General features: G+C 47.3%; 5 protein-coding genes across 22 annotated transcripts; 4 read left to right on the top strand and 1 right to left on the bottom strand.

Moving 5' to 3' along the window:
- The first annotated feature begins 2,699 nt into the window (after positions 1-2,699).
- On the top strand, positions 2,700-3,794 carry LOC144098177 (uncharacterized). The gene has a single exon (XM_077630696.1). The coding sequence runs from the start codon at positions 2,700-2,702 to the stop codon at positions 3,792-3,794; it is 1,095 nt and encodes a 364-aa protein (XP_077486822.1).
- A 12,180-nt stretch (positions 3,795-15,974) lies between these two features.
- Positions 15,975-18,354, top strand: LOC144097528 (uncharacterized). The gene is made up of 3 exons (XM_077630227.1): positions 15,975-16,042; positions 16,121-16,243; positions 17,038-18,354. The coding sequence occupies exon 3, from the start codon at positions 17,048-17,050 to the stop codon at positions 18,278-18,280; it is 1,233 nt and encodes a 410-aa protein (XP_077486353.1). The 5' UTR covers positions 15,975-16,042; positions 16,121-16,243; positions 17,038-17,047; the 3' UTR covers positions 18,281-18,354.
- Positions 18,355-64,604: 46,250 nt separating this feature from the next.
- On the bottom strand, positions 64,605-168,480 carry LOC144098176 (uncharacterized). Its single transcript, XM_077630695.1, has 16 exons — positions 168,138-168,480; positions 167,971-168,049; positions 163,249-163,309; positions 162,648-162,766; positions 162,493-162,569; positions 160,148-160,335; positions 157,338-157,655; positions 145,266-145,481; positions 141,571-141,670; positions 131,350-131,482; positions 116,097-116,168; positions 113,394-113,563; positions 80,667-80,853; positions 72,834-72,937; positions 66,789-66,871; positions 64,605-64,775 (listed from the first exon to the last, which is right to left on the bottom strand). Exons 1-16 carry the CDS (start codon positions 168,427-168,429, stop codon positions 64,671-64,673), a joined length of 2,304 nt encoding a protein of 767 aa, XP_077486821.1. The 5' UTR covers positions 168,430-168,480; the 3' UTR covers positions 64,605-64,670.
- A 3,700-nt stretch (positions 168,481-172,180) lies between these two features.
- Positions 172,181-175,622, top strand: LOC144096675 (uncharacterized). 2 transcript variants are annotated; one of them, XM_077629511.1, is made up of 3 exons: positions 172,181-172,490; positions 172,532-172,782; positions 172,866-175,622. In XM_077629511.1, the coding sequence occupies exons 2-3, from the start codon at positions 172,585-172,587 to the stop codon at positions 173,196-173,198; spliced, it is 531 nt and encodes a 176-aa protein (XP_077485637.1). In that variant the 5' UTR covers positions 172,181-172,490; positions 172,532-172,584; the 3' UTR covers positions 173,199-175,622. The 2 variants fall into 2 exon arrangements, 1 of the variants encoding a protein (XP_077485637.1); XR_013306799.1 differs by having other exon boundaries at positions 172,189-172,490; positions 172,603-172,782.
- A 7,177-nt stretch (positions 175,623-182,799) lies between these two features.
- On the top strand, positions 182,800-277,356 carry LOC144096683 (solute carrier family 41 member 1-like). Of its 17 annotated transcripts, none has more exons than XM_077629524.1 (12): positions 182,800-182,940; positions 206,879-207,307; positions 209,420-209,527; positions 215,560-215,631; positions 222,411-222,702; positions 243,617-243,767; positions 252,173-252,246; positions 252,702-252,836; positions 265,578-265,726; positions 266,100-266,277; positions 270,545-270,604; positions 277,209-277,356. In XM_077629524.1, the coding sequence occupies exons 2-11, from the start codon at positions 206,912-206,914 to the stop codon at positions 270,574-270,576; spliced, it is 1,587 nt and encodes a 528-aa protein (XP_077485650.1). In that variant the 5' UTR covers positions 182,800-182,940; positions 206,879-206,911; the 3' UTR covers positions 270,577-270,604; positions 277,209-277,356. The 17 variants fall into 17 exon arrangements, 8 of the variants coding, with proteins under 8 accessions (XP_077485650.1, XP_077485647.1, XP_077485648.1 ...); XR_013306810.1 differs by having other exon boundaries at positions 182,815-183,232; positions 266,100-266,273; positions 277,209-277,337; XR_013306811.1 differs by lacking the exon at positions 277,209-277,356 and adding an exon at positions 277,168-277,185 and having other exon boundaries at positions 182,815-183,232; positions 266,100-266,273.
- The last annotated feature ends 11,002 nt before the right edge of the window (positions 277,357-288,358 follow it).

Raw genomic sequence — 288,358 nt, 5'->3', positions numbered from 1 at the left:
TGTTTGTAGTATCTAGTTTCGTCAGCTGTTCTTCCTGCCTTCTTTCGAGTTCGTCCAGGCGACGCAGTACAGCATCTAACTTTGACATGACACTTGCTAAAGAAGGTTCATCAGGGTCACATGACGATATTTCACTCAAGGAATCAGTGTCCCTGTGACGTGCGGTTCTTGACCTGCCCGCTTTGCAGGTCGAGCATGCCCATTGTCGAAGCATTTCCTTCGACATGCTTTTGAGATTTGTTTTTGTAACGCCCGAGCACTTTCCAACATGATAAGCATTCTTGCATTCGGTACAGATAAGACTTTTGCCATCAGGTGAGATCGCTTTTAAACATGCAAGGCATTCTTTACTTGACATTGCCAAAAAAAAACTGGCGGGCAGTCCAGCGGAGGGAAAAGGCTAACAAAGCAAGTGTGAAAGGCAAAGTATTCTCACCTACACAGAAGAAAATACACAAGTGAGCGATGCCCTCGTAATCCGCCGGACTGCAGCCTTCGAAGAGAAGCGGCGGCTTTTATAGCTTGTCGATCCGTGTTGCTTGCGCTGATTGGCCTCGTCCTGGATGACGTTCCACCATCGTAGTTCGGCAGGCCTCGTGGGTAGAGCAGGGTGCACAGCTGATACCACAGTGATATCGCGGTTCGAACACACTCAGCTGTCAATCGATGGCCATACGTTCGTCAGCCCAGAAATCGGTCCCTACACAGAAGAAAATACACAAGTGAGCGATGCCCTCGTAATCCGCCGGACTGCAGCCTTCGAAGAGAAGCGGCGGCTTTTATAGCTTGTCGATCCGTGTTGCTTGCGCTGATTGGCCTCGTCCTGGATGACGTTCCACCATCGTAGTTCGGCAGGCCTCGTGGGTAGAGCTGGGTGCACAGCTGATACCACAGTGATATCGCGGTTCGAACACACTCAGCTGTCAATCGATGGCCATACGTTCGTCAGCCCAGAAATCGGTCCCTACACAGAAGAAAATACACAAGTGAGCGATGCCCTCGTAATCCGCCGGACTGCAGCCTTCGAAGAGAAGCGGCGGCTTTTATAGCTTGTCGATCCGTGTTGCTTGCGCTGATTGGCCTCGTCCTGGATGACGTTCCACCATCGTAGTTCGGCAGGCCTCGTGGGTAGAGCAGGGTGCACAGCTGATACCACAGTGATATCGCGGTTCGAACACACTCAGCTGTCAATCGATGGCCATACGTTCGTCAGCCCAGAAATCGGTCCCTACACAGAAGAAAATACACAAGTGAGCGATGCCCTCGTAATCCGCCGGACTGCAGCCTTCGAAGAGAAGCGGCGGCTTTTATAGCTTGTCGATCCGTGTTGCTTGCGCTGATTGGCCTCGTCCTGGATGACGTTCCACCATCGTAGTTCGGCAGGCCTCGTGGGTAGAGCAGGGTGCACAGCTGATACCACAGTGATATCGCGGTTCGAACACACTCAGCTGTCAATCGATGGCCATACGTTCGTCAGCCCAGAAATCGGTCCCTACACAGAAGAAAATACACAAGTGAGCGATGCCCTCGTAATCCGCCGGACGAGAGCACGCCACTAACATCCGCACGGGATACGGCAGCACGCTGGCAAAACACGTGTCTGGCTGTCACTGCACACCTAACTTTGGGCGAAGCCAGATTTTGAGGCGAGTTGTATGAAGCTTTCATCATTGATAGGAAAGCCGCGTCATGCGTTAGCACACCATCGATTGCATTGACAAGAAAAGAGATTCAATATCTTGAATAACTATGACGACATGATGCGACAGAAGGAAGTCTTCCTCGCCTTCCACTGTTTTTGTTTTTTTCCTTTCTAGTGTTTATTGTGAGCAATGCAATAAAACCTGCAGTTATAAGTCAGCGCTGTGTGTGTGCGTGTCTCCTTTCTCGTGTCCCGTGTAAGCGCGCTGTTTTTCGGTGAGATCATGTACCAACTGGCCCGGCAACTGTCCTTAATGCAGTTAATTTCTTATACATCGGGCGCCTCTTTTAAGTGGTTTCTCCTTGATTCTTCTGTCTGCACTTCTCTTGTCGTAGCAGCAACGTGCAAGGCGCGCCTCTACTAAGTTTCTATCAAACGCCACTTTGTCCCGCACAAAGTTCGCTGCATTGTGGGTCCCTTACCTCTGTCAGGGAAGCAAGGTGACAGATTATGCCGTCTTCTTCGCTCCGAGGCCTGGCACCAAGTGGTGTACTTCAAGGAGTGCCTAAGACTAGCCTGCCTTCGCGAAGGCCCGCCGGGCGGAGCTGAGAAACGCCTGCAACAAGCCTTTCGAAATGTGTCGCAGTTGGCGGACTTCTTTTGGAAGAAGGTTCTAGGCTCGATTCCCAAGAAAGAAAGCCAAGGCCATCCTCGGCAGACAGTTCACGCCTTTGGCAACACGCAAGTACCGGTTCAAGCTTCTCGTGTCCTTAAGTTAGGACCAAAGTTCTGCATAGAACCTCGGCTTGACAAGGTTGAGCTTCTCTCCTCTGTTAGAAAGAGTGCGGTCAAAGCGCACGCTGAAGAGGCGGGCAGATGCATCAGTGAGGGCGTCGATGTGTTAAAAAAGGCACCAAAGAAGAGAACATCGGTTCGGTTTGATGAGGTGGCATTGTCCTTGCGAGAGGCGAACCTTCGACTTCTGACAGCGGACAAAGAAGGAGGATTTGCAGTTTTGCCTTCGTCGACCTTTGGCGAGAAGGCAAGTGAAGCCGTTATGAAGAACTTCCGTAAGCTCAATAAGGTCAAGCCGCAAGCTGTTAAGAAAGAAGCCCAGCATCTTTGTGATGCCTTCAACCTGACAAAGCTGGGTACAGCAGTGAGAAAAAGCAAAGGACTGTGCCTAAGTGCGTTCTTCACGGTGAAGACACATAAGGACAACTGGCCCTTCAGGGTGATCGTGTCGGAAAAAGGCACCTGGCAGCACTCCATGGGCAAGTTTCTACAAGACTCACTGTCTTTGTTGGCCGTGGAAGATCCGTTCCAGGTTAAGAAGCCTGAAGAAGTCTCTTCTTTCCTTCACGGCTCATGCCCGAAAGGTGTGAGTGTTTTTTCCATCGATGTAAAGGACCTTTACTACTCACTACTGCACCCTTCTCTGTTTGATGTGATTAGAGAAGGCATTGAAGCTCTGGGTACCGTTCGGTTTCAGAACGCCTGCGGAACCAGCACAGAGAAGTTCCTCGAAGCTATGGCCTTTTACCTAAGGTCGACGTTTATCAGCTTCAATAATGAACTGTTCGTACAGAGGCAGGGCGTGTGCACCGGCTCCTGTGTCGCACCTCTACTCAGCGATCTCCTGCTTGCAAAGGCGGATCGTCGGCTAAAAGAAGCGTTGCTCAACACCAACGCAGTAAGGGTTTTTCGTTTTGTCGACGACTTCCTCGTCGTCTACAAAACGTCTGATCAGGACCCAGGCAAGGACGTGGAAGCCCTTTTCAAGGTATTTTCTGAAAACTTAGGAGAATTTGAATTGACAAAAGAATTGCCTGATGAAGGCCAACTTCAGTACCTTGACCTGCGGTTGTTTCCAAGTGAGGACCACCTGTGCTGGTGCTGTGCTCCGAGGTCAAAGAAAAACCTTTTGCCATACTCTTCCTCGCATACGAAGCTCGTCAAACGAGCAATAGCCTTGGGTGTCTTGAAGAATGCCCTCAAAAGATCGTGCTATCACCGTCAGCAAGCTAGCACAGAGTCCCAGCTGAAACGTCTACGCGAAGCGGGCTTCCCGGATGCCCTCATTTCAGGGATCGGATCCAAGCTCCTGAAAGATCTCCGCCAATCTGGCCCCCCGAAGAAGCCACGGAAATAGAGAAAAGGGCTGTTATGCCGTATCTACACGGGATCAGCCACTCGTTGAAGAAGATAGTAGGGCGCGCTGGAGTGGATTTGATTCTAACTACACCCAGAAAGCTCAATTTGCTTTGCAGATTGGTGAACGAAGATGCCCCCGAACCAGCGCGGTGCAGTAAAAAGCATGAACAAATGTTCACCACCTGTGACACGGAGGTAATTTACGAGATCTCGCTGTCATGCGGTGCATCGTATGTGGGTCAAAGTGGACGTTGCATAAACGACCGTTTACGAGAGCATGCCACTAACATCCGCACGGGATACGGCTGCACGCTGGCAAAACACGTGTCTGGCTGTCACTGCACACCTAACTTTGGACGAAGCCAGATTTTGAGGCGAGTTGTATGAAGCTTTCATCATTGATAGGAAAGCCGCGTCATGCGTTAGCACACCATCGATAGCATTGACAAGAAAAGAGATTCAATATCTTGAATAACTATGACGACATGATGCGACAGAAAGAATTCTTCCTCGCCTTCCACTGTTTTTGTTTTTTCCTTTCTAGTATTTACTGTGAGCAATGCAATAAAACCTGCAGTTGTAAGTCAGCGCTGTGTGTGTGCGTGTCTCCTTTCTCGTGTCCCGTGTAAGCGCGCTGTTTTTCGGTGGGATCATGTACCAACTGGCCCGGCAACTGTCCTTAATAGTCTCTCCAACTTCATCGTTTAAAGACACTTCCTCCGTGGTCATATTGCCAGCTCACTGACAATCGCCCAACTGTTTCCCCGTCGGTATCAGCAGCGTATCTGGCTGAAGGTGCATATTTTACACGGATGCATCACATTCTGCAGAGAGGGGAGTTACTGCTGTGTATAGTCCATCTCATCTGCATCTCAACTCTCGCACGACGTATACTGCGGGTACGTGCACTCCTCTGGCATTGGAACTTCAAGCCATTTATAATGCCATTGCTTCCCTTCCGCTCGCTCAACATTCAATACAGTTCATATTTACACCGACTCTCGCGCCGCCCTTAAACAGCTTAAGGCTGTTCGACGGACATTCCAGATTTCACAATCAATTCATGTGCTCTGTGCAAAGTACCCATGTCCTGTGCGCATACACTGGATTCGCGGCCATGCCCAGGATCTACATAACATTCAAGCGCATGCTATGACTCATCTTCATACATAAGACGATCCGCCACCTTCCCCTCTTCCCCCAGATCCGTTCCTGCCCCATGTTTCCGATTCCAAAGTTCTGCGCCTGCGAACACGCGCTCTAAATCCTCCGTGTTCGCACCCTCTCCCCCGTAGTCTTACTCGGCAGGAGGAGGTATCCGTGCGCCGGATTCGGGCAGGGGCGGCTCTGACACCATCTGTCCGTCATCGGTGGCGTGCCAAATATCTGCCAGCACCTTACAGGTGTCCTCACTGTAGCGCAGCACCGGAAATTTGTGATGTGCGGCACTTGTTCTGGACGTGACCAGCGACGGCAGCCCAAGGTAACTCAAAAGAAATATGGCGGATAATCGCTTCCATTACTAGATCCCTCGAGAAATGTAGTATTTTGCCAGAGCTCAGTGCCTTCAACTTTGACCTAGCATGTCTTGCTTCAACGTTCAACCATTTTTTTCTTAACATAGGTAATAGTATAGCTGCCACCTTGCAAATCAACTCTTGTACTGTTTTGCCAACTCCGTGCTCTAATACTTTTGCTTACACAGAGATAACAGCTGCCGAAATTGTTGCTGTCGTCCGCCAGATGTCGCTTAATAAAGCTATGGGTCATGACGAAATATCAGTGAACATCATTAAGGACAACATTCATATTTTGTGCCTTCCACTGGAAAAAATATTTAATCAGGCTTTTTTATCGGGTATCTATCCTGAAACGCTCAAGATTGGGAGAGTTGTATCGATCTACAAAAACGACAATCCCAATGATGTAGAAAATTACCGCCCAATCACCATACTGAGTTGCATTAATACGCTCTTCGAAAAACTAATAGCTAAGAGAATACAGGATTTTGTTGAAAAATATGGCATCTTAGCCAGAGAACAGCATGGTTTCCGCAGAGGTCATTCTACAGGCACAGCAGTACACTCAGCAACAGAAATAATTAACCGGGCTTTAAATTCAAACAAGACTATTATAGGCATATTCCTTGACATTAGAAAAGCATTCGACACTGTTAAACATGACATTTTGTTACAGAAACTTGAAAGTTATGGATTTCGAGGACCAGCCAGCAATTTTTTCCGTAGCTACCTAACTAACCGCATGCAATTCGTGCAAATCTCAGATCAAAGGTCTTCAATGGGGGAAGTTAGGACAGGAGTTCCGCAAGGGTCAGTACTTGGCCCCCTGCTTTTTTCCCTCTTTATAAATGATTTTCCTCGTTTCATTGAGCATGGACAAGCAGTCATGTACGCAGATGACACAGCTCTACTAATACCTCATCAGTCGGCAGAAAAGGCTGAATCACTTGCAAATGATAGCCTCCAAAAAGCAGCAAATTGGTTTAGCACTAACAAACTAGCGCTAAATGTTAAAAAAACAAAGTTCATTGCTTTCACCTCCCGTCGTAAATCTACCCCCGTAGAATGTAGTCTGTATCTCGATGGATTACCAATTGAACGGGTTCAAAGCTACAAATATTTAGGAGTAACTCTTGATGAGAATCTACACTGGGCACCTCATATAGAAAACTTATGCAAAAAGTTAACCTCTGGGTGCTATGCACTAATTAAAGCACAAAAACATTTTGACATGAACACACTACGAATGATATATTTCAGCGTTTTCCATAACCATTTAATATACTGCATTGAATCCTGGGGTTTCACCTTCGCATCTTACTTAGCAAAAGTTAGCACTCTCCAGAAAAGGGCTGTCAGAATAATATCATATGCACCGAGAGCAATACCATCCAAACCTCTTTTTGATGAATTGAACATAATGCCCTTCACCAATGTACGTGAGTACCAAACGGCCATTTTAGTCCGCCAGATAATTAGCACGAACTCTCCACATCCTTCTTCCATATTCATCTCTCCCAAACGTGACACTAGGCAGGCACAGCACAATAATTTTAATTTACCCATAGCTCACAACATATACGGGCGGCGCTCAATTTCTTTTATCGGGGCTAAAATATGGAATACCGTGCCGTGTTACATGAAATACACGTCCAACTTTGTTTCTAAACTAAAACGCCAGTACCTTAACAAGCAATCTAATGCACCAAGCTAAACACGTGTTGTTGCTCATAGCAATGCTCCATATAGTGATTGTTTAACTCTGACAATGTTTGTAATGGATCCATCACTAGCCATAGCGGCTAAGGATCCAGATGACTACACAGCATTTTGTGTATCAATTTCTGCGTGAATAAACGTTCTGATTCTGATAAACGACTCCTCAGGGAGGTGGGCCTGCGGTGAAAGTGACTACGTGAAGTGGACTATGAACAGCCGTTTCATTAGCAAACTCTGCGACTACCTCAGCGCAACGGGTCTTCACTCCTTCTTTTAACTTTCAATCCTGTGCATCCCTTCCCCCTCCCTTTTTTTTCAACTTATGCCTCATAACACGCTTCTCAAATAAAAAAAAACTGCGACTGAAAGCAAGCAGCGAAGCGCGGTGCTTCCGCTCCGCCTACCCAGAGTTTCATCGAAGCTGCGATAGATGGCGAGGGCTCGTGAGCCCTGCGCCATTGTAGGTGTGGTACAGAGGGAGATATATGTGGTATATGTGGTACAGAGGCAGGTAGATTAGGTTTCAAGTTTAGTAAGGAAAAATCTGCAGTCATGATATTTAATGATGAGGGCGGCGAGCATAAAATACAGGAGTTCGCGCTAGAAGTAGTGGATGAATACAAGTATCTTTGGATGTGGATAAATAACAGTGCTGAGTATCCGACAGAGCATGAAAAATATGTAATGAATAAAGGTAGTAGGAATGCAGCTGTCATGAAAAATAGGGCACTGTGGAATTACAATAGGTATGAAGTGGTAAGAGGGATCTGGAAAGGTGTGATGGTTCCTAGCCTGACTTTCCGTAATGCGGTCCTATGCATGAGACCAGATGTTCAAGCAAGGTTAGAAATTAAACAACGTGGCGTAGGGAGACTAGCTCTGGGAGCACACGGCAATACACCAAATCAGGGGGTACAAGGTGATATGGGATGGGCGTCGTTCGAGAGCAGAGAAGCTAGCAGTAAGATAGCATTTGAGGATCGATAGAGAAAAGTGGGGGAAAAGCCGTGGGCTAGGAAAGTTTTCAGGTACGTGTATATAAGGAATGTGATACGAAATAGAGAAAGCGAACTAGAAAATTGACAAGCAAATATCTTGACAGCAGTAGGGGGGCAAATCAGCAATGATCGGTTAAGAAAAAGGTTAAAAAAACAAAGAGGGCTCTGTGGAAAACAGGAATGCTGACGAAATCAGCACTGGGAACATGCAAGATTTTTAAGCAAGAAATTGCCAAAGGAAATATCTATGATAACTGTAGGGGAAGCTCTTTGTTGTTTGAGGCCAGGACGGGAGTTTTGAGGACTAAGACATAGAGCCAGGTACCACGTGATAGACACGTTGTGCGCTGCGTGCGGAGAGGAGGAGGAAACGGCTGAACTCCTGATACTTTTCTGTAAAGGGCTTCACCCTACAGTGGAAAGCAGCGGGGCTGATTTATCCAAGGCATTGGAGTTTAAGGACAGTGAAGGGAAAGTAGATTTTAAGCGGGTAGAAATAATCAAGCGAAGGTTATCTGATTGGTGGCTAAAATCAAGAGAAGAGTAAAATTTCATAAGTCATAGCTAGGAGGCTTGAACCACCACCCGATTTAAAGGGTTCAACCGTATCCATCCATCCAACTGCACTGCACGGAGACTATACTTCCACAGTATTACTCAAACTCTATCCCTCACAAAGTAAAAAGAGAAACACGCGAAAACCATAAACACCCTCACGTATCACAGGCTCCCTGGGAACCCGTGACCGTAGCGGTTCCCAGCGCTAGGGCAATTATCGATTTCACCCGCGCCGTCACCACCCCGGGTAACGAAACTAATCTTCGCGACGACTGTTGTCAGGTGTCCCCCTAAATCTGGAAAGTGGCGCCAACAATTTCGTTGCTGCCTTTGAACTTGAGGCAGCACCCCTTTTGTGCGGCTACGTTGCGTTAAGCCAGCCCGTTCTCCCAAAACTGTTGGCATACAGCGTCCTTGCGCGTCGGAGTCACCGCGGCACCTACTAGTCGCGCCCGCACCTGACCGTACGCTACGCTTAATTGCTCCCGGTCAAGCACAAGCGTCCAGACCCGTCTCGCCCGGCGGTGATGACCGTTCAAACCTCGGCAGTCTTTGCTAGGCCGAAAGAAGGGGGGGTCGGCCGGCCGGCCTATGGCGCCTTCGACAGGGTCACTGTCCGTCGCCTCGCCTTGTCCGTCTGCCTCGTCTTACCGACGCACCGACGGGGATCAGCGAGGAGAAACCGCCGCTTCGCTGCGCCGAGTCATTACCAAAAGGACGGATGCTTCCCACAAAGCCGTGGGCATCCACAGATCCCTTACACGCACTTCCCAAGATTCTACCAGGGACCCAAATGGCACCTGTTGAATTATAACAAACAAGGGATCGTGTTCGCCCACACCACCGCCTTACAAACACATGTACCCGTACCACATTTGACATGAAAACCATAGGACACACACCGAACTCTGCTAATTGGTTGCACACGTGCAGACAACCAACAATGACAGAACAGCGCATGCAGCACGTCCGCTCACTGTCCTACCCCGCGCTGTTCGCAGAGTCGGTACTGTTTGTTCACTTGCGGGAACACCTGTGGTCTCCCCGTCCAACCCTCTGTGTGTCCGAGCCCGTGCCGCAACTAGGCACACCACCCACTACATAGCGTTAGTAAAGAGGCCGAGCTAGCGAGTGGCAGTGGTAAACATTCCTGGACTAACAGCCCCCGCGGTCATACACAAGCCAGGTAGCAAAAATGCTGAAAGCCTTGTCCCGTGGCTCCCCCGGGAATGTTATCTTCAAAGCCAGTGATGGCATCGCACATTTTTGACCTGCGACGAAGTCCCTGTAGCGCGCCTACCGTAACTAAACTGTTCGTTCCTGCTTCTCTAAGCATCGCATTTTACTTCTGCCTTCAAGCGGTTGCATGCACTAGCTCGAACGCTGGAAGATTCGCATGCCTGTCTTCTCGCCGCTTGCTCTACGCTCACCTTCCTCTTGCGCCGGACTGAGATACTTCGGTTCCTGCGCCGAAAGATGGAAACAGCTGTTGACGTTGAGCGATCATTACCTCCGATAACGGTTTGGTTTACTTGTGGGGAGGCTTCCTCTACGCCGTTGTCCGGTGGCTGCAGACTCCCTCCGCTGCCGTTTACGTCAACTGAACCCTCCGTTTGGCCCCGTGTGCAAGCAATCTTCACACATCCCGAATTTCCTCTCATGGACTTCAGGTTCCGCGTCGGCGTGCCTTTCAGAACGCAACTGCTAATATTCTGCACAGCACGCCAACGGCACCTGAGGAATGAAGCTGACCTCACCAGCTACGGGTCTTGCGCCCTCGTTTTCCTCTGCGCTGAACGCCAACGAGGCCTGTGTCAACTCGCCGCACTCGATCTCCGGGTTCTTTACACTATCACTGCGTTCTGAGGGGATGCAGTTCTCCGGTGCATGTGTGCTATCACAATTTGGCCTGTCAGTCACTACCTCCAGGTTGTTACCTTCATCTGCATTCGATTCGCAGATGCCATTTTTTTGTTACGGCTGCAGCATAAGCGGCTGACCCTCTATACCTGCATGCCCGGTTCTGTTACAATCACGGGCTCAACTGGCCTCGCTGCCCGCTTAAGCTCATCTATCTCACGATCTACATCTTCCAATTGGTTGCCCAATTCCAGCGAGGTGATGCCGAAGCCTGGAACCTTTCCGCCGTTTAGCCTTTGCAGTACGGCCTCCAGCTCACTCGATCGAGCCCGCTTTGCTTCCAAAATTGACCCAATTTTCGTCAATGTCTCCTCGTGATCATTCCCGTTGCCTCTGCCACCCCTAGCTGCCTGCGTCGAAATCTAAATTGAGTTCTCGGCTCCTTCGCTACCTATGTCCTCGGACACATGAACAGGGCAAAAGGCAAGGCCGGAAAGACTCACTCTTGCTGTGCTGAACAACGCAGCCCCTCGCTGGGCGCTGCTCGTCCCTCCTGTCGCTGGCTAACTGCGATCAGCTGTCTCCTGCTGTCCGGCGTCCTTGACAGTCACCGCTTTTCTTGTGGGGCTGCCGCCTCACGTCGCGGGTCCGCTGCAGTGTTCCGTGCCGCCGTCCTCTCGAACGCTGCTGCTCCCTCCTGCACCTGGCCTTCCCGAACTGCCGATGGCTACCTATTCCGGCCCCATCACCCCTTCTTTGCCTTCAGTCTTCCTGTGCTCTCTTCCGATAGCGAAAGGATCCTTGGCGACTGCGCCAGTAACGTAACCGTAACCGTCCCCGAAAACATCGGCGCCATCACTTACCGGACATAAAAGCAGCCACGTGGCTGTAATCTGCAGAGGGCACGGCGAGAGCGCCACGGACGTAGCGATAAACAACTTCCTGGTATTCACGCATGCAGATCACGGCGGAGGCTACCATACTACCTGCATCAATGACAAATTCTACAAGCAACCCCGCATGGCTCGTCCTCGACCGCAGTTACGTGATATTAAAAGGAAGTCATGGCATCGTGACGCAAACAGTCCCACCATCGAAAAGATCGGCTCCACCAAAGCAGCCACGTGGCTGTAATCTGCAGAGGGCACGGCGAGACCGTAACGGAAGCAGCAATGAACAATCTCTTGCTATTTATATGTCACGCAGTGAACAACCATACAACGCCCATCAACGAATAATTATATAAGTGACCCCGCATGGCTCGTCAACGACCGCAACCACGTAGCGTCACAAGAAAGTCTAGACATCGTGACGCAAGCAGTACCGACCCTGAAAACATCAGCGCCATCATCTACCGGACAAAAAAGCAGCTACGTAGCTGTCATCAGCAGAGGGCACGACGAGACTACAACATAGGCTAAAATGAATCATTTCCTGCTATCTGCACAGGCCCACTTGAATTATGGTACGCATGGCTTTTGTAGTGAAAATCGATGCATTGTTGTCCTGCCGTGACGGAAAAGTTCATTTTGATGCTTGACGAAGCCTGCAGCGTTTTTTTTTTTTTGCTGTTTGTCCCGTTAGACGGGGAGATTATCCGGGGCCACCTACAGGTCCTACACCCGTTGACAAGGACGCAGCTCTGCAAAGTTCGATAGATAATTTTCCTCCTCACAAAATCATCTGGAAACAACAATTAACTCAAAATTCAGTGAACTTAAACACTCAAGGTTCAAGCTCAGCACACTGAAGAATTAAGTCTTCTAAGGTATGAGGTTTCTTAACTAAAAAAAGTTCTTTCCGCATAAAAAAAAGAATGTCGATTATTTTGAGGAGAGATCCTTGCGCCACAACTTAATCATTTTCGGGAATCCCGAATGACGACGAAATTCCTGTTAATTTGAAGTAAATTATACTTGATGAAATATTTACCCAGGAACTCGGTGTGACAGTTACCAGCGTCGAAATGGTGCAAAGGGTGGGTAAAATCAAAGCATTGAAATGATTCGTGTACTGCAAAACTGTTCGACGCCCAACGGATCGAACATTTTAGCTTGGCACGATTTTTTAAAGGCCGCTTTAGATAACCATGCCAACCTTTGGAAGCATGGTAAGCAGTTTAAATCCCAGGGGAGCAAGATTTCGGTTGACTACAAAAGGCTTCGCGTAGGAAGTCATATCTACCTTTGGTATGACGTCAATTCGAAAGTGGTCAAATTACGCCACTGTAATACAGCTGAAGCGTTGTCATGATCCGAGGCCAGATCACTCCGCTTTTCTTTATTAAGTGCAAAAACTCTTGCTAACAAAGCAAGTAAGATATAATCCTATTTTTCTTCACGATCCTCATATTCTGGCAGTTACTGAAACAATGCTGCCATCTCAAATTAGATACTCTGAAATTATTTCCCAGAAGCATAAGATAGTGAGGCGAGACCTCTAGTAGTGGCAGTGGTGGCAAAAAAAAAAATAACTTACAGGACGGTTGCGACTATGTAACGCGAGATTCAGCGATAGCTGTTTAGGCGTTTAGTTTCGGGGATATTTTGAGGTAGAAAAGATAGTGACCCCATATCGCACTGGTGCAGTGCCCACGTGATGCACCCCTGCACTGGCAGGCGGCTGTTCCACACAGAGCCACCGGTAGGCTTAAGCGACCCAGGTTGACCTTGATATAGGGTGAGTGCGTTATTGACGGGTGGATGCGCTAATGGTCATTAACGCACCCACCGGTTACGCCGACGGCGACGATGACGCGCAAGCCAGGGACGGGCGCCTAACAGCTATCGCTGTAAAAAAAAACTTGAATGCGTTTTAGCCGAAACTATTGCAGATCACGAAAGTATTTGGTGCAAAATCAGTTAAGCAGGGCGAAAAGGTGGCCATGTTGGTATTGGTTAGATTTGATGGATAGCACAGCGCAAAAAAGAGGAGACACGTGAGGAAGACACACACGGCGAGCGCTGGTTAGCAACGAACACATTTATTCCAACGCTCGGTATAAAAACGGCTCAAGAAAAAAATCAAGACAAATAATAAACGATGGAACAACAAAAACTAAAGATTAGTTGTTACAGACTAAAAAGGAAATATCTTTCCCCGTCAGTGAAATTGCTGGCCCACTCACAAAGTGACCTGTCTTGGCAATATGGTAGGCTTCTACAAGCTCCCGAGTCTTCTGATCACGATGTGCGAAGATTAGTAATGTTAGCTCCAGTTGAGCTTCATAGGCTTTATCTCTTTCCCGGTGTTTACGCGCATGACATGCAAGGTGAGTGCCATTTTCTAACGATCTGCAGTGTTCTATGAGGCGCGTTTTGATGAAAGGGTCAGTGCGATCGGCAGCACCGCATGAAACAGGGATCTTGTACACCGCGTTTCGCCTACAGGCGGCCGATGGCTTTACATGTTTGATTTCACTTTTTTTTGCGCGTGCTGGCGTTTCCTTCTTCGGCTGCCTTTTTTTTCCTATCGCGCGACAAGTTCTCTTGAGCCTGTTCGGCGCAGAGAGCAAAATGTCAGCGCACAGCCACCGTGTTAAGCCCGTGAGCTGTACGATTAATAGGTATAATGATCAACTGCAAGTTTCTTTCGCTTCCTGCCCTGAGGCGCAGGCTTTGATATCCGTTGACATGTTTTACCATGCATGTTAAAGTTTTTGAAAAGGACGTGGCGCTACATGTACACACACAAAAAGACGAGGAGACGAAGGAGAGACGCTTTTGTGTAGGTATACATGTATGTGGCGCCATGTATTTTTAGAAAATCCAAAACCAACCAATACCCGCCAGCATACGTTACTACTCCACATCTCGCAAGCCGTGGAAATTAATTAATCCGGATAGGCAGCTGGGGACCTGAGGTTCAAGGCTTGCTTTCATCGCGTGGCGATACGACTCAAATAACGCAGCTCTTAAGGCTGTTTCAATGATGCGATTTTACCCACAGCTGCGGGCGATTTCCATCGTTTTGCGACAGAACGGCGAGGAGGTATTTTCTAATTTTATTAGTTTTTGTATAAATTAAGTTTGTATTTTTATTTTGTTTTTGTTATTTGGAAATTAGTTTATCTATTATTTATTCTTAGGCGTTCCAAAATGAAGGCACGTACTTTTACTTTTACTTGAATAATTTTTATGGATTTCACGTGTTCTTAAACCATGCACACATCAAATTAGCAATAAAAATGATTGACAACGTGCAGACTGTGTTTGCACTTTTTGCTGTGCCCACAGAAGGGGTTAAGGCCGCTGTACGGTCATTTTAGGGGCGCATGCTGGTGCGCACTCACCACTTCGCCGTACAATGGGGCGGATCTACGGCCGCATGCCCCTTGCGCATGGAGGGCGGACCAGCTTTCGGCCATATGAACGGATGCGACCGACGAGCCGCGCTGCTGCTATTGGCTGCTGTCCTGTCCTGTGACGTGTCATGCCCTCCTCCTTATTCTTACGTCGCTCGAGAAGCTGAGCGAGAAACCTGGCCCACGTGGTGGTAGCTATGGGAACATATTTGCCGCATGTTGCTATTACTAGTGTTCCCAGTGACTTCGAACTTTGCCGCGTTCAACAGCGGCGAGCTAGTTTCGCCCGAGTTTTTTAGCCGCCTACACTGAGTTGACAGTGTGGTCTTCATTGCCATCATCATCATCAGCTTGACTGCGCCCACAGCAGGACAAAGGGCTTTCCCATATCTCGCCAATTAATCCCGTCCTATGCCAGCTGCTGCCAGCCTATCCACACAAACTTCCTAACCTCGTCTAAGTTTCTTAACTTTCTGCCGCCCTCTGCTACTCTTGTCTTCTCTTGGAATCCACTCCGTTAACCTTAAGGATCAGCGGTCATGTTGCCTTCGCATTACATGCCCAGCCCAAGCCCATTTCTTCCTCTCGATTTCGACTAGGGTGTCATTGACCCGCGTTTGATCCCTAACATACATAACGGAAGCCGAAAGCCAAGCAGAGCTCATATATATACCATGCGCATCAGTCCGTAGAGTGAAAAGGAAGGCGCACACGCTGTGGACCGAGCACTGGGCACAGCACACGGACGACCACAACTACTAAAGCATGCTGACTACGTACTCAGAAATCCCGCAACGCTAAAGGCTCGACAGAAGGGAATACGCGCCACCGAATGAAGAACTGGACAAGTAGCAAAAGAAAATAACACTGAAAAGAATGCGAACAATTACATAATAAATCCCAAAAACTCTCAATGCTGTCTACACAGAAGACTATGAGCCACACTGTGGCATAGAGCCGTACCTATATATCCCAATGTATGGGCCTGCGAACACAACAAAGCAATAGAACGGATAAAAGAAACGACGATTGAGCGGTGGGAGAAATTGCTGTCCAGCTCACACCCGAAAGTACAGCAGGACCTCACCCTAAGGGCTGGAACGGCTGCAAGATCCCATCGAATTTCGGAAAAGGGGGACAAAGCAACAATTTCTTTTTCAGTTAACCTGTGTCCATCATCATCATTACACTCGCAGCAGCAGCCAGCGCCGAGACCGCAGCGCCGCTGCTAGGCTGCGAGACCGTTCTGACCGCCTTCGCTGCTGCTCGGTTCCCTCTGGCAAAGAAGGTAGTCTGTTATAAGTGCCGGCGTATAAGGGAGAATCAGCGATGAAAAGATTCAGTATTCTAAAATTTCGATTTTCAGCCCACCGAGTAAACTTACTTAACCCTGGCAAACGAGGAGGACGACGTCGAAGTTGGTCTCGAGCGCTGACATCGGAATGTAACAAACCAAATTCTTGCAGCCCAGTTTTAGACAGCTCCTCGGGTAAGTCGACCTTTCCACATGTTTCTGTCCGTGCCTCTCAGGAGCGCCTTTAGGGAGCGCTACACGTCATGGTCAAAGCGTATCCGCACCGAAAGAACCTCTGCCATGCTGGGCCTTCACGGCTGCGTCCCCATGCGCGGACTGATTGCCGGTCAGGTTTTGCAATAACCTTCCGCTTTCAAGACTGTTATGTGTGGTTTTATACTGAAGAGTGCGGTTATTCAGACGTATTAAACCCTGCGAAAGGGGAGAGCGCGAATATGCGTGCTAGATGCTGCGACCAAAGAGCTGGTAAAGCTCGCTTTCTACCAGCTTCATCAGAAGTAGCCGTGACAGGTTCCACGACATATCTTCTCATGCGTCCGGGATATTAGAAAGTCGAGGCGAACTACATTAGAGAGATCGATAGCTTGGCGACTTTGCTTCATCGTATAGAAGAAACCCTTCGTTTGCTGTTTCCTGTCTTCCTTCGCGCTTCGTCTTGTTCCGTTTCACACTAATCAGCGTGGGGGAAACTACGGCGTTGCGCGATTACGGCGCCATGCTGTGTGCACATAAGCAGATCGTGCCCGCCCCACACATAGCGCACCCAATACTCGGAGCCGCTTGGCATTTCTACTGCTTACCTCATGCGTACATCACGTGTGCACTCGCCGCACCGTTTTCAGTACGGTCACAACCAATGCGTGCGTCGCTGGCATGGGCTACAAGCACCGAACCATAGCACTGCCCTTTTCTGCATGCGCCATTGCCGATGAGCCCAAAAGCGTGAGCTCGCCTTTGCCGCGCCGCAGGACTGGAACCATGGCGGAGGGGGCTTTCGTGGAGGGCGACCAGGCGCCCAGGGACAAGGATGAGGAGCACGAGCGGGTCCCTTCCCGCCTCGTCGAAGAGCACGGCGACGACGCGCAGCTGACGGCGGCCGAGCCCGCCATGCAGCTGCAGCGCCTGAGCGACGTGGCGCTCGACGAAGGCATCATGGTCGGCGAGCTCCTCAAGAAGGGTCGCCTCAAGAACCCCACGCTCACGGACAGGAAGCCGCTGCTGCTGGATGACAAGAATCTGTCCGTGCTTCTCGAGGCCACGCAAAACATCACGCTCCGCTACCACCTGCTGGGAACCATCCAGGATCCCGAGACCCCGCCGCCGGCCAAGGTCGCCCTGCCCGCGAGCCCCCGTGCCCTGTCCAGCTCGGACGAAATGCTCTACTTCAAGGAGAAGGTGCGCAACGCGCCGGGACCCATCTTGGAGCGCCGGGGTGCCTCCTGCTCCAGGCTGCAGCTGGGAGCCGGCAGGACCAGCGGCGCCATTTCGGCCACAGAGAAACCAATTCTGCCGTCTGTCGCCGCCAAGTGCGCTCTCGCGCCGGCCTACTCTCCGTCCCAGCTGGACGTGGGCCGCGTCAAGTCCCAGATAGCTGGCCTAACGCTCAAGAAGTCGTCGCTGCTGCGCGCCGGCGATGGCGAGCAGGCGTGCCGCAAGCTGTCCAAGCTCACCCAAATTGTGATCGGCTCAGCCAACGCCAAGACTCAGCACTCGGCCCAACAGCGGCCGCAGCAGGCGGACTTCCTCGCTCCCGGCGAGCGAGATCTTAACGGCATCCGGGACCTGCCGCTGCTGGAGGTCCTGGACAGGTGCGACCTGGAGCCCGTGCCGGCTGCAGAGCGAGTGCGCCGCCGAGTGCGCCGCTACTACCGAGCAGACGTGTCGTGCAGCGGAAGCAGCGAGGGCGCCAGCAGTCTCGTCCAGCTAGACCTGTCCACGTTGCTGACCGACGCGAGCGAGCTGCCCCACGAGAGGGCTGTCCAGAGCGCCACGCTGTCGCCGCATGAGTCGTCCACGTCCTGGTACTCGTTCTACAGCGACCCCTCGAGTAGCAGGATGGTCCCCGCGCAGCGCGACTCGGCAAGTGGCTCGGAAGCCAGCTGGGCCGCAGCCCGCCGAGATCCATCACCCATTTTGGAGACGGCCGCGGAGTGCTGCAAGGCGTCATCGCTCATTCGCTATTTCGAGAGCATCCGGCCTCGCGCCCCGTAGGTGAAAAAAATAAAGCTGTATGGAGCGAGGCGCATAGTTTCTCGCTGAGGGAAACCCTCCGCCGCATATTTCAACTTCAGCCGCACTTGCTCTGAGCACCTCGTGTGTGGAAGGGCTCATCTTCCCCAACACAGCGCACTATACAGGGCGCATTTGCAGTGCCTGGACGCTAGCAACTGCAGACTATCCTGTTCCTCCGAGAATTCGCCTGTCTTTCAGTGCTTGAAAGAAAAAAGCCTTCAGAAGAACCACGCCATTTATGTGTGTTTGTGTTTTTTAGTCGGTCAGTTTCTTCTTGAAGCTCCTCAATTTCGATCGGTTTAAAGATTCAGTAATTAGTTGTCTGATAACTATGCCACAATGAAGCAAAAACCCATATCTGGTTTTGCTCTGGGTTTGGCATAGGCGACTGCCAAATGCACTTTCACTTCCATTGCGTCTACGGTGTCTTCGCCTAAATCTAATATTGTTTATACACGGGCATGACAACTTTCAACTCTCTTCAACCACGGTAACCTATCTCGAGGGAGATGCGCTCCATAAGGCCGCCGCGGTGTCTCGGTGATTATGCTGTTCACTAAGCAGCCGTTTGGGTGTGTTGGAATGGCGTGACTTGAAAGTTTAAGCACACAATGCGACAACAACCGCTCATGTGTCTCTCTTCACCGTCCTCGTCTGTTTTGGCGCCTTAACTATCACGTTAAGGAGCTCGGCTGGTGACCCGAAAGACACAGGTTCGGCCACGGCTGTCGCATTTCGATGGAGGCGAAATGCTAGAGTCCCGTGTACTGTGCGTTGTCAGTGCATGTGTACAAACCCAAGGTGGTCCAAATTATTCGCAGCCCTCCTGTACGGCGTCCCTTATAGCCCGAGTCGTTTTGAACGTTACTCTTAAATCCAGAACGAATGCAACCTTAAGGAGAGGAAGTTGAAAGAAACTCCTAGCAAAAGGAGACCGATCATCTCCCTCGAAGGGTGAGTGCTCTCGTTTTTAATGTGCTTTACTCCCGATTAGTAAATTACATTTTCCTCAATAATTTTATTCCATAAATTTTTATCGCACAAAATGACTATTCCAGCTCTTCGCTTTATGTATAACTAAATATAGCGACTGGACTGCATACTCTCAAATTAAAGTCGGTTTGTTGGCTTGCAATGATAATGCCATTCTTGTTTGCTTTGATGTTACGCGCATGCTTGCACCTCGTACGTGCAACATTCGTCCATGCCGTGTAGCGCTGTGAGGTTCCACGCATTCGCGCAACTCTCACTCGTTCCGCCAGCGAAGCGCCAGAGTGGAGAATTCGCACCCATTATCGCACAACGCGGCACAGCGGACGAAAGCATCGCGAAAGAACGTTTTATTGCGAAGCAATACTACTTTAGGTCGCACTTTAGCCCGTTCCGTGGCGAGGCGGTGGTAGGCACCATTGACCTTTAGCGCGACCTCGCTGCGTGACGTCACACCACGTGACCTAGAGTGACGTCACACCAGCTGTGTAAAAACGGGGCCCCATCTCACGCCGTCACGAGGCGAGGCGGTAGCCACCAACGGCGGCCTAACTCCCGCTCCTCTCACCAGGGGCGCTATGGTCGGTGTGACGTCACACCAGCTGTGTAAAAACGGGGCCCCATCTCACCCCGTCGCGAGGCGAGGCGGTAGCCACCAACGGCGGCCTAACTCCCGCTCCTCTCACCAGGGGCGCTACGGTCAGAGTGACGTCACACCAGCTGTATAAAACAGCTCCGCTCCTCTCGCCAAGGCAGTCATACAGCCAGATGTTACGATGGTGCCTACGAACAAGGCAGCTCGGCAGAATGCAAAGAGGAAGCATCAGCGAGCTACGGAGACGGAAGAAGAACGAGAAGAACGACTTTCTAAGCGGCGTGCCCATGGCGTGCCATGGGGGTGTTATGCAGACAACTTGGCCATCTACAACGTGGCCGAAACATACAAGCTACCGCTAATGCATCGTGAAGACGACGAGGAGACGTGCAAAAAACTGTATCGCATTTTGAGACGGGAACAATAACCCCAACATTTATTACGGCGTAACGCTACCGTACTTTAACGAACGCTACTGCAAGCACCGAGTGGGCATATCTTACGACGCGGAGAAAATGGAGTGTTACCGCACCGTCGGCCAATCGATACTGGAAGATTTTGTAATGGGCACGCTGGTGAGGGAAATGTTTGTCGGCATACACGGATTCGACGGATGACTTCCTCTTAGATGATTCACTGTAAGCCGTAACACTAGCATAACCCAAGACTACCACCAGCCATACTACCAGCTGATCCGAGAAGAACACACTATTGCTTCGCAATCACCAGGCTTAACCAAGCTAAGCCACGGCCGTTTTTTTTTAATGGCAAGTGTAGAAAACTTTTCTGAGATTGAGAAGTAGCAAAAACATTTCGCTTTTGAACGTGTAGGCCCCTCTGTTGCTCTCCTGATGTGGCGATCGCAGCGGTGAATCTGATACAAGGGGAGCGCATGGGCGCGCGGGGGGCATTCCTGTGGGGCGGGGGGTAAACATTTATTGAATATGTAAAAGGAGGTGTTTGGACCCAGCGTCACTACAGGGTGGTCACGGATTCGGCGGCCAACACGAGCCAGCAGAATGCACACAAACGGACGGCGGGCGGCACCATACCCGGATGAGGAGCCAAGATGGAAGTGGGGCATGTCTGCGAGGATGGAACAGCTGTTTGGCGTCAGTGACTGCTACGCAAGCAGCCAGGTTTCATGCAGCGTTTGAAGCCCTCATCACTGCCGCTTGGTCTCGTCCGTGTCGCACTTCGCTTTCTGTGTAGTTGGTTTTAACTGCCCTTTCGATTCTGCAGTACTTTTTTTGTTCTGCCGCGTTGAGGTGTAGCGCGTGTTTTCTTGTAGCCTGAGCCTTGCGCGGTCCCGAGAGGTAGCGCATGCGTGGATGCGTTTTTCTCTGATCAGCCCCTTTTGAAGCGTTGTTTTGGTGCAGAATAAACCGGTATCTTTAATGCTGACTGTGGATGTGTCACTCGTCGGGTGAGACCGCAGCTCGCGGACCATGTTTCCTGGAAGGCGGGGCCTTCAAACGTTATCCTATTGTGCGTTTGTACTATATGAACGGTGCCTAATGGCGTTGGCGAATCCTCTGTAAGGATCCGTACATGCGTGTGACACGGCGACAACTCTTTTTAGGCGAAACTCCACCGCGCTTCTTTAGGTCAAGGAAATTAAAGGCAGTTGCCAGTCGGCCGTGTGACAGGAGGAGTGCACAGCATAACTGCGTTGCTCCGACCTCACCTGGATATTAGACATACATATATGTCTCTTTCCCCAAAAACTTACTGAGAGCACTAGAGATGCTTACGTTCATTGAATGCTAAAGAATCTTTTAACCTAAAGGCTTTTGCAAGACGCCACTGACAAGACCTTTACCGTAAATACCTTAAATTTTGGACGTGAAAATATTTGAACTAGAGGCCTTCGCCATAAAGGCCCTTATCATTGCCAGTGCCATTAAAACGACCGTGAAGAGAGCATTTAATTTTTTTTTTTTGCAAACTCCGGCAGTTCGGCATCTCATGGCTTTGTTGCCCCTTCTCCGGGAGCGAAAGATGCATTTATTTCAAGGCGATTTGGATTAGAAGTTGAAAAATTTTTTCCTGCCGCTCTGGATAAAACTCGGGACTCTCTTAGGACATCATAGGACTAAGTGACGTGAAACATGACGTAAACGCAGACTCCATGATTTCTGCCGGCTAGCTGTGCGGTCTAGCAGCAGCCGAAATGGAAGCTACCGCCATCCGCACGTACGTTGAAGGCATCTATCGGCCGTCGCTACTGTCGATTCGTTTACGTTTACAACGGCGTCTTGCCAGCGTTACGATGGCTACCGTTCCCAAACCCGACAACGAAGTTCTCGCCAAGAACTCCGGCCCGCACTTGAGCGTCCTCAACCCCACAGAGCCTGCGATGCTTTCGAGGGCTGGTGCGGCCGGATGTCAAGATTGTTCAAGCGCCGAGGAGCCAGCTGCCGATCGGCAGCAAGTGCGGCGGGAGCAGTCATCGCCGAGCCACCGTCACGACTAATGAGTTGAGAATGGTGCGTGCGGACATTTTTGAGTTGTGTAATAATAGTCCTCGTAGACGTGCTGCCCAGCGTCTTGGTACGTTTACTAACTTGCCGAGCGGTGCGTTTTCTATTAGAAAAGCTCGTGCAAAATTAGCTAGCCTTAGGCGCTTTCCTCTTCCTTCTCCGAAGCCTATGATTGCAAGGTGCACGAAAGCAACATTTAAAGGCTGGCAGCAGCTATGTCGCCTACCATCACGAGGAGCTGTGATAATAATAATAATAATAATCGTCCAAGGTGGAACTCGATTAAGAACTGGACGCCCCACTCCAGTTGTAGTCAACATAGTGCTGCGCGCGTGTATGTTTGTTGCTTCATCATGAATTAATCACGCGCACAACCTGGACACATTTCTTATTGTGTAAATAGTTTGTATATACTACTTCTCCCCCTATCCTCTCTTGCTGTCCCCTAACCTCTTTCATTTCATTTCTCCTTTCTGCCTGCAATCCTTTATTTCCGCTGCCCCAGCTCAGGTTCTTCAGTATCGATGGCAGATGCCGGCGCTAGCAAACATCGTTTCCTTCCTCTTTATTACTGTTTTAATAAAAACCACTTATTACTACTACTTTCCAACCCTGTACATGTCCTTATATGCAGACGACATACCTCGGTGGTGCCGGGAACCACCGGGGGAGGAGCTCCGCGTGCGGGGGTGCCTTCAATTACCTCTGACCACAATCGACGCCAGCTTCCACTGCCTTGGTCTGTCGCTGAGCGCGGACAAATCGGTGGCCATGGCCTCCGTTTTGCGCTCGCGCGCGCACCTTGCGCCACTCTCACTGGACGGGACTCCGATTCTTTGGCGTAAAACGGTGCAGCACCTTGGCCTGGACATCTACTGGCGCCTCTCCTTCCGCCCCGCGGCGACCAAGGCCTGTCTACAGATGAAGAGGATCACCGCCGCGGTGCACAAGCTCACCGCTCGAGGACAGGGCATCTCCCAGCAAGCCGCACTGCGGCTATGCAATGCCGCAGCTTTGGGGGCGGCGCTCTGTGCGCTGCCGCTCATCACGGTGCGCGCAAGCCGTGTTGGAAGAAACTCTAGCTCCAGCACGGCAAGTCCCTGCGGGTGTGCCTCGGCCTGCCCAAAAACTCACAGTGCGCCGCAACGTTGGCCGAGGCAGGAGCGTGGCCACTAGAGCTACAAGCAGCGCGCAGTGTTACGTTTCGCCTGCGACGCGCGGTATAGCCGGCGCGGATGCAACGGACGCCGGGGATTCGTTCAAAGTGGCGGTCATTTTGGGCCCGTTCAGTGCTGCCGTAACGCCTCCCGCCTAGCGCGTCCAGGCAGGTTTCAATGCCACGTGTCGTCGTGTGTGCGTGTGTGTGTGTGTGTGTGTGCATGTTGGTGCCCACGCTTGTCAAAGCGCGGCAGCCGGGGAGAGGAGCTCCCCAACTGGGAGGCGAGGAGGTCTGACCGGCGCCGGCCCGGCGGACGCGCACGTCACGTCTGAACATGTCAGAGCGTCGCCGTATCGGGCGCCTCATCCCAAGCCGTTCCTTCTTGCCCTCGACTCCGTGGGTATAAAGGGAGCTGCCCCGGACGCCAGAGAGACTTCGATTTAGAGATGGGCATAACGGCTCACTTCAGTGAGCGGCTCAGAACGGCTCCGCTCACTGAAGTGAGCCGGATCATTTGAACGGCTCACCCGCTCACTTGGGTCGCTCAGGAAAGAGCCGGGTCTTTTGAGCAACTCCTTTAAAGAACGAGTGAGCCGTGGTTCTTTCCTTTCCACTCCCTCTCTCCACAAGTGCGGCGCAGGGACCATCACTTTTTTTTCTTTTCCTTCCGCATGCTACCGGCTCCTTCAAGCGCGTCTCTATGCGTCGCGGGCCTCCGCTATCTGATATTTCTGGGACGAGCCAGTGGGTTAGTGGCACCGCCAGTTAGCTGAGAAAAAAAAAGAAAGAAAACTTGTCATCCTTCGAGAGGCGACGCGCAGGTGGGGCGGGGAAGGAAAAGAGCATCACGCAGTAAGGGTAAGGGTTCGCGTAATAATAGGTTTTTCGGAAATTTTCGTTATGTGTTTTTTCTTTTATCCAAGCCCTGGGCTCGAGGTTGTGTCAAACTTCAGGGCTGTACGTGGCTACCTTCATTGGTTATCGAAACTTAGGACGGGCCTCGAAATACGGCCGCTCTAACTTCTTTGTTTATAAAACTTACAAAAACGCAAGCAAATGCATTACAAATCACAAGTCGGTATTGCCTAGTTTAGCTAGAGGCCCCGTGCAGTGACTTGTAATTCTGCAAATATACCTAGGCTTTAACACGTGGGTCGATAAGGTCTTGTAGTGTATGTTCTCTGTGTGAGAATTACCTTTTTTTAGTTACAGTTAGTTCGGCCGTCTGTGTGAGATCTGCTTCTGTAACTCAGTTTGCCTTTGTACATTTATGTAGATATATTTCCTCTCTTCATCATCTGCATTCGACAATCGTCCCCATCGTCAAACACTGCCTGGAGAGGCCCTGTTCCTCTCTTAAGAAAAGGAAGAGACCATGCCTGAATTTACTACACGGCTATTTTACTGATGCATATATCGTTTTGTTTTCAAGAAAGCCAAATAACTAGCAGGTTACACTGTAACCTCTGCTATAGAGTTTAGTTATTTGCCTTTAAAAAAAGCGATATGTGCATTAGTAGAATAACCGTGTTATAGGTATTTTTACTAATACCTTCGAAATGTTGCACCAGCTCACGATGCACGATCAGTGGGAGTCGTGAGACATCGCTCGAACAACAGCTGTCAACGAACGGCGCCATCCTTTGCCAATGATTTGCCAGAAGACACGTTCTGAGCGAAACAGCGCTCGCGGACAACGGACGACAACAAGGAAGACACAACACCGCAGGACAACACAAAGCGAGGACAAGCTCTGCGAGCGCTCTTTTACTCGGAATGCATCGCAACCAACTCGCCCAGAAATACACACTTTGCCAGAAGACCCGGCTCTGATTGAACGGTTCTTCGAACGGCTCACTGAACGACAGAGAAGCGCCCCTTCAAAACAGCCGCACGGCTCACTGAACGAGAGAGAAGCGGATCTCCAAAAGAGCCGCACGGCTCACTGGACGAGAGAAGCGCCTCTCCAAAAGAGCCGCACGGCTCACTGCACGAGAGAAGCAGTTCACCAAAAGAGCGACTCTCCAAAAGAGCCAAACGGCTCACTGAACGAGAGAATCGGTTCACCAGAAGAGCGGCTCTCCAAAAGAGCCAAACGGCTCACTGAGCCAAAGACCCGGCTCTTCAAAAGATCCGGATCTCCAAAGGAGCCAAACGGCTCACTGAGCCAAAGACCCGGCTCTTCAAAAGATCCGGATCTCCAAAGGAGCCATTCGGCTCACTGAGCCGAAGACCCGGCTCTTCAAAAGATCCGGATCTCCAAAGGAGCCAAACGGCTCACCGAGCCGAAGACCCGGCTCTTCAAAAGAGCCGGATCTCCAAAGGAGCCAAACGGCTCACTGAGCCGAAGACCCGGCTCTTCAAAAGAGCCGGATCTTTTGAAGAGCCGGGTCTTCGGCTCAGTGAGCCGAATGGCTCCTTTGGAGATCCGGATCTCTCGTTCAGCGAGCGGGCGACCCGTTCACTCAACCGGCTTTCTCGCACTGCTAATAGATGGCGAGCAAATCGCACCCAGCAGCTCTGGCGGACGGTTCGACACAGCTAACTGAACGACAAACCAGCTTTCTCGCACTGCTAACAGATGGCGGGAAAATCGCACCCGGCAGAAGACCCAGCGACACAGCTCTGACGGAACAGACAGTTCGCCGTTCGGCACGGATCACTACGCTGGATTACGGTCCTATGGATCAGTGAGCCGGATCTCCAAAAGAACCGCCGCTCACGTTTACTGAGCCACGGCTCACCCGCTCTTTTAAAAGAGCGGATCAGAAGATCCGGCTCACTCCTCAGCGACCCATCTCTACTTCGATTTCTTCCTTCGAGTAACGTGGTCGCCCTGACCGGCTGCTCTTTTGCGATGCCAGAATAAACAAGTTGTTCTGTTGCCAGTCGACTCATCCTTTGCCGGGACCTTCGGATGTTTCCAGCTTTGCCCCAGGCCGCCAGGCCAACGCTACCCTTGGGGCTTGCAACCCATTTGCAACAATTGGTGGCAGCGGTGGGATCCCGACAACGGAGGCCAGCAGCGAAGATATGCGGTCAGCTGTATGCTGAGCAGCACAACGACCATCCGGGAGCAGTGCAACGAGCCCTGTGTGATGACTGGTTGCCTGCAGCGGAACGACTGCGCTGAATTCTTGGCTGCGAGGTTTGGTGAGTGCGGGACTTTCTTCTTCTGAGTTTTGCCGGGCTTTTGTTAGTGTCAGAAACAGAGCTGGTAATTGTGTTGTCGTTGCTGCCGGGTTAGTTTGCGGCAAGACAATAGTAGGCAGTAGAGAAAGCAGCATTCGGAGCAGCCATGGATTTGAAGTCGTTGCGCAAACCGAAATTGCTGGAGCTTGCAAGAGAGTTGGGTCTGGATGTCTCAGACAAACTCAGAAAACCAGAACTGCTAAGGGCTATTCTTGAGTTGGAGGCTGAGGATGACGAGCTGTCGGAATGCCTTGAGACCATTGAGGAGAGGGAGCAAAAAGAGGAGCGCGAACGTAAAGAGCAGAAAGACGAGCGCGAACGTAAAGAACAAAAAGATAAAGACGAGCGCGACTGTCAACACGCTTTGGAAATGAAGTGTCTCGAGGTAGAGATGGAACGCGCTCGTAATGGAAGTCAGGCACACGGTGCAGGAGAACGGGTATCGTTCAAAATGACTGACCTGATGCGGCCGTTTAAGCTTGGAGAGGACATTGGTTTGTTCCTGGTTAACTTTGAGCGAACGTGCGAGAAGCAGGGGTTCTCTCGGGAAACGTGGCCACAGCGCTTGCTCACTTTGTTACCCGCCGAGGCGGCCGACGTAGTCGCTCGCTTGAAGAGAGAGGAGGCAGAGGATTTCGACCAAGTGAAATCGAGTCTGCTAAAAAAGTACAGGCTGTCAGCGGAGGCGTTCCGTCGGAAGTTTCGGGAAAATGAAAAAGGCAGAAGTGAGTCATATACAGAGTTTGCCTACAGGCTTATGTCAAACATGCAGGAGTGGCTCAAAGACGAGAAAGCGTTTGGTGACCACGAGAAAATTCTGCAGTGTTTCGGGCTAGAACAGTTTTATAGTCGGTTACCTGAGAACGTGCGGTACTGGGTCTTGGATAGGCCAGACGTTAGTACAGTGGCTAAAGCCGCCGAGCTAGCCGAGGAGTTTGTGACGCGTCGGGCTCGCGGAGCTAAGGACGGTCAAAAGGGTGAATTTGGCTCCAAGTCTGAGAGGCCGAAGTTCACACCCATGAGAGCAAGGGGGGACACACGTAGTGCGGATGCGAGTGAAAGCAGTCCGACCGAACGTAAGGAGACGGCGGCAGCCGAAGCCGAACGCAGAAAGCGGTTCGAGAGGAGGCAAGCGCGCGTGTGTTATACGTGCCAGAAGCCGGGTCACTTTTCGGCGCAGTGTCCAGAAACAAAAAGAGAAGTCGTGTGTTTGTCATTATGTAGCACTGACGAGAACATGAAGCTTCTCGAGCCTTACATGCGAGACTTCCTCGTGAACGGGAAAGAGTGCCGAGTGCTTCGTGATTCCGCAGCTACAATGGATGTAGTTCACCCCTCTTACGTAGAACCCGATATGTTCACGGGCGAGTGCGCATGGATCAAGCAAGCCGTGGAAGCTCATAGCGTGTGTCTGCCCGTAGCAAACGTGCTTATTGAAGGACCTTTCGGAGCACTTGAGACGGAGGCCGTAGTGTCATCTATGCTGCCCCCCCAGTACCCGTACCTATTTTCGAACAGGTCCGATCACTTCCTGCGCGAGAAGGGGCTTTTGTTTGGTGAGGCTAGCGTTCAGGCCTTAACCAGACCGAGAGTTCGGGAGCTCGCTGCAAAGGCGGTAGTTGCGGGGCCGACGTTGCCGAACAATGAAAAAGGGTCGGAGGCGCAGCAAGCTGGTAATCAGAGCACGTCCGAACTGAATAAAATTGAGCCTGTAGCGTTGAAGGCACCAGGCACTGGAGAGGAAATGCCCGACACGGGAAAGTTAGAAGAGCTTCCGGTCGAGCTTCCGGGACTAAGCTCAGTGACGAACAGGGAAGACACTGATCAGGTCATTAGTGACTTAATCATTAAAGCACCACTGTCGCCTGAGCAGAAAACCGAACTACACCAACTCTTACAAGAGTTTCAAGGTCAGTTCTCTGAGAGGCCTGGTAGGACTTCTGTCCTTACTCATGATATAGAACTTACCTCCCCAGAGCCAGTACGATCCAAGGCGTACTGGGTGTCACCCCGCCAGCGCGATATTATGGAGGCTGAGGTAAAGAAAATGCTACAGCTAGGTGTTATTGAGGCGGGTGAGAGTGATTATACCTCCCCTTTGATTTTAGTTGAGGTACCGGGCAAGGAACCTCGTCCTTGCGTCGACTACCGCAGGCTTAATTCCATTACTAAGGATCAAATTTATCCGATCCCTAACATCGAGGAGCGCCTTGAGAAAGTTAGTAGCGCTCAGTTTATTTCCACCCTAGATCTTGTCAGGGGTTATTGGCAGGTTCCACTTACAGAAGAGGCTAGTAGGTATGCGGCGTTCATTTCACCAATGGGAACATTCCGTCCTAAAGTTTTGAGTTTTGGTTTGAAGAACGCGCCATACTGCTTTTCGAGCCTCATGGACAAAGTGTTGCGGGGACAGGAAGAATTTGCTTTACCGTATTTAGACGACGTAGCGATATTCTCCGCATCCTGGTGTGAGCATATGGCACACTTGCGGGCAGTGCTAACCCGCCTGCGCGAAGCGGGCTTGACAGTCAAGGCTCCCAAGTGCCAATTAGCACAGGCCGAGGTTGTCTACCTCGGTCACGTGATTGGACAGGGTCGTCGCCGCCCCTCTGAAATAAAGGTGGCCGCTGTGCGAGACTTCCCGCAACCGCGCACGAAGACCGATATTCGGTCGTTCTTAGGTGTCGCCGGCTACTATCAGAGGTACATCCCCAGGTACTCCGATATCGCGGCTCCCCTGACGGATGCTCTAAGAAAAACAGAGCCCCAAACAGTCGTCTGGGGCGAGACAAAGGAAAGAGCTTTTAGCGCCCTAAAGAGCGCCCTAACAAGCCAGCCTGTGCTACGATCGCCAGACTACACGAAAGGGTTCGTTGTTCAGTGCGATGCTAGTGAGCGAGGCATGGGCGTTGTACTGTGCCAAAGGGAAAATGGAGAAGTGGAACACCCCGTCCTGTATGCTAGTCGTAAGCTGACCTGTCGTGAGCAGGCGTACAGCGCCACCGAGAAAGAGTGTGCGTGTCTCGTGTGGGCCGTTCAGAAATTGTCATGCTACCTAGCCGGCTCGAGGTTTATCATTGAGACGGACCACTGCCCTCTCCAATGGCTGCAGACCATCTCTCCCAAAAATGGCCGCCTCCTGCGCTGGAGCCTCGCTTTGCAACAATATTCCTCTGAGGTGCGTTACAAAAAGGGGAGTCTCAACGGTAACGCCGATGGCTTAAGTCGAAGCCCCTAACGTAGGAATCCGCCTCAAAGTTGTTTGTTACTGATGTTTTCTTCCTGAGGCAGGATTTTTAACATATTGCTTTTGTTTAGTGTTTCAAAGTGATTATGTGCTTTCTAGTGCAATTTTCCAATTTGTGGACGCGTTCTGAGTGCTGCTTGACTACTGTAAGGAACTAGGCAGTAGTATAAAAGGGGAAAGAGCCTGGCAGAGCTTAGTGAGGGTTGTCTCGTGCTTGCTGACTGAGCGGTTGCGTTTTGGCATAGTTCTAACGCTTGCTGGGAACGAGCACAAAAATGGCAACTCTCCCGAAGTGACTTTGCAGTGTCCTATGTGATCCTGAACCCGAGAACGAGGCCTTCTCTGTGCGCTGCGCTCAAGCAACGTCGAGGGACGATCGGTTTCGATTACGAGCATCATCGAGCGACATCCCTCTGGACAGCGGATGCAGTCCCCTGACCATCGGGATCTCCTTCTCCCGGCGGGGCGGTCTGTTACGTCTCGCCTACGACGCGCGGTATAGCCGGCGCGGATGCAACGGACACCGCGGCTTCGTTCATCGCGGCCGCAACGCCTCCCGCCAAGCGCGTCCAGGCAGGTTTCAGTGCCACGTGTCGTCGTGCGTGCGTGTGTGTGTGTGTGCATGTTGGTGCCCACGCTTGTCAAAGCGCGGCAGCCGGGGAGAGGAGCTCCCCAACTGGGAGGCGAGGAGGTCTGACCGGCGCCGGCCTGGCGGACGCGCCCGTCACGTCTGGACATGTTCAAGCGTCGCCGTATCGGACGCCTCTTCCCAAGCCGTTCCTTCTTGCCCTCGACTCCGTGGGTATAAAACGCCGCTGCCCCGGACGCCGAGAGAGACTTCGATTCCTTCCTTCGAGTAACGTGGTCGCCCTGACCGGCTGCTCTTTTGGCGATGCCAGAATAAACAAGTTGTTCTGTTGCCAGTCGACTCATCCTTTGCCGGGACCTTCGGATGTTTCCAGCTTTGCCCCAGGCCGCCAGGCCAACGCTACCCTTGGGGCTTGCAACCCTTTTGCAACAAAGGCTTCACTGTCCCTACAGTGGAAAGCAGCGGGGATGATTTATTCAAAGCATTGGGGTCTAAGAGCAGTGAAGGAAAATTAGATTTTAAGCGGATAGAAGTAACCAAGCGAAGGTTATCTGATGGTGGCTCAAATCAAGACAAGAGTAAAATTTCACAAGTCGTGGCTATAATATAGGTGGATTGAACCACCGTGCGATTTAAAGAGTTCAGCCTTATCCATCCATCCATACATTGTATTCTTACTAAGGGTGGACGGCCCTGTACATTCTAGACATAAGTGAAAAGCATAAGTCTTCGAAATGCAATTGGTGAATATTGCCCACATTCTAACTATCAAACTGTGCGGGGATCTCGCCAATGTTAAAGATGCTCTGCCTTGTTCGATTTTCCATGGAGTCGTTTACAAGATACTCTGCAACGATTGTAACTCAGTCTACATCAGGGAGACAGGAAATCTACAACAGCCTCAAGTGCTGTGGCAGAACATGGGCAAACAGGGCGGGAAATCGCTTGCGATAATGTGGAAATCGTTGCCACTGAAAGAAATTCGTAAGCGTGGCTGGACCTGGAATGCCTGATAATACAGACCATGCTGAGTACACTCAACAGAACAAAGGGAATCCTTCACCAGGCCTATTCAAAGTCATTGCGCCGATTAGTTAAGGCTACATAAGCTTCTTCTTTCATGATAGTTCCTTCATTGTGAACAAGAAACCTGTAAGGGTTCCGAAATGTAAATCAACGTGTTCGGCATGGTCAGTGAGCCAATTTTCATTCTACCTTTAACGCAAAATGGGAACTGCACGACAAAGTGCGCCCTATGCCCCTAAGCTAAGAGCAGTTGTGCCCTGCTCCCACAATATATTCCACAACAGACGTCAAAAAGCAGGTTCGCCAGCAGGTTCGGAATCCATTTTGTAACACTTCCCTTAAGCTGTCCTGCCTGGATCCACACACTTTTAGTGTTGGCAGAAAGCACGGGAGGCAGAAAAAACATTCCAGATAATTGGTGTACTGCAGCGGTGTTCTGTGGGGATACTTCTGTCAGTAGGTCATGCTAGATGGCATTTCAATGGAGTATGCCCCCTCCCCCTCCTTTAAAGCACATTCACTTGCCTGTGAGACAGAACGTCTTTTAAGAGATTAGAATTCTGGGTATAATAGCATAATATGAACAGGAAATAAATTGCCAGTAAAGCTTTGTAGGGGACGAGTTGGTCGTGCATACTGATACTGGGGAGCGCTAGATTCCAAACAAGGGAACAACACCCCGAGACACAAGCGCTCAGTCTCAGTATGAAATAAATTGGTTTGTTGCAGCTTATTTATCATATTTTCATTCCTTATTTGTGTGTCTTAACTGCTTAGACTGATATGATTTCTTCAGATCTAAGCCAACTTTCACAATAATAAGTCATATTGTAAGAAATGCATATAAGTAGAAGTAATTGTGAAGGCACATTTCACTTTGCCGTAAGTGTCACAAAGAGACTGAAGAATGGCAAATTCATATTGGTTGGCATCAAGGAAAAGTTTTTGTTCATTTTAATGAATCTTACTACTGTGTCGATATTTATGTATGGTAGTACTTACTTTTGGAATGAGGTCCTCGACATGCGCATGGCCAGCCACAATTTCAAGTCACTTTGTGCACTAACTTTGTGCTTCTGTTAAGGTTTGTTGAAGTGCTGTTAGAAAAGCAGGGATCATGTCTTGGGACCAGCTTAGAGTGAAGCACTGGAACTTACAAAAGCACAATGCATCCTTCAACTGGGGCCATTTGATTTTGCAATTTAATGATTATTTTAATGTTGGATAGTTTGTAATGCAGCTCTTGCTTGCTTATTAATATGAGCGGTTAGACACCTTTGACGATGCCCTAAAATCTCAACTTGACAATTCAGAGATAAGGTCATGTTATACATAAAGTGTTTCAGACTGTACTTATAGATATTACATGTTTTGAGAAAAATTTTATCAGCCTTTGGCATCGGCAAAGCAGCAAGGACTAATGTTAAACGTGGATCAAAACAATTATTTTACTGCATATTCCAAAATTGTCCACAATTTTTGCTGAAATTTGGAAGAGATATTATAATGCCAAGATGTTTTAAACATTACAAATGTCCTTTGACGCCAAATTTGTCATGACTGAATATTGATATTTCTTTTGCTTTAATATAAATTTTTGCCTGTTTTCTTTTTGTTCACCATTCAGTTTTGAACACTACAGTGAGTCTCGTAATCTGTTTTATAACATTTACTTATTTCTGCTTGTGCACTGATGTTCAGCTTTTCATGAGCACTAACTACAATGAGCCCTACATTTTAGCACGTAATGATCGCATGTTTAAAGACTGTGTTCTCTCATGTCATACTAATATGTATTCCAATTCATTTTTTCAACACACAAGTAACGATTGCAAGCACCTTTTTTGCCTTCATCGCTGTGATCGTCAATAACATCACCTTAAAGAAAGCTGCAACTGATTTGTTGTGTTAATAATTTGTTCTGTTCACCCATTTCTATAAATAATGCCTTTGAGCCTTGAGAGTAAATAAGTAAAGTGGTGAAACAAAATATTTTAATACATAATTTTTTCGAATTCAAATTGAATTTTCTTCCCGTGCAAGGAGGGAGCAGCCAGAAAAAGCTATTGCTCTTAGTGGCTTATTGAGGTGACCCAAAAGGTGATGACGAATGCAATTTATACACCAAAACACTAAATTAAAAGCATGGGCAAGCCGCCGAGGTGGCTTAGTGGTTGTGGTGCTCAGCTGCTTACCTGAAAGACGTAGGTTTGATCCTGTCCCTGTTGGCCTCATTTCAATGAAGATGAAATGCTACAGGCCTTTGTTGTGCGATAAATGAATGCATGTTAAAACACCCCAGGTGATCGAAATTATCCGGAGACCACCACTACAGTGTCCCTCACACACTGAGTCGCTTTGGGTCGATAAACTCCATAAAGCCAAACCACAGACAAGCGTGGGCGCGTTCAACTTAGACGTAAACTGCACACACATACTCATTGCTTGCATATTGACCAGCAGAACAAAAGCAAGTGATCAACTATCCTATATACGGTACAAAAAAATAAGTAGGTGAATGAACAGCATTATTTAAATACATCAGACAAAGCAACAAATCATCCATTTAATTTATACAGAGGGAAGAAAGTTTGATAAATGGCACCCACCAAGCCAAAAACATAGACAAGCACTCCAATATAGTCACCAGTAAACAAAATATATTAGGTGGAAAACGATGTTTCAGGCAAGTTGTTTTTAAACGTTGGATGTAACTGCAGTGGAAACGTCCATATTCCAATTAAGGAAGACATGCATGGATGAATGCTGCAGCAGACACCACGTGTGTGTGTGTGTGTGTGTGTGTGTGTGTGTGTGTGTGTGTGTGTGTGTGTGTGTGTGTGTGTGTGTGTGTGTGTGTGTGTGTGTGTGTGTGTGTGTGTGTGTGTGTGTGTGTGTGTGTGTGTGTGTGTGTGTGTGTGTGTGTGTGTGTGTGTGTGTGTGTGTGTGTGTGTGTGTGTGTGTGTGTGTGTGTGCGTGAGAGAGAGAGAGAGAGAAAGAGAAGCAGCTTTATTATGACACAACACGAAGTGCCATGGACATCCTGTGCCAGGGTCACCAAAGCCAACTGTTCAATATCAGCTTGTCCGAGGCTGTGGGTAATGCTGTAATTGAAAGGCAACAGGGCAGCTGGAAAGGGAACGTTCGAGGTTAGCATAGGGATTGGTTCCAATGGGGCATGCAGGGAAGGCTCTGAGATGGTAGATGAAACAATGGCCAGGGGTTAGAGGTGTATCTTAAAAAGGATGCACTGAAGAATACGAAGTTGGGGGCAGTGAGAGGTTTGTCTGGAACAGGAAGGCTACAAGAGAGATCCTCTCATGTTGCCACAAGACGATTATTTTGTGTCAGCTTTAAGTGAATCTGGGTGTTTGTGCTGCAGTTGGATCTGAAGTATTTTAGGACCCTTTCATAGACATAACATTGTTTCAATGCATATAAGACATTATTATTATTGTTACTGTTATTATTAAGTGAAAAAAACCCTGCAAAGATGTCACAGATTAGCCCCTTCATGGAAGAGATAGGGTCTCGCCTTGCACCGATGGTTTGCCGCATGGTCCTGCATAAAAAGCTGATAATTTCAGTCAATGTTAGAGGCTTGCACCGGGAATGGGATTAACTCAACACAACATCTGCACACTGAAAAAACCTTTAATCGCTTTAACGTATTTTCTGAGGCTCTCGAAAGGTTGGTGCAGGTTCTGGTGAGATAAGCCCGATTCACTGTTACCATGGAATCGTGCTTTTGCAAACATTGATATTTTTGATTGATGAGTTTCAGGAAAATGCTGTAATATGATCTGTAAAGCTTCTTTATGGGTCACTATTCAAGGGAAGGCAAAAGAATGCACTGAGAGCAACTGATAAATTTACCTGTTATTGATTTCATTACAAATACTAGAAAAATTCCCATTTGAATGCGTGACAAAATTTTTTAACATTGTTTTTTCGAATCGTCAATATGGCTATATTATAGGAAAGGGGCATTGCATTAATTCTTGGCAAATTTGCAGATGCGCTGTATTCGTCATTTGAGAAATTGTTTAACTGCACTTTCTTTCTCAATGTTCAGAAAATCATTGATGAGGTGAGCTATGAGATTTTGCCAAGCAAACTATACTCACTTGGCTTTTGAGACCCCTTTTTCGCTATCTTTAAGAATTTTTTGCAAGATCGTTTATTATTAGATTAAACAACCAAACCGAACCTGATGATAAACTGCCAATATATAGAGGCTGGTACACCACTGGATTCTATTTCACCATTCGTATTCTTTAAAAAATTAATAACTAATGGTTTCAGCTCGATAACTTAAGATGCTTGGTCTTCGAGTGCATGGACAGCAGTTATGCTCACAGATCAAGCACATTATGAGACAGCAATGCATTAGTCGCAGAATAACATAAATTATGCGATTAAATAGCTTTCTGACAATGGAATTTCAGTTAACACACAAGAAAATGATCTGTTTCTGGAAGGCTTGTAGATAGAGTGGTATTTTTACTTAGCCATGGTTCTCTCTCCTGCAGCTGTACACCAAAAGAACGTGTGAACTAAATCAAATATCCTGGCATATTCTTTGATACTATAGTAGTAGTTTATTATGACGTGACCACTTCATTTATGTTTGCATCACATTACGGAATATTGCGTGATTACTCTTTAATGTGAAGTCTTTGGCTAGTATCCATGAAAGGAAACAATGCAAAAATTCAGACATAGCACTCATAGATAAGGTATTACAATATTTGTTTCATGTCCTTCATGTTGATATTGCCATGTGGACTATAGCTTGAAGAATGTTCAAAATGTGTTTTTAATAGCTATCTTATGTCATCAATTGCTCACATTTTCCTGTTTCTAGGTCTTACATCTTTTCATAGTCTTTTTTACAAATAGTTACTCATCAGTGCTTTTAGAAATCAAAATTTAGAAAAATCTACTTCTCATCGAGCTAGGCACAGGAAGGCAACACGCTGGCTTATATGTACCTGACAACTTTGATGGGTCACCCAATGAGCTCTTTACTGTGACATCTGTGCACAGCCTGAAGGTGCAACCGAAATTGCTGTATTAATCTTCAAAGATTCACTGCATTACCACTCGCAATCTTCTGGCAGTGAAAAAGCCACTGTTGTCTGTGTGCATGCGTGTGTGGAAGGCAAATGAAAGTGCCTTTCCCAGACAGCAACTCCGGAAAGAGCATAGATAAAGTGAGACTGAAAATGTTTAACCACGGCACAATACAAACCATGTTAAGTAAAAGCAATTCTACTTGATAGCACACTTCTTGCGAAATCACATTCCCACTGTGAGTGCACTATGATCAGTTTAACTGCAATGCTTCAAAATAAAACAGTGTATTTGTTGTGCCTGGGATAATTGCTTCTGGCAGATTTAGCTTCTTTTGATTCTTCTTTTGCTTCCTGTTGCAGTAATTATATAGTCTAGCTGCCTTATCTGATGCATCTACAATTGTCAGACTGGGAGACGAATAGGAAAGAGGTCTGGTACATTGTCAGGCATTCATGCCTTTCCATCAATGTATAGACAAAACGAGTGAAGTACATTTTATTTTGTTCTGCTCAATAAGTGACCCGATTTGAAACTTTGTATGCAAGTATTCTTCCAAACATATTGATTTATGATTGATTTATACTGCAATCTGGGCATTTAAGTTCTTCTGCAGGAGCTGCTGGCACTTTTTGTGCTGTCTGTATTATTTTTGCACTGAGCACACGCTCATCTGATGTATATTCGTCCATGCTTCACCTTTAATGGTACAATGTATGCTTTACAGTTTTCTTGCTTCAGCAGTTTGATAACAGCAAATGTCAAGAGGATTCAACCTGACATCTTAATAAGCAAATTATTTCTACTTCTATTTAATGCGAAAATTTCAGCTTTGTGATGGCTAAGTAACCATATGACCTATGTCCCGCATTACAGTTTAATCCCTACTGTATCTTTCTGCTTGATAAAAATTCTATACCTTTCAATGAAAATGAAATTGGTCTTATATTGCCACAGCACTTACTTGAAGGAGCTTTAAACCTGTTTTTTTCTGCGGCCGAGAAGATATATCAGCTAGTTAAGGTGAAATATAATTTGCCTTCACTGGGCAATTGCCATCTGGATTTACATACACGTAAGGGAAACATCCTAAATTGAGAATTTGGCATAGTTGCAGCTCATATGAACCAAGATCACCCAGTCTCAACCAGAAACCTGTTTGCCACAGTTTTAAAAAAGAATCATAGTTATTTGCCAATATGTGATGGCACACCTTCTCTTCCAAAGCATTGTTCCAGCTGGAACTAAGTGAAACTATAAGCAAACCTGAGCTGCACCTGAAGCATAACGGCAAATAGTTCCAGTTAACGACTTAATAGATGGTAAGTGCTTCCGTCTTGGACCAACAGTAGGTCAACTTCATAAGCATGGCAGATTTCCAATGGTTTTCAGCTATGGAAACCACAGGGTTCTATGTAGTCTCAGCTCGGATATGTCAGATTAAACTCTCTACATTTTCAGTTGGTACCAGTCGAAAGCCTGCAGACATGCATTGCAGCTGTTTTAAGGCTTCTGCTTTAATCTATCTGTGCGAGATGAGTCCTAGTTTTGATTAGTTCTTTTATAAGGAATCGCTCTTAAAGAGATCTCCTTTGACACCGGCTGAACTTGGAAAAACACTAACAGGGAATAAAGTGTATATACTTTAGTGTCCGTGGCGGGAACTGCTAGAGGAGATAGCTGGGTACGCACTTGTAGGCGTGGCTGCAAGCCCTTCTGGCCCATGCGGTTTCGTCCATCTGGGCACCGTAAACTCACTGCGCTGCAGCCGCAACGAGAATCATATTTTGAAAAATCTAAAAACTGATGCAGATATTACAGTCGGCTATAATTAACCTTTCAATAAATAAGGCCCATTACTGTAATTGGTAAAAAATTAAATCTTATATATTAGATTACCAGCCTGCTGGTTAAATAACACGTTAGTTTTATTTTGACGCACACTCTTTTAAGACAAAAAAAATCTATTTAAAAATTCTCACGCCTTCGAAGAAACGCACTCTAGACCATCAATTTTTGAGTGATTATAGCAAGTACAGTACCTTCTAGAAGATAAATTAGGCTCGGCATATATACATCTTCCAACTGAAAACTCTCACGTGCACTGCTGAATGGCATTTATTTTTTTTTTGTGCAATACATGCCTTACTTATTTTCTTCTTCCGTAACTACTACATATCTCACATAGCAATAAAAACTAGTTCAGCTGCAGTTGTGAGTGCACATACTCGAATGCATTTCTCTAGTGATTATTTCTCTGTTGCAAGTGATCAACTTGAGTCAGCTCACCCTGTTACCGATTCTTATTGCTGAAAACCTTAGCTGCAGCCATGGAATCAGCATTCTTGGGCATGTGTGACATCTGTGGTCATATCATCCAGGTGGTGATGCATGTGGTTTGTGTGCATCTGAGAGAGAATGGCCCTACGGGCCATGTACACCTCATATCTAAATATACGATTTTTGAAGCGAAAAGCTTCACTACGCGGGTCAGAGCCGAGCTTTGCGTGAGCCAAACTGGTGAGTTATGTGCATGCGCGAAAACGAGTGAAGTCACGCAACGCGCAGGTGGTCGCTCCATCGCCGCTGCTGTCGCCTGATCTTTTGGCGCAGCCGCGTGCTACTGCACATGTGCGTCATGTGCATGCGCAAGGAGGCTATATAATGCGCTTGCCAGAAAATAGGCGTGCGCACTCGACATGGAAGGGAAGGAGAGTGCGGCTGCTGCCACGCAGAAGAGCTGAGAAACTAAATTCGTCCGATCCAGAAGTACTCGCTTGGGAGTTGGCTGCACAACACCGAAAAAATGATAAAGCCAAAGCTACACGTGCAGCCGAAATGCCTGAACAACGGGAAATACGCCTTGCTAAACGACGTCGGAGAGAAGCCAAAAAGCGTGTCTTGGCCGCATCTTCAGCCAGCAGCAGCCAAGCGAGTGAGGAAGAGGAAAATCCCAAGACTCACCGCTACAAGCTTTGCGCTTGTATATCCTGGCTTAACCAAAGCTAAGCCACTGCCTAATTTTTTGGTATGCTAATGTGCTGAATCATATAGATGAAATTTGTTATTGCACAGATGATTTGATCTCATTAGATATACAGCAAAACATTACTTATTTTATTAAAGTTCCAGAGGCACTATGAAGTTCAATTTTTGGGCTGCATGTACAACCTAAGGTGAGAGTTGAGTATGCACTCGGGTTCATATATAATTGTTAAATGCACCAAAGCATTGAACGCTACAGAACATTGCTGTCGCGTTTTTCATGGGACCGCGAAAAGAAAAAAAAACAGACAGGAAACGTACTAGTCGTAGCCGAATATTTAGCGTGAAAAAAATAGTGCAGCGTTGCCTGCAGTTTTCTATTATTGTGACATATGGACAATATGATTCTCTGGAATTAGCAAGGCTGTGTGGTTATCACGATCGTTCTGCAAGTGCAAAGCTTCAGAAACGCACTGTGATGAGTCTCGGTTAGCTTGAGCAGCTGTCCGTGGAAGAGATTTACCAGTGAAAAGGAAGCATGCCTAGAGCGTGCGAAAATGCGGTACGCGTGCCTCTTCGCTGGTGGCCGCATTAATACCATACAATCATCGCCTAGCTATTGGAATCTAGAAATTGTGTATTTTAGGGTGCAGGTGACAAAAATAAAGCGAATGGGAGAAACAAAACTGTCGGAGCGAACCTACGGAAGCTCATTTCGTACAGCGCTGTTTGTGGCGTCTGCCGCGGCATAGTTTCGTTTTTGTGCTCTCGTTCGCGCTAGCGTCGCAGCGGCGATATAAATGTGCCAACAGACGCACAAAAAATCACATGGTTTGTAAATGTGTTGGCGTTGGCCTGGGTGCTTCCTTCCGGAAGTCGCCGAACGCAGCGGCGAACAATTAAGCGCTTATATAGAGTACGTGTATAGTCTCGCTTTTTCTGGCCGGCGTCGCCATTACGCGTGCATTGAACGAATTACGGGACGGTTTAAGCTACCATCGTGAGATGACTTTCGCGACGTACGACAAGAGAATTATGAAACAATTGCATTATGCAACAGATATCCCAGGTGAAAATTTCTAACTGGTTTCCAACTGGTTTCTAACTGGTCCCAGTCCATCTGGTTTAAGGAACAGATTTCCAGTTGCAACTGGGACCAGTTGCATCTGGAACCAGTTGCAATCCCAGATGCAACTGGAACCCATTTCAATCCCAGATGCATCTGGGACCCGTTGCAATCCCAGATGCGGCGGGGGCCTAATGCAGACCATTCACAGACGTCTCAACGGGAGCGTCGGGACGTCCAAGCACTCTAGCTAGCTCAAATACGTTTGAGTAAGCGAGTGTACATGGTCGTCATGGGAGTTCAAAACACTGAAGTTTTGAGTGCGTCAATGTTTATTGCCCTTTGCACCTTCACTGAATCTTGAATCTTCTGGCTGAGCCCGTTCATCATGTTTTAAGACAGCTGCGGTGGCATTAATACTCTTCTGCCGAGCCCAATAGGTCGGGGTTGCTGCAAAACAAAACATAATAGTTCATTTTTATAGGTGACAAACAAGAGAATCGCACACAGCGAGTACAAATAAAATTTACGCTCATTACCCACGCGTCTATGAGGCGTCCAGGGGTGCTCTCTGCAGCATTAAGACGCTCGCCTCGGCGGCCTAGTCGTGACGCTTTCCGCTGCCGAAAACAGATGGCGCCACTGCCGGTTCTCAGCGAAAAAGCGTCGTCTGCGGTTTTGGCTCGCCGATCTCTCGTAAACGCTTACGTTTTCGCATCATGTGCGCCTGAACTAAGTAAGTACCATTGTCAAATTTGCTACGATACAAAAGTTACCATAATACGCAAGCTCTGTGTGCAGTTTCACCGCAAATGAGCCAGCGGTTGAGGCGGGGAAATTTTTGAATGTGTCAGCGATAAAAACGCACAATACTGTATATACATCAAATACACGTCATCACCTGTGCTAACAGTACCGTTGCCTCAGAAACAAGTTCTTTATCACATAGAAAGATAGAGGGAGTGCTTACACATGTCTCGCCCGAAGCATTTATCCTTTCAGCTTGAATTATTAATCCTGTGGTCATGTCGCTACTTTTTGCTAGAACAGCAGTTTTTTTTTTTCAAAAATTGGTTTGCACGTTTTAGATTCGCATGAACGAATGTGGTCAACAAGTGATCTCTTTTTCCCTTTCTTGGCGTCGCGTCCGTGTTCCATCAATCGCTGATTGAGGCACCTCTCCGTCTGGCCGATGTAATGGCCCCCGCACGATAACGGTATTTTGTATACACCTTCAAAGCATGTCACATACGGCTTTTGATGACGAGTCGTGCATCTACGTGTTCTGTTGTTGGTTTTTTCAATCTTGCACAATGAGGCAAGTTTCTTTGGTGCCGAAAATACGACAGTTGCATTTGCGCGCTGTCCAATTCTTTTCAAATTGTGAGAAATCTGATGCAAATATGGCAATACAACAAAGCGCTTCCTTTCACCGAGCATCGGGGCCGGTTGGCATCGATCTTCATTCAGTTTTCTTAGAAGCTTCTCGGCAATAGACATTTGAACATCGTCGGGGTACCCAGCATGTCAGCCTTTTGGTCTGCTCCTTAAAACTTTCATACATCCTGTGCGCACGATTTTCTCATGGAGTTCTGAAAACACATGTTGACGATGGCTCTTTTTACTAGTTTGGAATGTGCAGAATGATAGGGTAATATATGCTTGTTACTACGAGGCTGGTAGGCCCAGCAAATATGACTAGGATGAAAGAAGTTGAGGTCTAAAAACCTGATAGTCATTTACTGGAAATTCAGTGGTTAAAACAATTGGTTCAAAACAATCCTTCATGATGGATAAAATGCCTACGGCATTTGACTTTAGTGAGCCAGAGTCAGTGTTAACAAGGATTAGGAAATCATCAACAAATCTAATTTTCACAACATCCTTTCCATTAAGGCGACTAATAGCATGCAGTCTTGTCAAGTTGGGATAGAAACAAGTTACTTAAAACTGGGGCCAAGCATGATCCGATACATATTCCATCTTTTTGAAGGTATGGTTTTCCTTTCCAGTTTATAAAGGTTGATTTCAAGTAAAATGCTAAAAGCTCCAGGAAGTCGGCCACTGATATACCCGCCGCATTTTGAAGGCAACACATCCGAAATCTTCAATATAATCCTCAACACAGCAAAGCACCTTGTCATTTGGCAACAAATAATATAGATCCTTAATATCCACTGAAAACGAGTTAATACTTCAACCAGGCCAGTTCCGTACAAACTCTATGATTTCACCAGAATTCTTAACAGCAAAAGGATCGTCATTCCGTAAAAGGTTCAACTTTTCTTGCAAATACATGGAGGCAGTTTTCTGCCATGTGCCATTTTCAGAAATGATAACCCTGAATGTTTGTTCCGGCTTATACGTTTCAACGCTGAAAAACACGTCAAGAAAATCTTTCTTTGACTCACCTATAGACCTCCTGCATGTTTGTAAACAAACAAGGTGGCGCTGCAGTCGCTAGCGAGCTCGTGGTAGGCAGAAGGTCGGGGAGTGGCGTCGCGGATAGGTGTTGAGCGCGAGTTTTCAAGGCTTGTAGGCGCATTTCCAGTTTCTGCGAATCATAGCAATGGTCGATGCTTCCAACCTGTAATTTGTTGAAGTACACGAGCTCGCGTTGTCCACGTACGGCCTATAAAGGGAAATAGTTTGCCACTGTGTATTGTATATATGGTTAGTAGTAAACATGTAGAAAGCGTACCTGCCGTTTATTTATGCGCTAGGCATTGAATAAAACAAGTTTTGACACTCTGCACTAGGACAATAGTGAGGGGAAGCGCTGGCCTTGTTTCGTCGGAGCAGACATGCGCTCATCGTCTGCTGACATACGTACGTGTCGCGCTGTGCGGAAAGTGGGGACAGCGTCGTGTCCCTGATCTCCTGTCTCGCTTAGCGCTCTTTTTAGCCGCATGACCACGCACCAGCCAGGCCGACTTGTCCTCTTGTTAAGCTGGTGGATTTGGTGAAAATTTTTGATTTCTAGAATTATTTTCTTTCCTAGCCCTGAAGTTTAGTTTCGTGACAAAAAATTAGAGCAAAATATTGAGTACAAATTTATAAATTACGCTTTTTAGAAGTGTGGTCGTCAAAAATTGTGAGGTAATTTCTTTGATTTCAGTGCCGCATTTCTTTGACCAAAGCGAAAGCGAAGATGCCATAAACGAGGGAATAAACTTTAAGGTTCGTTTTGTGACCTCTCACAATTTCTGCGACTGGATCACTCACCTTCGTAATTCGCATGAAAATCAAATGATTCCATTTGTCGCAAACTATTCCTGAGGCGTTGAGGAGCGTAATAAATCTCTCGATTTTTTCCCTACACGTGCAGTAAGTATACTGTGTTAGTTATTTCTTGTAAGAAACGTTTTCATGTAACTATGCATGCATAAGTACTGATCATATAGAAAAAGAACTAATCGCGTCATCGTACAGAACAGGGCTTTATGTACATGCTGGCATAAAAAAACTGCGCACTATCTACTCAATTATTTGAGACCTTGGGGGGACTTGACGACGGTGTTAATTATAATTACCCAGAACTGCACCAGGTATGGCTATAAATAAAAGTAATTACTGAAACTAGCGTAGGAATTTCATATTTGCACCAAGTTTAGTTACATATCGCAAGCATGAATAACGAAAACACTTTTCATTGCCGCGTCCCCTCTCAATCTCGCCACGTGTCTGTTAGTAGCACGCCTGCGGCTGCTTCTTTCCAAACAAGCTTCGCGATCATGTACTACCTCATGAAACATGACACATGCATGATGCAATGAGAAAGCATATGGCGTTTAGCACAATTAAGGTACGCTATTCTAAGCACACCAACGCGACCGCGCAAGATTGACACAACTTACCAGACTTCTTTCTACTCGAATGAAATAATTACGTCGTCATATCAAGAAACAGTTTCAAGTAAATATTAAATGTGATAAAACGCGCCATTAAAACATGGTGTGCTATTAACAAAAAAAACGCATTCCTTGGGGGCGAGTGAACCTGTCGGCGCCCCGTGCACTCCGTCTCAAGGTGGTAAGTACGTGTGCAGCTGCATATCTTTTTTTTCCTTGAGCAATTATCAGCCTACTATCCTGAAGTTCAGGTGAATGAACGCAGTAACTTGCATGCTATTAATTGCATTGAGTGGCAGTGCCTATCGACTCCCAGACTTCGCGCTTTACTACCGTGGCCCAATGCCTGTTAGCCAGTTTCCGAATGCGGCATTTATGCGCGAGAAACCTATCGAGGCTAATTTAATATTTTTATGCTACTACGCGGATCCAGCAGTGACGCAGCTGGTCAATACATGCTGCTTCTGCAGTGCACAGGCTTGAAGCAGCCGCCGGTAGCTGCGGCAGCTGCGGTAGGCACGGGCAAGCGGAACCTGTTTTGCCTACCATGCGAAAGTCGCTGCTAACATCAGCGCCACCGCATCTTCGTGACGTCGCGGGGTGAAGGAGGTATTCACGTGACGTCATCCGCAAGGGGCGCTAGTGGCCGGCGCGGCATTCTCCATGTTGGTGGTCGCGCGCGCGGCAGCCTCAGCATTTACCTCGCTTGTGATGTGTGAAATGTGAGTGTATTTAGCGTCTCGCGCAAATCATTTCTGTCCGACCGGTAACACCGTGTGACTGAGTGGATACGCCGTGAACTTCGGGAAGCAGAAAAGAGCGGGCACGCTGAAAATGTTACACTTTGTGAAAACGTCGACGCGTAGGAATGTGCAGGTGCCGGCGTGGTGTGCGACGTACAAGACGGCTGCCGTGCGTTGAATTCACCCATATTAAGGTCCGCCTTGTGCACGGCGTAATTTTGCCGACAGGTCGAGGAATTAAAGCATGCAAATCTATAAGAGTGTGCAATTGCTTGACAAGCGGTCGACCCCACATCCGTGCTGAGAGTGCCGACGGCCGAAGTGCCGTTTTTCACATAGGTGAGTAGTTAAGTGTTTGTTCGTTTAGCTAGCTTAACTTGTCATCTCTGTCTGCTGAAAGTGACGTGTTACTACTGAATGTAGTGGAATCGCTGCACATCGCGTTGCTGCGAACCGGCCTACAGATTCTAGGTCTTGTGCACTGGAAGCAACGCTACGTTTCTACAATAAAACCTGCAAAACATTCTTGTTATGTCTGCCATTCGTGCTGCGAGTGCATGACAGTATTTGCTCGATCATTTTATCGCGTAAATAAAGCAGCTATGACGCAATATGCGTTTTTGCTGAAACAAAGGCTTCGGCAGTTCGCGGACTACAGCCGCTGGAAATATGAGTTTCTGCAGCGTCCGTTTAGGAATATGGGTAATCAATCATGTGATGTGTTATCCACCATGTGTCCTGCATGAGTAGCTGACAGCTATGAACTGATATTAAAAGCGGCAAGTCGTGTACATTCTTGCGTGCAATGCAGCCGGTCAGTTTTGCTGCCGAGTTGCGGCACACAGCTCGGTTAAATTACGGCACAGAATTCTGCTGCAAACTTGATGCACAATAAGCGTTCCACAAAGAAAAGTGGACGTTGGCGCATTTAACAACGTGCAAAGATGTTACAGATCACTAACAATACAGGCCGGGTACCTCACGGCGTACCGTCACACAGCGCGAGCTTTCGTGAAACGACCACAAACATGGCGCGTTTGCCGCGGCGACGCTCGCGCCATCTGGTAGCGCGGCCTCAGTGAATACCTCCTATTAATTTGGCAAGCTTGGTAAGGTTGAACCGATTACATAGATTCTTTGCTTCGGCCTTTACTTTCCGTATAACTATATCGTCACGTGAGTCAAACACTGAAGAGACGGCTTTGTCTGCTTTCAAAGAGTAAAGTTCTAAAGATGAAACAGCAAATCCACCTTCTTTGTCTGCTGGAAGTGCGGACAGTCCATCTTCCCGTATGTAGGTCTCGACGCGCTTGAGGTATCTTGGAACAACCTGCCTTGGAGCGGTGCACGACGTCGACTCCTTCGGATATACATCGGTGGTGTTCCAGTTGCGTTGCATGCTGCGAAACTTGTCGTACCATCGAAAGTAGTTGTGGTGGTGACGACTTCGGCTCTACGGCGAACTTAGGCCCCAAAGATAGCACTTTGGACACGTACTCCGGTAGGTCCAAAGCCTCCTTTCTTGTGGACGGCGCTACGGGTAGCCTTCGGCTTCCTAGAAACTTCAGTCAGCAGTTCTGACAAATGCTGCATCCATATGAATTCGGTTCTTTGGGTTGTCAGTCACTGGTACTCTCGAAGAGTTTGCCAGGTGGCTTGGCCTTCACCGCTGGAGAATCTGAGCCTCGAGGCACTGCCTGTAGATTCGAGCTTGCCTGTACCACTCGGATTTCACGAGCTTGCATGCCCTGGTGCCGTGTCCAGCTGATGGGACAAGTCCTCCAAACAACCGCCTCACATCCTCAGGAAGCACCTTGTTGCGAATGCAAAAAGACGAGCGCACACGACGAATGGCATGTGCTATGGCTGCGACTGTAGCACGACTGTGGAGTACATTGATGAAAGGGCCCATTGTACTAGAAATGTAGTTCAAAAGCGTGGCTTTTTGGGCTTGTTGGTGCATGATCAAGCAAGAGACTATAGCGCAGAGTAGACAGGACACAGAAGAAACGAACAACACAAGCGCTAGCTTCCAACAAATTTTATTTCACACATGCAACATATATATACATCAAAGACACGTCACCACCTGTGCTAACAGTACCGTTGCCTCAGAAACAAGTTTTTTATCACAGAAAGATAGAGGGAGTGCTTACACATGTCTAGCCCGAAGCATTTAGCAAGAACGGGAAATAGAAATCACTTGTTGACCTCATTCGTTCATGCGAATCTAAAACGTGCAAACCAATTTTTGAAAAAAACTGCTGTTCTAGCGAAAAGTAGCGACATGACCACACGATTAATAATTCAAGCTGAAAGGATAAATGCTTCGGGCAAGACATGTGTAAGCACTCCCTCTTTCTATGTGATAAAGAACTCGTTTTTGAGGCAACGGTACTGTTAGCACAGGTGATGACGTGTCTTTTGATGTATATATGTTGCATATGTGAAATAAAATTTGTTGGAAGTTAGCGCTCGTGTTGTTCATTTCTTTTGTGTCCTGTCTACTCTGCGCTATAGTCTCTTGTTTGTTCTACTGGATGTTTGTTTTGCAAAGGGAAAAACCAATCCTGCCTCTTTTCATTGTGAGGGCTAGGAGCGCCAGCTGCAGAATTCCATCTCATATTGATATCACCGTTTTGCTGTGCCGCATGCAAGCACTATGATCAGTGCGTTTAGTGGTAAAACCTTTTATGCGCGATCCTTCCTCAAACACACGCTCACACAGTGAACTCTCATTGTTTCGTGCTCGCTTTTAAAGCTCAAACATTCGGTCAATCTATTGGAACTGAATTAAGAGCACCAAGAGTGGATGCGTGTGTGCAGCGGTGGTTTTGTAGCCATGCTCCCTTTGAGCAGCCTTATATGTAAATTTGTTGCTATAATAAACTTATGAGATTTGCGACGTCTTTTGAAGATAATGTATGCAAGGGTCATTACGTTTAGGGACAAATTGTGCGCGCGCCATGAATAGAAAATATATATATGGCCACGTACCAATGGTCAGGCATTCGACGCCTCGATACCTCAAACTATTAAGCGACCGAAAATTTGTTCTAACTACCCTGATTGGAAACGAAGGGTAAGGGGACCGAAAAATAGTTCTTTACGCAGAGTTCGGAATAAAGAGAGCCCGACCAGAGGGGTTGATACGGGTCTTTTCATTCTTATGCGACCGCTCATCAGCACTGACAGCATTAATAGCGATGCATCATAGATTCCACTCGATCGGCCCCACATATAAACTGGTCCCACGTCGTGGCAGAAACAGGAGCGCAGCTGGGGAGAGGAACTGCACTTCGAAAGCACCGTGTGACAGGGATAGTAGACAAGTGGTTCTCCACGATGGCTGCATGCAGCACGCTGCATTGCCATGCTTCATCGGTCAGGACAGGTAAAATGTACGGCCGTTGCGTACGCTTATATTACTGACAGCTTTGTCGCATTGAAATACGCCATTTTGAAGGGAGCAAAGTGCGTTTGTAAATACCGCAGGCTTGAATTAAGTGATTTCCCTGTCTGTGTACAGTACGCACCTTAAATACCTCTCTGGCAATAATGGCCCTCAGCAGCTGAGAAAAATTAGAACAAGAAAAAGCTTACACTAAAGGCGGAACCGCATGGCGCGTTTTCCGCGAGCGAAAAACGCGACGCGCGGTGGACGCCCGCGTTGCCGTCAACGCGCGAGCACCCGCACGTAAAAAGGGGGGCGGCGCCTTCGCGGCGCGTTTTCCGGGTTGCCAGACAACGTAACTCCCAACGACATGAATTGTCCCTGCTACCGCATATGTAATATGCCCTTAAACTTAGACAACACTGCAATAGAAATAATCTAAGTGTAATTACACAACGACATTTTTTTTTCGAAGTATATTTATCAAGCTTAATTTCAAGCAGGAAGAGTGTGTGCGAAACTGCGACTACGTACTTTCTGCATGCCAAGAGGCCGCTGCTTGTTTACAACTCGACATAGAAAATGGAGTGTCGGGCGCTTACTACAGAGCAGAAGAGGCGGTCGCGTATATCCCACAGGACGCGACGCCTCTCCACTTCCGTGATAGGGGCCTCGTTGAAGACTGCTTTCTCCATTTTCGATGAACACGATGCGCGCACGAAACAGTAGCACGTGTTTTTCACGTGCGCGCCGGTTCTGCAGAGCGAAAAAAAAATGCGCCGAAGAGGTTCCGTCGAGATGCGCAGAGAGTAGGGCCATCTAGTGGCAAAACCAAAAATGCCACGTGACTTACTTGAAATCTGATTGGCGGACGCGCCCCGCGAGGCGTTTTTTTTTCTCCTCCGAGTAGGAGCACGCGGCGGCGCGATTTCGTGACGGATCATACTGGGCACGCGTCAAAATGACGCGCGCGTCCCACCATCCGCGCGTCAATCGCGCCTGAAATCGCGCGATGCGGTTCCGCCTTAACAGGTGACGCGAATTCAATCAGCCACCTAGCTCAGGCCACTGTTCTGCTTGAGAAAAGATCGGTCACAACAGTGTGAGAAGACTATAAATCAAATTTAGCAAATATTTCGGGCCTTTTGTTAGCAGTGAAAGCCTGATATTACCCAGTTTGCGCTCCCGAAGCATAAATCATGAAAACCAGGTTAAACCCAATTCCTGCCTTCAAGAGAAATGTAGTTTTCCAGTGCAACAGTCTGAAGCTACCGTATAGAAACTGGCAGATGTCTTAAACCTGAAGGCAATGGATAAACTGGCCATGTGATGGTTTCCATGTCATGTTGCATGGCATGAATTACTGTGGAAGACATCGTTTTCTTTATGCTCTTTTAAAGTGCAGTTTCGGGTAATAACAATTTCACAAACTGCCAGCAAGAGCCCAGTGCTACAGAACCCGCCTCGTTTGCAGCGAGTTGCAATCCCAGTAGCACTGCTAGGACTGTTACCTTGCCTTTGTAAAATACCTACAAAGAACATCAATTCAAAGGGCCTCGATTACAATGTTCAGTAAGAGCTCCCCTAGCACTGTCAATGCTCAAGTGCTGAATGAGGTGGTGGTATGGATGAAAGCATCCCACTCGGTGATTATGCAATTAGAAAAGACGCTACCCACTTGTAAAAAAGTTGAAACTGGCCCCTCCTATGCATTAAAAGTAGATGGGCAGTGCCCACAATCATCCAGTTCATTCCGATTTACATTTTCAGTGGGCTTCAGCACCCTTTTAGCAGTTGTCTCAAAGCAGCAAGTTGGTGAAATTTCTTTTTTTCATTAGCTTTGTGGAGCATTTTCCGCTGCAATGGCATAAACAGGAAGGCAATATGCGGTTCTGCAGCAACACTTCAGACTGTGATGCGACACACGGCAAGTACTTACCTCAAAGATGAGTAGGTTACTCGGAGGAAACAATGTGGTGGTTGGGTATGGTCTTAAGAAACAACTATTTTGTAACATGGTTTTTCTATATGGCCAACGAAGTTGTTACTCATTTATTCATATGCTTCATTAATTACTACAAGGCGTGTCCGTAGGAATACTTTATTTGGCACGGAAGTCCTGGCCGACGTGGGCCTAATGCGACTCTGCCTGTAGGCCAAGGTGCAGACTTGTGGGCACAATCTTGAGCCAGTAGCCTGGAACGAAGAATAGGTGCCTTGGACCAAAGAATGCTGCGCCATGCAAGGCCGGCTGCTGCAGTCCCTCCACTAGTGACAGTCATACACATGGTTGGATGCCATGAAAAGAGAAAAAGTATGCAAGCTCAGAACAATTAAATGCAACTAATAAAACAGTAAAAGAAACCCACAAACAAATACACAAAAAATGGAATGCATATGAGAAAAAGATAAGGACATCTCCCAACACACTATAGCAGCAGCCCATGCACTCCTGTAGTGGCTTTGTGTATGGACATTAGAAAGATCACTCAAAAAAAGGATAAAAGGAACATTGTTCAAGATGTGCCGGAGAAACCACACACAAAAAGAAGTGTGTACAAGCCAGAGACCAAGAATGAATGAAAATAGTCGACAAACAAAAAGGGGTTTCGGAAAGGCTTCTGACGCGGGAACACACGAGGTCACAAGCTCCATATGCTAAACCCAAGACCTCAAAGGGGCGGAGACATCAAATGTTTGGTTGGAGTGTTCTTGGTTTCAAACATTGCATACTCCCACCAGGCGCGCGATACGTGCTCCGCAATCCAAATATGTGCATTAAATATTATCGCATTATTCATACTGAGCGATTTCGGTTTCAGGGTGTACGGGTGCATTATGAAGTCACTCCCGAGGAAGAGCAGCAACTGTGGTCATGTGGGCTCCAAAAGTAGTGACAGAGGGACCACTGCATCGTCTGCTCTCGTACACATGCTGTGCATACCAGGGCCTTTCCAAATGCTGACCAGTACTGTGATACGCTTTATTTTCCAGTAGTTCAAATATTAAAACAGATATTTGAAATTACAATACAAACATGTTTCCACAAAATGCAGTGATGAAAAGAAACATTTCACACAAATATTTTATTCCTCCTCATCATTTATCACATCCTAAAGCTTATTGAGCACCTCAATGAATGAGAGGAAATCAAATCATGTAGAATGGTAGTTTGTCTGAGCCATAACTGTGTTCAGGAAAAAACATGACAACTTCACTTTGTAAGCTAACCAACAACAATCTTTCGGCTTTTCACTTCTGAGACTTTAGGCAAAGATCATAGCACCGAAGCTTGGCCTTATGGTCGAGCATCCGCCTCACATTCGGGAGGCGCTGTGTTCGATTCCAAGTGCCGCCGGGTACCCGCCGGTTTTTTAATGGGTACAAGATTTCCCCCGGCATGGTGCTCGGCTCATCTAGGGTGGGATGCTTGGGAAAATGGTCTTCGACCAAACCGTTGCCTTGAGGGATCAGAGATAAGTTCCGCCGTCAAGCAACCCTAAATCCACCTCGTGCGGTAGAAGCCCACCTTTATTTTTAACACGTCATGCACACCTGCCGATGCGTGTGAGCCAGCCACAACGGTAGCGAGAAAATACTGCCGCACTTTGCTCGAAGGGGGTTTGTGAGCGGAGAGTGCTATGGCACATATCTCTTGAGGCTAGAGAAGTGAACGTTTCATAAACGTTGTAATTTTTGTAACTGGCACAAGGCGAAAGTTATGGACTGCAGGTTTTAACCACGTGCAGTCATTTTTGTGCCCGGATTTGACGGGAATTTTGAGGCGCAGGCTATCCTTCCCATGCGGTGCACCCCTAGAGAGCCGAGCACTAGACGGGGCGACTGCCTGTTCCCATTGGATTAACCGGCTGGTGGAACGGAGGCCGCGGAAATCGAACCCACGACCTTCTGTAGCTGAGGCGAGCACTCAAGTATAAGGTCACGGCTGCGGTGGAGATGCTCTTCTTGTCACAGTTCAGACACTAAAAAGGCTTATGACGTGATGTGGCATTGTTGAGAAACATAAAATGACACAAAAAATCGATGAACAGCAGCTTAAGCTACAACAAGAGTTAGAGCATTAACAAGACGACCTCTTCCACACTCCCTTGTGACACCTCCAGCTGTGGTACGTTGCCCCAGATGCAGCATTCCTGACGGGACATGGCCCGCTCAACTCTTGTATATGGGTTTCACCACACTGGAATCCCTGGCCATAACAGACCCACAGATGCTGGCACATTTTAACTAGGAACCTGTGCAGTAATTTCAGCAGCTGTTTCCCTTCTCTCTAGACGAAAAGTGCCTGACTGATCCGGACTCTTAGATATGGAAGTTTGTTAAAATTATGCTCACAAGTTTTTGCGTTCTTTTAATGGTTCTTAAGAGTGGTGGCCATATGTGTTGACATTACATGTGCTTTCACAGAAGAAACAAAACTCTACTTTGAAATAATTCTGGAAAATTTCTAAACGGAACACTCTGCATGCTTTCAGGGGCTTCATGCACTGCTCATTATACTGCAAAAGAATATTTCAGGCTTTCAAAAAGGAACCCTTGAACAAGAGGGCTGACAAAGGTTGGTTTGCTTCTCAGTGAGAAGCACTGCCTTTTACTGCCTTTCCAATGAAGGCACACTCTAGCATCCCTTTCAATAGCAGCAATGCCACGGAACAAGCACCAAGCGATTTCCACAAACATTTTGCCAAATTCTGACCATATGATGCCTTCAGAGACCAAGAGAAAATGCCAGGCAAGCTAGTAATTTTTTTTTGGATGCTTTGCCCAAATGCACTTGAGCACTGTGGAGAAGATGCTGCTGCTGCCCTGCACAAAGGCAAGGAAACAAAGCATCTTAAGAGCAGCTGCGGCTCTTCCACAATGCACAAGTGTAACGGGACAAAGTGTCTGAAAAACGCTAAGAAATAGTTGACGGAATGGACGTGCCATGAAACTTCAGCCCCATGGAAAACAAAAATATGGAAACAACTTGCAAATGCTAGAAAAAGAACTTTTCAAAATTTGTGCCAGCACATTCACAAAAGTTTTAATGAAATGAAAGTGCCAATAAATGCCAGGGACTAGGAAATGGTGCAAAACCTGGACATAGAGACAATCATGTGCAGACCAGCAAGCAAATTTTTCGTAGGTGCTAATTCAAGCTTATTGCTAAAACATTGCATTCATAACATCAAAAAAACAAACATATGAAGGGGGAAGGGGGGGGGGAGAAAAAATAAAAGGGAAGGTGGTACAAACCTTTGCCTTAAAAATGTAAAAGGCCGTCTCATACCATTTGCAGATGCTATCATGTCAGGATTTTGCATTCATTGAAAAGCGGTGTGCAATCACCTTGAAATCAGTGTGTGGCAGACTAGCCAGCAATTGAATTACAGTAATAGAATTACAGTAATTAAATCACTTTTCTCGGTAATTTCTAATGTAACTCATTGCTTTTGCGATCTGGTAATTTAGTAATGTAATAAACTACTTTCAAGCAGTAATTTCACGGAAAAGTAATTAATTACTAGCCATATTACTTTTGCTGCATACCGAATCCATGCTTCTCCTCGTATCTGACATGCTTTGGCTTCACGTTTCTGGAGATGAGAATCTACAAAGCAAAGATGCAGTTTATGGGGGTTTAACATCCCAAAGCAATCGACTCGGGCTATGAGGGATGCCATAGTGAAGGGCTCTGGGAATTTTGACCACCTGGGGTTCTTTAATGTGCACTGACATCGCACAGTACACGGGCCTATAGCATTTCACCTCCACTGAAATGAGACTGCCGCGGTCGGGGTCAAACCAGAGTCTTTCAGGTCAGCAGCCGAGCACCATATAACCAATAAGCCACCACGGCGACTCCCAAAGCAAGAATAAATTACGGAGGGCACTTGAGACTACTTCCATGCTTTGAAGGCAAAAAACATTCACTTTTTAATTTATATTGTTTCCTTCCTTTCTAATGACACACCTACTCATTAGCATACAGTCATCAGGCAAAACATACATTATATGAATCATTACTTGCCAAGAGGCAACGCAGTTTTGTGGCCCATGGGTTGCGCTATTGCCTCGCAATCTGAAGGCCCTTGGTTCAATTCTCTGCACCCTCGGAAGAAATTTTTCTCCTTGCTGATGATGTCATTGAGGGTTGTGGACCACTTTTCCTGGACATCGACAATGATGCCGGGTATCGATGTTGATGTGCCACTTAAGGCTTGTGCCTTAAAAGCGCGCAACCAGTACCCGCAGGGAAGCGGCGCACGCGGAAGAGAGGTGATGTGCGTGCAGGCGTCAGCACTGCCTAGGTGAAGAGTCTGCATATCAGTCACAGGACTGCTACGCATCTTCCTGCACTGCATACGGTCTCACACACAAATGCACTGCATGGCCACCAGGAGAGCTCCATGACCAAAGCATGCCGTATGGCACCTTCGCGCAGACGCACTGCGAGTGCTTGAGTAAATACTTTCTGACATTGCCGCACTGATATGAAGTCTCAACTGACACATCTAAGAAAGTTGGTCGTGAGCTGTCAAGTTTTTGTGGCCTCAGTTAAGGCCCTATTTCTAACTCAAGGGCAATACAGGCAACACTGTCCCATGCGACATGCAATGTATTTCCACCAACTTGCCTTCAGAACAAATCAAATGAACAGCAGAATTGGCAGCTTCTCGTGCCCCTGTGCACTTCTGGGATAATGCGTGGATAAGCAGTCAATGCACTCCCGCTGTTTACGCGGATGACAAATTCTTCAAGATCAGGATGGTGGGACCATATTACACATTGAACGATGTACTTCTGATTGAAGAGTGGTACGACAAAGACCTCATCTACATCAGCAAAGCGGCTGCTCAAATTGGCTAAAGAGGGGCACAATTTCAGACGCCCATTTTCAAGCTCAGCGGCGGTGCAAACAAAAAACTAGAAATTTTGCACAAACTATGACCAATGCGCAACATTTTAGCATCGAAACTAAGAAGTAATTTTCATTACTTAAGGCAGATAATTGTAAAGTAATGTCATCACTTTTTGAGACCAGCAATTTGTAATGTAATATAGTTACTTCTGTGATTTCTAGGAAAGCAATTAGTAATGGAATTTAATTCAAAAGTAATTTTGTCATTAATGGTGTGTGGTCAGCGGCTGCCTAGGGAACTTCTCAGTGTCCTTAAGTTCTTACGCAAACAATGACACACCACCCAGTTCCCTACATGTGACAATGTCCATGAGAAAAAGGAATATCATGACGAAGACGACGAAGCTGGCAGTGGCGTGGAACAGAGCACTCGTGCTAGGCCAACGGCCATTAAATCATATCTCTGCCATCGTTCATTGTGCCTCACTCTTTGGCCGGACGCCATGTAACAAAATTATACACCACACAGCATTTCCATTGCAGGGAATGGCCAAGAGCATTCTCCATTCGGTTTTCTGCGTGCTAAAGGAGTATAGACCAGTAATTTTGGTGGCATGTTTCCTTGTCTACAACGATGCAGAAAATACTACTAGGCATGAATCACCATGCGATATCTGCTCACGGTCACTAAATAATTCATAATTGAATTTTTTCTGTCACGCTGTTTCAGTTTCAACAGCCAAACAGTTGCTGTGACATCAAAGAGTACTTTTGTGTCACGTGAGGCATGAAAAAACGCCCATGTAATCGCTGCTTTGTTCTTATAATTTACTGCAGTGCTAAAGCCAGCCTTCCTCATGAGCCAGAATGACATCTAATGTGGAAGCAGCGATTATATTGCAGTTTTTTCATGCCTCACGCGACCTGTAAGCACACGTTGGCGTCACAGTCCTCATTCGGCTGTTGAAACTGAGACCGAAACAGCATGAGAAAGAAATGCTATTATAAATTATTTAGTGCTTATAGGAGAATTCCAGGTAGTAATCGATGTATAACAATGCCTTATGCATCATTACAAACAAAAAACACGCCCCAAAAGTTAGGTGTCTATACTCCTTTAATTCTTTAGACCCACCATTCTGCTCACTGATCTCGCTACAGTTCATCTCCTGAGCGACTTAGCGATATCACCTGCGAATCGCAGATTACTAAGGTGTTCTCCATTAACTCTTATCCCCAACTGTTCCCAATACAGGCCTCGGAATAGAACAGGTATTCATAAATACCTCCTGTTTACAGGAGGTATTTTGTTGCGGAGGAGGCATTGTGGAGACTTTTTTTTGCATGATTGGTGATTTATTAGACACTACAGTCCAAGACTTCTTCAGCACAGTTTGGTATTGACACTGTTGCTTCCATCATTGGCAAAACGCCATCCAATGAAAGTAATGCCTACATGGAATCTGAAGACAGCTAAACCCATACTGCTGGAAAAAACCGCATGCGTGCCAGACACTTTGTTGTTCACTCAAACACGGCCTAATATAAAGCAGCTGAGACACGGGACCTGGCTTACATACCTTCAAGGCTGCACTCGTAGCTATGTGATTAAAAGGTTTCGCCTGCGCATTCTTAATAGAGCAGCTGGGACCCGGGACCTGGCTTATATGCCTTTGAGGCTGCGCTAATAGCCATGTGATTAAAAGGCTTCACCTGCGCATTCTTTGAAATGCCTCAGGTATCATCTTTTACCAGGTCAACGGATATACTCAGGCTGCTTTCAGCTTGGGCACATTGTTACGTGGCGACCAGCCAAATAATAAGCGGCGATGAACGATGGCAGTGAGATGATTTTAATGGCCACTTGCCTATATTGCGACCTTTCTGTTCCCGCGCCACTGCCAGCTTTGTCGTTTTCGTAACACTACCCAGTGCTGCCGAGCGATCGTCCCAATAGCGAATAGGAGAAGACACCGACGGAGAGACGCGCTCAGTGGAGATGGGTTCAGAGGACGGTACAACAGAAATGGCATGGGGGGAAGTGCTGGCCGCCACGATGAAAGATATGTGTGAATGAATCCTGGTCCACGAAGCTTCCGGGTCACAGGTTGCCAGGAGCCGACGGCTGAAGCCCGGGCAGGAAGCCAGTGTCCTCACACGTGGGCGGCGTCTCGGCTCGCGGCAGCGTCGTCATGTCAACGTGTCTTGTGGTCACGGTGGGGGACGGGGCTGGGGTGAGCGGCGAAGTCGGTTCAGGTTCGGCGGACTGGGGCACAGCTGGGCGGGGTGAATCAGGTGCACACGGCCGATGATCATGGCAGGCGGAGGACTCCGAAGCTCCAGGACTAGGATGGGGATGATACTCCGCATCTCAAACCAAATGTTACGTGACGACCAGCCGAATAATAAGCGGTGATGAATGATGGCAGGGAGATGATTTTAATGGCCGCTCGCCTATAACGCGACTTTTCCATTCCCGCACCACTGCCAGCTTCGTCGTCTTCGTGACAATATCGCCGCTGTGCACACAGTTTTTACGCAGTGCCACGAGGTACGCCTTAACGAGGTTTTACTGTACCTGTGAGTACTAAGGTTGTTGAAATTGATGCGTCTCAATGTGAAATCTGAACAGATTCATACACCTCCTGCAGTAAGGCCCATGAGCCAACTTTAAAATTGAAGTTCTGATCTATTGCTATGCGACGCATTCAGAACAAGTGCTGCCCTTGATGGTCTCACAGATAACTTTGACCACAATGGCAACACAGGCATCAAAGGTTGCCTCCAAACTATAACTCTCCACCATTCGTGGCATGTTTTCCGCTGCTCTACTGTCTTTTTCCACAGTGGCCCACTCATAACTCACCTCAGTTCTGACTGCGGGGCCAATCCAGTAAATAATCCTTACGCAGTGCTGTTCGGATGGACCTTATGGCCATGCCACTGCTCTAATTACACCACACCACTTTCGCTCGGCCCCATGGCGACATTCGTAACAGAGGTGGAGGAAGGAGGAAGTTGGTTTGGTTTATGGGGGTTTAACGTCCCAAGGAGGAAGTTGGAGCACCATGAAAGACAAATGTAAAACAAGGACGTAGTGCAGTGGCCTCACTCAAAGCTCTTGCCCTGAACTCAAACAGCACATGTACTTCTGGTTGAGCTTACAACTTTGTCCCGAGCTGACAGCTCACCAGCCACACACATTGAAACAAATTTTTAATTACACATGCCAACAATGCCACATCTATTAAGATATGGAAGATGATGTTCAGCCATCTATGCTCTAACCAACCCAAAATTCTTACCACTGTCAAGTAGATGACCTCGGTTCTCTTCAGAAATACATCCAGCTCATTACTGTTCACAGCCATGGTAAAATGCCATTTTGACCCCTCACATTTTCCCATCAAGAGGCACAAGGGCAATTGGTTAACTGTCTGGTTCTTGGGACCAAGTACCATTATGCAATCACTACAATATCTGGGCAAACACTCCCTGAAGGGGCCACCGAAAATCTTGCACCAAAGCTGCAAATTAGTATACTGTTTGAAAGGACACTACTTTTTTTTTATTGATTTGTACCTCAAGGGCCTACAGGGGAGTATTACACGAGGGGTGGGCTGACATGTATTAAAACCTCCTGCCACAGAATTTTTCGAAAAAGCAAGCTGAAGAGCTAAACTATTCATCTACATCCAAAAGGCCTTTTTCCTCCCATAATTCCTACTGCACTAGAAGCCCTGTGTTGGTGCTTGAATCTGAATGCCACACACCCATATACATGCAGCACACATCCTTTACTAGCATAACACCACGTAAGATCATGTCAATGCCTCATTTGGGGCAACAGGCGCAAGCACACAGAACAATAGGAACAAAACGCAAACACTAATGCTGTGTGAGTCACTCCTGCGCTCTGTCTTTTGGGCTGTATGTCTCAAGATGAAGAACAACCCCCTCCCCATTTTCCTAGAAAAGTGAAACTACAACAAACATCTACTCCTAACTTGTGAAAACGAAACGACAAACATAGAAGGAAGAACATAAACATGTCTTGTCCTTGTCTTTCCATGTATTCTTCAATTATGGGCACTGCTTCCTCGTTCAGCTACCTGCCCTACCTACATTCGTCTGCGACTTCTCGCCTCTCACCACTGCTTGTCTCTAGGGGCACAAACGTTGCCAGTTTCACAGCAGGAGGCCCCCTTTCAAAATTATAATTTGCTAGATCCGTGACAGCCTAGTTGCTTTGTTCACTATACAGGCAGGCTTTGTTCATTTGGGGTCTGCAGGTGAAAGCTGTTGTCTTAATAGTGAATGTTTCCACGTTTCCTTTTTGTTTCTTCTTTCTATGTAATGGCTAGGACAAAAACTGTCGCCCACCCAATGCAAAGGAAATAGCCACATGATCATAAGGTCGCTTCCATTTGGCTGCACTTTCTGCACTAGTTCAAGAAGTGCAGCACGAGTTCTAGGCTGGCTTGCACTCACCGAAATGGAAACACAGCTACGGTGCAGCAATATAGCAACGCCCATGTGTAGGTCGGAGAAGCGGAAAACGTATGGCACTAGTTATTTATTGAAATGACAGTTCTTTGTTCAAAGGTTTATGGTTTATGGGGGTTTAATGCCTCGAAATGACTCAGGCTATGAGGGATGCCATAGTGAAGGGCTCTGGAAATTTCGACCACCTGAGGTTCTTTACCATGCACTGGCATCAAAGTACAAGGGCCTCTAGAAATTCACCTCCATCGAAACTCGATCACCGAGGCCAGCATCGAACCCACGTCTTTCGGGTCACGGGTTTCATCCTGGGCGCGGCGGTCAAATTTCAATGGAGGCGAAATTTTAGGGGCCCGTGTACTGTGCGATGTCAGTGCACGTTAAGGGAGCATAGAGACTTAATTTTGGTGGCATATTTTATTCTTTATAATGATGCGGAAGACACTACTATGCATGAATCGCCATGAGGTATTCGCCTACAACCGCTAAATAATTTATAATCGAATTTTTCTGTCATGCTGTTTCGGTTTCAACAGCCTTATGAGAGCTGTGACGTCAAAGAGAGGTTTTAGGTCATATAAGGCATAAGAAAACTGCGATATAATTGCTGCTTTATCGTTTTTAATTTACTGCAGTGCTGAAGCCAGCCTTCCTCAAGAGCAGGAATGACAACAAATGTAGAAGCACCAATTATATTGCAGTTTTTCACGCCTCACATGACCTACAACCTCTCTTCGAGGTCACAGCCATCGTTCAGCTGTTGAAACTGAAACACCACGAGAAAGAAATTCATTGATAAATTATTTAGCAGTCATAGGAGCATACCACATGGTAATCCGTGTATAATAATGCCTTACACCTCATTACAAAAATGATTGGTTTGGTTTATAGGGGTCTAACATCCCAAAGCGACTCAGGCTATGAGGGACACTGTAGTGAAGGGCTCTGGAAATTTCGACCACCTGAGGTTCTTTAATGTGCACTGACATCACAGTACATGGGTCTCTAGAATTTCGCCTCCATCGAAATTCCACCCCCGCGGCCGGGATCAAACCCACGTTTTTCGGGTCAGCAGCCGAACGACATAACCACTAAGCCACCGTAGTGGCGTCATTACATTACAAAGAAGAAAACACGCACCCAAAAGTTAAGTGTCTATGCTCCCTTAAAGAGCCCCAGGTAATCAAAATTTCCGGAGCCCTTCACTACGGCGTCCCTCATAGCCTGAGTTGCTTTGGGACATTAAGCCCCCCATAAACCATAACCTTTCAGCAAATAACTGTCATCATTTCATTAAGTAACTCGTGCCATACCTTCTCTGCTTCTTGGACCTACACATGGAGGAGGTGAGTGACCGTTTGAGGCGTCATAATGAAAACTTAAGCGATCGAGTCGAGTCGCATGGGCAGCATTTCAGCGCTACTTCGTAAGTCGCCTGTGTGTATACATGAAATGATTTTTTTTTTCCTGTGAAACGACGATTTCCTAGAGCAGGTTCATGGTAAAAGTTCATTGCGATTTGCTGCTTGAAAATTCTTCCAAGTGTTTCAGGATTTTGGTGGTCGTTGGTGTCGGCGGCATGCAGTTGGCTGCAATTTTGTGTTGACAGCAAGACTATCAGACAATCAGGCCTGCACTCAACCATTTGTTTTGGAAGCGGCCAATGCCAAGCTGCATTTCAACTGCATGAACTGATGCTGCACGCTGTCGGCACCACCGCAGAACTTCACAGAACTAGTGCAGAGAGTGCAGCCAAATCAAGGAAACCTATCATGACCACAATCTTAACAAAGTGGTAGTTTGGGCTTGTTGGTATAGCATATTAGAAGACATAGCGCAGCACAACGGGACAAAGAAAAGGAGCACACAGGACGAGCGATTATCCTGTGTGCTCCTTTTCTCTGTCCCATTGTGCTGTACTATGTCTTTTTCTAATATCACCACAATGACCTGTCACACACTACAACAGTGCCTTGTGAGGTTTATGCACCTCACAAGCTTCCAAACAGTCAAAGGACATCAAGCACATTGTCCACAGTGTTCATCTTTTTAAGCCCTCTTTACAACATCAGCTGTAAAAAGGTCTTAAGATTAGAGGCCTTAAAAAGAAGTTTGTTTTTCCAGTTGCCTCATGCGCTCCATGCTAGTTGGCCACCTAAGTCCAAACACCTTCCCCACGTAAAACAGATGTTCGGTGCAGGTGGCACAGCACTAATTTTAAAATTATCACAGAAGGTGGAGGGCTCACCTTGTGGCGCCTTAAAGCCTTTGCTGCCTCAGCATTTTAACGTCCCATTTGTTCAACCTCTGCGCCAGCAAGCGAATGCCGGACTCGAAGCAGGAATCGGGAAGGTCCATGCATACCTGAAAACTGCCCGTCAGTTTTTCAAGTGCTGTTTTCTGAAATAAATATGAATTTAAAAAAAGAACATGTTTTGCTCTGCAGACACCAAAGCGTAATCGCTTATCTCGCCACAATTTTTGCACCTGCTTTAGAAAGCGAATTATAACAGCAGCACACAATTGTAAAGTGCAGCATTAAGTCAACACTCTACAGACTTTCCCAGCCGCGAGGCCACAAAAAATCGGACCGCGTACAAAGCTCATTGCACAAACGGTTAGTTCAACTCACAACCGGCTATATTAGTAATAAAGCTGGTCGTGGTTCATCTGGACTGCTGTCAAAAGTTTCCCGCCTTTTTTCAGGAGCACGCAAAACCTGGTAATTATGCATGTTTCACATGACCATGAGTTACGTTGGGCTGGGTTGACAAAAGATATAAAAACACGCTCAGTGCATGCTCTGCAAAGACCTTTTGAGCACAGAGCTTTTGACCAGAACACACACCTGCACAGAGCTTTTGAGCAGAACTTACGATAAAACAGATGAGTCTTTCCTTCTGGGCCTTTGGGTCCCCTGCTGGGCAAGCGGGCTCAGTGCTAGTCCTGGGTTATCTGCTAACACAAAATATTCGGGTGCAAGGAAGTTGACAACGGAATGCCGAGAGTCAGATAACAGGCAATCACTCAATATGTGCACACCAAAAGATAGAAAGAACAAATTACTCACGTGCAACACGATTGCGCGCTCTTTCTGCCGACTGGCCATAGTGCTACTGAAAGCAACGCTCGGTTCGGCGGCTCGGCTCAAACATGGCTCAAACTGCAAAAAAATTGCCGGACGTGACATCTTCTCTTCAAACCGGATGCGACGTCATGGGTTGAAATAACGCTTGCGTTATTTCAACCTGGTTGCAGCAGTGACTGCCGAGCTCGTGTCGCAGAAAGGCCGGTGTCGTCCGCGTCTTTGGCCGTGAGCGAAAAATAACACATCTCGGTGGACACCTGAACGCCATAAGATCGCAGTACAGTGCCCAGGGAGAATTGTGAGACAGGCGTCATTTCCTTTCCTTAAAACCAATTTTCATTTCAATTTCCTTCCCTTACCCCGGCCCAGGTTTGGGTGTCCACCGAGATATGTGACAGGCGTCCTTTCCATTGAAGGACGATGGCGTTCTGTGGATTCCTTGGCAACACTGCAACACGCTGTCGTGTCCTGCTCTTAAAGGCGAAGCTTAAGCGTCCTCAAAATTTTTTTTGTTAACGATTTGTGGGGAGGGGGATATGCACGGCTCTCCAGCCTAAAGTGATGGGTGATGTCATGAAATGAGATCAACCAGACCCTCGTGAAATTTGGGTCGGAGGGCGTGCTCACCACCTGGTCGACGAAACCTTGCGCTTGCGCGTGAGCCGCCTCGTTCCCCATATTAGATGAGTGGGCCGGGACCCAGATGAATTCAACTTCTCTAATCGGAAGGGGATGTTTTGAAAGATGCGGAGTCGCTGAATATAATATCAGCACGCGTGTTCGCTATAGCTATAGTGTCTCAGTGTTTGCTATAGCCGCTTCCTCCGCCGTCCCGGAGGAGGTGGTTTCTATCTACACTGCCACCAACGAAAGATCTATGTCGACTTGTGCAGGCTTTCATGCTGAGCAGGATCATCTACTCCCTCGCTTACCTGAAATTGCAGCTCGTGGAAAGGAACAAGGTCGAAGCTACAAGGCCTACAAGGCGGCCCTTGGGCTCCTACATAGTACGTCCACGGAAAGGTTGCTGGCCTTCGGGGTTCTCATGAGGAAAGAAAACATTTTTGACAGAAGGAAAAGGCGCCGTAGCTCTCAGACATCAACATCACGGTGGACATCTCAGCCCCACGAAAGCATGTCTTTTGAGGAAAGGAATTGACCCCAAGCAACAATTGCAGGGTCTGCAGGGTCGTCCAAAGCAGCTTAGCAGCTTCTCGTAGCCGACAAAGATGTGCGCGCAGTATACGAGCTCACCGCCAGTTTCTTCACCCATGGAGTACCTCACTAGCAATGTTGTTGTAGTGGGGACTAAAGGAAGATGAAAACTGCTGGTGGTTTAGCTCTGGTTAACCCTGGTCAAAAGCGAAAAGCAGCATCTCCTTGGCTATGTTTGTGGTCAAGCCACTGGCGGTACCAACGGCAGGTGTCGCATCGAACAAAATAAACAAAAATAAATCATGAGAGATGGCCTGAATACAATGTAGCCCCAGCAGCCACTTCCCATTTATTGCGGGCCCTCACTTCTTGCGCAGTTTGCCCAGCCTCCATTGCTGGCTGCCCACTTTCTTGCCGTGCTTCCGCTCCAGTGCCCGCTTGGCCATCTTGCGCTTGGACAGCATCAGCTGCGTAGAAACAAGGACTCATTGCAGCAGACTTGCACAGTAGTGAAGCAAATGTACAAGCCGAAACCCTCACCAATTTAATGGAGAAGATAAGGAGACGAGCACAGGCTTCTTATCTGCTTGGTGCCCCCCTTAAACCCTTTTGAAACTTTGAACTTCAGTGGATGCGGTACTATCTCCAAAAGTTCCACAAGTTTGAAAAAGAGAGGTGGTTTACTGAGCTTAACACAAGCTACATACAGTATCACAAGTAAGCATAGCACATCATCCCTGAAACAGGTCCCAACATGATCACTTAAAGGGACCCTGCGACATTATCGAAAATGTGGATTTTATTTTCTTTTAAGCGCAGTATGAGACGTTGCTATGCCTGAGCGTCCAAGAAGCTAACTGACAGAAACTGCAGCACGACAAGGACAAAGACTAGAAGGAACACACAATACAAGATGGGCACTGACGCTCAGTGCCCGTCGTGTCTTGTGCGTTCCTTCTTGTCTTCATTCTTTTCACGCTGTGGTTTCCATCAATAAGCTATGCACCAACTAGCCCAGACAAAAGTCCTTATTCAACACCCAAAAAGATCACCGAAATCTCAATACAGTAGACTCTCGTTAAGACGAACCTGTTTAAGACTAATTCTCAGCTAAGGTGAACAATGTGAGACAATTTGCTTGGTTTTCCATAGGACTCAATGCAAAAAATCCCTTTAACATGAACCGTTTTGCATGTTCTTCGGTTAAGGCGAACTTTCGCAGCAACACTAACCACAGCAACCCCAGGGAGTGGCACCCATGGGGCACCCGCACAGCACTGTCAAGGCAAGAAAAAATATCTAGAATGCTACTAAGGAATTCTCATCCCCAAGATGGCTTCCGCACAAGAGAATATCCAAACAACAGGCGAGGCCAGGGGTGGGTGGCAGTGGTTGCCTTCTAATCCTATCAACAAAAATACATCACGGAGCTTCCTTTGTTTAGTACTGAGTATAAGGTGTATGCAGACGTCAAAATGCATGACTGTGGGCTGCCCTGTCAAGGCGTCCACTGAATGCAAGTTTCCCGCTGCGAGAGTGCAAACTGCAGTTCTGACTGGCAGCAGCCAATCTCACTCAGACCTGGGCAAGTGAAATTGGTGAGATAAATGCGTTTTTCAGATTTTTAAAAATTTTCTAAGTGAAACAGCTTTCATTTGCATACTGCAATTTCAGTGATTATATTTGCACTTGTTTCCAGACCACATGAAGAATCCCTGTAACCCTTTCAGGCCCTCTGTGCCCAATTGTGTACACAGCAATCTCGTAGCTTTTATTAAAAAGGATTAGACTGAAAGTGCACCTAGCAGTGATGTTTTTGTGTTCTTTTTGTGCATATAGCAAATGCAGTAAAAAATATTTCATGAAACAGTGAGCCGGGTAGCACGTCGTGCGCCATTTTTATGCACAGATTTGCTGCCAGTGATTACATCGATTGTTTTTCGTCAGTGTTGAGCATCATGAGCATCTGTGTAACAAAGAGTGATTCTATGATCCATCAGGTGTTTGTTTGCCAAATGCAGGCATTTTGGTGTTCCTTTTCTTACGAACATAACTCTCTGTACAAAATTTTGCACATCCTTGCAAAAACTTACTCACTGGTCTTTCGCTCTGGAAAACTAACAATTTTTCAACTTAATTGTTTTCGATCAAAACAAAAAATGCCACCAGAAAGGGTTAACCATATTATTTGGCTGTAAAGAAAAACATCACAGTGTCTGTTTAAAGGGGAAAGCTCAGCAAAACACCTCAGCAACAAACTGCACCACAGCTGACGACTGCATGGCCAGCCAGTGGGTGTGCAACAAAGAAAGTAAACCTCCTTTCTAATGCTTAGAGTAGGGTGCCTAAAGCCTGCCTACCTCAGTAGTTTGACAAATCAGTTATATAAACATGTACCAAAGAGGAGGAGGATGAGGACTGCACAACATTTTCTTTTTTTAAAGATATAGCACATGCCCTGCACCATTGGCCATTCTAACCTTGACAAGGGCGGTCTTGCCATCAAAGAAGTTGTTCCTAATGGTTTCAGGGTCACTCTGACACCGGAAGAACTTGGCTCCCTCTGTAATAAAAAACACATTGATAAGAAAAAAAAAACAGCACTCACTGACGCCTACCGCATCTCTGTAATGTGACAGTAGGCAACAGCAATTTGCAATGGCGAAAGCGGCGCCCCGTCACTGCACACAGAGGACATCTCAAACTAGTAACGCAGTGCTCGTTGAAAGCACTAGTTTTCGGAGTGGCGTAAAGAGGGCACCATGGATCCATGAAGTGCTCTTAATATTTCCTCCTCTCCGTCCTTTTTCGTGTTACACCAATGCCGATGACGCTGCAGAACCTGGAAACCTGCCCTTATCTGCTGTCGCAGTAAAAAAAAAAGATGGCCACTCCAGACCTGAGTGTAAAAACCATCAAGCAGGCACATGTGGCTGTTCCCTGCATGCTGTCGCAAGCGACATCTGTCAGCAAGTCACTGAGGCTGCCCACAGCCGATTACCAAATATGATTCATATGTGCACAGGACTGCCTCTGTTAGGCAGAATGCCCTGTCCTTGCTATACATGCAGCGTCAACACCAAGGCCACAACACATTCTAAACTGAAAGGTACTGTCAGTGGTGGTACAGCCATTTCAAGTTCTGGAGCAATTTTTGAAGCAGAAAAATATTCATTTTGGAGCACCTTTGTATCAGAATGATAATTCTGGAGCAACCCGGAAGCAGCATGAACGGAATAAAGGAGTCACCCAGAAGAGCTTGTTACTAATGAGATCAGGTTTAGCCATGTGCAGCTAGGAAGGAAAAAAAAACAGAAGAAAGGTGCCCACAAAAAACAGTGACAAAACATTTTATTAATGCTGGCACTGTCTCGCACGCAAGTTCAGCCAAGCATGCCTGACTAAAAGTCCAAGGGACACGTTCACTTGAACCATTCCTTTTTTTTATGTTGGCACTATCTCAACGCTTCTTGGAATTTTTTACAAATTCATCAAGCTCACAAACTTAATCATGAATGCTGAAGCTGAAATTCCCTTGTTCCAACAAAGCTTGACATGGTTGGACCTGCTCCAAGCTTTTCTTTTTCAACCCAGAAAATATGACTTCTTCAGCTTGCTTCTGGGTTGAGTGACACGCAACCTTTTGATGCAACCGGCATGATGCGCAAACATGAAGGAAGGAAAACTCGGGAGAGGCCCTCGCTATCCGAGCTGTACGACAAAAAGTGTGCTGGAAGTCATGCGTTTTCGCAAGGACAACTGGGAGTCTTTGGCCGAAAGCGCAGCCAATAGTAACGCCAGGCGTAGTGGCGTCGTCTGCTGCAATGCCTGCTGCGCATGCGCAAGTGCGCTGAGACGGCAGCCAAGTAAGGGGGCAGCAGGGGAGAGCCGGCTTCAAAAAATATTAAATTGCAACTGAAGGGGTTTTAGGATTCGATAAACGAGCTGAATGTGTGAAACTTAGAGGTAAAGCATGCAAAATCTTTTTGCGCTTTTAGGTAAAGGATGCAAAGTAGTTTTGCGCGAGCATTTTAAATGGAGAAGTAATCCCTGACTAAAAGGGCGTGGGCGTCCAGGCTTCTCTGCAGTGCACAGCGACGAGCAGAGGTCGCAATGATGACGCCACGTATGGTGGTGCTAAGTTTCCAGCGAAGGCAGTGGACATCTGAAATTTCGGCAACAATGACGTCACCACGAGTTTCCTCCAACGCAGTGAGGAAAAGCCTGAACATCATCGCCATTTTGATCGGTGATTATGTCACCAGTTTAACAGTTTAAATGCTAGCGCGAAACTACTTTGCATTTTTTACCTAAAAGCTTCATAAATTCGAATTCTTGAATAGCCTCGAATTCTCAAAAAACCATTCACCTTCCCTTTAACCAACTCTCCTGGTTTCCTTCCTTCTTCCATGTGGTGAATGAACTGGCTGCTAACTTCTACCAGAAGCCACCCCACCCTGGATTGCCAAATGCGGAAATGTTTCAGGAGGCTGCCAACTGAAAGCCTGAATGGTTCCAAAAATAGTTGTTTTCCCCTGACTGTGTCTTCTTTCTGGTGCAGGTAAGGCGCAATATTGATCAATTTGCTGCTTTTGGAGCTGAATGGAGCAACAAAATGTAAATGTATCAGAATGGTGCAAATGGAGCAGCTGGAGCAACACTGTCAGGACAGGCCTCAGTGCTGCTAAGCTGTTGGAAGCAATAAGCAGACCCTTTTCTCTTTGATGCAAAAAAACTCAAGGCTTCAGCACCTGGGTGCCCTGGGTGCTGCCGTGCCACCATCACAACTAACATCCATTAAAAAATTACACAGAGAACAGCACCAAATTTTGTTCTAGGTAAAAATAATCCTATGGCTCTTTGTGGCTGTGCTGGTGTTTGTCCAGCAGCAAAAGCCGGATTTAGTGGTGAGAAAACTGAATTTTAATAATGGAACTTTTTTTTCCTACCACTCAATTAAGTAAGCATTGTTACCTAGGCATAAGCTTCACAATGCCAAATCTAATATTAAGCTCTTAAACTACAATAATCCAATTAGGCCCAAGCTCGAATATGCCTGCATAATTTGCTCAACAGAATATAAAGGAAAGCAGTTAGGTATATATATATTCAAAATTTCTACCTACTCACTCCCTGTCAGAAATGATGCACACTCATGGTACTGAACAACTGCAGCTGAGAAGGTGAAATTCTCATTTAGACTTTCTAAAGTTACTTCTTAACAATAAACTCAGATGTGACTCTTCGTCCTATATTTCCCCAACGCCAACAATAAGTATACGTGACACTATCACAAAGCTTTATTAACACCACATTTTGCCTGATCGATTTGTACAAGTTTTTTTTTTTTTTCACGTACCATAACCAACTAGAACTCATTAATCATACTCTATCAACCTCTAAAAATCTAGACTATGTTCTTTAGCCATGTTTCATATTGCTATATTATCCATTTTTTCTGCTATATTATTCCTGCTATATAACTATTTTTGTTGCTGTGATTTTGCTTTTTATGAATGTGCTTTCCTACCTGGCCCTAACCATGGTCTGCAGCATGTGCATAAAAAAAATAAAAACCCATGAGGTCAATAACAAAAACTGATTACCATATCGAAGTGTATCACCGTGTGACCTAGCCTCATTGATCTGCACATAAAAAACTAGGCGTTGCAGCAATTTTCTTGTGAAGATGCCCAGTGGCAGCGACACATGCATTTCATCTTTTGGTCTGCTCTGGCTTCATATACACCAACTTTGGTTTAGTTCGTGCTCCCTGTGCTTTTGAAGCTAGCTGAACTTGCAATGTATTCACAGAGGTCCTGTAAGGCAAAGAAACCGTACATGATGAAGCAATCAGCACATCCCAGCTCAACCATGCAGCAGTAATGAGGCCTCTACAAACATCTTTCCTAGAGACAATCTGGAACTGAGTAGCAGAATGGTCACACAAATTAGTAGCAACTGCTAGTAATGGCCAAAGCACCAAAGCACGCGTTTAACTTTGCACAAACATGAATATTTCGATAGTGGTTTCCTTTTTTTTGTAAATGTGTTTTTATTCTTCTCTGCCTGCCTTTCTGCATGTCACCACACAGAATGACATGGGAAAAAATTCACAGACAATCAATGCAATTCATGAGGCAGAGTATGTGCTAGCATTAGTGTTCCCCCAGATGGAGCAACTGCTGACAACATGTCCAGGTTTAGAAAATGCAACTGGGTGGTTTGACCCTGTTTATCAATCATCTGGTGACATGCCATGCCCCTCCCCCTCTCCTCCCACTGGCAACCATGGTTTCACTCTCACCTCCCCCTCTCTTACTTTCCCTCTCCCAACCTCCTCTCCCCTGAGCGGCACGGTATCAATACAGATATTTAGCATAGTGCGATCCGCTTCCACACACCGCTGGGGCAGGCGCGCAAAACAGCCGAACAGCGCCTGGTGCCTTGTGGCTTCCTCAGGGCAATCTACGCATGAGTGGTGGCTCCCCGTGGAACCAGACCGCGCTACGCCAAATCTTTCTAATCGAAGGACAAGCGGCTTCCCTGACTACCACGGAACGAGTCTGAGCTGAAGTTCGCTAAGCGAACGGGACGGGGCGAGCACGAAGTGGAGCTAGCATGAGACACATAGAGATGGGTGCCCCTTTCCGACACCTGATGCGGGATATCGCTGGGCGCGCACTGCGTACATCTAGCAGGTGTCATGCAGTCACTGTTTAAAAGCAAAAGCTGCATGACGGCGTAAACACAAACATAGGTCTCACACCCCACAGATAAGTCAGTACCACATGCAGCTTGGCTCCCCCAATTTCCGATCGCCACTTATGCGGAAAGTCGACACAGCTTCAATGAGTGTGACAAAGCTTCAATGCACACTCTTTTTTTCATGTAATGGACTTGTGTGTCCAAAAAACACATACATGTTTATGAGAATGCTTATTGTGCCAGTGAAACCTTTTTGTGTGCCAGAAGTATTTGAAGAAAGTTAGTATAGTTCTGAACCAAAAAACCACTATTCGCACATGCCTACACAAAGCCCTCATGTCCTGCACCTTATAGCTCCATGTTCACCGCATCTCGTCTCAGTTCCTTCACCTGCGCACTAAGAGGATGAAGGCCGCAGCGGTGGCTAAGCGGCTACAGCGTTCAGCTGCTGACCCAACAAACACGGGTTCAATCCCGGACATGGCGGTCGAATTTTGATGGAGGCGAGATTCTAGAGGCCCGTGTGCTATGCGATCTCAGTGCACATTAAGAAAGCCCAGGTGGTCGAAATTTCCAGAGCCCTTCACTCCCGCGTCCCTCATAGCCTGAGTTGCTTTGGGGCATTAAAACCCTCATAGACCATAAAAACTAAGAGGATGAGATGATTGCAGAGTAGAACTAAAATTCATCTTCGGTGACTTTTGCAATTTTAGCTGGCCAAACTTGGCATAACTTACAGCTGTTCCAGACACAATGCAAAACAATCGCAAATAAAAGATAAAGGGAAGGAGGCAGTGGAGAATCAGGCTGCACCCTGCCTGCAGAGCAGGTGCAACTCCTTTTCGATAACAAAAAACACCTCGTTCAACAGGAAAGAGAAATGGTTCTAGTAGATATAAAGCTGGTGACAGAGACCAGCACATCGTGCTCAGCAAAATATGAAGGAAACTGCAGAGAACAAACAAAATATGAACTGGACAATTGAAACTTGGGCAAAAGCTAATAACAGAAACCACAGAAATACAAAACTGAGTTCAGAGCCATTTCTGAAGAGTGGTCACTTAAGTTTCTAAGACAAAAAAGCGCCCAAATGATTTGCCCTCCCCGAGCTATACAATCTTCGCATTCTGCTCTGCTTTTCAGTTGTTCCATTCACATTTCATTCGTCCTTGAGAGGGCAGGTTCTGGCTTCCAAAATGGTGACAACATTGCAAAGAATTTTCACTTCAGCACTTTTTTTTTTAATCTACCACTCTCTCCATCTTGCTCTTCCATAAACATGACCGTACCTTTAATTCTATCAAGAAAAGACATCAGTTCAAAAGAAAAGATGTGTCCTATATTTCCCATGAAGTAAAGCTTTCTGTTTTTATTTTAACTGAAGCTTTTTTTACTGCAGCATGTCATTGCCTTCTCTAATAAAAACAATGTAGCAGAGCCATAGTAAGCCACAAAATCTGCTATGTGGCGATACTAGTATTTTATAATTAAGCATGACAGACATAATTTGCAGTCTACCTGCTGAAGGTAATCCTTAGTTCCAATTGTCGGACTGAAATACACAGCTTTCCCTTCTCCACAACACCTGCTGTCGCATTTGACCCTAATAAGATTAAAGTGAACTCAACAGGGCCATACCAAAATGCCGCATGTTGCAAGCCTACAGAAAGCAGCTCTCAGTTGCACCTTCTTCTCGCATCTTGAGCAGTTAAAAGGTGCAGTAACCGTTTCTTCTCTTCTGCAGTGCACCTCTGGGATTAGATGCACCCTTCGGGCACCTCACCAGATAAGCCGTGTGCTGTGAGAAGGAGACTCACCCAGGAGGCGTCGGTCATTGGGCACAAAGAAGAAACGGGGCCGGTCAACAATGGTAGCGAAACGGTGGTCGTCCATCCTTTTGAACACCTCACTCATTTCACCCCTGCACAACAATTCACAGGCACCCACTGCACCCGCAGCCAAGAATATGCACCTGCTGCAGTGGCTCACTGGCTATGGCATGCGGCTGCTGCACCCAAGGACGCTGGATCAACTCCCAGCCAAGGCGGTAGTGTTTCGATGTGGGTGAAATACAAAAGATGCCCATGTTTTGTGCGATATCAGTGTACATTAAAGAACCCCAGGTGGTTGAAATTAATCAAGAGCTCTCCACTATGGCGTCTCTCATAGTCCACGCACAGCCTTAGGATTTCAAGCCTCACATACCATACCTCATCAAGAACATACAAACTAAGAGGCAGTGTGACAAAAAGGGTTCAGCTTAAGTTTAGCACAACACAGCGAGCCATGGAAAGAAAAATGATAGGTGCTACATTAAAGGGGCCATGAGAGCCTATTTTCATGCATACCCTGCTTATCGCCTTTAATTCCCAACAGCTTAAATTACAATTCCCCCAATTTTCAGTTGATTCTGTGCGGTAAATATTTTTAAAATGAATTTTTTTCGTTTCTTTTGCGAACTGCTTGCTGGTTTGGCAATCTTTGATCACTGACATCACGAGCGCATACACGCCACGCGTCGTCTGCTGAGAGCTGTTGAGGTGCTTGCATGCACATCGTAGACAGCGGTCACTCGAAAAGTTTTTTCCTTTAGCCTAGTGAAATAAAATGCATTTTCCGTGTTCTCTTTTGGGAAGCCTTCAACTTAGTACGCGAGCTGAGTGATCCTTGGGAAAGCGGACTTGCTCGTGGCGCCCACTTTCCGATTGTTGAGGAAACAGAAATCGATGGATCCCTGCTTTATTATTTACGCTTAGAGGCATGCTGTTCGTAAGTTATGAGTGTGGTCTCTTTTGAGCAGTCAAGTGCTCCCGTATCTGAAAAGCGGCGCGTGCCGTGCATGCCTTCGCCGATGTGCACCGTGAAAGCCGCGGCATTTTGTAGCTAGCTACCAAGTTCTTCTTGCCTGCTAATCATCGCTCGATAATTAAACTCAAATTATCAAAAGGTGCACTACAGTAACCTTGAGGCACGAAAGGAGCAGAGAAAAGTGCCGAGTGCAACGACTTACGCGCTGCATGTACGCGTTTGTAAGTTGAGCATACATTTCCTTTGACTCATATAACCTTTTTGCAGGAACCAAGCTGCTTGAAAAACCCTACATGACTTGAATGCTTTCACTGTCCGCATCGATGAAAAGTCGCCGCCATCTAAATGAGTGCTTCGGAATAATAGTACAGCATCTTGGTGAGCGTGCGCACTGTGCCCCAGGAGTGCAACGATTACGACAACTGCAGCCCCACGCTGAGGTTGTTTACATGGCTGTGCGCAAACAGTACTGCCCGTTTGCGTGGCATAAAATGCCAGGTGGGTTATCCTTATCTTAAATATTATGTACTCTTGCTCACAAATTGCACTTTTACTCATTTACACACCATGATAACACTGCAATAAGCGCCGATGATGCTATATATATCGCCTGATTGGGAAATGCTTCGCGTAGCTATAGGATACCAGCACTTTCCGCTAATTGTATCTGCTTTCTCTTATGTCACAAAAATTTAATTTCAGATCGGTTTAGCTAAAAATACGTTTGGACATTACTTGAATTAATGAAAACAACCAGATTTGTTGTCCACAGTCGACGCCGACAGCTGCCTTCTGCACATGCTATGCAGACCGGGTCACATATATCGGCGCTTTCCCCTTATTGTACTCGCATCCTGCGATGTAGGCAGTCGTCGCTTTGAGGACACTGTAGCCAAACTACGCTCGACAGCTATTTTCAGGCGCTAAAACTTGCGAATTCGCTCTCCACAATCGCCGAAATCACACACACGAATCCTGCGTACTCGCTAGGCCTCGTCACAAAAGGGTCCGGCGGTCCACCATCAACTGAAATTCAAGAATATGGCAAACGTTCCTCACTGATTAGTAACAAAGTGTGAAGATATGATATGTAGCCACTTGTTTCGGTTTTTTCGATACGGATAAAGAACACAAGCGCTGCTTTTCCGGCCGTCGCCTCACCAGGCGTGAAGCTTTCGCTCGGCCGCACAAGCCCAGGCGACGGCAGCGAGCGGCACCGTCGTGCAGAGTTTTCTGCCCGTGTCACTTGCCTCGCCGATCGCTTCTATGCGCAGGCATCGAATGAAAGCACATCTTCGCTGGTGCACATACATTGCGTATGTCGCCGTGGCTAGCATGAGGTCCAATAAGTTTTAAAATTCTTAAGTTCATAGAATGTCATACCAACTAGTCCGCTACCACTCTCTTCTGGTTCCCACTAAGCTCACTCTTTAACATTACTACGATACGCGATCGTTGATCGTGCTGGCGTCGTCGTCGGTCTAGTGTGACAGACCAGTGCGTCAGCGACGGCATTTGCGTACCGATCAGCCCACCGACCGTCGATCGCCGTCACATCAGCCTATAGTGTGACCGGACCCTACCTATACCGCAGAAAAAAGCCGTTACTGTTATTATCTCTTTCATTCATATATAGGGAACGAGTGCTACTTCGATCGCCCGCGAAAGTACAGGGGGGAATGAGACCTTGCTGCGCATATTGCAGCAACAAGAGCAGACGACTTTGCTCCGTGCATGTGATAGCGACGTCACGAGAGCTTTTAATATGGCGGTCGCTGCCGGTGGGAGGAGTCTCCAGGTCTCAATTTCGAACGTATTTTTTTTAAAATACAGCGCGTCCAGGGCAGCCAAATTTCGGAAATTGAATCATAAGCTCTTGCATTAGTTACTGAAGCAGAAAACTGCAATATGAAGAACGACCATGTCATGGCCCCTTTAAGAGACCGGAAGCGGGCAGAGTGGATGAGGGAACAAAGGCGGGTTAATGACATCCTAGTCGAAATCAAGAGAAAGAAATGGGCTTGGGCAGGGCATGTGATGCAAAGGCAAGATAACCGCTGGTCTTTAAGGGTAACGGAGAGGATTCCAAGAGAAGGCAAGCGTAGCAGGGGGCGGCAGAAGGTTAGGCGGGCGGATGAGATTAAGAAGTTTGCAGGCATAGGGCGGGCGCAGCTGGCAAAGGACGGGGTAATTGGAGAGACATGAGAGAGGCCTTTGCCCTGCAGCGGGTGTAGTCAGGCTGCTGCTGCTGATGATGATTATTATGAAACAGACCAAATACATTCAAGTCAACCACCAAGCGCCACAAATGTGGTGTTGCTATGCTGTGGGAGACCTGTGTGTACTAAACTGGAAAAACACCTGCACACCAATCATTGCAGATCAGACCCCACTTGCTTATCTTCATAGCCCAGCAGCCTCTCCTAATGGCAATGGGCATTGACAATGGGCATTGTCATGCACCTCAAGCCCTCACGTAGTATGCAGCAATATTTCCACAAATTGTGGTTTGCACAATCCTAAATGTAGAAACAAAGCCAGAAAACTACACAAAGTGTACAGTCAGTCTGGATGTGCAAATGGACTCGCACACACACGAGCACCAAGGCAGTGCTGTGCTACGAGCAACTCGATACAGTTGCTGATTAAATTTTTCGGAAAATGGCCTGAACACTCTAACAGCCTGAAAAATCCGTGAACTTCAAAAAACAACTTCTCTGCGAAAAACCAGCTCACAACCTTTTCCGCTCCTGATGTTCCACTTGCAAGCTACGGTCATGCTTTCATCATATCTGTGCCATCTCCCGTCACAATACCAGACGGTGCAATGCGGCTGCAGTCAGGCAACAAACGAATGCCCACGCTGCAAGAACCAATTGTGTTGGAAAGAAAATTAGGTTAATTGGTCGGGAATCAAACCCCTGAACCTGGGGTTGCGAGTCAGACAAATTACCGCTAGGCCACGCAGCCACATTAGTACGGCTTGGTTAAATGGGGGATTTATACATATGCCGTGTGGTCTTTTAAACGATTGTGATTGCGAAAGCGCAAACAGTGTCCATGTCTGCATGGGAAAGAGGAACCACTGATGTAACCCGTTAACAATGTCGCGTCTTGCCCTTAAAGGTGGAGCTTAAGTGTCCCCCAATTTTTTGCAAACACATGCAATTTTTACTTCATATACCCAATGTGGTTGGCCATAAAACAGTTATATATTGAACTCGCCGACACCAAATGGTGTCCACTCAGACAGCAGACTTTGCTGCACTACAGAAACAACTGGGCGTGGTGCTGCATGCCATGATTTGCAACTAGAGCAACCGTCGACGGTGCCCCAGAAGCAGTGGCATGGATGGTTTAGTCTTTCAGTAATCATCCTGCACTCACGTCAAAACGGCAAAAACTTGCATTCTGACATGCCATATTTAATGCGATGCGACTGTAATACAAAGAAGACATCCTAGCTGGTGTTTAAGGGACCATGAAATGATATTCAAGAAGGTTCAGAAAACAGCATGAGCGATTGGTATTTCATCAGTCATCACTGCACCACAAAAATATTAAAGCTAGCTTCATTAACCCCGAAGTACTGACAATTAAAAATGATGCTCCTATTCATAGTGAGCTGTTGCTCTAATTGGTTGAGAGCTACTGCAAGCAGCAATTTTTAAGCATTGTCCACACGGAGCTTTTAAATTTGGATTGAATACTCACAGAGACCACCGTCACAAACAGCCGGCCCTTTGCTGCCATTGAAGGCACCATCTTGAGGCAACTGGACAGACTGGCTCGAATAGGCTTGGCTATTTGACTTTCATTTTTGCCATTTGAGTTAACGGCACGCTGTTCATGGCCATCGGGGCGGCTAGCTACAAAGAAGAGGGCGCAATCACATTGAAAACGGGACAGCGACGGTGCCCGCTACAGTGCTCAAGTGATGCTGCACGCAGTGCGTGGCAATGGGGACAAGGAGGTAAGGGTGCGGCCAGAGGCGCCGCCTTCATCTAGCTTCTTCCAGTGCAGTCCCTCTCTGGGTCAACTGCTGTCGCCCCATAAAACACTCTGTCCTCGCTTTGCACAGCGTGGGGAGTGCATCATGGTGCATTCATGGCATGGCTCGCAGCTACATCGCACAGTCTGACATTGGTGACATTAAATGGTGCGGACCGCGGGAAACAGCGAAATGCGTGATTTTTGTAGCTGGTTCTCACACCAAAGTGATTTTTTTTTTGGAATTCACAAATTTTTTGCGTCGTTACAATATTTGGAGCATTTTTTGGGGTTCCCTTGAGTCGGAAAATCGGTCGATGAATGTATTGGGGAGTGCATGATTGCCTCTGAACGCCTGCTAGTTGCGTACAGTAATGCCTCGTTATAACGAAATTGGTTTACTCGAAATATCGCTTTATTCAAAATTTCTTCCGGTCCCGACCCACACACATGCATTTTAAGCCGCATTACTCGAAGCGCACAAAGGGATTGACCCACTTAGAGCGAAGTGGCCAGCCGCTGCCGAGCGGGTGACCCTTTGTGCATGCAGTGCCAAATTAATACCACCGACGAATTAGTCTCATGCAGGCACAGAACAGGCCACAAAAATACTAAACCTACGATCGACGACCTGCCTAGTAACGAGTACCAAGCGAGTGCCGAGTGCCCCCAGCTGTTTACAGCAGAGCAAACGGAAGCTGTCAAATTCCGTGGTGCAGCTCGCCCAAATAGGTTGCAGTCGCATCGCTGGTGTCCCCCATCACAGAATCCACATGAGAATAAAGTTTTCCTGGCGCTTTGTGATGTCAGAAATCCGTGCTCTCTTAGATGCCGAAACGTGGCCAAAAGACCGCAGGCAGACTTGCGCCATAGCATTCCATAGAATGCACTTTATGAGCAAAATTTTACTGCTCTAAAGAGCACTTCTGGCGCTGAAATGTGCCAAAAAGTACAAAAGAAGTGTCTTTCCGATTATGAGCCCATTCACACTTGCGAGTCGCGAGCGAGCCGAGCTTTCGGCAACGACGTCGACCACGGATGCGCCGGGCAATAAACGGAGCTGCTCCCTGGCTGCCGTAGTCGTCACTAAGCCCAATTGTTTCACATCGGCCAAAGCAGACAAAACTCTTGAAAGTGTGCAAATAACGTCATTCCCTAGAGTTTTCGCTTCAAATGAGAAGGCGACCCGCAGGTCATGCTTGCAAGTGTGAACAACGGTGTTGTCGAGCTGCTGCCTTGACGCAAGCGACTGCTGGTCACATGCCCCTTTGCCATGTTCGACACGAGGAGCTACGTTAACAAATCAGGAAGATGACTTTGGGGAAGCCGGTCTAGAAATTTGCTCACCGCTCGCCATAATTGGCCTGCATTGCAATAAAACACCGCCCCTAGCTTCATTGCACTTTTGACGGTGAAAATCGAGCGACAACTTGCCGAAAACACAAAAAATCCAAGCATCACTGGCAGCGAGTCAGGCTGTCAACATGGCGGGTCAATGCAACCATGGTGTTTCCCCGGTGATTTTCTCGAGCAGGTCATGCTTGATTCGCGCCATCCAACTAGACAAACGGTCTAAATGCGTGGTAGGGTCATTGAATTTTGTTCCTAGACATTTGTCAACGGCACGGATGCAAAGCTGTGCGAACATTGACACTCGAACCATAGAATTAGCACATATGTCGTCGACAACTGCGTGCCGAAAAACCCTCGTTTTGCAAACATCACAGCTGCACACCTCGGGAAAAAGCTGCCCAGTAATCATGCCAAGCATCTACTGCAAGACCGCTCAGTTCTCACGATCGCACTACGTACCCACAATGAGCGGCTAATCGTTTTTTGAGCACAACAAACACACCCTCAGACTCGAGCCACGCCATTTGCTGTGCTTTCCAGCGCGATATTCTTGTAGTCTTCTATGACCCCCCATAAAAGCTGCCACTGCCTGCACGATTCGAAATACCCCGAAGGTTGAATGCATGGGTGGCAACCGCGGCCTCGTGCAATGCTTGGTCAGATTAGAGGTGGGGTTGCAAGCGCAGGTAAGAACTTGAAACAGCCAAAGCTCACTGCCTTTTTGCACCTGAATAAAGTTTTGCTTCACTGAATACACTGCATTTTGACTTCCACGCAGTTGCGGCACAATTAAAGCTCAACTGCTTTAAGATTTTCTCGGGTGGTTGATTATATCGAATTACTGTTTATAACAAATTTTTTCACCGTCCCACTGACTTCGTTTAACGAGGAATTACTGTACTTTCTTCACGAAATTTAGATCATGAATTTTGGCAATACTGAACTGTTTCAAGAATTTTTACTTGTGTGCTATAATGAGGTTCCACTATATGTTGAAATAAAATAAACCTGTAGGAGTCAATGCACACCTCTGCACACTTTATCTCTCTCTGCTGCTTCACTGCCCTCCACAATTTGCACATAACTGTCTGATGCATTTTTACCCGCATCTATCCACATCTGCTGTGCACACTCTTTCCCCTGTGAACCTGTGGACCCTGTATATGAATCTGGGTTTTTGCCTGCTGCCTTTTGCAGGTGCTGCACTGTCTACATGACAGGAGCAAAAAAAAATTACCGGGGTTAAGGGACTTACATGAGAATAATACGAAAGCACTGCAATTCTATTCCAATTCTCTTCCAATCCTATTCTATTCTCTCTGTAATTGGTGCAGTTGTAAGTAGTATTTCATATTTTCCCGCCTTTGACTGCCTCGACCAATCACGAGTTTTGTAACGCCTCTGGGTTTTCATGTCGATAAGCCATCGAATGCTTTCACATTAATGATGCTCTCTATAAGACCGGCTTGACTGACGTGAAACAAATAGGCGATATTCACTGATCGTCAGCTGGCTCTCTGGCTGCCACCAGCAGGGCATCACCCCCGGCATCACTGATGCAGGCATCCGTGCGGAAGAACTCTTGAGGGGCTGCCTTCTTCTGGCTCACATCCTGCACACGGCTGCGGTACTCGGCCTGCTCCTGGTCCGATGCCTCGCTCTCACTGCTCCCATCATCAAAGGGCTCTGCAGGGAGACCATGGGTCCAAGCGACCGGATAAGAAATCGGATGCAAAATTCCTTCAGCAAGCCCACGCCACACAAATAGAGGAAGCGCCAATGGCAGGAGCAGGTCTGCACCCCAGAGCTCCCTTAAAGACCCAACTCGGTAGTTTCTTGAACATTTTGAGTTGACAATCACATTACATTCCCCAGAATCCCCTTGCTCCGGTATAAAAAAAAAACATTTTTCAAAATAAGCAAAAACGAGGAAATCAAAACCGAAACTGGATTTAAACTAAACACTTACGTCATGACTGACCATCCTATGACGTTATAGACACTCAGGTGTGCACTGACTAGCCAAACTGGCACCTGTAAATGAGAGCTTAGGTCATTATTTGTCAGAAATGACCAAAAGCGAGCTCGAAATTTTGTCCTTCAGCAAATACAGAGTGGATATCAATGGCTGTGCGTCAGTGACGTCACACACGCAAGGCTGCCCATCATTACCATCATCAGCAGCAGCCTGACTACGCCCACTGCAGGACAAAGACCTCTCCCACATCTCTCCAATTCATCCTTCCTAATCAATTTCACCATTTAAGAAATTTTAAAATTCGTTTCCACAGAAACAAAACACTGCCCCAAAGGACCAAAAAACTGTGGAGAATGTAGTGTGGAAGTTTCACTGGTCACCCCCTTCAAGTTGCCTGGTCACGTGCGCGCACTGATACATTTGCCACATCATTCCTTCCCCTCGTCAGAATCGGACTGGAACGGCCTTCCACATGACATCGTCGCAATCACTTCCCTGTCCGCATTTCTGAATTGTATAGCTACACATTTACCAGTGAACATATGTGTATTTACATGTTTTACTTTTGTACATAATTCGTTCTACTATATGTTACCCACCCTTATGTAGTACCCCAATTCTGGGGGCCTCTAAGGCAATAAAGTGAAGTGAAGTAAAATCAGAACAAGTAGAAAAAATGCCAGAGTTGCCCTTTAACCCGATTCTAGAAAAAATAACAGAATGAGACGAAACACTAGAGACAAGTGCTGACTCCCAGCTGAATTTTATTGTAGGAAGGGGAAGACCTTATGAAGGCAAGGAACAGATGGGAAAAGGATGGGAGCGAAAGAGTTGGGGATGATAACAGCATCGAAGAACGCACACGCAAGCAACACAATAAAATCAAAACATACAAAAAAACACAATCGTGTGGCCGGTTCTAAAAAGTCGACCTCTGCTTCAAGGAGTGATAACAATCAGGTGCTAATGCACCTGCTGCCATATTTCTTTATATGGTACGCTTCCAAGCTGACCTGAACCGTCTTGACAGCACTCCTGCCGAGAATCTTGGTCTCTCCAAATTGAACCACGCATTGTTTGCGTGCGTGCGCAACCACATATGCATACTTGTCCTTAAAATAAATTAAATTTCAGTCATGTTTCCCCAAACAATCACTGATGCACCGGCCAGTCTGGCCAACATAAAGTTTTCCACACGTCATGGGAATAGCATAGACCACCCCTGTGGAACAGAATCAGGATGTACCAACTCGCCCAGAAACAAGTTTTAATGACCTTTAACCCAACTCCATCAACATCCCAGACGCATCCACTAACTATACAGGAGAGCCCTGCTCCATGGCAGCTGCAACCATCCCATCCAAAAGGGATTGCTAATCTCCACATCCTCTGGCTATTCTTCCCTTTGCTTACCATCCACTCTTACCATCGGTTAACTGTTCAGAATGGTATGCAATCGGCCATATTCATTCATTACATCAGTCATGTCACAGAGGAACGTGCAGGATATGGCCAGAGTCTATGTACCACCTCCAAGCGTTATGAAACATTAGCAGTAATACAGGCACATGCCCCAGGAAGTGGCAAGGGCAGACATTAATCTCCACAGATCTCAAACTCAGCAAGGAAATCGCCCAAATAGCAAGGATCGGTTCATGTGCATTTGGCAAGCACTCTCAATTCATGAACAATGGTTCATCAATACTGTGAAAGGCAACGAATGTTCTGCCAAAGCTTATGTTGGTAACATCCAACCGAATCAAAAGGAAAAACTGTAACTTCGAATTCCTACGTGGCTGACAGCATCTCCATCAAAAAAAAATTACAAAACACTTTGGCAACTAAAGTGTTGAGAGGTGAAAGCCGACCATTCTGTGACAATTTTCACTATGCCGTGACTTCTCGTGGATGTGATGTCACACCGTTCCCATGGCTATATCGATACCCAAATTATACATCTTTAGGGGATCTTAAGCGTTAATTATGCTTATTTACACTATTTTCCATCTAATTTGACACAAATCAGACATTTTTCCGACCATTCTGTGACAATTTTCACTATGCCGTGACGACTTCCGATGGATGTGACGTCACACTGTTCCTGTGGCTATATCGCTCAATTTCGACATTTTTGTTTATAATGAATTAACTAATTATTCTACAGTCATCAAACTTGGCTTCTAAGTTCATTTTTTCCTCCTCTACCGGAAGCAACCATTTTTTCCCTGCTATCTTTTCTGGTTCCCGAAATAAACGTGTGATGCCCTCTGCGAACGGATGACAGTATAAGCCATTAAAGGCTTTCGCCTTAAAAAAAATGATTTTATTTCTCCCTTTTGGCTTGAGTGAATGGAACTTGAGTGTCACTGCACTTTTTGTTTTATTTTGCTCTGTGGCAAACTGCCTTTTTTCAGTTTAGACCGATAAAAGTATGCTAGATGCTATTTTCAAAGCATGGTTCTCACCTAAAAGGTCAGTATTCTTGACATGCATAGCACAGCTAGCTGGCTATTAAGCAGGACTTACACTCAGTCATAGGAGCAAGTTAACAACGAAGAGCCTACCATTAACTCGGGTGGCAACAATAGACAGTTTTAGCTGCGCGTACGCAAGTGCTTGCGTACGCAAAGCGCTACGGCGCTGCGTGCGTTACGCTGTCCGCTCCGAAGCATAGTTTTAGCTGACCGTGCCGTAGCGTCCCTCAGGCGCACGTGGCGCCATCTAGTTACGAAACGTCAAACCACATCAACGCTCGGTTGAAGAACATTTCATTCGTGATTACTAATAACTAGTGTGAGTGCATTGTGAGTCTTTTTTTGTTCCAAGAAGAAAAACTATGCAAACCGAAGAAAATGTAAGAACTGGCTAAAAGCCAGAAAACTGCTTCGCCAGGTGTCGTTGCTACGAGGAAAACACACTGCATATAGTTAGGCCTAGCAGCTTGAAAATCACCAAATTATCTGAAAAACAGGGGCTAGTTATCGCTTATACCACTGTGTGTGGGCAAGAGTAGGCGAAATAAAAGCGAACCGCTACCATTTGAGCGAGCTATTGCGTCGGAGAATCCGGCGGCGACATGTTTTTATTCCGAAGCGGGCGAGCAGGGCGCCGCCATCTTGTCAAAGTTAGCGTACGCAAGCCACGCAAGCGCCGCAACGCAAAGTCCGCTGGCTAGCGTACGCACACAAGACGCAGGGCTTGCGCTTGCGTTCTGCGCATGCGCACTACCGTCCCCGCAAACTCCTTGCGTACGCTAAGCCGTTGCGTACGGACAGCTAAAACTGTCTAATGAGAATCAAATTGCCAAGCCTATGGCCTATCGCAGCCAGTCAATCTGCATTGCCTCCATTTAAATCCAAAATGGCCTTTCATGGCAGTGAAGGGTATTGTGAGTATTCAATCCAAATTTAAAAGCTCTTGAATTAAAGTTGTGCGTTTTCGGGCACTGCTCTGCTGCCTCGCACACATGCCTCTACAGGTCGGAAGCCTCCACTTTCTCACCGTCTGTTGGCAATGCGCTGTTTGTTTACTGTCATCACCCACCTACAGAATTTACTTGGCTTCTTCACTGCATGTACACACAATGCCCAAAGCTGTACGCATCAGCCTCACGAAAAAAACGTCATGTCTTCCCTACCACGATGGTTCAGCAGCAGTTCCATCACAGCCATCAATATGAAAACCTATGTGATGTCCCATCCACTTACGCAACCCAGTGCAACAACCCAAGAATAACAGCACAACCAGAGTTTTTGAAAGAATCTTCACTTTTTCCCCTCCCCCTGTTTTAACACGATAATGTTAAGGCTTCAGTTCTGCAGAAAGACTGGTATTGTCAGCAGTGGCAGAGCTGTTGTGACCAAAAAATCCCCGGAGAAGCAACCTAGGTAGACCACCTGAGTCCTGTGACCTTGTGGCGCCATCACAAACTGCCCACTGGATCGCAAGCAGACTGACCACTGTGACAGGTGGCAGTTAAACTAATGATTGGTTGCTCGAGAAAAACAACCTTGGTCGCACAGGCCCTGCTGATGGCAGAAACCTGCCATCGCGGTGCGGCAGCGCATCACTTGACCACTGCATCACTGCACCAACAATGGCATGGGGACTCCCAGGGATATATGAATGTTAAATTGCGAATGACCATTTCCGCATATATGGGCTCTATTAACCCATTAACGCTATAGCATCATGTCTTAAAGGTAAAACTTTACTGTTCCCTCCAATTTTTTTCTCCAATGGCTCCATTCATCATCAGCCTAACTACGCCCCCTGCAGAGCAAAAGGCCTTTCCCATATTTCTCCAGTTAACTCTGTCCTGTGGCTGCTGCGGCCACACTATCCCTACAAACTTCTTAATCTCATCCGCCCACCTAACGTTCTACCGCCCCTTGCTATGCTTGCCTTCTCATGGAATCCAGTCTGTTACACTTAAGGACCAACGGTTATCTTGCCTTCCCGTCACATGCCCTGTCCAAGTCCATTTCTTCTGCTTGATTTCAACCAGGATGTCATTAACCGGCATTTGTTCCCTGACCCACTCTGCCTTCTTCCTGTCTCTTAACTTTTTCGTTACCATGGGCAAAATGAATGTTTTTGATAGGCTTATACTTTATACTTTCCAACTTTTGAAACCATAGCAGAAGATTCAAGCATTGAAGACCTTTGGTGCACTTTCAAGCAGAAAATCATCGAATTAATCAACAAGTTTGTTCCCTCGTGTGTTCGTACCCTAAGCGGTGTTCATGATAAGCCATGGATGACTCGCATGCTGCATGCCCTTATCCAAAAGAAACAAAAAGCTTACAGAAAATATCGCACTACAAGATTTCCAGCACATAGGTCAAACTGTGCGACTTAACTGCTTGTGCCAAAGCTGGAACTAAACAGCCTTAAGATTCCTTTCTTAAAGCTCTTGAGGAAAGGGTAAAAAGTAATCCTATGAAATTTTGGAAGCACATACGCAGTAATACAAACAGTGATCCGCCTGTACCGCCTTTACAACACAATAATATTATACATGACGATGCTGTAGAAAAACCCAATTTACAGAACTCTTTTTATATTCTGTTTTCTATCCGCCATCTCACTGTCACATCTCTTTTGACAGACCATCTGTTAGTGAGGTAATGCCTCCAATTAGTTTTGAAGTTCAAGGTACCATCTTAAAATTATTATGTGAACTTAATAAGTCAGTCAGTCCCAACAATATCCCTGCCTTTATACTGAAGTCATGTGGCAGCATAATTTGCTTGTACTTTCACGTGCTGTTTGAAAAATCATTGAGCACCGCTTCTTTGCCTCTAGACTGGAAAACTATCCGGGTCATTCGATATATAAAAGTAGTCCCAGGAATGTCGTGTATAACTATTGGCCACTATTACTGACAAGTGTTGCATGTAAAACACTTGAACACATTTTTATATACGAACATCATAGCTCACGTAAACAGATGCAACCTTCTGGATAACTCCCAACATGGGTTCCATCAGGGTTTTTCACACGTCACTCAGTTAACCGAGTTTGTTCATGAGATAGCAGCAGCTCTTGATGACCGAAACAGCACTGATTGTGTCTTTCTTGATTTTAGTAAGGCCTTTGATGTTGCTCCGCATGATATGTTAATAGAAAAGCTCCATGAGTACAAACTGGTTAGCAAGGTTATATCCTGGATATGTGAATGCCTGTCCTTTCGCAAACAGTACGCTGTCCTCAATGGCTACCAATCCGTATGCGCTGATGTCACATCCGGGGTCCCTCAAGGCTCCAAGCTTGCTCACTTGTTGTTTTTAATTTACTTGAATCCTATTATCGACAGAGTGACCTGCACTGTGCGTCTTTTTGCGGACAATTGTATATTGTACAGAACAGTACGAAACAGTGATGATTCCAGGGTTCTACAAACAAATGTTGATTCAGTTGTCGATTGGTGCCAGATGTGGAAGATGGATACTAAATTAAAGGAGACTGTACACATGTCCTTTTCAAGACGTGATCATCCGCCTGACTTAGCTTACACCATTGACGGTGTGTTAATGAAAACTGTGCATGAGTTTAAATACCTGGGTGTAATCCTTACACCAAATTTATCTTGGTACAGACACGTTGGCTACACAGTATCGCAAGCTGCAAAAATGCTTGGGTTTCTTTATCGCAATTTCAAAACCGTTCCCCATTCTCTGAACGAAAGACTTTACTTCTGAAACGTTAGCTCCATTTTGGAGTATGCGTGCACTGTATGGGATCCTAACACCACAACATTAAAAACGGAACCTGAACTTTGTGGGATACACGGGTATCCCCTCCTCGTCCCCCGCGCCAGCGGCGACCGTGACCTACACGGGCGCGCTGGCCACCAGGAATGTGGAGAGAAGGCACCCCCGCGACTCTGCTCATTTCCGCCCCAGCACTGACGTGACGTCACGGCAGCGCGTCGCCTTCTGCGGAGAGGGTAGCACGCCTAAGCTTGACGGTAACGATTTGCTGCGAGGGAGGCAATGACCGAGGGGATAAAAGGCGTGATCGCGCGGCGGGAAGGTCTCTCTCGCCGCCGGACCTGACCTAACTACCCCACGGACCCCTTCCGCTGCCCGCCGGCCCCCGAACACCAACGCCGGTCGACGTCAACGACTTGGTGAGCTGCTGAACATCTATTTTACGGATAGAACATTCTTCCGCAGTGTGCTTTACCTCGCGTTAGGATAATAAACTATTTCCTAGCGTGCCCTGCCGTTGCCTATTTCGTCCGGACCTGCCGTGGCTGCGACTCTGCGCCACGGGTTGGGGAAACGTGTTGCGTGCTTAAATAACGCCTGCGTGTAGCTTGCACGGAAGCTCGCCTTCCCGGCCGGCTGGACGCAGAGTGACCCCACATCTTGGCGCCCGAACGTGGGGCGAACTAGGCAATCGAGCAGTGACCTTTGTTGGAGCGAACGACTACCGTCGCCCTAACAAAGGATGGCAGCCGACAGGAGTGACTTGCAGTCTTTGTTTATGCTGTCAGAGCCAGCGGCACATAACCAGGGCTCCCTACTTGACGCGCCGTTGGAAGGGTTTGAATTTGTGAATCTTGGGCGTTCCACGCGGAATAGCCGAGTAACATCCCCTGACGCGTTGGTAGGACTTAGGCCTGGCATGGGGGGCTCCACATCGGGCGCCTCGCCGCTCCGCGGCGCGAACAATGAGGCGGCTAGGCCACATCATTCGACGCCATCAGCGGCTGCGCCCAACTCCGGGGGTGTTAGTCCGCAATCATCCGAGGTGCTCTTGCAGAACGCAATGCAGGTTATGCAGAGTCTAGCGGGTATTTTGCAAAACAATTTGCAAGCCCCGGCCCAGTCACCACGTGTTAGGATAGACTTGCCTATTTACACGGGGTACCACGACATTGCGGGAGCAAATGAGTACCTCGACCGTCTGCTGCATTATCAGCAAGTGACAGGAATCGCAGACGCCGAAATGCTCGCGCGTGTTGTGCCTGTTTCTTTGACGGAGCAAGCGGCCCGCTGGTACCGACTAGCCGGCAACCGAGCGAGGACAATGGAGGAGTTTTGCGCAAGCTTCCGCGACGAATTCCTTCCCGCAAACTATGAGTGGCGTTTGAGGAGAGAGCTGGAGCTCCGAACCCAGCACCCCGACGAGTCTCTGTTAGAGTACGTCCGAGCGATGGACGAACTTTATCGCCTCGCTGACCCTCGCGCCACGAACACGGAGAAAGTTGAGCGTGTCACGAGACAAGCGCACCCGACTTTCACGGCTTACCTGAGAGGAGTCCGGTTCAGAGATTTGGATGAGCTGGCAGCTGAGGCGAAGCGCATTCAGGGAGACATCCTCTCTGCGCGAGCGTATCGGCCGCCCCCACCCGCATCGCTGTCACTTGAGCCGCGCTGCGCGTGGAATGGCAGCTCAGCGCGCAGTCCATCTAGAACTGAAGCGTCAGCACAGTTTGCTGACGAGCGTGTCCCATGGGGTTGGGAGTTGACCGACCGCGCTTTGGACCCATTCAGCTACGCGTTGCGAACAGCACACGCTGCCGCAGAGCGGAATGAACCGAGGCGAGATCGCGAGGCCGACACGCGGCCCCCACCATCCGCGCCGCGAGTTCGAGATGACCGACCGGAACGGGGCGACCAGCGCCTAGCCCGTCGGGGCCCGGGCAACCGTTGCTACCGGTGCGACCAGCCGGGACACTTCGCCCGCGAGTGTGGCCGCCCTCCCGCCCGTGACCAAACACGGTCGGGAAACGGCCAAAGCCGCCGGTGATCGACCTTCGATTCCGCGCGGCGTGCACAGAAAACCCCGGTTTGCTAGCGCCTTTGGCATGTCGCGTAGGAAATTCTGTTGACCTGTCAGCGCCGTTCATTGAGCTAACAATAGCTCGAAAGAAATTCACCGCGTTACTAGATACAGGAGCAAGCGCTTCTTTGTTCGGTGACGAGGTGTTAAACCATCTCCGCGAGAACAAAATCCGGCTGAGAGAGTGCGATACCACTTTTCGCCTCGCGAGCGGCACAGCGCAATCAAGCGGTGCAGCTAGGATAGTGGTTCGCTGGGAAAGACGCGTGCGGCGCAACGCCTCGTTCATCTTCCCTGTTTATCCGTTCCTGTAATTCTTGGACGAGACTTCCTAGCCAAGACAGGTATTGTGATAGACATCAGCAGCGGAGGCTACAGGGAGCGCACGTCAGGCGCCTTGAAGCCTTTCGCGAAAGCGCCCGCGGCGTCGCACACCATTCAGACTCCGAACGCGGCGCGAGCGGGGGGAGACCGTGACAAATCCACCGCGCCAGCCCGAGATCCAGGAGGCGAGCGGACCATCGCCGCTGAGGGAGAGGGCAGAGAGAAGGTTGCCGCGGTAGAAAGTTGCTCTGCCGCGCAGGGAAGGTCAGCGCACCCCTTGTTGTCGGAAGTGAACAGCGTGACGGAGAGGGAGAAGGCACGTTTGTCATCGCTCCTCTACGAGTACAACGCGACATTCACTGACCGCCCGGGCCTCACTACCCTAGTCAGGCACCGAATAGACACGGGTGACGCACTGCCTTGGAAGTGCAATCCTAGACCAATTAGCTTGGCCAAGAGAAAAGCACTGGACAGCGCCTTAGACGAACTTATCGACACTGGCGTTGTTGAGAGGTCTAACAGCCCTTGGGGCTTCCCGGTAGTCTTGGTTCCAAAGAAAGACGATACATATCGACTTTGCGTGGACTACCGCAAGCTGAATGAGGTTACGAGGAAAGACGCCTACCCTCTACCCACCATTTCTTCCCTAGTGTCCAACCTAGGTGGGGCGAAGTACTTCACAACGCTCGATGCTAGCCGCGGATACTTTCAGGTTGAAATGAATGAGCGGGACAAGGAGAAAACTGCTTTCACTTGTCACAGAGGCCTTTTCCAGTTCAAGAGAATGTCTTTTGGTTTGGTAGGAGCACCCGCTACTTATCAGCGCCTAATGGACCGTGTTCTGGGAGATGCGAAGTGGCAACATGCGCTCGCGTACCTAGACGACATCGTGGTGTACTCGAAAACGTTCGAGGAACACCTGTGCCACTTGAGGGACGTCCTAGAGAGGCTGAGGTCCGCGGGAATCACTTTGAACCCGAAGAAGGCACAGATCGCCGCGACCCGAATAACACTGTTGGGGTTCACGATCGACAGAGGCCGCATTCTGCCGTGCGACGATAAGCTTGAGGCTTTGCTTAAGTTTCCGTCGCCCACAGATATAGCCGGACTCAGGCGCTTCCTGGGAATGGCGAACTTTTATCGCCAGTTCATCCCAGAGTGCGCAGCGCTGCAGGCGCCTTTGACAAAGCTTTTGAAGAAAGGCGAGCGCTGGAGTTGGGGTCACGAGCAAGAGGATGCACTGCGCAACCTCACCAAAGTGCTCGCTGACACGGCTGAGTTGCAGCTACCCGACCTAAACAGGGAGTTTGTGATTCAAACCGACGCAAGCGACCTGGGCTTAGGAGCAGTGTTGCTTCAGGAGCATGAAGGCGTTCTCCGTCCGGTAGCTTTCGCGAGCCGTTCGTTGACGCCGGCAGAGAGAAACTACTCGGTGACAGAGAAGGAATGTCTCGCGATAGTTTTCGCTCTGCGTAAGTTCGACTACTACGTCGATGGGGTGACATTTGTGATCGAGACGGATCACATGGCGCTCACCTGGCTGAGACGACTCAGCGAGCCGAGCGGCCGCCTAGCGCGTTGGTCCCTGTTGCTGCAGCGTTACGACTTCACCGTGCGCTACCGCAAAGGGAAAAACAACGCTGTGGCTGACGCACTCTCGCGAGCGCCTGTCCAGTGCGAGGAAGGTCACGCGACCGACCGCCCGACAGCCGGGGAGAGCGAGGGACTGACCCGAGCCGTAGCCCATGTAAGGAACGCGGACCAACCGTTGATCCAGGGCGAGAGCGTGAACCACGTGGACTACGCGAGTTCCGTGGGGATCGTGTTCAGCAGAAAGGAGCTGCTCGAAGCTCAGCAGAAGGATCCGTTTTGTCGAAAGGTGTTCGACGGGCTCCGGGAGCCGGGCGGCAGGGCCGCCGCGCACAAGGAGACAGCTGGTTTTGCTGTCGGTGCGGAGCGCTGGGGAACAGCTGGTAGTGCTGTGAGCGCGATGGATTCGTATCTGCTGGATTCCGACGGCGTCCTGCTGAGGTATATCACCTCCGAGAACGACACAAACGAGGCGTTCAAGGTGGTGATACCGCGAGTATTGAGAGCAGCACTGTTACGCTACTTTCACGACTCGTGCATCGCTGGGCATGCAAGCGGCCCCAAGACTTACACTAAGTTGTGTCGCTTTGCTACCTGGCTTGGCATGAAAAGGGACGTAATACGCTACGCCCGCTCGTGCCACGTGTGCCAAAGTGTGAAGCCCCGAGGCGGACGACCACCCGGCCTCATGCACCCGATTAACAGCCAGACTCCGTGGCAAATCGCGGCGTGCGACATCATGGGACCGTATCCTATGACACCGAGTAGGAACAAGTTCTTGCTGGTGGTCACGGATCACTTCAGCAAGTGGGTTGAACTTTTCCCCCTTAGAAAGCTGACGGCACGAGTGATCATGGAGAAGCTGATGGACGTATTCACCAGGTTCGGTTTCCCAGAGCAGCTGATAACGGACAACGCGTCCTACTTCACTGCGAAGGTGTTCGTTGATTCGTGCGCTGCACTCAGCATTAAGCACAAGAAAACGACCACCTATCATGCTCAGTCGAACCCCACGGAACGAGTCAATCGCAACGTTAAGCACTTGCTTGTCGCGTACTCTGAGAGGCACAAAGATTGGGACTCCTATCTGCCGGAGATCGCGTTTGCTTTGCGTTCGACCGTTAACCGCTCGACTGGGTATGCGCCGTGTTCTCTCAATCTGGGTAGAGAGCTGCTAAATCCGATGGACCGGATTCTATCGGACAGCAGGAAGACGCCAGTCGCTTCGTCAGCACGAGCTGAGTACGCGACGCAGCTGCGCGCTAAGATGACGGAGGCCTTACGCAAGGCTCGCCGCAACCTGAGCACCACTAGGGCGCAGCAGAAAGCACAGTACGACCGCTCGCACCGGGATGTTCACTACGAAGTGGGCGATCTGGTGCTTCGACGCCAGCACGTTCTCAGCGACGCTAGCAAACAGTTTGCGGCCTCGTTGGCGCCGAAATGGATCGGGCCGTTCCGCGTGCGAGAGAAACTTTCCTCGCTCGTTTACAGGCTCGAGGACTTGCGGTCGAGACCGACAGGCGGACCGGTGCACGTATGCGACCTGAAACGTTACGTGCAGCGAGATGAGTGGGTAGAGGACACAGCCCGACCCGCGCCGCAGTCAGATAACGAGATCTGCGATCAGCCGGCGAACCCCGCGTCCCGCTATAACTTGCGCCCTAGGCAGAAACAGAATCTGCCTGCGCAGCCTAGAGCGAGGGCGCGAGCCGGCAGGCAGTCTCGTTAGATGCATGAACGTACGGGCCGCTCATGCCGATCAGTGTCACGCAAGACTGACTTGCATTAACCCTCATGACTCTCGTGAGGGTCGAACAGCCACGCAGCACGCGCTGCGGGAGCTGGCTACATCTGTGTGGACCTTTTACAGCGCAGATGGAAAAGAAGCAGGGCACATCGGAACGACACCGTTCCACTACCAGCCACCATCCAGCTTCGGCAACGCGCCGCGCCCAAGGCTCGACGCTACGCCCCGCCCGCGACCTGCAGTTGCCACCCTGGCCACCCCGGCTACCTGCCACAACGCATCGGAGCTGCCCACCCGTCGACTGTGCGCCACCGCCTGTGGGGCCCCATTACCACCGCAACCCTGGGTCCTCGCCTGCTGACCAGGTATGCCAGGGCAGCCCAACCGCGGCCTCAACCATAAAGCGCCGCAGCCCTGGCCCCTGAAGCCACCTGACCCAGTACCTCAGGGGCGCAGCCATGGACCTGGCCTCCAAGCCATCCCAGCCGGCGCCAAGGAGGCGGTCGACCGAATTCGCCGGAACGGCGCAGCCGCGCGCACTGGGAAGACCGTGAGAGGGAGCAAGATTCCAAGCGTCATCGTGCGGGAGGCCAAGCCCTCGGAGCGAAGCAGCTGATCGGCGGGGGCGTGGCGCGGCCGTCAACCGATGCACCGGCGGGAGCTGAAGAACTTCGATCCCAGGATGGCGGAGATCAAGTAATGTTGCCCCTGTTTCTGTGTTCGGGAGGCTTCTTAAGGAGGGGAGGATGTGGGATACACGGGTATCCCCTCCTCGTCCCCCGCGCCAGCGGCGACCGTGACCTACACGGGCGCGCTGGCCACCAGGAATGTGGAGAGAAGGCACCCCCGCGACTCTGCTCATTTCCGCCCCAGCACTGACGTGACGTCACGGCAGCGCGTCGCCTTCTGCGGAGAGGGTAGCACGCCTAAGCTTGACGGTAACGATTTGCTGCGAGGGAGGCAATGACCGAGGGGATAAAAGGCGTGATCGCGCGGCGGGAAGGTCTCTCTCGCCGCCGGACCTGACCTAACTACCCCACGGACCCCTTCCGCTGCCCGCCGGCCCCCGAACACCAACGCCGGTCGACGTCAACGACTTGGTGAGCTGCTGAACATCTATTTTACGGATAGAACATTCTTCCGCAGTGTGCTTTACCTCGCGTTAGGATAATAAACTATTTCCTAGCGTGCCCTGCCGTTGCCTATTTCGTCCGGACCTGCCGTGGCTGCGACTCTGCGCCACGGGTTGGGGAAACGTGTTGCGTGCTTAAATAACGCCTGCGTGTAGCTTGCACGGAAGCTCGCCTTCCCGGCCGGCTGGACGCAGAGTGACCCCACAATTTGTCCAAAACCGAGCTGCCCGTCTTGTTCTAAGTAATTATAATAGGAAACTAAGCATTACTCGTGCTAAGCAATGCTTGGGATGACGAGAGCTGAGCCACAGAAGAAAATGTCTCAGTGTTAACTTACTATACAATACATTTCATGATTGCACTGGCATCACAAAAGTAAACTACCTTCAACCCCCAAGCTATATATCCCCTGTGCCGGATTAAGGAGGGGGAACTAAGGGGGCTGCAGCCCAGGGCCTCACCTCGGACAGTAGAAGGGGGCCCATTTATTCTAACCTGCTTAGTATATGGAACCATGGGCAACAGAACTTCGAGCGACATGTATGAAGCAAGAAAACCAGAATGAGCAGGCGTGTGGGCCCCCGCCTAATGTAACAGCATGCGTTTAGCCTGATCATTTGGGGAGAGCTTGTCGAGCAGCAAAAACAGGAATCCCCCGCCACCCTTGCGGGGCCCTCTTTCTTACGAAGCGAGGTGCTTTTGCTTGGAAGAGTTTTCGTGGTTTCCTGTCAGTCCGTCTGTCCAGTGCTGTCTGGAGAGGAGGGACAAGGGGGAAACACCTAAAACATGTAATGTGGGATGAGGAGCTAAATCTCCCTTGCCCCTCGTCACCACCTCTCAAATAGTTCCGCCGCGGTCCTTCTCATAGAAAGGATGTGCTGCAGTACCCAATAGTGCTTCCCATTCGACTTTTCTTTACCGTGATGGTAATTTGGGCGGGGGAGGATGAGTCCGACAGCCGATGAGTCTGATGGCAGCGGCTAGGCAGGAAACGAAAGAAGACGTCACACGTGATTTTGTCCGCGTGCCATGGAGCATGGAATGTTCACTGTTCAGGCTAGGGTTGTGGAAGCGTGAAGGGGGAAGTTGGAGAGCTGGACACAAAGGCCTGTCTCCAGGGCTCATTCCTGCCTAGTGGCTGCGTACCCTCAAACGCGCTCGACGGACAAAGTAGGTCAACTGGTCGCCGAACTTTCCAGAAAGAAGTAGAAAAAGATGACTAAGAAACGACGGACAGCGCGTAACTTCGCCCGCACTAGGAGTTGCCCACGCTAGGAGTCGCCCTCTCCCCTTCGTTCTCACGCTCAGCGTCGACGGGGCGAAAGAAAAATTGAGAACCTCCCAGAACAGACGATTGCTCCTAGCCAATAGGAAGACGAGACCGGAACGGGAGAAGGAGTGAGTTTGTACAAAGGAGAGAATTTGTACAAGGAACTCTATGCGTATGTGTACGCCTGCTTTGACGCTAGTAACAGACAGACGAGGCGCGCGTCTATGAAAGGAAATTGATCGCGGGCTGCGATTCAGCCCCGAGCCGCCGGTTAAGCTTGCATAAGCCCGCCCGCTGAGGAGCTCCCAAGGGACGCACCACTCTCGGCCAGCCACGGATCATCCAGGCAGCGTGCACCAGTCATCGGGACGGCCACCATTGGACACCTGCACTAGGAGTCGCCCTCTCCCCTTCGTTCTCTCGCTCAGCGTCGACGGGGCGAAAGAAATATCGAGAACCTTCCAGAACAGACGACTGCTCCTAGCCAATAGGAAGACGAGACCGGAACGGGAGAAGGAGTGAGTTTGTACGGAGGAGAGAATTTGTACAAGGAACTCTACGCGTATGTGTACGCCTGCTTTGGCGCTAGTAACAGACAGACGAGGCGCGCGTCTACGAAAGGAAGTTGATCGCGGGCTGCGATTCAGCATTCAGCCCCGAGCCGCCGGTTAAGCTTGAATAAGCCCACCCGCTTAGCGGCTCCCGGGGGACGCACCACTCTCGGCCAGCCACGAATCATCCAGGCAGCGTGTGCGTCATCGGGACGGCCACCGTTGGACACCTGTGGTTGCGTCGGACTGACGAAGTGACCGGTGTGGTGAACAATTAGCATCCCTTCATGAGAAAATGCTTGGTCGGAAGCATCAAAGTGGTGCCTCTAAACGAAAGGCGAAGTTAGAAGGAGAAGAACGTGAAAAGAAGCTACCAAAGATGACAAAGTACCTACTGAATGCAGCTTCCGTGGAGCAGTATGATCGCTCTACCCAGAGTCTGTGTCAAGCTCCTAATAGTACCGACTATGCTTCTGTGGAGGACTTGCCAACTCCATCACCACGGTTTCCTGGCAAGAAGCAAGGTTTCACTCTTCTTACTTGTCTGGATCCTGTGAAAATGGTGCCAACCTCGGTCGTCCATATTTTTGAGCAACCGATGGTAACCGAGCCCTGTCCTGTTCCTGAGTCAGCAACGTCTATGCTACTCGGCCGGGCCCCTGCCACAGAGCTCCAGGTGTCCGGTCCGCCACGCCCAATTTCTACTACTGCTGATCAACAGGTGCCAAACCTCCCCGATGAGCCTCCTTCTACTGACGAGTGCCAGGAAACAACATTCCAAAAATCAACTCACTTGTTTCCTGTTAGTTTGGCTTCGAATAATCATGTTCCCACCCACAAAGTGTGCCTCGAGAGGACGAATGAGGCGGCTTCTCGTTGCGGCAACAGAGAAGTACAGACACCCCCACAGCAAAACGTATGTTGCGGGATTCTCCGAGGTGACCCTGCTAAGTGGCCAGACGTTATTACTGACAGCTTTCGGAGTGTATGCCTTGATAAAGGGCGATTGTATTTTCAAAATCGGGTAGAAAATTTTCCGTGTTCTGAAAGGCAATACAAAACTCAGAAACACTATATGTCACCTCACCTTTTCGTGCGAAAGGCTGTAAATGGGGAGGCGTACTAGCGACACTGGTTAATGTACTCGGAGTCCAAGGGTTCCGTTTACTGTTTCATGTGCAAACTATTTTCGATTTCAACCAAGTCCAGTGCTTTCACCATGCACGGCTTTTCTGATTGGAAAAGAGCAGAAGAAAAGGTTTGCGCAAATGAAAATTGCGTCAAGCACCGGAACTGCGTGGCAGCATGGCTCGCCCGCTCTAACTCGAGCAGCACAAAAGACAAGAAGCTGGTTAAGCATCTTGTCACTGAGGCCGCTTCCTGGACAGAGGTGTTGAAGCATGTAGTCGTTGTAGTTAAGCTTCTAGCTGAGCGCAACCTAGCGTTTAGGGGCAGTGAGGAGATTTTTGGTTCACCGAGAAATGGCAATTATATGGGAGTGCTTGAGGCCATTGCCAAGTTTGATCCCTTTCTAGAGGAGCACATCAAACGCTACGGGAACAAAAGAAAAGGTCACCCATCGTATCTGTCAAAAACCATGTGTGATGAATTTATCGAGCATATGGCAAAGGCTGTCAAGGAACGTCTCGTTGACGAAGTGAAACGCGCAAAATACTTCTCTTTAATTGTTGGTTTGACTCCAGACCTTACTCACATTGATCAGCTGTCATTTGTTTTATGATATTTAAATGGGAAAGTGTACGAACGCTATCTTGAATTTGTTCCAATCGAATCGCATACCTGCTTGTATCTTTTCGATACCGTGATGTCCCTCTTGATGACCAATGCCATCTCAATTGATGATTGTAGGGGCCAAGCTTATGATAATGCAAGTAATATGTCAGGAAAATACAAAGGACTGCAAGCTCAAATCAAACACCTGAACGAATTGGCAGTCTACGTCCCGTGTGCTGGTCATTCACTGAACTTAGTTGGTGCGTGTAGCGTTGACAGTTGCCTTGAGGCAGTCAAATTTTCCACTGTAATCCAGAGACTGTATGTGTTCTTTGCTGTCTCACCTAAGCGATGGAGGTATCTGTTGGACAGCATGGGCGGAACTGGCCAGCAGCTTGTTTTGAAAAGTATCTCTGAGACCAGGTGGTCGAGACACGCTGAATCATGCAAGGCCATTCTGAAAAATTTAAATGCAGTCTTGTGCTGCTTTGAAGCTATATCAAAGAACGAGGAAGAAAACGGTGACACTAGGAACGAAGCACACTCTCTCTTCAAAAAATGACAAAACTAGAGATTACATTCATGGTGATTTTCTGGAGTGAAATCTTGGGGCACTTTGACAAAATGAGCGTAGCACTTCAGAAACCAGGCCTAGACATTTCAACTGCTGTAGACCTGCTGAGCTCTCTAGAAGGCTTTGTTAAGTCTTTGCGACCTCCCTTTGATACCTTCGAAGAGAGAGCACGCACGCCAAGTACCAATCAATGTTATCAGGATGAGGGCAAACGCATCGTTTTGAGTAAGCGCCCGGACGGAAAAAGCGATAGCGCGCTACAAGGTAGAAAAAAGTTTATCGTAGAGACCTACAGTGTTGCACTTGACAGTCTAGGCTCTGGTTTGCGAGTGCGAAAGGCTGCCTACACTGAACTCTACGAAAGGTTCGGATTCTTAATATTGCTGACAGAAACTGGGAGCGAGGCCTCTCTGGCACAGCAACCTGAGAAGTTGGTGAAAACCTACAAAAATGATTTGGAGCCAGCATTTTCCTCTGAAATCGTTCAGTTTGCGAACTTTCTGCACAACTCTGTGTGCCAGGACACGAGTCCCCTGGGAATAATGAAGTTTCTGCACGAAAGAAAGCTTATTGATGTGTTTCCGAACCTTTCTATTGCTTTGCGAATGTACATAAGCATACCCGTGGCAAACTGTGAGACCGAATGATCGTTTTCCACGTTGTCGCTGATAAAACATCGCCTTCGTTCGAGCCTTCTTGACGACAAGGTGATCTCGCTTGCTATCATGTCCATTGAAAGTGACCTCCTCCGCGATCTATCCTTCGAACAGACTATATGTGATTTCGCCAAAGGAAAGGCGCGAAAGATGCCATTTTAAAAGCGTACTGTTTGCGCTATACATGAATAGTTCCATTAAGTTTGTTGTGTCGCCTCGCAGCCTCCACGTTGCCAATGAAACGCTGAGCAGTGTAATTCAAGGTATGCAAATCTTCGTTGTTCATCTCTTGTTTGTTCTTCTTGTGATATTTAGCGTGCTTATAAAGAACTGTATTTTTTTATAGTGCCACGTTTATTTTGTGTCGTCCTTTGTTGTCTTACCTTAATCGAAAATATTTTCAAATAATGTTCTGTAATTGCGTTTGGTAATTTTCATCTGTATTCTAGTGCATTTTTATGGTGTTTAAGTAATGTATATATCTATTGCATATTTATAGTGTAACGTGTATAACGATTACTGCAGCCTGGTGCTTGAATTTTAATAAGCAATGTTTCGGATACAACCATGCGTCTCCTTACGGGATTAAGCTTAGTGATGCAAACAAAGCCTATCTTCAGAAGGATCGACATCTGAGCAGTGTTGTCTCTTCTATGTTCTTGTTCGTCTTGAAGGCACTAAACTTTTCCTTAAAGCATAGCTTTTGCTGAAAACAGAATGCAGATTAATCACAAAGTGAACATATGTGATGGTGTTTACAACAGCACGCGTTTCACGCAAGTTTTGTTGTTTTCCTTATTATAATAACAATAATAATCATCCCGTTGATCGCACTTCGTTCTTTTTAACTTGGCGGAATTAAAATGAAACATCGCACATTTCCAGTAGCGTAGCTGGCGACAGGGGGGGGGAAGGGGGGGGGGGATCAGCACGGGGAAAGGGGGCCTGCATGCGCATCAGCCCAGGGCCCCCATTTTTCTTAGTCCGGCCCTGTGTACCCCAAAGAAGAGACCACCCAAATAGGGTTACACCACCTCAATTTAAAATTGTTTTAAAATTTCTTGCTTTCCGAAAATGGTGGAAGAGTGGAATAATTTGCCAGTTTCCGTGGCTTCTATTTTATCCAATGATGCTTTCTTTTTAGCACTGGACCCTTAGGGCATTATTTCCTTTCGAGTCCCCTTTCTTTTATTTCTTTTAAAGCAGTCAGTCAGGTCAATGGGTGTCCTGTGTTTGCCCTGTTTTGAGTTGGAAGATTGTGTACCGCAGTCGTGCAGTCATCTATTATGAAGAGGCATTATGATACTTGCTACATTTATGATTGTATCTTGCTTTGTAATATATCCCCCCTTACTGTAATGCCTAAAAGCACTGTAGGATCATGCATAAATGAATAAATAGATGATTTTTTCCTGCAAAATATGCAAAGTGTAAAAAAAATGCAATGCACATGAAATTGGTGGCAACAGAATGTGCTTTCTGAAGACATTAATTTTAACATAAATACTATGTGTGAAGATTGAAAAACAAAAACAGGAAACACAAAAAAAAGATGAAAAATTATTTTAAAAATGGAACTGACAAGACAATGCCTTTTTGAAGAAAAAATATAAAAAACATCCCGGAACGTATAAAATGTTTCAAGTCTGCTGATAAACTCGCCACTAAAAATTTTAAATCATACCCGAAAACTTTTTTCTGATGCTACATATAAAAGGCCGTTTTCAGACTGTCCTTGATAAAATTTCTCACTATGAGCAAACAAAATTTTTCACTATGAGCAAACAATTTTCAAAATAAACATTACTGGATCAAAATACTATAGCTTACGAAATGAAGTTTTTGAAATTGTCAGTTTGAGCTTAGGGCATTTTTGAAGCCGAAAAAATGTAAAAACACAAAAAAATACATCTGCTATACAATAAGTGATGATGTACTCGCATGGAAATAGAAGAGGTAATGCAGTGAAACATCGTTATAGTCGTAAAATGGTTGAATATAACCAAAATTCGTAAAATAAAATTTCACCAAAAAACTCAAGCTGGAAAAATTAAGTTGGAGAAATAAAGAATGAGAAATGGGAGAGACCTTTTCTGTAGCTCTAGAACATTTTGAAGCCGCTCACGGCGATTGCGCAGGCCGCAGAAAAATGAGCGGCAAACGTTATTAGAGAGAGGTTGGTCAGATGGTTACCACAAAGTGAGCAAGGGACGAAAAACCTCAGGGTACTTGTCAACGTTTGGACAAGTGGACTTGCCTTCTTCGTCTGGGCAAAGCGTTCATCACTGGCAAACAACATCAAGTACAGGATAAGAAACACATTTAAGTGGACGTAATAGCCCACACCTACTCCCTCTGCCACTGTGGCCAGCACTGGAAAACAGACAACTAAAAGTAGCAACAACACCCAGGAACAGCCATGGCCCTCCGTTCCCGAGACACCTGTACATGGACGGAGGGCGTGGATCCCACACCAGCCGAACAGCACGCAGAAACACAATAGGATACAGCCACCTACGCATTTAAAGACGCACACTAGCTCCCAGACTGACGCTGACGTGGACCTTGCCCTTGCCACCGACACCAGCCCTAAGCAGAAGTCCCCTAAACACGTGAAACCTGTCAGGAGGTCCATTCGGAACAGGCACAAATTAAAACTAAACATTTTGGTTGGGTTTCACGATTTATAATAAACTGCACATCTCCAACCAAAAATTTTAATTTTAACCCAACGTTTCGAAGCCGACTGTCAGACTTGTCAGAAACAATATACCGGAGAAACTGGGCAATCAATGAGCGCCAGACTAGATGGTCATCGAGTTGACATAGCAAGAAACCTACAGAAAGCAGTGGCGGAACATTTTAATCAACATGGTCACTACATGATGCGCATAAACTGTTCATTCTTCAATCAGGCTTTAAATCTACAAGGGACAGAAAGCACACTGAAAAGACGCTAGCTGCTGCCCTCGATCACCCCTGATGAAGGAGCCGAACCGGCTTCGAAACGTTGTTTTAAAATTAAAATTTTTGGTTGGAGACGTGCAGTTTATTATAAAGCACAAATGATTACGCGAGGGTTTTGTAGCAAATGACTAAACACTAGCAGGACTAACCTTCCCGAACCCAAAAGGCAAACTTTCCTAGTTGCCAGAAAGTTAGTAACTATAGATTGATTCTATTTACAGACTTACAAATCCTACTCGCAACAGAGAAAAATGCCGAAGGGACTAAAAGTTAATGTCAGCCTTGATGCACTTCGGCCTGAACTGCGCACTCGATGGAAAAAAGTTTCAGATGACGCAACCCTGTCCTTCCCAGCTATTTTAAAAGAACATTGTAAAGCACAACTAAATTCTCTTAAAGACCAACTTAGTAATATAGTACTCAATTTGGACAATTGACAGGAACTAGCAGAGTTTATATTGAGGAAGGAACGTAAGCTTTGCGATTAACAATGTAAGCATATTCGAGACAAACTTCCTCTAGAAAAAGAGATATCTAGACAGCTCACCACCCGCCCTTCAATTTCGATAGAACCAGAAGATACCCCATTGATACTGCAGGACCATGACAGCAATGTAATTGATATTCCAGAATCTCGAAATAATAATGACAAGCAGATTCTGAAGCAGGCAACTCGGAACCCTTGCCTGTATAAGAAATTAGATTCCAATCCCACCTTCAGGTTCTGCATTGTAATTCAGAGCAAACTAACAGGCTTATTATCCAGGGAACTAATAACGCAACAGCACTAAAACCTCTTAAATCCGTCAAACAAGCAGGATGCTTCGACTTACTTCCTGAAATCCATAAGGTTTTCGCGGAAGGCTTGTTTACAGCAGATGTCCCAGGTAGGCCTATCGTTTTGTACAGTAACACACCTACAGACAACTTGCCAATTTTTCTTAACCACCACCTTGCAGACATTCCAACCCTCTTTCCTTCCTTTGTCCAGGACACAGCACACTTTCTATGGGTAATAGAGTCACTTAATGATGCAGCCATTATCCCAGCAGATAGCGGTTGCACTCGACGTTGCCGCTTTGTACACAAATATTCCCATAACTGAAGTGATTGACGTGCTCTCCAACGCTCTAACTCAAAATCCACACTCACATGAAATTGAAGTGTATCTCTCGCTACTCATGCTCAACTATTTCGAGTTCGATTCTTATCACCTTCAACTATCTGGAACAAGTATGGCCACTCCCTTCACACCGACTTATGCAAACATTTCTATGGAGTCTAAATTTCTAAATTCATTTTCAGAAAAACTGCTCACATACCTGCGTTACATAGACAACATTTTTATGATATGGGAGCACCTTAATTCGTTCCACTCTAGCACTAAATTTATCGTCCAACACTCTACTATGCAAGTCAATTCTCTCGACACCACCGTCCGTTCAGAAAATAGCCAGCTTAAAACCACATTCTGCAAGAAACCTACAGACTGACAGCAATACTTGGATTTCACTATCCGTCATCTAAGACGCTGTAAGCAAAGCATATATGTATGGTGGGCAACGTGCCTGAGAAGAATATGTTCCGCTGCCGCCAACTACCTGTTTGAAACACCACCACTCACTAAAAAACACCCTAATTGGTAGGAACCATCCTCAGAACTCCTTTAATAATGCTTTCCAATGAGTAACCACTCTAAAACAAGGCGAGGTACTTAAAAAACGAAAAAAGAAAAGCTAACAGTGAGCGGCCTCCTGCGCTTATAACAAAATACTCGAACGCCCTTCTGAACATAACCAATATTTTGTGGGAATACACCCTATTTTAGCTGGCAATCTCAAGAAAATATTTCTTGGCACACCAAGGGTAACATACAGACACAACACAAACCTGAAAGACATGCTCCGCAATAACGATAGGAGATAAAGAAATTGAAGAAGTTAAGACTATTCAGTACTTGGGTGTAACCTTAGACGCTGCATTAAACTGGAAACCGCATATCGAAAAATTGCGTAGCAAACTATCTTATGCATGTTTCGTTCTGGCCAAAGCTCGGCGACATTTCGAAATACACACACTAAAAACAATATACTTTAGCTTCTTTCAGTCCCAATTAACTTACTGTATAGAATCATGGGGGTTCACTTACATCACTTACATTGAACCTGTTCTACGCCTGCAGAAGCGGGCACTGAGAATAATGACTTGCACAACACCATATACGCCTTCTCGCCCTTTGTTTTTTAGACTCCAAATAATGCCGGCATTGCAGCTTCGAGATTTTCGCGTTGCACTACTCGTACTAAGAGTCCTCTCCGGCACCTCCCCCTTTACTTTGAACACATTCCATAGAGCCCCAACTAACAGTCGTTCAGCAGCACAGGGAAGATTTCTGGTTCCTACATCTCGCAATGACTATGGCCAGCGCCGCTTCGAGTATCAAGGGGTAAAAACTTGGAATAAAATCCCCTGTGCAGTCTTTGCAACGTCCAATCCTTATATTTCACTAAAGACCTTTTTTCTGTCACAAATAATTACCTGATTTACAATGCAAATCGCTTAGTGATTGTCTCTTATTATTCTCTGTAGTGTCTATGTTGGGTTTGCCATTCATATGTCATTGAATAATCACTTCTAAGGCAACTGCGTTTATTTTGTATAAAAAATGCTGTTCCTGTCTTCATATGTTTTTTTGTCATGAGCCCTCTTGTATTTCTGTAATTTGAACCATCTTGCTTGTACGCTTTGCATTTTTCCACCATTCTTATGTGTATTATTTTGGCATGCAGTAGAAATCATTTGTCCTCACTAATTCTCTTTGCTTTTATTGCATGGATCCATAACTAGCCTTTGGCTAAGGATCCAGACAGTGATGTTATGTACTGTACTGATAATACTGATAATAAAAAGAAAAAAGAATTGAATTCTAGTACACGCTAGGCTTGATAAGAAACCCCCGCCGACAATAAGACCATGCACTTGACCAATAGATGCAAGACATACAAGCATTTACATAGCAACACTACTGTTAGAAGCATGCAAGCAACTTCACCTTCGATATAAAGACTTGTTTTAACTGCACATCGTCCAATGTTATCTACGTGCTTCAATGCTCCTATTGTCAGAAAAAAATATACCGGAGAAACTGGGCAATCAATGAGTGCCAGACTAGATGGTCATCAAGCTGGCACAGCAAGGAACCTACAGAAGGCGGTTCTTCAATCAGGTTTCAAATCTACAAGGGACAGAAAACACAAAGGGGCATTCCTAATCCACAAATTTAAATCCTCACAACTAGCAGGAATTAACATATTCAGAGTAAACTTAGAATCTCTCAGGTAAATTCTGGCGCTGGCATAATTTTTTAAACAGGTCTTGCAAATGGTCAGAGTATACACCAGCACTTCATACCACCGCTCAATCGTTTTTTTCACCCTATCCATCCACACCTACCCGTAAACCCTCAACGAGAATTTTTTTCTCCCTTCTTTGTTCAATTTTATCTTTACCTTGCACTGCTTCTCTAGCAATCGCTTCTCAGGAACAGTTCTCTCCCGCATTCCTTTCCACCCCCCCCCCCCCTCTTTCTTTCATGCTTTCTCTGGTTTCTCTTTTTCCTTTATTATATTCTTTCCAGTATTTCGTTTCGCCATGATGACTAATTCCTTATCTCAGTTTTTCAGGTCATCACAGCCAGTAATACCCCGCCACCTGTCCCAGCTTGACGCAGCCTTTCAAGCCCATGCTCTCCACGCTCCACACCACCGGATTCCTTTCTGCTGAACTGGCCTTTTGCTTTTCACAGTGTTGCAGGTAAACCAATAAGTCAACTCAACGCCTCCTTTATAAATCTATGCCTTTGAGTTCCGGCGCCACACAATAGGACCGCCACAGACGCCGCGGGTTCACGTGCCGCTTGCAACGCGGTGCTGCTAGCTGCCACTACGCCGTCGTTCAGAACGCTGCTGGAACATATGCACCGCCCCCGACTTGCGCTGCTCATGTTGGTTGTAGAGTTGTATATCGCACTACAATTATTTAGTTCGTCGAGTATGCTAACGAAGCACTGTCCATGTGCTTTTATCGCGAATATTTAAAGTGATACAAGCGATATGACTGTGTGGCATAGCCGCCGCGTCAGCCACAAGCAGTTTCGTTTGTTCGTTCAGGTGATGTTTTGATGTTGCTAGCCCACTAGCCAAACACTTCAGCTGTCGCTCACGGGGCTGGGCAGAAATGCAAAGCTTGATAATAGCAGAAACTGTGCTTTTCCTCAATTTTTTTATTTTCCTTGCTTTTTAACAAGCTTTAGGTTCCTTCCCATGGCCCAAATTTTCTTACACTCAACCACATGAGACATTTGACAATCGAACATTTATTTGCAGTACTTATCTCAACTTGTCTGGCTGCAACTCGTGACATGGCATGCTACAATTTCAGCAGCTTCCGTCACAATGGTTTCTTAATTTGCATACAGCTTGGCGACTGCGTTCTTGTCTGTGATATTACAAGCATATGGTTAGTCCGCAGCGGTTCTTCCTGTGGCCTGGCTCTTCGTTCTTGCACACCAGAATGGGCATGTCCACACTTGTTTCTAGCGGTTTGGAAATGGATTTCCTGTGAAACAGCATTATGTTGACAAACCGCTTGAGGTCTAGTACCTATCAAAATAGACACTATAACTCTTTGGTTGGATACTTTAGTCCATCATGCATGCAGGGCCTTGGTGTGCAATCTGCCTATCAACAGGGGCACTGCCCTTTGGTTTTTCCACAAGTTGAATGCAGCTCTCGCAGCTGAGCCTTTCTGACAAGACTCTGGCCAGATATATCCACCAATAAGGGTATACACTAGCCACTTTGAGGTTGGGGAGCAATATTGTAGTGCAAAGATCTTGCAATCTGTTCTTTGCTGCTGATGGGAAAAAACCCTCGCCTGTACAGCTGCGTTTCTGAGTGTTTCCATTGGAAACCACTGCATCAGTACAGAATGAGGCTGAGCTGTTGACATCGCTTCCAACTGATGCAGACACAATACCGGTCTTAAACATCTTCTCGAGTCCGCAGAGTACAGACTTCACATCCATAACATCATTGCAACCTGCTGTCCATCGAAGGAACCCGAACAGTGCCTCAATCGGATCCCTCGAAAACTTTCGAGTCAAAACAAATATGAACTCCCTTTCCTTCAGAAGGTAATGAATGCATGCTACATCCGATGTTGTTGTCAATACCAGTGCTGTGTATGTTTCATTGGTAAAGAAATTTTGTCAGGGTGGCTGTCCTTTCCCAGTCTTTCGATGTATTCAAGGAAATCAGCCATTGCAACCTTTAGCCATGCTGGCGCAACTAGAGGTCAGCTGGAATCTTGTGGTATGATACCCCGGCGTCTTTCTTTTTTGCACTTGATGCACATATATATATAGGCACACAGCAGTATGTCATTATGCACGCTGTCAGTACACAAACGGAAGGAAACCAAACATCACAGCATATTCCTGCACACGTTGACACCAGCGAATAAAACTTTGCTTTGTTGACCTTGCACGAACCAAGGCACGAACGCGCCTAGCACGCCTGCTCACGGTCGGGCCAGACGGGAGTAGTGTCAGCGTGCCGCGCCACGAGCGGCAAGCGTGGTGAATGGAAAAGAGTATAGTGAACTAGAATACTGTCCTAGTGGCGCAAACGGGAGGGCGCGGGCATGCTCTTTGGCATAGAAGCCACCAGATGGCACTACTGCAACTTTTCTAGCGGCGCCGTCGCTGCTGCTTCACGAGTTTGTGCATGTTTCTCCGCATCGTCGTAATGGTGGGGTGCATAATACGCCCCTAGTTAAGAAACCTGCCTGCCACTGGCTTCACCTAACTTCAACATAACCTCCTAGGCACTTTTTTTTTCCCCACCGAGCCCCTTCGAGCAATTTGGCGATGTAGAAATATCGCGTCGTTCTATGTCGTCTCCTACCAACAAAGGGCAATGCAAAATGCACATAGTTTTGCTGGAAGATGTAATTTGTTTAGATGCATCTCTTACTGAGTTGATTTTTTTAAACCCAGCATTTCATCTCTGAGGGCACTGTATGATCTGCCTGTAGGGGAAATAACTTTTCCTTAAGCCTTTCAGCGGCCACAGAAACGCATTTTATTCACAAAAATTTACCCGCGATTAGAAATATTTTCACCCCAAGTTTAGGCAAGGCTTGCAGCATAAGTGCAAATACTTGTAAAAGAAAAATTATAGCAAATCTTGGCTTCCTGGCAGGCACATATGCATTCCTCGAGTAACCGAAATGATGTCAAATGGAATTTCACCCAAGCACGTGCTTTGCAGGTCTAAGCGCACCAATTTTCTGGTACTCAGAATCTTTTCCCTTCCAGTTTGAAAATGGAAGGTGGTTTTGTTATGTAAAAAGCAGTGAAAGGCACTACAGCAGAGCTCGGCTGCCACATTTTCACATCGGCCAGGACAGCCAGATCTAAGCTCTGTTTTTGCCTTAACCACCTATACAATATCAAGGATACTGTCTGCATGTAGCTGTATAGGAGGCTAAAGCATGTCGTGCAAGTATTTCTGTAAGGGATACAGAAGGTCACCCTTGTCGTTCATATGCAAGCTGGCTTGAGTTTGTTGCCGCTTCTTTGGTCACTAGAAGCAAAGTCAGGCAGCTTTCACAGCCTGTCTTCAGGATCCCCCCCTTTTTTTTTGCTACATAACCGCGCAGCTAACATTACGAAATAGCGCTAACAATACGAGGGCGCATAGACGAGACATACACATGAGTGCGCGCGTGTGTATGTACTGTCTCTGTGCCCTCGAATTGTTTGCGCTGTTTAATGAATGATCCACCACCAACACGCCCAAGCTTCTACATTAGAATATTAGCCCCCTGTCACTTGATGCTACAGTGCAAGTGGAATGGTATGGCGGTATTTTCAGAATTATAAGCACTGTTTCTGCTGCATCTACATATATATTGCCTGCATCTAGAATTTTATCAAGCTCCTGCGGGCCACTGGGAGAGCTTTGCTGGCCAGCATCTGCATATAAAATGGCAATGAGGATGCCAAGCTCGAGGTTTCCCGTAGAAACTGAGTGGGAAAGGTTGTTAAATGCAAGGCAGATTCCAGTATAACTACAAACATCTGCTCAGGCTCTTGATATGGGTATTGCAGCCAGAACTAAGACTGCCTCACAATTCTGATAAGATGCCCGGCTGGATCCTGGCTCACTCTGCTTGTCATCAGGTACTGAAACCTACACGTTCTATTAGGTACTTCAACAGTGACAACACGCTAGACAGTGTCACACGCACTCATGTAGCTGTACGTCAACTAGCTTATAAAAGCCTTTCATTCCATTAGTCTGGTTTTCCCGCGTGCTCAAATGCGACAGAAATAAATGGAGCTTGTCAACAGATGCAGAACTTGGACCTAGAACGCCAGCAGTGAAGCGCGAAAACGTATGGGCACTTGCAGAGCCTTGTCTACTGCCCGGCCAGCACGGCGGCAGGGGCGCAGTGCTAGTAAAAGACGCGCCAGCGCCCCTTACGGTGAGGAGAGGCGTTTTGCTTCAGCCGCGCCGCTGCTACATGCCTCCGTTCGCGCCACTAGACCAGTATTCTAGCTCACTATAGGAAAGAGTGCCAAGAAAGAGTGTGACTCAGCAAGAGGGGCTCTTTTGACAGGCATAGTTTTATAAAGGAGGCACTGGTCAACTTTAGCAGCCATCATGCCTGGACAAGATTCACCCTCCCCATGCTAACGCTGTTCCCACTTCACACCCTCTTCCGCCTCGCCTGGCCTTCCTCCTCGGAGGGATGACCCTATTTAAACCCCGCCAATGATGAATGCTTTGCCCAGACGAAGACAAGTCCTCCTGTCGATACGTTGGCAAGCATCCCGAGGTTTTCCCCTCCCTTGTTCACTTTATGATTAAACATCATTTAGGTTGGTTTCCACGCTAAGTACCGCAGCACACAGTGGTGAAAGGTCAAATGCCAGCTTAGGGTGGCTTTTTAAGGCGACAGCCTTCAATGGCTCATACTCGCATCCGTCCATTACATTTTACGGCAAAGCAACCAACAATTCAGCCGCATGCAGATTTTCCGTACACGTCCAACCGTCTGAATCTTTCACTGTACCGCTCTTATTCATGCGGCCACAATGGAAACAAGTAGAAAACACTCTTATCGTAGCCGTCTTCAATGTGGCACTTGCAAACATCGGGGCATGCTGATGGTTTTGGCATTTTTTTCCGTTGCACTTCCGCACCTCTAGCCGCAGTAGTTGCCTTCATCCTACCAAGAACTGTGGCGATGGCCGCTAGGTGGCGCTAGTGGCAGGCGGGAAAACTCCAGCGCAGGTTCCTTATGCCATAGTTGCCTACCGCGTGGTCTCCAGCCTGCTTCTTTCCTACCTTGGCAATGCAGTCACCCATCAGTACAGTGCACTGCATTTTTTACTCTTCTCAATGCCGATTCCACGTCTTCATAAAAGGTTTTGAAGACTTCGTCACCATGGCTGGACACAGGTGCGAAAGCCTGTACCACCTTCAGTTTGTACCTCTTATTAAGCCTAATTACGACAACTGCCACCCCCCTGCTAATTCATTAATACTATAAAATTCCTCTGAGTTGCCAGTTATATCCTGATTGATGAGTAATCCCACACCCAGTTCTTGCCTAACCGCTAATCTACAACAACATAGTAGTATGTGCCTCCCTTCAGCACTATATACACCTCACCTGTCCTCCTAACTTCACTAAGCCCTATGATATCCCATTTAATACTCGCTAGCTCCTCGAACAACACTGCTAGGCTAGCCTCACTAAATAAGGTTCTGGCGTTAAATGTTGCCAGGTTCAAATTCCAATGGCGGGCTGTCTGGAGCCAGACATTCTTAGCACCCTCCGCTGCGTCACATGTCCGACCGCCTTGGTCAGTTACTCCCCAACCACTGTGGACTGAGAGCCGAGAGTTAATAAGTGGTTTATACCTAAGCCACACGCAAACAAAAAATGGCAGTAAATGCTTAAGGCCTTAAGTTGGTTAATGCCATTATTTTCGGACTTGATACTACACATCTACATTTTATGATACGAAAGTCACAATGATGCTTGCAAGGCACTCAAAAATTTCACCTGAATATAAACCATGCTCATTTGAGCACAACATCTCGGGGATGTTGTTGAAATGCAATATAAAAATTAGTTTGCACAAAGTACCCGCTTTTCTTGCTTGAAATGTTGAAAAACTAGTCACAAAACTCGCCTGTCTCCACACAAGCCAAGAATATCTTCAGAAAAGCTGGTATAAATGACGCCCTTTATATCATAAATGCAGTAGCCAGAGATGCCTCATCTGACTGAAAGTTATAACTGAACTACATGATACTGGTCAGGAAGTTGCTACTAACGAAGTTGCATGGCTTTCTGCATGAGGAATGGGGATGAGAGCACACATTGCTCGGGCAAACTTGTTGCGGCGAACTCAGTAGGTCGCAAATGGCAGTAAAACCAATGTCTCAAAGTTTTCGCGCGTGGCACCACACAAATGAGATTAAAACTTAAGGCAGCAAGCACTTAATGGCACTAAATTTGCCCGCGTGGCACAGATATTAGTCATATAGGAGGCTGCGGCCAAGTACTACACCAGTGTGGCCAAGTCCTGTTCTGGTGAGTGAGTGCATTGTTGGTTCTGGTTACTGAAATCAGGCCGCACACCAGACCTGGTTATGCAGTTCCATCAAGTTATTTTTTTTTTATCCAATGAATTGCATGCCAGCAGGACTCGAACCCCGATCCTCTTGCACGCGAGGTGGATGCTCTACCTCTATGCCATTGCTTGGGCAGAGCATGTAATGCGAAGGCAAGATAACCACTTGTCCTTCCAAGTGGATTCCAAGAGAATCCAAGTGTAGCAAGGGGCGGCAGAAAGTTAGGTGGGCGGATGAGATCAAGAAGTTTGCCGGGATACGGTGGCTGCAGCTGGCAATGGACAGGGTTAAATGGAGAGACATGGAAGAGGCCTGGAGAGACATGAAGAGACCGGAGTGGCTGATGATGATGAATATTTTAGAAATAATGTATAACCAACTAGCCCTGCAATGTGCTTTATTAAGCGATCCATCGTTTAAATAACGTTACTTTTTTTTTTAAATGTAGACTGAAATGTAGGATGAGAGACAACAAAATTTTCAAAAATATGCCCTTCACTACACTGCAAAGTCCGCCCCCACTAGCCCATGAACACGCACTGTTCGCATCCCAACTCGCGTGAATCGTATGACGCCACCTCTTTCCCCAGAACAGTGGCAGTGAGCCAAAAGAAGGCTCAAAGTAGCTTTCGCTTCACACTGAAAATTCACCATTTGCACATGCCCGGACAACACTACGATGAACGTGCACCAATTCTGTAAACTGGCATCAGCCAGGTGCTTAGTGTATCATTCACCGAGTTTTCCCCTTCAGTCTTGCCCCCTTTTTGCAATCATGTGCAGTCGTATAACGCAGTCAAGCAATCCTCTGTTCGGGTGTCAGACCTGCATTGCAACGCAGGTACTGAAGACAATTTCTGGCTTCTGAATCATACACACCAACTGCAGCCAAGCCAATACACAGTTCACATACAAAATAGTTGACTGGCTGCATGTTAGCATGGGTTCAAGTCCCTCTTTGGAAGTTAGAGGGGGGTTTTTTTCGCGATGTGACCCCTGCAATGAATGGCTGTACAGACATAAGGAGTGAGGCCAATTCTTGTCTTCATCCCTGTTTTGCACAACTACTGTTCTGAGGCACTTGAGTTTCGTGCTCAGATGGCAAATGTGTGTGTGCCCAGGAGTGCACACCATACTGCTATCACGAGGAAACAATCTCGCCAATCCAAACCTGGTGAAATTAAAAAACAATCCTTTTACCAGCCTTCTTCAGGCAAGTAATGAAGTAAAATTGGAGGGGACACTTCAGCTTTTCCTTAAGGGTATGACGCGATAGGTTTAGTGAGTTATTGCCCATATATGTGCAATTAGTCATTCTCTACATTATATTCACTGATCGTTGGGAGTACTCATACCACTCCTGACGTAGTGGTGCAGTGGTTAGGGTAAGTGATATGCCACTGTCTAGGCAGGTGGCTGTTTCAAACACAGCCATCAGTGGGGCTAGTGAGAGCCAGGTTCTATTCTTGAGCGACCTCTCGTGCAATAACTGAACACCCATCTGCCCCTGTGGGCTCACAATCTGGAGGGCAGGTTGTGATGTCATAAGGTTGCATGAGCCAGGTGGCCCACCTAGTTAGCTCCTCTGGAGATTTTTTGCTCATGCCGGCGCCACCGCCTTCGGCGATGGGTTTTCCGCTGAACGGGACCCTTAACACTATCGCCCTAACAAGCAAAGGCCTGCTCACCAGCTTGAAGGTCTTCATCTTGCAGTTGGCCAGCGAACATTTGTGCCAGGCTGAAGCCTCCTGAGCGGCTGGCCAGGGCGTCGTGAAGGCTGCCGGTCACTTCATAGAATTGCTCACTGGACACCTGCGGCGGCACTGCTGCTTCCTCTTGCTGCCGCTTCTTCTTCGTCCTGCCATTCGCGTTGCAAACAAGTGGCACAGAAAAGCTTTCGTGGCTAGCATTGCACTGATAAGCTAACGTGCAATGCATACAGACGATGGTGACACTTTGGCATAGAAGCCACAGCCCACGGTACAGTCTGGCAAAAATACACAGCCCAACAGGCCAGCAGTGTCCGGCTCATTTCCCATTGCCAGTGTCCCAAATCTCTAGACTGACACAGGAGTGTTTGCCATCACCCCTTCAATGCCACCAGTGCTAACAGTGTCCCACATATTTCACAGTGAAGCTGTATATCTCTATCATCCAAGGAAATTTTCGTGTTGTCATCATCCTCAGCAAAAAACCCCAGGAGTGGAAAAGTACCCAACAGCATAGAGATCGTATATCATACTCAGCATAAAGGAGTCCTAATATACAACAACAAATTTAAAAAAAAGAAATGAAAATAAAGAAAAATACAGCATAGAAATCCTACATCATACTGATTATAAAGCAGTCATAATAAAAAAGAAAAATATATAAAAACTGAAATAGAAAACCCTTCCTCTTTAAGAAGGGGGGGTGTTGAAGCTTTGCTAAGGGGTCCAATTTTAAGGAAGTGAAATGACGCTTCTGGCATATATATCTTGGTGGACACCCGAACCATGCTGTAAGGCAAGGAAAATGAAATGAAAATTGGTTTTAAGGAAAGGAAATGATGCCTGTCTCACATAAACATTAGGTTTGCAGCTGCTTGGATAGGGGTTGTGGGACTCCAGGCTGTGCCAGTGTTGCTGTGTGCTTGTTTTCGGGTGCTTCATCCTGCCAGGTGAGGACGAAACAATGGCAAGCCCTTCTGAGGAGCTTGCAACAAGCGTGCTCAAGATTTGCCTCCTCCTGGATAACTGGTCAGCACACTGCGACACTGCTGCAATATCCCGCTCAAAAACATTGAGCTCTGCTTCCTGCCACCAGAAGCAACAGCTGTTTTACAGCGACTTGTTCAAGGCACCATCTGTGCGTTCAACCTAGGCTACCAGAAGCGCGTGGTTGTGTGGCTTTTAGTGAAACTGCGGGTTAATGACGAGCTAAAGATTAATTCGCTGGGGACGAGAGCTTCCGCTCTTGTGATGTGCAAACCGCATAATGTATGATAACTGCAACTGCAAACAATGCGAAGCACCTTCCTTTTCCCTGCATGTGTTTCCGGGGGCTGCATTTTGTTTTCGTGTCGTCGTAAGCAAAAAATTCCAGGCGAAAAATTGAATGCAAACAGCATAGCTTTGCTGTCCAACCAGCTTCACAGCGTGGATTGGAGCCACAATTTTTTTTCACAAAGGCTCTACATGTATGCACCACTACAGGTTAGCTCAAAGTAAGTAGCAGAGGCTACGCTGGTTTCAAATCGCCCCACTCTGTCTGCGTCACTGCGGCCTGCCTCAGAGGAGCTGCACTGCTTCAAAGAAGCCCAGGCGGGGACACTGAGGACAACTCCACTGAATTATTGTTCTCAATGAAAATTGATTCCCTGGCCCTTTCTGGCTAAGCTCATGTTAGTCCAGCAGAAAAAGACTTAAGTTATGGCCGAGAGAATTGAATTTTAAAATTTTCCCGCCAGTTGTTCCGAAATTATGGCGTCACTACCATATTGAAGTGAATGGTGGTGTGGCATAGCCTCCGAGATCTGCACATGGATATCAATGTTGACAGACACACACACTTTACTGACAAAATCAGAAGGTGGTGACAACGCCTATATTTCATAGATGTAATAAATAACAGCTCAGTTTTTGGTAAGAATAGTCAGTGATCAAAATGCCATAGCCTATCAACATAGAGCAACTTGTTTCTCTTTAACGTTTCCCTTTAAGGGGAAAATTGAATCTTGAAATGATAAAATACGTGACAATTTTTTCATGGAGATCCCTGAGGCTAGGCAACACCCCCACCCATTTTCTAATGGCGACCTTGGAGTCATTTTTGATATGGACATCGTGAAAGGAAATCAAGCGGCAAGAAAATTTTAAAATCTGGTTCTCTTTGTAATAAATTGAGCTTTTTCTGCCAGGCAAACATCAACATAGCCAGAAAGAACCAGAGAATCGAGTTTTGTTGAGAGCAAAAATTTGGTGCAACTGTCCTCAGTGTTCCTTTAAAGGGGCTCTGAAACACCTTCTGAGGTGCACACATAACCTTGCTTAATCACTACAATCTGTCATTATGAACAACTGTGGGTTCCCTGCTACAGAACCCACAATCACGCGCGAAAGTTGGTCAGTCATTCTCGTGCCTCCTCCATCACGCGCTCCTGCGTAATTCTGTTCAGAGATGGCTAGATTTTTTCAGGTGTTGAGCAGCTACGATGGCCGTGGCCAGTCAGCAGTATCACTCTGGCCCCCACTGGTGGTGGGGGCAGCAGAGGAACAACAAGCATGCAAAAAGGAGAAGGAAAAGCGTCAAGATGCTGAATACTGCACCTTTGTTAGGAGCCCCTTTCAGGGTCTCTTCAAGGGTCTGAAAATGCAACTCTGAAGCTGCAGTGCATGCACTCAGCGACTTACTTTTGCTCGGGCTTGATTTCAAACTTGGCGGCACTGTCCTTGGCTGGGTCAAAGCGCAGCTGCATGGCATCCCTGCAAAGTGGGCACAAACCCGCTCATTGGGCAGCAACGAGAGAACGCGACTCTGGAAGTGAAGGAACACTGAAATCTCAATCACATGAGTCTTACAGGGTCATGAAAAATAGTCAAACCTTGTTACCACGAACATGGATATTGCTACGCTACTAACTCCTCTAGTGGCGCCATACAGCGGCTAAACTGCATTTCCTGGCAGTTGGCAAGCCTTGGGCCATCTCGGGGCTAGATGCTTCGTCTTCTTCAACTCTCGTGCTGCCTGCTGCCTTGCGCGTTCCAACGTCTTGCGCGTCTAATTAAAGCAAGTAAACTAGCCCTGCTTACGCCAACCGTTTCGCAGTGACATATTTGATGGAGGTGCGGGGTAACGGCCCATGTACGCTGACCTCGAGGACACCTTTGACGTCGGCTCTCAACGCGTGACTACAACACCAGTCCACAAGGCGAGCCGCCGCCTGCGAGGCCTACAACCCGAGTTCGGTCAACTGACAGCGCCGGTAAGGGCCATGACATCCACCGCGGCTAGCCAGACAAGTCAGCACTCTGGGAATGCCCCGCCATTTGTCCTTCACGCACCTCGATCGCCGCCACCGTTCCATGGGGACAGGTTCGAGGACGTCGAAGACTGGTTGGCCAGCTTTGACCGAGTGGCGGGTTTCAATGAGTGGGACGGTGAGCGCAAGCTGCGCAACGTCTACTTTGCGCTGCAGAACTCGGCCAAAACATGGTTTGAGAACCACGAAGCTTCCTTTACCACCTGGGAGGCTTTTTGTCGAGAGCTGCTAGCGAAATTTACCAGCAGCGAAAGAAAAGAGAAAGCTGAAATCGCCCTGCGCTCGAGATCACAGCAGCCGAACGAGGGCGTCGCGATGTTCATCGAGGACATGACCCGAATGTTCAATCGGGCCGACCCTGCTATGCCCGAAGCCCAGAAGGTACGCCACTTAATGCGTGGCGTAAATGAGCAGCTGTTTGGCGGACTGGTCCGTGACCCGCCACGAACAGTGTCCGACTTCACCAAGGAGGCAATGAGTATCGAGCGCTCTTTACAGGAACGGGCGCCCACTACAGACGTCAGGCTACTGTAGCAGCCGCTTTCCAGTACACGCCTATGTCGTTGCCCGCCGAGGACCTTCGGGAGCTTGTAAGAAGCCTGGTGCGCGAGGAACTGGCGAAACTTCGCTTTTAAGCTCCACAGGTCAGCGTCGCTGCCGTTACGGACGTGGTCCGCAAAGAAATCCGACGAGTTGTGCAGCCACCCCCCGCTCCACACCCGGCGCCCTCCGTTATGACATACAGCGAGGCGCTACGAAGTCCCGGGCCAGCGATGCGAGCCTTTTCCCCCATCGCTCCTGTGCAATACCTGCAGGAGCCAATCGCAACAGCACCCTCCGTGCCGCAACGCCAAACAATCGGCCGCTCTATTACCACTGCGGAGAGCCTGGCCACATCCTCCGCCACTGCCCCTACCGCAGTATGGGTTTAAGGGCGTTTTCACCTGACGCACCTCGACCAGGCTACGGTGAAAGACCACGGGATATCGAACAGTACTTGGCTGAAAACGTGCAATCTTCGACCTCACAGCGACGCCAGTCCCGATCGCCATCCCCAAGGCGGTTCTCTTCGCCCGGCCGCCCGTCATCCTCTGGCCAGTTCAGAGGTACGTCCCCACGTCGGGAAAACTGAAGACGGCGTCCTCCGGGGGTAGGGCTGCCACTACTGGACCGAGTCTAGAGCCTCCACCCGACGATTCGCCGCGACGCTGCGACCGACTGGCCTCCGCCGAAATTCCGGTATCCGCCGACAACCACGACGTTACCGCACTCGTGGATACCGGCGCCGATTTTTCGGTAATGAGCAGACGGTTAGCCACGGTCTTGAGGAAGGTACTGACCCCTTGGTCTTGGCCGCAGATCCGGACAGCTGGTGGCCACATGGTAACTCCGATCGGTGTCTGCACTTCGCGAATCCAGATCCACGGTGTTACTTTCCCTGGTTGCTTTGCTGTGTTACCCGAGTGCTCCAAAGACCTCATACTCGGTTTGGATTTCCTTCAAGAGTACGGTGCCGTTATAAATCTCCAGGAGCTAATCGTGTCGTTTTCCACCCAAGGTCGTGTCAACGACGATACCGAGCCACGCAGGGCTAAGTTATGCGTCTGTGACGACCACGTTTTGATCCCATCAAGATCCAGCATGTTTGTTACAGTAGAGTGCGATAACAGCACCAAAATTCGTGGCATTGCTGAAACCAACATGTCGCTGCTCCTTGGTCGGCAAGTCTGTGTTGCTCGTGGAATTGTTGAACTGGACAAGGGCCGAACCGAACTCTTGGTAAAAAATTTTGGTTGTGAACCTCAGTGTTCGCCTGGCAGAACAGCTATTGCGTATTTCGAGGAACTCAGCGAATTCGCGGGACAGCACGCTTTGTCCGGAACCCCAGCATCAGTGGAGGCACCGACCACTCCCATAAACACTGAGGTCAACCCAAACCTCCCAACTAACCAGAAACGCTGCTTGGAAAGCGTTATCCAGTCTTTCTGCGACTGCTTTGCCTCGACCTCAAGGTTAGGCAGACACCGCTCACAAAGCACCGAATTATAGTTAACGCCAACCAACGGCCGTTATGTCAGCCGCCCTACCGCATCTCTTCGAAGGAGCGCGATGCCATTCGTCGCCAAGTTCAAGAAATGCTCAAGGACGACGTGATACAGCCATCGACGAGCCTGTGGGCGTCGCCTGTTGTTCTGCGTTGATTACAGACGTTTAGACAAAGTCACTAAAAAGGATGTTTATCCTCTCCCGCGTATTGATGACTCCCTGCACCGGCTGCGCCACGCCAAGTACTTCTCATCGCTAGATTTACGAAGCGGCTATTGGCAAATCGAGGTGGACGAACGCGACCGGGAAAAGATCGCCTTTATTACACCGGACGGTCTGTACGAATTCCGGGTGCTCCCTTTCGGCCTGTGCTCGGCTCCTGCAACCTTCCAGAGGATGATGGGCACCGTTCTTGCCGATCTCAAATGGCAGTCCTGTCTCGTGTACTTGGATGACGTTGTCATCTTTTCTGACACGTTCGAAGAGCACCTGAGACGCCTGCGCGCTGTGTTCGAAGCAATTCGGTCGGCCGGTCTTTCCCTGAAGCCCGAAAAGTGTCACTTCGCTTTCGAAGAGTTGAAGTTTCTGGGCCACATCGTGAGCGCTAAAGGGGTTATCCCAGACCCCGATAAGACTGCTGCCGTGGCTGCTTTTCCTGTGCCCACCGATAAGCGCAGTGTGCGCCACTTTCTGGGTCTCTGCGCCTATTATAGGCGTTTTGTGCAGAACTTCTCCCAGATCGCTGAGCCCCTCACGCAACTCACGAAAGATTCTGAACCATTCTTCTCGGGCCTGGAGCAACAGCAAGCCTTTGAAGACCTCCGCACTCGTCTCCAAAGTACGCCCATCCTTGGACACTTCGACGAGTCAGCCGACACTGAACTACACACAGACGCCAGCAACATCAGCCTCGGTGCGGTCCTTGTGCAGAGGCAGGATGGTCTCGAACGCGTAATCGCATACGCGAGCCGCACATTGTCACAATCTGAGGCGAGCTATTCCACCACCGAAAAAGAATGCCTGGCCATTGTGTGGGCAGTAACAAAATTTCGCCCGTACCTATATGGCCACCCCTTCAGGGTCGTCAGCGACCACCACTCGCTGTGTTGGCTGGCGAACCTCTAAGATACCTCGGGACGGCTTGCACGCTGGAGCCTTCGACTTCAGGAATTCGATGTCACCATCGTCTATAGTCTGGTAGGAAGCACAGTGATGCCGACTGTTTGTCTCGTGCCCCTATCGAGAACAACCGAGCTGACCCCGAGGACGATTCTGTTCTTCTTGGTGCCATCTCCACGTCCATCCTCATTCAACACCAAAGGGACGACAGGGAATTACGGCCCCACATTGAGTATCTAGAAGGAAGCGCTCAGTCTCCGCCGCGAATCTTTTCGCACGGGCTGTCGTCGTTCTGTTTACATGACGGCGTCCTGTATAAGAAAAACTACAGTCCAAGAGAAGCTGTCTATCTACTCGTCGTGCCTACGGTCTTTCGCGATGAAGTCCTGCAGGCGAGCCATGATGACCTATCTTCTGGTCACCTGGGTTTTTGTCGAACTTTGGCACGAATACGGCAAAAATACTACTGGCCAAGGGTTGCTGCAGTTGTGAAACGTTACGTAAGAACTTGCCGCGAGTGCCAGCGTCGCAAGACGCCGCCGACTAAGCCAGCCGGCCTACTCCAACCTATTGATCCGCCTCAGGTTCCCTTCCACCAAGTTGGCATGGACATACTCGGCCCATTTCCGGAGCCCTCTCTGGGTAACCGCTACATTGTGGTCGCCACCGACTACCTCAGCCGATACCGTGAGACTAAAGCTCTTCCCCGTGGTACTGCTGACGAAATTGCGAACTTTTTCATTCAAAACATTGTGCTTCGTCACGGTGCACCCACCATCGTTTTAACTGACAGGGGAACAACAATCACCTCGGCCCTTACGCAGGAGGTTATGCGCCTAAGCGGCACCAGTCACCGCAAAACAACCGCTTACCACCCTCAAACGAACGGCCTCACCAAACGGCTCAACAAGACGATCGCCGACATGATTTCTATGTATGTCGACGCGGAGCACCGGAACTGGGACGCCATACTCCCATACGTCACCTTTTTTATAATACTGCGGTCCAGGAAACAACACGCTTCACTCCATTTCGTTTAGTACATGGTCGCGAAGCCACAACCATGCTGGATGCAGTGCTGCTTCCAGCTAGCGCTACCCCCTCTGTTATGGGTGCTGCCCAATTTGTTCGTTACGCTGAGGCCGCCCGCCAACTCGCTCGACAGCGCATCTGGCACCAGCAAGTTCACGACGCTCAGCGATACAACCTCCGCCACCGAAATGTGCGTTACCTGCCCGGCGAACAAGTCTGGGTGTGGAGCCCAATCCGCATGAGGGGACGCTCTGAGAAGCTTCTACGCAGATACTTTGGCCCCTACGAGGTGCTCCGCCAGCTCAGTCAAGTTACCTACGAAGTTCTCCCCCAAGGAACAGTTCGCTCTAGACGGCCGACCTCCGAAGTTGTCCACGTCGCTCGGATGAAGCCGTACCACGCCCGCTAGCCCCTCGCGCGTGTCTACACCACACGCCAGACACGTGCGACTACCCTAGTGGTCCTGCCTGCAATTGCTACCACACCGAGTAGGTGTCTTCAAGAGAGGGGGAGCAATGCTACGCTGCTAACTCCTCTAGTGGCGCCATACAGAGGCTAAACTGCATTTCCTGGCAGTTGGCAAGCCTTGAGCCATCTCGGGGCTGGATGCTTCGTCTTCTTCATCTCTCGTGCTGCCTGCTGCCTTGCGCGTTCCAACGTCTTGCGCGTCTAATTAAAGCAAGTAAACCAGCCCTGCTTACGCCAACAGTTTCTTAATGACAATATTATGGATTATTGGCCATATTAAACTGTTCCTAAACCCTAAATATTTTTAGCAAACAAATGCATTCCTTACTTTATATATCGAAGGCAGTTTCCCATAAAACAGATATACTCAACTGCCGAGTGCCAAGCTGCGCCAGTTTGGATGGCCGTCGGCAGGCTTTGCCTCACTGCACAGGTGACTGGTGGCGTAGTGGGAAGCGTTCACGCCACAGTTCACACTTCATCCCACATTTGCCAGCAGCACCACAGAAGATATAGTGGCAAGAACAGCAGGTGGCCGGGTGGTCCGCACCCGTCTGCGCCTCTTGCGCCCATAGACAGTGCCCCGGAACCAGATATGTGGTCGGTTGCTGCAGCTTTCCAGCAGCCATCTTCTGTTCAGTGGGTGCTGTCCCAGCTCGCGCATTTTTATCATCCACAGTAAGACAGTAGGTTGTCTGTAGCATCCAAATTTCTGCCCACTGCATTTTGATGCACTTTGGCTAGAGCATTTTATGAATTTGTATCATCCCGAAATTTGTATCAACCGGGATCGCATCATAAAAGATTTTACTGCACTGGGCTGCCTGACCTTTGCTGGCAGCCAGAAAACAGCCCACAAGAAAGACCTCCAATCATGCCACACTACAAGTGGCATTCTATACGTTTTATCCCTGATGCTGCAACATTTTCTATAATGAATGGAATTGAAAAATTTTACCAAAATTCTGACCACAGAAGGTGCTCTGCCTATCGATGTCCAACACTAACCGAGTGCTGTTTACGGGCAGCAGTGCATGAAAGCTTATCAATTCAAACTAAATGGCAGTGCCAGGACCTATTGAGATCCATGCATTGAAGGAACTCATTATAATGCGATAGCATATAGCTCGTCGTCGTGCAAAAACAGCCGGGTTTCTCCATAACGAAAATCCTTGATTGGTCAAGAGGGTCGTGATATCAGGCTCGTGCGGCTGAGTGGAGCATGTGCTGAAACATGCATCAGACCACGCACACAGAAGTCGGCACAGCCCAGCTGGCAGATACGGAACGCATGCTGTAATTTGTGGACGACCAGGGACACTTTTCCCAAGAGAATGGCGGCAGCCTGAGCCTCGCATACAAACTGACAGTGTGAATAACTTCTTGACTTCAATGTCCAAGTATTCCGCTGTTACCTTTTAAAAGTGTCCGTTGACGCAATGACGGCCAACCCAACTTTGCACAATGGAACAGAAAATGCAGAGCCAAATTCATCACTTCTCGAACTGGCAAGTTTCATTGCTGCTTTCAAGAGATGCAATACTTAAAACAAATGCAGAGCGTTCAATACAACTAGTGCAATTTCAGACCTCTTGAACACATATGACAAACACTGAACACACAAGTGCAGCAGATGAACGTCTCTACACTGGCGCTCAATTTGGCCACTGCAACAAGACCGCTAGTGTCAGGCTACATTCATGCCACAAGAACTGGCGCTGCACTGGCATGGCACTTTTGTGAACCCAAGCAGAAAGTCAGAGACCTCTGGCTGGCAGGTGCAAAACACTTCCAAGACTTACAACCTTGTGTTCTCAGCCTGTTGTCAGTCGGAAGTCATCGTACAAAGACACAGTTATAAATATAAGAGGTTTATTAAAGAAACCGGATTACACAGTAATTGATATTGTGATGGGTGACACAGCGTCTGCCTTCGTTTCAGCGCTCACGTAATCTGAAGCTGCTCTCCTGAGAGACCCGTCTCATGATCGCCCTCTCGCCTCCTCGTAGTATGGGCATTTCTTGCAAACTGGCGCTAGTTGTCCACAAAGCGCAGAGCTTACGAAGTGCCAGAGAGGAGAGGCGTCCGTGAACAGGCTAACACGACTGGGCCTCGAAAACACTGCTTCACCACAATGCCGGTGATTCATGTAGCGTTACTCAATTACGTAGTCCTTGAGCCCCTTTGGAGGTTTTCTTGAAAGTGGTGGGGGATCTCCGGTGTCATGTGAGGTCTCTTTGGGCTTCATGCTGCACGGAATCTCATGTACAGATGGATCATCATGTTCAGGCGACGTGGTTAGTACTGTGCCAAAGTCTTGTACATGGTGATGCTTCAGCTGTCTTGCTATGGCGAACCTATAATCTTCATAATCGTTTTCTACTTTTTGCGATGGTGAATGTCTTTGTCGACTTGAATTATTGTGCATGGCCCATCATAGAGCGGCCCTAGTTCGTTCTCTCTGCTGCCTTTTTGGTACCATACATCGTTGCCAACGCTGAAATAGGATGGTCAGTGTTTTTTATCGTGCGTAATTTTAATTTTGTGGAGATAGCTCGTGAGCGTAGCATTGGCTTGGGCTCTCTTAACTTCATCATCATCCTCTGGGTTATGTGGTGCGTTCGTTTCGTTGTCGAAATACTTTCGTTGTACATAGCCCAAGAGAAGCTCGAATGGTGAGCTTTTTATCCCAATGTGTGGCCGATGGTTGACTTGAAATGTAGTTTTCCAGATTTACCGTATTTACACGATCGTAAGACGATCAATTATTTTTAATTTGAAAATCCGAAGAGGGGGGGTCAACTTACTATCGAAACGAAAGCATGGCACCATAAATAAAGGCAAGACAAACGAAACAGGGATGCTACAGCGTGGCTGCATTTTTGCTGCGGGGCAGGGCTATCATCTTTTTTGGTGCTGGCCTTGAGCAGCTGCTCTGTCAACACACAGAATTGCCCCCCCCCCCCCCCCCCCGCGCGTGGCTGAACATTGCGGCTGCTGATAAAGCTCTCCAGATAAAGCTCTCGTGTTCTACTCTTAAAGGGACTATACAATAAATTAATTGAGATAATGTAAAGCGATAGGCATTTCATCACTCGTCACCCCAACGCAAGAATTTCTAAGCTAGCATCAATAACAACGAAGATTTAGAAGATTAAAAATTACACTCCTCCTCTCCCCCCTCAACTCGTACACGCGGGGCACCAGACAAAAATAAAGAAAACAGCTCTGGGACTGGGCTCCGCCCATGAATACGTCATCCGCTGACGTTCACTTTGCGACTTCTGGTTGTCGCTCCTAGCACCTCAGCAGCAGCGTCGGCGGCGTGATTGCGGTGCGCATTGGGTTTTTTTGCTTGTCGTCTGTTGTAGTTAGCAGTAATGGACCTGGATCTCAAGGCGCGACTGCTCGCTCTTACGGCCGCGATGGGCATCAAGCTCTATGCATTCACGCCGTACCACCTGAACATCAGCGACGACAGTAGCTACTCAGAGAGCCACTGCGAGTGGCTCCCGAACTCCCGACAAAAGGAGGCGGCAGAGGAAAACTGAAACCATATGCGCGAAGGCAATGGCCTGGCTCACGCTTGCCCGAGAGGGTCGCGCGGCGGCACGAGCAGACGATTTTCACGGCTAACAGAAGTGTGCCCGCGACATCGTGGCTGCCGTGGCTCTAGCGAATGACAGCGTGTGATGGCCTGGTGACGTCATCGGTATAGTGACGTCTTTTTTCACGACTTCAGTTTCAAAATCGGTCACTACGAGCACACCAATCAGCCCACGAATTTTAAAAAACAGCATCAGTGCCGGGGAGTGTCTATAGCTGATGGAAGAACCAATGCCGCTCACGCGTAGTTTCTCTTTTTACAAGTTTTTAATGTAGTGCTTTGTCAATCGTCATTTGTACTCCGAGTCCCGGAAGCGTCCAGCGCTCGTTCATGGGTACCGTAAAAACCGGACTATAGGTCGGACCGGAATATAGGTCGACCCCCTAACTAACCAATTCTAAAAATGAAAAAGATCTTTTTCAATGGGAAAAGTACCGAAAGACATCCTTTGAAACAAATGCGACTCGAGAGGTTGCACAATGGTGACAGTATTTAATTTCATTTAAATGCTGCTTGTATGTACACCCGGCAAATTTTTTAACAATATCGCGCACCAATTGGCCCGCGTGTTCGTTTCTGGCACAGGCAAGTACGGCGCCGTAGAGCAAAGCCCTCCTCTTCATGAATCGCCGCAACCAGGATGGCGAGCCTTTGAATTGCGCCCTCGTGAGTCTAGAGGCACGCGCGATCTCTGCCGCTTTCACGCGGATGCATTCGGCAGTCACAGGCAGCGATCTTGCTCGCAGCGCAACGTTTCCTTCCTATTCTCGATACACTACGGTCTGCCCACGAAATGTTTTCTTCTGGTTGCTGCAAGTTGTAATACGCAGCTTCTGCCTCCGCCAGTATTGAATGCTCTTTTCGGATACTCCAAATTCGCACTGTGCCGCCAGGTTCCCGTGAGCTTCCTCGTACTTAATCGTGTTTTTCTTGAAGGCGATGGTAAATTGCCGTTAGCTTCCGCTTTGCATCTACTGAAACGCAAAATGGCGGCACTGCTGCTGATGGCGATGGTGATGGATGCTGCTGACTTCAGCCACCCATTGTTGCAAGACTTCCGTATTTTTTCCGCCAATGACCGGTATATAAGACGGGGGTCGACTTTTCACCATGGTTTTTTGAAAAAAAATTCGACCTATATTCCGGTTTTTACGGTACATTCAAGATGGATGTCATTCTTTACGCCAAAGAAGAAACGAACAACCGCGCCGGGCCACAAGTTTGACGTCTCGGAACGGGTGATACAGGTGTGGCAGCTACAGCAAGGCAAAATTTTCAGCTGTTTCACGCAATTTTGTGGCGCAGTTGTTTGCGAAGAGCAGGATTTTGCTGGATGATGACATTAGAATGATGCGCTGTGGGACCGCAACAGCAATCACAACAGCAGTGCTAGTGAGAGCGATGGTGCAAGTGTGGACAAGTAGTCCAATGACTACCGTATTTGCACGATTGTGAGTCGACCTATTTTTCAAAATTTGAAAATCCATAAGGGGTTGACTTAAAATCGAAACCAAAGCATCCCAGCATAAATAAAGGCGAGACAAACGAGACATCAGGCATGGTACAGCGTGGTTGGATTTTTGCTGCGCGGCTCCGTCGCATCGATCTTCGTGCTGGCCTTGAGCAACTGCTATGTCAACGCGCAGAACCGGGATCCCCACCCTGCGCAAGGCGACCGATGGTGGCTGTCGATAAGCAGCAAACCGGGACCAGCCCACTCCCCCCACGTGGCCACAGATTGCGTCTGCTGATAAGCGGCAGCCCGATAACGCATTCACGTTCTACTCTTAACAGGCGTCGTCCAAGTTTTTTTTTTAACTTTCAACAGTGCACTAGGGGCTCAAGGGAGTGCTGATATTTGATGGAAGGGCCGCTGTACCAATGGCGGTGGCACCCCCACTCGGAAATGCAGCAGCGCCGAGAAGTGTCTGCAGCCAACGGAACAGCCGCCGCCGCTCACGCATTTGACTACTGCAGGCTGCGTTTCACAAGTTATTAATGTAGTGCTTCGTTATTTGTTATATGTGCTCCGGGTCCGGTAAGCGACCGGCACTCATTCACGGCTACATTCGAGATGGCTGCCATTATTTACGGCGGTTGAGGGTGCTGCATGGTTGAGGGTGCTGTACACAGTCCAAAAAGTAGGGGTGTGCAAATACTGAATATTAGCTCTCGAATCGAATAAAAAAAAAAAACGAATATCGAAATGAATATTGAATAGTTCCAAATTTATTCAAACGTGCTGAAGTGCTTATAATTTATAAGTTCTCTTGCAAAAAATGCAGCTGCTGCACGTCATCCGGCAACAGCTTTTCTCGCCTGGATGTGACAATGTTGCCATCTGTAGATAATACAGTCGAGTCCACTTATAACAATATTCAAGTGCCACAAAAATTCCACTGTTATAACCGATAATTGTTATAAATGGGTTGCATGAAAAAAAGCATAGCAGCTGCAAAGAGGGGTCACGGATGGCAAGTGACATGCGAGCCCCACCGAGGCATCGTTTTGGTGGCCCCGAAAGGGGCCTTGTAAAAAATATGAGAAGGTTGCCGCAGCCCCCTCTCAGCTTGAGAAATCCCGAAGAAACGCTGGGGTGAAATTGCCACAAGCATCTCGCCATGTACTTCTCACTGGCTTGCACGAGAAAACCCCATGTCTGTCAGCCTTGCTTGCTTCAAGCGAAGCTTGCCGACATCCTTCTCCATGGCATCCAGGAACTCCACGTAATGCAGCGGAAGGTCCGTTGCGAAAATGAAGCCCCGGAGGGACTGAATCAACTGCAGGGCCTCCTGTGAGGACAATGTTGAGACAGCCTGGCCTACCGCGTCATCGTTGCCGTCGTCGCCGTCAGTGTCATCGTCACTGTCCGATTCAAGCACGCTCACCTCATCGGTGAGAAGTTCTGATGTTACTAATGCATCGTCTGCATGCAGAAACTCTTCGAGTCGTGAAGCATCCTCATCGACTGCAGACCAAGGTTCTGGCATCCCTTCTCCGGTTGGAACTTCGCAGGCTTCGTCTAAGTCACTCCTGCCTCAGATAAAGCACGCTTTCCTAAAGCAGTTCCGCACCGTATAAGCACCAATTTCAGACTACGCACCAGATATAATCTGCACGGCCATCAGCAGATTGATTTTCAAGTCTGGTTGCTCCCTGCTTCTTGTCCGCGCGACCATGTCCATCAACAAGACTAATTTGCTCAGGACGCGGCGACGATACATCACCTTAAAATTGGCGATCGCGCCGGCATCCATGGGCTGCAAGCCTGCCGTCATGTTCAGAGGCAGGAAAAAAACTTCTAATGTTTAAGAGCTTGGGCAAGGAGTGCTGGGCACTACAATTACTCAGGACGAGTGCCACCTTCCCCTTCGATCGTTCGATGCACTGATCAAACTCCAACAGCCACTCGCGAAAAAGTTCTCAAGTCACCCACGCCTTGCGATTGTTACGGTGGAGTACTGGTATCCCGGCAGCACCGCGGAAGCAGTGGGAATTTTTTTATTTCCCAATGACAAATGTGGGATACTTGTTGCTCCCGTCCATGTTGGCGCACAAAAACACAGTGAGGAGCAGCCTGCTGTTTTTGCCGCTCTTGCACGTGTCTCCCTTCAGTGCATGTGTCTTGGAGGGCAACATCTGGAAAAACAGCCCCGTTTCGTCGCCACTGTATACGGCGGCGTCAACGTAGTTGTCGAGGATGCGGGGCAGTGTTTCCTGCAGCCACTTCTTCACCTCCACGTCAAGCGAAGCTCCCTCGCCAGTGACGGCTTTGTAGACAATGCCGTGCCTCTCTTTGAAGCTCTGTATCCAGCCGCCACCTTGCTGGAAGTCCACACTGTTAATCAGCAGAGCAAACTGCTTCACCTTTTGGGGCCAGAATCGGGCCGGTGATAGGCAAGTTCTGGGCACGGGCACCAAGAAACCACTCATAGAGGGCCTCCTTCACCTCCTTATAGGCACCTTGTCGAACGCATTTGCGCCCACTGTCAAGCGAGCACTTTTCTTTGTCGAACTTCTCAGCAGAGCGGATGATCGTCGACACCGTCGGTTGCGATAGTGCGCACTTCTTGACCAAGTCACACGCTTTCTTACCGTCTTTGTAGTCCTTGACGATACTGCACCTCGTCTCCAAATCGATAGCTGTGCACTTCCTTTACACCAGCAAGGTCGTCCGATAACCAGCGGGCGGATCAGCCATCTTCCTATTTTTCAAATTTTGAAAATCTGAAGTTGGGGGGGGGGGGGTCAACTTAAAATCGAAACCAAAGCATCCCACCATAAATAAAGGCGAGACAAACAAGAGACCAGGCATGCTACACCGTGGTTGCATTTTTGCTGTGTAGCTCCGTCACATCGCTCTTGGTGCTCGCCTTGAGCAACTGCTATGTCAACGCGCAGAACCGGTATCCCCACCCTGTGCGAGGCAGCCGATGGTGGCTATCGATAAGCAGCAAACTGGCACCAGCCCACTCCCCACACGTGGCCAAAGATTGCGTCTGCTGATAAGCAGCGGCGGCCCAATAACGTATTCGCGTTCTGCTCTTAACAGGCGTCGTCCAAGTTTTTTTTTTTTTTACTTTCAACTGTGCAATCAGCGCTCAAGGGAGCGTCGACAGTTGATGGGTGGGCCGCTGTTCCAACCGCGGCGGCACCCTCACTCGGAACCGCAGCAGCGCCGGGGAGTGTCGGTAGCCGACAGAAGAGCCGACGCCGCTCACACGTAGTTTCTATTTGGCTCTGACACATTTGACTACTGCCAGTCACATTTCACAACTTTTAAATGAAGTGCTTCGTCATTTGTGCTCCGGGTCCAATAAGCGAACAGCGCTCATTCACGGCTACATTCAAGACAGCTGTCATTCTTTATGCCGAAGAAACGAATGTTCGATGTGAAACAGGTGTGGCCCCTGCACCTGCAGCGATGCAAAATTTTGAGCTGTTCCACGCCATGTCGTGATGTGGCTGTTTGCGAAGTGCGGGATTTCGCTGCACAACGATGTTAGAACGACAAGCTGTGGGACCGCTGCAGCGATCACGATGGCAGCACTAGTGAGGATGATGGCGCAAGTGTGGACGAGTAGTCCAATGACTAATACATTTTCGTTTCGGAATGTGCCCGTGGGCGCCCCCATGCGCGGCAGCCGATAGCGGCTGGCGATAAGCGGAGGCCATAGGATAGTGCTATCGCGTTCTATTATTAAAGGCCAAGTGTAAACGACCTCCAAGCTTTTTTTTTTTTTTTTTCAGGAATGTGATGTGGGGGGTTGACTTACATTCGAGTCAACCTACAATCGTGTAAATACGATATGTTGGTTCATAGTGGCCATCTTCTGTCATGAAGGCTGCTTTCTTGCCGTCTTTCTCGAGTAAAGGTATGTTTAGAAAGGGTTTTTCACATCAATTTTGGACAATTACCGCAATCCAGAAATTGCAGGGACTGCTGTGTCCACTTTCGGCATTGGGCATGCGTGTTTGACAGTTTTGCCTTGAGGAAGCAATAGACTATGCATTGTTGTTTACGTGTCTACTCGTGAGGTGGTTGCTCAGCTAAGATGACAGGTGATGCATTTCAAAGGATGTATGATCCCTTTATTCAGCCATTCTCTTATTTGTTGACGTATAAATTTTCTGTTGACTTCACTTGCGTTTTATGGCAGCATGCAAATCAGTTTTTCGTCGGAGAGCTCAATTGTGGAGATGCAGTTGTAGGAAGAGATGGGCGCAAAGTACTGCCGCATTTCGTTCCGAGATCACCATTTCTGGGCTTCGTAAACGCGAAATATGTACGTATTTTATTAGTTGGAGGTCGGATTTAGACCTTGAAACTTTTTAGGCAGGAACTTTCAAGTTTATTTATCCCAAATATGCCATTTCTGCAAAATTGAAACTTTCGTATTCTTTTATCATTTCAAGACCCGTGTCTCCACTTGTTTAAAGGAACCGGATTATATGGTTATCGATATCTTGATAGGCGACGCAGCGTCTGCCTTCGTTTCAGCGCTCACACAATCTGAAGCTGCTCTCCTGAGAGGCCGTCTCGTGATCGCCCTCACACCTCCTCTCTTTATCGTCTGCTCCTGCCTCCTCCCCCCCCCTCGTCCGCTGCTCGTAAGGGCATTTCTTGCAAGCCGGCGCTAGTTGTCCACGAAGCGCCGAGCCGACGAAGCACCAGAGAGGTGCGTGCACTCAGGCAAACACTGTACCATAGTTCATGCTGTTTCTTCACACAGCTGACATGGTTGCTTCCATTGTAAACATGCACCATTTATTTAGTCCTATTCACATTTTTAACCTCAGGCCAGATGTCCTCGTAATGGCCTGCCGACTGGAGGGGGTGGTGAGACTCACTTGAAGATGGGCTTTGGGCGACTCAGGGTTCCCTCTGGCCCCAGGATGTCCCTGAGGATGTCCAGGTTGCGTGCTCGCTCCTTTTCAGGGTCTAGGGACTCCGTGTCACCCGCACTGGTACCATGGTCATCATCTGGGAGGCATGGAAGGATCTGACTTGATTTGCCCCAGCAAAAAGAAATACCGTTCGAATGGATGTAATGAATCTCCAAGAAGTGAATTCTCTTATATTAAGAAGTTTCTAAATTCGCTAAAACCGGCCCCATTGGAACATGCGCATTCAAGAACTCCAAGTAACAAAGGTGTTGCAGCAGTCGACCTTGATATAACGAACTTGCCGCGTCAGCTATCCATTAGCTAATGTTGCTTTACTTGCTATTTCGCCGATTCACGTGAAAATTTCATGACAATAAAATACGAACCACTATGAGAGGAACATTCATGATCGCAACAAGTGAACGCAGTTGGCAGTGCACCATGTTCCTGCGCGATTGGCGCCCCTTCGAGGCAAACATGTAGTCTCCACAGCTTTTGCTTCTTTAGTGTCACACAAAGTGGCACTACAACAGTTTATGTCCAAAAGCACAAAACAGGACGTAGTAAAGAAGGCGCAGGATGAGCTGAGCACCATTGCCGCCGCTCAGTTGTCGACAGGCGATGCACGGCGGCAGCAGAGAGCACCAGGAAAGCGAGGGGAAGTGTCAGTTTACGAAGGCTACGGTGAACGGCCACACTGAGAGACTATTTTTTTTACGGAAGATAAGCATGCGGAAATAGGCAAGGGCTTCCTACTTCCCCCCCCTCCCCCGCTCTCCGCAGCCCATGTCATGGTGTCGTGCTATCAGCGGCAGAGACAGTGGCAGCTGCTATGCAGCAGATACACAGGTACCGGTCAGCGATGTCAGCGACTGCTATGGTTGGCAGACCAGGAAGCTGTTCAAAAAGAAACGAAAAAATTCATTTCAAAGACATCTGACGTGTCAAGTGAGCTTCAATTTCGTGGAATTGTAGTTTATGCTTCAAAATCAGGTGTGATGGCCCCTTCATGACTCAGAAGCATACCTCGGCAAAATCACCAGTGCTCACACAGGCTCACCTGCAAAAGTTTGGTCAACCTCCGGGCTCACTCAAACTCGCACTCACAGAAGCCCGGGCTCTATCAAACTCTTGAAATCAAACTCATTTAGGCTCACAACTCACTTGGTTTCACCCAGACTCACCAGTCATCCAGGGTCAACCGCCCATAGCGACTCATGTCTCATTCAGACTCACGACTCATCTAGGCTCACTCACTCATATCAACTCACAACTTATTTTAACTCGCGACTGATCTGAACCCACGACTTACCCACGCACATTTCAACTCATGATTCATACAGGTTCGCCTTGACTAAGGACTCTATCAGCTCACACATCAGACATCTCAATCGCTTTTATGCCCAACAGTCCAAGTTACACACATAAACTGCCAAAAAAAACTTGCTAAAAGCAAGGTGATTTGATAGCTAGCCTGTAGCCAGGCCATGCTGAGAGCTGAGACGCCTAGAGGCCTGCAGTTGCCGCTTGCGGGACGTAAAGATCCGAGACCGCTGCACGTATTTTACAACCAATTAAATAACAGCACAGGAAGAAATAGCCAAACCGAGATACAGGAAGCCACAGCTATAGTCGGACACAACTTAAGCCTGCAGTGAAGCTCCGCCCACATTCAGGACCGCCTCACAGATTTCCTCCACGACAAAAAGGTAGGCATTGTTAAAACTTTTTTTGTTGCCTAAACAAAAAACTAATCACAAGAAAAAATTATAGGAGCAAGAATTTTGATACCTGGCTTGTTTAATATAGCCAAATGTTAAAAAGTTGATTTCATTTACTATTACGATGAGGCAGCGGAGTAATACAGTACGCCATGGACCATGACCCAGTGTTAGCAACTGTTGTTTTTTTTAAGTTGTATCCTACTATAATATCTAATGAGACCAAGTGCGGCGACTAATCAACTTTTCTCGCCTTTTAGTAATGTTCTAGAATGCAACAGCCACAAAAATGACATACCACAAAGCAACGAAATTGACCAAAAGTGCATTCGTAATTACGAGTGCACAAGAAACTCATGTTTATGAACGTTATAAAGTCATGCCCAAATGGCATCATGGATCCACTCAGGACCATGGGATTGTTCAAACTCATACCATGGACTTATTTCATTTGATTCGTTCACACTATACCAGACTGACCAGGATTCAGATCATGATCTGAATGTGAGCCCGTACTAACTACTCACATCATGATCTGAGTGTGTCTCCGGACTCACTCACCACTCAGGTCATGATCTGAACATAAGTCCGGACTCACTCACCAATCAGATCATGAACTGAATATGAGTCTAGACTCACTCATAACTCGTCATGATCTGAATGTGAGTTCAAACTCACAACTCAGGTCATGATCTGAACTTCAGTCCACACTCACTCATGACTCAGATTGTGATCTGAAATGAGCTGCAATGAGTCAACTCGTGAGCGAGTCTGCCAACCTATACTGAGAACTGACAAGAGCTAAAACAAGGGCCAGCTGGCTCTGCATCTTGGTTTACTGCATGGTACTACGTGACACTATTGATGATGAGAAAGACGAAAAACAGACAAATTCATACGAGGCATGAACAATGACCGAGAAGTGAGCAAAGCTCCATGCCTGCAAAAGGTTAACCCTTTCCAGCCCCAATTAAAAATGTTCAATAAAAATTTATATCCAGAGACTAGTATGCGTCGGAGGAGGACAATTATAAAATATCAGAAAATCAAAGTTCCATTGGTTCATAACAAGTTTTACCGTGATTCCAAATGAAATTATTGGGACATAAAGGGGTGCGAAATTCTCAGCTTTTGTGATTTCTATGTAAATTTAATTAAACATCAACTGCTTCGATACTATGCTAGTCTCTACTGGATTAGAGGATGCCACGGTTCTTGCCAAGAATGTGCGTGAATGACATCACACAGCTTGCACTTGTTATTTTTTCTTGTGCATAGGCCAGTGTGCAGTCCTATGCAAGCGGAATTCTTGAGTTGGTTATGACAAGCACTGGTTTTTTTGAGACACGCCGTGCAAGAAGCAGGGTGACCATGCTTCCAGTATCCAGATTTACAGCCTTTAGCTCACAGCATCTACTTACTACAGTAATTAAAAATTTGTAATGCGAGGATCTCAAAGACTGAGTCAATGGAAAAGCATCTGAAGTATTCACACGATTAAGGTGCTCCTTGCTGTGGGGGTTCGTATCAATGATTTCTGCCTTGTTCAGTAGCATCATGCCGCAACCCACAGTAAGGATTTTTCTGTGATAACTTTTTGTTCATACAGCACAAACTGTTGGGAAAGTTGGTCACCGCACAAACTGTTAGGCAAGTTGGTCTAAGCACAAACTGTGCTGCGACCAAGCCCCCCCCCCCCCACCAGACCCAACCCCCCCTGGCAGGAGCTCTCCTCAAAAGATAGTGATGTTATCGGTGGCGGGCAGCATCTTGGTGTGCTGCCAAAGAGTGCGCTGCCAGCCCCCCCCCCCCCCCCCCCTGGCAGATCTCCTCAAAAGATAAACAAACAAGTGATATTATCAGCGGCTGGCAACATCTTGACGCGCTGCCAAGGTCTGCGCTGCGACAGCGGGAAAACTGAGGAACCATCTACAAAAAGCTAAAGGCTGAAGAAAAAAAAGTAAATTCTGACCAACAAAAGTGGGGGAGGAGGGGCGGGTTCACTATGCGAGTAAATACGGTAAATAAATAAATTATCTTAGGAACTGATTTCTGGAAGAAACAATTTCAGATTTAAAATCAGCAAGGTGACAAGTTCCTTTAAGATTAGACTACAAATAAGGAAAATAGGTCAAGACACTGGGTCCCCTCTCAACCATTGCAAGCCATTTGTAGCAATGCTAGGAATGGAGAGATACCGAAATTAGGAATGAAGCTCATTCTGGCTTGGTTATAAGTCAGCTCTTTGAAATATGCAGAGCACCACTACTAAGCATTTTGTGCCGCTGAGGACAGCACCATCCATCGTCTCCTGTGAATAAAAATTGATTCTCTGTGGCTCTTTCTGGCCGTGTTGATGTCTGCCCGGCTGCAAAAGATGCATTCATTGCTGGGAAAGTCACATTTAAAAGAGGGCTGACACATGCCTTTGCTAGCAATGAAATCAACTACTCATGGCGTCCAAGACCAAGAAGGACTGTAGTAATTGCCTTTTGAAAAAGAGTGGTGGCGGTGTAGCCTACCATCAGGGATACACACACAAAAAATGCCTTCACAGCACAGCAGTCTACAGTAAAAGTTCGCTAATTCGACCCGGATAATTAGAACAGCCGGCGCAGTCCCGTGCAAGTCCATGGCAGGGGGAGGAAAGCACGAGCAACTTCCATCTCGGCTAATTGGAGAAACCTCCACTGAAGCCGTAACTGGTCCGCCAATCGCTACGAATGTAACTGAAGGAGGAATTGACGCTAGCGCCTGTGGTAAAGAACAAGATCTAACCGCAAGAAGGTTCTGAAAGGAGAAAACATCTGTTTCTCCCTTTACCCCTTTTGAATTTCTGACTGGCGCAGCCATTGCAACTGCCGCACATACTTTGTGTCGGGCCTCGCTGCAGAACCTTTCGGAACCTGTCTGGCACCTGCTTATCGCCCAGGACCAATACCTTGCCCTCAGAACACGGAGGCTTCGTCTTCGCCTGTAGCCAAGGGCGTGAAGAATACCAGAGGAATTCCGTGTGTTGCTTCGCTAGGTCACACCAATCACGAAAGCGCCGCACTCTATGCTTGTGTGTTTCGGGAACTCCGTCAGTTGCGTTACTCTGTCACTCACCTGCTTTGCGGCGCCAGCCACAGACACTTTCATGACGTGCTCCTTCATGTGCTAGTAACGTCGGTACTGCGACAGCTACGGTGGTGTTTGGTTCTTGTGGTCGTGACCTTCGGAATTGCGAAGAGTGCAGCGAGACCCACACGGATACGGCTGGAACTGCTACCTGTGCTCACTTTCTCGGGAGCCACTGCTCATTTTGGCGCCATGAATTCAAGAAATATGATTTAGTCATTGCTGTTCACGAAGCATTCATCGTGGTTGGTCCGTAGAAAAGTCGGCACATCAAAGGAACTGATTATGCAACTGCATGTTAACCGAATTCTGTTGGTGTCCCATATATATATATATAGCATGGACAGTGAAGGCCAATGCATGGTAGCACTTTGCTTTCACGCGTTTACATAAATACTAAGCAATTTTTTTTGCAATTATATATGACTGTAAGGCACATCGTGCATGCATTAAATTGCGTGCACTCACTGTGCACAGAATAATCCTTCTGTACTGCGTGGGCAGTATGCATGGAATGATCGCACACATATTACGTGTATGATGAGCAACTTGATGTGCTGAAAATGTCAGCTGCACCATTTGAGATAAACTTAACACCGTTGATGTGCCGACACACATTATCTGCATTCTACAGAATGCTGCAATTAGTCATAGTGTATTTTGAGAAATCTCTCTTTTAGACTGAAAGTAATGGGAAGGACATATATCCATATATATATATATATATATATATATATATATATATATATATATATATATATATATATATATATATATATATATATATATATATATATATATATATATATATATATATATAAAAGAACTAAACAGCCACAGCAACAAAGAAGCATAGGGGATTTTTTTATTATTTGTGATGTTGATCAATGGAGATTACTAGCGAATATTTTATTGCTTAAAGATAATTGGTTAGAAAAGCAGAAGAAAAAAGAAGGATATAGCTCAGACCATTTATAACATAACCGATTATAATGCAGGACCGCATTATATGCGGCTTTTTGCAACAACTACTTCACTTCCCATAGAGTTCAATGTATTGGCATACCACTTAATATGCGGCAGCGTGTAACCGAAGACCACATATAGTGTGGGTTCTGGAAAGCCTGGCGGCCCACGTACCGCCATGGGCCCGTGGGTACCGGCGGGCACTAGGAGCATGCTTCCCAGATTGCGCAAGAAAGGGGCAACAGGCTGGGTTGGGGAGCATTTCCAGCGTGGTTCAAGGCAAGGCTGAAGGCAGGAGAGGATAGAAAAAAAAATTAGAAGTCGCAAAGCAGGCATTTTTCATCTCACTCTCTAGTGCGCCTCCATTGGGCACACTGATTTGACAAAACTTGAAAGCATGTGATGGAACGGCCAAACGAGCATGCTGGAGCGGCAGCGGCGGCGAGCGCATGGCATGACGCTGCAAACGCTGCTCGTATTACGCTCGCATGCGGCAGCATCTTGTCATGCCTGAGTGAGACATGTGTCATGGTGTGTAGAAAAAAGTTGACAACGTAGGCAAGTCGGCCGACAACGTGAGCAAGTCTACCAGCATCGGCTGCCTTCAGTTCCGATGGCGTCTGCTCCTCCGAAAGGCAGGAAACGGCAAGCTCTCGAAACCAAGCAGAGAATTGTGAGGGACGTTGAGAGCGGTTTGAAAAAGGGTATGGTGGCAAAAAAGTACGGTGTCGCCGACACTACTGTGTCCACCATTTGGAAGAACAGCGACAAGTTGCGACACCAGATGCAGGAAGACTCCGCATCGCTTGCAGGAAAGCAGATTCGTGTGTCAAATTACGAAGATGTCACCGCTTTGTTTAAGCTGTTTCGCAAGGTCCGAGCCCTGAGCGTTCTTGTGAGTGGCTCAATATTGCAAGCCAAGGCCAGATGCCTAGCAAAAATTTTGGGAAACGATGGTTTCAACCGGCACGAAATAAGTTCATCCATCGCCATCGCCGACCGCATGGTGTTGTGTCAGGTAGCCGCCACAGATGAAGATATCGTGGCAGCGGTGTGCGGTCGCAATGAGCCTCTATCCGAGGATGAGCCCGATGAAGTGAGTGAAAATACAGCAGAAGTTTCGTGCAAAGACGCGCTTGACTTCATCTCTACTGCACTCAGAGAAACCTCAGCGAGTAAGCGCTCAAGTGCCTCACTGTTTTCGAAGCTGAAGTCATTAGCGACTAAAATAAGGTCGTTCTTTCATTTACTACGACGCTTCGACAAAGAGGTCAAATAAACTTCTTTGTTGCCTGTGATTGCAGTGTTGTGCGTCTGATGCGTTCTCAGGTACACTCTGAAAGGTAGGCTGGCCATTCTGAAAGCACGAATGCATGGAAAACCTACGTTTTGATTACAGTGCAGTAGTACTGCTTATAATGCGGATTTTCCCCACTCCCGCGGTATACAATATTAAATTGCCTATGCTGTATACATATACAGAAATCCCTCTTTATAATGAAATCGCTTTACTCGAAATATCGCTTTATTCGAAATTTCTTCTGATTCCGACCCAAACGCATGCATTTTAAGCCGCATTACTCGAAGCACACGAAGAGCTTGACCTGCTTAGAGCGACGTGGTGAGCGAAGACATTGCCGCCGCAGAGCAGAGGCGACCCTTTTGCACATACAGTGTCAAATTAATACCGCCGACGAATTAGTCTCATGCAGGCACAGAAGAGGCCACGAAAATACCAAACCTACGACCGATGGCCTGCCTAGTAACAGGTACAAAGCAAGTGCCGAATGCCCCCAGCTGTTTAGAGCAGATCGAACAGAAGCTGTCAAATTTTAAAGTGCAGTGCGCCCGAACCGTTAATCTTGGTCACAATCACATCGCTGATGTCCCCCGTGATAGAATCCACACAAAAATAAAGCTTTTCTGACACTTTGCGATGCCAGAACACCGTGGTCTCTTGGATGCCGAAAAGTGGCCAACAGACCGTGGGCAGACCCATGGGGTGTGCGCTATTAGCAAATTTTTACCACTCTAAAGAGCACTTCTGGCACTGAAATGTGCCAAAAAGCACAAAAGAAGTGTCTCTCCGATTATGGGCCCATTCATGCTTGCGAGTCGCAGAGGCTGTGCGACTGTTTAGGTCGAAAAGCGACAGTCATAAACGGTCGCATTGGTCGAAAAGCGGCAGTCACAAGCCAGTCGCTCGGTGCTCGATTTTCCAGCATTACAACTGTGAGCCGCAAACCGCTGAACCAATCAGCGAGCGAGCCGCTAGCTTTCGGCAACGACGCCGACTGCGGTCGCACCGAGCAACGAACGGACTGAGCTGCTCCCTGGCTGCCGCAGTCGTCAATAAGCCTAAACGTTTCACATCGGCCAAAGCAGATGAAACTCTCGAAAGTGCGCGAACAACGTCATTCCCGAGAGTTCTCGCTTGAAATGAGGTGGGGACCCACAGGTCGCGCTTGGAAATGTGAGCAACAGTGTTGTAGAGCCGCTGCCTTGACGCAAGCGACTGCTGGTCGCATGCCCTTTGCCATGTTCGACGCGAGGACCTACGTTAACAAATCAGGAAGACGACTTTGGGGACACCGGTCGAGAAATTTGCTCGCCGTTTGCCATAACTGGCCTGCATCACAATAAAACACTGCCCTAGCTTTGTAACACTTTTGACGATGCAAATCGACCGATAACTTGCCGAAAACCTGAAAAAATCGAGCGTCGCCGGTAGCGAGCCAGGCTGTCAGCATGGCGGGTCAACACAACCACAGTGATTTCCCAGCAATTTTCTCGAGCCAGTCATGCTCGATTCGCGCCATCCGACTAGACAAAGGTCTAAATGCGTGGTAGGGCCATTGAATTTTGTTCCTAGACATTTGTCAATGGCACGGACGTGACACTGCGCGAACACTGACACTCGAACCGTAGAATAAGCACAGTGTCGCCGAAAATGGTGCGTCGAAAAACTCTCGCTTTGCAAACTTCACGGCTGCACACGTTGGGAAAAAATTGCCCAGTAATCATGCCCCTACTTCAAAACCGTTCGGTTTTCACGATCGCGCTGCGTACCGACAATGTGCGGCTAATTGTTATTTGATCATAACAAACACAACCTGATACTCGAGCCACGGCATTTGCGGCACTTTCCAGCATGATACTCTTGTACCCTTCGGTCCCCCCCCCCCCCCCACATAAAAGCGGCCACTGCCTTCGCGATTTGAAATACCTGAAGGTAAGGTTGAATGCATGGGAGGCGACCACGGCCTTGTGCAATGCTTGGTCAGATTAGAGCAGGGGTTGCACGCACCCGGCAAAAACTTGGAACAGCCAGTGCCTTTTTTGTACCTGAATAAAGTCCTGCTTCACTGTACATTGTATTTTGGCATCCTCGCAGTTGTGGTGCAATTAAAGCTCGACTGCTTTAGCTTTTCTCGGGTGGTCACATATCGAATTACCACTTATAATGAATTTTTTCACCATTCCACTGACTTCTTTATGACGAGGGATTACTGTATATCCGTCCGCCGTTAATTCCAGTCTAAAAGAGAGATTTCTCAAAATATACTATATTTCACTTTCTCTGTGTCTGTGTGTGCGTGTGTGTGCATCAATAAAAACATTTAAAAAATGTTCTCTGTTCTCAGCACATTGGCCCATGTTGCCAAGCAACAGCCAGCCAACTGTGCCCAGCTGAGCGCCGCTTAGGATGCTGAGTGGCGCCAGAACAAGTTTCTCTCCCTTCAATCCGCAGTGAGCTGAAAATGTGCACTTGTCATGTGCTGTTCCCTCTTTGCACAGTGAAGCCTTCCTCACACGCAGTGCAGCCACATCTGAGGGGTTCCACCACAACAACGTCGCACTGTGAAGGATGCCCTGGTAGTCCTTTTCATTCTGAAGGTGTTCTGCTCCAATGCTTCCGAAAGTGTGCACGTGAATAGCATTGATGGAAATGTGAAAAACAGTCACTGTAGCACTGTTCTCATCTCAAAAGCAGGCAACCATTGCGCAGCCTTTCATCAAATAAACTTATCACAATGTAACTGGGTCTCGTCAGTTTTTTGGGGGTCATTCAATAATTCAAACTTCAGATAATTCTAACATTTCGCTCAGTCCCTTGAAGTTCGAATAAATGAGCTTTTACAGTACTTGCAAAAGCATCTGGTGGCTTCAATTCCTACCTTTTCCAGCCTATAAAATCTGTTTTCCGGGAAAGTACACTCTGTGCGATTGAAATTCATGCTATTAGCACAGACCAACTCAGATTTGTGCTTAATGTCCCTTTCAGAGGCATTCATCCACCGACTGCACATGAGGCCACCATCAGCACCAAAAGATGTGCCCTCAAAACAAGCTGTATGCTTGGCCCTGGCCAGCTCACCTCTGTTGCCACCACTGGGTTCTTCATCATCACTCTCCAGGAAGCGTTCGTTCAGGCGGAACCGGTCATCCGCTGCAAACTTGGACTGCAACTCCAGGACCTGGACCATTGTCATACACAGAGAGGTGATCGGGCCCCTTGCTGCATTTTATACTGGCTGTTGCAATGCTAAAAGCACGCCGTAAAATTCTTCTCTTTATTAAACTGCTCGCTTATTTGTGCTGAAATCTGACGCAGAGATATGCAGAACAGTCTGTCTGTTTCAATACCACGTTTGGGTGACGTACCTGCCTGATTCAATCAGAATTCGTCAGAAATCCATATTGTCTGCCGCATAGCTGATCCCAAACAAGCAGATTTTGCATAGGTGACCCCAGTGGCACCATCTGGTGCCTAAGAAATTACTGTTTTAATGAGAAAGCGTTTCTTGTCTCATGAGTGACGTGTACAGAACCTGTCAGCAGAGCATGTCAGCAGAGCGTGTGGGCAGAGTGCATCACCACAGCGTGTCTGCCCAAAATTGAACACTCGAAAAAAGAAATTCCCCGGCATTGTGGTTCGAACCCATGCCCTCTGTGTGCCAGGCGGGCACAAAGTGAACACGTTGTGGTGTGTACGATGGTAAAGTGTGTTGGGGATGTGTACCGAAGTTGGACAACAATGACTTGCAAAATAAGTTACTGATGTCACCCAAGGATCATGTGATGTCAGGTGACAACGATGACTTGCAAAAAAGTTACTGATGTCATCCAAGGATCATGTGATGTCAGGTGACAACGACTTGCAAAAAAATTACTGATGTCATCCAAGGATCATGTGATGTCAGGTGACAATGATGACTTGCAAAAAAAGTTACTGATGTCATCCAAGGATCATGTGATGTCAGGTGACAACGATGACATGCAAAAAAGTTACTGATGTCATCCAAGGATCATGTGATGTCAGGTGACAATGATGACATGCAAAAAAAGTTACTGATGTCACCCAAGGATCATGTGATGTCAGGTGACAATGATGACTTGCAAAAAAAGTTACTGATGTCATCCAAGGATCATGTGAAGTCAGGTGACAACAATGACTTGCAAAAAAAGTTACTGATGTCATCCAAGGATCATGTGAAGTCAGGTGACAACAATGACTTGCAAAAAAAGTTACTGATGTCATCCAAGGATCATGTGAAGTCAGGTGACAATGCTGACTTGCAAAAAAAGTTACTGATGTCATCCAAGGATCATGTGATGTCAGGTGACAATGATGACTTGCAAAAAAGTTACTGATGTCATCCAAGGATCATGTGATGTCAGGTGACAACGATGACTTGCAAAAAAGTTACTGATGTCATCCAAGGATCATGTGATGTCAGGTGACAACAATGGCATGCAAAAAAGTTACTGATGTCACCCAAGGATCATGTGATGTCAGGTGACAACAATGACTTGCAAAAAAGTTACTGATGTCATCCAAGGATCATGTGATGTCAGGTGACAACGATTACTTGCAAAAAAAGTTACTGATGTCACCCAAGGATCATGTGATGTCAGGTGACAACGATGACTTGCAAAAAAGGTTACTGATGTCACCCAAGGATCATGTGATGTCAGGTGACAACGATGACTTGCAAAAAAGTTACTGATGTCATCCAAGGATCATGTGATGTCAGGTGACAATGATGACTTGCAAAAAAATCGCTGACATAATCCAAGAGTCACGTAATAAGTGTCACATGACAACAAAGACTTGCAAAAAAATGTTGCTGATATTCAAATGCAAATGCTGTCACATTTTTCAAATGCAGCAGATTGCAGTGCTCGACAATTTTTATCATTGAAGCTGTGATGTATAGGGGGAGGAGAATGAGCACCTCATTAGAAGAAGCTTTCTTGGCTGCTTTTGCTCAATGCTGTTAAGGCATTCAAGAAAGCACCTTTATATGAGCCACTAAGCCACCCCCTTCACAGTTTCGATGGTAAAACTATTGTTCCTTGGAAAGGCGCCAGATGGTTCCATCAGTTTCACCTATGCGAAACCTGCTTTTTTTTTTGGATTGCTGATACTGCAGACAATGCGGATTTCTAATTAATTCTGATCAAATCAGGGAAGTACATAATCCAAACGTGGTACTGAAACAGAAAGACTGTTGTGCGCCATCTCTGTATCAAATTTCAGCGCAAATAAGCGAGCGGTTCAACCGAGAGAAGTATCTAACGGTGCACGTTTAGCGTTACAAGAGTCAGTGCACCAACACGCACACCATGCCCAGCTCTTAGCCGTGTGTCAAAACCACTTGGGCCAGGTTGCTCATCGGTGTAAAACGAGCACTTTCAATTATCAGTACACATGAGCACCTTTAAGGTTCCCAGACTCCACTCAACTCAAAGCAGTCATGTCGTAGCCATAGGGCAAAGTTTGCGGCCCATTGCGAGGTTCAATAAACCGAAGCTTGTGGCACCACTGGGCAATAATTGGTCTTGTACGTTTGGAAAAAGTCCACCTACGAGGCATTCTAAAATGTGAAACACATAAGCAGATTCAATTTTATTCAGTTGTTGAACTAATGCTTTTTATTTAGACCTGCTAAAAACTACATTCAGACACAGTTGCACAGGCAAACAACAGTTTTTCTTGTGTAATCCTCACAACAAGCATAAGCTGAGTGCAAGCTCCAGTGTGTTTGTAGCACTACACTTCTCTATACAAAAGCACCAGCACTACTCATCTCGGTCGGCATATGCTATGCATGGTAGACAGCACTTGCCATGCTCATCGTCCTCTGACTGTCCTGCAATAAAAAGGTGGTTTTGTGATCCATTTACTTTTCCTGCTGACAGTACCCTGACAATCTGTATCCCACTACCGAGCTTCCAAGGCACAAGCCAGCCTTAATTTTGCGAGCCAGTTTACAGTTACGCAAAGGCCAATGTCTATCTATCACACCTGTTTTGTCTTGGTCTGTAAAGAATTGATTGGCAGCTTTTTTCTTTCTGCATTTTTGAAGTCTGCATTTTTCAGACTTCAACGTGAAGGTGTGCAGTGTTCTGCAACTTTATCGAATCAGCTTAGAAAAACTGTCCCACCTCAACTGAAGGATCGTTTGCAGTAAAACCTCACAAAAAACTTGCATACTCAGGTACCTTTGTCTTGTGCCAAGTTTGACACCAATACCTGCATGGTTCAGCCATGCATAATGCAAAACTGGAATGATCTGTGACTATATCGAGAGAGCAAAAACTGCCAATGCTATTTCCACCAAAGGGCATGTGGTGCCATCTGTCGTCGCTAGAGGAAAGTGCCACAAGGCAAAAGATGCTAAGCCGAGCGCTGCCAGCTGCACGGGTCCTTTTATGGCGCTAGAGCCGCAATTTGGCAGCAACCTAGAGCTGGCGATTTTCAGTTTGTCGATCTCAGCACAGACAATTACGAATTCCCATTATGCGTAGCTGAACCAGGTTAATAGTGCCGCCAAACCCAAAACAAAACAAAAGTTACTGCAATATGCAAGCTCTGTGCGCGGTATAACCACAAATGAGCATCTGCTGCAATAAACTTGCAGAACGCTATACAGACACGCAATTACTAGCTGCAGAGACATACATATGCTCAACAGGTTGGGTGAGCACACAGACCTGTGGCTGGTGCCACAGACACCATTAAAATCCATCATAACCATCACCACCCAGGTGAGCAGAGCCACCAACCTTGTGGCCCCTGTGTCCCTCAAACTGCGGCCGCAGTCGGAAATCCAGGAAGTTTCCTTCCTCCTCCGCCTCTTCTTCTCCTTCGTCGTCATCAAAAAGCGCCAGCCTCCTCTGGTCTGCACCACGGGGGGGCTGGTTCGCAGGGGTCATTCCGGCGTCATCCTCCTCCTCATCACTTTCCTTAAAGACAATGCGCCTCTTACGGTCCGAGCCATCCTGGGGAGTGAAGACATGTTTTCATTTCAATTTGGATTAGTGCAAAATAATGTTTTACTGCATTTTTTCAGCCTCTTTGTATTGCTACATGGTTCGCCATATACTGTTTTGACCAGAGTATTTGGCATAGATACCCCCTTTTGACTGTCTTGTGAATCTTTCTGTTGTGCTAGTTATTTGCCTTTTTGTATGCTTATGTGTGACCACTTAAAGAAGTTCTGAAAGAGGCTGAAAGAGGTAAACCTGCGGTATGCCTGGGATGTTAAAGGACGCCATTCCATGAATATCCTCCAGCAAGAGTTTTTTTTTATGTGATTTGTAAAAGCTGAGTTATCTGCAGTCGAAATTGAAAATTCAGTGTCTCTGCGCCTTTCCTTCTCCTCTTGTCACATTTTGCGTGCTGAAAGGTCGGCGCTCCTCGGCCGGCCCCAACCGCCGACATGTGCAAGAACTCCCAGGGGGCAGAACTTCATAACGCACTGGAGCGACGCTGCTGACTGGCTACAGCCGTTGTAGCTGCGTGACGCCTGAAAGAATCTAGTCAACAGCCATCTCTGAACAGAATTATGCAGAAGCATGAAACAGAGGAAAGCACGAGCATGAAAAGTCACTGGAAAAAGTTCGCTAACTTTCGTGCGTGATTGCGGGTTCTCTGCGGCATGTAGAAGTGTATTATTTGGCTCAGGTGTGCATGATAACACACTGCAGTGACTGAGTGAGTTTATGTACTCTCCTCAGAAGGTGTTTCAGAACCCCTTTAACGCCCCTGCCCCCTTCCTATAAAGGGTAAATGAATGATTGTGATGATAACGTGGATGGCCCTCTCTAGCACAAGCAATGACATTGCAGTGTGAACGCTGGCTGACATGAGGAGCACTCTGTTAGACAGAGACACCAAGATATCATTGTCACTGGTGGCAGTGACAACAATTAGGATGTACTGGTTTACATTATGCAAATATTACAGGTCATATGTAATAAAGAAAAAAAAGGAAACACTGCCTTAACTAGCAGGATTCGATAAAAAGTGGTTTCAAATCCCCGACATCTCTCTGAATTTTGGCAAGATGAAGGAATTACGAAAACATGTGAAAATGCACCTTGTCAACACCCATAAGTCATTGCTTTCACAGTACTGACATCACCATAACCTCCATAAAAACAGTTACAGGATTTGCATGTTTAGATATTGTCGCGAAGTGGTGACTACAGTCCGGAAAGCACAAGGGCAGCGAAAATGGTGGTTAAACAAGACTCTTTATTTGGGCTGACTTGTGCCCACTATGGACTGAATCACTCAGCGGCGGTGTAGCAACAAGCATGCTCAGCGGTTGCTGAACAGAATGCCCGCCGCTGTTGGCCGTGTTCAATTTAAAGCTTACTGCGAATTTTCGAGATAAAGCATGCAAAGTTACTAGAACATTCTGGAACAATGTAGAATCAGCTCTGCCTGGATGCGATCAACCGAGATAAATCTGGTCGTGTCTTGCATCGCAAACAAAGCGATAAAGCGGCGTGCCAGCAGCTTTTAAGAATGAACAAATAAACACTGAAAGATTCACGGCAATATAAGTGCTTGCTTTATCACAGTTTTTCAAATGTTCATGAGTCTGCTTTCTACATTTCACTCCCTGCAAATATGCCGTTCTAGTGGTTTATACTTATTACCAATGTTTCCCCTTCCATGTACTCCATGCTTGATTGAGTGCAGTTTACCCTTTAAAAGGTCCCTGCAACAGTCTTCACTAAGGGTAATAAAAGCTGTAAAACTGATAGATATTGAATCGCCCATCGGGCAAGTAGACGCAGCTTGGCATCTGTAACGTTGAGTGCATTCCGCACACTGCACAGGCAGTGTGCCCACCCTGCCACCCTGGCAGGTGGCAGTTATATTAATGGTTGATCGCGAGAAGTTGGCCATCCAATGAACGCTGTGGCCTATTGCTGCAGTGCCGCATGCATGTCTGCCACAACTCTGCCACAACGTTGTCAGCGCTAATGCATGCAGTCCACACCTCTCTCTCATCACGGCCACATAAATCAAAGCGCGACTGAGGCGTCCACTGACCCAGGGAGCCAGTTATGCACCCTTCCTTTCCTCAAAATCATCGGAGCCTAGAACTTTGTCAATGCCAACACCAAACATAATGGACACCGACAGCTTGTAGAAACAGAGGCGAGCACACAGTTTCGGGGATGATGGCAGTAATGTCATAGCGATCACGTGGTTTCTCCTCGGTTCAAGGTCAAACTCGCGCACACGGCGAAGAAGCTACGGAAGGGAGTAGTGAAACTTTTGCTTTAAAAAAAATTTTAAAAAAATCACAAGCTGGGAGTGCACTAGGCCCACAAAACCATCACCTGGGCAACCCGGCTCGGTTGTTTACTTTTTTAGTGCACTTGCACTGGCCCTAGGTGTGCAGGTGGCAACATGCCCAGGTGTGCGTGCATGTGTGTCTGCGCGTGTGTGCATGCGTGTGTAACTTTTAAGTGTAACTGCGACTGATATGCATGCATAGAATGACTGTAATAAACAGTATGTCACGTGTCCACTGTATTTCAACCATGCCATGCGAACACACAGCACACAGAATGTGCTGTGTGCTTTAATCACATAGCAGTATCATGAACAACCAAGCATGACCACGATAAACAATGCAAAACTAAGATAAACAATAGCCACACAGTGCTAGCACACCAAATTTGCATTTGGCCTAACCACAGAAATCGACCGTCATTTTTTTTCCACTCTCCCCACCATGGCACGGAAATAGTAGAGAGAGCGGAAAGGAACCAAGTGCCGTCTCCAGCCGGCCGTGCACCTCACCTCCTTCGTCTACAAGCGCTGTTATGGTTTTAGCAACAGTCCCTAACTGCTGATGTTAGGGACAGGGTGAACCACATTTATTTGACGTCCCGGCAGCCGCGGCTGGCGAGCCAGCGGAGCGGGTTGTTGACGTTGCTGGCTTGGCCCCAGGTGCCGAAATCCTTCTCTGTTGCACGAGCAAGAGCTTCTCTGATGCGCGAGCAGATCTTCTTCAGCGCCACTACAGATGCTCCCCCCCTAGCGCGATGCGCGATAAAAGAGAAAAAACAGTATGTAAAAGTTTGTACAGGTTCTCAAGTCCAGGACACAGTTAGCTTCGTGAAGGCCGGGTCAGAGCTGGGGAAGGCTGTCGGGCGGAAGAAAAAAGCTCTGGCAGTCGAGCCTGGCTGCCTCGCAAAGGGCAAGGGAAGCCAGAAGATGAGGATGACGGAAGCACAAGGCAGGAAAAGTCACCAAGGAATGGGAGGCGAGCTAGGCATCGTTCAGTTGGACAGCCTACGGGTGGGGCCGGCGGTTGGAGGGCAGTTTTGCGCTGGATCAGTTGGTGCAGACGAAGATAAGGCGTGGGGAAGACATAGAAGTGGAGCCGATACCTCGGCCGCGGGCAATGGCGAAACAACGGCGGACGGCACTGAGCGTGAGGTCTGCGGCGTGAGGCACGTGCTGCCTTGTTAGGTAGTAGTCGAAATGGGCGACCGGGTGTACCGGATGGCTGAAAAAGTGAGCTCACCGTGGCGTTGGGACCGGTTGTTGGGGGCACAAGAAGCAAGTAAGGGACGTAGTTGTCGGAATGGCAAGCATACGGTAGGGCTGTCTCGCTTGTCGCGGAGACACAGGCACTGAAGGCGCCAGGTAGATGGGGATGTGTGGCAGGCGTTGCGGGTGGCGCGTGAGGTGCGACAAGGTCCTCGGGTGGCGTGCATGTGGGCCTCGCGACAGGAATGACAGTTGAGCTCACTGGGGTGGGGCTTGAGGTAGCAGGCGAACTTGGGACTAGAAGCGAATTGAGGCCCGGGTCGAGAGAGGGTGCTGCCGGTGATGGCCCAAGGGCAGGCGCCACAGCTGAGAAGCAGGGCTGGACAGGAAGCACCCAGGGACGGGAGCTCACAGGTGGATGGCCGTCCGTAGGGGCCGTTGGAGCAATCTTGGGAGAGACGGCGGTGTAGTACGAGACAGCTGAGTGTGAAGGTGGGCAAGAGACCAACGCGTGGTCCCGTGGCACTTGCCGAACCGTGAATGGGGGCTCATTCGGTGGCAGCGACAGTGGAGAGACCGGTGTCTGGGGGGGGGGGGTCGACGGAGGAGCGGTCGGGGGGAAAGCCGAAACAGTGCGGGTAGGGAATGCGGCCAGGGGTGCTGGGTCCAGTGACGCCGCAGTGGAGTTGGGAACAGGAGCGTAGAAAGTCGGTGGGAGCTCCAAGCCAAAATATGCCCTCAGGCCCTTCTTGAAATCAGCATATATGTCAGCGCCGGGAGGCGGCAACCACAGCTGTGCTAGGAGACCGGGTGGGAGTTCGCGGTTGGCGTGCTGATAACGCAGCAGCTGGCTGGACACATTGTTGATATGGAAGTGCGAGTCCAACAGCGCCAGCCACAAAACAGGGTCCCTGGCGTAAAAAGCGGGCAGGCCAGGCAGCCGAGGAAGGTAGGGGCGTTGATATGGTTGAAGGAGCTCACCGGATGTGATGGGAGGTGCGTACATGGTGGGGAGAGGCTGCCGAAAGCCGGGTGCGAACTGCGGCCGTGCAGCGGCAAGGCCAAGTGGAGGAACAGGATGGGCAGGAGCGCAGAGCCGGTGGGAGCGGCGTTGCGTGCGTCGGAGCTGTCGTCCGGTGTCACCAGAATGAGCCCCCATTCACGGTTCGGCAATTGCCATGTGACCACGCGTTGGTCTCTTGCCCACCTTCCCACCTAGCTGTCTCATACTACACCCCCATCTCTCCCAAGATGGCTCCAATGACTCCAATGGCCTCTAAGACGGCCATGGAGGGTGAACCACATTTATTTGACATCCCGGTAGCCACGGCTGGCGAGCCGGCGGAGCGGGTTGTTGACGTTGCTGGCTAGGCCCCAGGTGCCGAAATCCTTCTCTGTTGCACGAGCAAGAGCTTCTCTGATGCGCGAGGCAGATCTTCTTCAGCGCCGCTGGCGATGCCAGCGCCGCTACAATGTCACACGAGCCTTATGAAGTTGAAAGGGAGAATTCATGCAAGAGACCAGCACCAGGCATCGCTGCAAGAAGGGGCAATGGGGATTTAAAAAATTATTTGTGAACTATTGGCCCAGTTTTCAGGAGTTGTACACAGCATGAATGCTCAATAGCCTTTACTCTACATAATGCACGCATTTCGTAGCCACCTTCAAAACTGTTGTGGCACCCTTTAGTGTGCTCCGTACATAAGTGTGTACATCGCGAACTCAGAGCTTTTTCTGAGAGCACCAATTTCTTCATTTCAGGTGAATTTAGCATCCTTCATCATACAAAACAGAATGGTTTTCCATGCCAACTAGCGAACGCAGCATATAGTATTTCACAAAACAGTGGGCTTGGTACGACAGCCTCCAACATTTTCTTGTTGACAGGTTTTGCCACCAGTACTGACGTCATTTTTTTTAAAAATTTCTTACATCAGTAGGTCGCAGCGGTGGCCTAGTCATTTGAGCATCCATCTCGCATGCGAGAGATGCGGGATTCGATCCCCAGTACCCACCAGTGATACAATGGGTACAAGCTTTCCCTTGCCTGGTGCTCAGCTAATTCAGGGTGAAATGCTTGGGAAATGGGTCTTTGACCCTGCCTTGAGTAAACGAAAATACCTTGTGACATGGCGCTCTTAAGCCGCAGATGCTCTTGTGCCATAAAAATTTATTATCACCATCACATCAGTTGCATCTTTGAAGCACAAGATTACTTACGATCCCTAGAGTGTTAATTTCATAAATTCTGGGTGTTTTAATATTAGTTTCCTGCACTTTTGACAATTTGTAAGAAATTCTGTACATTCCTGAAAAAAATTAACCATTGGTGTGGCCCACTGGAACTCTAATGAATTGGCTTTTTTTGAGGCCAGGGTAAACTAATAAGCTTAAAAATGTTTCTTTTCAACCGAAAGATAAATGGCGCCTGCAAGGGTCAAATATCTGTTGTCATCATTAACACTTTGGTTTGTACGACAATCTTGATAAGATCTCTTCCCGAGCAACCTCTCACGACCAATCACAAGACCAATCATTATTTTAACTGCCACCTGCCACGCTCGGCAGTTTGCTCACAATCCTGTGGGCAGGTTGTGGCAACGTCACAAGGTCACATGACCTAGGTGGCACCTAGGCCTAGGGTGGCTACATGGGCCACTCCACCCCCTCCCATTTTTCCCTCACAACACCCACGCCAATGCCAATTTTCTGCAGAAAGCACTAAAAAAAAGCAAACAGCAGACCAAAGCCACAACCCAAATGGGCTTGACAGCCACAAAAAGCCGGAGCTGGTGATGCTGACGCTGATACGAATAGCGGGAGTTTGCGGAGGAGGAAAAAATTCAGCTGTAGTTCAACTCGGCTGAACCTGGTTAGTTGGAGCAAAAGGTCGGTCACGCCATCTGCTGGACCATCGCTATACATTGCGTGTTGAGGTTTCAGTGGGTGCCGCATGATAGAGCTACGACTGCATGCCATGCACGAAGGAAATTCACTGAAAACATCTCGCTATTTGCTTAATTGGGATATCTGTAATTTACATGCTCATAATTAAATTATTCATGCACACCTCAGTACATATCTCGAAGATACGTTTCTTAGACATCTGTGTATTCACTAACGCACCTTCATTCACTTCCAAGAGTCGAACAGTTGTGGCGAAATAGAAGCGTCCCCGTCTCACATGCTAGAGGCCCGAATTTGATTCCCACGTACACCATAATTTCCTTCTTTTCTTATTAATTCAGGCCGCTTCGAGGTCATACCTGCGCCGTAACAAACCCTTCAAGGTTTCTACACGAGAAGTGGAGCTTTCGCTCCAAAAGCTTACGATGATGACTCATGGCCTCGAGCACCATCCATGGGCGGCGCCTGGAAGCTCCTGTGTGCATACATTCTGAAGGCTACTCCTGCGTGGGCCGCACAAAAAGTTGGGTGTGGCCCTTACAAAGCTGTCTTTTTAGTGCGTAGCACTTCTACCTGCAATCACAGCGAAATGGAAGTCTAACCTCTAACCGGGCAGTTTAAAACCTCTCTCGGTTTTGAGAAAAGGAAAGGCGTATAGCTAGTTCACTTTGTCCATGGACACCTCAAGGCACCACAGAGAGCAAAATTCTGCCATGGATCACGAAAAGGAACACATGCTACCACTGGGAAAGTATAGGAGTTCCTGGGGCTTGAGGCGTCCACTGACAAAGTGAACTAGCTATACGCCTTTCCTTTTCTATAAACCAAGAGAGTTTTTACACCATGAATAAGATTAGAATGGGAATAAGAAGGTCTTATTTGCTTCCTGCAAGCTGCCCCTGCATTCTTGCTCTCTCTCTCCCCATGAGCTTGAAGCAGTGGCAACCATCCTCTGTCTTAGCCGATGAGAAGGCTGAGCGACCTCAAGAATGCAGTGAACTTTGCGGCGTTTATAAAAGTATAGCAGGGGCAAGCAGTGCTAGCGCACCTACTTCGAATTTGATTGACTAAACCAATCAGCGATACATACTTTTTTTAATAACCAATTCAGGAAGGCAGGACATGTACCATACACGGGCGCTGCCCTTACACACATTTATACGGTAAAAAACACTTTTTTTCGCTGACGTTCGCATCTCCCACCACCACTGCTTGCTTGGAAATAGGTAAAGCCATGACTTTTCTTTCTTTTTCTGCAAAGAAACAGTGTAGTGACATGGGACAGAGGAAGTATCAGTGTTTGATTTGTTTCTAGCAGATACAGAGCCGGTCATGAAAAAAAATTGTACAGTAGAACCCCCTTGCAGTAAACTTGGATAGAGTTAAGTGAAACTGCCGTCCAATTTCGTCTTCCACAGACAGCTCTACATTTTTTTTTTTCGGTTATAGTAAAAAACCTTTAAAAAAAGACAGCTATAAGAAAGAGAGCCTAGCCCTGGCAACATATTTTCTGTGCAATGATGACATCGTGGCACGCGCGAAGTCTAGGATCGCGAGGCCAACATTATGAGGCAATAGGATACGAAAAACAATAAAACAGTCTTCTGAGAGGTGGCTTCACCACCAAGCTAGAAAGCTGTGAGAAGAAGCCAGCTCTTGGAAATCCTTGGGGACATGAGGCAAAGCTCGGCGTGCAAACAAATGGCGACTACTTGTGGAACGGCAGCACAAAGCAGAGGGAAGCGGCAGCAAGAAGCGGAGGCGGGGAGGCAATGAGTGAGTGCTTGACTGTGCCGCATGCGTTTCTTAGCTTATTGCCTCTTAAATCATGCTGAGGCCGCAGAAGACGACGTCGTGTTCACGCAAAACTCGTGTTATATTCTTAGCCGCATTGTAATGGTGCAAATGCGGTACTTCAACAAGGCGTAAACAAAATAGGAAATGTGATGGTATGATATGTGATAAGAGAAAATAAATAACGATCACATAAAGAGACGATAAGAGCAGAAAGGACGTCTTTTACAGACCAACACTGTGTTTAGTAAGTAGCCAATTAATTACCAGAGAGCATCCTCAGAGCCATGCCATCACCAACAATTGATATGGCTTCTGCGGTGGCTCAGTGGTTATGGCGCTCGGCTGCTTACCCAAAAGACGCGGGTTCAACCCCGCTGCTGCAGTCGAATTTCGATGGAGGCAAAATTTTAGAGGCCCGTCTACTGTGCGATGCCAGTGCACATCAATCAATCAATCAATCAATCAAATTTATTCCGCAACTAAAAGTTACGAGGAGGGCAGGTAAAAGCTGTGCGAAACAGCTTAAGGAGCCCTGACCCCCTAGCACACGGACAGCATAAAAAACGTGCGGCTAAGGAAGTACACTTGGACAAAACAAATACACGAGTTAAGCAAAATCATTCGAAGAGGAAAGCACTAGGAAAAGATAGAAGAGAAAAAAAAATAAAAAGATCAGTGTATGGCATCATTATACAAACACTTCACGCAGTTCTTTTGGTGATATACCTGATATGCCAATGTTAGTTTCTTTTAACACGCGATTTAGAAGTGTGGGAAGTAAAAATTTCAACATTTGATGTCCATAATTGGTTCTGCATTTGGCGACGTACCACACTTTGGGATGGCGAACATTATAAATAGGGAAGTTTTCCGCTAGTTGTGCTAAGCTTGTTATGGCATCATTATTTTTTAGTAAACAGAGTTTATACAAACGACATAGCTTAAAAAAGAACCCCAGGTTGTCACAATTTCCGGAGCCCTTCACTACGGCGTCCCTCACAGACCTAGTCGTTTTGGACGTTAAACCCCCATAAATAATAAATCATAAACAAACAAGATGTTTGCTGGTCTGAGTCACTTTGCTATAGAGGCGTTCTACTATATTTTTTTCTTTTTTTTTTTCAAATATATCTCCAGCTGATAATCAGCACCTGTCCAGTCTAAGCTCATTAATTCAAACCCCGTTATCTCGAAAATCCAGATAACTCAAACTGCCGATATGGTCCCAGCCAACACCAATGTAAGTCTATGGGGTCGGATGTCCACTAATTATAATGCTACAGACCTCGCACCAGTTAATTCGATCGAACTCCCAAAGGGAGGTTGTGTGCGGCATACATGACTGGTGCAGCAGGCATACATGACTGGTGCAGCAAACAATTGTCTGAACAGCCCAACTCGAACTTGAATTTCATGCTTCAGAGTCGCTCACACACCTCTGACGTTCTCACAACAGCAAACATGGCGACGAGCGAACAGCCCAGTCTCCAAGAAGTTGTGCCGTGCAGTTTTGGTTTCTGCTTTACTGAGCTGCACATCAGCCCGCATTAGCCAGCCAACCAAGGCCACCTATATGCCATTTCGGGCGCTGTCTGGCGCAAGTTGGTAGTCTTTTCTATCCCTTTTTTTTTCCTCACTGCTTCGATGCCGTTAAACATTTCCATCCTCATGATTCTTCCAGTGTGCCGAAGGGTGCGCACTCGTCACATGACATTCGCAGTTTGTGCGGTGAAGTGTCCTCACACATGACACGCCGCTTGTGGGACGTGCAACGCAGTAGCAGCGGAGCTCTACCGCTATAATTAGTCATTGTTGAGCCACTCGCATCTCAAAAGCACACATCCATTGCTCAGTCTTTCACCAAATAAATTTACTGTGATGCAAGCAGTTCTTAGTTTTATTCACGGAAAGTCGATAATTCGAAATTTTGGACAATTCGAACATTTTTTACATTCCCTAGAAGTTTTAAGTAACAAGCTTTGACTGAATTAGCAAGCTCAACTTTCCGTTCTACTAAATCCGTGACCTGAGGTCAAATGAGAGCAGCGGGCTCACATTGTGACTGCTAGGCTCTACACTGGGTGGGGCTCCGTTCTCCTGGCTGGACGGAAAATTATAGCAGAGGACTACATCACCAGTGGCCTATTTACGGGGAGTAACTGGTTCAAGAACTCTCACTTTCAATGGACACCAGCGCACAAGAGGCAACAGCCGAGGAGTAAAACCAGCTGCCACAATTAGGTGAAATAAGGTGAAGGCACTCGCCGAGGCCCTTCAAAACTGAGAGCACCTCCCTCTTCGACTCTCCTGGCAGGAACATGCAGTTGGAGAGCTACCGGGCGTCAGCTCTGGAGCGAGGATGGCGAAGAGCGCTGGCGACGCAAGGCGAAGAGCCTGTTTCCTAGGGCAACAGCGGCGGGCAGACCGAGAGAGGGAACATGCGGAAAGAAGCATGTGCCTCCGCGGCCGGTCTACGGCGGCAGCGCCGCGGTGTGACCACGTGCTCCTCTAGTTTGGCAGTGGTGCTCCCACTTCTCCCACTCTCCCCACCCCACTCGTAGTGGCGTCGCGCGAGCCGCGGTGGAGGTGGCGGCGGCTGCTGCGGCAGTTGCGTTATCAGTACGATCATGGAACATTTCTCCATGTTTATGACTTTGAATAATGGGGTTTTCTGTAAACATTTTCAAAGTGATTCCACGTACATTTATGTCTTATTAGGTTTCCGTTCCACATTGTCCTTTCGGGTCTTGCAACAAGTGCATGTAACGAAAAATCCCGTACTTTTTTCAACTTCATTATATCCAGGTTTAACAGTATAGTAGAATCTAAATCATATGAACATAGTTGTTATGAATCTCGGGACAATACAAATTGTCATAGTTCCCCAGATGGAGAGAATTATGTATAATTTGAAGAATTTCGGATGTTCCAAACATTCTGTCACGCAACTACAGATGATACAAACATGAGAGCCACAACCACACCCTCGAGCACTTTAAACAAAGCTGCCATCCCGGCACCCTTCTCATTTGTGATCTTACTGTTCTTTCAAACCAAAAATTGTAAACTGAAAGTACTGTTGTCCCTACTCTTGTTTACGTTTCTCTTTCACTACTTGATACATTGCTCCTTTGTCCTCCCTCCTTTTTTTTCAAGTGATTTTATTTTACTGCTCATCACTTTATTGTTGTACCCACTCCACTCCTATAATGCCTCGGCACTGCCAGGTGTACTGAAAATTAAGTAAACAGATAAATAAATTTTTTCCTCTACATGAACTACTCAGAAGCTAAACAATAATGCTTTAAAATTATTTTTTTCCTTGCATAGATGAGCAGCAGGATGACTTAGATGTACCCCTGCAGAAGATGCCAGTTAATCAGTTTGTTCATGAATTGCCTAATTGACGTGAAAAGTTAACTTTTCCCATTTTCAATAACTTCACAATTTTTTGTATCCTCGTATATATGCTTTTGCATTTAACAGCAGTATAGCTGAGATGCCGGAATATGTAAATATCAATAACAATGAAACACAGATGCTAGGCAGCTTGCTGTGCGGCAAACAAGGCTGTGCACATTAAAAAAGAACTGCTCTGAAACCATGGATGCGAAGCTATGGCGACTCACCACCGAGCTGAGTGCTGAGTGGAGCAGGCGCCGCTGAGTGTGGCTCTGGGCAAAGCGCTCCTTGAGCGAAGCCAGCCGCTTGGCGTTGGCAGCCTGCCGCTTGGCTTCCCGCTCTTGCTCGGGGTCCCTGCTGGCAGGCACCACTTCCAAGTCATCATCACCATACGCATCCTCGTAGCCAGTGCCGAGCCGCTGTCCCCAGGCATGCCTCAAGAGTGCCACGTCTGCTCGGCACTGGGGCACAGGCATGCTGCCACTGGGCCGCTCTTCATCGTCAAAGAGAAACGCCTTCTCTTCAGCAAACTCGCCTGGGGACGCCTGCAATAAGTTTTCAGTTCATACGACCACACAAGTGCCCAGTCAGTGGTCTACTGTAAAGGCCACTCTGGTATGGTTGGCCTAACCAAATCAGGTCCAACAGAACACCGCTGACCGTATCTATATGAAAGGTGCATGACCCAGTCAAGATGTACAGGAACAAGCAGTTTTTGAGAAGCAATAAATTTAAGACCTCCATGCCAGGAGGTGAGGTGCATCATTCTATTTTTAGTTGATGGTTGCTGAAAGAAGCAGAAGAAAGGAAAAAATTTTGGGAACACTTAACCTTCATCTTTAAGAGTAGAACGCGACACCTTTATCAGGTCCCATTCGCACCGCCTACTCGACACTCACACAAAGACCTAATTCCTAATTAGCATACTCATAACTGCTCACGTATACTCATAACTGCTCATAACATACTCATAACTGCTCACGTATACTTCGCTATGTCAAAGTCCACAACACATTCACTAGGTTCACCGTTATTCAACTTGAACCAACAAACCTTCATGGCCTATGGGTAGTGTACCCGTCTTGCAGTCTGAAGGTTCCGGGTTCAATTCTCACCCAAATCCAAATGAACTCAATTCTGTTTTCAGTTCAATTACTTTCCTTTGGTTAGAGGAACCTTCCTGAGAAATTTGGCGATGATTCAAACATTCCTTGACCTCTTTATTAATTTTAATTGGTTTGTTCATAGAAGGTTGTGATCAATTACTACACCAGGGTGGCCAAATTTTGCTCTGGTGACGGAGTGCATTGTCGGTTCTGATCACCGAGATCAGGCCGCACCCCAGGTCTGGCTGTGCAGTTCTATCAACATGCAGAGCTTTTTTTTTTAAACCCGGTGGAGCCCTGGTCCTCTTGCCCGTGAGGCAGATGCTCTGCCTCTACACCATCGCTGCATCCCAATTCCTGGCTTCCTTAAGAAATTTTTGCTCACGGCCAATGCCAACGACGGCAGCATTTTACGACAGGGAATCCTTAAAGCTATCGCGTTAAAATGAGCAAAAGTAAATGTTAAGAGTTTAACTCATGACCCTCATATATTTGGTGTAAAAAGTATGTGGCACGTTTAGTGTGCCCACAGAACAAGCACCTCATCTGCCTTGTCCTTTATGCTCTACGACATTCAGGTACATAAAGCCCCACAGCAGGGTACAAGCGCCAAAATACTGTACACCAAACTGCACAGCACTGTACTATTGCATGCAAAGAATACTGGAGCAAAGAACCTTACCTTGGCGTCAGCCACCACCAGGGTAGGTCATTCAGCCCTGCCACTATGGCAGGTTCACTCTGTATCGTTTTTGTGGCTTCTTGCACTGTATACTCATCCATAACAAACGTAGTTCACCATTGGCACAAAATTGCTACCTTGCTAGCACAGCTTCGGAAAAAAAAAAAAAACCTTTTTACTGGCACTATTAGATTATTCCTTAATCCTGGCAACATAACTAGATTGCTCGTTCAAAGCCATTTAGAAAGCAAAACTATGTGATCAGTTCATTAACTTATACTCCATCTCCTAGGTTCTCTGCAGCACTATGGAAAGTAGAGACCTCCTCACGCAATCAATACAGTGCATTAAACATGTTCCTCTGTGCCTTGTTGTCTGCATGCCGTCTATTCGGGACGTACACAGATATGGTTAGAAAAGAGCCTAAATCAACGTTGTCTACATACCACAATCGTGTGCACGCTTGTGAACATTAAACGTAAACATTTCGAGGGACATTACACCATTTGTCACCTTCGCACATTTAGTTCAATATATGCAAATGGCGATGCAATGATAAGCTCAGTCTAGTAGTGACATCTGGTTGCTAAAATGGGAACCATTTGTCAACAAACCAGCATTCCTCTTTAGGCTTAGATGAGGCAGAATGTCGCTCTAAGCAAAAAAATTAAGCAAATTTATCACCTATATGTTTTCTTATAGGCAGGATGAGGTGAAGTGAAAGCCTGGCATCCAATTTATGGCCTCCGAATGTACGGAAAATGGCAGTAACAACGACGAACCCAGTGTGCCGCCGTTTTGGAAACAATATTTTAGCATACGCAAAAGCCATACATGCTAAATTCGCATAATAGCGTACGTACCGTGAGCGTATGGTAGGATCAATTTGAAAAATAGCGTTTGGCACATGTTCACTTCGAAACATGCTATTTTTTAGTGTACACTATCCCTTATGCCCATTTTATAGCAGCACTACATTCTGCACTCATCGCAGCTTTGGTAGTGCTGCAAGGAACTACTGAGATGGAGTATATGTGTGAAGCAAGCTGTGTTAAAGCAGCGTACCCCAAGGAGCCCTCCACATATAGAAACCAGCTCTGTTAAGGTCCGTGCACTTCCCATAATCGCCATGGCAGCTGAATGAGTGCAATGCCAGAGAGTGCTACAGCATTCTTTCTACTGGCAGTACACATTTACCTGCAGATGTAAAAAGGAGAAAGCTCGCACCTTCCTGGTAAAACCAGCATACCTGTTGCTTCCCTCTTGAAGACAGTCCATGAGAAGTCCTCCAGTTGCTCTGCCATGTCTGTCTTGGAGGCCGGTCAGGCTCTTCAACCTTGACTCGCACACCCTCCGTCCAGTCAGGCTTCTCGGTCTTGACGCGCACCCTGTCTGTCCAGTCAGGCTTCTCCTGTTTTACCTTCTTCAAAGGGTCGGCTCAGCCTGCTATCGTGGGGTGCGGTCAAGAAGCCTCCAGAAAAAGTAGCGCCTGAGAAATAATCGCACAACACTTCCCCCACCTTTCAGTGCATAGCAGTACATTTGCTCTTTTCTTTAAATTCCAATATATGCTGAAAAACACAGTTGGTGGAAAGCAGGTGTGAATGCACAGACATGGACTGGTCAGCAATCTCCGTAGCAGCAGCTCTGCAGAACACATTTCAGCCCTGTCGTATCCCGACTTGAGCCTCCTTAAAGATTGAAAGATGCTCACGAATTTTTTGCTGGGCAATTGTCCTTTTTGCGCATCAACTCAAGCTCTATCTCAATCGACCAACCGAACATGTGTGTGCGTGCTTGTTTTGCGATGGTTTCACACACGATTTGACAATGTGCTTTCGTTCTCTTCCAATTCCCCCCTTTGATTGTAGCCTTTTCAACGTTCCCTCTTGCCATTAAAGCCATTGAGCCAAGCACCTCGCAGGCTCCGAACAGAATACCAGCATGAAAGCTGGCAACCCTTGCCTTTAAAGTTATGAAGGAAGACCACTCTCTCAGATACAAGGGCCACATTTTGGGCCTCACTGAATATGTCGGCGTATTTTATTTGTTTCAGAACAATTTAAGGGGAGATGCGGCTTTTAAATCAGGAAAATCTCGAAAAAAATTGAATTTTAGGAAACAACAGATTTTGTATCCATAATGTCTATTTAATCAATTTTCCCCGAAAACAGCCCAGAACTGACTTTAAAAAATGTTTCTGCGACTGTAAGTAGCAAAAAACTGGCTGAAATTTCTGTGCGAAAAAAAGGCCACCGTTGTCTGGACAACATTGAAGTAACGAGCGTTAGCTTTATTGGCCATGTGTAAAACTAAAGTCTTTCTGCATCCAGCGGGGCCAGTGAATAAAACCCTGAGCGGTTCGGAAAATTAACATAACTTTTCCACCTAGCGGAGTGATCGATGCCTAGCGCCATCTATCAGAGAAATTATGATGCACGTCTACCCGTTGTCAAGTTACACCCCCTCAAGATACGCCCCAAACGGAATTTGCTTCGTTTTGGGGGATCAAGTTGGGCCTAGAATTCGGCTTGCAGTGCAATATGGTAAAGCTTCAATTAGTAATTGCATGTATACAGTGTTTACCTATTATTTAATAGTGGTTTTACTTCTAAACCAAAACCCATAGGGTTTTATTTGCCTACCAAATTCAGTACACACCTGTCCCGGATGGGTGCCCCTTGTTGTCGGAGTATATATAGCAGAACGAATGTATACATATATATAGTGGTCCCGTAACGGGACAGTTTTCCTACCCGTTATAGGATATTTGTTGGGGAAACTATGCCGCCATTTCGTCCTCTGACGTCATGCTCTCATAGTTCCACCTCTATAGACCACCATATTGGACCGTGACGTCATCATTGGCATGCGGCAGGTTGTTGTTTCTACAATGGTATTGTAGATGGCGCTACAAGTCTCAATGAGAGATGTGTTGTTTTCTAGTTGCTGCCACAGATGGCACTGTGACATCAGGGTGATAGCAGACCCCACGAAATCTTGAAACGTGATGAGTGTGAGCTAATGCTCTTAAAAGTCAATTTTCTTAAAAGTGCACTGTGACCCAACTACCATGTTTGCAGAAAGCGTAGCACGACAATGGCTTCGCAGATTTTCATGCGGTTTGTTGCAGTGTGTAGATTGATAATCTCGTTATTAAGTGACGTTCCTAAATTCTTCAATTACTTTATAACTTTTCTATTCAGTCACTAATTTTCATGACGATAATGAGTGCATTGGTCAAGCATGAATATAGCTGTCTGTGTAGGAAAATGTCAGGCTGCTAAAATATTTTGAGAATGTCACAACATCAACCACTCTTTTGGGTAAAACTTAGGAGTGACTGCAGACTCTTACCGTGTATTGTTGTCAAGCCAAGCTTTCTGCAGGTTTGGTATAGCAATGAAGCATATAAAAATATATAATGTGAAAACTATTCAAGATATATCGGTGAAATTCTGTATTTAAACATTCAAGGGACTTAAACTTCATGCCAAATTTCATTTCATTGTGCAAAAAAATAAACAATTTCACCTCCAAAAGCCTTGTCTCCCCTTAAGTATAAAATATGATCTAATAAAGAGAGAGCACCACCTTTGTGGTGTGGGCTGAAACGGTGCTTAAGCAGGCGTTCCATGTCAATGGAACACATGGGCAGACCACGAACAGCACTGCAGTAACGCCAGGGATGCCATGACAGTAAGGAACATTGTGTGCATGGCGGCTATGCTGCTTGCTCTGGCATGCACAATGAGCTGAGGTCCAGTCCTCCCCTGTTTTCAATAGCTGGTGCTGTGGCCATGGCAAAGGCAGGAGAAATCCAAGGCCACATGACAGCAGCATGGAAAACAGACATGTGGCTCTGCTCCTTGGTGAAGCACATACAGGTACGCCACAGCACTTTTGCAGCTGGTGACACTTGTTGCCGCCACTACTACTACCAGCAAAAATTAGGTTCATTGCGAAGGGCCTTCATTCCCACGAAACCAGCATGACTCATGAAGAACAAAGCCACCCACAACATGCTATTTTCGTGTGACGCCACAAAAGGCTCAATGCTCATGTCAAGTAAGGCTTCCCTTAAATGCCTCAGGTGTGAAAGCGGTACGTGCTTCAACAGTCCCTCATATAAACAGGTGCTCGCTGTTATAGAAACTTTGTGCAGAAAACTGCGCCAAACTGATTATTAAAACACAAGGATCAAAAACAAATGAAGCGTTTTATTCATCAGTCTGGCACGGTTTCCTGCACAATGAACCACCAGTCGGCTAGCAGTCGTTACTGCTCTGTTAACAATTATAGAAAGTGCTGAAAAAATTCACCTACGGACGAAGCTCAGAACAAGGATACGGAATCGGGTGGCGCATTCTTTGCGTCCTCACTTGCACGGGCCTTGGCCTCACGCTGTATCCTGTAAACAAAAATGTCTCAGTTAATGAAGGCAAAAAGTGTCTCTCTAGAAGCTTCTCAGCCATCAACTTTGCATATACACACAAAAGAAATGGACACACTGCAAAATGGCACTGCAAGCATGGGCACAGATGACCAGGCACAACCTATAGCAGGTGGTCCATGCTATCAATAGTTGCCATATTCTCTACTGGTTGAATGTGCCCCAGACAACAGCAAAGGAGTTTGACTAAGATAAGAAAAGTGCAAAGATTTTCTCCTTTGTGAATCGGAAATGCTAATGAGTAATGGCACCCCCCCCCCTTTTTTTCAATAACGCATTATGTATTTGGTACGGACAACGTCAAGGAAAACTTATGTGGTATACGAAGTTTTAATGGCCCGAAGCGATACATGGGCTATGAGGGATGCTGCAGTGGAGGGCACTACATTACAGGACTAGACACCTAATTCTAGTTGCGTGTTTTCTCTTTCAAATCATGCATTAGGCATTAGAATACATGAATCACTGCGTGGTATTAGCCTATGATCGCTGAGTAATTTAAAATTGAATTTCTTCTCTCATGCTGTGTCGGTTTCATCAACCAAAAGATGGCTGTGATGTGTAGTTTAACTTTAAGTCATGTGAGGCACGGAAAAACTGTACTATAAACGCTGATATGTAGTTTTAACTCACTGCAGCACTTAAACCAGCCTGCTTTAAGAGCTAGAATTGCAACAAACAATGTATCAGCAGTTATATTCCGTTTTTTTTATGGCTCACGTGACCTAAAGTTAAACTACACATCATATCCATCATTCAGTGGATGAATCCGAAACTGAAACAGCACCAAGAATAAATTCAATTATAAAATATTTAGCAGTCATAGGCGAACATCACAAGGTACTCCATGTATACCCATGTCACATATTGTTTTTTGGTAATTGTAATTTATTGGTTTGAAAGAAGAAAACACACAAGGAAAAATTTGGTGTCTATAGTCATTTAATTTAGACCACCTGGGGATCTTTAACATGCTCTGACATCGCACAGCACAGGGACATTGTTGCATTGCACCTCTGTGAAAATGCGGCTGCTACAAATGGGATTCGACCCTTCAGCAATCAAACACAAATTCACTGAGCCACCACAGTGGGATAACAGAAAAGTGCTACTTTTCTAAGCCAGAGCTGAGCCCTGCAAACCACGCCACCGGTGCGGACCATAGTCCAGAAATTATGGTAGTACTTCCTGGTTTTCAGAAGAAGTAAGTAATCAACTGTGTGCTCAATGTATGCAACGAGCTCATTTGGGAAAAATGGTGATCATCCACGGCAGCCTCTTTGACATACGAGACTGTTTGCTAACGCACATTGCCTGGAAAGTTTCAAGCCATCTCCAAATAAGGTGCGACCAAGAGCAATAATATCCTAACTGATTTAGCTCAATCACTTATGATCAATGCCAGATCAAAGACTTATGAGTGACTTACGATCAATGAGCTACAAGGCAGAGCAAAACAGTTGGTCTAAAAATTAACATGCAAAAAACCAAAGTAATGTTCAACAGTCTTGCAAGGGAACAGCCGTTCACAATTGGCAGCGAGGTGTTGGAAGTGGTAAGGAAATACGTCTGCTTAGGGCAGGTAATGACTGCAGATCCAGATCATGAGAGGGGAATAACTAAAAGGATAAGAATGAGGTGGAGCACATATGGCAGGTTCTCTTAGTTCATGAATGGCAGTTTACCAATACCCCTCAAGAGAAAGTATATAACTATAACAGCTGTATATAAATGTGGAGGGTAACAAAAAGGGGTCAGCTTAAGTTTAGAACAACATAGCAAGCTATGGAAAAGAAAACGAGAGGCATAACATTAAAAGAGACAGGAAGAGGGCAGAGTGGTTGAGGGAGCAAACGCGCATTAATGACATCCTAGTCAAAATCAAGAGGAAGAAATGGGCTTGGGCAGGGAATGTAATACGAAGGCAAGATAAATGGATTCCAGGAGAAGGCAAGTGTAGCAGGGGCAGTGGAAAGTTAGGTGGGTGGATGAGATTAAGAAGTTTGTGGGGATAGGGTGACCGCAGCTGGCAAAGGACAGGGTTAATTGGAGAGATATGGGAGAGGCTTTTGCCTTGTAGTGGGCGTAGTCAGGCTGCTGCTGCTGCTGATGACGGTGAGAGCAACAATCATCCCGATTACACAGCCGCAATGAATGGCTTTTTATTCTTGTGTACACAAATTCACCCAACAAAAACAAAATGCACTGGCGATCAAGCAGTGTTATGCGACAAATCTGCGTTATTAGTACTGGTTGTACAATTCAATTTTATATTGATTGCTTTGTCATAGCATCTTTGAATTCATTTCACCGTGAGTTTTTCGTTCTGCTCCTGCATGGGCTCCTGGGCAGTGGGTGCCTGGAAGGTGCCCCGATCCGCAAGGGGCGCTAAGAGCATCTCTGAGTAGTACTGCGAATGTAGAAATAGCCGATTTTACATCTACACCAGTCTGCCTGCCTGTCATCACCGCCATGTGGCAAGTACTATGTGCTGATACAGTCTCATTGTCTCGACAATGTAGAGCACTACACTGCACATGAAGTTGCGCTGTGAATGCTAAAAACAAAGGCAGCCAAATTAATTGTTGCTCCAGCTCGGCACGCCCTACAGCGATACAGGTACAACTGCAGCATGCTTGTGAGTTGGGACACTGCAGGACGGCAAGCAGAGGGGCTGGTTCGTGGGAATGGCATAAAATAAAGGCACCTATAGTCAGATACAACTTAAGTCTGCAGTGAAGCTTCGCCCACATTCAGGACCACCACACAGAATTCCTCCACGATGAAAATGTCGCCCGTTGTTGAAACTTTTCTTGCTACCCAAACAAGAAGCTGATCACAAGGAAAAAATTATAAGGTCTAGAATTTTGATACCTAGCTTGTTTAACATATTCAAACGTTAAAAAGCTGATTTGTTTACTGTTGCGATTGGTCAGCGGAGTAATACCAGGACGCTGCGGAACCGTGGCCCAGTGTTAGCAACTGCTGTTTTTTGAAGTTGCATCTTACTATAGTGTGCATCGTTACCTCTATTGTTTCCTAACATGCGCACCAGCAGGCATTTTTCAAACACTAATAGGCTTTTGTGGAACAGCCTCATTATTAAAGCCATTCCAGTCAACAGTTGCTCACAGCAAGAAAGAGAACCATTATTTTGTATGTATAAAGGTGTTATTGTCAACAGGCCTTTCTCTCATAACCTGATGAGTAAGCAAAAATGTGAGAACTATTAATGTTATAATGATCCCTGACCACCTTAAAGAAAACCTGTAATCGGCAAACACTACTGCGGTCAGACACCAGAAGTAACCTGCTGCATTTCAAAAGCTCCGTAACAGCCATATTAAAGGTAAAGCTGAATACCTTGCTTAGTATGGTTTCTAGTTTGTTAATATTGGTTGATGTGAACGGTCCCAGATAATTACGGCATATTCCAGCAATGGGCCAATAAGGGAGTTGCACTATAGAAGACGTACACCGAGTGTAGAGGACTTCAATGAATGCCTCAAGAAAAACAATTTACGGGTGAAACTGACTTCAAAGTTAACATACTTTGTCCAGGAAAGATTACCAGTTATCCACAGGCCCAGATATTTGTACCGTTACCTCTGACAATGAAATGTTGTTGCTCCATACACAAATAGAATAGCACTTTTCTAGTGTACAACTCTCATAAAATGCCTTTTTCAAAATTTAAGGGCATTTGCCATTGGTCACAAAAAGCACTCATTTTCATGAGGTTACTGGTTTATGGGGGTTTAACATCCCAAAGCGACTCAGGCCATGACAGATGCCGTAGTGAAGGGCTCTGGAAATTTCGACCACCTGGGGTTCTTTAAGGTACACTGACATCACACAGTACACGGGCGTCTAGAATTTCGCCTCCATTGAAATTCGACCGCCACAGCCGGGATCAAACCCGTGTCTTTCAGGCCAGCAGCCGAGCACCATAAACACTCAGCCACCACAGCAGCTTTTTCATGGGGTTACTATTTAAATGCACATGATGATCAATCATACAACCTTTTCATACAAAGCTCAGCCATCTGCATAGAGCTTAAAAATAACCAAAAGTCCAGCAACAATGTCACATGGACACAAGTAAAAGTATTATTTAAAGTCATGAACTAATGTTTGTTTGAAAAGTAGGCTGCAATACTTTAATTTTTTATGGGACACCTTTTTATGTACATAGCATTTTATTTACAGCATTTACACAGAGAAAAGTCCTTTGGAGTGGAGGCACATTTTTCGTAGCCAGGTATTCAATCTGCTCACTGATGTATAATCGTCACCATTGATCACTGTTTAACTGCCATTACAGCCAGGATCGAAGGCTTCTTGTTGCTTTCTGCACTAAAAATTTGGGTTTTTTTTTTTTTGTGGAAGACATTTTGCTATATGGATGTATTTTTTTTATATAGAGCACGTTTCTGGAATAAGTTAAAACCTTTGTGGAAGAGTCTTTGTGGAAAATCATCGCTTGTGCTGTGCCCTTCGTTGCCTTTGTATGTTTTGCGCTGTTGTGTTTTACAGACAGGCGAAAAAGAAAGATGTGGTGGGCGGCCACAGAATAGAAGCTGCTTACAGCTTAATCACTGAATCACTTGAGCCCCCACCTTTGGATGTAGCTTTCTTTCGCTACTTGCACGACAATATTGCTGCCTTTCCATTTGGCGTTGTTGTAAGTTTTGATGCCTGGTAAAGAAGAAAACAAAAGCAAGTGGTTAAAATGACGCACAGGTTTGGCGAATTGTTCGCCGAGCACTATGCGTGATCGACTCACAGTTGACGAGTTTCTCTTGATCGGTGTCGAGGTCCACATAGGCGAACATCTTAAAGGGCTTTCCGGACTCGTCCTTTTTCGTGTGCAATTCGACGTTGTCGACGTCGCCAAACCTTGCGAATTTCTCCTTGAGGTCGCGATCTGTCACGGTAGATCCGAGGCTACCGACGAAGAGGCGCTTCTTCATCGTCGCTTGTGGAATGTCTGGGTAGCACGAAATTTTCCGCTGAGTTCTACAGACAGCACATCTACAGATGGACAGAGAGTCGCTACACCGCAATTCCGTAATCATGCTACACGTGCTACACAAGCGCCATGTTTATATCGACTCGGTCTGTGCCAAAACCGGCTTTATTACTTGGCGACCTGTCCACCGGCGCCGCCTCCGTAGCCCCCGATTTGTTAGTTCGCTAGACCGCCGCTGCTCTCCGTGGCGCCACAACTAGAGAGACTAGAGGTCTCTTTCACGCGCTTGCGTTGCCGGGTTCCCCTTCTAAATTTCTACCTTCACAGATCTGGCCTGCCGGCTTCCCCACTGTGCCCTTTTTGTGCCGAACCTGATACAATAGATCACTTCCTGCTGTTCTGCCGCCGCTTCTCTCATTTGAGGAAGCGTCTTTTGCTAATTCCGTTTCATCAACGGGGCTTGCCTGTGTCCTCCGCGGTTGTTCTTTCCATTGGCGCTTCATTTCTTGGACGAAGCAAAAGAAGTGTGCGCTCTGCTGTGCACAATTTTCTTCAAGAAACGCAGCGACTCCCATTCTAATTTCTTTTTCCCGTTCTCAGTCAGTGCGACATTGAAGCATTACAGGCATTGTATACTATTCTGCACATTAAGCCATTGTCCCGTTTTCGATCTCCAAGTTAACAGGATCCTTGTCCTTGCGTCTTCCAATCTATCAGCTTACATACTATTATCACTCATTTTCGCGTCCAAACTTTCGTGTATCCAGCAATTAAACGCCTGTGTCTTGGCCACTCCCTCGTAATGGGTATGTGCCAGCAACGTTTGAGGCCTTCCTTCCAATATTAAGAAGCTCTAGAAAGCGTGCGCCAGCGAAAACATTCTATTCGCGCTGCACCGAAAGCCTTCTCTGTGACTAAGAATGCCATTCAACGGCGAGCAGAACGACCGGAGACGCATGGTCGATACGTGCTTTGGAAGAAGCAGCTTGGATCAAACACACAAGCTACAGCCACTTGACGTAAGCTTTTTCAAAGCCTTCAAAGATGCCTACAACAACGCATGTCGGGAGTGGCTGCTGAGCAACATTGGGAGTCGCATCACGATGGAGAATGTAGGTGAGCTGGTAAGCAAAGCCTTTGAACGATCCGGAATCCGGAACATCCGTAACATCAGTAATATAACCAATCCGGAACATCAGTAATATAACCAATGGATTTCGGAAGTGTGGTGTTTGGCCATTTTCTCGTGCGCCGCTGGATGATCCTGTGTTCGATGAAGCGCCTTGGCAAGCACAGCGGAACATCAAACTTGCGGTCAACGCCAAGAATCCCGCGCTAACTGCTCCTCGCCTACTTCTACCGATGACAATGATGAGCCCGCTCATAGTGACACGACCTTTCGAGTTCTCTCTCCTGTTCCTGCTATAGAAAAAGCAAAAAGAGGGAAGTCGGAGACAAGCATAGGTTTGACCTCATCGCCATACAAGGCGAAGATAGTTGCAGCAAAACCTCCCAAGGAGTCAGGTATGGCCTCAAGAAAACGAAGCGGGAAATCGAATGAAAGGGCTGTTGGTGGCAGTGTTCAATCGCAGGATATCGCACTGAAAGGAAAACGTTCTGCGAAGCGATTAACAAGCAACAAATGTGTCTGGGAGTGCCTCGTGTGCAAAGAATTATGCAGCAACACAGCGCCTCGTTCTTTGTGCATCCAATGCATGATGTGTCACGAGTGGGCTCACGAAGAATGCGCAGGGCCCCATGGATTGTACTTCAAGTGCTCCGAGTGCAAGAACTGATTTTGTTTGGTTTCGACAAAGTGTCTCGTTTTGCCCCACCTTCTGTCTCGTTTTGCCACGTGGGTCGGGGCAAAATGAGACAAATGGGACTTTTTTTTTTATAATTGATGACTATTCATAGTTGTGATGTTGCAAGCTTTCTGAGTTTTGCTGATGACCACTTAGATAAGATGCCAAGGAAAGCTCCTGTACAATTCTTCTGGTTCTTGAAATAAAAGTGTAAAAACAGTATGAGTTTGCAAATTATTGTCTCGTTTTACCCCGCCCAACCCTACTATCATAGCAGGCATGGACCGGGGAGGGCTGTCGTACCCTACCTTGGCTTTCGTAGAGTTCGTCAGCCGCCTGGAAGGTGCGGCATCAAGTGTGGATCCTGTGCTTGTTAGGGGGCCAAGGCTGCTTAAGAAGTTTGCAGACCTAGTGCTGCCATCACGCAAAAAACCCGCTGTTTGTGTGCTCGAAGGACACCACAGAGCCTCACAGAAGGGCCTTGCTAAAGGTGATTGTCCACAAGTTTATGAAGCCATTTTTGTCCAACTTTGCGTCTGATCTCACAGAAAAGCACGACAAACGAAAAATGATAAATGCCAAACCAAAATCACGTGATTTTGGTTTGGCATTCATCATTTTTCGTTTGGAAGGTCCTGAAAGTTTAAGGATCTGGCTGGCGTCAAATAAAGGTCTGGCCACGACCGGCTATTGTGTCTGGCAAACGAGCTTTTCGAGTCTCGTTTTATTTATTTTTCATGTAGAGTGCGTCTTGAAATGATTAACAATCAGGTTAACGCTCCTGAAAACAAGTGAGTGAGAAGTGTCCGTGGCGCGCTTTTTATCATAAATCGGCGGAAAGTAGCGCGACTTCGCCCTGGAGTGCTGCTAGGTACAGAGCAGAAGCAATCGTGTTGAAATTGTGCAGCTGCGCGCGCAAGAAGAAAAAAAAAAAACGCCGCTCGAGTAGCACCAGAGCCGCGCTCGCCAGTACAACCGCTCCTTGAGCTTGTTTTAACTGCAAAACTGCTGCTTTGAGAAGAAAAAAATATTACCACTAGCAGCCTCTAGTCGGGTACAGCTTTTTGTGGCTATGCAGAGGAAGCTACGAGCGCGAGACGCCGGCTTCTGCGCTGTTCTCGCGCGCTCATGAGCCAAAGACGCAGGCCTGTTTGCTGACAGCTCGCGCTCGTAACAACCACTGCATACAGAAAGCTGTCCACGATTATTGCATCTGATGAATATTAACACGTCTTTGCGGTGCGTGCTTAAAAAACGATGCGGTTTAACTCGGCCTACCGGCCACATTCCAGCGCAAGCATACTGAAGCTAGCAGAAGCGTACGGCGGGCGCTGCCGATATGAGACAAGCGTTTGCGGGCAGGTGGGCTGGAAACGCTGATTGGTCAAACAAAATGTGACGTCACGCTTAAAACGTTACGTGACGTCATGGCCACGTGACTTTTAATGACGTCATGTTTGGTTGGGAAGAGACATATTTTCCCTAGATTTTTCTCGGAATTCCCCACGTTTTTGACAGCGCGCGCGGGTTCAAAAAGCGCACCTGATGCGCCGCGCTTTCACACACTGCATGCGCGTTTCTATATTTTTGTTATATATGATATCCTTGAACTGCTGGTGTATTATTTTAGTGCGCTCGAACGGCGCGCTTCGTTGTGCATTTATTATAATCGCCACTGCCTGGCGGACCCGATACAGCTTTTGCAGACCTGAGAGGTTAAACACGTACTATCCATGCAAAGCCACGCAAATGCGCCTACAGGTGACCACGCCCGTCTATCAGCGCTCCGTCGAGTGCCTGCATTTACAATCGAGTGCTGTAGGACTATGAACCTGACCTAGAGCATACATATTATAATTATAATATACCTTCATATCAGAAGCGTTTGGGTGCAGGTGGGCTGGTAACGCTGATTGGTCGATGGGATGCGCTTCTCCGTGACGTTTTTCTGCTTCTCTCTCGTTCTCAACCGGATGTGGGGTCGCCGCGCCTCTCTCGGCCTGTCCCTAGACGGCCTAGGGAATCGCTAGGTCCGGCCGTCCGCCGTGCTTGCGTGATGCGCGGGCATTCGCTTCGTGAACCTAGGCGGCGGCGGGCGCGTTTCGGGAGCTGTCCAGGTATGGCTTTTTTGCGTGGTGCGCTCGTCGGCGACAGCCAGCTGAAATTTCTGTGCAGTTCTCGCTTACGGCTTTCGCCGTTAGTGAGAACATGCACTTTCAGCTTTAGCGGCCACGACGCAATCAGCCTGGCTGAAATGATTCGAGAGACATGCTTTCGGCACGCCGATTTTGTTGTCCTATATGTTGGCGGCAACGATCTCGACAGAGGGGATGACCCGCGAGAAATCGCCAGCCACATAAAGGTACGCATTTTATCTCAAATTTCGCTTCCAGCCACATAAAGGTAGGCATTTTATCTCAAATTTCGCTTCATGAAGTGCTGTACCGCTTACCTACATGTCTTGCGCATTCCAGGACCTCGTTTTGCTGCTGCAGGAGAACGTGGCCAGTGTCGTGCTGGTCTTCAAAGTCTTGCCACGCCATTTCGATGAGCCACGTAAGGCGCAATTTGAGGACCGCCGGCGTCGCCAGCTGAACCGCCGTCTGTCAGCCACGCTGAAGCGCTTGTCGGGCGTGCACATTCTCAACCCCGAGGTAAGGGTTGAACAACATTTTCGCAAGTTTTCTCGAGCAGAACTCACCAAATTGCGGCGCTTGTAACGTAACTTTTTTTGCAGCATCGTTTCCTGGATGCTTCTGGCAAGCCGATGCTGTCCTTGTTTGCCGCAGACCGATATCACGTGGCGAGAGACCGGGGCATCGACCAGATGTCAAAGATTATCGTCGCGGCCCTCGTCAGGATCTACGGACCAGGGATAGCGTCGGCTTCAAGGGCAAGACCAGGAGAGGTGTACGTCGTGCACCGGTGTCGTCGGTGCGGAGCCAAAGGGCACAAGACGGACCACTGCTGGATGGATGGATGGATGGATACGGCTGAACCCTTTACATCGGGCGGTGGCTCAAGCCACCTAGCCATGACTTGTGAAATTTTACTCCTGTCTTGCTTTTAGCCACCAATCAGATAACCTTCGCTTGGTTACTTCTAACCTCTTAAAATCCACTTTCCCTTCACTATCCCTAAACCCCAATGCCTTGGGTAAGTCAGCCCCGCTGCCTTCCACTGTAGGGTGAAGCCCTTTACAGAAAAGTATCAAGTGTTCAGCCGTTTCCTCCTCCTCTCCGCACGCAATGCACAAAGTGTCTATCTCCTGGTACCTGACTCTATACGTCTTAGTCCGCAAAACTCCAGTCCTGACCTCAAACAACAAAGAACTTCCCCTACAATTATCATAGATATTTTCTTTGACAATTTCCTGTTTAAAGGTCCGGTATGTTTCTAGTGCCGATTTCGTCAGCATCCCTGTTTTCCACAAAGCTCTCTCTGTTTCTTTAACCTTTTTCTTAACCGATAATTGCTGATTTGCCCCCTTACTGCTGTCCAGATATTTGCTTGTCAATTTTCTAGTTCGCTTTCTCCATTTCGTGTCAACATTCTTTATATACAGGTATCTGAAAACTTTCCTAGCCCACCGCTTTTCCTCCATCCTTCTCAATCGTTCCTCAAATGCTATCTTACTGCTAGCCTCTCTGCTCTCGAAAGACGCCCATCCCATATCACCCTGTATCCCCTGATTTGGTGTATTGCCATGTGCTCCCAAAGCTAACCTCCCTACGCCCCGTTGCCTAATTTCCAGCCTTGCTTGAACATCTGGCCTCATACACAGGACCGCATTCCCGAAGGTCAGGCTAGGGACCATCACCCCTTTCCAGATCCCTCTTACCACCTCATACCTATTGTAATTCCACAGTGCCCTATTTTTCATGACAGCTGCATTCCCACTAGCTTTATTCATTACATATTTTGCATGCTCTGTCAGATACTCAACACTGTTATTTATCCACACCTTAAGATACTTGTACTCATTCACTACTTTTAGCACGAACTCCTGTATTCTATGCTCGCCGCCCTCTTCATTAAATGTCATGACTGCAGATTTTTCCTTACTATACTTGAAGCCTAATCTATCTCCCTCTGTACTGCATATGTCTAACAACTTCTGCAGGTCTTCCTTGTTGTCAGCCATTATCACTATATCGTCCGCATATATTAGTCCCGGTAATGTCTGTTTAATCAATTCCCCTTGCTTGAAAAAAGATAGGTTGAAACCTAGTTCGCTCCCCTCTAGCTTGGCCTCCAAACCTTGCAGGTACAACATGAACAACAAAGGGGACAGAGGACATCCTTGTCTAAGCCCCCGCTGTATCTCTACAGGCCCTGATACATTTTTTCCCATTTTATGAGCACTCTGTTACCTCTATATATATCTTTTAAAAGATTAATTACTCCATTTTCCACATCCAATGTGCCCAATATGTCCCACAAATGCTCCTGAGTAACGTTGTCATAGGCTCCCCTAATATCCAGAAATGCTAGCAATAAGGGCCTATGTTCCTTTTCCGCAATTTCTATACACTGTGTCAATGAAAATAGATTGTCCTCCAACCTCCTTTGTTTCCGGAACCCATTCTGTAGTTCCGCTAACACCCCCTCGTTCTCCACCCAAGCCTGCAGTATATCCTTTATAATTTGCATCACCACCCTGTAAACCACAGATGCCACTGTTATGGGGCGATAGTTACGTCTGCTTTGTCCCCCTTTCCCTTATATATCATGTTCATTCTACTTAATCGCCATTCATCGGGGACTTTCTCATCCACTATCATTTTGTTCACTACCTGTATTAATGTTTGCTTGGATTTTGGTCCTAACTTCTTTATCAACATAATCGGGATACCATCTGGTCCTGTTGATGTGGCACTAGGAACCTTCTTCTCTGCCCTTTCCCACTCTCCTTGCTCAAGTGAAGCTATTGCTGTAACCGGTCTATCCTCCTTCGATAAATTATGTACCACGTGCTTTGCTGAAAATTTTTCCGTCTGCGCTGGGCCTACTGCTCACCGCGCCGCCAAGCCGCTGCAGGTCGCGGTTGAAGTGCTCCTGCAAACGGCCCTTTTTAGGGCCACCTCATTGTTTCCTGGCAGATCGCGAGCGTCCCGTTTCGTGCCCGTATTCCCTCTCTGTCGAAATCGACGCCAGACATCAAAATCGCGCGGTGTGAGCTAGTAAATCGCTGGTAGAGACAAAAACTCGTGCTTGTATACAGACTTACCCATCTCCAATGCGCCTTTGTTTATTTCCGTAGGCACTACTCGCGCTTTGTAGAAATCGACGCCAGCCGCGAAATTTTACATGTTAGACCTCGCTACAGCATTAGCGCAGCGTGCCTTCGTCTCTTTACGTTCTAACTTTTATGCAGCGCACCTTTGTTTACTCGTTACTTTTGTTCTTTTCAGTCGTTTCCTGAATCCGTCCAAAGAGCCGGGCTAAATGGATGATTATGGAACCACATGGCGATTGCACTCCATACAGCACGACTTTGGTCCCTGTGTTTTTAAATAAAAACATCAGATGTCGAAGGTCATGGTCGTGTCCGAGGATGGCTTCCACAGCTGGGGCCTAACCATAGGGACCGCACACGCTTTGTCGTCGTTGCCAAGTGGAGAGGCCCAAGATGGCTGGCATCCTTAATAAAGATCCCTTCTCGGGGCCGCTTTAGTGTTTCCTGGCAGATCACGCGCTTTCCACCCTGTGCACATGCTCTCATTTCCAATTAAAAAGGTCCTTTAAACCCTGCAGAAGGCATGAATTAGCAAGTGCTAATAACAAGATGTTGCATGGTACTTGAACAATAGCGGCTACAATGACAAAGGTGAAGAAGTGCTGGAGTTACACGGAAATAAAAAAGGTTGGGGGTGCCCACATAACCTGAAATGGTTTTGGACAGGACTCCTAGTTAATTGCATTTGGAAGAGAAAGGCAAGGTTTAATTTTGCAGTGTAAGCTTGCTTCTCTAGAATGAACAGAGAACGTTGCCTCACACTGCTTGGGTCACCTTCCTTGACCCCATGAAAAAAAAAAAGGATGCCTCTGGGAAACTATTTGCGGAATTTCCGCCCCCCGATTCAGAAGGGGGGGGGGGGGGGGTGACGGCCTTTTCTTTGTCGGGCTCGGCGCGACGCACGATGGACAAGACGGCGAAAGGAAGGGGGCTGTCAGTGACGCATGTTCTGCGCTGTCATTAGGACGAGCTGCCCGGCCTCTCCGCGGCAGCTCCCCTTTGAACCCCCCGCCTGTTCAATCGGAGGCGGGCGACGGCGGGGTGGTGCTGAAAAGGAGCGCCCTTGGGGTCAAGTGCCCCCCCCCCCCCCCCCCCATAGAGACAGAGACGGCCGAGAGCTTTGAATCTCGCGTATTGTTCGCGCCCGAACCGAACAAGACGCGGCGCGCGGCTGAGACCAATTTGAGTCAAACCAGGTCCAGATGTGGCGGTGGCCAGCCGGTTTACCGGCTTCGGGCTAAGCCGCGCGCAAGCAACGCGCAATTCCCCTGGAAGGTCAAGACAAGCGGTCATGCGGGCACAGCGAAAGCGCCTCGCGACAGACGATCTGGCGACACAGCTAATTGAATACAGCGGGAGCGGCCGATCGTCAGCGAAAATCAGTCGCACGTGTGCGCGCGATATGCAGATATGCAGCTAGTGGTGCTCTTGTAGCGTGTTTCGTCTTTGTTATTGTTTGCATAGGTCGTGATCGCTTATGCATCTTTTTCGAACCTCAAACGTAGTACTTGCCCAGAAGATGGCACGATCAAAAATGGCAGATGGCAAATGGGGCAAAAAGAGAACATTAAAAAAATAATCGCTTCACTAGCAAGAAGGACAGTGGTAAACCGGCACGATAAAGCGCACGCTTCACGAAACCTGGTGAGAGGATCGGTGGTGAATCCTTCGATGTAGACGGCTCAAGTACAACTGGCTACGTCTCATCGACTTTTCTCTTCCCTGCAGCTTCATGCAAGATGTTGCTGTGAACAACATATCTAATACACGTGCAGCAGGGGATTCTTCCTTTCTGTTTTGTTCATACGCTTCGATCAGTGATTTGATGCTCCCCTGCTCCACGTGTTTTATAAATACTGTCGAAAATCGTACTCGAATATAACAACTTCGAATTCATCAATCAACACTATTCACAAATTAACGGCACAGCCATGGGTACAAGGATGGCCCACACCTACGTCAACATCTTCATGCATAGTAATAAGTCTAAATTTTTGAAAGATTGTCCCATTAAGCCCACCCTATACAAACGCTACTTGGATGACATCTTTTTAATTTGGACTGACACACCTCGTCCACCCCAACATATCTTTCACTTACACGTGCGCCCACACCACAATTAACTTCCTAGATGTTGAGATTTTGGTAAACGAAAGCTCACTCACCACCAGTGTATATAGAAAACCGACGGACCGTCAACAATACGTACACTTCCAAAGCTGCCATCCTCGTCACTCTAAAACAAGCATCCCATACTCTCAGGCACATCGATCTAAAGGAATATGTTCCCAAGATGAAGACTTCGTAAAAAATTCCATACGCATGCAAGAAGTCCTCATTAAGCAGCGATACCCGTCGCCATTGCCGATGATGCCATTCAAAGGACATCTAAACCCAACCGAGAGCAAATACTGGAGTGACGTCGATACAGCGAGCAAACAGACCATCAGGCAAATCTCGTACTTCCCTTCACCAGTAACCCAGCCGCCTAACGTACGTAAACAAAATCTTCAAAAAAACATTTCAACATTCTCAAACAAAGCGAGCTAGCGCCTCGCCAAAATTTTCACTGCTCTCCCTCATGCAGTCTACAGACGACCGAAAAACATTCGAAACATTCTAATACACTCAGTCACATAAAGAGCCGGTTTTGGGGTGTCGACCTTGTGGAAAAAGTAGATTCCAGGTCTGCAAACACATTACAAACATCAAGCTGTGAAATAAGCACAGCTTCAGGATTCAAACGGAAAATTAATGACAACTCTGATTGAGATTTCTGCAACGTAATATACCTCCTAGGATGCAGTGTGTGCAGTACGCAGTACATTGGGCAGACCGTTAACTTTATACGAATTCGCTTTAATAACCACCACGCGCATATTTTATCCCTACCTCCCCTTGTTAAAACACATATATTAATGAGAAAAACGACCCATTTGATGCAATTAAGTTAACAGTCCTACAGGGTGGTTTCCACAACAAAGAGATCTCGAGCAACGCGAGTCGTACTTTATTTACAAATTTAATAACAATTCCTCACGGCATTAATGAAAGTCCGGGTGTACGACCTCCATCGCCCCTTGCAGAGCCAATGCTGACCTTAGGAATTCTGGCGCGACAAACCTCGGTCGTTTGTCGCCAGCGGCATCTTTTTCAAGCTTCGCTGCCCGCTTACACAAAGCTCTGAATTCATCCCCCACCCCTGTCTTGCCAGTTCGACGCACCACCTTGCCGAGCGGGGTGCAATTGAAGAACCAAGAACCCTTGATGGGCACAAACGAAAAATACTAGAAAAAGGAGAAAGAAATAAAGAGAAAAAGAAAAACGCTTTGTCCCCTGCCGCCCAGCGAGCTTGCGCGGGAGGCCAGCCCGGGGGAAAAAAGGAATAACGAGGGGAGGGAGGGCATCCGGGCCCTCAAAGCAACAGTAACAGACTTTGGCGGAGTCCCGGAGCAGATAAGAATCATAGATGCATGTACTGCCCGTGCCGCCGGCCAAAACGAGCAAACAAATAAACAATAAATTCAGACAGGGCAGGAGACGTTCCAGGAGCGTCTTCGGTACGAATAGTGAGGGCGGAATCAGCGGCGCAGTTAGCTTAACTACACACGCGTGCACTGTGCATGAAACACACACACAAAAGAAAAAGAAAAAAGGCGGCAAAACATACGAGTTCGCGAAAGTGTCCTGTGGGGGGGGGGGGGGGGTAAAGGTTAATGGCAGGAGCATTTAATCAAGGGTTCTTGGTTCTTCAATTGCACCCCGCTCGACAAGGTGGTACGTCGAACTGGGAAGACAGGGGTGGGGGATGAATTAAGAGCTTTGTGTAAGCGGACGGGCAGCGAAGTTTGAAAAAGATGCCGCTGGCGACAAACGACCGAGGTTTGACGCGCCGGCACTCCTAAGGTCAGCACTGGCTCTGAAAGGGGCGATGGAGGTCAATAAACGCGGACTTTCAATAATGCCGTGAGGAATTGTTACAAATTTGTAAATAAAGTACGACTCCCGTTGCTCTCTTTGTTGTGGAACCCACCCTGTAGGACTGTGAAATTAATTGCATCAAATGGGTCGTTTTTCTCATTAATATATGTGTTTTGACAAGGGGATGATGGGTAGGAATAAGATATTTACTTATGCAAGAGTGACTAGCTATGCGCAAAAATTTCCGTGTTTCAATTTTCAAAACTGCGAACTTTGACCGCAGCGTCCCGGACAAATAATTCCAACTCCCGACCGCGTTTTTAAATTCATTCTAAACGGGGTACGTGTTTACTGGTACCTGCAGTGGTCGGCTGCGCAACCATATATATAAGCTATCGCGTGCAGCTGTCATATTATAAAAGAAAATCCGCACAAAACAAAAATTACGCAGCAACGGGCTGTGGCGAATGATTGCGCGCAATATTTTTTCGCGGGTTAGTGAAACGAACAGTTTTGTTTTAAATCACGAGAGTTGTATCAAAAGCCTTTATATGTCGTCATTAATTACGATAGGTACGACGACACAGTGAATAGGAGTTTATATAGACTGTCGTCCTTCAAAGACCCAATGCTTTTCTCCTCCAAAACGTCGTGTAGAACAAAACCGGACCGCCAAATTTTGACACGGTTGTACGAAATTTCTGCACTAACGAAAGCTATGAGTGTAGTCTCCTGCATGTAGCGAATGTAGAATACAAGGAAAAATTATAATATGTATGCTCTAGGTCAGGTTCATAGTCCTACAGCACTCGATTGTAAATGCAGGCACTCGACGGAGCGCTGATAGACGGGCGTGGCCACCTGTAGGCGCATTTGCGTGGCTTTGCATGGATAGTACGTGTTTAACCTCTCAGGTCTGCAAAAGCTGTATCGGGTCCGCCAGGCAGTGGCGATTATAATAAATGCACAACGAAGCGCGCCGTTCGAGCGCACTAAAATAATACACCAGCAGTTCAAGGATATCATATATAACAAAAATATAGAAACGCGCATGCAGTGTGTGAAAGCGCGGCGCATCAGGTGCGCTTTTTGAACCCGCGCGCGCTGTCAAAAACGTGGGGAATTCCGAGAAAAATCTAGGGAAAATATGTCTCTTCCCAACCAAACATGACGTCATTAAAAGTCACGTGGCCATGACGTCACGTAACGTTTTAAACGTGACGTCACATTTTGTTTGACCAATCAGCGTTTCTAGCCCACCTGCCCGCAAACGCTTGTGAATCGTCGCAGTGTAAACAAATATCACGTGATGCAAACTGACCAATGATCGTGGCGGCGGCATAGAACAATAGGAGAAAAGAGTGCCGGTACTCCAAGTCTGTATTTAGTGACTCTAGGATGGGCGTCTTTCGAGAGCAGAGAGGCTAGCAGTAAGATAGCATTTGAGGAACGATTGAGAAAGATGGAGGAAAAGCGGTGGGCTAGGAAAGTTTTCAGATACCTGTATATAAAGAATGTTGCCACGAAATGGAGAAAGCGAACTAGTAAATTGACAAGCAAATATCTGGACAGCAGTAAGGGGGCAAATCAGCAATTATCGGTTAAGAAAAAGGTTAAAGGAACAGAGAGAGCTTTGTGGAAAACAGGGATGCTGACGAAATCGGCACTGGAAACATACCGGACCTTTAAACAGGAAATTGTCAAAGAAAATATCTATGATAATTGTAGGGGAAGTTCTTTGTTGTTTGAGGCCAGGACTGGAGTTTTGCGGACTAAGACGTATAGAGTCAGGTACCAGGAGATAGACACTTTGTGCATTGCGTGCGGAGAGGAGGAGGAAACGGCTGAACACTTGATACTTTTCTGTAAAGGGCTTCACCCTACAGTGGAAGGCAGCGGGGCTGACTTAATATCCAAGGCATTGGGGTTTAGGGATAGTGAAGGGAAAGTGGATTTTAAGAGGTTAGAAGTAACCAAGCGAAGGTTATCTGATTGGTGGCTAAAAGCAAGACAGGAGTAAAATTTCACAAGACATAACTAGGTGGCTTAATTGAGCCACCGCCCGATGTAACGGGTTCAGCCGTATCCATCGATCATCCATCCTGTTCGGGTTCGGCTGCCTGCTGTCGAGCCCGTGCCCCCTACTCCGGCGCCAAACATGGCTCACGGGCGGTCGCGGAGACTGCTTTCTCGACGCAGTCACGTTACTCAAATCGGCGGCCGGACGTCTCGGCGTTGTGTGCCGCTACCGCTGCCCATGCTGGCGATATATATACTGATCGATCGCGGGTGCGCTCAGCGCCGTGATGGTTGCCCGCTTCCTTGTGCACATCGAATTTTCCTTTGCAAACATAATCGGCCGCAGCAGCAGCGGACTTACGAAAGCCGGATACATGCAAATTGAGTTTGGACCCCCCCCCCCCCCCCCCCCGGGCACGTACAGGAGTTTCGGTTACGACTTATTATGCCACACACTGCACTTTTACTTAATGGAAAGAAATAATTATTACTGTTACCTCTGATAATTTCCGGAAAATTGTAGTTCTACTTTACCACTGTTTCCTCGCATGCCTATGCTTTTTCATTGCGAACTACTAGAACTTATGTGACAGTCTTCAAAACTTAAAATAGCAGTACTTCACATGGCTCCACGATTCCACCAGGCAGCCACTTCACCGAACAGAGAATGTAGCACTGCTAGAAAAACAGTTATAAGTTGCTGTCGTAGAGTCTATGACTGCTGTTAAACGTGATAAGGAGCACCAACCTAAGATCGAGTTCCGCGCGCGAGTCAGCCCGACGACGATTAGGGTCGGGGTATATTACTGTTGTAAGGCGTGTCAGTTCTGACTCTGAGCAATACGGCACGAGCACGGCGTTGCGGCGGCCGAGCCAAACATTCTTCAACAGCGAAGGGATGTCAGTTAATTCTGATTCGGGCAATACGGCACGAGCACGGCGTTGTGCTTTTCAGCGCAACTGTCACGAATCTCGCTGCCAGCAATTCGGGTACCCCCGTAAAAGCGGAAAAGAATTGCCACCGCACATCGCTTTATTTACAGATTGCAACGCCAGCAGCAGCTCACGACGGCGCGCCAAGCAGTAGTACGTCCGGCCGCCGATTTTAATCGAGTAGTCGTGGCGGCCGGCGACCGAGCCGAACATTCTTCGAGCGCGCGCCGCCGCCACCACCGCTGAGGGCGCTAAGGTCGCGTCGTGTGCATACCTTTTCCGGTTCAAGATCACGATGTCGTGCGCACAGACCGAGTCTAATGACTCGCGCTGCGGGCGCTAAGGTCGCGTCGTGTGCATACCTTTTCCGGTTCAAGATCACGTCGTCGTGCGCACAGACGTTGTACGCGTTGCTAGGCAACACTGCAAATTTGCAAAACAAAGTTTCTCCGTTTAATTTTACGCTCATTATTTGTATTGTTGGTGTTGAGCAGCGCAACATTGTTAACATTTGGTGTAAGAGCGATAAACTTTAAAAATGACGTCATTTCAATAAACAAAAGCCAAACAAGACAATCCAGCCATTCAGCAGCAACAGCAGCCGCTTTTTTTGCGGTGTGGGCGGGCGGGTGTCCTTTGCCGAGTGATCTGTCGGCATTGCATCGAGAACGATCAACAGGTGATCCACGAGTCGTGCTAGGTGAGGAGACCCTAATCGCATTGTCCCATATGGTTTAGACATTGCCACGGCTGCCGTGACACGGTGTGAACGCGTAACAGTTGTTGCTCGAAAGTGCATTATGCAGCTGTCGTCGCTGCGAGGATTTTTCACCTTGCTGCAAATAGGCGGCCGTGGTGAATCGTGCAGTCTCTGAGGCGTTTCCTGCGCCTTGAACGATTCCGTGGCAGCATTGCCGCTGCCTGCACTTGCCCTTCGTAACACCCTGCACGCCTAGGACGCCTTTCAACGGTACTAACGATGCCCGGCCAAAGTGAGTAGCCGCGATCCTTGGTTGTTTGGTGTGTGTTCTTTCGCCTCGGTGTGTGCGTGGCAGCGGCTGCGACGTTGTTGTTCCTTGGCCACCGTTCGTTGGCAGCTGTTGTGCGATTACTGTCGTGCGCTTTTCGCCGCGTTGGCGCGATGCGGGCCTTCGGCAGACGTCCGCGGCCGAGCAGGGCGCTTTCCGCTTGCTGCGCGCGCCTGTCGCTTTCGCTTTGCTCACTGTACTCTTCGCGGCATCCCAGCGCGACGTTCCGTTCATGTGTTCTCCCTTCTGGGGGAACTGCAAAGGGAAACCCCAATTGGTGAATCGGCCTTCGTTGGCAGGACATTAAAACAACGAGTAAATCAGGCGTCAGGCCTTCCTGCATTGGTGAATTTCGGCATTACCACTTGGTATGCACACTTTGTTCAAGCGATCATTGTATCTTTGGAATAGCTGCTGCAAGTTAAGGGATGGCCACAACGCCCGGTTCATTAATAAATGCATGTTGCCCAGGCCATGAAAGCACCATTAATTTTATTACCTTGGGCTCTGTGCATCAGAATGTCAGTGAAATGCTGTGATATGGCGTCGAAATGTGGCTGGTGGAGCCAGGAATTTAAGCCATATAAATTTGCGCCAAACTGCTAAGCACCCTAGCAGCTGAGCTGCCACACCATTTTATGCGAAGGAAATGGCATGGGGATAGGACGCAGGAAGAGGCTGGCACAACATGAGTGTTGACTTACTCTTATTTTTAACTGTGCAAAGTACAACAACAGTGACCATGAGTATGTTGGCCGTAATGCCCAAAGGATGCATTTGGGTTATGAGCAACGATGTAGTGGGCGGCCCCGGATGAATTTCAGTGCACCTGCCTTTCACTGACAGGCACTCACATCGCACAACACGCACATTTGTTTGCTTTTTGCCTTCATCAAAATACAGACAGGATTCAATCCTGCAACCACTATGTTCAGCTGTGAAAGCCACCAAAGTATAAGAGGGAAGGTGAGAACTTATGCGAAAGACAAAAAGAATCATGAAAACGAGGAAACTGGAGAACACACATACAAAGGTTCAGAGCTCAGTAAAAGGCACTTTCACTACTCTCTCAGTAGAAATAACTGCTGTTCACACACAACACTGGCTGTAGCATGTAGTCTGGAGACAAAGGCAACTCTCAGGCTGAACACACTACGAACTCGAAACAGCTTCTGTGGGAAGTTGGCGCCACACTGCAAAGGTACGAGACACCAGAGGTGAGTAGTGTGCTGTAGAGTAGGCTGAATAACGAAAATGGCCTCTAACATTGTGTGGGAGATGGCAGAGGGAAAGTGAAGTGGGAAGGAGATGAAACCAGTTGCTGTGCAGAAAAGGAAGAAACAGGACGTCACAACAAGAATTGCTGTCCATTTCAAGGAAGGATAAGAAGCATGGGGGGCGTGTAGTTAGGGAGCAGGAATAGAGCGAAGTGAAAGACAAGAATGTCCTCTTCATACCTCCTTGCCCTTGCGCTGTTTTGCCGACATATTCTCACACCAGTCATCTCGGCTCATAACTGTTGCTAAACAGCACAGCAAGCACAGCTCCTTGTTGGTGGAGTTGCAGTGGTTCCTTGTTGATGCTATTTCACATTCTTCTCTATAAACTTGTCAGCAAAGACGTGCACGTAATGGCAAGAAAGCTTTCTTCGTGAACTAGTTGCTGAGAGCCAGAAGGAAGTGTCTTTGAAATGCCAAAAATTCCCAAGAAAATTGATTTTTAAAAATTGTTGTATCTGCTTATGTGCCTCGTTTGTTATGCTGTCCCATAGTTTCATTGCTTAAATCTATTGGGAAGTACTCTAAAATATTGTTTCTAGAGCCACAGTGTCTCTGCATTGTGGGGAAACACTAGAGCAGTGGATGTTTTTCATCATTATGGTTTTCTGCCTAGATACTCATCTTGCAGAGCACATATCTTCAAGACTTTTTTATCTAGCTTGACCCCGTTTGTTTTCTTCCATTCCTATGGCTGTAGTGCAGGTCAAAACATTCTTTGTTTCTCAAATTTGTGCATTTTAAGTTTCTTGTATGAGATTTTATTCTCACTCTTAAGTATGCCAACGGCCACAGGTGGTCGAAATTTCCGGAGCCCTTCACTACGGCGTCCCTCATAGCCTGAGTCGCTTTGGGACGTTAAACCCCCATGAACCATAAGTATGCCAACAGACAGTGCATTCCAAAAATTCTAGACAAAAATTTGTGCTTTGCAAAAAAAACTTCTTAGAATGTCTTGACCTATAGCATGCCAGTAAGAACACTGTGAATGTTGAACCAGCTTTTGCCATATTTTTTTAACTGTTCAGCCTTTTCACAAGATTCAGAGAAAAAATGTGTATTAGAAAACAATTTTCTGGAAATATAACAGGGAAATTTGGTGAGAGTAGTCATAAAATTATTTCTAATGCACATAAAACATTTCGTATAGGTATATCAGCAAATAAGAATATTTTTACCGAAAGGAACATCGAGGGCAACTGCATCCAATTTTTCTTCTGAGTTTATGCGTTGGCAGGAAGTAGCACAGTCTGCGGTACGGAAGGATGGTGGTTCAAATCCTCGCCGTGAACAAGGATTTTTTTCTTATCGAGTTGATGTCATTTGATTGACAGCTATAGTGTGACAGATTTTGCAGACGGACAGACAACTATGAGCATTAAAGGCCATTAATACAAAGTCAGACACAAGGGGCGTTCATTTCTTCCCGTGTGCGTCTGCTTCTTCAATGTAGACCCCATCATCGTGCTTTCCAAACTCGCCTGCGTGGTCATGTTTTCCTTGCCGAGACACATGTTGTTAACAAACTGCTTTGGGGACTCGATACAATTTATCGGGGTAAAAGCTTTCACGGGAGCTGTGGTAGGTCAGCCTGCTCGTCACCATCTTCATGATATGCTTGGCTGTCGAGGAGTGCATATATATCATTACTGTAAGGACTCTGCGATGTCGGCGTCATTATCAACGAAAACCAAGTCCTCCTAAATGACTTCATATCGTGCCAACTTTGCATGAATGACACATTGCCACAATTTCAAGTATGTTGAAACTCGAGGGTCTTCTGCCATGTTCTCCGTTGTTCTCTGGTCCTTAAATCTGTACTCTACAGCAGCAATTTGAGGTGCACTCCACACACAGTCAGTTCCACCCTAGCGGTCTTTCAGTTTCACGGCGGCGAACATATGAGATCTAAACGGCACATCAGCATCTGGTTTTTCAGTTACCCTCAGCATAAGCTGTGACGCACTGCCGATAGGACATATAGAGCACATATATGATGCCCTGTCGAGTGGCTTGTCTTTCGTGTTGCGTTTGGTGGCAGAAGAGTTTGCTCACAGCATTTAGAGAGGACGGCACATAGTGCTCCACACAATTGTCGCTTTGTTTTTTTCTGCCATATAGTGCTTGAAATGAACAAACTACTTTGTGAACAGTCACGCGTCATTTGTACCCCTGTTCTAAACTAATCCCGAGTGGCACACTAGTTGAATAAACAAACTTCGCTGGTCATTTAGGCCTTTGTATTGTGCCTGTAGCGCACGAGAGCACATCTCGCAAAGAACCTTGGCCTGTGAGACTTGCCAGGGACAAATGGCAGCAGTCGGTCACTGTCGGTCTTGCTTGTGTACAGTAAAACAATAACATAAAGCTTGCCGTGCTCAATACCAGTGCAAGCATCACCTTAAATCTAATGCATTTTGACGGCCTCATCTTTTAAACAGTTTTTTCTGCATTGTTCACATCTCGCCTTCATTATTACCTTCTCGAGTCGCCAAGTTCTTTCCAAAGAAAGTGGGGGAAGGGGGGGTTGTGTCACGCATACTGGGAGATGCTATTCGGTCACTGCCGCCGCAGGAAGGAAGAGGTTTTTGACTGGAGTGCAGTTTATGGCACCTCCTCGTTCACTGTAACCGAGTTGTGTGGCCACGCTTGTTCGTTGTATCTGAGAGACAGTCCCATTGCTCTAACACATTTTGGAAGTAACACCACCCTCTTTCGTTATAACTGCGTCCGTTATAATTAGGCTCGATTGTGCTACAGGAGAACAGGAATTATCATGTATATGTTTCAGTGAAATCAGGCACATTGGGCACTGCCTGTCGTGCTTCCTGTGTGTACGCTGTGCATTAAAATTCTTCTGCCTGTAGTGAATCCGTGTGGATTCATCACATGTGCATTGTTTGGAACTGCATTTACAGCACGCGTTTGAGTTTTGTGCTGGGTGTAATCTGGAGCTGCTAAGCTCGTGACAACTGCAGCTCTATTAGCGCCTGCTCATTGCGTGCCTCTAATTTAACTCAGCATGTGCACTGGCCCCAGTGCTTTGCTGATGCAATCATGATGCTGATGGTGCATTGAGCAGGCAGCATACAGAATAAGAATGTGGACAGTGTCAAGGTTTACAGGGTCTCATTTTCATTCATGCAGTCTTTATTGCATGCCCAAAAACACTTCACAGGCTTCACATCGGTGCGCAGTGTTGTCATAACAACAAAAGTATGCAGTGAGCGTCAGAAGTTAAAAAGAAACAACATAAGATACTATGTCTTGAAAAAAATCAAGTTTTCAGCACTTCCAAGCACCTGTGAAAAAGGAACAAACCGAAATCAAGTCAACTTCCCTCTCTTTTAGCCTCTCTCTGATGTCATCAGCTTTGTGTTGCACTTGCCCATTTCATGCTTGCTAGAAAAATGTTCAGCCATTCAAGCAAAGGCAGAAGAGCTAGTTGTCGCTCGTGTTTCATGCTACTGCATCAAGCACTCTCTGTTACCATCACATACTTTTGATGTGTGTCCTGCCAGATGTGGTGCGTAAAGTTGATGCTTGCACTCTCGCCACACGTTTACTGCATGGCGAAGTTTGGTATGGGATAAAGTTCCTAAGTTAAGAGCTGCTGGTTTGATTGAACAGATAGTTGCAGTGGAAGTACAAAATGTGATCTCATTGGATGGCAGCTGACAGCCCCACCTGTCTAGCTAAATTTCTGGGCAGTCAAACTAGTCAGGACATCTGTGCCTCATTGTCACAAAGGGTACCCCTGGTGGAAGGTCTTTCAAATTGTGGTTTTCCTTTCGTTTCCTTTGAGTGCTCTTTTACTGGTTAGTAGTGTTGTGTCTGAGCTTCTGGTCTAGTTGTTCTAGGTCCTGCCTCTTGATCTAGGTCTTGCCTCTTGTTCTAGGTCTTGTCATCCGCCCCTACATGTACAAGAGCATCAGGGTAACATCGGGTACATTTCAGGCAATGACATCACAGTAACACCAAAAGAGTGTTACAAAAAATGCGTGATGCGCACATTGCAATAATAATAATTAAAATAAAGAGAGAAGAATGTACAGCCAGGCTTTTCATTGAAACATAGGAAATACTTGAAAAGATCATGAATCGATGTACTTAAATCAGTATTTTTATGATGTAGCATAGTTAGGTATTTCGGTAACGGGTAAGTGATCATTTGTTGTCCATAATTTGTCCTAGGAATTTTAATCTGCCACGGGGAATGATGTCTCATGGAGTACAGCTTTTCGCTACGTGTTAGGCAGGCCAATGGTTTTATGTAATCACTATGACGAAGTTGCTCTTTTTATACCGGGAAAGCAATTGAAAACTATAGATATCAAAAATTTTTATAATGCATGCATCCTCAAAGTACTACTTTGTACTCCTGTAAAACTAAGCTGGAACACACTTCTCATGATATTATCATTGTGATGATCCCATTACATTTCGTTGAAGATAACTCCGAACATTTTAGTTTGTGAGCTATCTCAACCTCTTCTGCATTAATTTGTAATTTTTTTCTTCTTATGCAAAAGTTTGTTCTTTAATTGAAAAGTAACAACTTGCTTTTATTTGCATTTATTTTTAACCCGTTTTGCTCTGTCCAATTGTTTAGTTAAGATAAAGCAATGTTTTCTTTGTCTATTGGGGTATTGCAGTCGCTCGCGGAAAGGAAAATACTTGTGTTGTCTGCATAAATTAATTCCCTTTCATTTATTTCATCCTTAAAGGCCTGAGGGCATTACATAAGGAGGGGCTACAATTGGTTTTGTGTAAATGCATGCATGATGAAAATATAGGCACAATGAACGCAACACTGCAACTGTAAATGCTAAAAAATAAAATAAGCAGGATCAAGTGGTTACAAATAAGGTAAGCAAAAAATACAGGAAAAAATACAGGCCAACAAAAGGTTCACGTGTTCTGAAAGTGACTGGTGAGTTTCGCGCGAAATGATTTGCAATCATTGCATGAAACTATGTCGCTGGGCAGCGCATTCCAATGGGTTACTGCGTCAGGAAAAAGAGAACTGTTCATTGCTGAAGTACGGCTCCTGATGTTGGCTATGGGTTGGCTGTGGCTAAGGCAACTGGAAGTTCTGCTCGATGGTTTCAGCAGGGTGTGATTTGACGTCCGATGGTAGTAAAAGCTCTGCAGTATACAAAGGCGTGAGATGATGCGGCGTGACTCAAGTGCCAGGAGGGAGATAGAACGTTTCAGTACAGTGATGCTAATTTCTTTTGTGTATCCAGAGGTGATAAAACGGGTCGCGCAGTTTTGGATGGCCTCAAGTTCGGCGGTGAGGTAGGCTTGAAAGGGATGCCAGATGGATGATGCAAATTCAAGTTTGGGACAAACAAATGTTAGCTAAGCAAGCTTTTTACTTCGGGAGATGCTGACTTGAGGTTGCGTAGGAGACAACCTAAGACACAGGATGCACTGGAACATATTCTCTGGACATTGTTTACCCAAGATAGTGAAGATGTCAGATGTAATCCAAGGTACTTATACGACGTTCTTGGGACAATCGGAACTGAGTTAATATTGTATGAATTATGAACTACAGCGCGTTTGCAAGAGAACGACAACAGTTGGCATTTGTCCAGGTTTGAAGGCATGAGCCATCTGTCGCACCATCTGGCTATTGTGTCAATATCTTTTTGCATTAGGTGACTATCGGTGGGATGATAAATAGGGCTGTATATTACTCAGTCATGCATGAATAGTCTTAATTTGGAAAAATTAAAAAAGATGCTTTGTCATTGATGTTTACTATGTCTTTACTTTATAAGTTAAAAAGCAGAGGTCCCAATATACTACCCTGCTGCACTTCACATTTAATATTCGACTCAAAGCCATTAAGCCATTAATACTTGTATATTATGCACAATTCGAAAAACAGTATTTTAAAGGTTCCAGTGGAAGGCCTCTAATTCTGTACATTTCTAACTTTCTAATCAGCAATTTGTGATTTAAAGAGTCAACGAACATTTTCTGAAATCTGTGAGAATACCAAGTATGATTTGGTTGTTTTTAAAACTGTTTAAGATGCACTCTTTTTCATAGAGATGCGCTAGTTCAGTCGATTTATTCTTCCGAGGCCCCCGGAACCCAAACTGATTTCTTCTTATGTCATTTTATCTATGAATTTTTCTAACCACGAAGAAATAAGTTTTCCTAACCCCTTGGGGAAAATAGGGAGAATAGTAATTAATCTGTAATTTCTAATGGAGTTCTTATCACCTTTCTTGTTAATTACCACTACTTTAGCAACCTGAATTTTATTTGGAAAGACACCATTTAAAGAACACATTAAGTAAGTTAGTGGAGAGGATAATATGTCAATGACAAACCTGACTGGCCTAATATGAAAATCATCCACATCACAGGCCGAGCTATTAGAAAGTCCCAGAAACGTAGGTATAACCTCAGCTTCGGAAACAGAATGAAGGAACAGGCTGCTTTCTATGTGATCATTGACGTATGGATAGGCAATATTTTCACAAGGCATGCCTGTCACATGCCTGAAGATGTTAAAAGCACTCAATAGAGCGGTCCCCGTGAGCACAATGGAGCTGTCCTTTCTCGGGTGCTTCAAAAGCGAATTAAGTTTTTTTCATAACAGTAACGAGGTAACCATGTGGTCTAGTCAGTGTGTTTCAGACATAATTTCACCAGTGAAAGTACGAGACACCAGGAGAAGAAGAACAAAGGACAACGCTGGACTAACAACTCCAGCGGCGTTAGTCCAGCTTTGTTCTGTCATCTTCTCCTGGTGTCTCGTGCTTTCGCTGGCGAAATTATGTATTTCTATAACAAGGCTGAATTATTGTCACATTCTTCAAAGTATTCACAGAGATACCAATCTCTAGCAAACCTAATATCTTTGTTAAGCTTGTTTCGATAGGCTTTAAATTTGATGAACAATTCAGCGTCCCTGAATTTGATTAATTAAACCTGTTGCATATTTTGTTCTTTTCCTTAATTCGGTTTAATAAAACCCGTGTAATCCATGGTTTCCTTATATGTTTTGGCAGCCGTTTGGTTACATATGGAAAATGCTTTGAATACACTTTTTTCAAAAATTCAATGAACAGTTTGTCGACAACATTGCAGCGTTCTGTAGAATAAGAGTCTGAGAAATCTGCCCTACATTACAATATCACGTTGGAACTTCTCTAAGCTTTGTTCAGAGACAATCTGTGTAGCATGGGATTTCCTTGATATTTTGCAGCTTTTAGGCTTTTCAACCGCCATAAATATACCAAGGTGGTCACTAATATCACAAAGGACTACTTCTGATTCAACTTATGAAACATCATAATTTGTAATAAAGAGATCAGTTAGCATTTCTGAAGCATAAGTAGCACGAGCAGGTTCCAGAATGATACTTCTGGGTATTATCCTCACAATTTTTATTTATAAAGCCAAAAAATCAGTAAAATTAATAAAGTTAAAAATATTGCCATCGAGCGATTGGTAAACTACAGAGAGGGCCATGTCGCCAGTGATTGCCATTAATATTTCATAGTCATCACATGAAACGCAAAATTGGGAGAGAGTGTCACTTTTCAGTGTGCGATTGACGAGCAAACATACGCTGCCACTGCGATGACTGTTGCGATTCAGAAAATAGCAGTGACAACATTGGAAAATGAACTGTTCATTGTTATTTTGTGAGCATAATAACATCATTACTGAAGTCAAATGAAAATAACAGTAGCTCTTTTTCTGAATATTTGTTATTTAGTGACCGCGTGTGTATAAGAAAGCATTTAAATAGTGCATAACATTTTGAACCAAGAACCTGTTTCAGTTCCTCAGGTAGCAAGTAAGAACAATTCATTTTTTTTTTCATGCATGTATTAATCATACTTCAAGTCAGTGAAGGCCTAGGTCACAGACTTGTCAAGGTCGCCCTCAACTTTGATTAGATAGGTGGCTTTGCTGCTTTCCTTCCTAGCATAAATTGTTCCATGTCTGCACCATGCAAAGCGGAATGTATGGTTATCCGCTCACAACTTTGCATACTGCTACAACTGCCGTTTCCGCTTTGTCAGGTTCTCGTTCAGATAGATACTGCATGTCTTGTGTGTTTGTAGTTTGTTCCTGTTCATAAGCCACACGTTTACATGTGTCTTTACTGCCAAAATGAACAAGGATTATGGGGATTTTAGCACACTTTGTTGGCAGTCTGTGCAAGGCATTAACATCATGTTGGGTCAGCACGGGCACCTTTATGCCACCTCATTCACTTTAGATATCTAGTTCTTGCCAGAAGAATTTTTAACTCCATGCATTTCCAAGTTAACAGATCGGCTCTGCTGTTCTATGGTTTTCAAGTCCTCTTTTTGCTGCTGTGTCTCTGTCTGCTGACCACTTTCTACCCTCTCGATTGTTTGATCTTGTTTGTCAATGCGTGCCAGTAGTTATTTGTATTTTGATGACACTTCCACTGATGCCTTGAGTTCAGCGATGGTGTTTTTCAAGCCCGACAGTTTACCTGTTTGACAAGGTTTGCAAACATGATAGCATCAACTTCTTCCTGGTCGCTCTTCTTTTCTTTAGGTGTTTGCCAAGGCTTGCTGGAATGAAATAGTGGGCATTTATAGCTTTTGTGAGCTGCATCTCCCCTTGTGAGAACAATTGATTCACCGCTGCGGTGGATCAGTGGTTATGGCACTCGGCTGCTGACCCAAAAGATGCGGTTTTGATCCTGGCCGCAACAGCCCAATTTGGATGGAGACAAAATTCTAGAGCCCTGTGTACTGTGCGATGTCAGTGAACGTTAAAGAACACCGGGTGGTCGAAATTTCCAGAGCCCCTCACTACGGCGTCCCTTATAGCCTGAGTCGCCTTTGGACGTTAAACCCCCATAAACCAGAACAATTTATTCCTGTAGCCCTGAACACTCGCTGCCATGGTAGCTGTAAAAGCATTCAGTGCAGACAACTGATGTATCACCAAATTCCACCAGCTCGTTGCACTTAAAGCAACTCACGGACGACTTCGATAATGTACAGGCAGATGAGGGGGGAAAAAAAGTTACTTGGCAGCAGCAACGAGAAGGACGGAGAAGCAAATTGCCCCGATTACAAGAGATAAATTACCAACCTGCAGGGAGCAGAAGTTCCGCGTTTTGTCCTCGCACCTTCGCTGCTACTGCCAATGTGAGCAGTCCGGGTGGTGTGTCACATCCAGCTGCACATATCAGTGTTACTAATTCCTAACGTTGTTGGAACAAAGTTTGGATGGCAAAGTCCAGAAAAAGTCGCAGAAAGGTCGCACTAGTCTTGGTCGCACTACAGACTGGATCCACCAGTTTTCGTAAAGGCTGTTGCTGGACACCAGGGTGCAGCAGTTGACCCCTCTGGGCACTGCAGAGAGCAGAAGTTCAGTTTTTTCTCTCGCACCTTCGCTGCTGCTGCCAATGTTTTTTGATTTTGCTCTAACAGCTCAGAGGCAAGCAGCTTGCAAAACTAAAATTTCCTAACCATATTGTCCTATTCCGTCTGATATTATTTTCTTTTTTTCTTTCAATACATGTAATTCTCATTATGCATCAAAAGCGTGCTGTCATAGGTGATGACATACATTGCACTGCGTTTCTAATCCTGCAGTGCACCTGTGCAGCTCTTGGCGTTTCCAGAGCAGTATCTGTGCAGCATTGTCCAGTCATAGTGTTCTAGGCTGCTGGGTTTACACCTCTTGGTGTTCACGGAGTTCCATTTCATTGTTTGGCAGCAGGGCCTGTGCAAATGCTGCAGGGGATTGCTCATGCATTTAGTAATATGTCATGAGCATTGCAATGAATTTCATTATTGTTGAGGCAGCCACACAGGCTGTCTTGATTGGTCAAGATAGTGCTTAATGTTAAAGGACTGTGACCTTGTGAGCTGAGAGCAGGGAGTTGAAAATGTGCCGGATATACTGTGCTTGTCTTGCGATAACTGAAAGATAGTTGGCCTTTGTTTTTCTATACATGTACAGTTTTTGTTGTTTAATGAGCAGCTAATTTGTGTACGACATCCACTTACTGGTTCTGTATTTAATTGTAATAAACTAAACAACATTTCTCTTTCCTAGACCACCCTAACAAATGATTCACTTAACATTGAGGCTCATCTCCACTTATTTTTGCTGTAAACTGGGATGAACACATAGGAAGAAACAGCAGGACAGTGATGGCAATAAGCTTATATTACTCGCTCAAAGATAGCATGAAGCATATCTATTTTGCACACACTATTGTAAATAAAAGCAAAGCATCTGGTGGCACAAGAAAAACCAATGGGCTAACATTACCTGTCATGTTAGGTGGCAAACACAAGAATGATGAAAAATTGGAAATATATGGCCCCTCTTCTTTGTTCTTGTCTCCTCTAATTGCCATCACTTAGTACATCGGTGCACTGTTATATTTTTTACTGCTGCATATTCTGCTTTGGTGATTTACAATAGATTTGGGAAATAAATGTGTGCTACCTTTGAATGAAGATGTCGGAGCTAAGTCGAGGAAGAACCAGCTCCGACAGCGTTGAGGCTTGAACTGTTTATTTGCGCTGCTCGTGCTGCGGTGGCCTAGCCCGACTTCCTCTTTCTTGCCCGGCGCCGCGTGCCATGGCCTGCAAGCCGAGCGCGGCGCGAGGGGCACTACAGGGCTCCCTCCCATTGAACGAAGCTACAGGATTCACCCAAGGGATGTGCTTGGAGGAAGCTGCGCAGAATGGTGGCACAGTCAAAGCGAGAGCGAGTGTAGGGCCGACGGGAAGAGGAGGGGCAGTGTAGCCTGGTTTAAGTCTGTGAACAGGCACGTCTTCACGGCCGTTGACGTCTAACGTGAAGGTCTTCTGCGCACGGTATAGGACGCGGAACGGTCCATCGTAGGCCGGCGTGAGGGATGGACGAAAGTGGTCATAGCGGACGAAGGCATGGGTGCAGGAGGCCAGGTCCTGGCTGACGAACACGGACTGAGGGTGACGGGCTGCAGGGGTGACAGGAGTAATATGGCGAAATGTGTTGCGTTGGTCTCGGATGTAGGTGGAAGCGTCAGGGATTAACGGAGTCCCCTCTCTCCGGAAGGAGAGAAGAATTCCCCAGGGAGACGCAGGGGAACACAGTAGACTAACTCAGCAGAAGAGCTGCCGAGGTCAGCCTTCAGTGCCGCGCGAATGCTCAAGAGGACGAGGGGAAGGTGGTCGGACCAGTGTTCCCTTGGCTGATAAGTGGTAAGGGCAGCCTTCAGTTGTTGATGCAGACGTTCCACCATGCCATTGGCCGAAGAATGGCAGGCGGTCGTATGGATGTGGCAGACACCCAGAATATTGGAAAGGGCAGTAAACAGGACCGATTGAAACTGGCGGCCGCGGTCGGTGGTGACGACAGACGGGCAGCCGAAACGAAAGACCCAGCCGGCCATGAAGGCCGAAGCAACAGTCTCGGCTGTAGTGTCAGCAATGGGCAACGCCTCGGGCCAGCGGGTGAAATGGTCCACACAGGTGAGCAGATAAGAGGCCCTATGTGATAACAGGAGTGGTCCAGCAATGTCTATGTGAGCGTGGGAAAACCGTGCGTCAGGCGGTCGAAAAGGAGAGGCAGGTGTGACGGTATGCCGGTGAACTTTGACGCGCTGGCAGTGAAGGCAGACTCGTGCCCAGTGGTGGATGTCGGCATTGATGCTTGGCCAAAGGAAACGAGATGTGATCAGCTTCTGCGTAGCACGAATACCAGGGTTGCTCAGGCAGTGCAGTTTTTCAAAAATGGTGCGACGGAAAACCAAAGATACGTGGGGCGCGAGATGCCAGTGGATGTCTCGCACGTAATGAACTGGGAGGAAAACGGCAGTGGACATTCGGCGAAGGACAGGGACGTGGATGAGGAGCGAAGGCGATGCAGCTTTGGATCATTGTGCTGTGCAGCCACTAGCTCCTCCATGCCCACTGGTGATTCAGGCGCCATGGCACTAACACGAGAAAGCGCCTCAGCAGCAGCATTCTCCGGGCCATGGATGTGACGGAGATCCACTGTAAACTCGGAGGTAACACACAGTTGGCGGATCTCACGTGCAGTGTAGGTGCTGTGGTTCCTTTGGAAGGCAAACGTCAAGGGCTTATTGTCCGTGGTGACGTAAAAGTCCCGGCCCTCCAGGAAGTGGCGAAAGTGCTTTATGGCGAGGTACACAGCAAGCAATTCTTGACCGAAGGTGCTGTATTTAGTCTCAGGTGGCTTCAGCTTTTGGGAGAAAAAACTGAGGGGCTGCCAACTAGAGACGTACTGCTCGAGAACTGCGCCGACGGCAATGCTCGAGGCGTCGGTGACGAGGCGCAGTGGAGAGTCAGGAATTAGATGCATGAGCAAAGTGGCGTCTGCGAGCACCTTCTTGGCAGCAGCAAATACAGCGGCAGCGTCCTCGGTCCACTCAAGTGGCGCAGCAGAATCTTTTTTCATAGCCAAAAGATCAGTCAGAGGCTTCAGGAAAGAGGTGCACTTCGGGAGAAAGCGCCGATGAAAGTTCAGGAGGTCAAAAAATTCTGTGAGCTTTTCGAGTGACGTTGGGGCGGCAAAATCTTGAGTGGCTTTGACTTTGCTGTCGAGAGGCCGAATGCCCTGTGGAGTGACAAGGTGGCCGAGGAACTTTATTGTAGCTACGCCAAAGAGGCACTTGTTCGGGTTGATTATGAGCCCATATTCATCCAGTCGGTGGAAGAAGGCGCACAGATGAGCTTCACACTCAATACCGGATGAACTTGCTACGAGGAGATCATCGATGTAAGCGAACATGAACTTGAGGCCTCGCGTATCCTCGTTGATAGCTCGCAGAAAAGTCTGTGCGGTGTTGCGCAAGCCAAAGGGCATTCGCATATACTCAAAGAGGCCGAACGGTGTGGTAATGGCCATCTTCAGAATATCAGCGGGCTCTACAGGAATTTGATGATAAGCCTTCACTAAGTCAATTTCAGAGAAGATCGTGCACCCAGCCAGATTTGATGTGAAGTCCTGTATGTGAGGAAGTGAATAGTGGTCTTGTAAAGTGTGAGCATTGAGGGCGCGGTAAACTCCACATGGTCTCCAGTCGCCCGGATCTTTCTTTGGCACCATGTGAAGTGGTGATGCTCAGTTGCTGGAGAAAGGGCGTCCTATGCCGAGTTCCAGCATGTGTTCGAACTCATGGCAAGCGATAGCGAGGCGTTCTCCCGACAAACGGCGAGGGCGAGCAAACACCGGAGGTCCCGAAGTCACGATGTGGTGAGTGATCGAGTGTTTCACCGGTGACTCTGTGGTATGCGGCTTTGTGAGGTTGGGAAAATCAGCCAGAACTTTCGCATACGGCGAAACAGGGACGAGTGCGAAGCCCCGCCGCTGCAGTGGTGGAGAGTACGTCGTTGACGAAGAGGTGCGTGCTGAGATCTATGAGGCGATGAGCTTGCATGTCGATGACTTTGTTGAACTGAGGATGTCTGCGCCGAGAACAGCTTGCGAGACGTCAACGATAATGAAGATCCGGCAAAACATGCGGTGCAATCCGAGGTTAAGCGTCAGGCACCGTTGGCCGTACATGCAAATGGGGGAGTTGTTGGTCACTTGGAGCGGGGAGGTCTGTTCGTTGCGACGGCGATCTGCCCAAGAGGCCGCTATGACGCTGACTTGTGCTGCCATGTCGACCAGGAAACGAGTGCCGGTAATTTTGTCCAATACATGAAAGAGGCGGCATGTCCGTCCACAAGCATCACTTGCCGCCATCAGTGGCCGGTCGCAGGAGCACGGGTGTGTGCACTTGCGGGCAGAGCTGCTGAAAATACGGTGGTGCCAGCAGACAGCTGAGGTCGAGGTGGCTGGCCACACATCAGACGGTTGGGATTCCGGGGAGCGGCAGCATGGCCTAAACTTCGGCGGAGAATGGTGCATCAAAGGCACGAAAACATCGAGCCACCTGCTGGCAAGAGCATCAAGTCGACATTCGATGCTGGCAAGCTGGGAGTCTGCGGGAGTAGTTGGAGGCGGACTGGTCACAGAGCTGACGTTGGGGAGCCGTGAGTAGTCCGCAACATGGTCAGCGAATTCAGTGAGCTTGGCTAATGAAACATTGCCCACAGCTGCGAGGATGGGGACCATGTGTTGGGGAAGACGCTGAAGGAACAACTCACGCAGAAGTAGGTCGTGCTGAGCAGCGGAGTCTCCCAGAAGCTGGCGCATGTGACGGAGGAGCTGTGAAGGGCGGCTGTCGCCAAGCTCTGCAGCGCTGAGGAGCTGCTGGAGCTTGGTGCGCTCGGACGCGGACTTGCGGTCCATGAGAGCTGCCTTCAACGTGGCGAAGGAGTGAGCCGTGTCTGGCGAGCTGATGACGTCTACTAACTCCTCAGTGGCATCAGGAGGCAGGGTGGACACCAGGTGGAGGAGCTTGGTCCCTTGGCTGGTGATACACCGCAGCTGGAAATACGCCTCAACGTGCGAGAGTCAGGCGTGGGGTCTATTGGGCCAAAATGGCGGCAGGCTGACTGGCTGGAACGCGGCCACTGAAGCACCGAGAGGCTGAGCATTCTGGGGCATGTCACTGCCGGTAGTCAAGGCGGAAGAGCCAGAGGAATCCATGTAGGATGATGGGGTTGGGTGTTTGAAGCCGGGTCACCAAATCTGTCGGAGCTAAGGCGAGGAAGAACCAGCTCCGACAGCATTGAGGTTCGAACTGTTTATTTGCGCTGCTCGCGCTGCGGCTGCCTAGCCTAGCTTCCTCTTTCTTGTCCGGCGCCGCGTGCCATGGCCTGTGAGCCGAGCGCAGTGTGAGGGGTGCTACAAAGACTTAGCTGCAAATTGCTGCCTCTAGAATGAGGGCTTCATTTCCATGTGTTGATCTTAGTTTGCATCAAAGTATGTTCTGCAGTAAATGCCAACTAGGCCAGCAACAGCTTTTTACCGGGGCTGAGTTCTTTCTTGGCACAGACCTTTCTTGACTTGCTCGTGTGCTCAGTGGCGTCCCCACCTTACATGCATTACACACTGTAATGTGTAATGCATTGCTCATGATACACTCCTGCAAACACGTGGCTAGTGAGACCTTAACATTGAACTTCAATCATAGTGTGCCATCAGTACATTCTCTACTTTGAGCATGACAACAGCTGCCTTAAAGCTGTGTATTGCAGCACCTGCTCGGTTTTGCGTGCTTCGAAGATCAGCAAGAGGGAGGGAGGGGTGTCTTAGTGGAAATGTGCCTTACTCTTGCCAGGTGCATTTGGAAAGGGAAGTGAAGAACAGAAGAACTTGTGCTGTGGCTAGTGTGGGAAGAATTTCACACAGTCTACATTCTCATGGCCATGTGCATCTTGAGGCCATGCATTGCGGTAGTATATGGAGCACCGCAGTGCTCCTGATGTGTGAAACTGATGTGTGAGGCATGGTTTCACAGCTTGGAAAGTGGTTATCGTAAGGACTTTGCATCATACTAGATGAAGGAACACCAAAAGATATGCGGCACACTTGTGTTCATGAATTTTTAGACCATTAAGAAATTGGTTCTAGAATGAGGGAATAATACCGATGCAATGCAGCAGAGTGTAAAGAGCATAAAATTATCAGAAATACTGCAAGAAACAGATTGCATTCTTATCAGTGATAGAAGCTTTTCAGTGTTGCCTCCTCCGACAGCAAATCTGTCGCATGTATTCGGCCATCCTCCGGCTCGTGCACCTAAGCTGACAGGAAGGCAAAGTGAGAGCGAGCTTTGTGGCTGTTGTGTGCAGCGCATCTCGCCACACATGCATGTGCCGTTTCCTCTTCCTTTCTTGTGGCTGCCCAACACAAAGGCAAAACTGCAGCAAGCAAGCACTACTGCTGATCATTCTGGAGTATTTCCATTTGCAGCACCCTCTCTGCACCTGAGAGAGTGCTGGAGCACCTTCCAGAGCAAAACTTGTGCAAAAATGAGTTGTGAAAATGCTCTGTATGTTCTTGCATTGTCACAGTCTTGGTCTGTTGGTTGTGCCAACATATTCTGCTTTGCATGAAAGCCCATTTTATTTTAATGTGCACTGCTGTTTTCATCAGGTGGTATCCTCAATATTTTTATTTAATTGAGCAATCAAGCCTAAAGGAGCATAGACACCTAAATTTAGTGGCATATTTTCTTCTTTGCAGTGGTGCATAAGACGTTACTACACATAACAAGGAAAAACTAAACATGTTGACAAATTTGCCTGTCTGGTTGGGTTTGAAGACTTATAAACTCTGACACATCTCCAATAAACAAGTTTAGTATAAAAACCCAACGTTTCAGAGCCAGCAACATAACAACGACGTCCGCAACTTTGCATGAAAGCGCAATCTCTGTAGCTGAACATTCCGAAGACTCAGACCACAGAACCAACTTTGACGAAACCAGCATCCTCGGAACCGAAACAAATTACCAAAAAAGGCTCTTGAATCCTGGCACATTCAGACTATCCCGAACAACACAAACCACACAAGGGGAAACCTGCCCGCGGCATATGCACAGCGGCTTCGCTCTGCAGCTCAAATAAGAAAAGTCGCCATTGACTGCCTCCCCACAGTCCGTTAATGTAACTCACACTCTTAAACCACTCGCCCCCCGTCTCCCTACCCCCCTCCCCCGCACCTTTCACATCACCGCTTAGCTTTTTTCGACTTCCTGCTCCCCTCCATGCATACTTAAAGGGACAGTGAGGAGAACTCTGTCAATTTTTTTTGCTAGCAAAATCTGTAGTTTGGCAATTCCTGGCTTTGTTGCCGCTTGTCCGGGAGCAAAAGATGCATTTATTTCAAAGAAATTTGGATTCGAAGTTCAAAAAGTTTTGCCCGCCCTCCGATTCAAACTCGGCCCACTCTTATGACGTCATGGCAACTCTTTTGACGTCACAGGATGGAGTGACGTAAAACGTGACACAACGCAGACTCCGTGATTTCTGGCACTAGCGATGCGGTCTAGCAGCAGCCGAAATGAAAGCTACCGCCGCCGCACTTTGAAGGCATCTATCGGGGGTCGCTTCGTTAACGTTTGCACCGCAGCGGCGTCTTGCCAGCGTTACGATGGATCCCGTTTCCGAACCCGCCAACGAAGTTCTCGCAAAAACTCCGGCCTGCATTTCATCGACCTCAGCCCCACAGAGCGTGCGATGCTTTTGAGGGAGCACATTTAGGTTAGGCGCCGGCGGGTCGTTTCCCCCTTCCTCAGTAGTCAAGAGTTCGACGGAAATCCGTCTGGTCAGGCATGGTGATGCAATGAAGTGAAGTAGCAGTCACTGACCATAGTCGAAAAAAGAAAGACGTTTCGAAACCCGTACGGGTTTCTTGTTCACAGTGAGCAGGACAAGAGCGGTGGCGAATTTATATCCGGAGAATGTGACGTAAAGATCGGGCGTAGATGCCAGGCATGGGGCCAGCGTTCTTGTTTAATGTTGCTTGTGTTGTTTGGATGAATAGCGATTCCAGCAGAAGGCGCGTCGTCAGGTTTCTTTCCTTAGATAAGATGGAGGCATTGCCCCAGTCAACCTGGTGGCTAGTGTCGTATGCATGACCCGCCAGCGCATTTGTGGCATGCTTTTTGTTTTTCACATCACGTTGGTGGTCCTTTATGCGTCTTGAGAACTTCCCTGTCTCACCGATGTAGGCATGATTGCAGTTCAGGCATGGTATTTTGTAGACGACTCCTGGAAACTGCTCATTTGGTAGTCGGTCTTTCACATTCATTAGCTGATTCCGCAGCTTGCTGACAGGCATGTGGGCCATGCGTAAGTCGTATTTTGAGAACACACGAGACAACGCTTCGCTGATACCAGGCATGTATGGAATGCCTGCTCGTGTTCGATACGTCCTACAATCAGTGGTAGCTGGATGTGCAGCTCGTAGGTAGGATGTGCAGCTCAGTGGTAGCTGGATGTGCAGCAAACCTCGTCATGGAAGCACTAGAGGACAAGGTATTGAATGCTTTCACTCCAGCACCCAAGGTCTTCTACCGGTATGTCGACGACTGTTTTTGCATATTAAGGAAAGAGGACGCGTCGCGGTTTCTACATGAACTAAACAGTGTCGAACCAAGCTTGAAGTTCATGGCCGAGTTTGAGCAAGAAAACCGCCTTCCCTTCTTGGATGTCCTGGTCGAGCGGAGGGACAATCGCCTTTCGTTCTCTGTGTACAGAAAGCCTACGCACACAGCCCAGTACTTAAATTTTCATTCAAATCATCCAGTTGCGCACAAAGCCTCCATCGTCACATCACTGACCAAACGTGCGACACGTATCTGCAAAAGCCAAGAAGATCAAGAAAAGGAGTTAAAAAGAGTGCACGAAGAACTGTCAGCCAACGGTTATCCGAGCCGCTTCATATCAAAGATACAAGAACGAGCTGCACATCCAGCTACCACTGATTGTAGGACGTATCGAACACGAGCAGGCATTCCATACATGCCTGGTATCAGCGAAGCGTTGTCTCGTGTGTTCTCAAAATACGACTTATGCGTGGCCCACATGCCTGTCAGCAAGCTGCGGAATCAGCTAATGAATGTGAAAGACCGACTACCAAATGAGCAGTTTCCAGGAGTCGTCTACAAAATACCATGCCTGAACTGCAATCATGCCTACATCGGTGAGACAGGGAAGTTCTCAAGACGCATAAAGGACCACCAAAGTGATGTGAAAAACAAAAAGCATGCCACAAATGCGCTGGCGGGTCATGCACACGACACTGGCCGCCAGATTGACTGGGGCAATGCCTCCATCTTATCTAAGGCAAGAAACCTGACGACGCGCCTTCTGCTGGAATCGCTATTCATCCAAACAACACAAGCAACATTAAACAAGAACGCTGGCCCCCTGCCAGGCATCTACGCCCGATCTTTACGTCACATTCTCCGGATATAAATTCGCCACCGCTCTTGTCCTGCTCACTGTGAACAAGAAACCCGTACGGGTTTCGAAACGTCTTTCTTTTTTCGACTATGGTCAGCGACTGCTACTTCACTTCATTGCTTCCCCCTTCCTCAGTGAGCAGCCATTGCTATTTAAATATCTTAATCCCAGTGCGGGAAGTCGCGAGGCACGAGGACAAGGTCAGCACGTCGCGCCCATCGGAGGCTGGCTGAGGCTTTGGGGCCAATGGATTGTGATCCTTTGAAAGGCGCTGTCGCACGGTGCAGCAAGTGGCGTTGGGGAGGTTTCTCGCGATTGTGAGGGCCAGGTTATTTATTTTCTTTGCCACAAAAAACGGGTGGGTGCTCAAGGGCGCTCGCGTTTAAGGTTGGCGGCTTTAAGGTAAAACCGATGCACGACACTTCAACGGGTTCCGTGGGTTTCCGGAGGTACAGAATCCACTGGATCGTGTTCTCTCGCCCACTTGCATGTACCTTCAGATGTGTATTGTGAATGGATTAAATTAGCCGAGAGCTCGAATAGAACAGCTCCGCCCAACTGTCGAAGCTATTGAATGGAGCTACAAACAAACGAGTTGGAGGAGAGCAGAGTCACGCTCTCTGCAGTTCCAAATTTCTTTTAAAGCGAAAGCTTTACTGGCCGCGAACTTGCGATTTCGCCGTTGCGACGCTCCGAGGAGGCCCATGAGGTCACAACACGCGCCTCGCCGCCGAGCCGAACCGGTCTGGCCGGGCCGGCGGCAGCTGGTGCACTCGGCGCAAAATAGAGACATGCTCCAAGCCTCTGCCAGTGCAGTCGGAGTGCACCGAAGCCTCCAAACGCGTCGGCGGTCAAGCGCAGTTGGAGTATAGAGGGTCTCACTTTGGCCGACGTGATGTCGCCGTGAAGCACGCGCGCGCGCGCTTTACGCCGGAGTGTAAACGCGCCTTAACAGAGCCTGCGCTTAACCGCTAACCAACGTATTCGGTGGTGGCATCTATGGGAGCCAGTGAAACGCCCCCACACTCACTGAATAAAAAAAGAAGTAAAACCTGTGGCGAGGCTGGGAATCGAACCAGGGCCTTTGGCGTTTGAGGCGGTGATGCTACCACTCCGCCACTACGGCTCAAGCTTTGAGCATGAATGAAAGCGCATCTGGTGAATGCACTCTTCCGATTTATTTATTATAGATACCTCAAGGGCCCTTGATGGCTTTACATGAGGGGGCTTACTTGATGGCTTTACATGATGCAGACGTCTCCGCGATTTCGCTACAGATATCCTGGCCTAACAGAGCTAGGCCAGCAGCAATTTTTTCTTAACTGCCTTGTATCTTGTCTCATGTCCCTAATAAACGATTTCCATTAAGTAGTTCGAAGTTTAATGGCACAGCTGGGAACGTTTCGCTGAGCAAGCATACGACGACACAAGTGCTCTTTATACTGCTAACTGCCTTGTACGATCACCGACCATCGTGCCTTCATAGTTTTTCATCGACCATGGCGATCATCTGACCAGCCTTAACAGGCTCCTTCAAAGGTTAACTAGCATTTGAAGCAGCTCTTGGAAAACGCTTCTTTTGGCAGGGCTGTCAGCTCCTTTGTCGTCGCATCTTGAATGGCCTCCACGCTCCCCATCCAGCAACCTTTTAGGGCTCTCTTCACACTAGAAAAAAGGAAAAAATCGCGAGAGAAGAGGTCAGGCGAGTATAGCGGATGGGGAAGTACAGTAATGCTGTACAAAGTGAGAAATTTTGTCACGCTGAGAGCAGTGTGTGGCTTTGCGTTATCGTGGAGAAGGCTCCATTGGTCAGATGCCCATAAGTCAGGGCGACGGCGTCGCATTGCGTCACGCATGTGTTGAAGCACGCGAATATAAAACTTCTGATTCACCATCTGCCCTTTTGGGATGAACTCGTGGTGTATGACACCTCTGGCATAGAAAGAAACTATCGGCATAGTCTTTGTTTTGGTCTTCTGTCGCCGCACTTTTCTCGACGCCGGAGAGCTTGTGGACTGCCATTCGGCGCTCTGCCTCTTTGTTTGAGGATCATGTTGAAAACACCATGTTTCATTTTCAGCAATGATACTGTCGACGAATGCGGCATCCTTCTCTGCCTCGGAGAGCAAATCAGCGCTCGATGATGCCCCCGTGTCCTTGTAGTCCTGTGTGAGGGAGTGCGGCACAAGTCTGGCATTCAACTTTCATTTCCCCAAGTTCTCACGCAAAATTTGGTGCCATTTTGTGTTACTAATGTCGAGAGCATCTGATAGCATGCAAACTGTAATGATGCGGTCTTGCTGTACGATTTTCCTGATCGGAGCCACGTTGTTTTCATTCCGTGAGGTTGAAAGGCGCCCCTGCCTTGTTTCGTCTTCCACCACCGTTCTCCCCGAAACGACCTCTTGTGCCACTCGAAAACTCGCGCCCGTGATAATGTCTCGTTGCCGTGAGCTTCACAAAGGAGCTCGTACATCTGTGTGGCTGTCTTGCCAAGCTTCACACAAAATTTTATGTTTAAATGCTGTTCGAGGTGGACGTTCATCTCTCCACATTCACTCACTGTAGCATGCGCAATCGACTAGTGACAACGTATTTTTCTACATGTAGTGTCATCTAGCGGCTGCCACAGCAATTAACATAAATAGCTCATGTTAGCCCGAAAAGATGGTGCTACACATATGCACCAACATTTTTTTTGGGGAATCATTTCTAGAGAAGAAAATAAATCGGTCTCGCAACTTTATGGACAAAGGTTGTATTTTAAGCATCATTAAAAGAAGAAAACATGCACCCGAAATTTAAGTGTGTGTACTCTTTTAACAGATCCTGTTCTTGGGCCTGAACGCCCGAAGAGCTCAGCCTCACAGGAGAGCCCTGCAACTAAGTTTCCTGACAAGAGACAAGTGCAGCAGCTTGTTTCTGTCTTCTTTCCTTATGGGGCAGTGTTAATAGTCAGGTTAGTTCAAAATTAGAGAGGCCAACTGGCATCTCTATTTTGCAGTTATATGCTGCCCATGTAGGCTCCAAATGTGCGTTCCATCTCCTCTGATGTGGAAAATGGAAGCTAGTGTGGTGAAACAGAAAAGCTATTGAAAACATCGCATTTGTAGGAGTCCATGTAACGCAGGTGATACTATGCTAAGGAGGGTCATGGATCAAAGGTGTCTCAAAGGAACTGGAGCCAACTGTCTGACCGTTGGCCAGATGACCAGTGGCAAAATGTTAGGGCTGTCTCTGCAAAATCCTTTCCTTTGTTCTCATCTGGCTGAGGAGGAGCCTATCAGTTTGGTGCCATTACTAGTGGCATAAGTGCTGTCCTCAGTAGTTTCCAGTGAGTGATGATGATGCCTCAAGCTCATCACAAGTGTAAGGCAGCGCCAGTGAGCCTTCGATGCTGCCTCGCACATGTGCTGCCTTTGCTGCATATGTGGCTCCTCCGCCCGCCAATCTCTTCTATCGTGTCGTCACTATCCCAGGAGGACAAGCCTACCAATGCCCTCGCTGCGGCGATGGGCTCCGTCTCCCCGACCAGCCCTGCGCCACAGCCTAGCCCACGGGGACTAAGGCACAGGATGGTGCCAAGGCTGACGGGCGACAAGAAAGCTGCAGTGGAAGGCCAGCCACTCAGCAACTTGGCCGCCTCTTCTTCAGCCCTCCGCAGCAGTGATGATGTCGAGTCAGGGGGCGAGGGCGACTGGACGGCCGACGAAGAAGTGGTGGTGGTGGACAAGGAGCCGCTGCTGCCCCGTCGGCTCAGCATAGGTGGTGCCAAGGTTGATGGTACTGATGTCGGTGTGGAAGATGCACCTGAGCCCCTTTGGTCAGTGGCTGTGCAGGTGTTTGTGCCATTTCTCATTGCTGGCTTTGGCACGGTCGGCGCGGGACTTGTGCTGGACGTCATCCAGGTGAGCCCGTGGACAGTTGGCACAGCATGCAGGTTGGTTTTTGAAAAGTAGAGTGGAATTTGATGTGACGGCCTGAAAGCTATGAATGATCTTTCATATCCTGTATTCCTGTAAAACTGGAGCATCCACAAGGCATTTGCAGCTTGCTTGGAGAGGTTGTGTCAGTACTGTCAACTTGCCAACTGGGGATACTGTCATGTAGTGGTGACGGTACGCAGTCGAGAAGGAAAACTGGCAGACTTGCATCCAACTTAAACACTGTTTATTGAACAACCTTGTGCCCACAAGCAGGAACAACTCGGCAAAGAAGAGAATCATCGCCACTTTCAGCCACACTCACTTTAAAGATAGCATAAAACAGAGATAAAGGGCATGGACAAACGACAGTGATCTCAAACAACGTGAAAACAGCAGCACGGGATTATGATTTTTCAAGAACACTCTAGTCCCTTCGTGCCCAACAAAGGCAAGATGTGAAAGTGATAAGCCCAGGTTCCACCGACAAGAAACAAAGCGCGAAGGTAAAGATCAGAGACAAAAACAAACAGTACTCTGCAGAAATACAAAGAAGTATTTGGCTGTGCCAGGGCAGGGCTGACATTTTGGTTTGTGTGAAACACCCCTGCAAAGATAGTTACTGCTGGCAAAGAACCAAGACATGCCCGATTTTTCAGCAAGCTCTTTGTTCTAGGTTTCTTTTTCAACATTAGTGCACTTCTGATGGGGAACACTGTTGGAAAGCCAAAGTGGTGGCATGACTGGGACTACGGATCCTTACCAAGCAGTTCCTTCAGAGAATACTCTCGCAATTTTTCAGCAGTAGGAAAGGAATGTAACACTAGTAGTAATAATAGTGTTATAGCTTTCTAGCAAAAACCACTTTCATGTACACGTACATGACACTGATGCTGGTACTTTGCCTACCATATACATACATGTAAGGACCACTGCCCCAAACTTGGCACCCCAAAGTTTGGGGAAAAACAGTTGACAAAGAACAAAGGCATTTCAGGTGTGTACCTTATAATCCCGTGTATGGGCCACACCACGTTTTGGACTAGATAATTGAGAGAAAAATGTGGTTATATGTTTTCTTTGAATTCCTGTATGCGCTGCATCTTCCGATAAGGGGGGGGGGGGGGGGGGGGGGGGTGCTACCAACAGCGGAACAACCTAATCTAAAAATAACATGAAGGTACGATTGGTTCTGCAAAGCTTGCGGCAGCGAAGCAGGCTTTTGAAAAGCTAGTGCAGATAGAGCCATTTCATACCAAAATCCACAGGTGTCATGTGTAAGTGTGGTTTCAAACCATCGTCGAAATAGTCATTATGATAAGCACCAAATTGCATCGTTATGGGCACACATCTCCGTCCTAATTTTCATTCGGAATAGCTTCGGTCAAGGTATCATCTCCCAATAAAGTGATGTGCCACTCTGTTTTATTGCGGGCAGGCCTGCCTGGCCAGTGCCACTTCATCTTAATATATGGGTCCCACTGTAGTAGTTGGGAAAAATTCTTGTTTTGTGTAAGAGTGCATTCCTTGTATGAGTTCATGTGTGACGTGGGGTTGGCAGGCTCTTGTGGGAGCTGTCGTAACATTGGGGGCACCCCAGCATGGAGGCATAATACTAGACTGGCTACATCACCACTGTATATATCATGTGGCGTGTGCGAGGATCTAGGTCATTAATTTATATGCTGCCTAGATTACAACGTGGAGAGGTGAGTCCTAGTCACGTCCTTTAAGAGGGCAGGAGTACCGCATGGTTCCCTTCAAGACATCATTTACCCGTGCGGAAATTGGACATATGTATACTAGGAGAGCGCCGTCCCACCTTCAGAAATGTTTTGGGGACACTGATTTGGACTCAAAATGGTGACAGCAGCAATTGATGATTATTGTGGGTGTTTGTATGCGTGGTGGTGAAGTGGCGACGGTGGAGCAATGGCCGGTGGAATAATTGCAAGGCTATCCCCACCAGTAGCTAACAACAACTCAACTCAACTATGGAAAGCTGGACATCAGGGCACACAAGAGCAGTGTGTCCCAATGCAGTGTAGACATTGCACGTATTGCAAACCTGTGCCTTGGTCTTCTCTGCTTGCACAGCACTGGCCCGTGTTCAAGAAGGTGTCGGAGCTGTTCATTCTGGTGCCAGCACTGCTGGGGCTCAAGGGCAACCTGGAGATGACACTGGCATCACGGCTCTCCACGCAGGTGGGGATGCCACTTATCTTCTGGCGTTTTTCTTCAGGACGGATTTGTGCAGTGGTAGCTACGGAGAAGCACCGGCTATTCAGCTCTGCTACACCATGCCGCCGAGCAGACCAGATGTACGAGCCACATCAGTGTTATTTGCATCAGGTTTATAACTGCCTGCGTTCAAGTGTAGACTTCCTCTCTGTGGTGATCACTGCAAATGTGACGGTTTTCACTGGTCAATTTGGAGCCGCTTTCCAGGGCTCCCTCAGCAAGGACACACTTTACGGGTTGGATTACTATGATTAAAGGGGTCACGACACGGTCTACCAACAAATCGTGGTTGTACATTGCAGCTACTAACCACGACGTTATTATGCGTACTTAAAAAAGAAGTAGGGCTCTACGTGGGCATCTGAGCTAGAAATTGCAGTTAGAAGTTATTAGCTCTAAGCGCCTCCTCCTAGCAACGACGGCCATATTGAAGCACTCTGAGCGACGTCATGACCCCACGGCGCCATCGTCTGCCGCAAAACTGCCATGCATGCGCACAGTTGGTGCGGAGCACAGCGCGCACCTACTCGAATCTGGCTGTGGCACATTGTGGTGAGGTCGCCGAGGCTGGGAAGAAGCTAGACAGAAAAGGGAAAGACCTTTGTTGCCTTTTTGTCCCCCTCTCATGACTTCCCTCTTCTTCCTTTGCACCCCTAGCCCAAACAACAGTGCGTCACACAAACGTTTGGAAAACAAGATGTTTAACACGGGGAGAAGCGAGTGAAAGGTTATGGCAGGTATAACCTAGAGCACGGTTAGCAGAATTTATTGTATGGTTAAGGACATGTTGACGCAAATATCACTCAAAATATGCAAACTGAGATACAGTAATCTTTCGTTATAACGAAGTCAACGGGACGGCGAAAAAAATTCATTATAAGTGGTAATTCGATATAAGCAACCACCCGAGAAATTGTAAAGCATTCGAGCTTTAATTGCACCGCAACTGCGAGAAAGTCAAAATACAATATATTCAGTGAAGCAAAACCTTATTTATGTGCAAAAAAAGGCAGTGAGCTCTCGCTGTTTCAAGTTTTTACCGGGCGTGTGCAATCCCTGTTGCTGTAATCTGACCAAGCATTGCACGAGGCCACGGTCGCTGCCCATGCTTTCAACCTTTGGGGTATTTCAGATCACGAAGGCAGTGGCCGCTTTTGCGAGGGTATTTCGGGGTCTTTCAAAGACAGTGGCCTCTTTTTTTATCGGGGGGGGGTTCACGGAAGACTACAATAGTATCTCGCTGGAAAGCGCCGCAAATGCCGTGGCTCGAGTCTGTGGTTGTTTTTATTGTACTCAAAAAACGATTAGCCACTCACTGTGGGCACTAAGCGCGATCGTGAAAACTGAACGATTTTGCTGTAGGGGCTTTTCATGATTACTGGGCAATTTTTTCCCAAGGTGTGCAGCTGTGAAGTTTGCAAAGCGAGAGTTTTTCAGCGCACCGTTTTCGACGACACTGTGCTAATTCTACGGTTCGAGTGTCTGTGTTTGCGCAGCGTCACGTCTGCGCTGTTGACAGATGTCTAGGAACAAAATTCAATGACCCTACCACGCATTTAGACCGTTTGTCTAGTCGGATGGCACGAATCGAGCATGATCGGCTCGAGAAAATCGCCGGGAAACACCGTGGTTGCATTGACCCGCCATGTTGACAGCCTGACTCGCCACTGGCGACGCTCGGATTTTTCGTGTTTTTGGCAAGTAATCGGTCGATTTGCACCGTCAGAAGTGCAACAGAGCTAGGGGCGGTGTTTTATTGCGATGCAGGCCGATTATGTCGAATGGCGAGCAAATTTCTCGACCAGCTTCCCCAAAGTCGTCTTCCCGATTTTTTTAAAGTAGCTCCTCGCGTCGAACATGGCAAAGGGCATGCGATCAGCAGTCGCTTGCGACCAGGCAGAAGCTCGATAACACCGTCGCCCACACTTGCAAGCTCAACCTGCGGGCTGCCTTCTCGTTTGAAGCGAAAACTCTCAGGAATGACGTTTGCGCGCTTTCGAGAGTTTCGTCTGCTTTGGCCGATGTGAAACGGTTACGCTTAGCGACGACTACAGCAGCCAGGGAGCAGCTCAGTTCGTTTCCCGGTGCGTCCGCGGTCGGCGTCGTTACCGAAAGCTCAGCTCGCTCGCGACTCCCAAGTGTGAATGTGCTCACAATCGGAGGGACACTTCTTTCGTGCTTTTTGGCACATTTCAGCGCCAGAAGTGCTGTTTAGAGCGGTAAAATTTTGCTCACTGAGCGCACCCCGTGGAATGCTACAGCGCAAGTCTGCCTGCGGTCCTTTGGCCACTTTTCGGCATCCAAGAAACCGCGGTTTTCTGGCATCGCAAAGCGTGATGAAAATTTTATTTTCGTTTGGAATCTATCACAAGGAACACCAGCGATGCGATTGCGACCGATTCGGGCGCGCTGCAGCATGGAATTTGACAGCTTCCGTTCTCTCTGCTGTAAACAGGCGGGCGCACTCTGCACTTGCTTGGTACACATTTCCAGGCAGGTCGTCGGCATGAGCCCAGTGTTACACCAATCATGTATGCGAGTAAGGTTATTTTAAAATGTGAAATGACCGGTGGGGTTGTTTATTGCTCGGTAAATGACCAGTCATTGGTGAAGAGGCGGATATGGGAAGAAATGTTATAAGGCAGGTCATTAATGTATATCAGGAAAAGGAGAGGCCCAAACACGGTACCTTGCGGTGCATCTGAAAGCATGTTTGTTAAGGACGAAGAATATGAGCTGGCATACACGAATCAACCTTAGAATACAAGGATGCAGGCTAAGGCGTGATAACTTTAGTAAGAGACGATCATGGAGAACCTTATCAAATACTTTTTCGGAATCTAAATATATTGTGTCAGTCAGAATGTTGCTACTATCTAGGTGTAAATGTAAGTCGTGCAGAAAAAGGGAAAGTTTAGTGTCACAAAAATGATTTTTGCGAAAACCGTGCTGACTTGGATGGAAAAATTTACGGATGTTAGGAAGTTAGCAGTAGGAGAGTATAAAATATGTTCCGTTATTTTACAAAAGATGCTTATTATCGAAATTGGGCTATAGCTATTCTAAATGAATGTCTTCCTTTTTTGAAGACTGGGATGAACTTGCTCACCTGTCTGTCACATGGAATTGAACCGGTGTTGATTGACTCCTGGAAAATGAGTGATGAGAACAGGCCACGGTGTAAGAATATTTTATGTGTTGCCACTGACCACCAGCGCTGGCAGAGAGTCACAGAGATCCTGTTCGCCCTCTAGTTCATGCGCCGACTGCAGCAGTGCCGCAGCGCCCATTCGCTTGCGGAGTGGCGGATACGGCTAAGCAGTTTGTACGGCTTTCGGTGCCATTTCAGGCTGCGTTTGTCGGTGTTTTGCGCTGCCAGAGCGCATCACAAGGTGTGGACTTTAGGTTCTCGGCTTCCACGTTGTGGTAGGCACCATGCACGAACAAAGTGCTAGAATTAGCTTTTTGTGTCGCGGTTTGGGACCAGCCGCAGTGATCGTCGTGCAAATGCATGTGTCCTCGCAACATATATACATATTGGCTGTGATGTATTGGTTATTGCTGTGGCACACTTGAGGGGTCCAGCCAGCTCCGGAAGCTGACTAGATGCGATTATGGGTAAGTGCTTTGTACCCAACTGTAGATCGGCTTACCAGAGTTGTCCGGACCAAGTGTCACTTCTTAAAGCTCTGTCAGAACCTGCTCACCTAGAACTTTGACGCCAGGCAATCCCCAGAGCAGATAGGATATTGCAACCGAACGACCACGTCTGCACAAAGCACTTTCCCGGCATACGATATAAAATAGTACTACGCCAAGAAATCAGTGCTGCTGGCGAATGCTGTGCCCAATATTTTTCGCGGGTGTCCCGAACATCTGAGAAAACAGGAAAGTTCAAGAAAGCCTCCTAGAAAACGGCAGTCTGCAGCCACGTGTGCCAAGCAGGCAAGCAAACTGTCCGCACCTGCCGCTGCCGCACTGCCCTCGTGGGCAGTCTGAAAAAAAAAAAAAAAAGACGCTGATCCATCATGGAGCCCTCAAAAGAAACTGCACAGGTGGCTGGAGTACATCATGCGTGTCAGCTGATACAGGCGCTCTTCTTCTATCATGAAACTTGGAGGCGCCTCCTCACTTGAATGCAAGCTCCGTCTTCATCGACATTCTTGGTGCTAAGGTTTGGTCTCTTGTGCACTGGTTTGAGTATGTAACATTCTAGGTGCTCAGCGTTCCCTGTACATGCCATGGCAGCGGAACGGTTAATTTCGGTCGGCAATCGCTCGATAGAAAATTTCGTGGCCAAACATTATTGAAGCCAAGTTGCTTTACCATGCCAACTGAAATTATTCTCAACTGACATCTGCCAATCCCAGTTTCATCATCATCATCATCATCATGAGCCTGAATACACCCACTGCAGGGCAAGTCTCTCCCATGTCTCTCCAATTAACCTTGTCCTTTGCCAGCTGCGCCCACCCTATGCCTGCAAACTTCCTAATCTCATCCGCCCACCTAACCTGTCGCCCCTAGCTACGCTTGCCTTCTCTTGGAACCCACTCCGTTACTCTTAAGGACCAGCGGTTATCTTGCTTTCACATTACATGTCCCGCCCAAACCCATTTCTTCCTCTTGATTTCAACTAGGGTGTCATTAACACCGATATGTTCCCTCACCCACTGTGCCCGCTTCCGGTCTCTTAACGTTACACCTATCATTTTTCTTTCCATGGCTCACTGCGTTATCCTTAACTTAAGCTGAGCCCTTTTCGTTAGCCTCCATTTTTCTGCCCCGTAGGTGAGTACCAGTAAGGTACGGCTGTTGTACCCTTTTCTCTTGAGGGATATTGGTAACCTGCTATTCATGATCTGAGAGAACCTCCCATATGCGCTCCATCCCATTCTTATCCTTCTAGTTATTTCCCTCTCGTGATCCGGATCAGCGGTCGCTACCTGCCTTAAGTAGACGCATTCCCTCGACACTTCCATCACCTGGTTGCCAATTGTGAACTGCTGTTCTCTTGCTAGACTGTTGAACATTAATTTGGTTTTCTGCATGTTAATTTCTAGACCCACCGTTCTGCTCTGCCTGTCTAAATCATTGATCATGATTTGCAGAGCACCTCCTGGGTGACTCAGCAAGGCAATGTCATCAGCGAATCACAGATTATTTAGGTATTCCCCTTTAACTCTTATACCCAACTGTTCCCTATTCAGGCCTCGGAACACCTCCTGGAGACAGGTGGTGAATAGCATTGGTGAGATTGTGTCTGCTTGCCTGATTCCCTTCCTTATTGGAATTTTATTGCTAGCTTTATGGAGGTCTATGGTAGCTGTGCAGTTGCTATGTATGTCTTCCAGTATTTTGACATAAGGCTCTTCTAAACCCTGATTCTGCAATGCCTGTATGACTGCTGAGGTTTCCACTGAGTCGAATGCTTTCTCGTAATCAATGAAAGCTATATATAGAGGTTGGTTATATTCTGCACATTTCTCTATCACCTGATTGACAGTGTGAATATTATCTATTGTGGAATATCCTTTACGAAAGCCTGCCTGGTCATTTGGCTGATTGAAGTCTAAGGTTGCCCTGACTCTTTTAGTGATTACCTTAGTAAATACCTTGTAGGCAACGGACAGTAAGCTGATTGGCTGTAATTTTTCAAGTCCTTGGCGTCTCCTTTCTTATGAAATAAGATAATCTTTGCATTCTTTCACTGCTAGGCGAGCCTCACTAGATAAGGGTCAAACTAGGTAAGCGTTAAATGTTGCCAGGTTCAGAGTCCAATGGCGGCTGTCCGGTCACAAAAATGTTTTTTAAAGTATCTCCTGGGCTGTTTTAGGGGAAAATTTTTTGGGATATAATTAGAACGACCTTGTAGATACCAAATGTGGTGTTTTCTGAAATGCGTTTTTTCTTTTCTAGATTTTCGTTCCCAAGTCCCCCCTTAAGAGACATTTTTGCCTTCCCCCTTGACGGTGTGCACCACTCTTTTCGTACAGGCCAACTTGGGCAAGATGGACACAGCAGTTGAGCAGTGGAGGATGGCCACGGGAAACCTTGCCCTGCTTCAGGTATCTGCTCTAATCTCTGGTGCTCTATTATGCCACTCTTGCATTTGGCTGCACTTGGTGCAGCAGCGCCGTAAAGTTCTGCAGCAGTGCCACAACTGTGCATGCCAGTTCAGACAGTTTAAGTGCAGCTTGGCACTGGCTTCTTCTGAAATTTGGATCGAGTGCAGGCCTAGCCATCTGCTAGCCTTGGCGTCACCACTCAGTTGCAGCCAGCTGCATGCAGACCAAGTCACCGGTCGCCGAAGTCTCGATCGAACCACCTGAAGAATTTTCAAACAGCAAATGCCTATGAAATGTTTTCATGTACCAGCCCTAGGAAATCGTCACCTTCCTGAAGAAAGTCGGTGCATGCAGTGCGCACAAGTGATTTACGAATATGCCCTGAAACGCTGCCTGCAGGGCTCGACTTGACCACTCAGGTTTACAGTCCTGACGCTGTGAACATCTACCCAGCTCTTTCTTTCAAGCACTTCCACCATTTAAAATGGCGGCCAGTGGCTACCTGCCCACCGTGCTATGAAGGAATGTAGTCTACTACTTGTGCGAACTTAGTACACTATCTTGGATATAACAATCCTTAGTATGCCGCTTTGGATATAACGACATTTCATGCGTTAACCTCGGGTATAACGAACCTTAGTATGCCACCCCAAATATAACAAACTTTGGTGTGTTAGCCAAGGATATATTAAACCTAAGTATGTCAGCTCATATGTAACAAGCTTTTGTGTCTGGACCTAGGGTGTAACAAACATAGTATGTTGATCTCGGATGTCACGACTTTAAGTTTACCACCTCAGATATAATGAATGTTTGGCTGCTAATGTATTCAAACGATCCACTAAGTATCGCCTGAGAGCTTTTTATTTATGCATACTGCACTAGTCACTCAGGAGGCTGTGGCAGCGGTTGTGGGGTCTTTATGGGGGGGAGGGAATAATTACCGTATAAACACGTGTAAGGCCCGCACTTTGTTTTTTCCAGATTTGAGGGCCAATTTTCGGGGTGCGGTCCATACACGCGATGTGCGAAAAAAAATAAATTTAAGTAAGAACACACCAATCACGGAATGAGCGGCATTTATTTTATGCTCAATCGTCACTCGTGGAGTATTCCGACTCCGAGCTGGTGCTGTGCTCTGGTGCACACTCATCCCACAAGAAGTCGCGCAGCATGTCTGCTGGCAACGCGTAGCCATTTTTCCGTGCTTCCATCACTTAGCAGAGATTAGCAGAGCTTTTTTCAGCTTGTGTTCCTCAATGCATTCTTTTGGTTGCACCGTCGTCGGATGAACTTCTCGGCCATGTCAAATCCTGCTAAAACTGCATTGCTCAGCGCAGCACGCGAAAGCCACAACTACAGTGAACCAATATGCTACAAACGCTGCTACCATCCTAATGCTAACAGTGCAGAACGTGGACGGGACACGAGAAGAGAAGCAGACACAGCAAGTGCTGACTTTCAACAATGTTTAATTGGAAAGGACACAGCTTCTTATATTTGCACAGACAGCACACCAGCACACGTGACACGTCATTTTACACCATGGTACACACGTCGTCCTACACACTCAGAGCAAGATTACTACATGCCCAACAGCTCAAGTTCAATTTTTGTTAACATTATGGACGGCTTGCTTACACATTGGTCCCTTCGTTTGGCTATGTCGGTGGCCTCAATTATCTTGCAGACCAACTGTTCACTGTGTTTGTTCAACACTTTACATCGTTAAATTCCAACGAGAGACTGAAGGAGCACAAAATTAGCATTGATCAAGCCTACAAGCATTTAGATATTTATCTGAGGGATTGCCCTTCTAATACATGTGCCACAGAATTCAAACGATGTAAAGTGTTGAACAAACACAGTGAACAGCTGGTGCGCGAGATTATTGAGGCTGCTGAGATAGCCAAATGAATGGACCAATACGTAAGCAAGCCATCCATATGGTTAACAAAAAAGAAGCTACAGCTGTTCGGCATGCATTATTCTTGCTCTGAGTGTGCAGGACGACGTGTGCATCATGGTGTAAAATGACGTGTCTGTGACATGTGTGCTCTCCGCGCGAATATAAAAGCTGTTTCCTTTCCAATTAAACATTGTTGAAAGTCAGCACTCATTGTGTGTGCTTCTCTTCTGATGTCCTCTCTGCGTTCTTCGCTGTTAACATGAGGATGGAAAACTAACAAGCGCAAGCTGCTGTTCTGGTTGCTACCAGAACTCCTTTGCCGTTGACAGTGACAAAAGGCTGGAGCTGGTGATGCTGATATGGATAGCGGGAGCTTGCGGCAGTGGGAAAAAGTTGACGATGATGATGGTGAGCTGCGGCCTCGGGTGCCATCCGTGGGCGGCACCTGGAAGCTCCTGTGTGCATGCATGGCCTCCGCGATCAAGTGCGCCGCTGCTCACAGCCGGAGCTTATCGCGGAGGGCCATGGCACGTGCATTTTGAAGGCTATTCCCATGTGGATTGTGGGCCCTTACACGGATTTTTTTTTTTTAATATTTCCTTCGGGAAAACAGGGTGCGGCCCATACATGGGTGCGGAACTTACACGCATTTGTGTGGTGCATTCTCCCCGCTTAACCACGGCTGACAAAGTTCAAAACCGCTTGGACTCCACCCCGTGATCTGGGGAAACAAAGGAACAGCACTCTAGCTGACACAAACGGGCATTTATTGCTACAACAACAACAACGCCAGCTAGCAACTAAATACGTGAACGAATCGAGGCCATCCGACTCACCAGCATGGTTCCGAGCGAACGTTCGCCCATGCAAGGAACAAACTCCAAGGCCAGACAGGACAAGCTGGTGGGAGAATGTTCCCACCAAAGGCCATGCCCCGCTAGTGGAGAGTGGAGTGCCGTGCCGAAACATCCGTACACAATGAGTCCCCCGCTGAAGAGTCAGTGCTCTCCCTGTGCACACGTGCAGTAATCACGCTGTCGGTGGCGCTCGTGTCGCTGCACCGCCGGCGCCCTCCCTTGTTAGTTAAAATAACCAGAAACTAGGGAAGACCCATTACAGGAAAGCAAACCCTAAAGGGGACAAAGCAGGGCGAGATCCCCACAGGGTTAGCACATGATACACATCTCATACACAGTGATCATTGCAAGTTTGAGGGATGAAAAATTACACTGTATGCGCACAAAAGGATTGCCAAAAAAACTGGAGGGGACACTTAAGCTCCGCCTTAAGGGTATGCCGCAATAGCGTTCTTGTGTTAATGCCCATGTATGCAGAACTGGTAATTCTTGAATTTACATTCATAGATCGCTGGGACTCCTCATACCACTGGTGGGGCTTGTGAGACCCATGTTCTTCCCGAGCAGCCTCTCGCCAGCAATCGTTAACTAAACTGCCACCTTTCACAATGGGTAGTTTGCTTACAATCCAGCGGGCAGGTTTTGATGACTCCACAAGGTCACGTGATCTAGCTGGTCCATCTAGGTTGCCAAAGCAGCCGGTTGCGAGGCCTCAAACAGTCGACGACGCCAACACCAGACAATTCTTTCCGATGTGGGTACTAAAAGGGGGAGGATAAGACATGTATGTAAGCGTCAACTTGCAGCAAAAACAGAAACTTGGAATGAGCACATGTCAGGTGCAGTACCTTAGGAATGGCGACAGTTGCCCAGAGGAAATGCGGTAGTCTTACTGAGCGCATTTCTTGCACGTATTAGGTAGTGGTGTACACTTACAAAACACTTTGAGATAGACCAGAAACAGCATCTGCAGCAGCACAAAATACAGCACTACAGACAATCTATGCAGCCAGAAAAATGCACTAAGGGCTGTTAATACGATCACTGGGTGGTAGTGCATTCCAGTCTCATACAGCTCGGAGGGGAAGAAAGACAACCTAAATATATCACTGCTAGATCTGCATTCTTGTCTAGTGGGCTTAAATCTTGTGGCTCTAGTGTTGGAAAGGAATAAGTACCTTTTTTTTTTTTTTCGAAAGTGTTGCTGCTCAAGAAAAGGAAAGAAACATCCCATCCACCTTGCTGGGTAATTGTATGGTTGTTCACTAGGCTTGTGCAACATCTGTTGTAGTGCATTTTACTTTCGTGCGAATAAAAAAACTTGCATGTCTTGCCGAGTGGCCACAGTTGCTTCCTTCGCATATTCTGTCAAGTACACCTTTTAGCCAGCCAACCCAAGGGCCATTTGTTTCTTTGGCATGGGCAAGGACTGATGTGCTGTTCTGCATGGTACGCGTGCTTGCACAGGTAATTGCGGAGCCATTTTGCTGTCAACCTTGTGTACGGAAGGAGAACAGACAGAGGGAGCAAAGGGTAGAAGGATATCCTGCATTTGGGGAGGGGACAAAGGGTCGAATGTGAAGAGTAGAGAGTGGAGTCCAGGATGTCCATCGTGCAGTTTGTAAATGGTCACTGAGGCCTGTGGCCATGAGATGCATGAATCATCCAACAGTGAGGCCATTGCCCGAGTGTGTTAGCCTACGAGGGAGGTCATATCCAAAACTGTCACTTACTGGGATGTATACCGTTCCAGTAAAATACGAACAGGCTTCTAAATGTGTGACCTACTGGTAGTAGTGATGTTTTATTCCGAAAATTTTTCCTTTTTCAGAAACTTGAGAGGCACATTTTTCTGGAAAATAAATTTTTACGGAGTTTCAGAAAATTTAAAGCTTGAAGTTGCATCACTTTTCCCCAATAGATGGGGTTTTCAAGCTCCTGCTAGGAAAAGGGGCCTGAAATAGGGAATTGTGGATGTAATTGAGGGAATTTTTGTTACAGCATGGAACATCACTGTCCACAGGCAAAACAACAGGCTTGCATTGCAGCAAAGAAAGGTGGGCAAGAAAGGCAGGCATAGAGCCAAGGTTTGAGAGTACGGAAGTGACAGGGATAGTGTGCACAGAGGTCCCACCAGCCTACGCAACTCATCGCATGAGGTGTTTGGCAGTATCACTTGTTGATGGGGGGAAAATCGAAGGACGCTAACGCTGGGCCCTTTGTAAGCAGTAAAGTGACTTGGTGACAACTCTTTGAACAAGGTACTAAATTCTTGCGTGGTGCCATTCCTGAAGCTGGTCATGTTTTTCTTGCATTCAGGTGTCAAGGAGAAGATGAGGACCGTCGTAAGTAGCCGCCCTGTGAGGCGGAACACGTGTCCAGTTGGCATAGTAAAGATGCAAAGGAGTGTTGCACTTGTAGACAAAACTGCCACACTGTAGTAAATCATGCACCATAATGTACATCTGTCCAGCTGGACTGGTCTGGGCAGATGGACAGATGGACAGAGCCAAACTTTTTGTAACCTCTCTTGCAAATTGCTTCAGTGTGGTCATCAGTACAAGAACCTTGCCCTGATAAAATCAAATCAAGGATGGTTTGATGCAGCCCTTACCAACGCATTTCTTGCATGAGCCATCAACCCTGCAAAAGTGACCACAGTCCGTCTTCCTGTGATAAGGGAGAATTTAACATCACAGGGCTGCTGATCTGCCGTCAATGTCCCGCTATAAGGAGGAGTATAAATCTATATGTGCACCTGTGCATACACACATACTTCCTGCCAATGCTTGAATGGACCTTTTTGCTGAAGCACCTGCCATATTTTTTTCGCCCCAGAAGCTAGTTCTAGTATTTGGCTGCTGCTGTAGTGATCGGCGCTGTTGCATAACCTTCAACGAGTATATCTTATGTCTATAGCTTGTCTCGCTTTCTCTCTCTCGGTACGGGAAGTGGGGTGACCACAGGAGAACAGATGGCTGGCATCTTGCCGGGGGCGAAATGACCTGAACACTGAGTACTTGCAGCTGTTTAGCCTTCCTTGCCTTGCATTTGTCATTCAGGTGTGCCCTTTTTTTTTTCTTAGTGTGAAAGCGCTACTTAACACGGTCCCAACCAAGAATCTTGTGTAAAGCTTGACCTAAAGCTCTAGAGGATGCCCTTGGCGAACCTGAAGAAATAAAATATATATTGCTGCGACTGGGTCTCGAACCTGCGGCGATCAGCTTCACTGGCCACTGCACGAGAGCATTATGCTGTGCATTGCATGTCGTCATCTTCATCAACTTGCATATGTGCACAGAAGTCATGAAAGGAAAAGAAACAGGCACTTTCAGTTGCGCTTTAAAGTATGTGGTGTTGGTCTCCACTTGCTAAAGCCTGCTTTCACATAATATTTCATGGTTAGCAGTGCTGAACGGCCAGCAATTTTTTTTTGTGTCTATGTTCACAGTAGCCAGTGACACAAGCCACTGCATGTCAAAGAGTTTGGTGTTTGGTTTCATTCACCTCTTGTGAGTGGATGCGCCCGTTCTGCATCCTAATATGCTGGCTATTGTGTTCTTTTCGTACTTCTTTTTTTTTTTTGCTGCCACATTGTGGTTTGTGGCTGCACATCCTAAACACTCGAGGCACACAGTGAAAACAAACAGGTGTTAATTTCCAGCTCAAGTTTGTTAAAACGCGTCAGGTTCATCTGAGAGTTTGTGCATTCTCACAGGCCTCCTCTTTTACTGTGGGCCTAGTGTATGTGGCCCTTTCATCAGCAGTTCTGCTCTTGCAGCTAGGCCTATTACAAGTACAGGTATGGTTAGCATGGGCAGTGCACTAACACAAGGGTGTCTGAGTCTTGAGTGCAGATTATGGTTAGTGCAGGCATTGCACTATTGGTTTGGTTTATGGGGTTTAGCATCCCAAAGTTACTCAGGCTATGAGAGATGCATGTCTCCAAGTACAGGTTGTAATTAGTGCAAGCAGTGTACTGACATCACATGTGTTGTGGTGTGTGAGTGCAGTGCCAGGCAACGGTCGTGGGCTTCCTGGCGTCCCTCTTTGCCGTTGTGATGGGCTGGATCCCTGAGGGCGTGTTCGTGTGGCAGCACGCACTGCTGCTCTGCGCCAGCAGCCTGCTGACGGCCAGCGTGGCCAGCCTGGCCTTGGGGCTGGTCATGATCGGCGTGGTCATTGGCTCGCGCAAGTGCAGTGTCAACCCGGACAACGTGGCCACACCCATTGCCGCCTCCCTCGGCGACCTCACCACCCTGGCCCTGCTGGCGCTGGTCGGCAGCTTCCTGCACTCTTGCCTCGGTGGGTAGGCCTCTTATGGGTGCATGTAGCAGGCTCTGGCAGCCCTTACAAAAATGTCGGGTTAATGACATCCTAGTCGAAATCAAGAGGAAGAAATGGGCTTGGGCAGGTTATGTAATGCGAAGGCAGGATAGCTACTGGTCGGTCCTTCAGGGCAACAGAGTGGATTCCAAGAGAAGGCAAGCATAACAGGGGGTGGCAGAAAGTTAGGTGGGAAGATGAGATTAAGAAGTTTGCGGGCATACTGTGGCCACAGCTGACAAAGACCAGGGTGAATTGGAGAGACATGAGAGAGGCTTTTGAAGAAACCATGTTGCACATAAAAAGACAACCACAGGAAAGGCCAAAGGTACAGAAAGAGCGCAAACTATCAACTGGGTTTATTTGTGCGAAAGTGCCTTATATATGCAAGATCACATCAAAAGAACAAGGAGGTTGAGAGAGGGGGTATATCCAAGCAACTCCTGATCAACAACAGGTGCGCAGAAAATACTTTTCCTTATTGTAAAGTTTGACGGAAGTGTCGCTAATACATTTATCACCTTTATCTTTTATGTGATAGGCCTCCAAAAGCTCACGCGCTGTTTTGTTGTTACTTTTGCCTAGTATTTTAATCTGCTTAAGCAAAGGCTCGCATCCACTGCAATCAAAGCAATGAGCAGGCAAGTTAGCTCCTTCCTTATTCCGAATGGATCGGGCATGTTCCCCTGCGCGTTCATTCACGCAACGGCCTGTTTGGCCCACGTAGGCACATCCACACGTGAGTGGGATTTCATACACCACACCAGTGGCACATTTAACGAACGTCTCAGCATGTTTGATGCCGCATCCACTGCCTCTAGTTCCTTGGGTGCCGGTTCTCGGGCACAAGGCTGCGAGTTTCCGTGGGGCAGAAAAAACGACAGAGACGCCATGCCTCTTGGCCACTTTTTTTACATTGTGCGCCACTTTGTGTATGTATGGCATCACCACGATCTTCTTTTTTGGCGGCGGCACATCCACACTACCTCGATTTCTTCTTTTTATCTTCCTAAGAAGATTCTCGGCCACGGCTGATATGACATCGCAGGGGAAGCCGGCTGAAAGCAACCTTTCAATTTGATTAATGAAACTAATATGCATTGCATGCGGGCATGATTTGGTGAGGGCAGATTCCAGGCACGAGCTTGCAATTGCTCTTTTGACTACCTTAGAATGCGCAGAATCAAACGGCAGTAGCTCTTTCTTTGCTCGTGGGGCATAGTGCCAGCAGGCGTGTTGTGAGCCGAAGTTCAGGTTGATATCTAAAAACTGCAACGACCCACTAGAAGGAAGTTCATGCGTGAAGGTCAGACCTCGCCCATACTGTCTAAAGACAGTTAAAATTCTACTCACTGGATCAGTGTGGGTCAAGGTTATTTGTTTGGATAAAACAATCAAAAAATCGTCCACGTATCTAAAACACTTAAATACCCCCAGATTAGTAAGCTCGTCCATTAGGGAGCAGTCAATGGCGGCTAAAAATATGTTACAAAGAACAGGGGCGACGCAAGAACCGATACAAATTCCTTGTTTTTGAATGTAAAAGTTGTCTTTAAAAGAAATGAAGGTGGCTTGCAGATAAAATTCGAGCAAAGACATGAAGCTATCTGCTGAAACACCTGCAGAGTTTTGGAAGCCTATTACACCGCTTCTTTCAGTACAATCTCGGACAGCAACAAACAAACCTTGATGCGGCACTGAATAAAACAAATCCTCAACATCTACTGAAAAGGCGTAGCCTATATGGTCATTGGAGTTGAAGAAGGTAACAACATCAGTCGAGTTCTTTGTAAAAAAGGGGTCTTCAATTTGTAAAGTATTAAGGTGCTTCAGTAAATACTGGCTAATTAGAAACTGCCATGATCCCTTCTCACTGACGATTGTTCTAAACGGCATTGAGTCCTTGTGCGTTTTTGCAGTAAAGAACACAAACAGAACAAACACAAGTTGTCTTTTAAAGACAACTTTTACATTCAAAAACAAGGAATTTGTATCGGTTCTTGCGTCGCCCCTGTTCTTTGTAACATATTTTTAGCCGCCATTGACCGCTCCCTAATGGACGAGCTTACTAATCTGGGGGTATTTAAGTGTTTTAGATACGTGGACGATTTTTTGATTGTTTTATCCAAACAAATAACCTTGACCCACACTGATCCAGTGAGTAGAATTTTAACTGTCTTTAGACAGTATGGGCGAGGTCTGACCTTCACGCATGAACTTCCTTCTAGTGGGTCGTTGCAGTTTTTAGATATCAACCTGAACTTCGGCTCACAACACGCCTGCTGGCACTATGCCCCACGAGCAAAGAAAGAGCTACTGCCGTTTGATTCTGCGCATTCTAAGGTAGTCAAAAGAGCAATTGCAAGCTCGTGCCTGGAATCTGCCCTCACCAAATCATGCCCGCATGCAATGCATATTAGTTTCAATAATCAAATTGAAAGGTTGCTTTCAGCCGGCTTCCCCTGCGATGTCATATCAGCCGTGGCCGAGAATCTTCTTAGGAAGATAAAAAGAAGAAATCGAGGTAGTGTGGATGTGCCGCCGTCAAAAAAGAAGATCGTGGTGATGCCATACATACACAAAGTGGCGCGCAATGTAAAAAAAGTGGCCAAGAGGCATGGCGTCTTTGTCGTTTTTTCTGCCCCACGGAAACTCGCAGCCTTGTGCCCGAGAACCGGCACCCAAGGAACTAGAGGCAGTGGATGCGGCATCAAACATGCTGAGACGTTCGTTAAATGTGCCACTGGTGTGGTGTATGAAATCCCACTCACGTGTGGATGTGCCTACGTGGGCCAAACAGGCCGTTGCGTGAATGAACTAGCAGGGGAGCATGCCCGATCCATTCGGAATAAGGAAGGAGCTAACTTGCCTGCTCATTGCTTTGATTGCAGTGGATGCGAGCCTTTGCTTAAGCAGATTAAAATACTAGGCAAAAGTAACAACAAAACAGCGCGTGAGCTTTTGGAGGCCTATCACATAAAAGATAAAGGTGATAAATGTATTAGCGACACTTCCGTCAAACTTTACAATAAGGAAAAGTATTTTCTGCGCACCTGTTGTTGATCAGGAGTTGCTTGGATATACCCCCTCTCTCAACCTCCTTGTTCTTTTGATGTGATCTTGCATATATAAGGCACTTTCGCACAAATAAACCCAGTTGATAGTTTGCGCTCTTTCTGTACCTTTGGCCTTTCCTGTGGTTGTCTTTTTATGCGCAACATGGTTTCTTCAAAAGCAATGTACCAACTTGCCCAACAAGAAGTTCTTCTAAACTACCTGATGAGCACCGTGGGCCCTTTTATAAATGTTCCTCCTTCATCTTTACAAGTCAACGCCTGTGTCAACTTCATCGCCAGTGCTACATGTCGAGCCAGGTACATCGCCTTCTGCCTCCGGAAGGGATTTATTCCCGAAGAAGTAAGTTCACTGTTCGGCATCATCAAACCACGAACGGCCATTCTGAAACGCATTTGCAGATACTTAAGATCGGAACTTTGGAACCAATTGCGCAGGTTCCAAGACCTTTTGCGCTCGATTTGCTTTGCGATTGACCCCACCTGGATAGCAGAAATTAAGCTGCGTTCTGCCAGAAAAGTTGCCGCCCAGATGTCTGAATTTTGGTGGGCCCAGTGTCTTCAGCAGGTTCTGGTTCACAGCAGAACAATGAGCAAAACTGCTGGCACCAGCAGCCTTGTGGTCCCGAATGACGTGGTTTTGCCTGAAGATGTTGCAAGCGTTCTTAGCAAAGGCCCCAAGTACAGTCTTCAGCCTTTAGTCCCAGCCCACGACCTGCTAGCAATCAACCGACGGATTTCAAGCCAGGCTGACCAAGAAGATCAAGAAAGGTGCCTGCTGGAAGGTGTAGAAGCCTTGACCAAAAAAGTCAACACGGCGTCTACCAGGTGTGCCAAAGACCCAACCAAAAGGGTGGTCTCGTTTTTTAGGCAAAATGAGTTACGATTGCTTCAGGCAGACAAGAACGGAGGGTTCGTCGTATTACGTGATAAAGTTTTTAACGAGAAGGCGCTCCAAGCCATCGCAAAGAACTTCGTCCGGGTGAAACCCAGCGCCACAAGGATCAAGACCAGAGCTGCTACTTTGTGCAGAGACCTTGAATTGACCAGGCTGGCAAACTCAATAACTGCATGTAAGACAAAAGCGCTGTTTGTGTTCTTTACTGCAAAAACGCACAAGGACTCAATGCCGTTTAGAACAATCGTCAGTGAGAAGGGATCATGGCAGTTTCTAATTAGCCAGTATTTACTGAAGCACCTTAATACTTTACAAATTGAAGACCCCTTTTTTACAAAGAACTCGACTGATGTTGTTACCTTCTTCAACTCCAATGACCATATAGGCTACGCCTTTTCAGTAGATGTTGAGGATTTGTTTTATTCAGTGCCGCATCAAGGTTTGTTTGTTGCTGTCCGAGATTGTACTGAAAGAAGCGGTGTAATAGGCTTCCAAAACTCTGCAGGTGTTTCAGCAGATAGCTTCATGTCTTTGCTCGAATTTTATCTGCAAGCCACCTTCATTTCTTTTAAAGACAACTTTTACATTCAAAAACAAGGAATTTGTATCGGTTCTTGCGTCGCCCCTGTTCTTTGTAACATATTTTTAGCCGCCATTGACCGCTCCCTAATGGACGAGCTTACTAATCTGGGGGTATTTAAGTGTTTTAGATACGTGGACGATTTTTTGATTGTTTTATCCAAACAAATAACCTTGACCCACACTGATCCAGTGAGTAGAATTTTAACTGTCTTTAGACAGTATGGGCGAGGTCTGACCTTCACGCATGAACTTCCTTCTAGTGGGTCGTTGCAGTTTTTAGATATCAACCTGAACTTCGGCTCACAACACGCCTGCTGGCACTATGCCCCACGAGCAAAGAAAGAGCTACTGCCGTTTGATTCTGCGCATTCTAAGGTAGTCAAAAGAGCAATTGCAAGCTCGTGCCTGGAATCTGCCCTCACCAAATCATGCCCGCATGCAATGCATATTAGTTTCAATAATCAAATTGAAAGGTTGCTTTCAGCCGGCTTCCCCTGCGATGTCATATCAGCCGTGGCCGAGAATCTTCTTAGGAAGATAAAAAGAAGAAATCGAGGTAGTGTGGATGTGCCGCCGCCAAAAAAGAAGATCGTGGTGATGCCATACATACACAAAGTGGCGCACAATGTAAAAAAAGTGGCCAAGAGGCATGGCGTCTCTGTCGTTTTTTCTGCCCCACGGAAACTCGCAGCCTTGTGCCCGAGAACCGGCACCCAAGGAACTAGAGGCAGTGGATGCGGCATCAAACATGCTGAGACGTTCGTTAAATGTGCCACTGGTGTGGTGTATGAAATCCCACTCACGTGTGGATGTGCCTACGTGGGCCAAACAGGCCGTTGCGTGAATGAACGCGCAGGGGAACATGCCCGATCCATTCGGAATAAGGAAGGAGCTAACTTGCCTGCTCATTGCTTTGATTGCAGTGGATGCGAGCCTTTGCTTAAGCAGATTAAAATACTAGGCAAAAGTAACAACAAAACAGCGCGTGAGCTTTTGGAGGCCTATCACATAAAAGATAAAGGTGATAAATGTATTAGCGACACTTCCGTCAAACTTTACAATAAGGAAAAGTATTTTCTGCGCACCTGTTGTTGATCAGGAGTTGCTTGGATATACCCCCTCTCTCAACCTCCTTGTTCTTTTGATGTGATCTTGCATATATAAGGCACTTTCGCACAAATAAACCCAGTTGATAGTTTGCGCTCTTTCTGTAACTTTGGCCTTTCCTGTGGTTGTCTTTTTATGCGCAACATGGTTTCTTCAAAAGCAATGTACCAACTTGCCCAACAAGAAGTTCTTCTAAACTACATGAGAGAGGCCTTTACCCTGCAGCGGGCGTAGTCAGGCTGATGATGATGATGATGATGTAGTCGACCTCAATAACTTCACATAATTTCTATCGCTCCCTAGGAGCCTAATTCTACCATACGTGTGCATAGCAACAAGACACATGAAGCAGCAGATGGCTTCTGTCTTCTGTGATCGCTGGTTGGTCTAGCCACCGTGATACTCGGTGTCTAGTTCCTGTGGCCGCCAGCCCATGTGACCATGATGCGCCTTCCTGTCAGGACAGAATTTTCTGGCAGCCAGCGGGCTCTCTGTGCACGGTAAATCAGAGAGGGCCCATTGTGTCATGTACACGGTATTTACAGATTGTAAGTCGACCCCCCCAGATGACATTTCTGGGGAAAAAAAAACAAACTTGCAGTTCGTTTAGACTTCGACTTTCATAATAGAACGTGAAAGCACTATCCTGCCGCCTCCGCTTATCGCTATCGGCTGTGGCGCGCGGGAGCGCCCATGGACACATTCCAAAGCGAAAATGTATTAGTCACTGGACTACTCGTCCACACTTGTGCCATCGTCCTCACCAGCGCTGCAGTCGTGATCGCTGCTGCTGTCCCACAGCTCGTCGTTCTAACATTGTCGTGCAGCGTAATCCCGCACTTCGCAAACAGCCGTATCGCGTGGAACAGCTGAAAATTTCGTCTCGCTGCAGCTGCCACACCTGTAACACCCATTGCGAACGTCGAACTTGCGGCACGCAGTTCGTTTCTTCAGCGTAAAGAATGACAGCCATCTTGAATGTAGCCGTGAACGAGCACCAGTCGCTTACCGGACCCAGAGCACAAATGACGAAGCACTAAATTAAAAACTTGTGAAACGCGGCCAGCAGTAGTCAAATGCGTCAGAGCCACTTCAGAGAAACTATGCATGAGCAGCGTCGACTCTTCCGTCGGCTACCGACACTCCCCGACGCCGCTGCGGTTTCAAGTGGCGGTGCTGCCGCGATTGGAACAGTGGCCCTTCCATCAACTGTCGACGCTCCCTCGAGCGCCAAGTGCATGGTTGAAAGTAAACAAAAAAACTTGGACGACACCTATAAAGAGCAGAATGCGAATGCGTTGTCGGCCGCCGCCGCTTATCAGCAGATGCAATCTGTGGCCGCGTGTGGGGAGTGGGCTGGTGCCGGTTTGCTGCTTATCGACAGCCACCATCAGCCGCCTTGCGCTGGGTGGGGATGCCAGTTCTGCGCGTTGACATAGCAGCTGCTCAAGGCGAGCACCAAGAGCGATGCGACGAAGCTGCGCAGCAGAAATGCAACCACGCTGTAACATGCATGATATCTCATTTGTCTCGCCTTTATTTATGGTGCGATGCTGTGGTTTTGATTTTAAGTCAACACTCCCACTTCGAATTTTCAAATTTTGAAAAATAGGTCAACTTACAATCGTGTAAATACGGTATCGACTATACTTCATCGATACCATTCAAACACGTACAGCATACAGAATGCACTTGATAAAACAGTTTAATCACATAGCAATGTACACTTCTATTTACAAATGCTATTTACAGAGACTGGTTGACCCGAGCTTGTAAAGTCAGCAGGAAGATGCCGAGCTTCTTCTTTTTCATACCAACATCGTTGTTCCTTCAGGGTTCATAGGTAGTGCGTGATACTTCCTAGTTTGCGTACGAAGCCTTCTGGGCAGTCAGCCTATATCCCAAGAGTGAAAAGGCTGTAGACGTGCGACATGCACGACTTGGGTTTTCCTAGAACGGTGTCCTTGCGTAGATTGGGGAGAGACCACATAGTTCAGGTCAATGAAGCGAGCTAGCATAATCAACGGGCCTGTGTATTGGGACAGCAGCTTTTGGGATAAACCACGCTTGTGGAGAGGCGTCCGCAACCTTACAGTATCACTGGGCAGGTAGCTGACATCTTTGTGCCTGAGGTCGTAACACTGCTTAGAGCGATCCTGCAAGGCCATGGTGCGTATCCGGGCAAGCCTATGGGCTTCTTCAGTGCGGCATAGGGCTTGCAATAGAAGGCTCGATGTCGAGAGAGAAAGGCGAGATGCTATCGAGGGAGGTTCGAGGCAGACGGGCATAAAGAAGGAAGAGCAGGATATAAGCAGTTGTTTCCTGCCTCGACATATTGTAAGCGTATGTGATGAAGGGAAGCACATCATCCCAGCTCTTATGATGGGAATCAACAAACACGGCAAGCATGATCGTGATTGTCCGATTGGTACGTTCAACGAGTCCATTCGTCTGAGGTTGGTACGGCGTCGAGTGGCGGAAGTGGCTAGAGCAATGGTGCAGAGGCTCTTCCAAAATGTCTGCCGTAAAGTGGCGGCTGCTGTCACTGATAACGACGCGTGGAGGTCCATGCCGGAGAATGACAGCATGAAGAATAAAGATCGAGACATCAGCAGAGGTGGTGGAAGGTAGGGCAGCAGTTTCGCAGTAACGGGTGAGGTGATCAATGCACACAATGACCCATCGGTTACCACTGGACGAGCGGGAAAACGGGCCTAGCAGGTTGAGACCCACTTGTTCTTATGGTGCGCTTGCAGGTGTCACAAGATGCAAGCGTCCCGGCGGAGATGTTTTGGGAAGCTTGAACCACTGGCACTGCATGTAGGTGGCCACGTAACGCTGAATCGTGCTATGCATTTTTGGCCAGTAAGAACATTATTTGGCGTGGTTAAGTGTCCTGGCAAAACCAAAGTGCCCCGCCATGACGTCACCGTGCATTGCGTGTAGAATAGAGAGTAGCGGGAACGATGAAGATAAAGCGTGCACCTCCAGATGAGTAATTCGTTCTGTAGAGTAAACCGTTGCGAATGCAGAAAGGGCTTGCAGATGTCAGGTCACGGGCTTCTGCAAAAAGCAGCACCAAGTGCTCATCCTTGCATTGTTCGATCTTGAAAGTGCCAAGGTCCGGAAACTCTTGGGAAACAGTGGCGAGATAGTCGTCAAAGGTTTCATCATCGGAAGTAATAGCTGCGAAAGGGAGTCTGCGTTGGCGTGTTGGCGGCCACTTCTGTAAGACACTGTGAAGTTCAACTCTTGAAGGCTAATGCCCAGCGGGCCAACCGACCTCACGGGTCATGCAGATTCACTAGCCAGCAGAGAGAATGATGACCTGTGACTACTGTAAAGACACGTCCATATAGGTACGAACGAAATCATTGTATGCCGAAAACAACAGCGGGACACTCTTGCTCCTGGGAGGCTGTCACAGTGTAATTGCGTTCAGACTTGCTGAGGGTGCGACTTGCGTAAGCTACAACATGCTAATTGCCCTCGTGGTGTTGATGAGCACAGCACCCGCGCCGATGATGCTGGCAGCACAGTGGAGTTCAGTGGGCGCTGTTGGTCAGAAATGATGCAACATTGTCCGCCAGGCAAAGAGAAACTTGAGCTGGCGAAACGCGGAGTCGCATTCGGGAGTCCACTGGAAAGGAATGTCTTTCTGCAAGAGACCTGTAAGCGGGTAGGCTAAGTCAGAGAACTTGGAGACAAAGCGCCGAAAGAATGAGCAAAGCCCTAAGAAACTCCTGAGCTCTATCAGCGATTTGGGCTCTTTGACACTGCTTACAGTTTCAGTCTTCTGCGGGTCAGAAATCGGTTTTTGGTTTTTGGGGAAAGGAAATGGCGCAGTATCTGTGTCACATATCGGCGGGCACTTGAAAGGTGCCATAAGGGAAGGGATAAAGAGGAACTGAGAGAAGAAAAGAAGAAAGAGGTGCCATAGCTCCGGAATAATTTCGACCACCTGGGGGTCTTTAACCTGCACTGATATTGCACAGCACATGGGTGCCTTAGTGTTTTGCATCCATTGAAATGCAGCCGCTGCGGTCGGGTTTGAACTCGGGAACTCCGGATCAGTAGCCAAGCGCCCTAACCCCTGAGCCACCGTGGCAGATCAGGCCTGACACCATTCTTGTCAAGCAGATGACCAAGCACAGTAATTTGGCGTCCATCAAAGCGACACTTCTTAGAGTTCAGAACGAGGCTCGCGCTCTCTATGCAGTCTAGGACAACGGCTAAGCGGCTGTTACGTTTGGCGAAGGTCCTTCCAAAAACAACATCGTCCAGATAACACATGCAAGCTTGCCACTACAGTCCATGTAAACACGTATCCATAAATCGTTCAGAAGTGGAAGGAGCGTTGCAAAGGCGGAATGGCATCACATTAAATTCATGCAACCCATCAGGGGTCACGAACACTGTCTTCTCTTTCTCTTTTGGGTGCATCAGTATCTGCCAGTATCCGGACCGTAAATCAACGGAAGAAAAGTAGGAGGCTGAGTAGAGGCAGTCGATGCCATCATCAATGCAGGGGAACGGGTAAATATCCTTCTTTGTGACAGTGTTAAAGCGGCGGCAGTCGACACAAAATCACCATGTGCTATGTTTCTTTTTGACGAGGATCCCTGGAGCGGCCCAAGGGCTTGAAGATTCCTGAATAATGGCTCGGTGCAACATGTCACGGACGTTTTCATCAATTATCTGACATTCTGAAGGTGACACGCAGTATGGCTTCTGTCGAATCTGTTGTGCAGATCTAGTAATTATCATGTGATGTGTACGGGAAGCTGGAATCGGCGGTGGTTGGTCGCGAGCAAAGTTAAACACGTCCGCATGCTTAAAAAGAATGGCCACCAATATCCGGCAGTCACTGGAGAGTAGGGGTTTGCTGACCATGGCCAGGAATTGAGATTCGGTATGGCCGCGCCGTCTAGTTGGGCGGAAAGCGTTGTCAGTGAGCGCGGCAACTGGCACAGAAAGCCGTTCTTCAAAGCTGTCTAGTTTTAAACCACGTGGCAATACGGCAGGTTCATTGGAATGATTAACAGTCCAAAGAGTGGCGTGGCCCTTGGTCACACGGACAAGGCTGTGGGGCACCAGCACGCCTTTTTTGCACAGTTAAGCCCCGGGTTCGAACCCGACCGCGGCGGCTGCGTTTTTATGGAGGAAAAAACGCTAAGGCGCCCGTGTGCTGTGCGATGTCAGTGCACGTTAAAGATCCCCAGGTGGTCGAAATTATTCCGGAGCCCTCCACTACGGACCTATTCGTTCCTATCTTCTTTCACCCCCTCCTTTATCCCTTCCCTTACGGCGCGGTTCAGGTGTCCAACGATATATGAGACAGATACTGCGCCATTTCCATTCCACCAAAAACCAATTATTATTATTATTATTATTATTGCACAGTTAAGCAAAGCAGGTTTCACCACAACATCGAAGGCATTGGAAACCGTGCTCGGGGACACATTGGGAACGAATATGGTGGACATCACTGGAACGACGGTGTCTGCAGAGACAGAAAGAGCTTGGGCATCCAGCGGCGAGTCTTCTATAAGAGCAGACTGAAGATGAGGACATAATGATATGCCGCCCCTGCGGAAGTTGAGAGTGTCGCCGCACTAGTTTTAAAACTCAATACCTACGACGATGTCGTACGTAGAGCGAGGAAGCACCGTGAATTCAGTTCAGCACATGTGGCCAGTGATCACTAAATTGCAAAACAAATACCAAATGGAACCAATGATTCTCCCCCTAGACCACCCTGCAGTGGGCGTAGTCAGGCTGATGATGATGATGATGATGGTGATAATCTAAACCAAACATTATTTTATGACTGAGACGGTTCGTGAAAGCTAAACTCATCACTGACACTGTGGCACCAGTGTCCACTAAGGCCATGACGAAAATACCGTCCACTAACTCTTCAAAGCAGTTCTTTAACATAATGATGGGCAGAGGAATTGGCAATATCGATGACCCTGCGACTGCACCTCCATCGGCCGCACACGCTAGTTTCCTGGCGGCGGCGGGGAACGACGTCGGGGAGAAGGCGAGCAGCGAGAGCGTTGCGGGAGTGGAGTAGGGCTTCGGTCAGAGGCAGGGGAGTCGTCCCAGTGTGTAACTGGATGGGCGCTGAGAACATGTAAAGATGAGGTCATGAACAGGCTCACTGGAACTCTTGCGAGGGCTCGACCATTGGCGCTGGCAACAGGAAATCTGTCCCCAGCAACAGCAAAATCTGGTTATGTGACCGATCAGACCACATTTGTAACAAACTGGTGGGTCGCGAGGGCAGGAATAGCACTCCTCATAGCCAGTTTTGAAGCGGCCATCATACTCCTGCTGCTGCTGGTGGTGTTGCGGATGAGCTGGTGCACTAGGGTAGGGACGGATGACCTGGGCAGCTTTGTTGTAATCGATGCGAGTTTCACAGGTAGGGCCATGACTGAATTAACTATTACGGGAGGAGCGGTTGGCTGCAGCTGCCTGGAGAGAACAGCTCTCATACAGAACTTCACTGTGGCACCCAAGATCTTGATGCCGGGAAAGTTTGTCATGGACGACCTGACGAATGATGTCAGGAAGATTCACAGCATTCACAGGCTCATGGAAATCCACGCGAGCGACAATGGTGACATTAGGCAATTGGCCAAACTTCGGAGTAATTCAACGTAGCTTAAGAGTTCCAAAGGTGTGGCAATGCTTGATGATGCCCGTGGCTGAGTTTAAGTTGTCTTTACTAATAAGAAAACTGTAGACGACGTCTTCTGCGATGCCCTTTAGGAGATGGTCAACGTGATCTTCTTTGGACATACATAGATTAACGACTTTGCAGAGCTTCAGTACCTCCTCTGTGTATATGTCATGCATATCTCACCAGGCACTTGCGCTCTCTGAAGCAAACACTGCTCAGCGCATTTCCTTTTGCCAATGGTATCCCCGAAGAAGTTGCAGATCTCTTCCTCAAAGTGGTCCCAACTCATTAAGGGCGCTTCATGGTTTTCAAACCATGTTAACGCGGTACCGTCCAGAAAGAAATCAGCACTGGCCAGCTTAACGGCGGCATCCCAGCGGTTCTGTTTGCTCACCCACTTTTAATTGGTGAGCCACTCATCCATGTCTTCGCCAGCCTTTCTAGAAAACGTCCACGGATTGCGATAAAGCTGCCAAGCGGCCGCTGCTGCTCCTGTATGCCGTGCCTCGGCTTCCTGGGTCATTGCAAGGGCAACAGGGGCAGTCCGGCAAATCTTCGGCTCCAGCGATGTCGAGAGGGGTCCGTGGTGATCGACCCAACACCTGAAACACACTTTTATAGGTTCTATTTACAAAGGTTATTGCCTTTGTAAATAAAACCTTCCTAAATAGAACATGCACGTCAACCTGAGTCCAGTGCGTCAGCGGGAAGATGCCGAGCTTCTTCTTTTTGTGTGCGCCCTTCTTCGTTGTTCCTTCTGGTTTCATAGGTAGCGCGTGACAATATCATGAACAACAAAGCTTAACCATAATAAACAATGCAAAACAATGGCTGCGCTGTGCTAGCACACCTAATTCACATTTGGCCTGAATACGTAAATCGACCATCATTTTTTTTTTTTTGCCATCTGTCCAATCACACCTCCAAGCATTGTTTCCAGTCCCTTCAGGTTCGAAATAACGATGTTTTACAGCACATATGCACAACGCAAGACAGCTTGGGGGCATCATGGCGACTCTACCCTGGTGTCCACTCTCCAGCAAAGGCCGACTTGGGCAGCAGAATTCACCCAGAGGCCCTAACACAGACCATGATGCAGATTATACTTCCCCTCAGCTGTGAATCCACTCAATCATTCGTGACAATTCAATGGCAGTAGCAGTGATATATGGCGTCATTACTACGTATATTGCCGTAAATTGTTGTATATAAGTCAGAATATTTTTTTCAAAAAACAACTACCGTAAAAACCGGAATATAGGCCAAACTTTTTCTCAAAAAACCATGGCGAAAAGTCGACCCCCGTCTTATATACTGGTCATTGGCGGAAAAACTACGGAAGTCTTGCAACAATGGTGAGCTGGAGTCAACAGCCTCCATCGCCATCAACAGCAGTGCAGCATTAGAGTGAACTTGAAGATAGAGAATGTCAAACGCCTATGCTGCCTGTGTATCAAAATTGAGGCAAAAAAGGGTGATTTCCGCTAGGATCACTGCGAACGTTACTCTTCCCCAGGTGCCTTTTTAGAGGCTGTAGAACCTGCGCAATGCTTAGCGTAGTAGTTAATGAACTCTCCTCACACGCGGAAGACTAGGGTTCAATGCTCGCTGAACGAACAATTTGTTTTTTATTTTATTTTAAATCACTGTTTGTTTTAGTGCAAACAAGCTTTGGTAGCTAAAAAGCCAACCGAAACCGAAACTGAAGTTTGTGCAGCTCTGCCTTGCTGCTGGCGTAAAAATACAACTGCCAGAATCTACGTGCCACGCAGTGCCAATTTTGAATGCGCGTTTAGAGCACACCCGGCGTTACTTCTCAAGCTCCGATCTGTGCTTTTAGCAGATGAGTAAGACACACGTCCTTCAAACAGTGCTGGGAATTGTTTCGTTCAGTTTGACGTCTGCGAGCTCTACAGAGTGTGTCACGCAAACGTGCGCTGTCACTTTAGAATGACGGCCTGTGGGGCGAGTTGGTGCATGACTGAAAAAACTGCAGCGCAACGGAGACAACACATGCAAGAAAAAGGCAACACATGCGCACACTACCAACTGTTTATTGGAAGAAAAAGGGCACATTTACAACCCTCGCTCTCCATGTGACAGTGCTTATAAATGATTATGATGTGTCCATGATTAAAAAGAAGGGGGGCAAGTTGATATAGTGGTAGTTGTGTAGCTCAGCGACGTAATGAATTTGCTATCTTGAAATGTTTTTATGAAGGCCTGTGCCACCAAGAATTCTCTCTCAGACTCCCAAACCTGGGCGGGGCTGTTGTGGCTTTTATTGTTAGGTTTGTTTGTTTGTTTTTGTTATTTTATTTTGTTTTGCTTTTACACTTAAGGGAGCAGCCTGGTCATGAAAAAAAAAATTTTTTTAATGAAGTCACAGTTTAGAAACCTTCAGGGAATTTGTATTTTTGTGTGCTGATTCTAAATATCTCATTTAATTTCATGTAAAACAATTCCTTGAGCACTTATGTAATTTTTATGTATGTATCTTGTGAAGAGCTTTGAAAAAAATTTGCTAAGGAAGCTTACTGATATGTATGCCATTGGGTTCTCTTGATCCTAAGGAATGCAATAAGGGTAAAATTGTCTTCCTGCCTATCATAGAACTTAAGTTATAGGGTTTTAAAGTTGTCACTTCAGAAATGCGAAGAAAAGTGTGTATTCTCGTTTCTGAAGTGGCAGCTTCAATACCCTATAACTCAAGTTCTATAATAGCCAGAATGATAATTTTACCCTTATTGCATTCCTTAGTATCAAGACGACCCAATGGCATACATTTCAGCAATTTTCCTACAGCAAATTTTCTTCCAAGCTCTTCACAAAATAATTGCATAAAAATTATATAAGTGCCCAAGAAATTGTTTTACATGAAATTAAATTACATACTCAGAATCAGCTTGCAAGAATACATGTTCCCTAAAGATTTCATAATTATTACTACATTAATAAAATTTTCTTTTCAAGACCAGGCTCCCCCCTTAAAGGGACACTGACGAGAAATTGAAGTTGGCTTGTATCGATAGATACCAGCTCCTGATCACAAAAATGCCACTCTTACTGAAAACAAAGCTCTTGTAAGGTAGAAAATAGCAAGAACCAAAATACAGGTATCGCCACCACAGGCAGATCTCGCAAGTACAAGCGTGCTGGCGTCATAGGACGAGAGACGCTACCTTGGAGGAATTTTCCTTCCTACATGGAGGTCACGAATCTCTGAGGCTGACAAAGGAAGGTTGCACGGTTCAGTATTGAAGTAAGTTTTGTATTAAAACCGATAGTGCACTTTTATCACACGAAGAAGGCAGACAAAAGGCAACCTGAATGTTGGAAGCAAAGAAAACCGATGCTTGGCGGCGCCACAGACGGCCAGGAGAGTTTCGATTTGTGATGGCGCTTTGCGTCTGTGAGCTTTGCGTGCCCCGTGGTTTATCTGACGTGCTTCGATTTACAAGCGCCGAACAGCAGAGGAACTTCAAGTGCCGCTTCTAGTTCTAGTTAACCTTTGAAGGAGCTTGTTAAGGCTGGTCAGAAGATCGCCACGGCCGATTAAAAGCTATGATGGCATGATGGTCGGTGATCGTAGAAGGCAGTTCGCAGTATTCTTTAGAGCACTTGTGCCTTCGCGCGCTCGCCCGGCGAAGCATTTCCGGCTGTGCCAGTCAACTTCAAACTACGTAACGGAAATCGTTCATTAGGGACGGGAGACAAGGTACAAGGCAGTTAAGAAAAAATTGCTGATGGCCTAGCTCTGTTAGGCCAAGATATATGTAGCGAAAGTGCGGAGACTTCTGCATCGGAAGAGTGCATTCACTAGAAGCGCCTTTATTGATGGTTAACCTTGAGCCGGGGCCGAGTGGTAGACTCTCCGCCTCAAACGCCAAAGGCCCTGGTTCGATTCCGAGCTTCGGCGCAGGATATTTTTTTTATTCAGTGAGTGGGCGGGGGGTTTCAGTGGCTCCCATAGATGCCGCCACCGAATACGTTGGTTAGCGGTTAAGCGCAGGCTCTGTTAAGGCGCGTTTATACGCCGGCGTAACGCGCGTGCTCGCGCTGCACGGCGACGTCACGTCTGCCAAAGCGAGACCCTCTACACCCCAACTGCGCTTGACCGCCGATGCGTTCGGCGGCTTCAGCGCACTCTGACCGCACTGGCGGAAACTTGGAGCATGTCTCTATTTCGCGCCGAGTGCGCCAGCCGCCACCGGCCCGGCCTGACTGATGCGGCTCCGCGGCGAGGTGCGCGTTGTGACATAATTCAATAGCTTCGGCAATTGGGCGAAGCTGTTCTTTTCGAGCTCTCGGCTAATTTAATCCATTCACAGTACACATCTGAAGGTAAAGGCAAGTGGGCGAGCCCGATCCAGTGGACCCGTTGGATCCAGCGGAAGCCTTTGAAGCGTCGTGCGTCGGCTTTAGTTTCAAGCCGCCAACTTTAAATGCGAGCGCCCTTGAGCACCCATCCATTTTTTGTGGCAAAAAAAACATAAATAAATAACCTGGCCCTTGCAACCGTGGGAGACCTCGACGCCGCCTGCTGCACCGTGCAACCGCGCCGTTCAAGGATTCACAATCCGTTGACCCCAAAGCCCCGGCCAGCCGCCGATGGGCGCAACGCGGCGACCTTGCTCTCGCCCCTCGCGACTACCCGCACTGGGGTTATGATATTTAGTTTGCAACAGCTGCTCACTGAGGAAAAGGGAAACGACCCGCCAGCGCCTAACCTAACCATGCTCCCTCAAAAGCATCGCACGCTCTATGGGGCTGAGGTCGCTGAAATGCAGGCCGGAGTTTTTGCGAGAACTACGTCGTCGAGTTCGGGAACAGGATCCATTGTAACGCTGGCAAGACGCTGGTGCAAGCGTAAACGAAGCGACGGTAGCGAGCCCCGATAGATGCCTTCAACGTGCGGTGGCGGTAGCTTTCATTTCGGCAGCTGCTAGACCGCACCGCTAGCGGCCAGAAATCACGGAGTCTTCGTTTACGTCACGTTTCATGTCACTCCGTCCTATGACGTCATATGAGTTCTCCGTGGCGTCATAAGAGTTCTCGAGTTTTAATCGGAGCGGCGGGAAATGCTTTTTCAACTTGCAATCCAAACTTCCTTGAAATAAATGCATCTTACACTCCCGGTCAAGCGACAACAAAGCCATGAAATGCCGAACTATGAGATGTTGCTAACAAAAAAAATCTGATTGAGTTCTCCTCAGTGCCCCTTTAAGGTTTTGACTGATTTTGCGTCGAATGCATGACACTGCTTTTACTACGATTGAGTGACACTGCTACTGCTAAGATTTGTTTGGTTTGTCTTTCTATTATATGCTAGTGCTTCAGTTGCGTAATCTTTATATAAGCTAGGGCTTTAAGCGCATTATAGATAAGCCTTCTGCGTTTTGTTTTTAGTCTTATAATTTGCATATTACTTGTTACTGGGTTGTGAGCGATAGAGCGGTGGCACATGGTAAATGAAGGTTATAAATGTGCCCCTTTTCTTCCAATAAACAGTTGGTAGTGTGAGCATGTGTTGTCTTTTTCTTCCTTGTGTTGTCTTCATTGCGACGCAGTTTTTTCAGTCATGCGCCAACTCGCCCCACAGGCTCTCATTCTAAAGTGACACCCAACAAAGGAGTAAGCCGGGCTAGTTGGTACAATCTTTGCATGGAAACAGCGCAGCAGGCGGGACCAAGAAAGGAAGGCATAAACACGGGCGCTGATCTGACCAGCGCCCGTGTTTGTGTCTTTCTTTCTTGGTCACGTCTGCTGCGCTGTTTCCATGCTAAAGTGACAGCGCACGTCTGCGTGATGCACTCTGTGCAACTCGCAGACTTCAAGCTGAACGAAAAAATTCTCAGCACGGCAGCGCTGCACAAACTTCGGTTTCGGTTTCGGTTGACTTTTTAGCTACCACTGCTTGTTTGCACTAAAACAGTGATTAAAAAAAACAAAAAAAAAACAAATTGTTCGTTCAGCGAGGATCGAACCTGGTCTTACGCGTGTGAAGCGAGTTTACTAACCACTACGCTACGCAGCACATGGGTTCTGCCGCCTCTAAAAAGGCACCTGGGGAAGGATAACATTCGCAGCGATCGCAATTTCATTTTTGTGCAGAGTCACTGAAGCCTTTGCAACACAAGCGTTGCCGTCTTCAAAGATAGAAAATGCTTTGACCACCTCGCGGAACACTTGGTTGCGATTCTATTGCGATTTCTGTATGTGCAGTCGCAAGGCCTGATTGACGAGGATGGTGCTTTTGTGCCTTTTTCGCCTTGTGGTCTTTTTGTTTGGTGTTTTTGGTTTTAGAAGCTGGGACACGTGCAGATGTGTCACGCTAGTATCGGTTGAAACTTTTTACCAGGTTTTTTTAACTTCAGGGAGTGTTCATTGATCGGTCTGGTTTTTCTGCAGCTTATACGGAGACTGAAAATTTGGACGGCTAATTTTTCGAACATGCTTGATTATTCGGACTTTTTCACACCACCGCAACATGGTCCATGGAGCCAATGTATAGGAGTGCTTGAAATTTTGGACGCATTGCAACGGCACTTCGCGCCCATGTGGTTTCAAACTCGTACTGTTCTTGAACATCTTCCTTAGCGCGAACTCGAATAGTAGTCAGAGTTCGCTGAACTCATCTGTGCCGAGTCTTTCATTCCGAACACGGGAAGAGGTAGCAGCGAATCGCGTGGGAGGCGTATGGCGGTGAGCGCGGAATGAAATACTGGTGCATTTCAAAGCAAGGTCGCATACTAGCGGCAAAACGCACCACAATTGAACTCTGAATTTTTTATCGTAAGACTGTAAATAACTGGCGTTTTTATGACAGGCAAGACGTCCCCCATTACACGCAAGCCATTGCAGAATGCATATCGCTGGATGCATTGCCGATATTGGCTCTAGTCACTAGGCCTAATTACGAAAACCAACACCGACGGAGTGCTTGCTTCGCCCGTTTCTCGGTTCTTATTGTTTCGCCATTCTCGCATTCTCATTCCGGGCCCATCGTATTGCGGGCGCAGCGCAGTTCCCGCAGCGGCGTGTTCGCTTCCCCGTCTAGACTTTGCCCCAAGCTCTTGCTCCGGCGTATTGGCAATAAGTTCGTGATTTTTTCGGTGAAATTTTACATTCCGGACTGCCCGATTTTTCGGTCCTTTTTGCGATCCCCAGAGAGTCTAAAAAATCGGTCGTCGACTGTATATATAGTCCATTATCAATAAAGCATTTAGTTGTTAGTCAGCACTATGTTTGTCTCGCCTCGTTTCTTTTCGTCTTCATCTTTCGCGCTGTAGAATTATGGAATCAAACCAACTCTCCCAACTTTTTGTTCTCTTAACATTACACCTATCATTTTTCTTTCAATAGCTCGCTGCGTTATCCTTAATTTAAGCTGAATCCTTTTCGTTAGCCTCCACGTTTCTGCCCCGTATATGAGTACCGGTTATATACAGCTGTTGTACACTTTTCTCTTGAGGGATATTGGTAAAATTATGATCTGAGAGAACCTGCCATATGCGCTCCACCCCATTCTTATCCTTCTTGTTATTTCCCTCTCGTGATCCGGATCTGCTGTCACTACCTGCCCTAAGACGACGTATTCCTTTACCACTTCCAGGCCCTCGCTGCCAATTGTGAACTGCTGTAACCTTGCTAGACTGTTGAACATTAATTTGGTTTTTTGCATGTTAATTTTTAGACCCACCGTTCTGCTCTGCCTAACTCAGTGATCATGCTTTGCAGCCCATCTCCTGAGTGACGTAGCAAGGCAATGTCACAGCGAATCGCAGATTATTTAGGTGTTCTCCATTACGTAACTCTTATCACCAACTATTCCCAATTCAGGCCTTGGAATACCTCCTGTAAACAGATGGTGAACATCTTTGCCGAATTCTTTCTTCTGCTTGTGTGTTTGCACCCATATTTTGATCTGTATCAGTGATGTGTTCTGAGCAGGGAGTATTAGGAATATAATGTGGCAAAAAGGGAATCTTAGTGGATTTTTATGGAATTTCATGAACCAAAATTTTCTAGTTTCTTTTTTTATTATTATTATTGTTAGAATTTTCAAGCTGCTGCCGGGTAAAAGGGGCCAGGATTAAAGACTTTTGGGCCTAATTAACGGCATTTTCGAATATGGCACAGAGCATGACTGGTTTATATAAGTAGATCGATTTATTTCCAACATATCATTGGGGGCCCCCTGGCAAAAATTCAGAAATAGCTTGAGTGTCTGAGCCTCATACAAAGCAGCAGCCTACAGAGTATCACAGTGAATTAACATTCCGCACACAAAAACAGTCAATTTCTTTAGCACAGATGTCGCGATCGGAAGCAAAACAAAGCAGTGAGAGAAAAATATTAACAGACAAAATTTATCATAGAGTGCCATTTTTTCTTGAACAGATTGAACATAGAAAATTATAAAGGCTGTCTCTAGTTAAGCACAAATAATTCAGTTTGCATTTGTGTGGGGCAAAATTCGACAGTGTAATGTGCTGTGATCAAGGCTTGGTTGCTGAACGCGGTGCGGATGCTGCACAGAGTCCCACGGGACGTGGCTGGTGGTGCTGGTGCTGGTGTCAATGGTGCTGCTGCTGCCCCTGTGGGGCATACTGGCATGTGCCAACCCCCACACCCAGGAGGTGCTCTATACCGGCTGGACACCTGTCATCTCTGCCATGGTCATCTCCAGGTGGGCCCCTGTCTCACACATTATTGCTGCTGGGAGTTGCTTTTTAGGCTTGGTGACATTGATAGTTTTGTAGCCCGTAAACTGCAAAGAAAACACCGCTGCGTCACAGGTCAGACTGCCACCTTGGTCACTTGCTCTGCAGCTGCCAGGGACTGAGGCCCAAGGGTTAATTGGTGTATATATATATAGGAGGTGGCCAGTACTACACCAGGGAAGGGAACAGCAGTTTACGATAGGTAGCCAGGCGCTGAAAGTGCTAAGGTAATACATCTACGTACAGCAGGTAATGACCGCAGATCTGGATTACAAGAGTGAAATACCTGTATATCTCTTATAGGTATCACAAATAAAACTTAGGCGCGTGTGAATATTCGATAATTTAGAATATTCATTTGGGTAATAAAGTATTCGATATTCGATCTGAATGTTTAGTGTTCGAAATTTCGAAGTATTCGTCTCGAGAGGATAACGTTTCCGGAGCTCATGCTCCGTACTTGTGGTTTCAGTTCAGCGCACCTCCTCCAGAATGACACCGTGACGCGCATGCAACTGAAACCGCGACTCTGCACCGCGTGCCTGCGCTCCAGCACGTATGCCGGAGCCCATCTGTGTATGCTCGCAGCAACAGAAACGAGCATGTGCACCTGTTCCTGCCAGGTGTCTGTGGCTGCGCTACTCGCGGTGCGTACGCGCCATAACTGGCTTGGCGGCGTGCATCAATGAAGATTTAGCATAGCGCAATCCACTTCCGCGCACCGCCAGTGTGCATGCACTGATTGGTCCTGAGGGGGCAGGCGTGCAGACAACTGGCCGGCGCCTAGCAGCAGCATTAGGACAACCTGCACATGCGCAGTGGCTTTCTGTAGAAACAGATCGCACTATGCTAAATATCTCAAATTGGACAACATGTGACTCCTTTGACTTTCTCGGAACGAGTCTGAGCTCGTTACAGCTGCCGCAGCCACCCTTCCCCACGTGAAATTTGCTAAACAAGCGTGACAGTGTGAGCATGAGGTGCAGCCAGCATGAGGCATGGAGATGAGATGGGTGCCCCTTTTCGACGCCTGACGTGGAGTGGTGGTGAACGCGCAGTGTCTAGGCGCTTAGGCCTAGCAGGTGTTCATAGAGTCACAGTCTAAGGGGCTCACCAGCTACAAGGCAACTCAGATTTCAACTTTATGTGTCGAGAGATGGCAGCACTTGGGTACCACCTAAAGGTGGTAACTTCTGCTTCCCCTCCTAATGTGCAAGTTCCACTGCAACACAAAAGTATTAGTTCTTCTCCACACAAAAAGTAGTGCAGGGAACTTTGTAGATATGTAACCAAAGCTGAGAGACTGAAGCAAAATGAATTAACTCCTTTCAGGCCATTAAGCAAAGAAGGGGTGGAGGTCAGAGAATGAACCTTTGTCCTGTAGTGCACCATTCTAGCTGCCGCCAGGCAAAGTACGTTTCCGGTTTTGGTTGCCCAAGCTCCCTCGCATCTCTTCTGCAAAAATTTATTTGCAATGGCAGGGTGGGGGGTACAGGTTAAGAGCAGTGCTGGTTTCGCCTAGCCAGAGCAGATAAGTTTTGAGTTATCTTTCGACACACCTTGGCCGCACCTCCTCTTCAGCACTTCATATGTTTAATCTGGGACGAACCTGACCCTGTTTTCTCGTTTGAGGCTGGAGCATATTCTACCAGCTATTCTGTATTCTGTGTATTTCGCCATCGCCACACAGAATACTAGCTCGGTGACCATGTACGGGTGTGGATGCCGATTCAACACCACGTACTCAGTGAAAGGCTTTTTGTGCTCTTTTTGTGCTTATTTTGCATTGTCTGTGATTTTGTTGACCTTACTCTTCATTAAGGCATACAGCCGATGCTTCTTTGAGAGGAAAGTAATGCCGCAAAACTATTGTACTGTTTGTTTGTTTCTTTTGTTTGTGTTCAGAACTGTTGGCACACGGGTTTGGTCGTTATGCGAGATGCAACCGGCGTTATCTGAAGGATTTCAGCCTTGTGGAAGTATATCGACATTGTTCTGGGTTGTTGTAGTTGCTTTTAGCACCTTATCTCGAAGGTGCCTCATCTTCGGTTACCGCCAAGCATGTTTGTTGCTATTGCCGCAGCAGAGTTCTTCAGTTTATTTATGGGCGCAAGTCAGCCCAATAACGAGTTTGCTTCAGTGCCATGTTAATATGCTCATCTGTTTTTTCATGGCATTGTCACCACCTCGTGACAATATTTAACTGAATTACAGCAGAAACACTTCCTTTCATGTCTCCTTATAATTTCATAAAGAAACAAATCAAAGTTGAATAAAAGGTTGAAAGGCATGGTTAGCAAAAGCACTGAAATCATCCTGTTGCTACTCATGGTGACTTTGAATGCCAATTTCGCCATTGCACAAGCGAGTTCCTACTGTTCTGGACAAAGTTACTATTACTGGTTTGTGTTTTAAAAATAATAAAAATTGCAGTCTACATTGAAGAAATGATGGACGTTAATCGCACCACTCGCTTGTGCTCTTTTTATACATAAAAACAACAGCAAACCTCAAAGGAGACCCTCCAACCAATGTATTCGACAAATAGTTATGACGTCCCATGTTTGCTAGTGAAAATCACATACCTACTCTGGTTTCTGGGAAAGTCTCATTATGCGCCCTGCTTTGCCGTGTTTCTTTTTTTGTCACTCTGTATTTATAGTGCCCCTTCAGAGCGCTTTTCTGATTGAAATATGCGACTTTTGGCAGCCTGATACAGGAGGTGCAACTAGGTGTGACGGATACCAAGAAGAAAGGCAGTTGGGGAATGCTTGACACATGCGAAACTGGTTCAGAATCGGAAACGGGATGATTTTGCCAGCCAGGCCACGCTCCTATGACAGCACGTTTACTACACAGCGATGTCTGTTCTGGAGTATGAGGGCTCAGAAACCTGCGAGCTTCTTTCTGCCGAGAGGGTGCACACACACACCTACCTGTGTACAGTCGACAGCACCTGCACTGATTACAACGTGAGCATTTCTGCAGAGATCTGCCTCGTTGGGAGGAGAATTAGATAGAAAACAGTGACACTTGACCAAAGATTTAGTATCGACGTTTTGATGCCAGTCCAACACATTCTGGGTTCACTAGTTTGAAGTCTGAGGTGCGCTTTTTAACTCACTTGTGAGCCATTGCTCAGGGTTCATCGCCATACAAGTCAAGAACGCAGTGGCAAATGCCCCACTTGGCTTTGTCTAGTTCTTGTGATGCCGTGGTTGCAGTGCAGCAGAGGCTAAGCAGGGAAAGGAAAGAGATGGTCCTTACTGGCCTTGAAGTGTGGGCAGTGGCACTGCCATAGATAGCTGTCCGCTAGTATAGCGTGAGATCATGGATGACTGGCAAGTGCCTCAGCGGAACTGCGATGTCATGACAATCTGTCTGCGCCTTTGGCTGTAGGACCTCCTTCGAGGTGCATTTGGTGCTGTCTTCTTGACTTGTCACCTAAGACCTCAGTGTCGGGGATGAACAATGCTGTTCTCTATTATTCGCTAGCCAGTGATGTAGCCACCACCATTGTTTATTACCGGCTTTAAGCTTTTTAAATGATGCTTTCATCTATGCTGCGGACCTACTGTCAGTTTTGGGAAAATTTGTTTCCATCAGTACACTTCATGGAATAGCACATGCCATCCGAGGCTACTCAGTGGTGTTGCATGGCTACCTGCTGTCACCATGAGTTTCCCGGGCTTCCATAGAAATCAGTTTTCAACCTTCAGATGTACATATTAAAAAGAAATTTTCTTCACAGACAGTAATGAGCAAAACTGACAACACTCTCTCCAGTCAGCTTTAACTAATTACTGGTACCACAGCAAGCAGTGGTCATCATTCGTTTCACTTATGTCTAGGCATGTGTGAGTAGTGTTTTTTTGGTTTGAAGCGAATTCAGAGCAAATAGTAACGTTCTGCCAATGAATACCAGTAATTTCGAAGCAAATATTTCCACCACTTCTGGCACCCAAAAAAGTTTGTATGGTACAAAAGGCATCTTCGAAGTCATGTACTATGAACACACATGTCCACTACATGAAAAAAAAAAGAAAGAGAGTGCATTGAAGCTTTATCACACTCAGTGAAGCTGTTTCGGTCGTTCGTTGCCATGGACATTAATATGCCGTTATTCTGCCGCCAGCCGTTATGAACGCAACTGAACGAGAAATTGATGCTAGCATCTGCTACTTGTGTGCCTGTTAGTGCCTGTAACTGTAGTGTCTGTAACTTCTCATTGGTTGCACTCAATCTCAGCACTGGGTGAGTGAAACGAGTCTTCATGTGATCTTTTTATTTTGAATTTTCCAAGTGGAATAACTTTCGTTTGGTGCTCCGATTTCAATAATTCTTTTTGCACTAATCTCTGGAGCGCCTGATGAATTCATTTGATCATATATTAATCGGCGCTGAAGAAAACATCGCGATGCCCCTTTAAAGGAAGCGCACTAAATGATTAAATACAAAATTTCACTGATATGTACCTTCGGTAGTTCTGACAAATTTTTATATGCATTACTGCTATAGCAAAATTTCAGAAAGCCTGATGTGACTACAAAACACGGTAGGAGCCTGCAGTTGCTTTTAAATTTTAGCCAAAGGAATGATTCATGCAATAACATTCTCCAAATATTTTTATCAGTTTGATTTTTTTCTACACAGAACGTTATATCCATGCTTGCATAATGTATTCATTATCGTCACATGAAAGTAGTTGCACAGTAAAAAAATTAAGAAAGTAATTCAGAAAACTAGGAACATCACTGCATAAAGAATTTGCCAAGGAACACAATGCAGCAAACCACATGAAAATTCATGAAGCCATAGTCATGCTATGCTTTCTGCAAGCAGGGAATTCAAGCCAAAAAACACTTGAAAAGAAACTGGCACTGAAATTGCACAAGCAGCCACTGGTTTGCTGCCTGCAGTGATAAAAACAGTTCTAAGTCGCTTCTGGACTATTCTCGGAGAAAATAAGACCTTATAGATACTAAATCAGATGTTTTCTAATAGTCAATTTTTTGGGGGGATTTTTGCGTTTTGAACCCCATGTCCCCCCCCTAATTCTCATGATTGAGATTCTACTGTATTTTTTTTGATGTAATATCACCAGCAAAAGTTTACGGTGCGTGGGTACGCGAAAAAAAATATTCCTGCACAGTCACACTAGCCAATTGCTTAAAATATATGGAAATATTAGGCGCCCATATGCTTCTTTCTCTGGTAACAATATCAGCCGACTGTCTAGCGAAGTGAAGCTACAATAAATGTTTTTCCAAGAAATAACATCCTGCAAACTTTTTCTGGCGACTGTACATGTTGATGATGTAAGTCATCATTATCAGCATCAGCCTGACCACACTCACTGCAGGACAAAGGCCTCTTGCCCATCTCTCCAATTAATCCTGTCCAGCGCCAGCTGCGCACACCCTATCTCCACAGACTTCTTACTCTCATCCGCCCACCTAACTTTCTGTCGGCCCCTGCTACGCTTGCCTTCTCTTGGAATCCAGTCAGTCACCCATAACGACCTTCAATTATTTTGGCCTCACATTACATGCCCTGCCCAAGCCCATCTCTTTTTATTGATTTTGACTAGGATGTCATTAACTCGCGTTTGTTCTCTGATCCACTCTGCTCGCTTCCCGTCTCTTAACGTTACACCTGCCATTTTCCTTTTCATAGCTCGCTGCGTTGCCAATATAATTTGATCCCTTTTTGTTAGGTGCTATGTTTCTGCCCCATGGGTAAGTACTGGTAAGATGCAACTGTTACCATTTTTATTTGCCTAATGAACCCGCTTTTTTTTTTTTTCAGAAAAGTTAAAATTATTTTGGTGAGAGGGTTGATTACACAGGGGGAAAAAAGCTAACAGATTATTTTTTGTAAGTTGAAATTGCATATACACCTGCCAGCCCATGCATCCCCAACAAAAGCCCCCGGTAGAAAAGTTACGTCCCCGTGTTACCAGCGTTCATGGCTCTGGTGTTTATTATTGTTCACTTCAAAAGGTGCTTGCTGTATCATAGCGTAATGCGACGTTTTTGTTATAGTTCACGGCACCGGTAATTTGCAGCGAGATAAAGCAAACATGCTGAACACTGGCCCTGAGGGTCCAGTGTGCATTTTTTATGCAATGTAAAAAAAATTATTATAATCATCGACAACCGTGTGTGTGTGTGGAGGGGCATACGTGAGTAAATACGGCATGTATTTTTCTCTTGAGGCATACAAGTAAATTGCCATTCATGACCCGAGAGTACCTGCCAAATGAGCTCCACCTCATTCTTATTCTTCTGATTCATCTTTTAGGCTTCTGCTCTAATGTTCATATTTCTGCTACGAAACAGATGACACCTGCTCCAAAATGAAATTCCAAGAGAAGGCAACTGTAGCAGCAGCGGCAGAAAGTTAGGTGGACGGACAAGATTAAGAAGTGTGCAGGGACACATTGGTCGCAGCTGGCACAGGACAGGGTTAATTGGAGAGACATGGGAGAGGCCTTTGCCCTTGGATGGGTGTAGTCAGGCTGATGATGATGATGGTGGTGGTGGTGGTGGTGGTAAGGCCTGCTCCAAAACACTCATGGCCATTCCTACCACTGTTAGCACCACTTCAAGCGCTCCTGCATGGACTGAACAACATAGGGAGAGACTGCAGTTGCTTCTGCCGAATGGCTGTAACGGGCCTCTCCAGCCACACACTACAGTGGGATCATGGATGCTTAGGCCAGGTTCCCAAGGAACTTGTTGGTCGCACTTTCAAGGAATGTGGGATATCAAGCACGCTGAACGGTACCGAATAAAAGTTTCTGTGGAAAGATATTTGACGAGGGACTCTCGGAAGGCAATACACTTGACGACGATGATCATTAGCTAAAGCCCCGACTCCATGGACACTTCCAAGCATGCTTTGGAGCGCATGAGTGCGATGCAAGCCAGATATTCGGCGCCCATGCTACCCACGCTGCTTTGTGGTGTTTCCTGCCCACTGGCGTACACCAGTCCTAGAACGTTAGACTTTCACGACCTCCAGAATAAGTCTTCGACCTGTAATAGCAGTGGACGTCTAACGAAGTATGAGTACAACAAAATAAGGGATTGCTTGCCTACACACCGAGAGACCGTGGCAGCATGAAGACAACGCAATAAAATGCGCAGCACATAGCTTCATTGTGTTGTATTGTTATGCACCTGTTTCTAATGTTTCATGCATATGTTTCTGCTGATGCTATGCAGTGCTGTTGCATTACCTGCCTTGTGATTGTCCTTTTATGAAAACATTTCGCTTTACTTGACATCCCAAAGCAGAGAGCAAGCACCACATTGTTCTCTGAAGCTCGTGACAGATATACCGCAACAGACATGAGCTTAGAAAGCCAAGTGTATTTATAAAGAAAACATTTTAGCCGCCATGTTTCAGTGCAGGAAATTTCCAGTACTGCTAGGAATCTGCCTGCAGTAAGGAGTGTTGTGAATGTAATTTGTATTAAGAGAAAACATTCACAACAACTGGGGACTATTCTCAGCTAGCTAGGGAGACAACACGTTCCGGCTTTACATGGGCTTGAAAAGTTTCAAGTAGAGTAATAGAGTTGGCAGTAGGAGAAAAGAGATGAGACATTTTGGTCACTTTAGTGCCTCCTGCTTTGTCATGTATACTCCTGTTAAAGGTCTATAGACACCTAATTCTATTGCGCGTTTTCTTCTGTCAAATGCTTCGTTAGGCGTGAGAATACATGGATTGCAGGGTGGTATTTGCCTACAACCGCTAAATAATTTATAATTGAATTTCTTCTATCATGCTGTTTCGGTTTCATCAACCGAACGACATATGTGACTTCAACTTGATGTTTTGGTCATGTGATCCACTAAAAAACTAATATAATTGCTGATATGTAGTTTTAATTCATTACCACATTTAATCCAGCCTCTTTCAAGACCGGGAATGACAAAAAACGACTTATCAGCAATTATATAGCAGATTTTTTATGCCTCATGTGAGCTAAACGTCAACTATGTGTCACAGCCATCGTTCGACTGCTGAAACCAAAACAACATGAAGAAGAAGTTCAATTATAAATTATTCAGCGGTTGTACACGAATACCGCAGGGTGCTCCAAGTGTACAAATGTCTAACGCTTTGTTTGAAGGAAGTAAACACGGAAGCAAAAATGTGGTGTCTATAGTCCTTTAAGATAGTCATACTGGCTGTGCCGGTCATGGGAGGATGTTAAAACAAGCGAACAAATCAGCATTCAGAAGCTGAAGGAACTATCAGTCAAAGGATAGTGAAGTACGTGTGTGTGCCAGAACACACAGAAAGCCTTTAGTTGTTGGTGACAGAAATGACATTTGCTCTCGTTTTCTCTTGCATGCAGTGTGGGAGGCTGCATCCTTGATTTTGCAGTGACACGCTTCCATGGCATAGCTGTCTTCCAGCCCGTCATAAATGGTGCGTATGCTCTGCACCCTGTTCCACGGTGTCCGAACAGTGGTTCTGCTGAGCAGGACCACCACCACTGAAGCAGGTGCACTTGGTGGCCTGGTGCAGTACACAGAGTGCCGTATTTTCTCTTCAAAAATGCTTTTGGAATGCCTTCTTGCGTTGTGAAACCAAAAGACGAGTTAGTACAGCTTGGCCACACTCTTTACCATAATCCGCCACCTAGCCCATCACTGGCATGCTGCTGTTGCCATGACAGCTTAGGTTGTGTGTTATGGCTTTAACTGCGACAACCGTGGGCATGCAGCTCAGCGAAAATTGACTGGGTGCCTTCAGGTAGTAGTTGTTTTACATGGAGTTCAGGGCCTGCAGTTCTCCCTCTGTGAACCTTGCCTTGGCTAGTTGGTGGAGAAAGGCCTTGGGCCGAGCTGTATAGTCCAGCCTGTGTGTATGTGTGCATGCAGGCGTGGGCGGCAACCTTGTGGCAGTACAGGCGAGCCGCATCTCCACCTTCCTGCACCAGAGGGCAACGCTGGGGTTCCTGCCTGCCTCGGACCCGGACGTCTGCCTCAATCCTTGCACCGCCTTCTTTGGCAAGAGTGAGTTTCCCCACAGCCTGGGCTATGCACACTTGCAGAACAGGGGCCACCGAGCTCGGTGGAAGATGTTCGTTGCGCAGTTGCCCGCTTGTACATGTGAAGGCTTCTTGTGTGGACTGAGGCTGCCATTTATTTATCGCGGGGGTATTCTGAAACTATAGTAAACACTTTTTAGTCCGACCCCCGATAATTTGGAAATTTGAACAATTCAAATAGCCATCACAGTCCTGGCCAACGCCCATGTAAGTATATGGCGTAAGACGCTCGCTAATTCGGATACTATGGGTTTTCACCACTTAATTCGAACGAGCTGCAGAAGGGAGGCCGCAACAAGGAATGATGCAGTCATCAAGATTGCACTACTCAAACCTGACTTGCATGCTGTAGAGTCACCCATGCACCTTTTACGTGCAGGCAATGGCAGGCATGATGAAAAAAATGGCCAGGCTTAGCTTGGTTAAGCCAAGAATGCGTTGCATATCTCGATGGAGTTCCGTGCTGCTCCGTTGACTCGATAGGCTATTGACTCGATCTCCATTGAAACTGCCCGTGTAGCAGTGCTCGATCGCCTTTGAGTCGATAGACTATCGGTTCGAGGGCCCTCGAAATGCCCGTGTGACAGGGGTATAAGACTGTCCCGGCAAAGGAGCGCAGCTCTTTTATACATATGCCGTGACGTCAATCATAGCGCAGCGCCCCTAGCGGGAGGAGCGGGAGGAGCGGGAGTCAGGTGGTGGCTGCGGCCGCGCGCGACCGCGCCAGTTGGGGCCCAGCTTTTCCTCCGTGACGTCACGCGCCGGCGCAGCGCCCCTAGCGGGAGGAGCGGGAGTCAGGTGGTGGCTGCGGCCGCGCGCGACCGCGCGAGTTGGGGCCCAGTTTTTTCTCCGGCTGTCGTGACGTCACGTCACGTGGTTTGATGGCTGCCCGGCCGCGCCCAAGGGCTGAACTGAGTGATTGCAATATGCAACGCATAAAACAAATGACCCCATCTCTGAGAGTTCTCCGGCCGCGTAGTTTCGGTTTGACTTTTCTGAGCTTCACATCACTCTGCGGCAACAGCGGCTATTGGCGGCGCGCCTATCTGCCAACGAACCGAGCCCAGCTGTGCATCTCTCTCGCTTCCATCCGCGTGGTTTGTCTTTCTTCCATTGCGCCGAAACCGTGCGTTTGTCACATGCCGTTCGCTGTTTGTAGTACACATGAAGCACAACTGCATGTCCGATCCAGACAGCATACCATTAAGGATGCCGGGGAGGTCCTAACCATTTTGGAGCAGTTCTTCTCCGATGCTCCCATCACTGTACATGCAATAAGACATTAATCAAAATGTGAAAAATAGTCATTGTCATGCCCCTCTCACCTAAAAAGCATGCGACGATTGTCTAATCTTTCACCAAATAAATTTGCCACAATGCAAGCGCTTGTTAGTTTTTTCGAAGTCATTCAATATTTCGAACTTCGGATAAATCACATATTTTCTCGCCCAATGAAATTCAAACTAAGGGGAAACACGGTTTTCAAATCGCAAAAATCACGAAAAAAAATTTGAATTTTAGGATATTTATTAGGTCATTCCAATTATATTCCAAAAGATTTTTTGCTGAAAACAACCCAAAAGTGATTTTAACAATGTTTTTTGTGACCGTAGGTAGCAAAAACTGGCTGGAATCTCTGTGAAAATGCCAGTTTTCTTAAAAGTGTTTTTTGTCCTGACTGCCCTGCTTGCAGAAAGCCTAGCATCAGAATGGCTTCATGGATTTTCTTGCGGTTTGTTGCATTGTGTTCCTGGATAAATTTTTTACGCAGTGACGTCCCTATGTTTCTGAATTACTTTTTCATTTTTTCCACTCCGCGTCAAATTTGATATGACATTAATGAGTGTATTATGTAAGCATGTATATAATGTTCTATGTAGAAAAACCTCAGGTTGATAAAAATATGGAGAATTTCATTGCATGAACCATTCGTTTGGCTAAAGTTTAAGAGTGACTCTAGGCTTCTACCATGTTTTGTTGTCACGCCAGGGTTTCAGCACGTTTAATATAGCAATGAAACACATAGAAATTTGTCAAAGCTAGTGAAGATATGAGTGAAAATTTGTATTTATTTATTTAATGTGCTTTCCCAGAAAGGGTGCCGAATTTCATCACTCTATGCCAGAAAAATAAAAAGTTTCACTTCCGAAACCCGCGTTCCCCCTAATGAGCTGTTACTACTAGTACTGACATGATGGATTACCTCAACCTCATTCGTGGTCATTACCTGTGCTTAGTTGGGAGGGCCTGCTGTTTGCTGTTGCAGTAAATTGATGGTGGGTGCGGTAACAGCACAAGGGTGGTTATACACTATAATGAGATGTGTTCTTGGGGTGCAGCATTGTTTTCTAGTTCTATCTGTACAAAGACAGGGTCTGTGCTGGGGCTTGGCCCAGAATAAACTTAATTGGTAGCCTGCTGGACCTGTCTGGCATAGATAGGTGGTGAAACCTCGTTAAAGCCTACCTCGCGGGATGGCGGAAAAGGTACGCGCAACACAGCAGTACACCCTAACCGAAAAAAAGCTTAAATACAGTGGAATCTCTATGGTAAAAATATCACGGGGTCTTGTAAAATATTGTATCATTCAGAATTCATGTCATCCAAACCAAATAAAATTCATACGCTGAAGCATGAGAAATGCGTTCACGGAGACCTGTTTACGGATGATGGCATTAATTTATGGCCACACGGCTGCCACTCACTGCTTGCGGTGTGTACCACACGTCGTAATTGCAGCTAGAACTAACCACATTCATCATGCCTTTGGGATGCTTCAAGTTTAAGGGACTTCCTTTTCGGCATTAGCTCTTTAATTTTTCTAACAAAAGATGCTAAGAACCTTGGAAGATGTGCCAGGACAGGTATGCCACGTGAATGACATTCTCGTTTTTGGCACGGGCAAAGCAGAGAGTATGCAACCGAAACCTCGAACAGGTGCTGAAGCGACTTGTGAAGGCAGGGGTGACACTGAACTCCAGCAAATGTGAATATTCTAAAGGAAACATCACATTCATAGACCACTTTCTGAGCTACAGAAGCATCACAGGAGACCCGAAAGAGACAGGAGCGGTCATCAAGATGTTGTCACTAGGAAGTCTGGCAGAGCTGTGCTCTTTCCTGGGAGTGGTGAATCGCTTGGGGAAGTTCTTGGCTGACACTGCAGAGAACAAAGCCAATTCATGATTTATTGCATGAAGATGCTATCTGGTTTTGGGATCCTCAAGAGGAAGCATTCCAGCAGATCAAGGATCTCCTGTGCGAGATTCTGCAGACGCGCCATCCTATTGACTAGGATGGTTCTGCTGCAAGAGGAAGCTGACGTAAGCAGCTGTCCAGTAGCATATGCTTCACGAGCCATGACTCCTACAGAGCGAAAATATGCTCAACAAGAGAAAGAGGCTTTGGCAATTGTTTGGGCTTGTGAACATCTCTGCACATACATTGTGAGACAAGTATTCCGCATAGAGACAGAGCACAAACCACTGGTGCCAGTTTTCTTGATTAAACGTCTCGATGAGATGACACCAAGGCTACAGCGGTTGAGAATGCGTGTCTTTGAATATGACTTCTCAATCTAAAAGGTTCTAGGCAAACAACTATTTTTTTCGGCTGATGTGTTGTCTAGGAAACCTCTGCCATCTGTGCACTGTGCTAAAACTAGCTAAACACTGGTATAAGAGTATGATGTCCTGGGTGTAGTTCTTCCGATGTCCAGTTCTTTTGTCTGTCTGCCTGCCTGCCTGCCTGCCTGCCTGCCCGTCCGTCCATCCGTCCGTCCGTCTGTCTTTGTTTGTTTGATTCCTCGAGTCTCACGTTGAGGTTTTACATGAGATAGTGGGAAATAAAAGGCAAACAAATACAATAAAAATCATGATGAACCATTATCGATGATCCGCTTGCGTGATAGTGGGTCGATGATGGTGGCAATTTTGGTGGGCAGGTCACTCCAGTCGCATGTTGTGCACAGAAAAATGACTGCTGAAAAGTGGCAGTGTAGGCTTGTGGGAGATAGACTGCATTAGGTGGCTGTAGTGGGTGATGCAGTATGTACTGCATGTATTTACGTACTGTATTTATGTGCTGTATTTATGTACTGTAGTATGTATTTATGTACTGGTTATCAGAAGCAAAGAATGGAGAAATTTAAGAAAAAGGCTAAGACATACTATCTTATAGCGTGAGGCTAGAGAGGGTAAGTTGATTTTAGCTTTTCGTGCCGAGATGCTTGAATCATAAGAGTAATTGGACAAGACAAATCCTTTTGCTATGTTCTGAACCCACTCGAGGGCATTAGCAAGGTTATTGTGGTGTGGGTCAAAAAAAGCATTAGCATACTTCTACTAGGGTCACACAAACGTTTGGAAAACAAGTTGTGTAATACAGGGAGAAGCTAGCGAAAGGTTATGGCAGGTATAACCTAGAGCACGATTAGCAGAATTTATTGTATGGTTAAGGACATGTTGACGCAAATATCACTCAAAATATGCAAACTGAGATACAGTAATCCCTCGTTTTAACGAAGTCAGCGGGACGGCGAAAAAATTTCGTTATAAGTGGTAATTCGATATAAGCAACCAACCGAGAAATTGTAAAGCATTTCAGCTTTAATTGCGCCGCAACTGCGAGAAAGTCAAAATACAATATATTCAGTGAAGCAAAACCTTATTTATGTGCAAAAAAATGGCAGTGAGCTTTCGCTGTTTCAAGTTTTTACCGGGCGTGTGCAATCCCCGTTGCTGTAATCTGACCAAGCATTGCACGAGGCCACGGTCGCTGCCCATGCTTTCAACCTTCGGGGTATTTCAGATCACGAAGGCAGTGGCCGCTTTTGTGAGGGTATTTCGGGGTCTTTCAAAGACAGTGGCCTCTTTTTTTATGGGGGGGGGGGGTTCACGGAAGACTACAATAGTATCGCGCTGGAAAGCGCCGCAAATGCCGTGGCTCGAGTCTGTGGTTGTTTTTGTTGTACTCAAAAAACGATTAGCCACTCACTGTGGGCACTAAGCGCGATCGTGAAAACTGAACGATTTTGCTGTAGGGGCTATGATTACTGGGCAATTTTTTCCCAAGGTGTGCAGCTGTGAAGTTTGCAAAGCGAGAGTTTTTCAGCGCACCGTTTTCGACGACACTGTGCTAATTCTACGGTTCGAGTGTCTGTGTTTGCGCAGCGTCACGTCTGCGCTGTTGACAGATGTCTAGGAACAAAATTCAATGACCCTACCACGCATTTAGACCGTTTGTCTAGTCGGATGGCACGAATCGAGCATGATCGGCTCGAGAAAATCGCCGGGAAACACCATGGTTGCGTTGACCCGCCATGTTGACAGCCTGACTCGCCACTGGCGACGCTCGGATTTTTCGTGTTTTTGGCAAGTAATCGGTCGATTTGCACCGTCAGAAGTGCAACAGAGCTAGGGGCGGTGTTTTATTGCGATGCAGGCCGATTATGTCGAGTGGCGAGCAAATTTCTCGACCAGCTTCCCCAAAGTCGTCTTCCCGATTTTTTAAAGTAGCTCCTCGCGTCGAACATGGCAAAGAGCATGCGATCAGCAGTCGCTTGCGACCAGGCAGAAGCTCGATAACACCGTCGCCCACACTTGCAAGCTCAACCTGCGGGCTGCCTTCTCGTTTGAAGCGAAAACTCTCAGGAATGACGTTTGCGCGCTTTCGAGAGTTTCGTCTGCTTTGGCCGATGTGAAACGGTTACGCTTAGCGACGACTACAGCAGCCAGGGAGCAGCTCAGTTCGTTTCCCGGTGCGTCCGTGGTCGGCGTCGTTACCGAAAGCTCAGCTCGCTCGCGACTCCCAAGTGTGAATGTGCTCACAATCGGAGGGACACTTCTTTCGTGCTTTTTGGCACATTTCAGCGCCAGAAGTGCTGTTTAGAGCGGTAAAATTTTGCTCACTGAGCGCACCCCGTGGAATGCTACAGCGCAAGTCTGCCTGCGGTCCTTTGGCCACTTTTCGGCATCCAAGAAACCGCGGTTTTCTGGCATCGCAAAGCGTGATGAAAATTTTATTTTCGTTTGGAATCTATCACAAGGAACACCAGCGATGCGATTGCGACCGATTCGGGCGCGCTGCAGCATGGAATTTGACAGCTTCCGTTCTCTCTGCTGTAAACAGGCGGGCGCACTCTGCACTTGCTTGGTACACATTTCCAGGCAGGTCGTCGGCATGAGCCCAGTGTTACACCAATCCTGTATGCGAGTAAGGTTATTTTAAAATGTGAAATGACCGGTGGGGTTGTTTATTGCTCGGTAAATGACCAGCCATTGGTGAAGAGGCGGATATGGGAAGAAATGTTATAAGGCAGGTCATTAATGTATATCAGGAAAAGGAGAGGCCCAAACACGGTACCTTGCGGTGCATCTGAAAGCATGTTTGTTAAGGACGAAGAATATGAGCTGGCATACACGAATCAACCTTAGAATACAAGGATGCAGGCTAAGGCGTGATAACTTTAGTAAGAGACGATCATGGAGAACCTTATCAAATACTTTTTCGGAATCTAAATATATTGTGTCAGTCAGAATGTTGCTACTATCTAGGTTTAAATGTAAGTCGTGCAGAAAAAGGGAAAGTTTAGTGTCACAAAAATGATTTTTGCGAAAACCGTGCTGACTTGGATGGAAAAATTTACGGATGTTAGGAAGTTAGCAGTAGGAGAGTATAAAATATGTTCCGTTATTTTACAAAAGATGCTTATTATCGAAATTGGGCTATAGCTATTCTAAATGAATGTCTTCCTTTTTTGAAGACTGGGATGAACTTGCTCACCTGTCTGTCACATGGAATTGAACCGGTGTTGATTGACTCCTGGAAAATGAGTGATGAGAACAGGCCACGGTGTAAGAATATTTTATGTGTTGCCACTGACCACCAGCGCTGGCAGAGAGTCACAGAGATCCTGTTCGCCCTCTAGTTCATGCGCCGACTGCAGCAGTGCCGCAGCGCCCATTCGCTTGCGGAGTGGCGGATACGGCTAAGCAGTTTGTACGGCTTTCGGTGCCATTTCAGGCTGCGTTTGTCGGTGTTTTGCGCTGCCAGAGCGCATCACAAGGTGTGGACTTTAGGTTCTCGGCTTCCACATTGTGGTAGGCACCATGCACGAACAAAGTGCTAGAATTAGCTTTTTGTGTCGCGGTTTGGGACCAGCCGCAGTGATCGTCGTGCAAATGCATGTGTCCTCGCAACCTATATACATATTGGCTGTGATGTATTGGTTATTGCTGTGGCACACTTGAGGGGTCCAGCCAGCTCCGGAAGCTGACTAGATGCGATTATGGGTAAGTGCTTTGTACCCAACTGTAGATCGGCTTACCACAGTTGTCCGGACCAAGTGTCACTTCTTAAAGCTCTGTCAGAACCTGCTCACCTAGAACTTTGACGCCAGGCAATCCCCAGAGCAGATAGGATATTGCAACCGAACGACCACGTCTGCACAAAGCACTTTCCCGGCATACGATATAAAATAGTACTACGCCAAGAAATCAGTGCTGCTGGCGAATGCTGTGCCCAATATTTTTCGCGGGTGTCCCGAACATCTGAGAAAACAGGAAAGTTCAAGAAAGCCTCCTAGAAAACGGCAGTCTGCAGCCACGTGTGCCAAGCAGGCAAGCAAACTGTCCGCACCTGCCGCTGCCGCACTGCCCTCGTGGGCAGTCCGAAAAAAAAAAAAAAAAGACGCCGATCCATCATGGAGCCCTCAAAAGAAACTGTGCACAGGTGGCTGGAGTACATCATGCGTGTCAGCCAATACAGGTGCTCTTCTTCTATCATGAAACTTGGAGGTGCCTCCTCACTTGAATGCAAATGCAAGCTCCGTCTTCATCAGCATTCATGGTGCTAAGGTTTGGTCTCTTGTGCACTGGTTTGAGTACGTAACATTCTAGGTGCTCAGCGTTCCCTGTACATGCCATGGCAGCGGAACAGTTAATTTCGGTCGGCAATCGCTCGATAGAAAATTTCGTGGCCAAACATTATTGAAGCCAAGTCTCTTTACCATGCCAACTGAAATTATTCTCAACTTACATCTGCCAATCCCATTTTCATCATCATCATCATGAGCCTGAATACACCCACTGCAGGACAAGTCTCTCCCATGTCTCTCCAATTAACCTTGTCCTTTGCCAGCTGCGCCCACCCTATGCCTGCAAACTTCCTAATCTCATCCGGCCGCCCAACCTGTCGCCCCTTGCTACGCTTGCCTTCTCTTGGAACGCACTAGTACGTTACTCTTAAGGACCAGCGGTTATCTTGCTTTCACATTAAATGTCCTGCCCAAACCCATTTCTTCCTCTTGATTTCAACTAGGGTGTCATTAACACCGATATGTTCCCTCACCCACTGTGCCCGCTTCCGGTCTCTTAACGTTACACCTATCATTTTTCTTTCCATGGCTCACTGCGTTATCCTTAGCTTAAGCTGAGCCCTTTTCGTTAGCCTCCATTTTTCTGCCCCGTAGGTGAGTACCAGTAAGGTACGGCTGTTGTACCCTTTTCTCTTGAGGGATATTGGTAACCTGCTATTCATGATCTGAGAGAACCTCCCATATGCACTCCATCCCATTCTTATCCTTCTAGTTATTTCCCTCTCGTGATCCGGATCAGCTGTCACTACCTGCCTTAAGGAGACGTATTCCTTTACCACTTCCAGGCCCTCGCTGCCAATTGTGAACTGCTGTTCCCTTGCTAGACTGTTGAACATTACTTTGGTTTTCTGCATGTTAATTATTAGACCCACCGTTCTGCTCTGCCTGTCTAACTCATTGACCATGATTTGCAGTTCACCTCTTGATTGACTCAGCAAGGCAACGTCATCAGCGAATCACAGATTATTTATGTGTTCTCCATTAACTCTTATCCCCAACTGTTCCCAATTCAAACCTCGGAATACCTCCTGTGAACAGGCGGTGAATAGCATCCCAGTTTAAAGTCTCGTAAGTATTTTACCTCTGCACGTGCACGCCAGTCTTTTTTTGAGGGACACAACAGCTCAGCATCATCAGTGTCGGTGTAAAAGATAAGCTTGGTAAGAGGAATGCTAGGGAGTTTCCACTCACCATTTTCGCGTTGCATAGCTAAAAAGTTCACTGTACTTAAAACATCGCAAATGCACACTTGGTTTTCTTTCGGTCCCTGTGCTCGTTCGTATAGCGGTGGAGGCATTCTGCAACGCAGCACAAGAGCGTGGGTTCTATTCCCAGCTGCGGAGGCAGTATTTCCCAGCTGCGGAGGCAGGCAAATTGTGGAAACACCTTTGAGGTTTCTCTGCATATTAAAGAACCCCAGTTGGCTGAAGTTAACCATGTTCTCTATACGACGGACATCATCTCACAGCATTGATGCATTACATTGCTCAAGCGATATCTGAATGTACACACAGGCTCTTTGGCCCAAATCTAGGATCATGCGCGTTGCGGCCGACATTTCATATTTAAAACTCTGTATAGTCAACTTTGCTGTCAGCATTCATGCGGATGAACGAAAAAAATTTACAGCGAACGCATTTCGATAACGAGCTCAGAAGGATCGCAGGACAGCATCCTTGCTGCTGATCCACCCAGTCCTGCAGTCCCAGCAAGTAAAACACGAAGTCGGCCAAAATTATTCAGTGTCGACAGCAGTTTAAATCCTTCTGTGCCTTGTCACACTTAACAAAGCACACATACACACCGCGGCACTGAACGATCACGCAACACCTGCAATACGGCCGCCGCAGCTCTGTGACTAGACAAGCCCCCATCCTGTGGCGCCCTTTATCCGCGTTCGAGAGAAGCACAACGAGCAGCGAACAGATCTGGTCGCGCCACCAGACGAAATATCAGCACCTAAACATATTACCATATATACTTGCGTAATGAACCCACTTTTTTTTTTTCAGAAAAGTTATCAATTTGTGGGGAGGGTTCATTACACAGGAAAAAAGGTTAAACAAATTTTTTTGGAACGGTTGAGATTTCATATCGTACCTCCGTGCGTCCTTCCGTTATCAACAAACGCACGCGGTCAGATGCATTCGTGCCGCTGGTGTTTAGCATCGTTCACTTTGACGCAATCCGGCAGTTTTGTGGTAGCCAGCAGCTCTGGCCAAACGCGGCGAGATAACGCAAACGTGCTGAACATCGACCCTGAAAGTCAGGCGCACGTTTTTTACACAAGCCGCTACAAAAAGGTAAAGACTAAGAAAAAAGTAAATTCTGCCCAACAAAAGTGGGGGGTGGGTTCAATATGCAAGTGGGTTCATTACGCGAGTATATACAGTATTGCAGGGTATGGTGGATCTGGAAAACTGTCAAGCGGTTCATTAGTAAAAACTAAGCTAAATGCCATGTTTAGAACATTGTACCTTTAGAACATCTTTAGAACATGTGCAACCTCAGTCTCAGAAATCTGAAGGTCAGAGCAGAGCTGTTACAAAGTGAAATCTGGTTCAACTGATTAGGGTTAATGATTTTCCAGAAATGCTTTAGGTTAATTTGCAACATAGTGGCTAAAGTAGTAGAAAAAAACTGGTGTTTAGTTTGAACAGTTAACCTGTCGTATTCTTTCGCGACAAAGTATTACTTCTGCCATGTATCGTTTGACTGATCGAAAAGGGTTTTTTTTTTCTCTTATTATTCAGTCATTTGAGGTATACATTAAACCACTGTGATATTACTCTTTCTAACGTAAAGGCATAAGCCGATGAATCTCTGCTTTGAAAAGCAACCGATTCGACTCGACTGAATTTAGTGGAAGGTTAGCGGCAAAGGTAACAAAGTATTCTGATAATTCTCAGTTCATGCTGGCATAGTCCCCTTTATCGTATTGCGTATGTGTTTTTTATTTTTGTTTCTGTTGCAATAAAATGAAGTGTGTAATGCTAAATGACCGCTCAAACCGCAGAACGGGTGATAGGAGTAAAATTGTCAGGGTGAGTTGTTAGAACAAGACCTAAAATGTTGGACGAGTAATCAGTAACACGTGTGGGAACAGTGACAAGCTGCGTTCAGCCAAATGTTCTGTACATGATCATGAAATCGCTGGCGGGGCTGCTTTTAGATAATGAAGACGCCGGATGAGACCAATTTATGGTGGGAAAATTACAATCACCAAAGATAAGGATAGGAATTTTTGGCTATGTTTGTGTTAACGTGTTTGGGGCATCATGAAGAAAAGGTGTGAAAAACTGTTCTTTCTTAGTGAGACTGAGAACTCGGCTGTCCAAGGACCTGTGTCAACTGCAGATAAACTTTCTCCAGATGTGAACAGATCAGCAGTGTTGCAGCAGACCTCTCAGTGGTGCAAGGACTTCTGGTGCATAACGACCTCCTGGTTATTCCACCAAGTTTGGTTGGTGAAATTTTGGAACGGCTGCATTGTGGCCATCAAGCCATTGTCCAATGCCAGGCAAGAGCCAGAGACTCTATCTGGTGGCCAGGGATTAGCACACAAATACACTATCATATGAGATGGTGTCCAAATTGTCAGTAATATAGCCAGCCAAACTTAGAACCACTTCAAACACCATTGCCTGATGGTCTGTGGCAGCAGATTGCCACAGACTTATTGAAATAAATGGGAAGTTCATCTTCATCATTGGCTACTACTTCAAATTCTTCACGCCTGAAAAACTGACACAAACAAGCACTTTAGACCTCGTCAAGATATTTGGCAAGATCATTTCTCTTTGCGTGACATGGTTGCCCTAAGGTTGTACATTCTGACATCGGTCGCCAGTTTCCGTCAAAGGAATTTCCTCTGTTTTTAGCTGCATGGGGAGCCAAGCTGGCAACGTCAAGTCTCTACCACACCCAGAGCAACAGCCAAGAGGGCCGTCCAGAGAGCCAAGTATCGTCTCAAGAAATCTGCAGACACGACAAAAGCACTGTCACCCCATCGAGCAATGCCTCTACCTGGAGGTCTTTCCTCTGCACAGCTCCTTGTGGGACGGAAGTTGAGGTCAACATTTCTGGTTGCTCCAAAGGCCCTTAGACCCTGTTGGCACCGCAGTTAGAAAATATGAGCGGGAAATATGACAAACAGATGGCAAGGGAGGTGTCATACTACAACCAGTGGCACTGTACCAGGGAAAGCAGGATGCTACCACCATGCTCAGCACGGTTTGGATACATACAGGTGCAGCAGTCACCCGGTGCACAGTACAAGGTTAGTCTGGCCAAACACGCTCAAAAGTGGTTGAAACTGATCAAGAGACAGTACGATGTACAAGGTGCGACCTCCAACTTGAAACAGCAGAAGCACCTACAGAGGCAGCTAGCCAGCCAACAATGGACAGTTCACCACTCATGACTAGGAGTGGTAGACCCATTCAACCACCCGACCGTTACGTACAAGGTGCTTCGAACGGGGAAGCGACTTGCAGCCCAGCAACACTGGATGCTATCATCATGATTCACCATCGGCGTGACTCATCATCGTTAGGTGATTTCAACATATGTATCTCGGATGTGCGTGTAGTAGAGAGTTTGTGTGTTCTTCACGGGCCGACTCTTTTATTGTCCTGTTGTGGCTCTCAGTATACAGCACCAGCCAAACAAAAAGCTGCTGCATAAGCGAGGCTGTGTACAGCCCTTTAAAGTGCTCACACAAACCCAGCTTTCATAATCATCATCATTAGCCTGACTACGCCCACTGCAGGGCAGAGGCCTCTCCCGTATCTCTCCAGTTAACCCTGTGCACTGTGACTTTGTGCACAGGTGTGCATGCACGCACAGCCCGTGTGCTGCTCCTGATGGTGGTGCCGGGACACCTGGTGTTCACGTACGGCATCCGGCTGCTCAAGGCTGGCCACACGTCAGTCACCCCCATCTTCCTTGTCGTCTACCTCACCGCTGCTATGCTCCAGGTGAGTGCCCTATGAAGGCGTGCATTGCTCATCATGGATGCTCAGGGCCAACTTGCACTGAGACTGCCTTTCTGCAGCAACTGCCTGCCTTTTTTACTCTCCTCACTAGCTCCCCTTCTGTCTCGCCAGCTGCAAAAGCTTATGAAGTGCAGGATATACTGGATTGCCCGACAGTTGTGTCATGTGCAGCCATAGCTGCAAGCCACACCTGTCTGTAGTGCCAGCAGAGGGCCCCCATAATTGTAGGGACCACATAGGAAGCATCCTCTTTTTCACTTCTGTACTGTGTAAACTTTTCGAGCTGTCTGTATGCCTATGTTTGCTCAGAGTTGCAGTGAACGGAAGCATGAATAGGAAGGACTTTGGCGTGCAGGTGTTGTTGCTGCTATACGTGGCACACGTAATGGTGCACTGGATGTGGAGCCGGGCGGTGGACCCTGACAACTCGGCCATCCCCTACCTGACAGCCCTCGGCGACCTGGCCGGCACCGCACTGCTTGCCCTCTCCTTCCTGCTGCTCGATGCCATCGGGGATGGCGACTCCGATGTGGGTGACTGACCCCTTCTCTCTCTGTTCTGTGTCCAAGTCTGTATTGCACTGGCGGCTCGGGTTCAGGCCCTTTGCATTGGTCGATCGCATCACGGCGTCTGGCACTCCATCCCCACGGTTGCCTGTTCCTGGTACCACCTCAAGAGTCCAGTCCTGTGACAGCTTTGATACATCCCATCAATGTACCACTGGCACCAGAATGGGACTTGTCCTCCCTCAGCAGCACAGCACCCTTTTGCAAGAGATATTGCGTTGTCAAGGTTTGTGCAAAAGCGGTAGTTGTGCATGCAACACCAGGGGCAGCGATTGGGCCCCTCTGGTTATGTGCCCCACACCGCTGGTGCCTGTGGCAGTGAAGGCCTGTAGAGGCCCACTAGAGCCATTTTGATTCATTGCCTGCTGCTGCATTATTGCTGTCCTCCTTGTACAGTATGCAGGCTATGCCTAGTTGATGCACCTATGTCTCCAGCAGAACGGTTAGCTTTCTGTAAAATCTATCCGGAAGGTAAATATTGGGCCCTATTTCTTCATGTGCAAATTTGAGTTAAAAATTTTCTTTCTATCAGCTGTTTCACAGTTCGGTGCTTTATCAGCTTGTTTTGCTCCTGCAAGTGTGCAGGCAGGTTGTGACAACATGGATCCACGCTCCAGTGGATCGATCCCGCCCATGTGCATCCTAGGCTGTGTTTTGTATTTCACCACCTGTGCCACTTCTCTCACAACAGGTGTCCACTCGGGGGAGAGAGTAATTTCCCCCTCCCCCATTTCCACATGACTTAACCCTCTTCTGGCAAAAGAGGAAGGTAATCAGGGGCATTCATACTGTTGCAGGACACAGGATACTTTAATGACACAAAGAAGCCATGAGAGCAACATCAAGGGCTACCATATTTACTCACGTATTGGTCAATGCGTTGTATAGATTGACTCTTAGCTGTAGCTTCGGGAACAAGCAAAGAATAAAAAGAAGTCTGAATCACGTATTGGTCGACCAATACCAAGTTGCAAGCCACTAACATACAATTAAGGCGACGAGTATAACACATAAGGAACCTGTGACAGTGCTGTGAGAGACTCGTCACTGGAGAGGCACTGTTACTGCATTCCATCATTATATGAGATGATTATCAACAACGTCAAAACAAGCATCCTTTCGCTTCCTTTTTTTTTTCTTGTTATACCTCTATGCTTGAGATGACAGTTTGATAGAGGTGCCGAGAATGAGATTAGTTCTGTTTTTACGATGGGGCCTTTAAATTGCTATGTAGGCATGGTGGAGCTCCGTTCATTATCTTTATATATCTGCCTTATCTGAGAATCTTTTGCACAGGTCTCATTAAAAAGATACTGCACGTGAAACCTTTGCACAGTAAGGGTTGCAGCAACTGCTGTGTGTAAAGACTAGATGATAGCCAAGATGCAGGAGTCTTTTCCAGTAGCACCATTCTTCATTCCTTTTGCAAGTTCGGCAGGTTTGAAGGTCTACAGTTTGCAGGTCTGCACCTTGCCCTGGATGCGATTTGTGTATTGGTCGACACCCGAGTTTGGAGAGTGTGATTTTGAAAAAAAACAGGTTGACCCTTATGTAAGTAAATAGTACTACACACCAGCTGACGTGGTCCCCACTGTCCTTTCTTTTTGTTGGTCATAAATTTCCTGTGTTCTCATTGTTATCTGCATTCCTAGTATTTCCACGTTTATTCTAGACTTGCAGGCACAGGGAACATACATTTGGTGCACAGCTGCCATTTAGAATAGCAGTGGCTCAAGAGCAGCATTGCCTCTGCACATGTAGATTTTCGTAGTTGTTAGGTGGTGCGGAGGTGTGTTCTGAGGGTCAGCCTTGTAACTCGCATAGCGAAACCTTGTCTGCAAGTAAAGCCTGGCCTTCAGTGTCACTGGCCAACATGGATGAAGATGGGATGGACAGTTTAGTTTAGCGCAAGTCAACTCCAGAGGCCTTTCTCATACGAGCCTGCACCAACTTCCACTTGGTACCTCTGTTTGCAGTAGAAAGTACATTTCAAGAAGGAAGGCTTTTGGCTAGAAGCTGGGCTTAACTGATTTTCATAAAGATTTGTCGCGGTGCGCAAGCCTGGAAATTGATTGAGAGTCCTACAGGAAAACGAAGGGCCCGATTCCAAAGCAGCCTGTTGTCCTGGTGGCTGTCACTGGATTGATTTGTGCTGCCGAAGTTGCCAGTGCAGGGAGTGCTGCCTCCGAGCATGCTTCTTGTTGCGCTGTCGTCGCAGTTTTCGCCCGCTTCTGCTTTTTTGCATTGTCACTTGGTGCACATGGCTGTCTACACAAAGACCCGCAGTTCCATGCAGCAGGAGCTGTTACTCGACTCCTTCAGACAGCAGGCTGTACTCACTTGGGGCATTTTCACTGTCATAAACTGCAGCAGATGATAGGGCCACATCCTGGCCTGCTTTCCTAGTTGTCAGTTCAGCTGTTTAAGGGCAGATCGTGGCACCTCTTGTGCATGTGTTTTTAGTGCAAAAGCACTTCTATCCACGCTCCCCAGGTTTCAGCAGTGTGCGTCTGTGCATGTGTATGAAGCCTCTGAGTAGCAAGTGTAACTGGCTCCCTTGGCCAGTGGACACCTCAATCGAGCTTTGAGGTATATGGTGGTGGTTTCCACCTGCAAAAAACATTTAAAGTTAGTTTTTAGGAAAGGAAATGGGGCAGCAATTGTCCCTTGTCCACCAGACTGTGCAGTAAGAGAGGAATGTGGAAGTGGTAAGAGAAGGGAGGAAGGTGGGAGTGAGAGAAGCAAGAGGAATAATTTTGACCACCTGCCGATCTTTAATGTGGTGCACTGCTATGGCGCACACAGGTGCCTTTGCATTTCGCCATGGCCGGGTTCACGTTTTGATGGAGGCAAAGCACAAGGTGCCCGTATGCTTTTGCGGGATATTTCATACTCTCCGCTGTGGCTCAATGGTTAGGGGCCCAGCTACTGAGCTGGAGTTCCCAGGCTCGAGCCCGGCCATTTCGAGGGAGGAGAAATGCAAAGACCTCTTAGCTGTGTGATGTGGGTGCACACTGAAGATCCCCAGGTGGTCGAAATTATTCCAGAGCCCTCCACTATGGCACCTCTTTCTTCTTTCATTCCCACCTTCCTCTCTTACCTTAAGACAATTACTGCGCCCTTTCTTTTCCTCAAAAACAAATTTCTCAATATTTCGTGCTTAGCAATGCTAAACTGCAAGCCATTTTTTATTATTATTATTATTGCTATTATTATTATTATTTTTATTATTATTATTATTATTATTATTATTATTATTATTATTATTATTATTATTATTATTATTATTATTATTATTATTATTATTATTATTATTATTATTATTATTATTATCTATGGTGACAAGACTGCAGTTTCAGGGAAGGTCACACCCTGTGTTGTGGAGGTGGAGTAGATATTGTGGCACCTTGGTGGTGCCTTGCTGCTGCTTGGGCAATTTTTTTTGTCCCTCTATAGTTGCAGTCCTTGGTGCTAGTACTGTACACAGCACATTTGTGACCTGTCAACACCGTACTTAATGCTGCAGGGGCTTGCAATTGAGCCTTCTGCAAGGACTTGAAATGCCCACCTTTTGTTTTCTGGGGCTGCAGTTGAGTTTATTTTCTGGCACATTATGTGCCAACAGTGCAGAGAGAATCTGAATCCCACAGGGGCTAGTCGACGTTGTACTCTCCCATGGCAATCTGTACTTTGTATCTCTGGCGCTGTGACAGAGCATGGCATTCGCTGCTGCTGTCTCATGCATGGCGTAGATGGCAGTGCCCTTAACCCTGAGCTTGATTACGTCCACACCTTTATTTTTAACTTCTTCTTGTCATGCTGGTGAAGCATTTTTAAAAGGAGGAAATCTCTGAAAAGAGCTTTGGTGTCGTGCCATCCATGTTTTCTCTTGTGCAAGGACTTTCTAAATGATCTGCTTTTGCTTTCAACTCTTGAAGGTAGCCATTGCAGTGTTTGAAAGTGGTCAGTGACTTGCAAGTTAGTTTGTGCTTCTACTTCAACATGCGCCCGTGTTGTCATTTTCCTTGCTGTTCTTTCACAGCCAAGGCTGTCTCAAAGTGTCACACTGACCATGCTGGCTGTATCAGTTTTGTTTTTAAGTGCATGGGCTGCTTCATCCTCCTTTCCTTCCTTGCTTGCTTCCTGCTTTTACCACCGTGGTGTGCAAAGCTATTTAACATCTAACCCATTGCTCACTGCTTTGTCTCCCGTTTTTTTTTCTTCTTCTTTTTAGCGATAGAAGTGTTACCGCAGTCTCTAATGTGATGCTCCCTCGCAGGATGCGCTCAAAGCTGTGAGTACTAGTGCTTTTGCAACTCTGAATGCTTATGTGGTCTGGTGGAGCACTGTGGCCAGTCTGGGCCAGTGGGGCCTCTGACGAGGGGCGGCTGCATTTCGTGGTGCATGTCATGTAAAATTTCTCGCCTCTCTTGGCTGTGGAACTCCTCGTAAGCTTTGTGGTGCGAGATTATGCTGTACCTATCCAACAGACTGCTGCTTCTGCTGACTTGTGCTTTCCAAGGGCACTAGGCTTGGGTCTCCTCCTTTGAAGTTTTGCATGGCTGGAAGCACACACACCGCTTGGCATACTAGTTCATGCAGACTTGCATCATTAGCCTTCAAGAGGCAGTCAGCCTCTAGTCTCAAGGCCAATCTTTTTTTGCTGCCATTGACATCAAATGTATCTTGCAGGAGGTGCATGGGAGCAGTTGGCGATTGGGAAGAACTTTATCTTTTGGACTCTGGGTTCATCGCTTGATTTTTGTTCAGCGTGATTTGTTTGCACTCCCACTTCTCGCTTTGTTTTACGAATGAAAGAAGTGCTTTTAACTGCTCAAGTTACGTCAGAGTGCTAAGTGTTTGTGCTCAGAGTTGTTTTGTTATCTGCTGCATTAGTGACTTTACTGTGCTTTTTGTGGAGCAGCAATATTTACACTAACTTATGTAACACACTGAGTTGTGATCATATGCACCTGTTAATATTTTATGCACCATTGCTGCCGTATCAGTGTGCATTTTTCGTATCACTAGTGATGCAGGTTAGAGTTCTTGTCGTGCGGATTTGGAGGATTGTTGATCATTTCTCGCCATGGTTCTTTCTTATGTTGGCTTCCATATCTTTTCTCTAGATTTGATTTTTCCACAGTGAATGTGATAATCTTTCTGCTTTACTGAGCCATTCGGATCATTTTTATGGCTTGATTGTGTGTTTCAGACATATAAGCTAAGTTTGCTCATGGAAATTGTAATCTATCACAGCTTGCCGCCACTGACTGCACTATAGAGTGGCAAGCGGTTCCTTGCTTCACATGTTGCGTTCTGCACACAAAGCAGCACCTTTTGCAGCAGACCTCTTGCAGCAGTGACAGTGCAGGGTATTGTTTAAATCTCTACAGTTTGAGTGAGGTTTAAGACCACCCTGAATGTGCATGCGAGTTTTCAACCAGTGCAAAGCAGTGCTTTCTGACAGCTCAGCGATGCCCGCAGCCTGTAAGTAATGTTTGGATGCCTTAGACAGTCTAGCCTAAAATGATATCAGGCCTTAGGCCTTAACTGCTGTCGGTGCCTATGCATAGCCACATACCTACCTGAGAAATCTAGCATAGTGCGATGCATTATTTGGAGAACAGCCTTGTAGTGCAGGCAGGGCTCTGTCTGGTATGCATGACGTTTTCAGGTTGGGGGCGTGTTCTTGGCAGTCTTACCAGTGGCACAGGGCTGCAACTTGTGACATACTTCTGTTTAAGTTGATAGACTAGAAGAGAGCAGAGTGGGTTGGGGAACAAACTCCTAGCTGAAGTAAGGAAGAAGAAATGGGGTCGGACCAGAACTGACTGTAATGCAAAGGGAAAGTAACAGGTGGTCCATTACGGTGATGGAGTGGATTTGAAGAGAAGGCAAATGCCAGTGAAAGAGAGTCTGCTGGGCGGATGAGATCAGGAAGTTTGCGTGGACCAGCTGGCCGCAGCTGGCACAGGACAGGGTGATGGTGATAATGTTGATGCTGATGTGGGTAGAGCAGAAACACGCACGTCCCTCACTAGCAGTTGTTGCAAGATGCATCTGAAACAAAAGGTCTGTGTATGCCATGTTTCTGGGTGTGTGCCAAGGGAGTGTTAAGTACACACACCCACCCTGCATAGTAGACAGTCCTAATAAGAGCCTTCATTGTGTTAAGCTTAAACCTTTGCGTGGCAGGAGTTGGCGAAACTGCTTTGTGCTCACTGAACTGGTTACCATTGTGGACTCTACATGGTGCCTTGCACGTTTCTGCAGTCTCTTTGTTGCTTCTTAAATGGTGGGAGAACAATGTTCTACAGTTTGATTGTAATTGTTTTGATGAAGTCAGACTTAAGACTTGGAAGGGGGTTGGTTATAGCTGGCTGGATGACAAATGTCAGGATGCCCAGACCAAACAGACAAACAATGAACCGGGTGAAGATGTACATATGCCTCATTCCCCTTGTGATCGATCTCAGTGTTCTGTTGTTGTCTGCCATCTATACTTCATCTCACAAGTCGTTTGCAGCACTGTGAAAAGTACAGCTTTTTCATCTATTCAGGACTAAGGAAGACAACAGTTAATCCCTATGTTTCAGCAGTGTTGTGTCTATTTTTTAAACAGTTATTGCAGTAAATGAAAAGGCAGTTCAGGGCCATGTTTTGAAAGCACAGCGAGTGTTTCATTCACTGTTTGAATTTGCAGAGGTAGTCTGCGCAGACACAGCACTGCGGAGGCTTGCTGTAAAGCGGTGCGCCACCACTCGCAAACATGGAATCCGCAAAGTTGGCCGCAGCTGGACACTGGTGCTCTTTCCTTCCCAGGGATGGAGCCACCAGTCGAAGGTTGAGGGGCACAGAGGTACACGTTTTGCAGCACATGCTGTTCTGATTGGCTCAGATTGCCGCAGCCGTCCCGGCGCTGCAAACAGCATATGAGATGGAGTGTAGTCAGTGTTTTCTGCCAGCTATAGAACAGCCAACTCTTTCGACTGCCAAATGTGTAAAAAAGTATGGCTTTCAAGGCTGCTGTTTAGCTCTGAGTTTGGATGAGATTAGGAAGTTTGCGTGGATAGGGTGGCCGCAGCTGGCACAGGGCAGGGTTAATTGGAAGCATATGGGAGAGGCCTTTGTCCTGCAGTTCCATTCTCTCAGCAGTGCAGGACCCCAACTTCTGGTTTCATTCCCCGACTTGCCTGACAGCTTTTTGAATGATAATTTTAGCTTGAAAGCGTGTCAAAACGCAGCCTAAAAGCTAACACATGCCCAGGGGAGGCAGCAAATGATTTTTGTTTAGTTTTGGTGTGAAAAAAAAAACTTTGTGTGAATATGAGGTTTTGAACAGTTGCTTTCTACATTAAAAAACTGAGCTGTAAACGTTTGAGCTATAGAAGTGATAAGTGCTCATAATTGTGCTCTTATCCATTTTCATCAAATTTCTCTTATTTGCGGCCAGGTCGTGCTGCTTTCAAAGGGGGAGCTCCTGCCTTCCTTCCATCCATCCATCCATCCAGAGGTATTTGGAAAAGAGTAATGATGCCAGGCTTACTTTTGGGAATGCAGTTCTGTGCTTAAGAGCAGAAGATTAGAAGTAAATCAGATAGCTGTTGGCAGATTAGCACTAGGTGCCCACGCAAAGCCACAAACGAAGCAGTACAGGGGGACATGGGCTGTGCATCAGCTGAAGCGCAGGAAGCTCAGAGAGACATTACATGAACAACACCCGAGGAAATTGGACGATAACAGGTGAGCAGAAAAGAACTAGAAAATTCACGAGTAAGTATGCAGGACACAAGGATGGAGAAATAAAGAGCAGACCAAAACACAGAGAGTAAGAAGTGGATTAATTCAATGGAGAAAAAGCAGAGCATACTCTAGACCTGTATGGAAGATGGAAAAGGCAGATCAGGAAGTAATGGATCTGTGATAACTCGAGGCAGTGCCCTCCTTGAAGTGAGATCAGGGTGTCTTAGAACGCAAAGCTACAAAAAAAAATTAACCAAGACGATGACACATGCCGACATCCAGATGTCTATACAGGTACCATCACTCTCCCAGGGGCCCTAGGATTTAGACAACAGAGCTAATGTGAGTGAATCTGCGGTAGACTTTAGCAAAAAGCAGTTAGAGGGTTAGGGGCTCAAATGTAAGGCAGTGATGTAAGGATACAAGTTGAGGATTAAAAATTGGGCAAACATAAAAGTCTGCAGTTATGATGCAGTTACGAGGTCAGAGAGTGGATACAGGTGGTTGATGGGGTAGTTGCTACGGACATCACTTGTATTAGTCAGTCATCATTCTCGTCCTTTATCACCATGGGCATTGTTCAACACCCAAGTCGGCTGTGCTTGAGAATGTGTTGGCCTAGCCAGTGTGTTGGTTGATGTCTTTATTTCTTGTATGCAAATGGTAAAGCCGATTTAAACAAAACAAGAGGGCGAGGTTTGCATGCCTTCACTCCTATGATTAATGTGCTCAGCACTTTACAGAAGTGTTTTGTCGGAAAACTTTGCAAACAAGTTTTGGCGCTTCTGTTCCATACAACAAAACTACAGTGGTCAGTGCGCAAATATTTTTTTAGTGCTCAGTGCTCACATGTGCTGGTTTATTGCACCCAATGCTGGGATACATGAACCTCTGTGCATGTAGGCCTGTGCTTCCTTGTTTTCTCGTCCAGTGTGAATGTTAATCAGTTTTTCAGTTACATGTCACATCGCTGCTTTTCCCTTTTTTTTTTTTCTCCCTGCCTAGTCAGCAGGCACATCGCCATGCCACCTGTGTTCCTGAACAGCAGATTCAAAGATATTTTTGTACCGTTGTTGTTGAGAGTGTATTTTTGTACCCTTGGAAATGGACTGGTCGAAGCCATGTTAATACATTCCTAGCTTACTGGTGCCACCACTTCTCTGTCCTCCATTTCCAGCTTTTTTTTTCTGCGCCCTCATCAATGTGACCCCATTGGCTCAGGTGTGGAGAATGCCCGAGCAGTAGCCAGTAAACGTTCCTGTTCGCCTGTGTCCTGTTGTCTGAATGAAACTGCTGAGAACTTGGCTCACTGCCACATGACGGCAAACAAACATTTGGTGCTCATCTTATTCCTCTGCAAGCAGAAGATTAATTTCCTGAAATGAGCGCCTATCAGCTTTGCCAAAAATGTGGTTTGTGCATTTAATTGCATTCCTCTTGCCTGCTGTATTCAAGTAAAGTCCGCTGTTCTACACGCTTTTCAAACAAGGAACCTTGATGCAGTGCAGTCCCTTGCTTCAGCTTGAATTTGGAAACCATGGTACCTTTTCCGCTGCTTTGGTTTTGCTTGTGATAGTACCGACTGCTTGCACAGGGGCATTCAGCTGTGCACTGCTCGCGTGAACAGACACCTACCATGCAGTTCAGAACTTCCTACAGGAGGCTTTGGTTGTCTGTGAAGGCATTTTCTCACGTGTATATCACCACACAGCCCTTTTTGTAACGGGCATAACAACTTGCAGGGCCATTTACAGTTAAACAGGTCCAGCATTTTTTGTCAGAGCCTGTATGCTTTGCTTATTAGACTGTTAGTGTTCAGATTTTTTTTTAAGGTCACAAAGCATTATATTCCTGAGCTGGGCAAAATTTTTCTGGTGGTAGGCAGTACACTTAGCATGCATCAATAAAACCTAACGATACATCTTAGCTAAGCATTTTGTTTACTGTACGTGTCCTTTCTGAGCCAAAAGTTAGGCTTTACCAAGTTTATCAGCACTTTGAAGGCTAAGCTGCCATGGTGCACCAAGAAAGCAACCAGATCCACAATAATGAGCTTGTCATTCTGAAAGCTTAGTGACATTTATTAGTTTTTTTTTGTTGTTTTCAGCATTTAAATTTTTCAAAGGTAGCAACAGCCGACAGTTTACAAGATAATAGTTTAAAATGTGAAGATCCAGCCTTGTGTTGACAAGATAGGGCGTATTGCTGCTAAAATGAGGAATTCTAATTGTGTTCTGCATACAAAAGTTTCTCAAACATAATGATGCAATGTGCTACATGGAACACTGGTATTATCGTTGTACCCCACTATGTGACTACATACCTGTATAGTGTAGACCTCCTTCACCTTGCAACGTCACGAAGATGTGGTGGCGCTTACGTCAGTAATGACTAGGCAAAATAGGTTCCGCCTGCCCATGCCTACCGCAGCTGCCGCAGCTACCGGCGGCTGTATGATGCTTGTGCACTGCAGAATTATCACGTATAGACCAGCTTCGTCACCCTTTGACCCCTGTAGTAGCATAAAAAGGAAAATTAAATAAGCCTTGATAGGTTTCTCATAGATAAATTATGCATGAGATATGTAACCAAATTTGGTGCAAATATGAAATTGCTACGCTAAATTCAGTAATGCTTTTTATTTTCAGCTATACCTGGTACAGTTCTTAGCATGGGTAGTTATTAACACCGACATCAAGTAACCCCCATGTGTTGGGTAGTTATTAACACCCACATCAAGTAACCCCCATGTGTTCAATAAGTAGAAAGTGTGGAAGTTTTTTTATGCCACAATATTCACAAAGCCCTGTTCTGTGTGATGACGCTATTTGTTCTTTTCTTACATGCTTAGTATACTTATGCATGCATCTTTACATGAAAACGTTTCCTACAAAAATAACATAGTACTGCACGTGTAGGAAAAAAATCGAGATTTATTACACTCCTCAACGCCTCAGGAATCGTTCCCGAAAATAGAATCATTCTATTTTCATTGGTTACGAAATTACGAAAGGGTGAGTGATGCCAATCGCAGTTATGGCCTCTTCAATTTCGCTTTGGTCAAAGAAATGCGACTCTGAAATCAAGGAAACCTCTATCTCTTTTTCATAGTGATACTAACGTGGTGCTCTATCCTCGGCTCTTTTTCATAGTGATACTAACGTGGTGCTCTATCCTCGGAAGCCCGCAGAATTCGCAACGTGCCAGGACCATCAGAAGTGCAATTGCCTCACAATTTTCGACAACCACACATCTATAAAGCGCCACTAATAAATTTCTACTGAATATTTTGCTATAATTTTTGTCTGAAACGTAATACCCAGGGCTAGGAAAGAAAATAAATGAAATATAATATTGTTTCTCTTGAGGAAAGGAAATGCAGTAACTGTCACATATCTCTGTGGACACCCGAACCACCCCATAAGGGAAGGGATAAAGGAGGGACTGAGAGAAGAAAGAGGTGCTGTATTGGAGGGCTCTGCTATATTCTAGTTCACTGTAGCTCTGCATTGTTTCGCCTCCATGGCCTGGGGGTACTCCACCTCAGTACATGAATGCTCTAACCACCCAGCCACTCCAGAGGGTAGAAAATTATTCCAGAAACCAAACATTTTCACCAAATCGACCAGTTTAAATGGCTGGTGCATGACATTGCACTAAAAACAGCGCTTACGCGAGAGAGAGGAGATTCGGGACACGACACTTTCTCCACACATCATTTGACGGTGAACTCTCCTCTGCTCCACCAAAACACCGTGTCAAGATATCCTGGGCGGCTGTGGTGTGGTTGGCGCCGAAGTTACAATTAATCGGGCCAACCTGCCCACCACTGCACTCTCCGTAAGTTCGGAGGGGGAGGAGCGACAAACTTCTCCACCCCGCGTGCAAAAGATTGTGATTCGACTGCTGACCGGCGATAGGGGCCACGCCTGATTAGTCGTTGACCGGAAGCATGAGGCGTAGGCAAGTTCCGTAGCGAATTAATTTAATTAGGCAAGCAACAACCAAGTATTACAATATGCCCGACAATGTAGCGCCGTACACTGACGTGACGCAAATAACACAAGCTCCAATTGAACACGTTAACATACCAATTAAAACAAAGAAAGAAATATCAGGGCAATTGCTATACAAAAATGTTACGAGACGGAAATACAGTACAAAGGATTACAACGAGAAACACAGAAAGCAAAAATACAAAGATAAAAGAGTTGGAAGTGAGTGGTGAGAAACGATGGCTTTAGCTGTGGAGTGGCAAGGTCAGGTCGCAGGGAGCGTCGGGCTGCGGTTGCTCGTCGCGGGGCTGATGGGGGGGCTTGCGGATACGAGCGAACTTGGGCCATCGCGTCTTCGGGACCACCGTCGCCGCGCTCTACGCGTCCGATCTCCGCCTAGGCTCCTTGCCGACCACTTCCCTGGCTGACCTCACTCACGACCGCACGCACCGAAATCTCCAGACCAACTGCCAGCGCGCGGCGTTCCCGTCGCCCCCTTCGCATGGCAAAGAATGAAAAAAAAAAAAACACAGGGAAAAAAAAGACTCTTCAGGAGCCACGCACAGAGGAATGCAGCTCCCAAAAAGAAAAAAAAAGAACACATGAAGGAATGTCGAAAGAATTCGGCATAATGCCTTAATCCCACGAGGAGTCATTGGGGGCCGCGAACAGTGCCGGGGCATTCAATCCGCTTCTGCTGTTCCCCCGCGGGGGAGGGGGGAAAAGTCGTCGACGCCGCTCCGCGACATGTTTCTGGGAAACAAAGGTCAAAGCTGGACAGGGCAGGCATGAACTTTGTGACACACCGCCAGAGCTTCCCCTCACTACTGTTTTGAAGTAAAATCATAAAATCATTCCGGCTAGTGGAGACTGTCAAAAACTTATTTTATTCAATGCCTGGCATAGAAATCAACCGCAGAAACGCTTTCTGTTTACCACTAACCACATATACAATGCACAGTGGCGAACTATTTCTCTGAATACGCCGTACGTGGTCAACGCGAGCACGTGTACTTTGCGTGAAATTACTAAGTTCCATGCATGAGCTAGTCTTGTGCTTCGAAGAAACTAAAAACGCGCCTACAAGCCTTCAAAACCCGCGCTCAAGACGACTGCGATGCCACTCCCTGGCCTATTGCCTACCGCGAGCCGCTAGCGACTACAACGCCACATCGTTTGTTTGCAAACATGCAAAAGGTCTATACGTAGCCTAGCTGTTGTTGAATGCAAGGTCTTCAAGTATTCTTAGGGTGCACGTTCCTTTCAGTGCTTTAGGTGCAAAGTTCATATTGGAATGGTATGCCGAAAACATCAACAAGTGGAGCTACAGAACTTCAGCAGCCCTCATAGCATGACTGTTTGCACTTGTGCGTCTGAATGCATGCTTAAATGAAAAGGGTACAAGTGCGTGACAGTATCATGGAAGCAGTGCAACAATCCTGAAGCCATGTGCCAAAATTGCACCCGCATTATTCAACTAAACATTGCACTCTGCATTGGTTTCTGGTCCATCAGTTCTGCATACACACAGTTGCCATCACGCTCGCCAATCAGGTTGGACTGCAAGAAACTTGTCATAGCCTCCTATGAACCTGTGCAGTGCCTAGGCACTGACCTGCGCTACACCACAGAACGGTGATGGTGAGGTTGCACTCGTCTAGTAACCACTGCCGAGACCGTGGTGGCTTCTTTATCCTAGCGTTCTCTAACGGAGCTCAAGTGCTATGGTCACAATGTAGGGGCGCAATCGTGTTCCTGTTTTTAAATCTCGCAGATTTTTTTTTTTCTCCACCGAGCTTTACAGAAAAAAAACACGTAAAACAATATTACAGAAAGCAGCTGAAATGGGAGTTTCTTAACATTCTCTGCACCTTTTGTAGACAAAAATTTTCTCTAACATCAACGATACAAAATTTAGCTCATTTTAAATTAAGGTGACTATGGGATAGGCTCTAGAAATAGCAGGGGAGAGTTATTAGTCGAATTCGCGGATAGAAATAATTTACGGATCATGAATACCTTCTTCCGCAAACGAGAAAACAGGAAGTGGACCTGGAAGAGCCCCAATGGTGAGATTAAAAATGAAATCGACTTCATACTATGCGCTAAACCTGGCATCATTCAGGATGTGGCCGTCCTCGGAGAGGTGCGTTGTAGCGACCACAGAATGGTAAGGTCTAGAATTAGCTTAGACTTGAAGAGGGATCGGAAGAAGCTAGTGAAGAAGAAGACCATTAACGAGTTAGCCGTAAGAGGGAAAGCACAGGAGTTTAGGATAGCGCTGCAAAACAGATATTCGGCTTTAACTGAGGAAGATGATCTTGATGTTCATTCAATGCACGATAATCTGACATCAATAATTACGGAGTGCGCAGTAGAAGTAGGCGCTAGGACAGTTCGAAAGGATACCGGGAAGTTATCTCAGGTGACGAAAGATCTGATTAAGAAGCGCCAAAACATGAGGGCATCTAACGCTACCGATAGAATAGAACTAACGGAGCTATCAAAGTTAATAAATAAGCGCAAGGTAGCCGACATAAGGAAGTTTAATATGGAGAAAATCGAGCATGCTATAAAGAACGGAGGTAGCCTAAAAACAGTCAAGAGGAAACTAGGCATAGGTAAAAACCAGATGTATGCATTAAGAGACAAGCAGGGCAATGTCATTAGCAATATGGATAAGATAGTAAACGTAGCCGAAGAGTTCCACACAGACCTGTACAGTAGCCAATGTAATCAGAGCGTTAATGAGAAAGACAGCAGTGCACAGCAATGCGTCATCGAAACATGAAGTAAAGAAAGCCTTAGAAGCAATGAAAAGGGGAAAAGCAGCTGGGGAGGATCAGGTAACAGCAGATCTGTTGAAGGATGGAGGGGACATCGTGCTAGAAAAACTAGCCACTCTGTATACGCAATGCCTTATGATCTCGACGGTACCAGAAGCTTGGAAGAATGCAAACATTATCTTAATTCATAAGAATGGAGACGCCAAGGACTTGAAAAATTACCGGCCGATCAGCTTACTATCCGTTGCCTACAAAGTATTTACTAAGGTAATCGCTAATAGAGTGAGGGCAACGTTAGACTTTAATCAACCAAATGACCAGGCAGGCTTTCGTAAAGATCATATTCACACTATCAATCAGGTGATAGAGAAATGCGCAGAATATAATCAACCTCTATATATAGCTTTCATTGATTTCGAGAAAGCATTCGACTCAGTGGAAACCTCAGCAGTCATACAGGCATTGCGTAATCAGGGGGTAGAAGAGCCTTATGTCAAAATACTGGAATATATATATATATAGCAACTGCACAGCTACTATAGTCCTCCATAAAGTCAGCAATAAAATTCCAATAAGGAAGGGCGTCCGGCAAGGAGACACGATCTCGCCAACGCTGTTCACCGCATGTCTACAGGAGGTATTTCGAGGCCTGAATTGGGAACAGTTGGGAATAAGAATAAATGGAGAATACCTAAATAATCTGCGATTTGCTGATGACATTGCCTTGATGAGTCACTCAGGAGGTGAACTGCAAATCATGATCAATGAGTTAGACAGGCAGAGCAGATCGATGGGTCTAAAAATTAACATGCAGAAAACCAAGGTAATGTTCAACAGCCTAGCAAGGGAACACCAGTTCGCAATCGGCAGCGAGAGCCTAGAAATTGTGACGGAATACGTCTACTTAGGGCAGGTAGTGACAGCTGATCCGGATCATGAGAGGGAGATAACTAGAAGGATAAGAATGGGGTGGAGCGCATATGGCAAATTGTCGCAGATTATGAGTGGCAGTTTACCAATTTCCCTCAAGAGGAAAGTGTACAACAGCATAATCTTACCGGTACTCACCTACAGGGCAGAAACGTGGAGGCTAACGAAAAGAGTTCAGCTTAAGTTAAGGACAACGCAGCGAGCCATGGAAAGAAAAATGATAGGTGTAACGTTAAGTGATCGGAAGCGGGCAGAGTGGGTGAGGGAACAAACACGGGTTAATGACATCCTAGTCGAAATCAAGAGAAAGAAATGGGCTTGGGCAGGGCATGTAATGCGAAGGCAAGATAACCGCTGGTCCTTAAGGATAACGGAGTGGATTCCAAGAGAAAGTAAGCGGAGCAGGGGGCGGCAGAAGGTTAGGTGGGCGAATGAGATTAAGAAGTTTGCAGGCAAAGGGTGGATGCAACTGGCAAAGGATAGGGTTAATTGGAGAGACATGGGAGAGGCCTTTGCCCTGCAGTGGGTGTAGTAGGGCTGATGATGATGATGAAATTGTTACACAATTGAATTTGGGCGCATTTAAACAAAAATATGCAGAGCTGGCCAAGACGGCTGCCTACAATCCTTTACCACTCAAATCTTCGTGCTGCGAGTTTTCATTTTTTAAACCATGGCGTGCTCACAATAGGGCGCCTGATACAAAACACTAGGAAGCTGCTGCAAACTGTATTTTCGCCCGCTACAAAGCCTGCTCCAAAATGCTCTCGGCCATTCCCACCACTTAGGTGTGCCAGCTGCGATAGTTTCTTTTATAATCTCGACTCGAAGTCTTATCAATGGACATGCATGGAATACTGTCAGGTGCACAGAAATGACTTTTTGATTCAAGTAAACTGTCCAACCTTGCAAACGCCCCGGTTGCATCAGCCAAACGCGCTCTTTGAAAGACAAGAAGGCATCCTTTCCTGTGCAGGTTGAAGTGGCAACAGCCATCAGCCTTTTGGCATCTGGCTACAAGACTTCCGGTTCTAGCACATGGAAACTGCTCCCCAGAGCCTTAACAACAACCAATTGTAGAGATTTCGTGTCGCTCGTCACACATAGAGCTTGTATTGCCCCCTTTCAGGTGAACACTACAGACCATTCTGTTGCTTTGCACATTTGCCAAGCTCACACCATGTGTGAACGAATCCAAATTCCTGTATTTCTTATTTTCATCTCCTTGCAAACCAAAAGCAAACCCTCACTGGACAATGCTTAACAGCAGTCACTCTTCTACATGAGCGAGCACTTTTAAACCTTCTGCAGATTCATTTTAGCTACCATTTTTGCCTAGATATGAAAAGGTTGCCAGGACGTAGATGCAGCTATGGCTGCTTTGTTGACAAGAAAAAGTTTCCCACTGTCAATCATCTGCAGAAATTGACCTTTTCTTTTCCAGTGCAGAAGCACTATTTTGATGAGTAAACCCCGAGCAAGATCTTGCGATATTTGTGGTTTTGTGCCAAGTTATAACTAAAAATTATATTTGCATGACCGGGATTTGAACCAACGGCGACGCGTACAGATCAGCTTCGCTGGCCAGTCCACAAGAGCACTAGGCTATCTCCGCAGCAGATTACACGTCTTGTAAACTGCAACACACTCTCGCGCATCGTCTTCATCAACTTCCATCATGCGGCGCAAAGACAGATGGAGAATTCTCCGTCATTTTTCGCACGCTTATAGAATTTAGGCAAAAATTCTGCCATTTATCTTTTAACAGGGGCCTTTTTCATTGCCCATATACATGAAATATTTACTCAATTTTAACCAACTTTCTGTGCATCGGCTGACAGAAATTAAATAACTGAATATTTTTATTTATTCAAATATTAACCGCCCAATTAGTTGCACATTTACACAGCTTCAAAGTAGATGCAAAGTCCATTAAAACATTTAGATCTCCTATAAGACTGGACACGGGCTTTAGAATTTTCAGAGGCTGGCGCTCAACGAAGGAGACGACGAGAAGCGCCGAACACTGCGAAGCTCGAGCGCCGAACGCTTGGGTATGTGCCATTGTGTGAGGTCAACAACAACAACAACAGCTCGGTCGCTCGTGCGTGCTCTGGACGGAACGCGGTCTCTGATCTGTGCCTAGGCGGTACCGCTGGTTGTTCGTGACGCTGTGCTTATTACTGTGCTGTGCTGTGTGTGCTGTATTAGTAGTGTGCTGTGTTCTTATTACAAGTGGTGGAGGTGCCAACGATCCATCGCCCTGGAGCTTCGCACCCGCGCATTGACTACCACCTCTGCAATGCCTGAGACCGTCACCCAAACCGCTTCACCGCTTCCGTCGGCTGTCTTCTGTTCCAGCGCCGCGCGGCAGCGTGACCCGACCATCTTCAGCGGCACAGATGACACGGATGTGGAGGATTGGTTGGCCTCCTATGAACGCGTAAGCGCCTACAACAAGTAGGACGATAGCGTCAAGCTCACCAACGTTATCTTTTATCTGAGCGACGTAGCCAATCTCTGGTTTCGAAACCACGAGGCTGACATCTCAAGCTGGGCAGCTCTAAAAGCCAGTCTGACAGAAGTCTTTGACCGTCCCGCAGTGCGAAAGCTTCGCGCCGAGCAACGCTTGCGAAGTCGGGCCCAGCAAACCGGTGAAAAATTCACCAGTTATATAGAAGATGTCGTCGACCTCTGCAAGCGTGTCAACCCTTCTATGAGCGAGGCCGACAAGATCAGACACATTATGAAAGGCATTGAGGATGATGCCTTCCAGATGCTCATCGCCAAAGATCCCCAGACTGTCTCCGGAGTCATCGGCTACTGCCAAAGCTTCGATGAGCTGCGCAAACAGCGCCTTTCTACCCGGCGTGCAGGCTTTCAGGAGGCCGCACTTTGCAGCTTGGCTCTGCCAGGGGACGGTGCTCTGGACCAACAGTCGCTCCTCCAGAGCATCCAGCAGTTTGTACATGAGGAAGTCGCACGCCAGCTATCTTTGTCTACCTGCCCGCCTACGCCTGCGCCGTCGCTCACTCCCAACCTACAGCGTGTTATCGAGGAGCAGGTCGCTGAAGTCCTGCCACTTCCTTCTCAGCCACCCCTGATCGCGGCTCCTCTGACGTAAGCCGATGCCGTGGTGCGGTCGCGGCCCTCACCTGCTGCCCCTGTCTACAGGCCACCTACCCGGTAGTTAGAACCCCAGCGACCTGCAACCCCACCTTACCGCCCGGTTGTCCGCTCCCTATCACAGCCGCAGCCACTCATCCCCTGGCGCACACAAGACAACCGCCCTATTTGCTATGCCTGTGGCGTCGCTGGTCACGTGGCTCGTTTGTGTCGCAGTCGTGACCACCGTCCCTACGATTATAGGCATGAGCCGACTTACGACCTTCCGCCGTCGTCCTCGTCTGCGTCACACTTGCCGCCTCCGGAATCTTCTCCTAGTTAACATCCCCGCTCCCACCGCTCGCCGTCTCCTGGCCGTCGTTCCCGTGCTCCAATGCTCCGTCGCCAACCAGCCGTCCACGCGGAAAACTAACCACCGCAGTTCCGGAGGCAAGAACTGCGTCACCAGCGGCTCACTCAATACCTGTTTCTGCGCCTGCCAATATTATTACCGTTTTCGTTGAAGGAGTCGCCGTCGAAGCACTTGCTGACACTGGCGCAGACTCAAAAAAGTGACGACGCCCCTTCCTCCCGTTTCTCTCCGGACGACCAGCGCTCAGGACATTCGACCGTTAGCCGCCTGCACCGCCCACCCACTCATCGGGAACGTTTCCTACACGATCGAGTTCATCGTCCTCGCCCGCTCCTCTCACGACGTTATCCTTGGCTGGGACTTCCTCTCCTCACATCACGCCGTTATTGACTGCGCCCGTGCTCAGCTTGACTTGTCGCCCTACAGTGACGCCCCCTTGGACGTAACAGGTGCTGCTGCCGCTACTGTGGTCGTCTCAGAGGACACAGGCGTTCCACCTTTCTCTTCAGTGCTGGTGCCTCTTTCTTGTGCTGCGCTCTCAGATGCAACTGTGACTTATACCCTTCTTTACGATGCGCTGACCAGAAGTCTGTTTTGCTGCCTTGTTCGTGGCTCCAGCGCTATTTATGTGGCCAACCCGTTCTCCTGCCCTATTACTTTACTCCGTGGCCAATCGCTTGGTAGCGTTGCCGTTCTCGATCCCGCCTCCGCATACCTCCTCGTCGATAGCGCGGCCGGCCTTCACGTCAGCGCCATTACGCCTGTTCCCATCACGAATCAGTCGTCTGTAGATATTTTTCACAGTTCCGTCGACGCCGCCCTGACGTCTACCCAACGAGACCAGCTTGTAGCCGTTCTGCAGCGTTTTCAAGCTTCGTTTGACTACCAGCAACCTTCATTGGGCCTCACAACCACCTGTATACCCACTCGATTGACACTGGCACCCATGCCCCTTTGCACCAACGTCCGTACCGCGTGTCAGCCGCTGAGCGCCGCATCATTGACCAGCAGGTGACCGACATGCTCAAGCGCCACGTGATACAGCCGTCGCACAGCCCATGGGCATCGCCAGTGGTCCTGGTCAAGAAAAAAAACGGTTCCATCCGTTTCTGCGTGCACTACCGTCGTCTGAATAAGATTACACGCAAGGACGTTTACCCTCTCCCCCGTGTCGACGACGTCCTCGACTGTCTGCAGGGCGTTAAGTTCTTTTCTTCATTGGACTTGCGCTCTGGTTACTGGCAGCTGCCGATGGCAGAGGCGGATCGCCGAAAAACTGCATTCGTCACACCCGACGGGCTCTATGAATTTAATGTCATGCCCTTCGGCCTCTGCAATGCACCCGCCACATTCGAGCGCATGATGGACAACATACTCCGAGGGCTTAAATGGCACACATGCCTTTGTTACCTATAGAAGACGTTGTGATCTTTTACCCGGACTTTTCGTCTGACCTCCAGCGCCTCTAGAGTGTTCTTCACTGCCTGGCCGACGCTGGCCTCCAACTCAATTTGAAAAGTGCCGCTTCGGAGCTCGGCAGCTCACTATTCTCGGACATGTCTTATCGAAGGATGGCGTTCTCCCGGACCCGGCCAAGTTGCGAGCTGTGGCCGAATTTCCAAAGCCCACTTCTGTAAAAGACCTCCGCAGCTTCGTCGGCCTCTGCTCCTACTTCCGCCGCTTTGTCCGCAATTTTGCCACTATCGTCGACCCCCTGAACAAGCTCCTTTTCACCCACGACCTTTCGGCCTGGTCGTCAGCCTGTGATGAAGCGTTTACGACATTCCGTCGCCTCCTGACCACTCCACCAATTCTGCGTCACTTCGACCCTCGTTCTTCGACGGAATTCCACATCGATGCCAGCGGCGTCGGCCTCGGTGCAGTACTCGCTCAACGCAAGCAAGGCTTTGACGAATACGTTGTAGCTTACGCTAGCCGGACCCTCACAAAAGCTGAAGCCAACTATTCTGTCATCGAGAAGGAGTGTTTAGCCATCCTTTGGGCGATCGTCAAATTTCGCCCCTACCTGTACGGGCGCCCTTCTGACGTTGTCGCCGATCACCACGCCCTCTGCTGGCTGTCCTCTTTGAAAGATCCCTCTGGACTGGCGCGATGGGCTCTGCGACTCCAAGAGTACGACATTCGCGTTATCTATCGTTCCGGCCGCAACCATGCCGATGCTGACGCCCTCTCACGCTCCCCTGTACCATCTGAGGCAGCGCCTTGTATATCCGCCCTGCCTTCTTTGAAGTTTGAGTTCGCTGATAGGGCTTCCGAGCAACGCAGACCCGTGGATCACTTGCCTTTTTGATCTCCTATCTGGCCAATCGTGTCGACCTCCTTCCCGTGCTCTCCGTCGTCAGTCCCACCATTTCGCCATCCGAGACGATCTCCTTTACCGCCGCAACTATCCCCCGCCACTCCTATGCAGCCGCTGCCTTGCCCAACGCAGCCCTTCGAGCATGTTGGCATCGACCTCTACGGCCCTCTTCCCAGCACATCAACCGGGAACCGCTGGATCATCGTTGCCATCGACCACCTTACACTGAAACATCGCCTTTACCATCCGCTACAGCCCACGACATTGCATCCTTCATTCTCCATCGCATCATTCTTCACCATGGTACGCCCAAAGAGCTGCTCAGTGATAGAGGTCCGGCCTTCCTCTCAGAAGTTGTAGAAGCTCTCCTTCAAGAATGCAACGTTGTTCACCGCACCAGCTCCGCCTACCATCCCCAGACAAATGGCATGGTTGAGCGTTTTAATCGCACCCTCGGCGACATGCTGGCCATGTATGTTGCTTCCGACCATTGTAACTGGGACCGCGTTCTCCCTTCTGTCACATACGCTTATAACTCCGCTGCTCAAGCTACCACCGGATTCTCTCCGTATTTTCTACTGTACGGCCGTGAGCCTTCTTGCACAATGGACAACATTCTACCTTACCGCTCTGATGCTTCCGATTTTACAACTCTTTCTCAAGCCGCAACTTATGCCGGAGAATGCTGACAGCTTGCCCGGTCCTTCACTTCTCACGCCCAGCAGCATCAGAAAAACACCCGTGATCCCCTGCACTTCCTCCCGCTTACTTCCCCGACTCTTTGGTCTGGCTC

Source organism: Amblyomma americanum, chromosome 7 (genome assembly GCF_052857255.1).
Source record: "Amblyomma americanum isolate KBUSLIRL-KWMA chromosome 7, ASM5285725v1, whole genome shotgun sequence".
Lineage (NCBI taxonomy): Eukaryota > Metazoa > Arthropoda > Arachnida > Ixodida > Ixodidae > Amblyomma > Amblyomma americanum.
This window is presented reverse-complemented; position numbering and strand designations above follow the sequence as displayed.

Bases quoted from the DNA above. Each gene is read 5' to 3' on its own strand.
- LOC144098177 (XM_077630696.1), top strand. From the start codon at position 2,700: ATGAAGAACTTCCGTAAGCTCAATAAGGTCAAGCCGCAAGCTGTTAAG.
- LOC144097528 (XM_077630227.1), top strand. From the start codon at position 17,048: ATGGCGGAGGGGGCTTTCGTGGAGGGCGACCAGGCGCCCAGGGACAAG.
- LOC144096675 (XM_077629511.1), top strand. From the start codon at position 172,585: ATGTCTTGCGCATTCCAGGACCTCGTTTTGCTGCTGCAGGAGAACGTG. The intron at 172,783-172,865 runs GTAAGGGTTGAA...CTTTTTTTGCAG, and splicing joins TGCACATTCTCAACCCCGAG to CATCGTTTCCTGGATGCTTC.
- LOC144098176 (XM_077630695.1), bottom strand. From the start codon at position 168,429: ATGATTACGGAATTGCGGTGTAGCGACTCTCTGTCCATCTGTAGATGT. The intron at 157,656-160,147 runs GTATGCTGGTTT...AACTTATTGCAG, and splicing joins CTTCAAGAGGGAAGCAACAG to GCGTCCCCAGGCGAGTTTGC. The intron at 145,482-157,337 runs GTGAGTCGCCAT...TTCACTCCCCAG, and splicing joins ACTCAGCACTCAGCTCGGTG to GATGGCTCGGACCGTAAGAG.
- LOC144096683 (XM_077629524.1), top strand. From the start codon at position 206,912: ATGGGCTCCGTCTCCCCGACCAGCCCTGCGCCACAGCCTAGCCCACGG. The intron at 215,632-222,410 runs GTATCTGCTCTA...GTGTGAGTGCAG, and splicing joins GAAACCTTGCCCTGCTTCAG to TGCCAGGCAACGGTCGTGGG. The intron at 252,247-252,701 runs GTGCGTATGCTC...GTGTGCATGCAG, and splicing joins CTTCCAGCCCGTCATAAATG to GCGTGGGCGGCAACCTTGTG.